Genomic DNA, 217714 nt, shown 5'->3' with positions numbered 1-217714 from the left:
TGGTCCTTGTGATAATTAAAAAGCCATCGCTAACAGGAATCTTCTGCCTCATTAAAACCCTTCAAGCTCATAGATTTTATCTGCTGGAGGGAATGCGCACCAGTAGGGTGGGAGCCAGAGGGCCATGTTTCAGATCATAGCAGCTTCAAGGTTTCCTAAAAGTTGAATTTTGGCCTGTTGTAACATGATAACATAGTAATGGAAAGGATGAATAGTATAGCTGATTTAGAGTTGTAAAAATGGACAGAACAAGAAAGGACAAGGGCCAGAATTGAGAAACACAAAGAATCATGAGTTGAGACAATATGTTTTAAACAGCTTTACTTTGTCACATGGTTTTGGTTAAGTATTCGATTGTTCAGAATTTGATTGTTGAAATTTTAATTTAAGAGGTGCATCGTTAAAATAGTCAAGTGACTACAGTGGCTCAATCTTAAGTTTATCAAGTGACGAGAATACTTTTTGTGCACAAAAACAAACAAAAATATTGACTTTATTTCAACTATTCATTTCCTTCTCTTTGGGTCTCAGTTAACGTAGTGTGATAGCGTAGGGCTACGTCCCACGTATACGCTCACTATTGGCTGACACTGGTCATGTGTGTGATGTGTGTGACGTACAACAACAGAAGCTTACGCTATTATACTAGTGAACTGACTCGAGGCCCACGGAGAAGGAAATGAATAGATGAAATAAAGTCATTATTTTTGTTGGTTTTTGCGCACAAAAAGTATTCTCTGTGTTTGATAAACTTAAGATTGAGCCACTGTAGTCACTTGGAATATTTTAACAATGTCTTTAACATGAAATGTTGCACAATGCACCTTTAAGTTTCACCTATAGGGACATTAGCGGAAAGTTTAAAATTACAGCTAAAGAAGTATACATTTTATATATTAATAGTCATTTTTTAAAGTTTACAAACACAAACATCATCTGATAAATTGTTTAGCATGACAATACGAGGCTAGAGAAAGCAAATAGGGCAAATTTTGATTTCATTTTTCATGTCATTGAAAAAATAAAATAAAAAACAACTTAGTGAAATAATATCTTGAAATAATTATTTTGAGTGTGCATTAATAAAATGAGAAATTCATCATAATATCAACTGATTTGTATTCAAATATAGGACAGACGTGGAAATGGAATTTTCTTTCATCTGCCCTCAGCATTATTATACAATTGGCATACATTTATTGGTTCATATATTCTTTAGAGATTCTTTATTTTACGGTACAGACACACATCGTATTGAAAGACTGGGAAGAAACACAAAATAGTTTTTGTTTGTGGAAAGTATACACTTTTTCTGGGAGTTTCTGCATTAGCATGATGAACCCAGGGCCTTTTATTTCCTGTATTGGAAATATAATCATTTTAGATTTGCACATGAAAGGCCAGCTCTCTCCCCTCAACAAAAAGGGACTTTTTTTAACTTCAAAAGAATTAAAATGATGAATAGAACTTTTGATAAGCTTTATGATAACACATGAAAAACACTGTTTAGACACTCTGATTCAAACACATTAATGTCTTTAAGATAATAATGGCCTCATTGATTTCCTCAGATGTTCCTCAGAACGGTTTTCACAAAGTTGAATGATTTTCATACACAAGGTTTGCTTTTGATACTGCATTAAAAATTACATGTATACACACACTGTAAAAAATATTACTGCAATTAGAAACATTATGGTAACAATAGTATCCATAATATTTGGTATTTTGAGTTGTTAGGGCTTGATTTTTTTTCATGGAATCTACCTGAATAAATCATGTAAAATCACCTTAATTATTTAGTCTATGATGCATTCAATTTAATATTTTTAGTGACATATGCTTTTTTTATTTTAGGTTGATGCTCAAAAGCGTGTGAGAGGGAATAGAAATATTCTATGACTTTAGAGTTATATTGCATTATTAAAAGACTGTATGCTGCTAGCATAGCACATAACCAACCTTGTTACTGCATGACCATTATAACAAAGTTTTTGCTTGTCGAACAAAGGTGATCATTACTTGCAGTAATTCACAACCTTACTTACCCTACTCTTCTGCACAATGGTAATGATCAAAACTTCAACATAATAGAAACTCTTTCAAATGTCAAACATAACTGAACATTAAATATTAACAAATGCTTGCCTTTACTCAAAAACACATAAAATAACACTTTATAACACAATTTCAATATTTCCTCTCCATACATAACCAGCCATGTGCAAAGCATGCTGGGAACTAACAATGGTGTCTCTAAACAAAACCGCATGATTGAGCTAATTCTCTTAAAGTGAATTGGTAGCCCTTTTTCATTAATTTATCAGCTTAATCGGTTCCCCAATTCAAGTGTATGTTTCCTTAAAAAATTGGAAAATGTATCTCTTGTTTTATTAGTGAAATGTTCTCAATATTTTCTATACAACACTGAACCACAATTTTCTCAATAAAGTATACACAATTTTTTTAATTATCACCTTTTTTTAATTATCACCATTTTTTAAATGAAAATTGCAAGATCCATGAATAATTTGAACGTCTCCCAAATGAACGTCTCCCAAAGTCCATCTTCCATGGGGAGTTAACTGTCCTCTCATGCTTACACCAGTTTTTGCACAGAAAGACGGCATGCTAGACACCGTTCAGATCGGCGCTTGCGCTGTAAAAGGCCTTGATGATTAATCATACCATATAGTTTTCAACATTATCATGCATTGTATGAGCTTCATTTTTTGAAGAAATGCTTTATTGAATGTAACTGCAATTGACACTTCACACACACTTAAGAGAAATTTCTTTAATTTACATTTAAATCAGGATTCAATCAAGAGCTCATTTTCCATAAAGCCACCATTTTTCCAGTTATAATGAAGAAAGTCAATCTGTCAATGGTCTATTGAATGGGCATGAATACAATTTAAGCCCTCTAAATCAAGAAGCATCTCGATAGTTAAAGAAAAGGTAGTAGATAAAACATTCTTCATTAATGGTGAGGCAATACCAACAGTTTCTGAGAAGTGAAGAGTCTTGGGAGATGGTACGATAGGGATCTAAAGGACACAATTTGAGTGGGAGAAGTTAGACAACAAGCAGTGGAAGGGTTGAAGAGCATAAACAGCTGTGCTCTAAAAGGCAAACTAAAACTCTGGTGCTTTAAGTTTGGTCTGCTGCCGAGGTTGCTGTGGCCACTGACTGTGTATGGATAAGCTGGAAGCGTTAATAAGTTCATACATCAGGAAATGGTTGGGAGTTCCACGCTGCCTCAGCAGAGTGGGACTTTATAGTAAAGGAATATTGCAGCTGCCAATCTCTGCTTTAACCGAGGAGTTTAAGTGCGCCAAGGTCAGACTGGAAATGACCTTAGTAGAGTCACGCAACAAATGTGTAAGGGAGGCAGCACCTGTGTTAAAAACTGGTAGAAAGTGGTCAGCAAAGAAATCTGTAGTAGAGGCAAAGGCTGTCCTTCAAATTGGGGATATCGTGGGACAGGTACAGCAGGAAACAGGGGGTTTTGGGCTCAGTTTGGCTCCTCATAAATGGCACAAGGCAGGCCCAGCTCAAAGGAGGAAGCTGGTAGTCAACGAGGTGCGAAAGCAGGAGGAGAGGATGAGGTGTACAAATGCCATTTCCCAGGCCAAGCAGGGAGAGTGGATGAGATGGGAGAGTGTGGAGAGGGGGAGAGACCTTTGGTCAATGGAAGAGAGATCAGTTTCCTTATCAGGTCAACATATGATGTTCTCCCATCACCACAGAACCTAAACCTCTGGGTAGGAGAGGATCCCTCTTGTCCTTGGTTTTCATCACCTGCCACATTTAGGCACATTTTGACAGAATGTAAGATGGTTCTTAGCCAAGGTCGGTTTACTTGACCAATGTCACAGGGACACACAGGAAAATATGTAGATCCAAATGCAGTATGGCAGTAAGTGTTTGTTAAAGCCTAATCCATTTCGTAGTCATCCAGGTAAGGTTCAAAATCCATGCTAGCAATCCAAATCCAAATAACCAAAACAAGAAACAGGCCAGGAACACAGAACTCTGAAATGAAAGCTTTAGCATAAGTTCTGCCAGGAAGACTTATTACCGTGTCACTTGGTACCTTCAGGTTATCCAATCACGTTCTTATTCTTGTCGTGTAAAAGATCGGACCTAAACCTCTGGGTAGGAGAGGATCCCTCTTGTCCTTGGTGTTCATCACCTGCCACATTAAGGCACATTTTGACAGAATGTAAGATGGTTCTTAGCCAAGGTAAGGTCGGTTTACTTGACCAATGTCACGGGGACACACAGGAAAATATGTAGATCCAAATGCAGTATGGCAGTAGGTGTTTATTAAAGCTTAATCCATCTCATAGTCACTGCCAGAGTCACTGTTAAGCCCTCTTAAGGTGTCGTGGGCTAGTCAACGAAACACTGAGGATGGAAGGTGCCTACTCGAAGACCCGAAATGTCCCCTACTCGGCTCAATCCAGACGGTTGTGGTGCTGGTCCACTGGGGAGACCACACAATAGTTGCAGCCGTCGTGTATGCTAACGCCAAGTACACTGCAGCCGTTAACGCCGGACAAAAGGAGAGTCACATCACCACATGGAAAGAAGCGTAAATGGATGGAGAAGCATAGTTTACTGTAAAGCTACGTCTTAGTTGGTGCATATCTTGGCGAAAGCCGAGTACAAATCAGCATGAAGTTTTAGCATCTCTTGAAATCTTGATCTATAAAGTGTTGATGTATTACGAGTGGAGATTATTTTTTCCACAATGTTCTATCACAGTAAAACTCAATTTGGAGAAAAAAGGTTGAAAATAAAACGTATGCCAGGTCTGTTTTCTTTTTCTGCCAACTTCCTTTCTGTTGTTATAATGGCTCAGGTGCACATAACCAACAGAAAGTGAAATACAAACAGTTGCTAAATTTAACTATACGCTTGGGTTGAAAAGTCGTTTCAACTCGACACCCACAACCTTGACAGAAGAAAGGAGGCAGAAATAATGGATTCCAGGGGGAAATGATTGGAGGTTGTCCTATAAATCTGCAGCAAGAGAGCCATTGAGGGATAGCCATGCTGTGCACCAGTTCATTCGGATATTTCAAGTCTTGAGCATTGCCTATTACTCCCATGTTTATGGGTGCAAAGGTGTTAATTTTGGTTCATGTGAGTGATTTGACTTCTATCCTTGCAATTGCAATCACCTGGACTTTACCAACTAATGAGGTGATATTTTCCCTCTAAAATATGTTTGAAAACAATTTCAGATAACCACACGGATAAATCCATTCCTCTTTCCTAAAGCTATATACATGTGTTTTGCTTTGTGAGGTCAGCCACTTCCGCAAATTGTTGTAAGAGCTGGAGGAGCATGTCTCAAGGACAATGCGAATGATCCAAACCATAAGAGTTATTAGTTAAACGTTCCTTGCTCACAGCAGCTATACATTCAACTTCAGATGATTAGATGATTAAAACGTGAGGATCAATATAACACTCCAGGTTAATGCATTTATATAGTTCGAATGATAAATATTTATCATCTTCGGAGAATATAAAAAAGGTAGCAGTTCTCTTAGGAACATTATTTTTAGCAACAGTATTTTGCATGCTCCTCTGTACAGTTTTGTCTTTTCATTATTCAACAGAATGCAGAATCCATTCCACTGAGATCTATGTCTTCAATAAATAAAGGCATTGCCTTATATTTTCTTTTACTGTAGCCTGCTGGGAACTCAGTGTGTTTTATACTGTTATTGCTACATGTTATACTGTACTCTAACCTGCTCTAATTGTCTGTGAATGCGTGAAGGTGTGAAGACTTGGCGACCTACCCTAGATAAATCATAGCCAAAAAAAATAATGGTTAATGAATGATGGTTATGTTAGCCATTTAGTGTTATTTAACACAAAAATAGTGGGTCTGATTTACTTTTAGGGGTACAAACATGTTACTGGCGGTATCAAGAAAACAAGAGACTCAATCAACAGTGTAGGTTACAATTAGTTTTCTGTCGATTAAGGTTTCCAAACAGTTGCTCACCAGTCTAATAAAACACATAATAAACATATTTGGTATTTCCATATGGAAGTAAAACCAGAAATCAAGGGTGACATGGGAATTCGCACTGGTTAAAATTGCTGATCGCTCCGGATTTAAACATTTTTGATAATGTAAGTCCACAAGTCAACAAAATATATAACATTGCTTTAGTGGTTTTTGGATATTTAAATCCAAAAATCGTACATATTGTGCTTTTAAATTATGTATGTAAACAGAATGCCAGGGATTTATGGTTTTGTTGTTGCCACTGATTCTTTCAATATTGAGTTGATTTGAAGAGTTCAGATGCAAAAGCCTCTAAAAGCCATTTGAAATTTTCTTCTTTAATGATGATTTTTATCAAACTTGTATATTTAAGTTCAGTAATTTCACTTAAATGGCAAAGATAATTACCTATTAATTGTTATTTAAGTGAAATTACTGAACTTAAGTTTGATAAAAATCATCATTAAAGAAGAAAATTTCAAATTTCAATTTTGCATCTGAACTCTTCATTTATATATGTAATATTTTGAACATTACCTTCAAGCATTTTAAGGTCAAGTTAATGCTATTCCATAAAACAAGTTTATCTAAAGATTATCAGCAAGCTGAACATCAAGTTACACTTTTCTGTTGGTCTGTCTGATGTTGCATTTCCAATTCTAAGCAGCCCTCCAGCAATCTAATTATATTAGAGCGAGAATATATCATATCATCTTATCTTTGTGATGACCCTGACTGACAATCACTCATAAAAACTCATAAAAACCTGTGACTTTTGAATTTGAATATTTTCACACTACTGTTTGCCATTATTTCCAATTGTGAAAACCGAAAGAGGCAAATTGCATAATCGCATATTCTGATAAATCATCCTCGGCGACATCTCAATCATTATAAGGTTATTCTCTGAAGATTGTGCATTATTATTCATCGATCCTGTTGTATTTAAAATAAAGTCATCTGCTTGATAGAGCTTGGAGGGCATTATCAAAAGGAATGATGGGTTTGTAAATGAGTATGTATGTATGCGAAGAAAGAGCCCTGAGGGAACCAGCGGAAGCCTCCAGCTCTTCTCTCTGTACAGAGGAGAGACATTTACAGGCAATATCCAAACGTGCTGCAAAGATATATCCCTTTGTCATAACATAAAACTTCAGTGTATTGGGCAATATTCCAAACACACCCTTGACATTTCATATCTATGGTGAGGATCTCAGAACAGAAAAAAAAAAATGCGGGAGGAAATTTCATGACATCGTATTCTGCCACATGGCTGATCCGTGCTAACCGAAGACAATTGGGCTGGTATATATGCATGTGGGAAAAGGTCAGAGGTTTTATAGTTAGAAATTTGCTTCAAGGGTCACTTCCGCAAAGTTCTCTCCGTGATTGGCTCCATCCCACACACTCGGTATCCGAATCAATAAGGACAGTTACAACTGATAAAGGAGCTTGACACACTCAGAGGCCATATCACATAACCCCAATCAATAGTCTGGAATGCGTAATTTACCACTGAACCACCCACCATGTTTTTCAATGATGTGAGAGATAGAGAGACTGAGATGTCGCTATTTAACCAAGTGGAAACAAAGGAAAGGAGAGAATGCATCATGTTAATAATTAACAATTAGTAAACGGTACAAATTACTGCAATTAGTGGAAAATGAATGCACAAGACAAGCAAGCTCATCAGCAGGAGCCCCAGTTTTACAGAGGTACACACTGAATCACATGAATTCAGGCTAAAATTTGCATTTCAACAAGGCCCTCGCTAAACCAGAAGAATAAAACGGATTTATTTATTTGATGATTTTTTTCAGATTGTATTCAGAAACGGTTTGTTCACAGCATAGTGAAAACACTTTTGGTGTTATCCATTATGTATATATACTTTCTTACTGGCAAGTTTATTTGTTGGCTTTCATTGACAATGAACAATAAATTTAAAAAAAATATTTTCATTACTACATACTTCTCTAAACTCTTTTGTAATACGTACAATGTTCTTTTTTTCTCTTAATAAATACATGAAGTACCTTATTAACCTTCATGTTTATTAGTTACTGTAAAATGACATTTGTAAAGCAAAAACAATTCCCTTTGTTCTGTGGCTTGCTTCCAGTGCATTGTGGCTTGATTCCTTAAAAAAAGGTCGAGAACAAGGAGAAAAAGGGCAAGAACTAATACAAAAATGTCAACGCATTCTCACCCCAAGGCGTCACCTTTGACCATGCTTCAATATTTGACGTTTTAGGCGCCCTTTAGCGTCACTTACATGACGCGATCCTACGGCGTCATCTAACTGACGCTAAAGGAAAGCGTCAGTTAGAGGACGCGGTTAGGTTTAGGTGTGGGGTGGGGGTAGGGTACACGCGATCCTAGGGCGTCATCTTACTGATGCTAAAGGGCGCCTAAAGCGTCAGATATTGAAGCATGTCCAAATGCTTCCCAAGGCGTCAGTTAAGTGACGCCTTGGGGGTGAGAATGGGCTGAAAATGTATGTATATCCAACCCGGTCTCATCCCAAGACGTCATATAACTGACGTTTTGGGACGTCTTTTGACCATACGTCAATATTCGCCTTTTTAGGGCCCCCTTAAACGTCGGTAGATGAGGTTATGGGATCCTAACTCTACCCCATACCTAAACCTAACCCTAAACCTAACCCGTCACCTAACTGACGTTAAAGGTAAAGCGTCAGTTGTATGACGGCCCGGGATCGCCATCTACCGACGTTTAAGGGGGCCCTAAAAAGGCGGATATTGACGTATGGTCAAAATACGTCCCAAAACGTCAGTTATATGACTTTTTGGGATGAGACTGTGTTAGTATATCTTAGGTAATGCCATTATGCAACATGCTGCCTATGATCTTACTGACCTAAGGGGCAGTCACACGTGTATAGGGATATGTATGGATTACATGTGGTCATTTTACAGTGACTTCAAAGTTTAGTCCAATCAAAACTGATTGTCAGAAAAAGCAATTAAAATTAGCTTTTAGTTTGCATGATATCAACAAGTTCTCACTTGCATGCATGCAAAAATAAAACCTAAAACACTTTTTTTTAAAGATCATAATAAGCACTTCAGTTCACTCATGCTCATGAATTATGCTTAGTATAAATACAACATTTTTTATCCTAAGGGTGTTAAACAACACTTACTTTTTTTACTTTTATTTTTTTAATGAATTATAGATAAGTGTCAAGAAGTGTATTTACCCCTAAAGTCTGGAAAAGAAGCAACAGACTTGAGTATATGTCATTAAGTCTAAAATATGGAATGAAAGTAGTGTTGGCCTCACCCTAGAAAAAAAAAAAAAAACTTGGTGTGTTTTTTTTGCTTTGAATTATTTATGAGTTTTATGGCAATTTTGTCTTTTGAACGTAATCAAATCAGGGTGTAATTAGAGGACCTTTCAACATTGATTCAGGGCTCATCTTACTGGGAATTTGCATTTTTAAAAATCCCCCCCCCCCCCCCCCGTATTTTAGTTGTCCTGAAGAGTAGTGAGGTCTTACCTGACAGATATCCTGCAGTGCAAGGATACAGAAAAATCGAATCAACTCATCAACTGGATGTCTGCTGTGAACAATTGCTTAACAGTGAGCAAAAATCAGATATTGTGCTGAAACTTTCACTTATGATTTATATTGCATTCTCAATTCTTTTTAGAACTTGACAATAAGGATATGCTGGAAAATGGGGGATAGAGAGGGGGAATGGAACCAGGACATGACCCAGGCCAGACTTGGTCGCAGTGAGTCTTATTTGTCACTAAAAAGTTAACTACTTTCGGTTGCAACTTTAGTTTCAGGCAGTGCATTTAGATATGATATGCAGTATGAAGATTCAATAATCCATATGAATAAAATACTGTCCTGCTTCATTGTTGAGGCAGGAAGGTCATTTCCAGTTCCCAGCATGATTTTGATGTGTAAATATGGAAAATAAGTGCTATTTTTGATTAAGATGAGAAAAGGAGTTAAGATTGTCTGTTTTGTTGAAGGTTTGGGCTTTACCCTTGTGGTGAAGAGTGGAGCTTGCTGTGCTTCTATTCTCAAAAAACAATTAACGTTGTCCACCAACAATTGTGCTTGTGTATAGTTCAACATGATGAAACATTAGAATATGATATGTATGTTATTCTCTAATGCTAATCTCATACAGCCAACAAACAACCTAACAACATTCAACACACGCAAATGCCGTTTAGTGTGATAGTGAAACTATTAGAGCAAGTAAAGAAACGCTGCGTTACCTCAAGTTTAATACCTCTACTAAACTGACCTGTATGAGTAATTCAGTATGAAGTTCGGTACAATTAAATGTCCTTATTCCTTTATATCTGCCGGATTCACGTTGCGCTGGTATACGTCAATCGCACCCTGCTTCACACCACAGTCATGTTAAAAACATCACTGTATTCACTCATCCATAAAACATCCATCAGCTTGACGACAAGATCCATAATTGCGCTTAAAGTAGAATTTACATCATAAATATACACCTTTGTTATTGTAAGAGGTTAGCGACCCCTGGTGGCGAAACCATCTTGCATATTGTACCTTTAATGCTGCACCTTGCATTTGTTAAAATAGTTTCAGAATAATATTGTCACAGTCACCAGCTCACTCACCAACTATGTAACCTGTCTGCTTATTGAGCTTATTTCTCCAAAATGTCAAAACTAAAAGTCATTTCTGGCTGTTTCTGTTATAATGTGCTACTCCACACATGATTGTAACTTATTTTTACGATCAGCGCAATGCATGATGTTATGTCGGGCTTGGGTTAGTGACCATCGGTTGTACACTACTTTTCAAAATGCATTCTGGGCAGCGCAGTCTCATCCCAAGACGTCATATAACTGACGTCTTGGGACGTCTTTTGACCATACGTCAACATCCGCCGTTTTACGTCGGTTAGATGACGTTATCGGATACTAACCCTACCCCAGACCTAAACCTACCCCTAAACCTACCCCGCCACCTAACTGACATTAAAGGTAAAGCGTCAGTTTTATGACGTCCAGTTTTATGACAGGATCGTCCTACGCTATCTCATGACCAATTCGCACAAATTCGTACGAGTGATTCAAAAGTAATTTGTACTAATTCAAACGACCTCACTCGTACAAATTTGTACGATTTGTCTAACCCACGTGATGGTTATGTTTCGGGGCGGCCGGGATCAGGGGTAGGTAATTCGTACGAATTCATACGAATTGGCTAATTCGTAAAATATGTACAATTTAGCAAAATCGTACTAATTCGTACAAGTGAGGTCGTACAAATTGTTACGAATTAGCCACCGCGTAAAATTCGTACGAATTCCCGTGAGATCGGTTAGGATCATCCTGTAACTGACATTAACCCTTTCACGCGTACGATCACACCGGTGTGATCAGTCTTGGCTGGTCCCTGGAGCGTACGATCACACCGGTGTGATTAGAACGTTCAGTGCACACGTCAGCAACTGCTAAATTCAAACTTGCTCTCGCGCGTTGGCTGGCGCTCAGCCAGAGACAGACGCACTCAGTGCTGTCATATATCACAACTATTGAGTGTTTTCAACCACATAATGTTTATTTTAGGTTTCAGACATTTAAATACACATATTTACAAGCAAAACAATGATTTTGAGTTTGTAAAATACATACAGATGTCTATGGGAGCGGCAATAATAATCCTTTCAATTATAATAAGACGACACATTTTATTCATATCAGATACACATTGTGTAAGTAGCTTAACATTTGATCCTATTCTTCTCCCAGTTCACCAGCCACTTACTATCATGTATTTCGTGAGAAGTGGATGAATTGACGTAATAAATCCAACAGATCCGATTCTCTGAACTGAAAACGAAACTAAAATGGCGCCGCCCGTTGTGCATACAGCTCAACTAACGCGATCGTTATAAAGATGTCTAAACAACAAAACCCATCCACTTGCACATATTTGACAATCGGAATATCAGTGTTTCATGATATAGCTAATACATTTTTGAATATTTTTAATAAAAAAGGAAAAATGACATAAAAGCAGATCATCATTCATTCCGCGCTCTCTTCTGGTTGTGCTGTGTCACGTGACAAGCAATGACGCGTCACCATGGAAACATTAAAGTGGCAAGTTCTAAATAACGGTCGCCTTGAAAAACTCACGCTGGGGGGTCAGTTAGAATATTTTAAACTTACGTGTGAAAGGGTTAAAGGGTACCCTAAAAGGGCGGATGTTGACGTATGGTCAAAAGACGTCCCAAGACATCAGTTATATGACGTTTTGGGATGAGATTGTGTTATTCTGGGATACATTGAGTGGACTATATAGGGTATAAAAATCATCACTATACATTCGGACAGCACTACAAAATGGCGAGCTCACTAGGCTATATAGTCCACTATATAGTGAGTAGTGGGTAATTTCAGACACAGCGAATGTTATACTGTCTAAACAGCCAGATCCCTTACCTGAACACTCACCTGAGATTGTCAAGTATTCTGTCAAGTCATCCTGATCCAGATCTTTGTTTATCCTTCACCTGCACAGAGGTTCCACTTCAGTCATCACCTCAAGTCACCATCCTTTTACCTTCATGTAGTTCCTGCTGTTGTCCCATCACTCTGCCATCTGTTGAGTAGAGTAGATTTTTTAACATGCAATTTATCAATGTTTTAACTTTATTAAATGAACTTTAATATACAGGCAAGTATTTGAGTACTTGTTTAAGCTGTGCTGAGCATTAGGGAAAAAAAAAGAAAAGAAACACTGTACTGTATAAAAAGGAATTGTCACACTTGACAGTTTTTTCATACTGGAATATGAAACTTTATGGTGCTTCGGGAGTAATTCAGAAACTTCTCAGACAGATAAATATTTTTCATAAGCCGTGGAGTCATTTCTAATGCATTTTTCTCCCCATGAGGGCAGTCAGTGTGTCTAAGAGTGTTAAACAGAGTTTGCACTTCGCTTGTGCTAAACAACGAAACATAATGGGAAATCACACCGTCTCTGAGAGATTTCTCAAGCCTCTGAGATAAGCCTCCATAACAACAGATGTCGTCCAATTGTCCTTAAGTTATTACACAGAGTCTTGGTGCTCACCATTAAAACAACAAATTGTCTGTGCCAAATGCCATTATGTAGGGCATTTAAAATGGACAAGTCTCGCTTGTTTTCAGTCAAGCTCTTGTGAGTATAGTGAAATCATGACTTCTGAAATCTGTCAAAATATCACACAAAAAATGATCTTGGTAAGCCTATGTCAACATCAGCAGCTTGCGTTGCAATTTAGACTGTATATGAATTAGTTCCAGTAGATAAAAACATCTGATTGGATTATCATTACCTAAACTTCTCACTTTAACAAGGTTATCCATCAAATGCAGTTTAATTACCTCAAAAGCAAACACTAAGAGGGCTGACTTGCAGCGACGTGATCAGACTGGTTGGGGTGGCGGCTAGCCGGTGTGTAACAGCGGAGACGGGAATGACACAACTGACTTCAATGTTTTATGGATGAGTTCCCCGGGGCTCCTAGGGAATATCTGTCTAAGCACAGCTCCTCAAGGATTGAATTAGTCTTTTGATCTACTAATTGATTTGGAAAGCTGAGAAAAAGAAACACTGGAGTTTTCAACTAGCAAGCATGTGAGAAATAAATCATTTGTGGCTGCTGGCCGTAAGAAGCTGTGGGGAAAATTTGATTCTTTTCACCTGTTTTTCAAACTGGTGTACGGATAATTCACAGCCTTATTCATTTCGATGAATATTCAGAGTTTGTCATTATGATGTATGAAGGTAATTTCCAACGTTGTATATTTCCAATGCTGTATATTTGATTTATGGACTGTTTGATTACAATGTTTGGAATAACAAAACCCATCTGACCTTACTCTTAAGATACTGCGAATGTATTTATACTCACAATGTGCACAGGTTCATATTAAGTAATGTTAATCATTTTACAGGGCAGACTTTTGGGCAGAAATTTGCATGCAAGTGATGGCATATTGAAATGTGGATGGATGGAGCAGGTAGGTGAGTGTGTGATGATGACACAAAAGCCCTGAGAGAACCAGAAGTGATTAATGAGGACTGAACGCAACTCACACCAACCTTACACAACACACAGGTCTGCAAACTGGGTCAGTCTCAAGTGTTCATATAGTACTTGTTCGGAACAGACGGTATAAAATAGACATTTCACCCCAAAAATTATAATTCTGTCGTCATTTACTCACCCATGTCATTCAAAGGCATTCATAGCTGTTCCTTTGCTCCATTTATGCCCTTTCTCTATAAAGCTGCTTGGGTTTTCTCTGTAAAGCTGCTTTCTTAGTAAAGCTGCTTTGGCATATGTTTTGTGAAAAGCATTACAAAAATGAACTAAATTTAATATTTCACCTTATTCTTTTTGCAAAATTTGTAAATAGAACAAAAGACGCTTGTATCTAAAATCATTTGAACCCCCATCCCTCGAAGGACATCCCGGTAGGAAACATGCAGAAGCAGAATAACCTGGTCAATGCAAAGCTGCGCCGCGGACTGCATATTTCATGCATTAAGCACAAATTGCTAATTTTGGATGTCTCAGCTCAGTGAGTTCATGGTTTTGAAACTGTATTTAAATTCTGATCACATCAGGGATGCAATTAATCATTGCATGGTTTTAGGGTCAAACTGATGAATATTTAGTTATCTATATAAAATTGCCTTGACCTCTCTTGCCATAACTTTCATTTAATTATTCAAACCAGAGCAGAGGCTTACCTGATATCCCAGGCCACCACCTGAGGTATCTGCCTCTCCACAGATTCATAAATTAGATTCATTGCGCATAAAACTTTATCAGAGTTCTGCCAAATTGCTTGACATGAATTCATCTTAATCTTATTTGTAGTTAAAGGGGTTTTATTCTTCTTCTAGTCTAAACATTTAAAAGGATGATCTTTCTATTTCTGGTCTCCACTGAATGGAAATTGATTTTGTTGTAATTTGAACCTACTTCCAAGAAGTTGTTAAAAAAAAAAAAAAAAAATCTTGGCCTGGACAAAAGTCACTGCTTTACCCGAGAGACAAAACAGTGTTGAAGCACAGCCGCTATTTTATAAGTCTCAGTGTCACTTGTCAACACAGCAATCTCATTGCAAGCATGCTAATAATTACGTTGTGTTTAGAACTCTGCAGCCAAACAAAATTACAAAATTATAACAAAATTGATTACAAAATTATCTCAGCCAAACAAATTTTATAATGCAAGACAGCTAATGCAGCTAATAGACATTGTTATTGTCATCCACATGTCATCCACATGTCATCCACATCCAAGTTTTTACTTATCTACTTATCTATAGAATTCCTCAATGACTTAGGCCCACGATAAAGCCAGATGTACATACTACAGTGAAAATTAATATAGTTAAAATGATGACTAATATGGATTATTTTGAAAAAAACAACAACAACAAAAAAAAAACTAAGGAATGAAATATGTCTATAAAATATAGAACAGCAATGTATAATTGATGAACCAGGTCTAAAGGCCTGTTCACACCAAGAACAGCTTTAAAAATATCTATAACCAACTATATTAGCATCCACACCAATGAACGATAAAGTTTGGTTCATAATGAGTGTGTGCTGCGATTATGCTGTCTGTATGCCCGAGCTCTTTAAAGCCGAGATTCTGATTGGCTCTCTTTTTTTTTTTATCGTTCATCAGCTGGAAAAAAATGGTTCAGAAAGTGATTCCAATGACATCCTCTGTCATTCTTGTTATAGAATAGATTGATTATTAAAACTTTATAGTTATCGTCCTTGGTGTGAACGGGCCTTAAGTGGCAGCTTTAAATGATCATTTTATGTTTCATAATTTTTTGATAGCCTGACATTTTCTGTTTCGAAATTGAGTTTTCTTTTCTTTCCCATTCTCATAGCTGAAACTGATCTTTTCCCTTGGCACTTTGATAAACCCATTTTTGCTGAAGCTTCATTGTTATGGAAATTATGCATTTTTAAAGTGACAGTTCACTTTGGAATGAATTTTTGGTATGTTTTAGCATCTCAAGGACATCCAAGATGTAGGTGTCTTTGTTTCCGCAGTAGTTTCAATTTTGATATTTTTAGGTTAAACCGTTCTTGTCTCTTAGTCATATAATGCAGGTCTATGGTCACCACCTCAAAGAGCATGCACAGAGAAGTCCAAATTAAATTACTCGTAAATGTAAGTACACATTGATGGCTTAAGACACGAAACGAGCGGTTTGTGTGAGAAAACGAACAGTATTTATATCGTTTTTACCTCTTGTAATCACAGCCACGTCAAAATGATCTGAGGGCGCGGCCGGAAGTGTGCGTGTACGTCACTCATTGTTTACACAGAGATTTCGGAAGTGTTACCTTTCACTGTTAAGATCTAAACATATTTAGATATACAGAAAATCGCAAATGGAAGACGATTTCGATATATACATTTTTTTTCGCTTCGCATTTTTTCGACCCAAGTGCCAGCACCCACAGATCACTTGGTTGTGGTTACAAGAGGTAAAACGGTATAAATACTGTTCTCAAACAAACCGCTCGTTTCGTGTCTTAGGCCATCAATGTGTACTTACATTTACGAATCATTGAATCATGTTTAATTTGGACTTCTCTGTGCATGCTCTTTGAGGTGGTGACCATAGACCTGCATTATATGACTGACAGACAAGAACGGTTTGAAACTAACCGAAACAAACAAAATTGAAACTAAAGCGGAAACACCTACATCTTGGATGCCCTTGAAGTAAGCTAAAACATACCAAAAATTAATTTCAAAGTGAACTATCCCTTTAAAGAGACTTTTAAAGTTTTTGAATAATAGCAAACCACATATGGCCCCAACATAGTGTCACTAGACCCTTTAAATGAAAAAATGCATAGTAAGAGAGATTAAGCTCATATATGTTAGATGGTTATTGATCGAAGATTGGCAATATAGAGCAATTACTCGTCACTGGACAAGCTGAAGCTTGATCTATAGCTCTGGTTTAACTGTGCCCGATCAATGCCTGTGCACAGCAGACACATGCATCATAATATTCTGACATTCAAAAGTCACAGGGCAAGAATGGAGTGCCAGTCTCAGAGACTGATGAGAAAGCAAATATTCACCAGAAAATATGTTGTGACAGCAGTTTGACAAACACTTTTCGAAAATTGATCCTGCATGCCTGTCTATTTCTCCAGGGTATATGCAGAGGAGGCAAAAAAGGAGACCTGGAAATATCATATTTATGCAGTCACAATGTGGTTTAATAGAGGATATATATATATATATATATATATATATATATATATATATATATATATATATATAAGCATGCTGCCATTCAATGCATGACTATATATCTCTTATATTTTCTTAAATATTTTTTGGTCAATGATGTAAATTCCCAGCGGATACATTCTCTGCTACAGAGAATATGTAGAATATGTGGTGCAAAATGTCAAGTCATCTAAATATTTTCCAGTGCGACATTTCTCAATTGACCTATTAACATTTGTGACCTGATTAGATGGTCCTAAAGCCCTAATATGTAACATGCATCTCAGTAAGACATTGATCACAAGCAACAGCTGTAAGCATCCTGTTCCATCCCCTCCATTCTTCTTATCTTCTCTTAATTGACAATCATTATTCAGCCAACTATTAAAAGAGCAGAGCTGACATGGATCAGATATGGTATCCTACGCACTCTGCCAGCCGCCATTCTATGTCATCACTTCCTGTGTACGCCCTGCTCTCATTAGAGCTCAGTCCTGCCATTGTCTTCTGCTGCTGATCCACCACTTGCCCATCAGCTGCACACAGCAAAATCAATACCCTTCCTGGAAGAGCTTGAAGGGTCCATTCTATATCTAACCCTCATTAGTTCAGCTGCTGCCCATGACATTTACCATATGTGTCCATTTCAACGACCCTCAACCTTGTCCAAACCCCCTGAAAACAACCCACTTCTCACAGTATCACTCCAAAACTGTCACTGTTGCTATGGCAATGCCTGTTTCAAGATAATTGTTGTGTTGTGGAAACCAAAAGCACCCAAATAGTCTACACGGGAAAAGAGTACAAGCACCTTTTGCAGCAGTAAATTATTGTGGGGGGATTCAGGGGCTTTAGACAAGGCAAGGCAAGGATCTAACAAAAATTATAGTTTGAACAAACAATTGGCTTAAAAAAAACTAAATAAAATTAAGAATTTAAATAATAAAACGTAATGAACTACTGTATTTGATGACCTTCTCATGAATAGTTTGAACCTCACTGAATTGTAGAGACTGTTAAAGTAATAGAAGACTTTATTTGGATTTTTTCCCCTCCAATTTCCAATACAATACTTAAATTCAAATAAAAAGATCTTAAAACAGAGATCAGCCCAAATGTAGACAGATGTGGAAAGAAAAATTGACCAAGGAGGCACAAGAAATACAAACAAGAGAGATGCTCAGCTTAGTCAAATAGTTCTTATGGTGTACTCACAATCAGTTCCATAGATTGAAAACAAAATCTGATTCTTAGAGCCCTGGCTGGTCTGTCTGATTATCTGATTATGAAAGGTATAGAAAATAGATATAGCACCTTTCACCTGTCTTTGATTGCTGTGATTCCTTTGAGTTTGAGTTTTTATATCTGCCTTTTTCTGATATAGCCATAGGGTCATTTGAATTCTGCACATTGTCACAGTTCACTTCTGAGCTCTGCGAGTAGATACTAATGATTTCCAACAACCAGAGTGGCAAGAACATTGATATTTTTACACTTTATTCTTGAATTGAGCTGGGCTGTTTGGATGTCTGAGAAAGCCTGCATGCTTTGTCTTATAGGGATATTAAATGGGCAAAACACAGTTGATTGGATCACCAGTTCCTATGGTGAGTTTTATTAGATGTTCTGCTATTTTTTAACTCCTGGTGATTATTTTCAAACCTGGTGAGCTATTTAGATGCCCCTGTATGCTTTTGAAAATGGTCGCAACAAACCCCTTAAAGGGAAAGTTCACCCAAAAATGAAAACTCAGTTATCAATGGGCTCTATGCACGGCTGTATTTCCGGTGAAGGATTAAGGATGCTCGATCGTAGAGTCCAATGCAATACCGAGAATTTATATTGAATTTTATACTCCATGGTTGTAATAAAGAAACGTTAGTCACAAAAACAGATAAAACAGACACCCCTCATTGTGTTTATGCTTGTTTTTAAAATTATATTAAATAAATATAACTATATAAAATTACATGTAAACGTATGTGCGTTTCGTTTCAAAGACGGGAGGACAGTAAATTTTGAAGACTCTGCCATAATCACGTTTTCCTCGGTTCTCCTCCGCTTAAATCTCCACAACCGGAAATGGACGAGCATCCTTGCGTCAAATGCGGAACTTATGCGTGCATATAGCCCATTACTCGGGATCATGTTGTTCCAAATCTATAAGACTTATGTTCATCATTCATCATCATAAAGCATTTATATCCCTTTGGATTAATGGTTCGAGAGATGTTCGATTAACAGACAGACAGACGTTCCCGTAATTTATAGATAGATTCTAACAATTATAAACTTTTTTTAAAACTTAAAGTTACACTGTATGATTTTTACCCCTATCTAGCAGTGAAAAGGTATATGACCATCCAGTGAATATTAGTTTCTGTTCCTCTCAATTCCTACGGTGGCCAATGTAGTCCAAGATTAACATGGCTTCCAGTTCGACCTCGTCCATGAGTGTTAACTCAAACATGAAAGGCGAAGCTTGAATTAACGGGTATGTCCCTCTTTGGCTAATGTACTTTCAAGATGGAGGGGCAACATGGCGACCGACATTAGAACCCCTCACCCATATATTTTCGATGGCACATTATACACTCACGAGAATACTTTATTACTTGAACGAATAAGTATTATTCGTTCAAGTAATATAGTACTAATAACCAAGACAAGGAACAACTGAGGAAACAATTAACAAATGACAAGGCACATGGCAGGATCACATGACAAACAGGGAATCACATGACAGCCCGGTCTCATCCCAAGGCGTCATATAGGTGACGCTTTTGAAATTGCGTCTACATCAGGCATCCTTTGAGTCAATATGAAACACAGTCACAGATATATATGGGCCAGAAGGCGCCTCCTAGTGGTCTAACCCTAACACTACCCCAGACCTAAACCTACCCATAACCGCAGTGTGTTATATTGCAGCCCATTCTCACCCCCAAGGCGTCACTTAACTGACGCCAGTTAGATGACGCCGTAGGATCGCGTCATGTAAGTGACGCTAAAGGGCGCCTAAAACGTCAAATATTGAAGCATGGTCAAAGGTGACGCCTTGGGGTGAGAATGCGTTGTATATTGACGCTAAAGGGTGCCATGTGCGTCAGATTTAGACGCAATATCAAAATTGTCACCAAATTGTCATATGACGCCCTGGGATGAGAATGTGTTGGAAAAAGACACAAAACCCACATCGTGACAAAGTTCATATTCAGTCTGCAGTTTGAGAAATTTGTCATGAGAGGTTTGTGGTTTCTGGGTTACGGGCTATCCAGTCACACACAAACGCATGTGCATTTCTATTAGACATCAGTACAATAATTTGCATGTTTTATCATGTTGTATTAATCCTAATTGTACCATAAACAATTAAATGTTATGATTTGCATGACTCTCATTAAGCTATTTTGTGTTTGCAAAAAAAGAAACTTTGTATTGTGTTGATGGAGACTAAATCAGTTTTATTGTGTGACAATGCGGGCACATTTTCCCCATGAGATTCATAATCTCATGTGTGCTCTCTCTGAACAGTTATTTTGTGCTCTGTGAAAGTGAAAGTGGTAAGAGAGATGTAAACGGCTTGCTCGCTGCTGTCAGTTTCGTGGCTTTCTCATCTTGTGCACTGTTTGTGAGTAATTCCCATTGAGCAGAAAATATAACAACAGTTTTACGTTGACTGTGTTTTTCAAGGTTCCCCTGTAGTTGATCGATCTGTTCAGCACAATGCAGTTATTATGCCAAAATTGCATTTTATTTGAGTCGACTCTGAACAAGTCCCCTGTTGGTAAACAAATAGTGGCTTTTCTTGGAAAAAAAAATAGCTTAACAGGTATGGATGTTGAGATTTCTGTGGCTCAGTGAATTTACATCAAACCAGTTAAGCAACATAAAATGCCTTTATTCAATAAATGCAGAGAGTTTTAAGATAAGTCCTCATGAGACATATTTTCTAAACCTCTTTAATGATTTTTTTTTTAAATAATAGTGCACAAAAGCTATTAGTTTGAATTTAAAAATAACAACAAAATGCCCATTTTTTAAGCCCACAGTCAGACCAATAAACAGTTTTGTTTGTAACCTCTGTTCAACTTATATTGCCCTTCTTTGAAAACTTTAAAGTGTCCCTCAGAAAGCTGTCCTTTGAAGGCTGTTTAGAGGAGGAACATTGATTGACTGGGAGCTTTCAGAATCTGTGAAGAGCATGCAATGAGGCCTCAGATAATGTTTAGTTCATATTTTAAAGGCAGTTTTGCAATCTTCAGACGGCTGGGGCTATCAGCTCACATGCAGGCAGATGGATGCAAGCATTCTCACAATATATCGATATCAGTGCGAACATATGACTATAAATGTTCCCAAAAAGCTTTTATTGTATTTGAGTCTCTCGAATGTTCGGATTTTGCATCAAAACACTTCTGTCTCAATTAGGATTAGTGTTGTAGCAATTCCCTGTTTGTCAGTAAAGCATCTGTTAAGTTATTAAATGTAAATGCTATGGTACATTTTAAAGCACTTCTTACATCTTGTACTTCTTCTTTTTCCAAGAATCTGTGTTATTATCATTTTGAATTATTGATTCAAGTGTATTTAAGTATGTTCCCTCAGCATAATTGCTCGATTTTCTGTATTGATCATTCCTAGATTAAGTGCTCTGTGAAGCCTGTTGCAAGAAAAAGAAGGGATCTTTTTTTCTTAGAAAAAGGGATTTGCTCTTCATTTGTAATTTTACTTCATATTATAGCTAAGACATTTACATTTTTTTTCATCAAATTAAATATATTATAAAAATGTATAAATATGTCATTTGTTTTTTATATAAAGTTAAATAAAAATACTACTATTATATTCATACAAATATTTTTAATGTGATATATGATATTGAATTATCACATTATTAACACAGTTTTTGATCTCATGAACTGACTGGCTAATTCAACTAATTCTGCACAACCAATTAGCTTGTTTTGGATTTCTCATGTGCAGTTCCAGTTCTGAAGAGCTTGTATGTATCCATTATCATGAGTCCTTATCATAAATTAAATGCAAACAGTGTATGAGCACCACATCACTTGTCATTCTAACTGGACAATACGTTTTTGTGCTGTTACCATGTTACCATGTTCACAATAAACCTAGCACATGTCAATCTACTTCTGCTGGCATGCCGGACGCTAATCAATTATAACTTACACTATAGAGATAGAAATTCTCTCTGAAACTTGAAAATGTATAAGAGGCTTGAATAGAGGACTAGACACACCTCTGATGTTAAGATATGTTACTTAGAAGAGATATCAAAGGGTATTGGACATCAAATATTAATACCAGTAACTATACAAAATATCCTGTAGGCAATTTTCATCTGCTTTAAAGAGGCATCTGCCGTAACTAGTCATATAGGAATCTTCAGTCACGTACGGCTCTTTTTTTTTTTTTTTTACCTGCCTACAAAGTCTGCATTAGCAGATTGCTTGTCTGATTATCATCTGATTATTATTACAATATTGTATTGTTGTACATTACAACATGATTATTATTACAATATTGTATTATTACTACTCTGTTTTAGGTACTTAGTGTTATTGTAATTATGTTTTAAGAATGATTTTTATTATTGTTGATAGGCTATTTTACATAAGTGTTACGTTCCATGGTTTTGGAAACGGAGAGTGCCTTTCATATTATTTGGAAGATTTTTTTTTAATCTTTTTTTAAAAAATAAGAAAAAATAATAAGAAAAATAATAAATAATGACTTGAAATGCAATAAAACGCACATTATTCTGTTCATTACAAATATCAAATAGCAACAACTTATGAGCTGAATTCTGAAGAAAGCTGTAAACACACATACATACACACACCCTCGAGCCTGTTTGCTTGGGAAAAATGAAATATGAGGCACCTCTGTGAGTCATGGTAGTTTGAAGCTGTGAGGTATTTACAGGGGGGTCCACTGCAGTGATACAGAAAGCTATGACCTTTCCTTTAAGAACAACCACTAAATCATTGTCTCTGTTGCAGAGTTTCTTAGCTGGCTAAGACAGAGTGGATGGCTATATCAAGGGATATGCCTTGGTGCCTTTTGAAATCTTTTCGATTAATTGCAGGGGTGGTGGATGAAAGGCCAGTCACCTCTGTCTGAATAATCCTGGATAATGAAAATTCCCTGACAAAAGCTGTTGCAAGGGATGATGATCCAGTGCCCTAGAGTCCAGGTACAAATACATTCAAATCACAGATTGTATTACATTTATATTTATATATTATGTTATTTTTTTAAATGATTTAAAAATTTTAATTGATTTCTTATATCCCTGTTACGACATTAACTCAACGAATGACATGCATGTGAGCTAGGACTCTTGGTTTATCCAAAGTGCAAGAGGTAAAGTGCTTGAGAAACCCATTTGGTAAAAATACATTATTTTTGTGATTTTCTGACAAGCTTTTAAAAGAATGGCAACAGATGAACTGACAGCTTCAGTATACAACTATAAAAATAAAATAAAAAAAAACAATAAAGAAAACGTTAACTTTACCATAAAAAATGCCCCCTGTGGTTGAAATCCACTATAAAAAAAGAAAGAAATGGTGACCATTTCAGGTATTGTGAATGACACATTGGTTCCTATACATATTTTACAACTTATTAATTTATATTTCATTAAATTATATAATGGTACCAAAATCAGATTTTCACCTTAAAATGTACTTAACTACCTTAATAGCAGAGGTGGTACAATATAACCCCCCACGATAAATCAGAGATTATCATCGTAAGCGTAAGTATTCAAGAAAAAACACCATCAATGTAACACATGAAACTAACGTAATCCAATAAACATTCACTAAATAACCTAAAATGTAACACAAAAGCCCTATAATGACAAATAACCCAAAAAACAAAAATGAGAATAACCGAACTGCGATGCGAATAACTGCGAATAACTGCAATGTGTCATGCAGGGACTTCTGGGAATTTTATTTATTTTTTATTCTGTTTTGTACTGTTTTTCACTTTAAATTATATGGCAATTAATCATTTTTATTTCCAAAAACGTGTTTCCAAAAACATGTTTGACAGAATCTTACAAAAAAAAAAAAAAAAAACATATAATTCATAGGGTATTTTATTCAAATTATTTATTAATATTATTATTTATTGTGTAAAAATGACAAATACGTTGTGGGAAGATAACATATCAATAATTTTCCTAAATAATTTCAAAAGCCCGTGCACACCAATAACAATAACTATACCATTAGCTAGTGTCCACACCATAATGTTCAATTTCCTCCTTAATAACAAACTAAGAAAATGAAGTAGACACTCTGCTTTAAGGCCTCTTCACATCAAGGGCGATAACAATAACTACGACAAAGACTCCACTCCACATCTATAACCACAAACAGATGGCAGAAAGAAACAATATCATTGGAATCACTTTACAGAGCGATTTTTTTCTAACTGATAAACGATAAAACCATTGACAGCCAATCAGAATCCATCCTGCAAAGCTCGAGCAGGAGGTAAAACTGCAGCATGCGCTTGTAATAAAACACAATTTTCTCTGCAATCAGTGACCCTTAATAAATACATGCTGCTTTATCATTAGATGCATTTGTTTGAAAGAAGGTGAAGTCAACTGGTGAGCACTTCTCCTCGACTCACAGCGGCGCTATGGGGAGGTCTCTGACACACACCTTCCCCAGTCATGCCCTGTTAGTTCTGCCGTGAGACAAAATAGAGGGAGACACACTGCATCGTCCAGGGGCCCCGAATCCTCTCTGGCAGCAGCTTTTTTTTTACTTCTTCTTTTGGAACTGTCAGGTCGGTTGAGCTGGGCAGCAGCAGTACCTGTCTCCCCGTCAGTTTCATCCCTCTCCGCCCTCATTGAGAATTCTGGTGCTCACCTGACAGGGCCTCAGCAGGGGCCTCCTGCCATCTGGCCTCATCTGCATGCTGGTGCACAGACAGCCAATGAGACTCTCTGGAAGAGCTGGGCTTTAATGTTGGTGTCTCCAGCGACCGACTCCAGTTATATCTCAGACAGCGGGGCTATAAGAGCTAAAGCGCTAAATTGCTGTCTGGAGATCCTCGACAGTTTTAAAAGGGAAAACCACTAAGAAGCTCTGCAGAGACCTGCCATCTTGGTAAAAATTAATTCCTGTCTAATCAAGCCAGCCAATAAAGCATATAAGCAGCTTAGCCAAACCCCATTTTATTTTTTTGCTCTTAATGTAGCGTATAAATATTATGTAAATAAACATTTCTAGTTTTTGTTCAGGAAAAAAAAAATATATCGGTTTCCACAACGATATTAAGCAGCACAACTGTTTTCAACATCGATAATAATGAGAAATGCTAATTAAGAACCAAATCAGCATATTAGAATAGGAGACTGGAATAATTATGTTGACAATTCAGCTTTGCCATTACGGGAATAAATGACATTTTAATTTAAAAAAAAAAAATGAACTAGGGAGGTTGTGCACTTTACATAATATATTTATATGTAGTTTACTTATAATAATTATATTTTTTGACTTTAAGTGTTTTTTTCTATTAAGGTCTATGTAATTGTGTCTCAACTTAACAGTACAAAATCCTAATGTGTTGTCTAAACACAAACCATTTATGTTAAGTTAAAAAAAATGTGTACATCCAGAGGGTGGCAGTATAGTGCGAGCCGACTGCCATTTTGCACGAACTTTATTTTATTGTGTTCAATCTGCTTAAATCTACGAACAATTTAAGTTTACTTAATCCGTTTGTGTTGTATTACATGATTGATTTGTGTTGCCTTAACTGAAACTGGGCAGTGCTTTTAGTTCCCAGCATGCTTTGCATACGGTTAAATTAAGAGAGAATAAATGTTAAAATTAAGTGTTATTTTATGTTTTTTTTTATTTTATTTTTTTTAGAAATTTAGAAAAGGCGAAGACTTGATTGTGTGTAATAGTGTTTAATGTTAAATTACATTGGAATTATTAAACCATTTAAATTACAGTGGGTTACCATTGTGGAGAAGAGTGGAGCATTTTGTTTACCTGTCGACTGATTTCATTATTTTTAATTGCTTTGAATGAAGGAGAATGTAAATCTTAGTATTCAAGATACTAATATGTGCTACTGCTAGCAAATAGCTAGCTAAAGTCTATCAATTGAAATAAATGTCACTGAATCAAATGAAATATAAAAGGATGAATGAATATAATAAAATGCCTTTGAATCATGTCAGGAAGCCTTTAAAAATTCACGTTGAGACTACTTAAATTGGGTAATTTAAAATGACATAATTCCATTATGTTGAAGTTACATAAACAAATTACGTTTGTTTAATGTAATCCAGTTATGTGGAACCTGTTGACAAATTCAAATTAATTAAAGCCAACATATTATTTTTTGAGTGTAGTATTTCACAATATTACTGTTTTTATTGTATTTTTGATTGAATTAATGAAGCATTGGGTGAGTGTGAAATTAAAAAATAACCTTTAGTGTAATTAGCTTCTGTTTTCGGTTAATTGACAAAAAGGTTGTTTTCAGAGTTGTTTTTACAGACACTGAAATCTCCATCTTCCATTTTTCCTCTCTGTTTCTCTCTTCTTCTTTTATGCCCTTAGTAGACATCGATTGATGCCATTATCGTCGCTCACTTGTGGAACGTGAAGACCGCAGAAGTCTCCGCTCCACTGCTTGACTGAGCGTTAACCTGTGAGTTTGACCCAGTTTTCTGGCCTGTGTGTGTAAGGTTGGTGTGAGTTGCGTTCAGTCCTCATTAATCACTTCTGTTTCTCGCAGGGCTTTGTGTCGTCATTACATACTCACCTGCTCCATCTATGAGTGCTCTGGCACATTTGAATATTCCATTACCTATATGCAAATGCTCTGACTCTGCCCTGGGTTATGATTTATATGGGCTTGCAACAGACCTTCATACACATATTTCTACTTGTGAACAAATCCTCCAGGCTGAGTGAGATCATCTGCCACATTAAGGTCTCCTGAAGTTATAGATTATTCATCTTGCAGCTTGTGTTATGAGCATATTGTGTGGCAGTGCAGATCAAAAGCATGGATGCAGTATAAGTGTGCACTTTATAAGCGCAGAACCAAATAAATGTTCTCACTGACACCCCAAAACCAACCTGACTGATTTTCTTTACTTATTCTTCACTTTCAAAATTGATTAAGAGATCAAAAAGGCTTATTCAATCTTCAAGGATTCAATTTTCATAAGACTGGAGGAGCATTCAGTTCACAAGTCTGTTGTTGAATTTACAAACTTTTACAATGGTGAGGCTGACTGTTCAGATCATTTTGTAAACCTTGGCCAGATTAGACCTTTAGAATGTTACATGCCCTTATTATGCTATTTTAAAGGGGTCATGAACTGGCTTTTTAAATATTATTATATTGTTGTCTGAGGTCAACTTATGACGTTCGCTTGGTTTTTGCATTCAAAAACATCAAAATGAATAAGTAATAGGCTATTTTCTACCCTAGTTTTGAGCCTAGCTGAAAAACGCTTGGTTTTTATGGACGTCTCGCACTGAAGACTTGGATGACAGTTTTGCATATTATAATGAGTTTCAACTCACCTGTCGATGCACTTGGGGGAAATTGTTTTGAAAACGTCCAATGTTGTAAAATGGCAACCGGAATGATTCTCCCATACATGTTCGACCCAGAGTCTGTCAGATCCAAAATAGACGGCACAACACCATTCTTTACTCTTAATCGGTCTGCAAATCCAGTCTTGTTTACAAAACAATCCTCAGTGAAACGAAGCGAACAGACGGACAATGTTTTACCTCATCAGCTGGAACGTCATTAAAAATAAAGTTGATCCATTCAGTCCTATTGGAATCCAAAGGAAGCTTATGCAGTGACTGTCTTCTTCCACAACCAGGCACTGCACAATATTTTGTGTTGCTCGGTAGCTCGATCCGGTTTGTCATCAAGATGTAGGCATCAATGTTCTTTAGCTATGCGTGTAATGCGCGAATTGGTGGGCGGGACTAAACCGGCCATGTTGAAGTAGGTGTTGATCTTCTTCTGCGGGTGTGGTGTTTTATCCACTTTGACGTCATAGTTGGCTGGTGTCAATAAAAGCTTTTATTGGATTAACAAAGACGTTTTCAGTTCTGAAACTTACAGGATATTCTTATAATATGATGACCTCTTAGATGTCAAAAGCTCAAGGAAAATTTGATTTCTCAGTTCAAAGGCCCCTTTAAAGGCCCCTAATATTATTTTCCAGGTTTCCTACAAAAGATTTATTTGCATCCTAGGTCGAAAACATTCATTGCAGCATCACCTCGTTTCAGACAGTGTCTGAAACGGTTAGATAAAGGATTCTGTCTCTCTAAAACCATGAGTCTACCCTGCTGTGAGTGGTCTAGTGCTTACAATGCATGTTGGAAATATAATACTATTACCATATCTGAATTTCAGCTCCAGAGGCTTCCTCAACACTTGTATAGTGATATGAACAGTAATGAGAGTGACGGTTTTACCACATCAATTCAAGTCCTAATCCTTTGTAAGTGCAGGCAAAGTGGATTTGCTTTCACAGCTCAGAAAACAGCGTCTTCTCAACACGTCAACAACACAAATCAAACTCTTCCAGGCCTCAGCTACTAATGTTTAAAAGCGGGTCATGCAGATTTTGTTCCTGGGCAGCCAATGAAGACCATAGGTTGGCATTATGTAAATTTGTAACAAACCTGTTTGTGCAGACAGCAAGGGGCCATTTACACAACACTGTTTTATGCGTTTTGGACGTTTTACAGGACAATCGCATTTTGGGGACCTTAAAACACAAACTTTGAAAACGTGTTTTAACGAGTGAGCATTATTGTCTCTATATAATTCATAACAGAATGCAAAATTGTGAAAACAGTAATGCTATGCACATGTTCAGCCTATAGACACATATTGTTTCTTAACACAGTGACATCAGCAACTTGCATTACATGCATAAGGGCCGGTTCACATATCGCGTCTTTTGCGCGCTCAAGTTCGTTATTTCAAATGTAGGCGCGCGGTATGCGCGCTCATAATGGAAGCGGTGCGGTCGCGGTGCGACGCGCTCGTTTTTTCCATGCGCGTCCGCGCCGGGTCGAGATAAAAACATCTCAACTTTTCAAAATACCGCAAGCGCACCATACGCACACAATAGGTCATGTGACAAGAACCAACTGAAGCGCAACCGCCCTGGCGCTTTGGAAAATGGAGAATGCAGCACGTTTTTTAGGCGCTATATGTGAATCCGGCCTAATGCAGCATTTTCAGAGGAGCTTGATTTTTTCACAGATTATCTGTCTCATATTCTACTGTGTCAGGACATTATGACAGTTTTAACATGTAAATGTAAAAACGTTTTAATATGTAAAAAAAAAATATATATATATATTTTTATATATATATATTTTTTACAAATATGTAAACAAAAAATATATATATTTTTTTTATTATCTCATTATATATATATATATTTATTTTATATATATTTTTTTATATATTTTTTTTATATATATATATATTTTTTTTTTTTCACAAAAGATACCTAAAGCAGCTTTAAATTGTGCATAACTTGGTTGGGATGACACATTTGGTAAATGACACCATTTAGGCCACAGTGTTTAATCCAATTAAGCGATTTGAAGTAAAGGAAGTTACTGAGAGCCGAACATAACTCGCTTTTGAACACAGTGAAACACTGCTCTCATTATGTATTCTGGCCTTTTATACCTTTAGCAGAGAAAGCAGAGAAATCAATATGGAATTAGAAGAGAGCAGAGTCTTGAATTATTGAGGATTTTAAGCTCTGGATGCTTTGAATAATTTTTTTGCAAATGAACAGTCACTTGTCTCTTCCTTTCACTCATGTTCTGCAGCCTTTTAATAATATTAGTGAACAATTTCTCAATAGTATTGCAATATTCTATTTTTACAGAGGTTCAAAGGGGACAACAAAGCTTTACATGCCCCTCTTATATGCACCCACCCACATAAAGTTAGACTTGACAGTACAGTACAGGGCTCGCACAAATAAAATCGACTCATGTCAATTGTGAATGTACCCACAACCCAGTGCCCAAAAACACTCACTGCATGTCCCAATCCAACTTTTTATGAATGTGCTTCAACAGTCCAGTGGCAGAACTTTAAACAAGCGTTTCAGAGATTCTGGTTTCTGATCCACACTCGTATGTTTTTTTTTCTCATTAAAACCGATTATGTATATCAGTGGTTGTATATCAAGCAAGGACACGTTTGTGTGTATTTTACTCCGCAACGGATTAAAGCACGAGTCCGAGTGAAGACTGTGCAGAGAGAGCCCGTTCTCATCCCAAAGCGCCATATAGGACGCTTTTGCAAAAGCGTAAATATCCAACGCACATGGCACCCTTTAACGTGAAATGGGACGCAGATATATTTGGGCAGAAGGCGCCCCCTAGTGGTCTAACCCTTACCCTACACCTTACCTAAACTTAACCCTAACCGAAGCGTCTCATTAGACGTTAAAGGGTGCCATGTGCGTTGGATATTTACGCTTTTGCAAAAGCGTCCTATATGGCGCTTTGGGATGAGAACGCGTTGGCAGAGAACACTGTATCCGCGCCACTGTTCGCAGTCAAAGAGCACTTTGCTCACTTGATTGCAAAAACAATACATTTCATTGTGCTAGATCGCCTCTTATTTATCAAACGCTAGTTAACTGGATGTTTTATTTATTTAAAGTCAGGGCATTAAGAGCTTATGTGTCTCACTCCTCTTTTTTCAGCTCTTTGTTTCGTTCAGCAGACCTTCTAAGGGACTAGCCGCATCGGAACAGAGCCGATCCAGATGGATAGTTGATGCTATAGCGTTGGCCTATACTTCTAAAGGCTTGAAGTGTCCTTTAGGTGTTGGTGCGCATTCAACAAGAGGCATGGCCTCGTCATGGGCTTGGTCTAGCGGGATTACCTTGCAGGATATCTGTATGGCGGGCATTGGCGGCAGGCTGGGCCATCCCGTCTACATTTATAAGGTTTTATAACCTAGAGGTTCCGTAAGATATTAACATAAGATATTACGCAGTACGAGACAAACTTTCGTAAGAGAACGTACTCGGTTACTAACGTAACCTTGGTTCTCTCTAGAAGAGGGTATCTTTGCCATGCCTGCAACATGCTCTGGTTCGCTTTGGCGATGAAAAAAACAGATTATATCAGCCTATAGAGCTATATTTATAGGCACAGGCCACGCCCGCTTTGGCAGGAGGTGACGTAGTGGGGGTGAAGTGCCCCCATTAGATCTAGCGTCACCAGAGCCTCTCTCGATAGGCTGCTGCAGTTTCCGCAGGACAACCATAGACACGCGAGCCGCCATGCCAAGAAAATCATTGTGCTTGTGTTTTGTGAATAACACCCTTTGACTTTAATATTTGCAATGCGACTGAATTCACCATTGACTTTTTCAAACGAAGATCTGTTTTCTGTTTTTCTGCTCAGGCTGAACCAACAATTACGATGCGATTTTTTCCTCAATGTTTTGTGTTTTTCAGATGTGATGTTCTTTAGTCTTCAGTTGGCTTATGCTTTCATACCGAGTTTTCAGCAACACAAAAGGGCAAGAAACCAAGCATCAATTTATGAGACATCAGGCTAACCTCCCAGATAGTAAAAGACTTTTGAAGAGAACACAATGTATGGTATTGAGTGTAGCATTTGGTTTGTTTTGAGTCATTGCTTTTGGCAGTAAAAGTGCTTTAGAATGCAAAGCTCAAAAGGCAAAATTTTCATTGCTAAAGTAAAGGTAGCAGTTGGATGATAAAAGAAGGTTCTGTTTTGTTTCATGTATTACACGAGATGTTGTCTTTTCTGCCCACACTCATTTATTTTTACATTAGTACTAACTAAACCCATAATTTAATATCGAGATAATGGTTAACAGTTTTTATTATTTTGGCCAAGATTTTAATGACGATTAATGCCATTTTGATGCGAAAATGTTAATGGCCGAAATTTCAGTGAATTCCTTGTTGCCTCCATATTATTTCACTCTCTGTTACTGTTGATAATATAAAATAGTGAATTTCTTTTTTTCTCTAAAGGGAATCCATTACGGCTGCAAATAAAGAGATGCTTTCAGCTATCATTAAGGAATATAGTCTCAAAGAGACAGAAAGAGAGAGGTGCTTTTAATGCATTCACTTTTGCAGGCGAGCATAAAGAAGCTTCGGTCACTGTGATTTTGCCAAGTAAGACATGTTCCTGGATCAACATTTATTGTTGTCCCAAAATGTAGTCCTACCCAATCCCATACCCCTAATCCTAACCCTACCCATAACTTTTCCCTAAAATCAGAGGGTAATGATAGGTGAATAACACTGATGTTTAAGTACTTCACCCTGAATCTAAGCCTAAACTTGACATAAACTGTTAGCTTGTCCCTCAAATCTGATTGGTTTATGGGAAAGTTCTTTCAGGTACATGTGGTACTTGGTGAAATCACGTTCATCAGAAGCTTCAAAGAGATTAATGTCGACGATTTAGTGACTCACCAGAGCGGTGTGTCAGTCGGGTGGAATCTATCTGACCTTTTGCATTACCATGGGGATTCAGATAATGATTCTCAGCGGGGAGTCTGAAGTGTGCATTATGTGCGCCTTTCACTTTGTTAAAGAATATAATCAGTCCTTAGCACTGGGACACAAGATGAAAAACAGATGGATGAGGGAGCGAACTGTGAAGGGCAGAGGTAAATGTCTTTGACACACATTAACTGACAGAAGGTGCTCTCATCCATGCACTCAGACATAACCACGCTTGGGCTGGCCAGCGTGACCGCATATAACATGTGGTCAACGTGTGTAAAGATTCTAGTATGGCTTCAATGACTATGACTGTTTCAAGGCTTGTTTTTAGCTTTCAGAGTCACATAATGTCAAGTAATTTTTGCTTGACTTATTCATTTGTTTTCATTTTGGGGTTGAACTTCAAGGAAAAATCAAGCGTAGCGTGCTGGTCTGACCCACGTCTACCTATGAATACGACTCTTATCACAGCAGCTCCTTCAGTATTATCAACAGCAATCACGTTTCTCCAGAGCTAATAACCCCCTCTCATCAGTCAGGATTTGGCTTTCGGATTCCCCTTTGAATCAGACTAAATTCTCGAATTATTTTATACATTAAAATATTGAATTATTGATATCTGCAATTTATTCATGATGGTTCTGTTCTGTTTACCCTAAGGGGGTTATTTCTGCTCTCCCTGCTCTTATCTATGCTATATGGCCAGTCCAAACTGTATGCTAATTGTCAATCGTATTTGACGATAGTGGTCCTGAAAGAATTAAAAATATATTTATAAATGTAATTTATTCCTATAATGGGAAGGCTTTTAAGAGTCACAGGATCGTTCAGAAATCATTAGAATATGCTAATTTGGGGCAAAAAATGATCAATTATTATTAATGCCGAGAATGGTGAGCATAATGGATGCAAAATCATTGACAAAACATCTATCTTTCCAGACTTTTGATTGATAGTGTTTGACATTTTAGTCATAAAGCCCACCGTAACCACACATCAACTGCATCATGATATGCAGTTAAAAGTCTCTTACTGCTGCTTTAAAAAGGGGTACTCCCACTAATTGTGAAGTATTAGTTTCATGGCTGGGTGCCTGTGCCCCTTGGTGAGGCTGATCACACCCACTCATAATGATGAGATGTTGAACACTCGGCAGTTGACCTGGAGCAGTGTGTAATCTGAGCTTGAGGCAGTGGCACTGCGCTCAGAAAACCAGCTTTCTCAGAATTTAAACTCATCAACTTTCGTTGACATTGCTTTTGGCTACATAAAACACCCAGAAACCAAAGCAATCTTTTCCATTTGCTACCCTGCCATTCTTATTAGAATCTCATTTGCATTTTTCTTTTCTTTTTTGTGGAGTTGCACACGCACTTTACTCAGTCACCTCTGAAGTGGCCATGCATGAGTGTGGCATTCTGTAACAGATTATTTTGATGGACAAGTCCCAATTTCCACAGTTCAGTTAGCAATGTCCACACTATCCCTTCTAAAGTCTATCAATGACTCTGATCTGTTCATTTAGCTGTAATTTCTAAACCTAATGGTCGAGCCCAATCTCATGAAAGTTCGTATCTATAACACGAATGTCATTTTACGTGTATACGCGTTTTTCGCGTGCATATGATGCACTTTTTGGCGTTTAATACGCACGAACTCCCCACCCCCTCCCCCCTAAACCTACCACAGGGTTTTTTAATGCGTAGCATAAATATTTTTGGTGTATAAATGCCACGAGAAATGACATTCGTGGTATACTGTAGATACGCATCTTCATGAGACTGTGTTGAATGGTCTTATAGACTACAGAGCTTTATTTACACCTTTTGATTCTCAAAACTTTTAAAAATAAACTTCTATATGTCTGTTAAGTAGTACCTATGTAAACGACAAAACAATGTTTTGCTTCATCTAATTGATACAAAGCAGTTGCAAATTATATGAATATCATTAATTTACTTAGTGTAAAGTTCTTCTCAAGCTCGCGATTTTGGGGCATGTGAGCTAATGAACATGATGTATTATGGGATACACTTATCCTCAAATAGCTACACTCAGATGTGGTAGGTAGTTTGGAAAAATCTCTTGCCATTGTGGGGATATAGGGACAGGCTCTATAATCTGGTTCCACAAAAGAGATATTTTAAATCAAAAATGTGTGAAACTTGTTGCTGATAATATTCCCATTATATCTTAATTGCAGCACTGGATCATATAGAGTCAGTATTTCCATACAAAGTTGCAAGTGTACGGGCAAAATTGGAATATAGGCTAGCATAAAACAGAATCACTTCCATCCCATGCATTGAAGAGAACAAACTCGTCCACAGTCTCATCCCAAGAAGTCATATAACTGACGTCTTGGGACGTCTTTTGACCATACGTCAATATCCGCCTTTTTAGGGCCCCCTTAAACATCGGTAGATGACGATCCCGGGCCGTCATACAACTGATGCTTTACCTTTAACGTCAGTTAGGTGACGGGGTAGGTTTAGGGGTAGGTTTAGGTCTGAGGTAGAGTTAGGATCCGATAACGTCATCTATAGACGTTTAAGGGGGCCCTAAAAAGGCGGATATTGACGTGGTCAAAAGACATCCCAAGACGTCAGTTATATGACGTCTTGGGATGAGACTGTGTTAACTTTCGTCACTTCGTGGGAAAATGACGTAAAGTATCTTTGGCTCAGGCATTTCAGACTGATCAACCATATTTGAGATGTGCAATCGGTCAACTAGTTAGTTTAGTTATCCAATCACATCCTCCATTGAGGTAAAGTCACATGCGTTTTTGTTGTGCATCGAGTTTTATACGGTAAATGTGTTTCCAAAATTTTACAAATTATGTGCATCATGGCGTTTCCATTCCTGTTCATTGTGGTTGTAAAAAAAGAAAAGTATTCAGCCTAACTTCATTAGAGTACACCAACAAAAGTCCTTTGTATGTGCCACATCAGGTGGAAAAAAGCCCTCTGGGTAACAACAGCTTGTTTTCACTTCAAGCAGAGCATAAAAACTGTTTGGGATTAATAGATGCCTTACTTTGATCACATTAAAAACTTGTTTTGAATTAAGTCATGACTGGTAAGGTAAGTATATAATCTTGAAGTGCGGTTTTATCATATAGCCGCAGTAAAAGTTTCAGTAGCCTATATATGTTCTGGCTGACTTTACTTTGTGCAGCTAATGTTAGCTCATTTACCCCTATTAAAGACACCAACAGGCATAAACTGGTAATGCAGGTTGCATTAATAGCTACCCTTTGCCTGCAAAAGTGCAAATAATATTTTATTGAGACATGTCAAATTACATTTGCACTAATTACCATAACTGTTCATTAATATGTGCAGGGAAGAAAGGCTACAACCTGACAGACTGCCAAGGTTTCTTTTAGCGAATGGTCATCCGATCTATCTATCATCTCATAATGTAATGCCAGCCAATAGTGCACATGTATTGAGTAGAGAATCATGTAGTGATTTGCATTCAACCATTTAACTACACACCAACATTCATCCTCCTTTAAATTGCTTTTCCTCATTATCATAGGAAGGAGAGAGATAATGTAAACACCTTGGCTCCTTTAATTAAATGCCAGTTTAATTAAGATGCTGATTTGCAGATAATACTTTTTGAGTCCAAATCAGAGTATAGGGCAAAGCAAATGAACCACCAGGAGGTCTAGACCTCCACACACTTCAAGTTAGGACACATGGGCAGCATAACAATGATGAAACCTGCTCATTATGTTAACATGTGTAATGCTAAGGTGTAGTATATAATTGTACAAAAAGTCTAATAGAGAACCATCACCTGCACGAAGGTTTATTATAGGGCTCTCTAATTCTGATATAATGGTAAAGTATAGTAAATTGTTTATCTTCGGCAACCAATCTCTTTGAGACAATCGATTTTGTGTTTGTGTGTATTTTTTAGGGCTGTCAGTTTAACGCGTTATTAACGGCATTAACGCAAACCCATTTTAACGGCGTTAATTTTTTTATCGCGCGATTAACGGTCTTTTTGTCCTAGCAAACTTTGTAGTTTTTTCACATGCTTTTGCAACAGTTCGCGGCATGTGTCCTCAATCCATTTCGGCGTCTCGCGCTCGTCATTCACTCAAAGCCGGCTCGCAAGCCCAAACGTGTGTTTGCAGTGTGCCTGTTGTTTTGTTTATGGTCTAGATCCGCTCGCGCTTTGGTCGAAGAAGCAACAAGACGTCCTCGCGCGGCGCAAATCATTGAAATGAATGGGTTTCAGAGCGCAGCGCGGGGACGTTTTGTGCCGCACACACTCGTTTGGGCTTGCGAGCCGGCCAAATAGTAACGTTACGTTTTGAGTGCATGACGAGCCCGAGACGCTGAAATGGATGCCCTAAGATTATGAATAGAAAGTTTACTTTTAAAAAGTTGCCAAATTGTCCCATTGACAAGATCAAGTGATCGTGTGTGTGGTCGTTGTGAACTGAGCGATCATCATCGCAGCACGTCTGAAACAACACTTGATGATGGCCAAGCAAACACACACACACACACACACACACACACACACAGATGATGCGAATTCTCCACCCCCTCGTCAATATCAGGACCTCGTCAGTATTTCTTTCACCCTTTTATTGATAGACAGTGTTACATGGTGTAAGAGATTATTGATATATGTTAGTGTGAAATTGAACACTATTCCAATGTTATTTTCAATAATAATAATAAAAAAAACATTTGCACTAAACAAGCCGATCCACTTTTCCATGTTGACAAGAGCGTTAAAATGAGAAAAAAATAATGTAACAAAAAGAAATCAAAAGACATTTAGAATAGATAGAAATGTGCGATTAATCGCGAGTTAACTATGACATTAATGCGATTAATCGCGATTAAATATTTTAATCGTTTGACAGCACTAATTTAAATACAGTCAAAAACTAGCCTGGCTAATGTCAGACCCAAGTCTCATACGCTGACTTCAAAAAGCCGCCATTTTGAAATGGCGTATGTAATTTGTCCATACGGCATCTCAATGGATCGAAAAAAAGTGGAAGCTGTACTCAACTGGTACAAGCCTCAAACGCTGAAAGAGCTGCAACGCTTCCTGGGGTTTGCCAACTTTTACGCCGATTCATCCGCGACTACAGTAATTCATCTACAGTAATTCATCCGATTCATCTGTGCTCCATTGGCTTCTATGGTGAAACCAATTAATGTCATACCAGTCCTTTCTTTTCTTTATTTGCCAATTAGTATAGACATTAGGGCCTTACTGTGTGTGTGATGGTGTTTACTGTGTGTGTGAACATATTTGCACTCTGAATTGTAGTAGGTCTCTCACTGTGCATCAAATTTGTAGTGGGTTTTGTTGTTGCTATTATTTCTGCCCTTTTTGACTCTTTTTAGAAATCTGCTTATGGACAACCCACTTCCTGTTTTATTACTTTGCCCATATTTGGACTACTTCCTCTCCTGCCAATGTGACTTAAAGGAGTAGTTCCCTTTGAAAAAACTTTTGCTGATAATTTACTCACCCCCATGTCATCCAAGATGTCCATGTCTTTCTTTCTTCAGTTGGATTCCAGGATTTTTCTCCATATAATGGACTTTAGTGGGAACCAGACAGTTCAAGTTCCAAAAGAAACTTTAAGTACAAACTGAAAACTTGTTCAAAGAGCTTTAAACGATTCCAGATGATGAATAAGGGTCTTATCAAGTGAAACGATGGCTTGTTTTATAAATAAATAACAAAGTTTAAGTTTTATAAGCTCAAACACTCGCCTTGCTCTGTTCTGTAACGCACTCCTGTTCGAACTCGTTCATCAAAATGAACAAATATTTTTCCGAGTCATTTGGTTCATTCGGCAAAAGAAATGAACGAATTGATTCGGAAAAAAAATTGTTCATTTTGTTGAACGAGTTCAAACAGGAGAGTCACGAACGTGCACCACAGAACAGAGCAAGGCGAGCGTTTGATCTTAAAACTTAAACTTTGTTATTTTTTTAAAAAAATGAGCGATCGTTTCGCTTGATAAGACCCTTATCGTCTGGAATCGTTTAAAGCCCTTTGAACAAGTTTGCAGTTTGTACTTGAAAGTTTCTTTTGGAACTTGAACCGTCTGGTTCCCACTGAAGTCCAATCACAGAAAAATCCAGAAGAATCCAATCCAATCAAAGAAAAATCTTGAAACGTTTTCATTAAAAACCTTAATTTCTTTTCGACTGAAGAAAGAAAGACATGGACATCTTGGATGATATGCATGGAGGTGAGTAAATTATCAGCAATAGTTTTTTCAAAAGTGAACTAATCCTTTAATTGGTTATTTGGTACTCGTTACGTTCCACCTCTCTGCCCATTTTTGGACGATTCGTCCTGTCACCGATTGAGTAGATGAGAATAAATTATTGCCTATACCTTGCTTCTGATGATTGCAATTAGCAACTAATGGTCTAGCACAATGGTTCTCAAACATTTTGTAGCCAGGGACCCCTTACAGGGGGGAAAATTGTGTCTGTGCATTCGTGCCTGCCTTCAGGCTCTGATTTATCATCAATTCTACCTCTGAGTTCAAAGTATTCAAGAGACTGTTTGTTCCAGTTATTCCCTGTTTTCAGTTCTGTGTATCTCGAAGCCATCCATAAGATGGCTGTTGCAATATCTGCAAGATCTGATATTGCAACAGGTGTATAAATAAAGTATGTTAACCGTATTCCTTATGTCCTCATCCTTAGTAGTGTCGTGTGACTGAAATATTTACGATTTGATACAACTGTTTTCTATTTTAATGTATTTTATGTAATGTAATTTATTCCTGAATTTTAAGCAACCATTACTCCAGTCTTCAGTGTCACGTTACAATCCCTCTTTTTGTAGTAGGTCTATGATGAATTGGAAATCGTGTTCTGTTCCAGTGAAGTTCTGACAAAATATTGCCTGTTTTATCTAATGGGCTCTATGCACGGCGTTATTTCCGGTGAAGCATTAGGGATGCTCGATAACTTCCGCCGATCATAGAGTCCAATGCAATACCGAGAATTTATATTGAATTTTATACTCCATGGTTATACTAATGAAACGTTAGTCACAAAAACAGATAAAACAGACACCCCTCGTTGTGTTTATGCTTCTTTTTAAAATTATATTAAATAAACATAACTATATATAAAATTACATCTAAACGTATGTACGTTTCGTTTCAAAGACGGGAGGACAGTAAATATTGAAGACTCTGCCATAATCCCGTTTTCTCCGGTTTTCCTCCGCTTTAATCTACACAACCGGAAATGGACGAGCATCCTTACGTCAAATGCGGAACTTATGCGTGCATATAGCCCATTGTGCTTGTATGGGTTTATTATTTTTAAAGGCGTGTGACCATGCCAAAAGAATAGTTTCCAGAAAAATTAAACAGTAGCCTAGGTGGTAAGAGCCCTTTTGGAAGTTACTCATATGACCCTTACCAAAGTTGATTTCGTATGGGACATAAAATGTCAGAGATAATGTTTTGGTTTAACCTCATTCACCTAAACATGCATAAGCTGATTTGGTGCAAGAAACATTTCTTATTATCATAGTTGGAAATGGTTGTGCTGCCTCACATTTTTATGGAAACCTTGACACAATGGGCCCTATTTTAATGATCTGAAACGCAAGTATCAAGTGCGAAGCACAAGTAACTTTGTTGGCGGGTCTTGGGCGCTGTTGCTATTTTACTGGCGGGATAAATTACTCTTGCGTCCAATGCAGGTTTAAAAGGGGTTGGTCTGAAATCTGTCAAAGCACCTTTCCTCATAGTAACTGAAACTTTCAGTTATTCCTTTTCAGCTGGCTGACCGTACAAATATTAATATGGTAGTAAGCATTTTTTAAAGGGAAATTATACATTATAACAGGAAAATGTACCTTTTGTAAAAAAATGTAAAAAAAAGCATGAATTGTCAGAACACCGGAGCACGTCTCCTTTTTGCGCGACCCGCCCAGGGAACGCAACATCATTTCCTAGTTTGCCGACGTGCGTTTGTGGAGGGAAAAGCATGCTTTGCGCAGGTGCAAAATAGGAATGATACATGTGTCAGTGTATAAAGTAATTTGTGCCAGGTGCAAATGTCTGTTTTCAGGATTCTTTAAAAAAAAAAAAAGATTTATTTTTGATGATATTTGAATTTTTATTGTAATAAGATTGTGAACATGGACAGAGTGGACAGAGTGGACATGAAGCGAGGGGGATGGGATCAGGAAAGGTCCACGAGCCGGGATTTGCACTTGGGTCACCCGAAGCGCAACAATGAGGAACAAAAACTACATTGAAATAAATGAAATATTTCTCCTGTCGTTCATCGTACTTTCGTTCATCTTTCAAACACAAATGAAGATATTTTAAATTAAATCTGGGAGATTTCTGTCCCTCCATCGACAGTCCATGCAACCACCAATGTCGCTTTAAACTTTATAGTTTTATGCTCATCTACTCATGATATACTACTTCAACCACTTAGTATAATGGCCTAAGGTGTGATTATTTATTACTCTTTCTGCACTGTGTGGTGTTACTAATCACTGGTGTTTATAAAGCTGTTAGCAAGAGTTTCATTACCTCTTTATGCAATATATAGGGCCTTGGGTCCAACACTTTTTGCACAGTAGTTAAACAAAGAACATTTTCCCTCTCTCTAAAATGATTTCTAGTAAACGCAGCAATTGTAACTTCAATATGGAGTCAGATTATTAGTTAAAACTTAGTGAACTGCTTTTCATTCTTAAGTAATGGTTTGAAAGTGCAAGAAGTCATTAAAAGCCTGCCATTTCAATTAGATAAGGTATGGTCTGATTCAAGAGAGCCATTACATTACTGGGCTTCCATGACAACTTATCTCCTTTTCTCTTTTATTGGCACACATATGGCTCCCACCTTCTTTGATTAGGCCTGGTGGTAGGGTGCAGTGCTGCTGATTCAGAGAAAAATCCACTAAATGATAGATGATGGGTGCAATGGTGCCAGTGCCGGAAGTCAGCACGTAAAGAGACATGATTGGCCATGTCAGGGCTGGAACAGCTCCCTGCTGAGAGACGTGTTAACTGATGTGTCAGGTATTTGCGTCCTGTCTACGAGCTCACATTAGTTCAGCTCCGTCACCCCCAAGAGCCATCCTAAGTCCAAAAAGACAACCCCCTCTGCAGTGCTTTTATGACATTAGCGATTGTGCCAGCATGCTGTTGGGTCTTTGTGGGCTGCCGCTAGCATTTTGTGAGGAGACTTTAATAAAAATAAAAATGAAAACTGTGACAGAATGCCGCTAGGAGCAAACAAATAATGAGAGAGATTTCTTTTTTTTTTTCTGGGGTGGTGGTGAAGTGTATGTTTACTGGAAGATTAGACTGTCCGCTGTGATCTCAGTATCTCGCGTCAGTGCTGGAATGCACTCTGAATTCAATTCAAGCAGTTGTAGCATGCTAAAAAAACACTGAGCTTTAAATACTATTATTCCCAGAACAGAAGTTATTTAAAGGGATAGTTCACCCTAAAATGAAAATTCTGTCATCAATTACTCATTAAAAAGTCTAATCACCCAAAACTATAATGTTTCAAAATGGTCACAAAGTCTTCTGAAGAGACGTGATCACCTTATATGATAAGAAGGTTTAATTTAGGCTTCTATTCACATAAACATTGAACAAATACATGCAAGAATGAACGTCATTGGTTCCTGCGCATAAGTCAAGCATGCTTGTCCATTTACCAAAACATTGTTTGCTGATCAATGTTGATATATGAATAAAAGCATTTAATATATTCATAAAGCAATTATGTCTCGACTTCCATTAAACTGCCTGGTTTTATTTTATGATCACTTTATGAACATTTTGAGCTGTCAGAATTCCCAAAGTGTGCAGCACTGAAAAGGGGCGGGGCTACATAAGGTCTACACAGTTTGGCTGTGTTGATCTGTTCGAAAAGGAACGTCTGAGGTTACAACTGTAACCTACGTTCCCTGAGAACAGGGAACGAGACACTGTGTCTCATCGTCATGCCTCCGGTCTGCGTTTACAGTATCTTTAGACGAAGTGATGATATGTTCTCTAGGCGCACCTTATATACTTCCTGGTCGCGCTAGAGCATGACGTCATGGCTGACGCCGACAGTCGTGATTCTACAGTGTTTCAGTCATCAGTCATGCTGAGGCGTTCCCCCATTACGCTTGACAGTGTCTCGTTCCCTGTTCTCAGGGAACATGGTTACAGTCGCAACCTGAGACGTTTTAGGTGAATAGTCTTTCAATGGAGGGACAGAAATCTTTCAGATTTCATTAAAAATATCTACATTTGAGTTCTAAAGACGAACGAAATTCTTATAGGTTTGGAACGATATGAGGGCGAGTTATTAAAGACAATTTTTTTTTTTTTTAGAACTAGCCATTTAATTTTTGCATACAATTTAATTGAGAAAATATATTAAGATGTTTCTTAGTATTTCCTATTGGATTTATTGGAAATGCCTTTGTTCTTTCAGTCAATTTACTTCTCAAGTGCAGTTTTCCATTGATGGAGACATACTGTTAAATTAATCTGGTGGAAATTGCCCTAAACCTTATCGCAATGAGGAGAGAGAAGTAATTACTGAGTGAAGCCAGAATAAAATTGCTATCTTACACCAAGCACTACCACAAACACACATTCTTATTCACAAACAGACACAGTTTATTGTCAATGTTCGTACTGCAGCTGCTGTGAAAGACTTACTTCCTGTGATTTTATGATGACAACACTAAAATGCTGCCATATAATCGATTCTGCGGCTCTATAGGCTCCTGAATGGATTATAGAGACTTGAGTATGTCTCGGTATTAATATTATTTTTATTCATTAATTAGAGCTGAAAACAGATATCTGTTACCACCATGACCACACTGTTCAGTAGCAAATCCGTGTTTTGTTGTTGTTGTTGTTTATGGTGTTTTTTTCATCATATCACACAAGTTGATCTGAGAGACTTTAACAGAAATGACATTAAAAGGAACTCCAATTCCAAATTAATATGCAAATCAGACCTCAAAGATCAGGGGATATTACAGTAGCCAATAACACAAATAGAACATAAGCCTAATGTCATTGTTTTGAATGGCAATAAGAAGTGAACTAAGTAGCTGTTTTTTTTTTATTTTTTTGCATTCTTCAGGCAAAACCCCAAGGCAAGGATTATTTAAAGCAGAGCTCAAAAGCCAGCAAAGACAACAAGACAGCTCCAAGGACATCTATTAACACTGAATATACTAACACCATTGCTGCTAACACAGATTTTTCAACTACAGATGTCTTACTCAGACAAACTCGAATCTGTTCACAGGACCTCCCTATTCAGAAAGTCTGTTGCAAAGAAGCTAACTTGAGGTTTGGAGAAGATAAGTCTACCACCGTCAAGTAAAACAGCTCCCTTTACTTTGTAACCTCATCACAGCAGCGACAGAAAAAAATTGCACACTGGGTGGGTAAGTGATCATCATGGTGATTGCTCCCATAGAGTGTTTCACATGGCTGCCTACCATAGCTAATGCTTACTTGACCACCACAGGCGAAGCACAGTGCAATACCGCATTCATCATGTTGACATTTCATGCCAAGTTATGATATAAAATGCTAGACATGCTTAACCGCCATTGTTAAATTAAACAAATGGATTAATGTTGGAGCAGTGGTTCACTGGAAAGTGCTTGTGCACATGGAAATGCAGGTTTGAACCTGGACTGAATCTCTCCTTATATTTCATGAAGGTAAAGTTTCAGTGAATTAAACTAGATTGATTACATATTTGGTAAGATGGTTACGTATATTAGTTTTTACATCTGAACATTAACACATTAACATTTGTAAGATTTATTCCATCTGAAATTTTTTTTTTTGGTTAAAAATTTACATTTGTTATTATATATTATATGTTATTGTTTGTGATCTGTGCCTTTTCTTTTATGTTGGATATTAGTTTTATGTATATTTGTTTATTAGTATAGACTCCGTAATTTATAAAGATTTTTACAGGGTTATTTATTTGTTTGTTGGTTTGCTTGTTTATTATGATGTTGCTGGGTTTTTTATTATTTAATTGAATAATATTACAACTCTGTCCAATATTTTGAATTTGTTCTGCACTGCTTTCAACCACTAGCTGTCAATATTAAATACTGCACCTATAATATTTCCATGATCTAGAAGTACTTTATTTATCATTACCTATAAGCCAACTGAGTTGACTCATTCATTCTGAATTGCTATTATGTCAATACTTTTCAGGTATTTCACAGAGTAGTGTAATTCAGACTTGGATTCTGTCATTGGAATCAAACTAAATACCAAATGCATGATTTTTACAACAGTTGGGTGAATAGAGGCAAATGTTCCTTAATTCTTTTTATTAACATTTAAATAATATATTGGATAGCCCTAAATCATTTTTAAATATGCAGTTTGGCAGTAAATGCACACTTTACTCGAGGGGTGCACTTCCAAGCATAACATGGGACCAATTTTAGAGTCAATTGCAGTAATAATGTCAAATTATACCCCCTAATTTCTGTGAAAAAGAGAATATTTTGTCAGTTTTCATGGAAAATACAAAAAAATTGACACATATATTCAATCAGGTTTTGAACATTATACACACTCTTTGTGTGTCTCACATCACAAAGCTCTCAAAGCTGTTCGTAGCCGATAGAGGGATTTTAATTGCTTTCTGTGTGTTTAATTAGGTCTGTTTGTTTGGATTCAGCTTTGAGAAGACGAAACAAAAGATAGTGCTAGAATTCAGCAAAGAAATGCCATTCTGGGGGGGGGGGGGGGGGATGTGAAGGATTTGGAATAACATGAAGGAAATTTCTTTTAGACTTTCTGTCTATCGCTATCAACCTTTCAAGGGCAAAACTCCCATTGCCAGAGAGCATGGGGGCTGCCAGAGCTGCTGTGTTGTCTTGCTTCCTAACTCTGCATAGAAGAAAACAATAGAGTTCAAAGTCAGCTATCATGCTGGGTGAGTCCCATCCATCATGCAAGAACACATGTGACATCCACTTTTCACCATTTCCTCTTGACTGAGCCCTGTCTGTCTACTGTTTATATTAGATCAAGATCAGAGATGTAAGTCTCATCTGGTTTTCACACAGGCCCAATGAAATGCTAAATTACTACAGTTTGGGCCATTATGAATGCAGAACAAACTCTGTATTAGCCATATTACCAAGTGACAAAATGAATTTGACATCAACAATAAAAGATACTTGAAGTTGATAAGCCTATAAATTTTGATATTTTCACTATGGACATTTATATGGTTACTTGCATTTTATTGTTTGCATTTAACATTGCTTTTCCAACCACTACCAGTTGAGAATCACAGTGCTATATATCAGTTCAACACCTTTGCAGGATTTATTTCCATTTAATGGAATAAGGAATCAGTATACAGGCTGAAATGGATGCATAAAGGGTATGTACACACCCACACACACACACATATATATATCTCATATGAGATGGTAACATAAGCTTGAAAGAGACCTGAAAATCATCTTAATAAAATCCCATTGTGTTGGATACGACAGAAAGACATAAATGTGAATAACAGGAAAACATACCCAGTTTCCCATGTCTCGCTCTCCCTTTACCAGGCCACATACACAGCAGGGAGAGGCAACACTGTCTCTTCTTTTTAACTTCAAAACACCTTACTTCAAAAAGAGAAAGAGAAAAAAAAGCCAGGCATTTCATATTATTTCTTTAAAGATGCTGATACGAATCTCTTTTCTGAGTCTCAGTGAGTCGGTCATGTGAAAAATAGAGAGAAGCAGTGGAAGTTTTGCTTTGATATCTGTAATATTCTTTGAAATTTGAGGAAGACAGCAAAAGAGCTTTAGATGATGCATAATGTTATGTAAATAATGACCAATCCTCAGAGCAACCACACTGTTGTTGTGTACATTTAACTTCACCACAAGTGGAAAAAAAGAATGTGCTAAAAATGATTAAGGAATCAAAACAGCATGATTGTGACTGTGACATGGCTTATAGCAGACATTAATGTTGATTATACATTTTTTGATACAATATTACATTCTGGTTTTGCTTCACCAAAGCAGCAGATCCTTCATGCTTTATTGAGCAACACAGCGGTGTTTTAAATCAGTGTTTCTGATTCAATGATTCACACACTTGATTCGTTTCTGAAAGACGCCATCACCGTCTTCTTCTTCTTGGTTCGTATACAGCGCGCAAGGTTATACGCATGTTTTTTAGTTTATTTTAGTTTATGTCTTTTAGACATATTTTCAGTCAAGAAAGACAAAGAAAACACTAGTTTATTAATAAACAATTAAAATGTATATATTTGACACATTCGTTACTTGCCGGTTCTTTGAGGCAAGCTTTCTGAGTCCGCTAACTAATCGAATATCGTGATTCCCTATTTTGTACCAGGAAATTTTTGGTTGTTCAATAAAGTTCTTGGTAAAGAATAAAGAAAAGAAGCAACTGTTCCCAATATTTATTTTACTGTCTATAGAGTAGCCTACAGCGCTCAAGTCTTCTTCTCGCATTTTTAGTGTATCTCTAATTATAAGATTAAGAATTATAGTGCCACATACTGCTCTAGGATGTATACTACATCGTTTAGAGTCAGTTTCTGTGGTTTCGTGTGTACACAGATATTTTTTGAGACGCCGCCATGTTTACAGACTCTTTTGTTTTAGAACGAGAGAAAAAAAAAACATCGGATAGGGAAAGCTCTAGCTTTGTGTGAATGTGGCCTCAGTTACTCATTTTGTTCCTGAATTGAGGAATCAGCGTTTTTGGATGAATCGGTTGAATGAGTGTTTCATTTACTCCTGAATGTATCGATTCTTTTTAAATGAATCTGCCAAACGAATAACGCCCTCATAAAGTAATTTATGTATTTTAAATGAATCTGCCAAACGAATAACGCCCTCATAAAGTAATTTAGGTAACTTTCAGAAAGAAAAAATTTAACTGTAAAACTGTAGAATTTCTCCCCAAACACAAAATTATATAATCCCGATATCCTGTGTACATTTAGAATGAGAAAAAATGAACTATATAAACAGTGACGTGTGAGGAAAATTCAGAAAGCTGAATTCAGCACACCATTCAATTAGGCATCGCAAAGGGTTTATCCAAGAGAGAAACTTAATGACAACAGAGATTTCTTGCAATTAAGACAATTAGTTCATTTGATTTACATTGCTGCCGAGTGTGGATTGCAGAGCACAGATGGGCATGCTGAATTGGCTTGGGCAACGTGGAGTTGAGTCAAGGAACCCTGACAAACAAATATCTGGCATGAAATCGTCCCTATTGGCAGGAGAGATAAAGTGAGACAAAATAATTTTGATAGTTAGCTTGTTGTTCTAAGTGAGAATGTAATGCGAGTTCACTTCAAAATGAAAAAAAGCAGCAGTAATCCCATTAGAGACAAACATGCAAGCAGCAAGATAAGAAATGTTGTCATTAAACCCTATTTACAGATGTTTCACCTTCATCGTTCTCACTATTCTCATAATATATAATCTCCTAAAGCCTGAACTTCTTATTGCATACACATCTGCAGATTCCCCCATATTTAATTAATTCTAGAGAATAAAACTCTAAGCACGCATACTTGGCACTTAGCACGCGTTTGAACTCGGGGTTGGGACTGATCCATATAATGACAAGCAAATGATGGGTCCAGGTCTCTCCACCACGATTCAATGCAAATGCATTCAGAGAGCATATCAACCTCAAAGGACAAGCGTAAACACTTTAAGAGCGTATCGATCTCCCTGTATCACTGGATTTAATAGGCTTTGTGTTTCTGACCAAATCCTGAAAATTTCTACCTTCATCTTCAAGCCCGCGGAGAACAGGGTTAGATAAACCAGAATCGATGTGACCTAGTATACACTCAGATTTTTTTTTAGACCCAAATAAGGATGATAATTCTGCAGAGTCTGTGGTTGTACTCTAGAAGAAGTGATCAGCAGTAAAAACCATAACCTCTTTAAAGCAGTTAAGTGCCTATAAATGTACTGCGGTTGTTCACAAGCTAAAACATCCAATAAGGCTGTGTTACAACTCCACCCAATAAAATCCCGCATGATATCTGTGACATTTTTAGAGAACACACACTGACAGACAATAACATCAGTGTGGTGTCTTGATTGCTGTATAACTGTGATTAGAAAACAAGATTTTCCTTGTAAAGGTAGTGTGAAAACATCATCTCACACTCCCTAAAAAGTGTGCTTTCACTGCATGACTAATTTAAAGCCTCACCGCTCCCTTGACTGGGTGAAAATTAAGATCTACGTCACTTATAATAAACAACCCACTTGTCAGAAAATTCTATGTAATTTTACTTGCCTGTGTGTCACAATTTTAATGTTTTTAAAGTAATTATAGTGGACATTGTAACATGATACTCCCTCTATCCAGCTGTACCGATAGCTGTGAAAAATCAATACGAGCTGCAAATCTAAAAAAAAAAAATGGCCCTCTAGTGGGATTCGCTCACCACTGTAGGTTTTACGTTCTTAGAGATTTATAATGTATTCATTAGCTTTCTAAATATGCTGGGAAGTCCTGCCCAGACAGGCGTATGTACAAACACATACCCTTGGGAACATGAGTACATTGGGTTTGTTGTCATGGAATGTTCTGGACTACAGAGCATCAATGACAATCTCCAAGATGAACTACATAGAGTGCTAAAACCTCTTCTACTATTATAGCACATATTCACACTCCTTTCAATGGTTTCCCTCTGGGATCAATTCTTTCTGGTTCCTTTACTCTGTCAAGGTTGTGGGTGATGTGTTGAAAGAGCTTTTCAACCTCTGCGTCTAGTTAATTTTAAAGTTTAAAGTTTGTATTTTCCTTTTGAGCTGCAGACATTTCTGTACCTGAACTCTATAGCTGCACTGTCTCGTAGAACATTCTATAAACTGAATCTTGTTCTATTTAACAACACATAAACTGTTTGTTGATCACAAAATAAAGTAGTGTCATCCTTCAGAGAGTGTACATGTTTTTAAGCTGTATTAGAGGACAAAGGGACTAAATTTAATTATTTTCACAATGACATTGCACTTTGCCATAGAGAGATATGCTTTTGAAGCCACACATTTAGACAGATAATGTAAACATTTAACACGTTAACATGAGTTCATAATTGTGATGACCAGCTGTGCAAAGTTTTGTTTTAATCTGTGACCAAGTGAACAATTGACCTATGGCTAAGCCACGCCCCCTCCACTCAAACAGTCAACATTCGGGGACAGGCGCTATTGCAGCTGTCACAGTGGGAGACCTTTCACAGGAGGCAATTGGTGATTTTTGGAGACAGGAATATTATATATCATCCCGAAGTGACCTAAAGGGCCTTAACGGTGCATTGGAGGGTTATATTAATCATTTTATTGTTGAGAAGGTAACAAAAAAGCTTCAGCTCCAGGCAAAAATGTAACTTACAGGTCACAATGTAAACGTGATAAACCGCACATCGTTGCCATCACCGTTTGGTGCTACATGAATCATTCAGCACAACATTGTTAACATTTGTTGTCTCTGTTGTTTTCTAATGTTAGGCTAACTTGATTACGTTATAGATTTTAAAGATAACGTTCAGATACGTTGTTGACTTAAATTAGAACAGATATATAGACATCCTCTTTTAATTTATCCACGTTTAGTTGGTGTCGTGGTCTACCGCATGACTCAATCGCATAATTTAATCCAGAGCAGACTCGGTTGAGATGTGGCTTGGGAAAGGGTAAAAAAAATACACACCGTCACCCAGTCTCTCGGAATAGTGTCGGAGTTGCATGTACCCCATGCACACGTTTGACCATTTTAAACTTAAAATGACAAGAAAAAACGAATGAAAACGGACTAAGCTTTTCAATGGACATGGAAGCAGTGTATTGGGTTAGCTGTGCACTGTGATTGGCTCATCGCGTTTGAGGGTGTGGCTTAGCCATATGTCAATTAGGAGACACAAACACACTTAAATATAAGAAATATAATCACTGAAGATTACTGCTGAAAATTCAGCTTTGCCATTTTAAAGTAAATATTTAAACTCATTTTAAATAGTAATAATATTTCACAATATAACTATTTTACTGTATTTTTAATCAAATAAGTGCAGCCTTGATGAAACAGACTTACCAACCCCAACCGCTTGAATGGTAATTTTCAATAGTCCCAGTCTTCTGTTTCTGCTGGTACGTGCATTTCAATCCAAAGACGAGATGTGTGATGCAGAATGAACGTTAAATACTTAAAAAAAAAAGAATAAAAAGATTAAGAAGATAAAAAGACTCAATCATTTGGCTACTTCAATGTTTACCTCCACTTATCCAATCGTGCTCTAAATACTCATAAAGGTTGAAATTTACACGTTTGAGTTTGCAGATGCTGACGCTTCCATTCACCTCCATCCTCCCCTCCACCACCAAGATGTCCCTTCTCCTCCACCCTCCCCAACACCACCACCAGGATGGTCCCGTCCCATAAGGAGGGTCGGCTGCGCCACTGCCTTTAGATTCCGTACCCTCGGAATTTGAACTACGGATGGGGCCTACACCAAATAACTTCACATTATATTATGCTTGCTGAGCTGTTAATATTTATGGGTAACGGCATTATTCTCCCGAGTCTTTCTGGTAGAACTGAGGGCTTAAATACACAAACAGATTGATCAACCGAATAAAGAACAGGAGTGTAACTCAATTAGAAACCATAAGCAGCTACTGTATGAACAAGAACTGGGGAAATTATTCAAACTACACTAAACTGAGCATGACAATGAAACTGTTAAGTTAACAAAACGAGATATGAATGTGACAGTAACACACTAGTATATAAACAGCGCTAACTTTTTTCATTATAGTATAAATTTCTCTGTTTTCTGTATAGCAAGTAGGTTTTAAGGAACATTTCTAAAGCAGTTTTGCATGAGCCTGTGGTTGTTTGTTTTGACAGCAGCATGGTTATCAAAAGCCAAAGGGTTTGTCCTTTGCCTTCCCCTCACTCTGTAATTTGTAGGCATTGCACAAATAGGCCAATTATCTTCATACCAATGATTTCAGCACAACCTTTGGTCCCAACCTTCCCAACACCCATTCCCCGCTGTGGGTGACACACACAAGGGTACGAGGTGGCGAGGGAGCAGTTCGACCTGATAGCACTACAGTTACAGTCATTAAAAATGTTGTCTTCATCAACATTAGACTAATTTGGAGTGCATGGGGTTATTAAAGGATATGATTTGCAGAAGCAGATGATGGATACTTTTCCAAATTAAACTTCATTTCTTTCAAAAGTTTGAGTCCTAGGTTTAGATAATTGGAAAGCAACTTCAGTATGGCAATGGAAAAGACTATATCCCGACAGTGGTTACAGATCATTAAATACTTAGATTAAAATCGCAAAACTGAACAAAACATACCTGTGTAAAAAGAGAGAGAGGATCAAAACATCCCTATAATAGCATATTGTTCTCAAGTAGATAAAGAAAATGTTCCAAAAACAAAACAACAAACTTATTTTCTATTTAAAACCCCATTGGGATTAATATGAATTGGATTTAAATACTCATGGGACCAAGATGCTTTGAACATGGTCTTGTGGGAGAAAACATGCCATTTCTTAATTCCCTGACTGTTCGTAAGAAAGTAGACGTTCAAACATAATCTTTCCATATCTTTATGGGCGAATAAACCAAATCAAGGCAACATCAAACAAACAAACAGCAAAGTTTTGCTGAAAAACTCTTGGAAAGGGAACAGAGGATTGGAAAGTGGCTTTGAAGCTGATAAAAGAACGTTTATTTTTATCAACTGATAACTTGTTGACTCAAATTATTTCTAGCAAAGCATACTTGCATTCTTAAAATGACCAAAGGCGCCCTACGTTCAGATTATGTACTTGAATTTGAACTTTCACTGTTAGCACATTCTTTTGGTGTAGTTTAAGCAACAATTTAGCAGACACACAATTAGTATGTTATCTACAGTGCTTAGACTTGAAAAGAAATGCTCAACTTTTTTTTTCATTTAAAAATCTGACAGCCTCTGGCCTTATGTGATAGCAAACTGTCCAGCTGTTGCACACTTTAGAATCTCAACAAATGCTCTTGTCAAGGTATTGTTCGTCTGTTTCATGAATACTGCATATTCTCTGATATCCCATTCGTATGGCATACTGTACTATATTCTTATGAACAAAACTGACCTATGACCTCTGTGTGTTTAAGAGGGCAAGCTAATTTGGGTCAATAGCACTTTAAACTCATTAGTTCTGGTGGCTGAATCATGCACACATGCACATTCTTCATGTAGTCGACTGTGTCCTTGACGTGCCCAGACTTCAGTTCAGTTGAACTATTGTGTCTCTTAGGTTTAAATGAGCATGATTAAAGTTCCTCATTTAAAGAGGTCTTTGAATCACACTAATGGCAATGTGATAGTCTGTGGAAATGATGAATAGTTCTGGCCAAGAATAAAACTGATCTGTTGATTAGATATTTTGGTGGATGTATTCCAAATGAGGGGATAGGCTATATATATATATATATATATATATATAAGTTTTTAAATGATTTAAAAATATATATTTTATATGTTTTTTTTTTAATTCTACTACTTATGTGTAAATCACTTTGAATTAACGCTGTAAATGCTCGCCTTTGCCTCATGTAGCCCAAGTATGCCGTCATGTCACTTGGTGAAACGACCAAAAAGCCTGTTGTTTTCAGTATTTCGCTCACTTTATAGTAGACTCATCACATTGAGTGACTGCTCTAGGCTGCCTCGGGTCGCACCACGATCGAGCATCTCGGCGGCTGGGCTCACATCCTCAGTCGGCATGAGAGGAAGGACACGGCGGCTGCGGAGAACCGACTGCGCCGTGACAATTACAATTCGCACCAGATTTCTACCGACGTAGTCAACAGCACCGTTTTTTTCTTTCAGTTAACAAGGGTCAGACAACGTCGCTGGAAAGAGAGTCTACAAGACGTCAGACTATCTAGTGAGCTGCCTACAGACAGATTTGTTTTGGGCATCATACCGCGTTCGCGGGTGCTCTGGGCAGCATTCATTCACAGTCGCTGTCCACACACACATGTACAGTATGTGTGAACGTGCGGAGAAGTTGAAGATGCCACTCTAAATCATCCGTACACTTGGATCGACGGTAAGAACACGTATTTATTATAGGAGAATTCAAATAGGCTACTGTTACCAACTTGATTTTGTTAAGGATCATGTAGGGACTCGCACCTGTGCATGTAACCTTTTCCAATCCAAACAATATACCACATTATACGTCGTTTTCACGAGTCTATTGTTGTGTTTCATGCCCAAAGCCTCAAAGTTGTCAGACGTCTTTTCCTTCATACGCTGTTGACTTCTGGGATATTTTAAGATACATAAAAAGGTGACTCAACTGACATAAAGTAAGGAAGGACATAGCCTATAACCTAAATGTGTCATATTGCCCTAAAGGCATTGGAAGCTTGGTATGGCTAATGGGTGAGATTTATTTTGAGAATGGGTACTTGATGGAACGGTCGTGGCTCTGTGCTACTGTTTATTTGTGTCTATATTGTACCGTACATTTTAAATTCTGGAAAGTGTCTTTTCTCCTTGTGGAAACTGAATATTGTGCCTGAGAAGTGTTTGCTTCAGTAATGGATGTTTTAGAAGATTTCAGATAAAACTATGCCTTGAAATGATGTGAATGTGCACAGGGGCTTAAGTTCCATGCGGTTGGTTTAAGATTTTACTGAATATTTCAGAAGTTAAAATGACTTAGAGTAGTTCGTTTTACACACTGCAGGACCATTTAAAATAAACTATAGGGGAAGCAAAATATTGATGTTGAATAAAAATAAATTCATGGAGATGTTTTACGTGAGCTAAGCTACCATGTAGTCTTAAACTTAGTTTACAATAAACCACAGCTTTGTAATGCCCTAACCTCAGATCAGTGTCTGTAATACTTCGAGCCTTTTGGACCAGTAGTTCCTCCCCTAGTGGGGTAAATCATTCATTGCAACAGATACAATCACACTGTGAAGGATTACTTTATTTGAGCAAATTCAATAGATCTCTGGTGTCAGGTATTCTTTTTATTAAAAGTTCAGTCTTTTTCGATATAGTCTACATTCAATACTTTTAAATTCAGTTATGCTAGATTTAAAGTAGCCTAAGCATTTTGAATTTTGACATTTTATATCTTATCATAAAAGCTGAAATGATTCTTAAGATATTATGATTTGTTAGTAAACATCATCACTGTGATAAATTACATCATTAAAGGAAAGTATGGGATTCGCAAGACATGCCTTCTGCGGACTCTCTGTTCTGTCCTTAGTACTTTTGACCTGTGGGCAGTATTACCAATTCAGACATAAAGAAGCACTCCATGCACTTTAGATTGGGAACCAGTGCCCATGTTTAATGCATATACCCTAGACTGTTGAATGTGGAGAAGTGGCTGAGAGAGAACGTTTCTAATGAGAATAGTATTTTAGATGCAGTAAAGCCCTTTTGTGAGAGGAAAAGTCTCTTAGAGACTGAGATTAAATAAAAGAAGGGTTTATGTAGGGAGTAAATCCCTCCCTGTATTTTATTTTAGACAGAAATACAGCTCACTTTTGTCAAAAAGGTCTATCAAAACTTCAAAGCTTTATTAAGAGTATTCAGTGATGTTGTGTACGAAATTTTATCTTTGATTTATTTATTTTTTTAGATGATTTTTGATGTGTAACAATAAGTTACAATGTTCAATATGTGGTGAAACTGTGTGAAACTTGTAGGTTATTAATGCCACTGTTACATCCAAAGCCTTTTGAGGACAAATTCCGCATGCATATTTCATATGCACTTCTGTGTTAAACTCAGGGACTGTGCTGTACTTTTTGGATTTACACCTTTAATCATAACAAATAAGAACATTGAGCGATACAAGTTACAATGATGTTGTGTTGCATCTCTCTTATATCTTACAACATGAATACAACATCTTGGCTGGATCACTGTATATGTACAGCCGATGCACATGATTCCCTTGATAAACTTGAGATACTATATAATCTGGCTACAACAGATCACATACCAATTTCAATTACGCTAAATGTTGAAAGTCTTCCTGAGATGACTAATTCGGAGAATCCTGAACAAAGAAGTGGAAAATTAGATTGGACAAGACTCTCAGTAAATGATCTTTGTAGATATAAACTTTTGACAGAGAAGGGCCTTGGCAAAATAGAAGTGCCAACTGAGACAATTATGTGCAATAATGTTGATTGTGAGAATCCCAAGCATAAGCATGACCTATGTGTGATGTATAATGCAATAGTGGATTGTTTAGATACTGCCAGTAGACCTTTTTATCGAAAAAGAGTTAAAAATGATCATTTTAGAGCTGGATGGAATGAATATGTCTCTGAACTGCATCTCCAGGCCAGAGAAGCATTTAAAAACTGGGTTTTAACGGGCAAAGCTAGGTATGGCCCAGAATTTGAGCAAAAGAAACTGACAAATGCTAAATTTAAGTATGCTGTACGGTTTATAAAAAGAAACGAGCTGTCCATGAGAGCAAACTCAATGGCCAAGAACTTTCAGCAAAATCATGTGTTTGAATTCTGGAAAGAAGTGAAAACTGTCAGTAATTGTAAAATACCACTGCCAACTAGCATTGATGGGGTTGGTGGGGCTGATAATATTGTAAACTTGTGGAGAAAATACTATGGAGATATTTTTAACTGTGTTGAGAGGAAGGAATTTAAGGCTGGACATGTGTCGTGCGATGAAGGTATGATTGTTACACCGGGCGAGGTCAGTTATGCAATTGATAAATTGGCTGAGAATAAAGCTTGTGGTCCAGATCGAATAACAGCTGAACATTTGAAGCAAGCTAGTACGAGGATCACCGTGTTACTTGCATTGTGTTTTACAGGTTTTTTAATTCATGGTGTGCTACCTGATTCCATGATATCAGTTTTATTAGTGCCAGTAATTAAAGATAAAACCGGTAAAATATCTGCGACAGAAAACTACAGGCCAATTGCATTGGCAAGTGTGATCTCAAAAGTATTTGAGAGAATCCTCATGTATAGGCTAAAAGAATATTTAGTAACTACGGATAACCAATTTGGCTTTAAAAGCAAGCATGGCACTGATTTATGCATATATTCCTTGAAAGAAGTGGTTAGTAAGTATAATGAGCATAATTCCACAGTTTTTATGTGTTTTTTGGACGCATCGAAGGCATTTGATCGAATCAACCATTCCAAATTATTTATAAAACTGCAAGAAAGAGGGGTTCCCCCTTACCTGATAAGAATTTTACTTTTTTGGTATATACATCAAACCTTAAAAGTCCGGTGGGGGAAGAATGTATCTGAACCTTTCTATATGACGAATGGGGTACGACAAGGGGGTTTACTGTCACCTCTTCTCTTTAACCTGTACATGGATGGTCTCTCTATAGAGTTAAATTATTGTAAGACTGGATGTGTAATAGGTGATAGTATTATTAATCATCTGATGTATGCTGACGATTTAGTCATTATGTCTCCTTATAGTGCAGGATTACAACAGCTGCTTCGAATATGTTCAAGATATGGTGTGCAGCATGATATTAAATTTAATGTTGAAAAGAGTGTGATCATGATTGTTAGAACCAAAGAGGACCTTAAGCTAAAATTCCCTTCTTTTTATTTAAATGACCAAGTTTTAAATGTAGTAACTAAAGTTAAATACTTGGGTCACATTATTAGAAATGACTTAAATGATGATGATGACATACAGCGACAGTGTTGTAAGCTGTATGGACAAGCTAACGTGTTGGCTCGTAAATTTTATATGTGTACAGAAGATGTTAAAATATCTCTGTTTAGGGCATACTGTACTTCTCTCTATACAGCTCACTTGTGGTGTAAATATTCTAGAGCTAAAATGAAAAAGCTCCAGGTGGCATATAATGATGCGCTTAGAATTTTGCTTAGGGTCCCGAGGTGGACAAGCGCAAGCCAGATGTTTGTCTCCAACAGTGTTCCCACTCTACATGCTTTATTACGGAGGTATATGTACAGTTTTATGTGTCGGCTGAGTGACTCAAAAAATAGCATCATAATGGTGCTAAATAATATCACATTAAGTGATACAAGGTATTTTTCCTGTTTCTGGAGGCAGTGGAATGAAAGCTTATATGTTTTTTAAGAGAAATGTGTATGTTGTCTGTAAATTGATGTCTGTATGTATTGTTCTTGTTCTACTCTGTTTGTTTTTGATATGGACCCATTGGTCTGAAATAAAGAGTAAATTAAATTAAATTAAATTATATCTTATGATGGATTTTCTTATGCTAAGAGGAAAAGTTGTTCATAGTCTACGTATATTGCAATAAGTTCAACAATAATTGTACCGATGAGTTTAATAAACTACTTTTCACGCAGTAAGTGGGACCCGCACCAGCAATTGGCATTAGTGTTTCTCAAAAGGCTTAAGCTGCAGCATACCGCTTATCAACTCATGAGTGTCTTTTCATGAGTGAACGAGCCAAGTCAGATATAAGGAACGTGGGTCGGCATTATTCAACAGACAATTACACGCATTAAGAAAGCTAGAATCCCTACATCCAGCCACGATCATACTGAGGTAAATGGTAATTAGCTGTCCTATTTTAATCCACTATAGATGTGCTCTGACATGAGGATGCCAGGCTTTGACTGTGGCAGAGGATTAAGGTGCCCGTGAATAAGAGCGGGTGGAAAAGGTGTGTCAACATTCTCTCACCCTGCTCTCGCGAGTATCCACATTTTTCATCGGTGTTCTAGCACTGACCTCTGATTAGCCACTTCATTGCGAAGAACACTCACCTCGAGCAGCTGTTGTCCTGGTCACACCAGGCTTTGAGCATGCTAATTTGGACCTGAATATTGGAAACATATAGGATGTCACACTATAGGGCTTCTGTTTAAAAAAAAAAATAAAATAAAATATATATATATATATAGTGTAATTAATTATTAATACTACATATTATTATTATTATTATTATTATATACTATATAATACTTATTAATACTACTACATAATTTGAATTAATAATTATTATCGGCAACAGACTATGTTGTCATGCTCTATGGGCTTCTGTTTTAAATAAATAATAAATCAAATACTAAAAATGCTGGGTTGTTTTAACCCAAATTTGGGTCAAATATGGACAAACCCAAACGTTGGGTTAATTTTTTTAACCCAATGTTAAAAAATGTAATTAAAAAATTTAACCCAATGTCTGAGTTTGTCCATATTTGACCCAAAGTTGGGTTAAAATAACCCAGCAATTTTTAGAGTGTATTATTACTACTACTACTTTTTATCGTAGATTATTATTGTAGATTATTACTACTACTATTATTGTAGATTTATGACTACACTGTAAAAAATGATTATGATTTTAACGGTAAAAGACAAATAGAAAAAAAAACTGTTAATCGGTTTCCCTACTATATACGGTAATGGTGCATTTCATGTAATTTTACTGTAAAATAGCGTTAAATTTACAGTTTAAATTTTTGAAAGTGAAAAACTACTCGTTGTATAATTTATAGTGTACTACTGCTAACAATAATTCATAATATAAGTGAATGATATTAAAAATGGAAAAATATAAGTTATTTCTTTATTAGATACTATAGTGTATATGAGACAAGAAGCAATAGGGAGGAGAGAAAGGAGAACACGACAGGCAAAGGAACTCAAGCCGGGACTCAAACTCGGGTCAGCGCTGACCCACAAGGCTATTGCTCCGAAGTTATGAAGATCTAATTAAAAAATAAATTCAAAATATCGTTGCATTGAGCCAGGGGGTCAGTGATGTTTGCATCCTCTAATGTTCAAATTTCTTTATTTTTTAAATAAAAATTCACATATCAGAATTCTCCAAACACAAACAAGACTTCTTCACATGAGCTTGTGTTTCCATTCTCCAGCATTTTGTGTGTACATTTTTAACTGTTTTCTCTTTAAGAGTGTGATTTAACAAGGTTAAGGTGTTGCTTGGGTGCACCTTGTTCAGTTGAACTGAAAGACTATTGATGTGATGCATGTGCAGGCGCTAATTGTGTCTGTCTTCCACTCTGTGAAAGGTGAAATTCCTCTCAGGACAGGTGAATTTAATTTTCCTCGCATGGGGAGGAAGAAGCAGGGTTTTGGCTCAGTGGTTTTGATGAATGCAGGCTGAGAGAGGGTGAGGAAGAGGCAGATTCACTGTATAGTCATAAGAGGAGGAAAGTGGGAGGAATCTGGGCCATCTGTTAGACTTAGCAAGTGATATTTTGTGGGCAATGATGACGCCGTTGAACCACACAAACAGGCTTTGTTGTGAAACTTGAAGCCAAAGCCTGATTTGTTAGTGACAGAGGTGCTTCGGCTTCACAATCTGTCTCTGCTTTTTAAGAGATAGTCATATTTAATACAAGTAACCTGCTTTCTCTGTTTGATTTGCAAACATACTGATGATATTGAAACTGGCTAATAAGATTAATTATTTTAACGTTTTAGCTGATAACTGGCAGTTACAGCTTAGTCTTGTTTTTTTTATTTTTGCCAATTGGTGATTAATTGTATTTGATCGTAGTTATTCTGTCTAATCACAATTATTTGAGATAATCCCAATTTAAAATTTTAGTTCTTAAAGAAATCACATCAATTAGTGAGAAAATCATAATCGGCCAGGGAGTAAAGAATAAAGAATAGGCTATATGGAAAATATGATATTTTCTACTTGTTAACTGGTATTTAACAGTGCATAGCGTTCAGGTGCTTTTGTTGTCGTAATGTGGTAAAAAGATGGAGATCCAGACTTGTTATTTAGCTAAAACTATTTTAGATTGGTTAAGTCACCTGCTAAAGCAAGAAAATGATTTATCAAAACTCAAACGGTAAATAATATGCTGTATATTTTCCAGATCATGAATAGTACATATTTTTACCATTCACGACTCTTGCGTTGCTCTCCGCCATTTTGAAAAGGTCAACGGCTATCTTATCTCGGCAACTCGTGCATCAAAATATTCTACGAGTTGCCCAGTGGAAAATACCACACGAGGGAGTGTTCATGTGCATTTTCCACGTCGGCTTTTGGTATTTATCATAATTAGCATAGCACATGAACGCAGCATAATAATAGTAAGTTTAGTAACTTTCTCTGGCCAAACTATTTCAAAATGGTGGGGTTATTCTGGATACTCCATCTGGCACGTGAAATGATGACGCAGTGAATGACGATTCTCTCTGACCAATCAGCAATCGGCATTGTTTTCACGTCACATTTTAGTATCGCCTCAGCTCAATAGCAGGTACAGGTACAACTTTTACACAGTGGGAAACAAAGCCAAGGCGAGTCGAGTCAAGCTAGTTCTGTGTAGTGGAAAAGCACCATTACACTATAAGTCAGTGACATGAACAAAACTGAATTAAACTATGAATCACAATTATTTGTATATGTTTGATAATGTCAGCATTTACTCTGGTTTACATTTAATGAGATACAACCGAAGGACTGACTACTGTTGATGATACCAATCTAAACAGTGCACCTTTTCATCTAAATAAAAATAAAAATGTCAGCTTTTCCAGTTTGTTCACTATTTATTTATTGCCCCTGATTAATTTTAGATAGAGCTCCTGAATATTTATTATTTACATATTTAACTGCATCAATATTTAAACAGATTTTGCAACAGTACTTTTGTTTGCAGATTTGAAGGCTGTTTATTGGATAACTAAATGTAAACATCATCTGCGTCTACGTTACTATTCATAGAGCTTATGACCTACAAACTAGGTCTCGCTGGAACAAATGTTGCGGGCAAATAAGGTATATAAGCTCAACTGCAACTTAGCTAGCTGCTTGTGAACTTTGTTGCAATTTAAGCAAGACTTTGAATAGCCGGCTAACTCTTCCCTGGTTAGTTATGCTGTACTTGAAAATGGGTAACTCCGGTTGGAGTGTTAACACCAGTGGATTTTAATCATAAGTTGGGTATTATTCAAAAATAACATTTCTAATGTTGAGATAAGCACAGAAAATAAGATTAACACATGTTAGCTGAAAGGCAAGAGAGAGGATAGCTTAAATCATCCACAAATATCTGATTTCAGGTGATGAATTATGCAGAACTGTAGTTCCCTATCGTAGTCACTTCGAGTTACGTCAGAAGTGACGGAGATTGGGGGTTTCGCATAGAAAGCCAATCCTCTTCGAGTATTAAAACACGAGCCAATGGCATGCAATGCCTTGGGGCTGCGGAAATTTGCATAGCGTACTCCGCCCTACTCCGTGAGTATAAAAGGAGGAAGTGAACGCAACCGCAGTATGTTTTCGCTTCGGAGCCAAGAGAACCTCTTCACTCCTCAAAGCTGAATCAAGACTCTTCGAGACGAGCGTCCTCTTCAGTGTTGGTGTGACGGCGGTACCCAGCGAGATTCTGCATTGCCTGCGATCTGTGCAGTGGTTTGCCAGACTTTGCGCTTCTCCCTGGTAGCCTCAGCGCTGAAAGAGTGAATTTCTCTCCTCTCTGTAAAAGAGCTGCACGCGGCACGTCTTTTTAAAGATGGCTCGCCCGTGCCCTTCTGGATGTGGTAGATTTCTGTCGTCATCTGATGGTCACGAACGCTGCTTTGTTTGCTTGGGCATTCAGCATGCAGCAGCAGCGTTCGTGGATGACTCATGTTCCTTCTGTGGGACCATGACCATCTCCACACTGAGGTCGCGGCTCAATGATCTCACTAGAGTGAGAGCCCCGGTCCCCCCTACTCGATCGGCTTCCTTCACGAGAGGGGGCCCGTCGACCCGGGGACCGGGCGATCTAACGGTGACGGTGTGGGATAAAGCCCCGACAATTCCTCGGGCCACACCTCCCGCCTCAGTGCGTGAGCCAGCGGGCGCTAGTTCGACTCGGTCGGTTGTCTCTTCGGCGGCACCGGCTGCTTCGAGCAGCGCCCCAGATGATGATGCGATGTCTATCACAGCATCACTAGGCGGGCTTGATTCCTCGGGAGAGGAAGATCCGGCTGCGTTGCCTCCTTCGGGAGTCCCAGCGTTGTCCGCGTCAGATCCCGAGATGACGGCCATGCTGTCTCGAGCCGCTGGGAGTATCGGGCTAGAATGGAAACCTCCATCCTGCCCCGACCTCTCACGGATGGATAATTGGTTTTTGGACAAGGCTGCCGCTGCAAAGCCACGGCCGACTCCAATACCTTTTTTCCCCGAGCTGCATGCGGAGTTATCGCGCTCTTGGGGGGCTCCTTTGTCCACTCGAGAGCGCGATCTCTCCCCCGCCTTTCCCCCCCTCGACGGCGGGGCCGCCCGTGGGTACACTGGGATGCCCCCGGTGGAGCGCTCTGTTGCGATGCAGCTGTGTCCACAGAGCGCCTCCACCCGTGGTCCTCCTAAGCACCCATCCAAAGCCTGTGGGTTCTCGTCTGCTATGGCGGCGCGATCCTACAGAGCGGCGGGACAGGCGGCCTCCGCTCTGCATGCTATGACCACTTTGCAGGTCTTCCAAGCGAAGTTGCTCAGAGACATGCACGAGGGCGGGACTGACACGACGGCATTCAAAGAACTGCGGTCCGCCACTGACCTTGCTCTCCGGGCAACGAAAGTGGCTGCTCGCGCCGTTGGTCAGGTGATGGCCACTAGCGTGGTTCAGGAGCGTCATCTGTGGCTCAACCTGTCGGATACGCGGAGCGCTGAGCGGACTCGTCTGCTCGACGCTCCGCTGTCCCAGGTTGGCCTTTTCGGCGGTGCGGTCGAGGACTTCGCCCATCAGTTCTCCACCGCCCAGAAGCAGACGGAGGCCATCAAACACATCCTGCCCCGACGACCAGCTGCTGCCTCCACCCAGTCGTCGGCACAGGCGCCTCCCCCTGCTCGCCGCCGAGAACGCCCCCCTGCGGCTCCCCTCCCTCCCGCCCGGCCCCAGCAGCAGCCTTCACCCGGGCCCCGGCGTCGAGGAGGCCGCAGGCCGGCGTCACAGCCCCCTCAGGCCGCTCGCCCCGCTAAACGCCAGGCCAAGCGAAGATCCTGACACGGGCCGCTCAGTGACGATCTCGAGTCTTTCACAGGAGGCGGTAGCAGGCCCCCTCCTTCCCCCGGTGGAGGGCCGGGGGAGAATCTTTTGTTCTCAGCTCCCCGCTGCTCACCCACGGGTGGGCAGCACCCTGAACTGGTTAAAGAAAGACTTGACATCCTCACTGAGCTCACAGACTGGAGTGAGTGCCCCCGATGCCCCAGGGTATCGGCCCACTCACTCCTCTCTGTCTCGGAGGGCGCGGAAGGGTGCGTGTGTCGTCCCCGGGCTACACCAATCCCTTCCCCCTCTCTCGCCAGACCCCCGGCAGAACGGACCCCCGTGGAACGCTCCGCTTTCCCTGGTCCCTTCTGTCGGGGAGCGGGCTTCGACGCATCCGAGCGGGGTAACCCCTGCACGCGTGCCAGTCGACCCGCCACGCTGCCCCTCCGGGGGGACGTCTGTGGTTCACATGACCCCGTTGGCTCACTTCCTGGAAGCCTGGCTAGCGCTTCCCGGGGTATCCCGCTGGGTCATCAGAACGATCAGATTCGGCTACGCGATTCAGTTCGCACGGTCTCCTCCCCGCTTCAGGGGAGTTCGCTCCACGATAGTCGGTGGCAATGCCCCAGTCCTGAGAGCGGAGATTGCGACCCTGCTGGCGAAGGGTGCAATCGAGACGGTCCCTCCAGCCGAGGTGAGGTCCGGGTTTTACAGCCCCTACTTCATTGTCCCCAAGAAGACCGGTGGGTTACGACCGATCCTGGACCTGCGCATTTTGAACCGTTCTCTCCATCGACTACCGTTCAAAATGCTCACGGCCAAACGCATTTTCGAATGTGTTCGGTATCAGGATTGGTTTGCAGCGATCGACCTGAAGGACGCGTACTTCCATGTGTCCATCTTACCTCGACACAGACCGTTTCTTCGGTTTGCCTTCGAGGGCCAGGCATATCAGTACGCCGTTCTCCCATTCGGGTTAGCTCTGTCCCCTCGCGTCTTCACGAAGATCGTCGAGGCAGCCCTTGTTCCCCTTCGCGAACACGGGGTTCGCATCCTGAATTATCTCGACGACTGGCTGATACTAGCACACTCTCGAGCTCAGCTTTGCGAACACAGAGACTTGGTGCTCCGGCACCTAGCCCGTCTGGGCCTTCGGGTCAACCGAGAAAAGAGCAAACTTTGCCCCGTGCAGAGGATCTCTTTTCTCGGCGTGGAGATAGACTCGGTCGCCATGTCCGCGCAGCTCACGATCGAGCGCGCGCACTCACTGCTGACTTGTCTTCGTCAGTTCGAGGGCAAGAGTGCGGTTCCACTGAAACTTTTTCAGAGGCTCCTGGGGCATATGGCATCCGCGGCCGCGGCAACGCCGCTCGGTTTGCTTCATATGAGACCGCTTCAGCTGTGGCTTCGCGATCGAGTCCCGAGGTGGGCATGGCATCGCGGCTCGCTCCGAGTCCCAGTGACTCCGACATGCCGGCGAACCTTCTTCCCGTGGTCGAACCTCAGCTTTTTACGGACGGGCGTCCCTATTCAGCGAGTTTCCAGGCATCTCATCGTCTCCACGGATGCATCTACCACGGGTTGGGGTGCCATGTGCAATGGGCATGCAGCCGCCGGCTCCTGGACGGGGGCCCAGCGCCTCATGCACATCAATTGCCTCGAGCTGCTGGCAGTACGGCTCGCCCTGCACCGCTTCAGAGCGTTGCTCAAGGGCCAGCATGTGCTTGTCCGCTCAGACAACACTACGGCTGTAGCGTACATCAACCACCAGGGGGGTCTACGCTCGCGCCGGTTGTCGCAGCTCGCCCGCCACCTCTTGATATGGAGTCAGAAGCACCTGAGGTCCCTTCGTGCAGTTCACATTCCTGGAGACCGGAACTGGGCAGCCGACGAGCTGTCTCGGGTCCGCCCTATCTCCGGCGAGTGGCGACTCCATCCCCAGTCGGTCCAGCTGATCTGGAAAGAGTTCGGGGAGGCACAGATAGATCTGTTCGCCTCCCGGGACTCAGCCCACTGCGCCCAGTTTTATTCTCTGACCTGGGGCACTCTCGGTTCGGATGCGCTGGCGCACAGCTGGCCACGGGGCCCACGCAAGTATGCGTTTCCCCCAGTGAGCCTCCTTGCACGGGTGTTGTGCAAGATCAAGGAGGACGGGGAGCAGGTCTTGCTGGTAGCCCCCTACTGGCCCACCAAGACGTGGTTCTCCGATCTCATGCTCCTCGCGACAGCACCTCCTTGGCCTATTCCTCTGAGACAAGACCTACTCTCTCAGAGACGGGGCACTCTGTGGCACCCTCGTCCCGATCTCTGGAGGCTGCACGTGTGGCTCCTGGACGGGACGAGGCAGGTTTGAGTTCGCTGCCACCTGCGGTGGCGGCAACCATCACTTCCGCAAGAGCGTTGTCCACGAGACACCTTTATGCGTTGAAGTGGAACCTCTTCGTCAATTGGTGCTCTTCTCGCGGAGAAGACCCCCGGAGATGTTCGATCAGTGTCGTGCTTTCCTTCCTGCAAGAAGGGTTGGAGCGCAGGCTGTCGCCCTCCACCCTTAAGGTTTACGTCGCGGCCATTGCCGCTTCTCATGAAGCAGTGGAAGGTAAGTCCTTAGGGAAGCACGACCTGGTCATCAGGTTCCTGAGGGGAGCGAGGAGGCTGCATCCGCCTCGTCCTCCCCTCGTACCCTCTTGGGACCTCTCGGTAGTTTTAAGTGCTCTGCAGAGGCATCCCTTTGAGCCTTTGCAATCAGTAGAGTTAAAGTTTCTGTCCATGAAGACAGCACTCCTGGTTGCATTGGCCTCCATCAAGAGGGTGGGGGACCTGCACGCATTCTCCGTTGACGAAGCGTGCCTGGAGTTCGGGCCGGCTTACTCTCACGTGATCCTGAGACCCCGGCCTGGATATGTGCCCAAGGTTCCCACCACTCCCTTCCGGGACCAGGTGGTGAACCTGCAAGCGCTGCCCCCGGAGGAGGCAGACCCAGCCTTGGCACTGCTCTGTCCGGTACGTGCTCTCCGCACCTATGTCGACAGAACGCAGTGTTTCAGGACCTCAGACCAGCTCTTTGTCTGTCATGGAGGGAGCCAGAAGGGAAGGGCTCTCTCAAAGCAACGGCTGTCCCACTGGATAGTGGATGCCATTGCTTTGTCTTACCAGCAGCAAGGCCTTCCGTGCCCCCTTGGTGTGACGGCCCATTCCACTCGGAGTGTAGCCTCCTCTTGGGCTTTAGCGCACGGCGCCTCGCTAACAGACATCTGCAGAGCTGCAGGCTGGGCGACACCCAACACCTTCGCCAGATTCTATAATCTGCGAATTGAGCCGGTATCCTCTCACGTACTCGTTTCGGCCAGTTCTGGATCCGCTCAGGTGTCTTCGCTTGCTCGCCACTCCACTCCCCGGACTGGATAAGTGCGATATTTCCTCAGTTCTTCCTTGAAATCTTGAGTCCTCCAGCACCGACGATGCGGGCACCACTGCGTGGCTCTGGATGCTAGCTAGGTGCCTCCATGCGCACGGTTCCCCATGGTAACCGTCTCATGTGTATTATCCACTGTAAGCCTCTCTGAGCGTGTGTCTTCCCTTGGCAAGCCATCTGCCACCCCTGGAGTTTAAATCAGTAGCCACCTGCGGTTGGTACTCCAGTGTTCCATATGTGTCCCTATGTGGCCATATGTGTATTCTTAAGTCCTCCCTTCGGTAGGCAGCTGGTAGCATGTCCCCTTCGGGATATGTTTCCCAGTGTACCTTGGTAATCCTGTGTCAAAGTCGGATCCCCAAAAAAAAAAAAAAAAAAAAAAAGAGGTAAGGCTCGGGGGTTCAGTCTTTCGCAGGGCACTGGAAGACAGCTTGAAGATGGCGTGATGGCACAGACCCCCAATCTCCGTCACTTCTGACGTAACTCGAAGTGACTACGATAGGGAACGTCTCGGTTACGTATGTAACCCTCGTTCCCTGAGTAAGGGAACGGAGACGTTACGTCTCCCTGCCACTTCTGCTGTATCGCTGGGTAGAGGCCGAGTTCAGTCTTGGCTCCTCAGCGAAGACATACTGCGGTTGCGTTCACTTCCTCCTTTTATACTCACGGAGTAGGGCGGAGTACGCTATGCAAATTTCCGCAGCCCCAAGGCATTGCATGCCATTGGCTCGTGTTTTAATACTCGAAGAGGATTGGCTTTCTATGCGAAACCCCCAATCTCCGTCACTTCTGACGTAACGTCTCCGTTCCCTTACTCAGGGAACGAGGGTTACATACGTAACCGAGACGTTATGTTGTCTTAACCATTGCAGTTCTTCAATTGGTTTGGTATAGCCTGAAAAAATGTGTGCTTTGTGATGTTTTTACAATGCTATTGTTTCTTGAGCATGGGTAATAATTAAGACCTTGATTATTTTGTTAATAATGATTATCTTGTTTTCAGAGTTGAATGCCAATACAAGGGCCAATTATTAAGTGATGATAATGTTTATTTTATTAGTGTAAGGGAATGGATCGTTTTGCACATTTAGGGATCTTGATTAGATAAAATTAGATCTGAGTTAGATTAGAAGTCAGATACTATTGGCTGTCCTAAAAATAGACAATGGGGAATTGAAGTGGGTGGTAGGTAGAATTTTAACCTGGTTTCCGATAGTTCATGTTCACTGACGCACGGTAATAAATTATAATATTTTATGCAAGGCTCAGTGCTACAGAAATGTGTTTTATTAAAAGTACACTATGTGACTTTAGGCTCTCTAACAGTTATTAAATAAATCTGTATGCATCTTGCGAAAGAACATTGTAGCCCGATCCACTTCTCTCTATTTATGTTATTATTATGTATAGTCATGCAAGTACATTTGCTACTCCGCAGTGGTTGTCATCCTGCCCGGTTTAAAATAGTCTGAATATAAACACTTATTAGATAACTTATTATATACCGTAGTGATTGAGAATGGAAGCTAGATTCATGATGTACTCTCTAATTATATAATTTTGAGCAAAAAAGTTACATAGTGTACCTTTAAACAATGCAACCAGTTTTTTTTAGCACTTTATTTTACAGTCCCGTTCTCCATACTATATTAACTGGGTACTAACCCTGAACCAACCCCTAAACCTATAACTTAACCCGTAGTTACCTTATATTACCCAGTACTTTAAGTAAAATAATGTACAATAATGTAAAATAAAGTGCAGTTTCAGTCTCTTTCATATGTGGTTTGTAGTAAGTGCTGTGGGAGGAAAATACAGCCAGTTGTTTTGGTCAAACACTGTAGTGTCCTGCTTTAGGTGACTCATTGTATCTGACTCATCTTGACTTATTCTCTGCTGCTCATTTGAGTGACAAGACATGATGTCCCTCTGTTATTAGCTCATTCGCTACGGAAGCATTAAATCAACCAACAATCCCTGGTTGGCTGGGTTTATACCTATGCATGCAACTATTTGGTGGCATGGATATACTGTTTGTTGGCAATTTTGTTTTTATTTACTAGTGTATGGGTAAGGGGACTCAAATTTGGCAACACTTTACAATATGGTTACATTTGTTAACATTAAATTGGTTAACTAACAATGCACAATGCATCTACAGCATTATATTAATTTCTTGATTTACCAACATATTTTTTAAATCAAAAGTTGTATCTGGCATTATTTAATGCACAAACAATAGACCATTGTTACACTACTAACATTAACTCAATTGTTTAATGATATAAGCATTGTTTGTATGGCACAAAACTGTCGATGAACTTGTAACTCTTAAAAAAATGATTATAGACTTGTTTTCCTCTCAAACATGTACAAAACTTACAATAATCCTCTCATTTTGTGTTGCATGCTAATGTATGTTTATGCAGTTCCAGTTTCAAAACAAGTTTGCTTTCATTACTGCCTGCATCATGTGAAAATTTTGTATTGGCATGATGAGGAAAAAATGTATTCAGACTACAAAAGGTAGCCCATTACAGAGCACATTAATTCCATGCATAACTCTTTCCAGCCTTCAGGGGTTTTGGGTATTGGCACTTGCTTGAAAGGAAAAGGTGAGCATGCCCAGAGAGCTCTCTCATTTTCAACCCTCCTGCATCCCAGCATGTGTGCCTGTAGGTAACAGTCAGCAGAAGAGACACAACATATCCTCAAGATATGCTTGCTTTTCCACTAAAAACTCCTCATCTTGTCAGTACTAAATCAGTAGCCAAATTATTTAAACTGATGTAATGAAAAACGCTAGTATCTCATTTGTCGCACAGAGACATTTCATTACTATTTTATTGCTATTTCATTACCTTCACAAAAACAAGTTAATGCATGTGGATCTGGAGCAGAGAGATGTTCCGAGCGATGGGGACAGGGGAGATTGTAATGTCTGGTAACAGGCAGCCTGTCAGCTTGGAGCCGTCTTCTCAACTCAAAGGAAGCACGCGAAAGTTCGCCATGAAATATGCATCAATCGAAGGGAAAGAAAGAACAAGGACAAAACTGTGTTTGTTGTGGGGGGTGGGATATTGGAAACGTTTTTTTAATGAAGAGCCAACTCTCTTGCAACAGCTGTTTAGATTGCAGCACCGTATACAGGGTTCGGAAATACACGCCTCATCATGGACAGATGAGAGGCAGGATGTAAGTTACCTGAAATGGCGGAGATCCATGTGTCTCCTTTAAAGACAGATGTTTAGAATTGAAAATAGAACATAAACTCAAAAGTATGGGGTCAGTAAATTTTTTTTTTTTTAAAGAAATTAATATATTTTTATTTGGGAGTGATGCGATCAATAGATCAAAAGTGACAGTAAAGACATTAAAAATGTTACAAAAGATTTCGGTTTCAAATAAATTTAGTTCTTTTGAACTTCCTTTTCATCAAAAAATCCTGAAAATTTTTTTTATCAAAAATATTAAGCAGCACAACATTGATACACTAAAGACTGGAGTAATATCAGATCTATATATATAGTATATATAGTAATAGTAATTGCAATAACTATGTAATAACTAGTTACTAACCGTAAGTAGTTACCTTATATTTTAGTTTTCTTATAATTTTATACACTAAAAAATGCTGGGTTGTTTTAACCCGATGTAACCCAATGGCTGGGTTTGTCCATATTTTACCCAAAATTGGGTTAAAACAATCCAGAATTTTTTAGAGTATAAGAAAAAAAATAATATTTTATATCAACTAAATTTTAAGATACTACTATAAACTAAATGTTACTATTTTTTAACCATTTCTTTTGGTTTTAGGACAGTGACAATATGAAAAGACTGTTCTATAATTTTAATTATCATCACTTAATATGTTTCTCACTTTGTACAAATGGATCTTTTATACATTGAATTACAGAGCTGTCTTTTTAAAATCAACCGCTAGGCAACTTTTTAAGGATGTGTTCCACCAAAAGAGATTTGTTAATTGATTGTAGTTTGCATGCCTAACTATCAGTTCTCCTCTTCTTTTAATTGAGTTATGATTAGCTTGAAACGAAACATTCAGTGGATAAGTTAACTTTCCACAAGTAAACCGGTTATTGCTGTAGTTCAATGGTTTAAAGCTGTAATATTTCTTCTTCAAATTGGCCCTTCATCTCAAAAAGATTGCTGACCTCTATTCTAGACACCAATTTGTCAGTGCTTAAATGAATCCTGTGAATTATTGATACCAATTAAGCACATAGTGTTCAGAGTCTCATCGGGGTTAATTCTAAAATCCACAGGGGCCAGATGAGCACTATTTCTTTAAGACCACATATGAGGGAAGCCAATGAAGAGCAGGGCTTACAAACAAGTCAGAGAGACAGAAAGAGTGCATATTAGAGAGAGAGAGACCGAGAGAAGAGTGTCTGCTTCAGCGGGCCATTGCCATTATGATGAATGTTTGCTGCACATTTTTGTGAGCCAATTATCTGCTCCTGTGTGAGTCATGGAGATCATTTAGGCAGGTGGGGAGCTCCACACACACATGCAGGAGAGAATATAGACTATAAGCATTCATGTTCCTGTATTCTGACCATTTCACATTACCCCCACTTGTTTACTCCATCACTCTGTTTGATTCACAAACTACAGTTCTTGGAAACATTTTTCTCTTTCTTGTTCTCTGTGATGGAATAAATGTTATGGGTTTTCCTGTGTGTTCACAGTTCTGCCTGTGATGCTGTAAAGCTCTGAATGGGAAATCTTCCAATCTCACTTTTCACGCCTTTTTTACTCTCCCTGATGTCATTTCAGATCACAAAAGGAGAAATTTGAAGAATCAACATGTAGTTCTTTTCCATACTACAACATTGTCACCATGACTGTCAAGCTCCAATAAAGGTAGCTCAAAAGTCTATCTGACGTTTGCACTATATTCTGAATCTTAAGCAGATTTTCAGTGAATAACTGAAGATTTGGCCCATTTTTTCAGTGAATGCATACAGTAGGAGTGTTCATATACATTTTAACTAGATGCATGTGGTGTAACAGTCATAGCAAAGTTTGAGCTTTACTCACTGTTAGGTAGCCTACTCTTTAGCTGTTTTTAGGCGTGTGGTGGTCCGATGTTGGATTAGGGTGTAGCTGATGGCTGTTATCGGAAATCTGGAGAGATTGATGACACCCGGGGCAAAGCGCTGTCTGCAGGGCAGGCCACCACCATAAATCAGTGAGAAGTAGGTTACGCCAGGTCAGCTTTTCTCCACCTGCCACGATTTTCCACACATCTCTATTTTACACGTAATCTGTTAACATACTGTCGTGAAAGCTTAAGAGTGGGTCTGTGCAATAAAACTAAAACATACACTCTCAGAAAAAAAGATATAGTCATATAGAGTCATTATAAGTGTATTTTATTTTAATCTTTTGATAGTTGTCATGCATTATGTCATTATTTGCATATTTCCTCTGTGGTGGCATAGAAATACAGTATGATCCCTCCCTTAACATAGTTTCAGCCAATATTATTTAAAATGTTTATTGCAATTAATGTAAAATTCTTTTAAAATAAACTGTTTTTCGGCATGTTTTCACTAAATGAACACAAAGAAGAATATATATTTAACAACAATAAAGCAATTTATTTTTCTAAAATAGAATTGAAGCATTGCTTTTTCATATTATATTAAACTAATTAATTTAATAATTTAAAAAATAACTATTTAAAATAACTATTTAAAAAATACCTAAACTATTAATTAATTTATTAATTTACGCCATTTCATGAAAATATATTTGGTTTAAGCCAAACCAAAAATGCTATAAAATGATCTCAAGATTAGACATGTTTAAAATAAAACTATTGCAAAAATATTTTATTTAAAATATTGCTACCCTGAAATATTCTTGAACATTTACATTGACGTTTTTTCCTCGTGCAAAGACATACATTTTGCAGAAGGGAGTGCAAGGGAGTCTTGTTTTCTCTTAATTGGACAGCTGGCAGAATGTCTTTGTCTCTGTGAGGAATAGTGCTGATCCCTGGGGTTTGTGAGGTCTAGTGCAGCCTTAGTTTGATTTCTCCAGTGCTGCTAGTTAAGCAACACTGGACTTCACATTCATTATATATTAAGGCAAAGCCTCTATTGGTCTGTTTTGCTAACATGTTCTTAAGCAGTTGTCCTTATGGTTGTCCTGGGAACCCTAAATTTGTTTACAAAATCTCATCTCTTAAAATATGCAGTATAGACACGATGTACTTTGCCACTCTTTGCTAATGTGGATTATAATTTCAGTCATTTACGTGTTTTTGAACTTTATGGATTATTTGTTCTAACTGTATCGTCAGGTTTCAGGGAAATGACAACTATAATTTCATGCACCATTGACCATCCATCACACCTTTCTATACGCTCCTGTGCAAATGGCTTTTCTGAGTTGAGTGCTAACTAATGTGTATTTTTCAGGCTGTATACATCTGATGTAAAATGCAGCTGTTGTGTGGGTGGGTGCGGGGTATTAGAGGTCTAAGACATCTCATAGACAGGTTGATATTTGTCTTTCTGTATAACGGAAAACAGCACAGTGAGTGAAAAGAGCAATGACCTTTCAGAGTGAAATGCTAATTTATCTGCGGTATAAAAAGCTTGTACGGTTGCTGAATGCTGAACATGTAAATGTTAGTGGTTCCCACTGACTGGGGCTGTTTACATGTGGATTAGGTACAGTTCAGTGGCCACTAAGCGCATATTTGCTTCAGCCTCTGGTGTTATTTTTCATTTATTGGTGGGTACAGAATATAAATTGCACATAAACTCCTTGGGTCATGATATATACTTTCTGGAAATCTTTTTATCCACCAATTTTCCATAACCTTTGTATGCACTTTATGGTGGTCTGTTTTAGAGCCAGACCGATATATCGGCCGGCCGATATTATCGGCCGATATTTGGCATTTTCCATAATATCGGTATCGGCAGTTATAATGGCCGATAAATGAATATTTAAAAAATAAAATAAAAATGGACGAAACATGCTTCAATCATCTCTCCTTGGCCTGTTATATTGAAAATGTATGTTTTACAATTCGCAGTATGATGTTATCTATTGCTAAATTATGGCTCATCATAGACTAGCTAACCACAAAGCAGTCCCTGCATTGTAAAATGTAATTTATACTTGCGAGGAGTGAACATTTAGACATAGAGAAAAAGTATCAAACGTATCTTGTGCAGAAAAGTTAGCTTTTTCTTGAAATCTAACAATATTTAATACAAAAAAAATATCGGCCGATATATCGGAATATCGGATTTTACAAAAAACAAAAATATTTGTGTCGGTATCGGCCTTCAAAATCCTTTATCGGTCGGGCTCTGTTTTTGCTTGCATCTTACTTTATATCCATTTCACGCTGTATTTCACTGTGTTTCTATCCATCCATCCATTCATCCATCTGTCTGTAATGACAAATGTTGCTTTTTTAGATATAAGATAGTTATACATTAATATTATAATAGTTACGTATAGTTATTAAAATTCAAATTTGAATTAATTAAAATTTAGGCAATGAACTGAAATTTAAAAGGCTTTCACAACCCTGGAGATTGAGTATCGATGTTGAAAGTTTTCATTTTTGTGAACTGTTTCTTTACAACCATATTTGGCTTCTATTTACTTTAATGAAACAATGTGCGAGAATAATTTATTTTTACTGCATGAATAAATTCTAGATCAGCATGGTGTGCTGATTAAAATCAAAACGGAAAATGTATATATTGAAACTCATCATTGCATGAATTTATTCATTGTATCATCAGCCATTCTACAGCTTTATTTTAATGCACGAATAAAGTTTCTCTGAAACTTTTACTTGTCAGGTGGTTCTTTTGGGGCAAGTACATAGTATTAGCAGTGTAACTCCCGGCTGGATAACCCCAGTCAAATGGGGTCATCCTGACACAAATTATCACAGTGTATGTAAATTAAATTGCACTTGTGAAAAGTGGTAGGAAATGAAAAAATTGTGTGTTTTAAGCTTTTACATTCACAGAACTTGCAGATCAATAGACCTGGATTTTTTTTTATCAGGTTGTGCAATGCATTTGCTGATGTGTAATGTATCAGCTGAAACAACCAGCCAATTTCATTCTCAGCAAACACAGTCTTTATGAGAGGAATGTTACACGGTGAGATATTGATCCCTCTTTCTTAGCCATTTGTAAAATAAACATTGTATCTATCTGTTTAGTGGCTGGTAAGTTCAAGATTCGCACCTTGCGTCCACTCTTGGAATCTTGTGTTGTGAAAAATCTTTCTCTTACGAGTAGCGGTGTCACGATTCTCCAAATCCTCGATTCAATTACATTTTCAATTCTAAGGTTACAGTTCGATTCGATTCTCGAATGAAACCAAAAACGAAATTATTAATTATTAATTATTTACTCACCCTCATGTCACCCCCAAGTCTGTATGTTTTTCTTTCATGGAACATATACAGTAAAAGCAGATATTTTGAAGAATGTTGGGAACCAAAATTTTCAGTTCCCATTGACTTCCATTATATGGACAAAAAAATACAATGAAAGTCGATGGGAACCAAAACGGTTTGGTTACCAACATTCTTCAAAAATATCTGCTTTTGTGTTCCACGAAAAAAAAAAAGTCATAACAGTTTTGGAACAACATGAGAGTGAGGAAATGATGACAGAAATTTCATTTTAGGATGGACTATTCCTTTTTATTTGACTTTTTGGAGTGTTTTTGTGAGGCTGCGGTGTCACAAACCACACAAATCCACTAAACTTTGGCTACAAACTTGTCTAGAGAAAGTGTAGCAGTTTTTCTAGCTCCGTTTCATCTACTTTCGGGTGTACAAGGCTACAGAATTAATGGGCGGGGAATGGGAGGGCCTAGGTGGACCAGAGAGATTAGCTGTAAAATTGACACTGACAAATCTCATACATTATAGCTTCATGGGAGGCAGCCATCGCCACAGGAAGTGTTGCAAGAATAGAGGGGAAAAGGGAATCACAATATAAAAGGCCTAAAGTGTCCCATTCAGTTTTGTGGTGGAGTTTACAGAGGCTCAACACTCCAAATATATTTAATAAGGTCACTTTTTCTCTTTAATCAGTTATTTTCAACTCACTTTCAACTTACTGATTCACATTCTTGGCATACTGTATAATGTTATAACATGCATCTTTATGTAAACAAGGCAGAATAATTCTTAGGAGTTACGGCTGCTAAATAAAATGGGCAGAAGTGTTTTGTTTCTCCATGGATTTGGCGTCTGTTTTCCCCCCTGTTTGTGCTTATTATTTTAAACCAGCCTGTTAGGGATTTCAAATCTTCTTAGTGCGTTCTCTAAATTGGTCTTTGGTGTTTGATGTTTACAGAGGCTGATTTAAAACCCAAATTATTTAATTTGTGACATTAATGGAGAAAATAGGGTAGATTACTAAACCGCAAAGCAATAGCCTTATGTGATTGCACTCATTTCAGCATTCAGGATTTTGTTTAAACTTGATTGCTTTCAAGCCCATGATATGTGGGATTGGTGCTATATTGGTGCTAAGAAAATACATTTAAATGTATTTTATTGATATTCAGTATACAATACAATACATTATTATATTTTATATCTATATCTATATCTATATATATATATATATATATATATATATATATATATATATATATATATATATATGAAGAGCTCTTTTCCAAAACGCTATAAATCCATTTCAATAGTTTTCAGGAAAACTACATTTTTTACCTAGACCCACACATTTTGTGAATATTCAAATTATCCTGTTTAAATGTTTTATTGGTTCAGTCTGAACATTTTGAACAATAATTATTAAATCAAACAACAATATTGTTAATGATAATTTAAAAGTTAATTTTATTTTTTTCCAAAACGCTATAAATCGAAATAAACCTCAAACAAATAGTACCAATTTCAGCATATGCATGAAAAAAACAAATTATTAATACCAATTTCAACATATGCATGAAAAAAACGAATTATTAAAAATGATCAATATATGATAACGATATTCAAAAAAGGGATGGGCACCCCTCCAGCACATGCACACACACACACAGGCTACATAACATGTGAGCAAAGCGGAGCAGCATGACGCTTAAATATAAGTTAAAAAAAATAAATAAAAATAAAAAATAAACATTTCACATTTGTTTTTAATAATATTACATTACTTATTTTTATTATTTCATCTATGTTGAGTAGGCTATGAAAAGGGAACCGCATGAGATGAGTAAGATAGGATCAAAATTCAAAAGCTGCCCAATATCGGAAAATATTTGGAGTGCGTCAGACATGATTTTGACCACTTATTAAGTTTTGTTTTGTAGAAAGCTTGTAAATTTCGTTTCATATGAATTGTATCTTCATTTTAATAAATGTTTCATCGACAAATTGACTGGATTAATACATTAGAAGTAAATATCAGACAATATAATCAGGACACAGAGGCGCGCTGAACCGGAGCGCGTCTCATAATATGAACCGAAACACCGCGATGCTTGCCTCACACAGGCCTGAGAACTAAGCTACAGAAAGCTTTAAATATCTACTTTTAAACAAAACAATTAAAAACTAAAATAAATTGGCAACTCTCTGCGTATGTAGGCTAATTCGAAGTATGCGTTTCTCTATGCGCGTTCACTGCGAAGATGGCGAGTAAGCATCATCAACTTTATCTTTGTTGCTGACACTGAGACCCCGTTTACACCTGGTATTAAAATGCGATCTGTATCCAGATAAGTTATCCGGATAATAAGTACTGATTCCATTTACACCTGGCCACATAAATGTGTTTTTGAAAAACGGATATAAATCCGATCTTCACCTCCTGCGTTATATGCAGATTTATTGGATTGCACGCCACCAAAAGCAACAGATCTGAGCGGCATTTTATTGATCATCAGCTAATTTCCAAATCAGAGACATCAATAAGAGAGAGTGGCAACAGGCCTGGTAAGATAATTTCGTTTCTTTACTTGAAGATGTGTTAACTGCGTCTGTGACTTACTTTCACTTTTATTTGCGATGTTTGCACGTTGAATAGACGCTCAGCTGCTCATCTGCGGTGATGCGTGTCGCGTGTCGCATCTGACTAGGCTATAACATGACATATAGCCTATATAACACGCTCTCACTCGTTTATTTTTTAGCATTTTTGGGAGGAGTAAAATATACATTTGTGGTTTCAACAACCAGATTGCGTTTACACCTAGTAAAGATCCGGACACAATGCGAGCCAGACTACCTCCAGATGTGGTCAGGCAGATCCGATCACGATCCGATCACAACGCGTTTACACCTTGCATTAACATGCGTTTTTTTATTATCCGGATAACTTATCTGGATACAGATCGCATTTTAATACCAGGTGTAAACGGGGTCTGACAGAAAACACTAGTTTATTAATAAACAATTCAAATGTTTCATGCATAATCATTACTTTTGCCGGTTCTTTGTGGCAAGCTTTATGCATACGTTGAGATGCGGAATATGCAATTAAAAACGCTCATATGGTTTCTCTCCCATTTAATTAAATCAATATATGTGATTACTGATAATACAAATGGCTTAAATGATCTACTACTAGTCGACTAGAAAACTAGGACTCATTTTGAGGAATGAATGAACATAATAAACCTCTGTTCAGAGTGCCGCCGTGCTGGATTGTGTAGAGCGCTCATTGAATTTGAGGATTTATCGTGTTTAGGCTAAAAACAGGGCTGGCGCTTATCGTGGTTTGGAAAGAAACTGTATCTTGCAGTACATTTTAAACAAGGAAATATAGCGATTCGGCATGAAACGTTGATAGAGCAGTGAAAGGGTTCTGTCCGCAGCAGAATGACACGACAAACTCATTTTTTTTAAAAATGTCGTTTAACGCGTTTTGGAAAAGAGCTCTTCATATATAAACCTTGTCTTCTGACATAGAATACTGGCTGAGGTAAACATGGCATTCACCATGTTTTTCTATCGCATAAAAATCATTGCGAATATATCATAAATATTCCAGGCCGATCTCATGAAAGTTCGTGTCTATGGCACGAATGTCATTTCTCGTGGCATTTATACGCCAAAAACAGTTTTTGCGTGTATTTGGCACGCGATTTTCGCGTACATATGATACGCACTTTTTTGCGTATAATACGCACGAACTCCCCACCCCCCTCCCCCCTAAACCTAACCCAGGGTTTTTTAGTGCGTACCATATACACGAAAAAAACACTTTTGGCGTATAAATGCCACGAGAAATGACACTCGTGGTATAGATACGCATCTTCATGAGACTGTGTTGAATATTCAATATATCATCCAGCCTTGTAGTTAGCCCTATATTGACCTGCATAGTATTTTGCTAGCCTGGTATTTCAGTTAGAATTTGTCCTAATGAATGGAGATATATTGCATTTCTTTCATTTCTGAAGTTCTAGCTACAGGGTATTACCTCGCAGGCTTAAAAAAATGCTTATAATCATCCGCTTATTGATCCGAACCCTGTTGGTGAAGCTTTGATAAATAAAGCACATAGACTTTATGAAACTTAATTGATGCGGCACATAATTATTGCCATTTCATGAGCAGGAGATGGATTAGATATAGAAGGATCTTGAATTTACTCAATGAAATAACTCGGCTAATGGTTGGCGCTCTCATCTCTCTCTCTGTGTGTGTGTGTGTGTTTATGCCTAGGGCTCCTTATGCTCAGCTGATGAGAAAAAGATGTATGATTGTCCCATCTGATGAGAATTTTACATAATTGCTGTTCAAATGTGTTCCTGCCCAGCCCCCATATTCATCTACATTGCTAATTTGATTGAAAGCCTTGTGTTTTCTTATGATGCACCCAATTACGGAGTGTGGGTTCACCATTACTCGTTTTGTGTGGTCTAGTAAATGATGGTACATTCCTGTTCTGAAGTCTTTGTGAAAATGATGGATATTCCTCTTTTCCATTAATAGGATAAAGCTCTTGATGGTTCATCAACAACATGTGCTGTTGAATATTCTTGACAAATGTAATGCTCTTAAAATATAACTCATTATCACTCTTGGCATCTCCAGAGTTCTCAGCGCCATTTCACACCCTTCAGAGGTTTGTGAAGGAAGATCTTTGCCATGTTAACTATTTAGTCTCACATTACACTTTGGTAGAGATTCAGAAAGTTCAGAAGTACATTTAGCCTTTTTTAATGGGGGAATTTATGCTGTTTTCAATTGTAAGTTTTTTAATGTCAAATGTAAAATTAACATGGTTTATATTTTCTTAAAAAGAAAAACATCATTGCCACAAATTTGTTTAGAGTGGTTGCCAGTGCAGTTTCTTGGTAGTTTTTTACGGACCCAAATCCAAATATCAGTTATACACCTAAGATCCAATATAATAATCCACTATAATCTCACACCAGATTCAGCAACATTTGGTATTATATTTTTTCCAAACAAAACAGTCTTTGTCAGCATTAGATTTCTTTTTTCTTAAAATCTTACCGATCTTAAACAGTTTAGATACGATTTTAGGCATGACGTTCTACAAGACAATGACTTCCTTTATTTCAAAACTAGAAACTGTCACGGTTGGTTGCAGCAGAATCAAGCTCAGATACAAAAAAAACCAAGAACACACAGCCAACTAAACACGACGTGGAACTCACAACTGAAAAAAAAAAAAAAAAAAAAAAAAACAGGGCTTAAATAGACAGAGAACTGAGGCGCTAATTAACAAGACACACCTGAACAGAACTAACAATCAATTAGAAACCATAGTGACAAACAGGGAGCAAACAGAGGAGAACTAAACCAATTAACAGACTGACAAGACACTAGAACCGAAATGCAAAAATGGCTCAAATGGGCACATAAACAATGAATGACTGCAAATGCTGTAAGTAATTCCTAGAAAACTCCTCTATCTGAAGAAGTGGACAGTGAAGCTGTCATTAAAGGCACAATATATAGGTTTTTTCACCACAAGAGGGCGCAGTTTCCAACGATAACAAAGGCGTAGGTTTATTTCGGTTGTTAAGTCTGACGTCACGCGTGACGTTTAGCCTCTTCCGGGTCCAAGCGCTCCGCTCGTCCATATCTAATTAACGTTACAACCCATAACGTTAGACTAAGCCCTTTTCTTAAAGGACTGGCTTCGCTTCAGCGCCAGTGGGTGTTAGGGATAAAGGAAAGAATTGTAACTTACCTTATCAACTGCAGCCATTTTCTCTTTTCTTTCTCGTCACAGGGAAAGCGGTAGAATGACAGTTGAATGTCACTTGTTTTTTTTAACTCCGATCTATTTAAACAACATGGGACACAGCACTGCGGCATGTTAAAACTCGGGCAAAAGCGGTAAGCAGATAGAGAGGACCCAGCATTTGGACCCGGAAACAGTATTATCAGAGCGTGATTACGTCACGACTTAACAACCGAATTATGCAGTGATGAGCGGAATGATGGGATTTGCTCTCAAGCTGATGGATCTAATAATGTTTATGGATGAGTGCAAACATTCATGTTTTTTTTAATTACAGTGATATGAAGCTGGTCACGATTGCTGAAGAGACAGATATCACACGCGAGTCCCGCGGATATAAAGGAATAAGGAGATTTAATTCTACCAAACTACCTGCAAGTGCTGGACTACTCACACAGGTTAGTTTATTAGACGAATTAAACTTCAAAACTTCACTTTGTCTAACGTTACACTATCACACTAAATGGCATTTAAATGTGTGTTGAAAGTTATAATGTCATACTACTTGTTACTTTGTTTGCTATACGAAACTAGCAGTAAACTAGATTAACATTAGAATAACATACTGACCATATTTTAACATTTCATCTTGTTGAGCTAACGTTATATACATTGATTTGTTTTATGTACATTTGCTCACCTGCCTAATAAAGCTGTCAAGTCGTGACTCGTGAAGTTCTGTCAAGTCCAAGTTAGTCACGGATGTGGAGCTTTCAGCATCTCAAAAACGCCATGCTGATACTGATCCTCATTTTAGTTCTCCTTGTTTGTCCCAAAGTCTGCTCGCCATGTTTGAAAGAAACAAGACCTGCGTGCCGCGAAACGTTACGCACTACGCAGTTGTCCACGTCTGTCGCCATGGTTACGTCATGGCTATGGCAGTATGAACGGAAACCGAGGATAGCACGGATAATGCGTCATTGACAGGCGACATTTTTTTTTTTTCCATGATGGCCACTTATTTAAAATTGGAATTTCTCTGAAATAAAAAAAAATCTTTGGAGACTTTTGGGATATTGTAAGTACACAAATGCAGGAAATATATCACACTGTGCAAGTGATTTTTGGATATTTAATTACAAAATTTGTACATATTGTGCCTTTAAGTATTGATTACTCAGATGATGTAAAATGAAAGATATATTGAAGTAATTGTTAATGGGTCAACAAATCACTTGAATTCCCACATGCTTTTGGTGTGGTGTGTGTGTGGTCCTAACTAAGCCTATGCTGTGGGGACCAAATCTTGGTCCCACAAAGATAGTAGTAATACCAGTCATTTTTGACATTGTGCGGACATTGTTTTGGTCCCCATGTGGAAAACAGTTTATAAATCACACAGAATGATGCTTTTTGAAAATGTAAAAAATGCAACAAAAAAAAAACTGTGTGATGGTTAGGTTTAAGAGTAGGGTTATGGCATAGGTACTGTATATACACCTTTAGTTAAAACAATTAACTATTTATGGAAAGTCCCCATAAAAAATGAAAAACCAACGTGTGTGTGTTTGTGTGTGAGAGAGAGAGAGTTAGAGAGAGAGAGACTGGTGTGAATGTGAAGCCTGGCTCTATGAGGCTGAATGAGTTCTGATATGAGGAGACCGTAGCCTGGAATCTTGCTAATAGTCTGGCACTGGATAAAATAACCACTGAGAGAGTGAGTTCATTTGGAAGTGGCGTTTACTGTAACTTCAAATGTAAAAACTATACGGCTTATTACTTCCTCTTTTAGTGTACAATTGGGTCCAGAAATCTGTGGCCATATGTGAAATTCTTTAATTTATCAGTTTTCTAATTCAATGCGATTTTTAATAATATGATAAGCATAGTAATTTGAGTGAACAGTTGAACTGAAAATGTCATGGATTTCAGAATGACAGGAGCACTTAAGCTGAGCTCCACAAGTTAAACCTAATGATCCATGTTATCCATCATTATTTGAGAATGTTACGAAGGGCGTCTTTTGCCTCAGTGGAATAAGGAAATTGCATTTGCACTCCTTTTGTACATGGTCATTGTGACAAATTAAGTTTAGAATCTAGAAAAAAAAATTAATTCACTTTTTCCTCAAAACATTTCTTTGTTTTAATTTTTTTTTCAACTTTCAGCTTTTATGGGTTTAAATGGGATTTTAATCCCAACATTTCAATATGATCTCCTCTGCACGTGTGCGTGTTTTCATACTTTTATTTAGCAGGGGCACATTAAATAGTTCAAAAGTGACATTAAAGACATTTATGACACTGAAGACAGAAAAATTTCAGCTTTGTCATCACAGGAATAAATTACATTTAAAATATATTAAAACAGACAGTTATTTTAAATTGTACAAATTAAATATTACACATTAATTGGTTTAAATGTATTTTCGATCAAGTAAATGCAGCCTTGGTGCACACAAGAGACTTAAAAACATTTTTTTTTTTGTGGTCAAACGATTCTAATTTTTTTTTAGTGTACTGTATTTTTAAATGTATTGTGCTTTTAGTCATTACAAGAACGTTCTCTAGTCTACATGTCTGTTTGTTTGTCTCCAGCCAATTATAAATGAAATTTGCACTTCTCAGATTGACATGAGGAGTATTAGGAGCTTTTAAATAAATTACTTGTTGAGAAAAATTAGGTGCGATTAATGTAGGGAAAAGTAGCGAGTCCCCAGAGGAACGGCTGTTAAATGATGGCCTCTTTATGGACAAACGGCTGTTCAGTCATCCAGGACAGTGGGCCCTCAGGGGAATAAAGAAATGTGATGCATATTATAGCCGCATGGGAATGCAGCGTCCACACTTGCACTGCCTGGTTTAACACTTCGCCCAGCACTAGAGACCTCTGCTGATGGATATACCCTCAGCCCGGAGAATATGCACACGCTCTAAGCACCAGGAGGGCTTCCATGGCTCTCGGTCTCTGCGTGCACGAGACCGTCTGCTCAATCGCAGTGGCATCAGCAGTTCCTGGCTGGTGACATGAAAACATTGTCCCCAGGCAATGCCTGAGACAGAATACATTAACAGGGTCTGTTATTTCCACGGTAATATGGCAGATATCACAAACCTTCTGTAGCTTGCGCTGCATAAATTGTTGCGATACTTTGTGTTGTCAGTCAGTTTTCTTGACTCAACAACCTCTTTTTCTTTTGTCTTCCTGTGCAGTTGGTATAATTTATCAACCCACCAGGGCTTCCTGTAAATCATTTTGTGTTTTTTATCAGCTCACTTTCTAAAGGGGCTTATTGAGTACTCAACTCAACAGTGTGATTGTTAATTACACACAGGGAATGTTGATTTACATTGTTGGACAAAATACGTTTACATGCAGCCAATTTTCAGGTTATGGTCGGGTTTCACTATTGGGGTTTCTGAAACATTAGGAATAACCCGTTTACATGCGTGAGCAGAGAGAGTTTCTCCTGTATACATGGAATTACGATATCCGTATGTAAACGGCGACGCTCAGTTAGCATCTAGACGTACAGACAACCCCTGCGTCATTTCCAATTCTTCTTCCTGTATCCAAAGACAACAACAACAACAGCAGCACGCGTATAATGAATAGTTCTGGGCAGATAGCGATTGCCTTTGTTTGCGCTTTGATGCAGGTAACGTTACTGAGCTCGCTCCAAAAGTATGCTGTGCTGTGTCTCGCCTGGTCTCGCCATGTTTACTTTCCGGTATACTGAACGCAGATTTTTCTATGCGCCAAGAAGTTTCTCTACTCAAAAGACCAAGATTCTTTCCGAATAGAACATGTGCAAAACACAAATCACTATGGGGATATGGCGATACGCGTTTACATGACCAAAAATTCGGGTTAGAAAAGGTATAATATCCAGGGATATGAGCATATTCGGGTTTTTGCCAATGTTTACATGGTCGTTCGCGACCGGGTTATTGCTAATATTCCGGTTTTGAACTGGTTATTGGCTACATGTAAACGTAGTCATTGTAAATTCGTTCTTAACATCAATAGCAATGAATTTGTATTGCTTTTTGTTATTTATTTTAATAATAAAATTTAATTTACTTTCTTATTTGTACGTTAAATCTGTGGTGTGATGGCAAGATTTTTCACATCACAAATTCATGCGTGTTGTGAATTAGTTTTCGTGAGAAGTTTAAATGTGCATATAGATACAAATAGTGTACGCAGTTATTAGTGAATGAGACCCAATGAGTCAATACATCATCACTCCACGTAAAACATGTTTTTGTCTTACACTGATTTACTATGGTAAGCTTATTATAAGTGTTTATATTTTAGACCTAGTGGGATGATGTTTTTCAGGAAATTGCATAAATACTTTACGTCACTCAAATTGAGATCCTTTCCATCTAAACTGGTTCTAAATCTTTTAAGCCTAGAATGTTTTATGAGCAGTAGGATAACCATATTTATCACTACAGCCACACAGCGCCAAAGCACAACCAAAACAATGTTCTTCTGCAAAATGCATGCAGTTTTGTTTATTAACCTCTAGAGGGCCAACAGTTACATAGTCACAGTGCACCTTTAAATTGAATTTAAATTAGCAAACTGGATGCAGAATTGCAATTTGTACTGAAACTTAAAGAAGGATTAAAATTTAAATAAAAAAAGTTTGTTTAGAATGAAAGAATGTTGACTCGACAAAGTCTTGAAAGTTTTGAGAAGTTTAAAGTCTTGAAGTTTGAATGTTTTAAAATGATAAATGACCCTTGGTCATTTCACATGTAAAGTGGGTGTTTACACTGAAGACTTAAAGCCACAATGGGGGGAAAAGTCAGAGAAGGGGTCGATATTAATCCATATGTATGATTGGTGATGTTTTTTTTTTTTGGCACAGAATTACTTTTCTAACATTATAAATTGTCCTCAGCTAGAAAAGTTAAATAACAAACAAAAAGGATGATAATAATAATAATTAAAAAAAAACACGTTTTAAAGAGAATATACTTGGATAAACTTACATAGTCTTGCTAGCTGCAGCCACAGGTTATTATCAGGGCTTGACCCCACAGCAAAAGCTGTCTCACTTCCTTCTGTTTCACCTCCCTCTCCACCCCCTAGAATCCAGCGGCATCCAAAGTGGGCAGTCAGTCAATCAGTGCTGTATAACCTCATCCACAAACTGTTATTGGCACATAACATAGTTTCCATACAGCTCTCCCACACAAAACCCGAGTCATTTTTTAGTTTATCATCACAGTGCTCCCTCTCAGCACTTCACACATAAGTTATTTAAGATGTTCATGTGTAAATTAACACTCTTATGATGTACTTTAGAAATTGCTCATTTTAAATTGTGCTTGCTTTCCCATCAGCCAGTTACTAATGCCATTTTCCTGCAGTGCCAGAGGTATTACATAGCATTTCTGGCTTAGGTTAGGACTGGGCGATTAAAATGAATCAAATCGAGATCACATTAAAATTGGCATCGATAACGTTGATAAGCTCTGGACATTTTTAAACGATTTAGATTAATTTAACAAACTATCACACAGCAGAAATAAACGTTACACCAGTCAATCAGTGCGTGTCGCTGTTGTGCAGCATCTTATATGACAAAAAATGCAATGTTTTGTCAAAAGTTAATTGTTATATTTTCACTTAATTACATTTTAAAAGCTTGATTAAATTGTTAAAGTTTATATAAATTTGTATTGAATTATAAAACATAAAACAAGGTATGTAGAGTAGATACTCTGGAGTTTAATTGTGAACAAATAAGTTAACATGTTTACATTCATTCATTCTCAACATCTAAAAATTAAGTAAATTGAATAAAAAAATTCTAAAAAATATTGTGATAATATTTTTGGCCTTACCACAGGTGAATTATTGTTTATTTTGCTGTGTGTTTACATTTTATTGTAAATATGATTATTCTGTCATTCATTCAATTATTTATTAATAATAATAATGGTTATTTTTAATTTGTACATTCATATGTATATATTTGTCTTATACATTTGTGTGCTTACTGCTTACATTTATTCTTTTCAATTGTAAATAATGAGCATTAATTTTTTTTGTCATTCATTTTTATTATTTATTATTAATACTAATAATATACTGTATATTCATGATTAAATTATTTGTATTTAAAAATATTAATTGATCAAATAAAAAATGTTAGTGTAAGTAATGTGGACTCGTAATAAAAATGATTAATAAAATCATTCATTTAAAATATTTGTTTTACTGTAAATAATAATAATAATAATACAATTGTAAATTTTTGCTCATTTATTTATATTTATTTGGTGAGTAAAAATATATATTTGTTTGTTTGTTTCTAGCCTGTAAACCATTTTGGAGCCATGCAGTTTTATCCCTCTTTTGTCTCAAGTTCTCATACAACGCATCAAGGATCAGTATCTCTCCGTCCCGGTCCCAGTGGGCCTGTTGGTGTCACTGCATGGCTCATTGGCCGCTCCATGCACAGACGCACACGTAACACAGCCTCCCCTGCACCTTCTTATATACGTGGTGTGATTGAAACCGATGCGGGGCCGTGTCAAGGCCCCAGTCACCATGTAATTGAATTCTTCCATGTGTCTGGGAGCTGACCAAAGTGGTAAAAAGAAGGTAAATAGACAAAGCTTTGGTCTTCCGTACACACAACAAATCGAGACTTGCAGCGGTTTGCAGAAGCAAACATTTGTGGGAAAGCACTTGTCTGGACAGACATTTTTTTTTTGTCTGTTTAGTGTTGTAGAGATTACAGCATTTTGTTTTTCCTTTTTCAACATGTGTGCGTGTGTGTACACAAATGTGACTCCGAACTAAAGGGTTTACAGTCACATAAGGCAAACAGAAGTCGGGGCTCCCGTTGAGCAGAACTCTGACTGTCTGCTTGCATTCCGACTTCCTCCCACCCACCACGTCTCTACGTGTTCAATTTGGCGACCGTTGCTTAGTGACAGTGTGCCGCTGGCCCCCTGCTTTGTGGTTTTGTCTTCTCCAAAGTGAGTCTACAGATCTCCAGACTCAAGATAGGGTGCTGAAAAAAGTAGCGTCTGTAATTTATCTAAGGTTATTTTGTGATTCAGATATACTGCTCTGGAAGCAGTCAAGCGCTAAATTGCTTTCCTCGGGGAGCGGGTCGCATTGAGGGGTCGACAAAGCAGAGAGATTTCTCTCTCTATCACTTCTCTATTGCCCTTTCTCTAGTCCTCTTTCTCTTTGTCTCTCTGTCTTTCTGTCTCGCTCTCTCCTGCCATGTTTAGGAGTGAGAGAACATTTCTTTGAGAACGCATCGCAATGGCAGATATGCTGTAATTAGGAAAGATAATTGCAGGTGCAGTACAGCCGGTCGCAGGGGACACAGTGAGCTCTCAAAGGTCACAATAAGGGGGTGGGGGGGTCATTACGGGCCGGGAAGATGGGAACGTCTCTCGCTTCACAAAATGAGACTCGTGGAGGAGTAATGGTGTGTGAGCCCAATGATGGAAGATTACATAAATACATCTAGCTACCTACATTCAAAAACACGCTCTGCCTATCTGGTAAGAGGGAATAGGAATGTAAAAGCGAAAGTGAATAAGTGAGAGATTTTCCACTGCCTGCATGATCAGAGAATAGCCTAGTAAAATATTGTGTCAGTGCTAATTTAGTGGTATGAGCTGAAGGAATGAAAAAAACGAACCTTTCGTTTCATAACAGTTACTTTGGAATTGCTTGTCAAAGTATTAAAGCTTTAAATAATAATGGAATGTGAGAGTCAAGCAATATACCGTTCAAATGTTTGGGGTCGGTAAGATGTTTTATACTCACCAATGCTGTGTTTATTTGAACAAAAATACAGCACAAATTGTAATATTGTGAAATATTATTAGTAGAGCCCGACCGATAAAGGATTTTGAAGGCCGATACGATACAAATATTTGTTGGTTTTAGAAAAGCGCAACAAAACATTAACAGATTTCCCTAAAATGTGTTATTTGTAGTTATTTATGAGTTTTAACTAAAATGATATGATAATGCATTTTAAAAAGAAACGTGTTTCTATTTATTGTCACAACAGAACAGACTGATGATAGTAGCATTAGCTAGCTTTGTGGTTAGCTAGTCTATGATGAGCCATAATTTAGCAATGGATTACGTGATACTGCAAAATTGTAAAACATACATTTTCAATATAACAGGCCAAGGAGAGATGATTCGTCTCATTGCTATAACTGTCACCCGCTATTAAAGAAATACTTCAGCCACATTGTCAAAAGTTAAAAGGACAGTCAGTCAACTACACTGTAACAACGGAACGTAACTATTAGCTAATTCCGCTTCACTCTCGGCTTATTTAACAGCAGCAAAACTGGACATGATGGTCACAAATTTTGTCATGCTTATTTGAGTTTAGATAACTGATGGGGATGTTCTTTTAATTGTTATTCAAACAATGTTTGGTAACGAGTGTTGCCAACAGGGACGGTGTAGAGTGCCCTCTGGTGGACAAACTATACAACTCCAACACTCATGACATGGTTCAAGTGTGTTTCGTCCGTGTTCATTTTATTTTTAGAATATTCATTTATCGGCCATTATAACTGCCGAAACCGATAGTTTGGAAAATGCCAATATTGGCCGATGATATCGGCCCGCCGAAATATCGGTCTGGCTCTAATTATTACAAATTAAAATAACAATTTTCTATTTTAATATATTTGAAAATGTAATTTATTCCAGTGATGTGAAAGCTGAACATTCAGCAACATTATTTGCTGCTCAAGAAACATTTGTTATTATTATTATTAATGTATGATGATAATTTTGTGCAAATAATGTTTTTTGGGAAACTGTAATAACTGATAATGTAATGTTGAGTTCAGTGTTATGTTTAGGTATTTTCTCCTCTACACACCTTTAAAATCAAGCTTAAGTGAATAGGATAATCGAATATAAGATAAGATAATATTACAGAAATGAACAACAACAGAAATGTCTCTGTATCAAATTCAAATCTCACTATTAAAACCACCAGTGTTGACAAGGGAGAAGAAAGAGAGAAAAGAAAGGGCTATGAAGACAAAATAGTTGGCTATCTTAGGCATGTAGTTGATTCCTGTGGGATTTTTAGGCTAAGCTGCTCCCCCTTTCCTCTACATAGCCTGTAGTGTTTTCATAGTTCTGCAGTTGTAGCATGCGCTCTTCCCATAAGAGCTCTCGAAACTCTCCAAGAAAAACAGAGCTGAGTGCGAAGAACTGTAAATATCAAGCTTACTAGGGCGATCCTACTGATTCCCCATCAGAATCCGTATGGCTGGAATAAGAGTAAAAGAGTGTCAGGAAAGAAAACGAGGTCTCTGGCTGTACTCAAGCTAGGTATCTGAAATGATCCAGTGAAATGAAAGGCAATAGAAAAAAAAAAAAAGACTTGCTTGGTGTAATTTAAGATGTAATTTGGGCTGTGAGGGTGATTGACCATATTTTCAGGCTGTGAGTGTAATGGAAAGTTTAATTGTCTTGGCATTAGGGTTAAAGCCAAGCCATTAGAGTGTATCATATGTCTCGTAAAGGAGCCAGTTTTCATTTTGGAGTGACCTTCAGCTGGGCTGAACGATGGCAGGCAGATAAAATATTGATTTACACTAGTGATGGGAACAACATCACGTATCTGTGTAAACACCAGTCCTACGACAGTGCAAAATGGAGTTAAAAAGCAAATTCATCCAGGACTGAAGTGGTTAGGAGGATGAGATGCATATAGATATTAGAGAAGTATTAGGAAAAATGCTTTTAAATACATTTGTTCGTTAAGAACTATAGAAGTGAATCAATAGATGAGACAAACCACACGGCTTAATCTTTATTTCCCAGGAGGAATGTTTGTTATCTCTAGAACATTTCTTTTTGTATTGGGTAACATTAGGGATAAAGGTGAAATGTCCACGTATTGACTCTGTGGTAAATTAAGATGAATCCATTAGACAGAAAGTACCGTTTCTCTGGGTAAGAGAAACATTGCGTTCCTTAATGGTTTCCCAATCCCATTGATATGCAAACAACATGTTTTTTTTTTCTACTGCCCTCGCAAATAGTGAGAATTTTTCTTCTCCAAGGCTCAAATACCTAACCGTACGTATCCATTAGTACAGAGATGAGCAGGCTTTTTCTATTCATTCAGTCTATAAAAAGAGCTAAGCGGTAGAGGATTGTGGGCGTACAGCAGACAGTGAAAGCACCAAAAAGTACACACAAAAAATTCGCCATTAGTGATTTTGTGATTTACACTGTTGTTTAACAGTGATGGATGAAATACATTTACTACTTACTATACTTTAAAGGCTGAGTTGATAAGATTTTTTAAATGCACACCAAGGGCGTTCTGTTCATGCATCAAAGATATTTCTTTTGTGATTTTTATTGGGTAGCCGTAATAACACTACACTCTATTTTGCCCTCTGCTCATCACAATAGATCAGGTTTTCATGCTGTGAATAGACACCTAATGGATTGTTGACTGGAATAAAGCCAGTCTGGGATCCCTGGGCTTTTCCCTTTCCCAGCATGACCAGTCTGAAGTTGGTTCATTTGGGAAAACACAAGACATTTTTATGTATCTCCATTTTAATGAGGGGTCCCTTAAGAAACAGATGGTGCATTAGTTGAGACAAACCTTTGCTGACATTGGTGGAATTCGAACAAACAATACAGTACAACATGGCTAGAACAGTGCAGGGTTCTGTCTGCAGATTATATATAGTCCACATTGTTTCATAAGCAACACTGGAATTTCCCTCTTTTTTATTAAATGGACACAGCGTTTAGTGGCCTCCAAGGAGGAATGGAATATGAATCCAAAGAAGAGAACTTAAAGCTCTGACTGGTTGTTTTGTTGTGCCAGCAGTAAAGATGCTGACTTGTTTGCTTTGAGCCTCACTTTACGTAAACCCTCAAAGGTTCCTTTCACATAAATTTTCTGCATTTCCAAAAGTGCACATTTTTATGTCAACAATATAGTATATGCCTACTCACCATTTTGACATTATCAGAATTAGAGCAGTCGTATACGTTTTGTTTGAACTCCTCTTTTAATTTAGCTTTTAGAGTCGTAAGCAATATTTTTCATTAAAAAAAATTCACTGACCCTTAGGCCCCGTCAACACTACTGCATTTTCGTTTAAAAACTGAGAATTAAAATGAATACGATCTCCATCCACATCAGCGTTTTATCTGCGTATTAGAATTGATCTCCGTCCACATTAAAACGCCTGAAAGCGCGGATCACGTGACCATTCACCAACACTGGGCATGCGCGTGCCGGTGTAAACAGGAAACGGATTGACTATTCCTCAGATTTGATTTTTCTTGCAGATTTTTCTGCAAAGATTAGAAATGTCGAAGACCAGAGATTTATTTTAATGGACCAACGGCGAGGTTGTTTTTGTATGTTTTTTTACGGGGACGGGTCATGAGTGGCTGACGAATCAGGGAAGGATACGTCACGACTGATGACACCCAATCATAGAGCCGATCCTGAGCCAATGCGTCATCGTTTCTAAAGTCCTCAGGTTTGTACCGTCTTCACTAAAACGCCCTGCGGAGATTCAAAACGCAAAACAGAGCTGCAACGTTTCTAAACTTCTCCATTTTAGGTCTTCGTTTTTTCTGTTTTAGTCTGGACGGGAGGTGCAAACGTAGCAAAAGGTCACCGTTTTTAAACGAAAACGCAGTAGTGTGGACGGGGCCTTAGAATTCAACATGCCATTTTTTGCTGCTGTGCCTTTAAGACTTCAGTTTAAACTCACTCACTACAAAATAACTTTTTTTTGTTAAGTCCACCACCCAACCCAAATGCCCTACAAACTTTTAACATAAACCTGAAATAAGGGTCCAATGTTGGGATCCTTCAGCATGACATTCAGAGCCGCTACGCACACATCTAGGAATAGCGAGGTTACAGTAGTTTGGGAATAATTATATTTTTGATGTTTAGGAATAATTACTTCACTGTGACTTGGTGGACCAATTTTGTAAGCACCTCACAGGTATTGGCGACATGTAATACAAGTTGCGAAAGTTTGTAATAGAGAGCCTAAGTCCCGCCCCTCCGCTTCCGGCTCATGGGACCTTATTTTGAAAAAAATATGAATGGTAGTCAACGGCGAGAGACAACTTATCTTTTTATTCCGTCTGAACTGTGCCCTCAATTACACATATGATGTTTGTCAATTTAAAAGATAATTCTGAAAGTCAAAAACGTCGCAGTTTGTCATAAAACAGAAGAGTAACATTTAGTTTTATGTGAAAATCGCTCTGTGAACTACATCTCCCGGGAAGCGAAACAACAAGTGAGATCCGCTGCTCGTGTGTGTGCGGTCTGGTACAAAACAGCGGCGGCGTAACGTTACGATTATAACGTAAGACTATAGAAACAATGACAGACAATTATAGCCTCAGTAAAGTTAGCTTCATTCATTGAGAGAAAATGTGCGCCTTTGGGGTTTGTAGTCTTTGTAATTGCGTATTTTCACAGTCTTATACCTCAACGGTTTTACATCAAACTGCGACTTTCTTTACTTTAAAATGTATCTTTTAAATTGACAAAAAATCATATGTGTAATTCAGGGCACAATTCAAACGAGATCAAAATATGTGTTGTCTCTCGCCATTGACTAGCATTCAATATTTTTCCGAAATAAGGTCCTATGGTGGTCGACCGGAAGGGGAGGGACTTAGGCTCTCTATGAGCCAATTTCACAGTTTAGTTTCAAAGATCTAAAGAGACTATTTATAGTACAGATAACTCTTTTATTTCAATGGATCAAAGAAAATTAGATTTTTTTTTCATGTTATGACCCTTAAAATGTTTCAATTTCTTACGGTAGTATGATATTTAAATCGATAAAGCATCTTTTGTTATAAAATGCAATCCTATATAATACTATTTCAGCTTAACACTGTATTGTTTCCTTCCCTTCGCACCTGAATGGAGTTTGACAGCTGTGTGCCTTTAGTCAGGCAAGAGCACAGCCCGAGTTGGTGCGTAATGACAGTAATTAGCAAGATGAGCAGTGACATGTTTAGCGGGTGCTCTGCGGTAGGTGTGCGTCTGTGCGAACACTTGAATGTGAAGTACAGTGAGCTGCCCCCAACTGCAGCCGGGGAGCTCAATCAGCGAAATCGCTCTTGGCCCTATTGTACTATTTCATCCATTTCCAATGAGTCAGCCACAATTGCTAATGCCATACTACGTATATAGAAATTCCCCACCTGCATGCACGATGCACCCTGATTATGACCTCATGATGTTAATCTAATCCCTTCAAGAGGACGTTTGAATAAGTATTTGTTTTTAAAAGCTACTAACTGTCACGATGGTGAAGCCGTTAAGGACGAGGATCGGAAATATTGATGTATCGCTGAGTCTGGTTGTACATATGTGCTCACTTGATAAATGGGTCAAAAGAATTGTGCTGAACTGTGACAAACTAAACCGTAATTGTTATTCCGCGCAGCATCTGTTATGCGCTCTGCTGATCGTAGCAATATGTGATGGAGTAACTGGACGCTTTGGTCGTAAAGCAGCCCTCACAGGTGCACGTCCCGCATCATGAGCCATGTGAAATAGATCAACCGCAGACTAACACAGCTGCAGCAACCTCTAGTTTCCTTAAAACATTCACAGCTGGTTTAGTCAAGAACAAACTTTCTCTGAGCAGCGTGAGTGAAAACTTATTCTGAAGAGCATGGATCTGAATGTTTTATAGGAAGAGATGCTTGGGGCTGAATACTAAATTTAAGTGCATTAGGTCACTGGAATAGCCACATAAAACAATGGACAAATAAATTTAAGGTTATGATGATGCTGCTTTTCCATGCTCTGCTGAGACCCTATTGATTTTCAAAGAGATTTTTTTATGGGTCTCCGGCAGTCTTGCAGGCAGGCGGCAACACTAGAAGTTGCGCATCTGAAAACACAGAAAAAATTATGCAGAAGACAGAATGTTGGTCATATTAAATGTAGCACTTAGTTTTCAGGGCTTTCTTCCAATAGGGTTGCAAATGGTAGGGAAATAAACAATGCTAAGCATGGACACTTGGGAGTACTGAAGAGAAACAACTACTTGTATTCTAGATGCCAGCACTTAGAAAACGACTTGGCGACCGCCTCATAGACAAGATGAGAAACAATGACATCAGAAAGACCCTCAATAAGATTGTGGAAAAAGTACATGAAAGACAACACCAGTGGCTTGGTCATGTACTTGATAATATATAATATATATATATATATATATATATATATATATGTATTTTATATATTCCCTTTTGAGCTAATTTGTTACACGTCGAAAGGTCCTTTCCAATACTCAAGGACCCAATGGCATAGCCTGGATGCCAGCCCGAACTCTGCCCACAACATTTTTTGGTCGGGAAGTTCGGTCTGGACTTAATCCATTGAGGAGTAATTATGATCAGGCAAAAAATGATCGGGCCAATCAAATTGCCAGGGCGGGCTTTATACGATGATGGACAGATGATCTGCAGGGACGTAATCATCATGTTATCAAAGTGCGCTTGTCAAAGATGACTGCAGCTGGAGAATTGAGATGTATAGATTCCGCTGTCACGTCTTTTGTAAAATAAATCGACAGCGCATTCATTTTAACAGACAAACAGAGAACTGCAATCAAGGCATTTGTCGATCGGAAAGATATTTTAGGCGTCCTTCCTACATGATTCGGGAATGGTGTAACTTATCAGCTGGCTCTGACGGTTGTTATGAAGATGGGACGTAATGAAAAGCCTGTGGTCGTTGTGGTTTCTCCTTTGGTTGCACTCATGGAGAAGTAAGTAAAAGAAGCAACACTCATTACTTCTAAAATAAATAAAGTTAGGCTACGTTCTGTATTTGAAAACTGCGCTATGCAAAGGAGTTGACTTACTGTGTTGCTCTGATTGGTTGTAGGTTTACCGACTATCCAATTGAGTGCAGAGGGTTGTTTTTTTTCCTGGTTCGGTTACGACACGCCTCATAATCAAAGCCCAATGGAGGAGTTTCAGGCTCATATTCTCTCTTGAATATGAGTATGACGAAGTCAGGCTACCAATGGCATGAAGTAGCTACATTTTAATCAAGTCTATTCCTATCTGTATACACAGCCACACACTTTGTGTTTCAGATCCAATCCAAGGCAAAGTTCCATTCTGATATGAGAGAGACTCCAACGCTGGATGATTATTAAGGTACAGAGATAGGCTCATTCGGACTCTGCCTGAGTGAGTGCATGAGGGATGTGAGGACGAGTTGGCTAGTACTGGATTAAAGATTGTATCGCCATCAGAGGCAAAGCATAAGAAATGATTGGCCAGATAGCCACTGAAGCCTTTCCCGCCAGAGATAGGGAGTCTGCGACAATTTATAATAGAGTAAAGGAACATACTGTATGTGCGCACAGGAACAAGGTTGGTAACTGATATGTCCCTGTAATCAGCAACGTGCCCCCAATTCGTGCCCCCACAGATTTTTGAGTTGAATAGATTTTCGGAGCGCTTCTAGAGTGATGTTTTTCAAAGCTGCTTTTTTTCAAGAAAACTAAAATCTTCAGTGGCTTCATATTAGTTTGATTGATTGATTGATTGATTGACTGACAGTCAGGACTGTTGCTGGTGCTGGTGCCTGCAGTTTCTTGTTTTTAATGTGTTTTCAGAGGGAAGGTTTTTCTTTAATGATAATCTTAATCTTTGAAATCATTTTAACCCTAAATTATTCACGGTAATTCAAATGAGGCAGTTTATCACCATTTTACAGCCATTGGAAAGTGCTAATTGATTGTGCCTTTCAACGTTTGACACAGTGAGATGTCAAGGACTGGACATTATCATATGCATTCACTCTTAGAAAGATGAGATGTGAGGGGGAAATAAGGGTTGAAATCTCAGAGAAGGCCTGCCAGAACCTTTTAGCCTGGCACTCGTCCCTCTCACACTACACTGATATAGTTGTCGCCGGAGGATGTTAGTTGACACACGTGCTTTTGTGTATTCTCTCAGAGCAGTTTTGAGCGAGTGGCTGTACAAGCTGATTGGCTTACTGAAGTGCTGTTCGCAGTAGTTCCCATGCTGATCCATTGTTGTTGTCAATTAGGCATTGATCTGTCTTTTCACTCCTCAAAAATCAAAGCCATTTCAGGAAGACGCTCATCTGCTCTAATAGTTAACTTTATGATTAGCAATTTTATCACCCAGCCATTTTCTGTCTTGTTCTATGTGCTTGCCGAGTGGAAACTGGCCATTAAATAGAGCCCCAGTCAGAGTGGCTTAGTTATATTAGGAATAACAGTGCAAATTAATCCACAAGTCATTGCAGTCATATAATCCACTCACTGTGTAATATTATTGCTGTTTTCCCTGGAAAGGGGGTTTATGGGAAGATTCATTAAATGGCTCAGAGCGATTGATCAGTTTTAGGTTGGTCGGTTTCGACTCAGTTCAGACCAATCAAAGCAATCTTCATAGATATATGTGTTTGTGTACCCATTTGATTTTCTTATTATGCATAGTAGTTGTAGCACACAAGTGTTTAACCTTTTGATTCTTGTTTTAAACCTCAATAAATTTGGTTAGATTTAGGCTTAACCCTAAAACCGTATATTCTGGACAAATGTGGGCAAAATCTTCACAAAACATCTTTAATTATTCCAAACTTTTGACTGGTAGTATGCAGTTTTATAGCAAGCAATATAAAATTATACATTTGTCATCTTTTTAGAGAGCTTTTCTCTCCAAATATGTGTCTGTATGGGCTGTTATTGCATTTCAAGGCCAAGCGCTGTGTAATATTACAGTCTGAGGTCACTCCTTGCTTTATAGTAACAGTTTCAAGGGATTCCCTGAGCTTTCCTGGGGAGCAAAGACGTGATAGATGTGAATACCTCTGTCTGTTCCCTTCACTAAAAACACTTTCAAAACAAGTTGTTGGGCTACAAATGCACACTCACACACAGGCACTCAAACAGCAAGATTGAGGCATTTCATACCCGTAATAGATGTTTGCTACACACAGAGGGAATCGAGAAGGCAGACGACTTACATTTGTACATGCAGGCATGAGGCCTGGCAGTAAATGGAGCTCATAATGGCCAGAACATGTTTGGAAGGGCATCTAATGAGAAAGCCCATTAGGTATTAATAGTATTTTAAAGGCCCGGGGAGAGGGATCAGGAGGGATAGGAAAGCTTTGCCTATTGGATACCAGACAGAAACCTGAGGCACATTTTTGGGGTTTATTTAAAATTATGAAAGTGCAATTACATTAAAAGTAAATATTAGATGTAGCTTTTGTCTATTCCAGATTAAATGTTTTTTTGATTTGACCAGATTTGTCTTAATACCACAAAAAACACTAAATGAAATTGCTCCTCCATTATCATTCTGAGATAAAACACCTTTTTAGGTTGATTCATCTAAATCCAGATTAATCAGACAGCAGAAGCTGTGTTTCTCTCAGATAGTCTTCACCGCCAGTGGTCCTCTTTAGTCTTCTATACTGCCTACATCCTTTGAAGCTGCATTAGCTTTCACCCGAGATACTGAAGGTTTTTTAGCACCTGGAACGGTGGGTCGGGGTCATAGGTTCGACTCTTTCTTTCTCTGTAGAAGGGGAAAGAGAGGTTTCTGGATACATCCTCCCTCTTTTACTTCCCACCAGACTCAAAGGATGCTGGGAAATGATTAAAGACAAGATTCAGATGAAAGTGATCACTGAAGGTAATAGACTGTAAACTCTCTGCGCCGTGGGATGTCCTTTAGAACCGTTTTTTGGTTTTGCTTGCTTTTAATAGAATGTATTAAGGTTGAATGTATTGCAGGGTTGCATACAGGATGCAGAAATGCCATTGGAATTTGAATGCAAGGAAGTAAAATTAATTGAAATCCAAATAAAACTTTTATTTTAAAGATAAAGTTTAATGCTGGCTTGATAAAGTTTAAAGTCCTTGAAAGTGCACAAGAAACATTCTTAATATTCTTCTTCTTAACTTCTTAATATTTTTGTGTTAACATTTTTCAGAATTATTTGAATTAATTTGAAATAGAAATAATATTGTGTAACATTATGTATTTACTGTCATTTTTGATCAGTTACATTCTTGCTGAATAAGTGTTAATTTCTTAAAAAAAATAAAAAAAATCTAAAAAAGTCCCAAACTTTTGTCTATATATGGTAGTTCCTTATTTTGCCATTTAACATGATCCTGAATTCAGGTTTTCAAACCTGATATAATCAGAGCCCGTCTAACAGAGAGCCTTGGCACTTCCTATTTGCCCCATTGTGTATCATCTTGGTTGCAGTTCCATTAGAATTCCACTGGAGGTGATCACGGGCGAGCACAGAATGAATGGGAGTCTAGCATTCTGCTATTGTGTGACGTCATCACATTTTTGAACGGATTTTTAGAACAGATAAGTGAACTTAAAAATGCAATTTCAGCTGAGTGTATTATCTTAGCCCTTTCAAATTACTTGACAAAAAATTACATCCTGAGAAAAGTGGATTTCTGGGGGTGAAACCCCATTGACTCCCATTCATTCTGCACTCGAGCGCTCCCGCAGTGACAGAGACGTGTTACTGCAGCTAGTCCAGAAACCGGAAGTAACCAGCCAGTGCCAATTGTCCTCAATTAGACATTCTCTGATGTAATTTATTTAAAATTCCATTTTCAAACTATCTGCTTTCATGACCCAAGAACTACCAGAATTAAATATTTCTTTCACATTCACATTCTCTTGTGCCCCTATCTCTTCATCTGGGCCTTCCTCATTTGTCAGATGTGTGGCAAGAATTTATCATGGCGACCAGCTTTGAAACTAACAAAATCACAAACAAATGAAAGGAGGGATCGATCGCAAGTGTCTCCCAGAATGATGAACTGGCACTTCTGTGAAAAATCAATGGCTTCTCTCTCCACAAGTCTGACGTTGTGCTTGTGACTGAGTGCAAGCTCTTGTTGGCCTTAATTCTCCCACCGTCTTTTCTCAAATTATGAATTGTAACCATAATGTTTGTCTTTTTTATTCAGTTTCTCTTTCAGTCTTAAATGCATTCCAATTTGATTTGTGCAGAAAGCCCCCAACACTAAAAGCACATAGGATATGTAAGTGAGTGCAGCTGGATGTATTTACAGTCGTATTGACTTTCGAAGGCCTTTATCTGTCTTGCTTAGTGTGGCACTTGCTTATTGGCTGCATGTCTTAGGACTCTATTGATCTGCCATATATGCTTCATATCTGTAGGCAAGCCTTTATTAACAGAATCCATAAAACAGACGCATGGCATTTCCACAGTATGCGCAGATCTCCAGAATCGCTTTTCATAATTCATGTGTAACCCTTTAACCTCAACCTCAGCGTAACATAAATACATTATTGATGTTGCTTCTTCATCATACTGTAGATTAACATGTTTGCGAGTTCTGAAATGTTGTGTTATGGCTATTTTTTTAGCTTGTCTTGATAGTTAAAACATCTTGACAGCATTTGCATTGAGTTTATCGGTGGAATATTTTTGTGAGACACAAAAGAAAGGGTCAATGTGGGTTGAAGCTGACAAATAAATGGATCTGAGAAGATAGCAGATAACATTATGCACCTTTTTCTTTTGTATGGCACTTTAGTAAAGTTCAGGGTTCAGTAATAGCATTTTTCTTTCCTTCTTTCTAAAGGAAATCATCCTATAGTCCCAATCTGACAGCAGACCTATCTCTGATTTTTGTATTTGAGTGTGCGCGCACACACACGCGAGAGAATTGAAAGAGAGAGAGAGAGAGTGAGAGTCTGTAATGACGGTTAGCCTGTCAGTTATGTGAGATAGAGGGAAATCTTTGACAGCTTGAGAAAGTTCCTTCAGTTTCATCAGTGGTGGGAAAGCATGCTGTCACAGGGAAATCTACTGGCTGAAACAGGTATCCATCACAGAGAGAAAATGCAGAGCGACACATGTGAAAATGCTATTTCCATCTAAAACAATAGCAGAGGACACCAGAAAGGATTCCCTATTCATCGGTAATATTCCATCTTCCAAACATCCTTCCATTATGATGTTAGAGTTTGCAGGAAGCAACATTGTTAAAAAGGACACGAATATAATTATTAGAAATCCCTGGCTTAGTCTGAAGCAGTATTGAGGAGTAGGCTACCAATGCATGAGTGCTACTAGCTTAACTACATTTTTCAGTAGGGTGACAGCATCAAAGTTATTTTCTAAAATGCTTTTCCAGTAACAAGCTACCTTATACATTAAGTGGCAGTGAAGAGCAAGCAAATGCTGAATTGTTGTTTTGTTGTTTTGATTTTGTTTTTACTCCGAGTTACTGTCACATTGTACTGTTAACTATATAGCTGTTCGGTGCGTAGACCTGAAACACAGAAGGGAATTTGGTAAGACTTTATAATAAGTATAATAAAGTACTTGCTAGTCATTAACAAACTATTTATTTATTGTTTATTCATAGTTTACATATTTTAGTTTTTTATATTATTCATATATTAATAGGTTATAATAGTGAGTTCTTCATTTATTGTCACTGTAATTAATGCAATTATTATTAATTAGCTCGTAGAAAAGGAACTGTTAATAGTCATTAGGAGTAAATAGTTCTTATTCTAGATTAGGTCATGGAAAATGCCATTTTAAACCAATCTTTAGTGGATATTAACTTATGTATTATGTAGCATATTCATTGCTACATAAAATGTTTACAAATACTGTATATCAAACACACACACACACACACACTTGACTTTCATTTTTTTTATATATATATATATATATATATATATATATATATATATATATATATATATATATGTATGAAGAGTTCAGATGCAAAAGCCTCTAAATGCCATTTGAAATTTCCTTTGAAACTTGTATGTTTAAGTTCAGTAATTTCACTTAAATAACAATTAATAGGTAATCATTATTGCCATTTAAGTGAAATCACTGAACTTAAATATACAAGCTTGATAAAAATGATCATTCTAGAAGAAAATTTCAAATGGCACTTAGAGGCTTTTGCATCTGAACTCTTCATATATATATATATATATATATATATATATATATATATATATATATATATATATATATATATATATATATATATATATTATTTTTATATTCTGCAGAGGAAATAAAGTCTTAAAAGGTTTAGAACAATGTGAGGGTGAGTACTTTAAAAGATGACCGGATTTCATTTTTGGTTGACCTGTTCCTGCAGCTTAATGTTGGTTGCCACTTTTGTTAGTTGCTTGTTGTGTTGCCAACTTCATTTTAGAGTTGCTTGCCTGTTGTTACACTTTAGGCTTAGTTGCTGTCTGTAGATGCAGACATCTCTCACATTGAGTTACACTGGGCAAATTATCCACATGGATTTACAAATTCCCTGAAGCAAGGTCCAAAGCTAATTAAAGTCATACAGTGTGAAAACAAATCAGAGGTCAGTGCTTCTTTATCAAACAAAGACAGTTAATTGAGTCAGAACTGTTCTGCTAATAAGTCACAAAAAAAATCTTGAACTCAATATAAAACTATACAGTGTAAGGAGAAGCATTTCTTTTATTACTGCAGAATGTTCCAAAAATAGACTACACTGTACTTAAACTTGGTGTGGAAATATCCTGAAGCCAGTGACTATCAAGAACACCTTCTCTTAGGCATTTTAAAGCATCATGCAGTAGACAGTTCCAAAAAGTATAAGCAACTTAATGTTACTTCCTAAGGAAGATTGTTGTAGCCAATTTTATAATAACCATCCTTCATGGAGAAGATAATCTGATGCATTATAACATGTGAAGTAAATTGGAGTGAATGCAATATAACACAAGTGAAAAAAATAATCTGAGTTGGGTGAGTCAACAGAAAGAACATGCACTACCGTTCAAAAGTTTGGGGATGGTTACATAATTGAATGTTTTTCTCTTAAGTCTCTTAAGCATATAGGCCACATTTATTTATTTATTTAACTATATACTAAAAATAAAAATTTATTATAGTCTAAAATTGTATTTATTAAGTTAAATAAATTAAAGTGTCCTTTATAAGTTACTCTAACATTCTAATTTGCTCCTCAAGAAATATTTCTTATTATTATCAAAGTTGAAAACTGTATAATATTTCTGTGGAAACCATTACACTTTTTTCAATGAATAAAAAGTTTAAAAGAACAGCATTTATTTGAAATAATATTCTTATACAATATTAAAAATGTCTTATTTTAAATGCATCCTTTCTGAATACAAGTATTAATTTCTTTAAACAAACAAAAAAAGTTTTACTATTGAATGGTAGTGTATTTCATTCTTAAAGGTTTCAATAAAACACAATTCAGTGCAAATTAAAATGGATTACTCCACGCAAAATTTTGTGTGTGCTCTATTTTCAAGTTGCTTTGAGTATTACACCACTAACTTAGCAAGATGCGAACATCAAACATTAGTCTCATTAGTCTCAAACATTAGTGTCTCATAAATGAGACACTATTGTAGCTTAATAATCAGCACCATGGACAGCTCCCTTCATCCTCACAGACTCTCTTATATTTATTATAGTAAATTATAGTAGGTTTTATATAATAAATACTTATATAAGCTCACACACAATATAAAAAATGCATTAAAACATAAATATCCTAGAATCCGCCAATTCTCTTATGAAAAAAACATAGTTCAACATCTCTCTTTACATCGTTACCCCATTCTCAAGTTCAGCTATTTATCCCAGCTTGTGGGAGGTTGCTGTAAGTTTACCTGAGCTCTCATTGTTTAAAATCACCACGCGCTCCTCGCGCTCTTATTCACAGTTCGGCTCGTCTGCAGAGCCAACAGTAGCACTTAAATGAGGAACTCTGACCGTGCATCTCAGGGTTATCTGTGCCTTTCAGCAATCAGTGCTGCCACACATTTACTCTCGCCATCACTATTGTATAGAGCCCTCATCTCTAGTATAGGCTGACATATGATGTTGTTCTGCTAACATGGACACATATTCCTTTTCAGATCAAACCCTAAAGGTTGTGTTAGGCATGTATCAAAAGGCCGTGCATGGATTATTTTTCCATCACAAAAACATGAGCTCAAGGAAAACACGATGCTGTCAAGACAGCATAAATGACACTGAACCTCAAAGTGACTGATTAGGGGCCGCATTAATAGAATTTCTCACCAGAGACTTGATTTGTAGTTCATTTCATTGGAGTTTGAATATATTTATTAGCAAACTGTATGTTATTAAAAAAAATTCTGTCTAGTGTGTATATATATATATATATATATATATATATATATATATATATATATATACTCACCTAAAGGATTATTAGGAACACCATACTTATACTGTGTTTGACCCCCTTTCGCCTTCAGAACTGCCTTAATTCTATGTGGCATTGATTCAACACGGTGTTGAAAGCATCCTTTAGAAATGTTGGCCCATATTGATAGGATAGCATCTTGCAGTTGATGGAGATTTGTGGGATGCACATCCAGGACATGAAGCTCCCGTTCCACCACATCCCAAAGATGCTCAATTGGGTTGAGATCTGGTGACTGTGGGGGCCATTTTAGTACAGTAAACTCATTCACAAGTTCAAGAAACCAATTTGAAATGATTCGAGCTTGGTGACATGGTGCATTATCCTGCTGGAATTAGCCATAAAGGGATGGACATGGTCAGAAACAATGCCCAGGTAGGCCGTGGCATTTAAACAATGCCCAATTGGCACTAAGGGGCCTAAAGTGTGCCATGAAAACATCCCCCACACCATTACACCACCACCACCAGCCTGCACAGTGGTAACAAGGCAGGATTGTCTTGACCAGGACCACACCCCTACATGCATTGAAGCAACTGCCATGTGATTGGTTGATTAGATATTGCATTAATGAGAAATTGAACAGTTGTTCCTAATAATCCTTTAGGTGAGTATATATATATATATATATATATAAATATATATAAATATATATATATCCATTTGATGCACTGCCTTTTGCATAATATATGTATTAGTTACCAAGGAAATAGTAGGTTCTAAAACACAGCACTCTTGTCTAACAAATAACTACTAACAAGTGGCTGTAACCCTGGACTCTGTCATGGATGTCCTGACTTGATCTAAAACTGTCATCCTGATTACTGTGATTATCTTATAGGGAAAACATGAGGTTACACAGTGTGTTTTTATTATCTCTTCATATGACAGATATAATCCATAATCCATTGTAAAAACGTAATCCAGCAATGCATATGTCAATATAGATGCATAATCCACTGGAATCTTCGCATCAGATTCTTGTTCATGCATGCAAATGGACAAGTTCCCGTCACTGGTGTAGTAATATATGTGCATAATGATGGCCGGTCCACTTTCATCTTAGCCCAACAGTGGAGTCACAGCTGCTCCGCTTATTAGCTCATTGAATTAGACCAATCATGAGCCAAATGGAGGAAAGACCGGACAACCACGTAATGCTTATAAATCAGTCTTACACTTAATGGAACATGGCTGTTTCAGCTCTTATTATCCAGCTGATCCGGCCACAGCAAAAAGTTTTAGCAGAAATTTTGGCTAGAACGGAAGGAAACTGGAGATGGTCTCCAAGACGGGAAGCTCATTTAGTTCTAATTGAGGAATTGCAGTCCCTATAAAATGGCCAGCTTTCTTTAAGGTGTTTTATCGGAAATGCTAGCTTGCCTTCTGGGGCGGTCGATGACCAACAGAGCAAGCGGTCACCGGAAAGGGTCATAGTGTTTATCGTGGTGTGACTCGCTACATTCCTGGTGCTGGCTAAAGCACCCTCCCCTTTGTCTCACCACTGACTGAGAACACACCATTAACAGAGTCACAGCTTGACAAGAAAAATGAAGAGAGCTATTTTCTGTGGCCTCGAGTGCCAGGCTGAATAATGAGCAGACATTCTTTCTCTCTTCCCCCTCCATGGATTCACTCCTCCTTGTGAAGACCCAGTCAGAGAAGAGTGTTTCTGTCTCTTCCCTTCCCCCCCCCCCATCTCGCTCTCTCTTCCTGTGCCCTCCCTGATCTGTGGCTTATTTTCCTTGGAAACCAGGGCAGGAACAGACTGCGTGTGCACATTCAAGATCCCCTAGTGGCGAATGAGATAAATGTCTCGTGTTGTCTGATTTATGGATTTGAAGATGCATCCAGAATGGCACAAACATTCATAATGAAATCAAAGTAGGTGTCTTACGAAATAAGAGTCTTGATTAGTGCATTGTTTTGATCAGGTCAGGGATGCGTGGGCCTGCCCATAGGAAAGAAACATCACAAATGAGCTATCCTAAATATCTATGTAAATATTTCTCATAGACAGCAATGACATTAAATTGAGAACAGCTGGAGTTGGAGTCAGGTTCCCAAATTGTGTTCAAATTGGCCAGTATTCTGAAACTAAATTACTGTACCTTACCCGTAGGTCCAGGTGGACCTTTCATTAGTATTTGTTCTATCCATGTTTTATAATTATAATTACATTTTAGAATTATATATTAAGGATGCACAATATTGGATATTGACTGCAATTAGAATTTTTTTTTTATTATTACATTTTATTCACATTTCTTGTACACTGTAAAAACTAATATTCTTGATTTATTATCACAACTATTTATCTTCTGTCAAATCAACTTAATTAATGGCTGTGTCCGAAATCTTCCACTACTCACTAGTGGACTATATAGTGAGCTCCCCATTTTGTAGTGCTGTCTGATTGTATAGTGATGATTATTATACCCTATATAGTCCACTCAATGTATCCCAAGAATGCATTTTGAAAAGTAGTGTACAACCGATGGTCACTACCTCAAGCCCTACATACCATCATGCATTGCGTTGATCGTAAAAAAGACAGACGGGCGACAGCAATGATGTAATCAACGGCGCCGAGAGACGATCGACCATAGATTGAGTAGCAAGTGGTGTTTCTCTTATGCTGGTGATCTCACTATATAGTGCTATATTCCCTACCCCCTACATAGGAGGTAGGGAGTAGTGGTTTGAGCGGAGATTTTCTGACACAGCCAATGAATGTTGTTCAGAAAGCATAATATTTTGAGTTTCTATTTTTTAAACCAATCTCCTTTGTTGTATTAACTTAAATTTTTAATTTCAATGAACTCAACATTTTAAGCCAACTAGGTAACTTACTTGTTTAAGTTAAACCAACAATATTTTTCACATTTACATTTTACACTTACATTTAGTCATTTAGCATACGCTTTTATCCAAAGCGACTTACGACTGAGGATTAAACCAAAATGCTCAAAATACAAAGTTCAGACATTGTTCAGACAATCTCTGCCTACGGTTTACCAATAACAACTGACCCGCAGATTCGCGTCACTCAAAGGAGGTGTTTGGGAAAATGAATCGCCGAACGAATCATTTGTGAGTCGTTGAGCAAATCAGTTAAAAATAAATGTATATTGTAAGACAAATAAAGTGTTTTTTTTAATCCTTAAACTGTTAAACTGTTTTTGGGAACTCCTAAAACAAAAATAGGAACATTTCAAATGCTATGATAGGGGCTCTTTAAATGTTGTATTGGTGTCTAGTGAGCATATAAGCACCACAAAGGTTACAACACACAAGGTCATACAAACACATAGAAGAGGGCATTAGTCAGATCCTATATTCTCTCTTCAGACACCTCTTCCCCAACCCTTGAGTGCTAATAAAATGACGAGAGGACCCGTCTGCTGTGCAGGCAGCGTGAATTCACAGCCAGAGCGCAACCGATGAATCGCCATGGGTGTTTTCTCTTCACTATGTTCATATTAGACCCCGTGTACAGATGAGTGTGTTCAAATGTGAATTTGCTTTAGCGTCTGTGAATCGTGAATGCAGCTGTTCATCTCTTTCTCTCCCGTGTAAACATGTTGATATTTGTCTCTGAATGAGCCGGGATACGAGCGTGCTCACATGAGGAAAAGGCTACTGCAGCAGTAATAGTTCTGCTGACTGTTAGCTTGGGCATTGGGTTTGTGATATATGGTTATGGCTATTCAATGAGAGCCAATTAGGCCTCTTCTGTTTGTGAAAACTATGGAATCCCATAATGCACTACTCTCCAGAGCACCCACGGCGACAGCCTCCTCCAAAGAAAGGAGAACCAGGAGATTCATGTTTACTCACTCATCATACAAGCTGCAGAAAATGAAAAAATGTCGTTCTCTTCTGTCTGTTTCACGTAGATAACAAGCCATTTTCTATGGATCCATTGATCGTCGTCTTCTCAAACTACACAGCTCGTTCCTACAAGCTCATCTGAGTCCTGCAAGCAGGTAACTTGTATTTCATTTGTATTTTTTGCCCTTGCTTTTTCATTGTTTTTCGGTTCAAAACTTGTTGAAACCACTTTTAATTGCACCACAACCTACCTGCTTTAATCTGCCATTGTGAATTACAAAAGCTGGGGTGAGAAGAGACCAGAGGATCTGATGTAATGCAAACCCAAGCACAGGCTTTTATCCTTTCAAACGCAGGCAACAATTGTAATACGGTCTGACCTATTTTCTAATGCTGATTAGTGTGGTATTTGAGCTGACATTAAACATGGTGCTGTAATTATGCTAAAAGGTAACTGAGAGGTAAAAGGGTCTCTTTGTTCTGATAGACTTTATAAACTCTACCTTCGGGTTAAGTGGAGGACTCTACAGATAAGGTTTGAGGTAAAGTAAGAAATCTCTATCTATAGCAGCCATTACCTTTTCCATAAAAGTTTTAAGATCTTGTTTTATTACAAAACTTTGCATCAAGGTCAACGGTGCAGTAAATGGCTCAATACCTGGAGCAATTCATTAGAGGTAAATGTGCAGTTATTGCGTTTTTAAAAGAAGTTGCTGAAATAATCTTGTGTAATCTCTGCACCCAAATAAGAAATATTAAGTTTATATATTTAATATAATTCCACTTTACTTTTAGCGAACATATGCAGATTTCAAAACATTCATGCATGCATATATAAGGCTGCAAATGAGACAATGCTGTGGTGGGCTAATGAATGATCGGCACTTGAAACTGTGAAGAACGATGGTACAGATGTACAGCTGGCAGAGGCAAACACCGACGTGAGTGAACATTAAAGATTCATTCAAACAGCTGTTCCTTATCCAGGACAGCACGATCCACCACCATGTGCTCTGATTCTGAAGCTGAAGAGTATGGGAAGCGAGGGTAAAACATTTTTATTGAAGTTCAGGGTATTACACAAGCAGCGGATCTGTCTGTGCACTGTCTCCAATGATTGAAGGGTTTACCTCATACTGAAAACATGAAATCCATGGACTAAAAGTTGAAAACTATGACAGCAGTATTTCGAGATTTTGTGCTTAAATTTCACACACAGAAAAAGTTCTGGCTCAAAAAAAAATAAAAATAAAGTCGGAGTGCAGTGTACTCTTAGAGTTTAGTTTCAGATATCTGCGGGGAAATTCAATATAACACAGCTCCTTAATTATGATTGTGTAACGCTGGCAATTTCAAAAAGACTCTTAGGACTAACACTCTTGTGTCTCTTGTTGTAAATGCTCAAGTTTTTAAAAATGTGCTGGTTTTCGGTAATTTAACTGAACAGTATCACTTGACTTTCGTAAGTGGTCTTGGCCTTATTTAGGTGAGTAAGGGCGTTTGGTCCCACTTTATATTAGGTGTATTTAACTACTGTGTTCTAACATTTAAATCAATCATTTGACAATGCTCTACATACATATTTATTTATTTTTTTACATTGTACATATATTATTTTAATTGGCTGCATGTGATTACATTTGTAATTAATTTATATAATTACATCTATAATTACACCGTTGTCCCTTCTCTTATCTTTTAAAGCTACACTGTGTGATTTTTACCCCCATCTAGCGGTGTAAAGATATATGACCATTCAGTTTTTATTATTTTCTGTTCCTCTTCATTCCGATTTCGTTTTAACTCCTACGGTGGCCAATGTAGTCCAAGATTAACATGGCTTCCAGTTCGACCTCGTCCATGAGTGTTAACTGAAACATAAACGCGAAAGGCGAAGCTTGAATTAACGGGCATGTCCCTCTTTGGCTAATGTACTTTCAAGATGGAGGGTCAACATGGCGACCGACATTAGAACCCCTTACCCGTATGTATTTTCAATGGCATATTATACACTTACGAGAATACTTTATTACTTGAACGAAGTAAATATACATTAATGAGGAAATATATTTTTGAAAGAACTAAGTGTTTTTAGCTAAGAATAAACTAAAAGAGTTACACAGTGTAGCTTTAACACACTTAAACCGAACTGTACCTCTAAACCTGTCCCTAACCTTAACCCAGCACCATAAGTGTTTTGCAAAACAACATACATTTTGCAACAACATTTTGCGTTATATAATCACATAGGTTTGACATCGCGATTACGATTGTGATATGATTAATCGTGCAGCACTAATAAACACAATAAGTACATTGTACTTCTTTTTTTAAAGCTGTATTCTGGCGTTTTTCCTCTTGGTCGCCATCTCTGTTCGTAATCTGCAATTGCAATCATTCGAGGAATTATCAACTTTACGTGAGTTCAACACCGCACAGCGCGGAAGAACACATGTTTGAGGAGACTGTCAGGCTGTCAGTCGCTGCGCCGGTGTGGATACTGGCATACAGAAGCACAGATTATTCTTTTTGAAAGTATGACCAACATAAGAATTTTTCACCGGAAAATATCATCTCAGCTAGTAAAAAACACCCACTTTTGTTCTGGTTCAAACATTGCAGTAAATCGCGCTGATTAAATCGAACAAACACTTATTTATCATATCAGTTATCATATCACACAAATCCGTGCAAATTATACTTTGTACTCAAATTGTTAATTTTAAAAACATTTTCATTGCGTGACTACATGTAATATCCTTCTGATATGTATCCTTGTTTTCGCATGGGTCCAGTTGCAGTCTCTTTTTTTCTGTAGCCCCTCCGAAGTCCAAATGTATTAATTTGGTTAGTTTTATAAGCTATCACTCACATCACAGAGCACATTATTTACAGTAATTGTCTCATTCAACAGCATGTTTTCACTTGTTTGCAGTTAGCAAAATCAATTAGTTTAAGGAAAATATTTGCACACAAGAGAGTCGGAAAGATCGCTTGCAGAGATTACCATGTCTTGAATTGTGTATCTTCTCAGAATCACGTCGTTTGAAACGTGTTTTTCTTTACACTTAGCACTGGTTTGCAAAGAATGAAAGCTCCAAATTCTCAAACTAAATGTTATTCATTGAGTGTTGTTGATGTTCACTGAAAAGCTTGCCTTTTTTTTTTTTAACAACATGAGTAAATTATGACATTTTCATTTTAGAAATGAAAATGTTTTTTTTTTTTTTTTTTTTTTTTCGGATCTATTCCTTTAATGGGCTTGCCGAGATCACATTCACCCTCTCAAAATTACAAAATGACAAATTCAGCGTTGAGCATCATCTAAAACAATACGCCCCGTTTTGCTGAGATAAAACTCACTGATGGCTTTTCTCAGACTTTACCGGATATAATAATTTCCGGGATGAAATAGTTTTTCCTTTGTCCCTAGACCTTGGTGAAAGGAAAAGGCTGTTATCTGTCAGCAACACAAAACACGTACCTCCCTTGCAGAATCTCAGCCACGCAAAATAATCAGCCAAACAGGAGAGCTACTCCCGCTGGAAATCACGGTAATAAGCCCACCATCCCCTTTCGAAATAACAGCTGGTTATGTTTTTCTAATGGAGAAGCACCATCACAAGCCGTCGCTTCTCGTTCATCAGCAGCTGTTAGCTGTGACTGGAGGTGCGAAGAGAAATCGGCATAATACGGTATGTGTGCGCTGCGTTCAGAAGCAAATCTTTCGGTGATGAGAGCTGTATAGAGTTAAGGCCATGACCCTGCAGAAATGGTGCTCCTGTCTCGTCACCCTCACACCTGGATTTCGAGACGGGGGCAAGAGGTCCAGGTCGGCTTAATAGTGACAACTCTCATGCTGATGATTCTGGGGTGATACATGTGATACGCACCATCTGCCGAGGGGTCAGTCTGCCCTGACAGGGCCTGTTTGAAACATGAACGTGTGTCTGCATGTGTCAGACCGAGGACTTGCATCCCTCAGGCTAATTTGGAACTGATGGAAGAGAATCAGACATATTTTCTTCTGCCATTTCTGCTCTATGCAGCTTGGGCTATATAATATGTTGTTGTATATTTTCCTACGCTACATGAAAGAATTTATTTTTGGGGTAAAATTTCTACATTTCCCTCATGTAGTGCCAAACATGTATGAGTTTCTTTCTTCTGTGGATCACAAAAGATGATATTTTGAAGAATGTATGAAGAGTTCAGATGCAAAAGCCTCTAAATGCCATTTGACATTTTCTTCTTTAATGATGATTTTTATCAAACTTGTATATTTAAGTTCAGTAATTTCACTTAAATAACAATTAATAGGTAATTATCATTGCCATTTAAGTGAAATCACTGAACTTAAATATAGAAGCTTGATAAAAATGATCATTCTAGAAGAAAATTTCAAATGGCACTTAGAGGCTTTTGCATCTGAACTCTTCGTATGTGTTTTTGTCATTTTAGACCCCATTGACTATCATTATATTCACAAAAACATTCTTCAATATATCTTCTTTTGTGTTCCTCAGAAGAAAGAAAGTCAGAGAGGTTTGGAATGACATGAAGGTGAATACATTATTAAAGAATTTTCCTTTTTAAATCACGAAGGGCAGTATTTAATGCTACTTTTTGTTCTCAAAATCATTAACAGAATTGCTTCTTTAGTTTTCTATTGTCACGAAGTGATTTTGTGTGTTTTCGTTATTAGTTATTGCCCGTCTATTATTTATCCCAGGTGTTTCTCATTTCTCACGCCCCCTTGTTATCTTGTCTAGCTCGTTTGTCCTTGATTATTTAAGCCCTGTGTTTCTGCCCTGTCTTTGTTGGTTGTTGAATTTATGTGTGTTACGTTGGTGCTCTCAAGTTTCTCGAGTCCTGCTTCTAGTTTTGTGTCTTGTTTCAAGTTTGTTTAATAAAGCTACACTGCGTTTGGACCCAGCCTCAGCTCTGTTTCTCCGCACAGCGTCACATCTATAGTACTTTAGCTATGTACCAATCTCATATTCTTCAGTGTTTGAAAGAACAAGCCAACTTGAAAGTACTAGCGAACAGTCAACAATGAAGTTTGCTTTCCTCTTTGGTTAATTGGCTGCTTGGACAAAAGTTAATAAGCAAATATGCTTTATTGTCCAATCGATGAGGTGTTCATGATGAAGTCAAGCCTGAGCATCTCCACTCTCCTAAATTATTAAGTTGTTTAGCACTTCACAAGGTTTAATGGATTGAAACACGAGTATCCAAACAGTACTCTTTCAGCTCGGATGCAAACGCCCAGGTCAGCGCTAAAGCAAACTCCATCCCTCTATCCTGCCAGTATTAGAGCAGACACTCTACATTTTAACAAGAGCTTTCTCTGACCTCGTCCCCCCCGTTGTTTTGCAGCGAGTTTGACTCATGGAGTTTTCCTTTAACAAACGAGGCAATGAGAATACAGGAGAAGACGGTGGAGAAAATAAGAAACAAAGAAATCCCACGTGGCATCATTTCACTTTTCAAACCAATGAGCCTTGCTCGCTGCCCTCTGCTTGGAAAGAGTCGCAGAAAGTGTGAGATTAATGCAGATCATCTGTCATCACCTGGCAGCTGATCAAAAGATCTCATTGCAGACAGCATTCGAAAATCCACTGGAGCTTCTTTTTTCTCACTTGGAGCTGTAGAGGCAGTTTCTCAGACGCTCGTGCTCTGGGTATTGGCTTTAGGCAAGTAGGGAGAAAGGCGTGAAATGACACTTGCATTCTTTGGAAAATTAAAAGCAGAAAGAGAAATGTTGAGACACACTTGTGTTTTGAGACATCAGGGAATGCGGTTTGTGGCATGCCGAATGTAGATCCCTGAGCAGGGGATTTGGGCAGAATGTGAGTGGGGTACAAGGGGAGAAGAAGGGGAGAAAATTGTATTCTTCAGAAGAGCGAGAGCTTCTTGTTCTTTGTTGCGAGAGCTGTACCCCAAGGCTTTTTGGTGTGCTGATGTGGAGGAAGCAGGTCCTTGTGTTGTTGTTGTTGTTGCATTTTTACTTTTTTTTCTTTTCGTGTTATCCATTTATTTTCTATTTTCTTCTCTTTTTCTTCAGCTTGTGATGAAATTTGCCTAAGCATTTTCCAGGTCACAATTAAAGGTGCATTTCACAGTTCAGTGAATCTTTTCAAAGCCAGGTATTTAACATAATTGCCAATTCAGAGATCGGTGCTGGCATTCATCAATGTATGATTTTAAAAATTAATGCTATGGCGCATTCTCAAATAAGCTAGCATTATGTGTACAACTGTTACAGTAAACTGCTTCTGTTTGCATAAGGCAAGAAATTCCCAGTGCACGAACATATTTCTGAATAGAATATGAGATGAAATCCTATAGGAATTGTTCCCCCAGAAATAATAATTCTGTCATCATGTTTTTCCAAACCAGAAGCCAACACAAAAAAATGTGAAGTTAATAAAAACACCACAAAGTGGTCCATTCAACTCGATGACAGTTGTGTGTGAGGAAATGGGTGAAATTTAAGTCATTATTCACTGGAAATTGACTTTTTTTTGTATTCTACATAAAGAAATAATCGCAAAAAAAAGTATAAATAACTATTTTATAAATTAATAAGGAAATAAAGAGTTATTTACTCTTAAAGAGTTAAGAGTAGTAAATGACGTTTGCGCATACTTGTCTAATGCGAGCCTTCTCAGAGGAAAAAGTTTGAAGTCGTTTGGTCTAACCTTACACATTCAAATCTGTATGCTGGAAAATGCAGACACCTGACCATTGAGAGTGCCTCGTATGATGCGACTGCTGCACACTGTCTCACCTCTATCTGGAAAAGTAATTATGGCAAACCACTGAGCGACCGCACACTGGATTGGAGTGAAGGCAGCCAATAAAGGTCATGAAAATAAACAAATCTCTCTGGCAATGGAGGAGAGGGTGTAGTTTTCAGTGGAGTGCTGATGCTCAAGGCCAGGGATTCTGCTTTACCTTGCTGTTCCTCCAGCAGATGCTGTCCTTCTGCGCAAAAACCTAAAATTCCCCTGAGATGACACGAAGAGAGAGACCGAGCTTCAGCGAGGATCACAGGGTGAGAGGAAGGTTGCTGACATTGCGGAAAGAGCATGGAAGCAAGTGGGAGGTGAGAAAGGGAGAGGGTGAAAGTGTGAGAGAGACTGTGTGTATTTTTGTGTGTATTAGAGTTGAGAAAAGTGATTAACCCTCTGGAGTCCACGGTATCGCCGGCGATACCAGCTCACTTTTTTTCCTTATCAGTACAAAAGACTCAAAATACTCTGTTGATTTTGATCTTACATATAGGTGTTGTACATCATTAGATATTGTTAAGTTTCTATTTTTCTGTGGATACTCACTATAAAAACAAAGTGTTCTGCTTTTCCTCAAATAAAGAAAAATAAACATGATGCAAGTTTTGCGTTCTATTGTGTTATGTGAATGTAAAGGCAGGATGATTTTCAGATCATTTTGAAGAAAAAAACTCTAGGCCACAACATCCATTAGTCCAAAGTCTTGTGGACGCATATTTAGTATGTGTTTTGTAGCCTTATTTCAGAAACTTTTTACATTTTTTTTTTGTATAACCACACAAACAATATTCTCTCAAAAATACAAACATGTACATACATGTTGCTCACATATTATGGTAGCCTTGTTTGTGCTATATAGAGTGAAATTTCACCTGTGCCATTAATATGTTTATATGCAACCGAAAAAAGCACAAATGTCACAGCATGCCAAAACATCTCAAGGACCCCAAAAACACCCTCAGGTTTAGTGGAACAAAAGCTGAACGGGTTACAGTATGTGCAGCGATGACAGGAGTAGCCCTGAAAATTCTAATAATGATTGTTTATTCAGAATAATAGATTTAATTTAGATGAGCTATTATGGAGATCCCAACATTCATTGTATAACCTGATTAAAGTAGTGTTTCTTAACTCTCGGGGATCCATGGACACCTAGTGTGGCGTATTGCAAGTGATCTGTAGATATATATTTTTTTTAAATGTGTAAAAAATCCGATACCATAAATTCCATGAAAATATTAGCACAGTGGTTGTCAACCTGGGCTCTTAGCAAACACCCACATGAACCAAAAGACTTAAAATTACAAATAAATTACTGCAAATATTAACTTTAAATTAAAAAAAAAAAAAGTTGTACACCAAACAAAGTTTTAATTATTTTAATTTGTCCCCTCAATTGTTTTTTTTTTTAAACGAAGAACAAAGAATTTTATTTTATTTTTTTTTGTAGTTTTTGAAACTTCCGGAATCATGAAATTAATTGCAGTTAAGTTAATATATATATATATATATATATATATATATATATATATATATATATATATATATATATATAACAAAATAATTGATATAATACATGTGCCAAATGTGTTGAGCAATTAATGGGATGTTTAACACGTGTTGCATGTTTGTATAACTGGACTTGATTTGATTTAAATTGGTTTAATTACATCAATTCTCATTTTCTTTTTTGCAGTGGCTTGATGATTGTTTGACTTGACGGAAGCACATTAAAAAAAAGAAAGATAGAATACAGAGAATTATGATTAAAGACCTCTTATATAACCTTAATAGATTTGTCTGTAGTATGAAAGGGCACAAATGGCTGAACAATAATGGACACATTATTTATTAGGCTGTCAAAAACTTTTCGTCATTGTGTTGATCATTTTAGCAGCAGATTCTGGTCTTGCTAGGCACATAGTCACAGCGAGTCTGTCTCTACTCTGACCTCTGGAATCTACTGGATGTTGACCTCCAGCTTGGGGATTGACCGGGCGGGCTGCCCAAAACCATACGGCTGCTGGCTGGCCCTTACCCAAGGAGACTCGATCCAACGGATTATCCACCAAAGCTCCAGCGCCGGCCAGCCCTTCAGATGCACTGACAGGGAGAAAAAAGAGCCGTTTTTTGCTTGTGGGCCAGTCTTAGGGGATTGATTGTTTAAATGAAGTGCTCCCGAGGGTGAGCCTTTGAAAAGTAGGGCTCATGGACTGATGGAAGACACACATTTAGCCAGCTGCTTAAGAACTGTTATTAACAACTGAAGGTTCTGGAATACGTCAATCAAACCAAGTTTTACACCCACTAATAGAGGGTATGCATTGACGTCACTTTCCTGCCGGAACTCCCCACTCCCTCAGCCAGACTGAGTAGCAAATGAGCCGACTGCGTGACTGGATTTAATAGGGGAAACTGTGAAAACACGGGTAAAACAACCGATTATCAGTTTAAACTCTAAAGGTTGGACTTAAGATATAAGTGTTGATCCATGGATATTGACATGCAGCCATGAATCGTGTTTCCTGACATTTATATGTGCCTGATTTCTAAGCCGGGAAAATATAAAGCAAATTTGCCTGTGAACATTTATATAAATACAATATAGGTCTAAATCCAGGTGATCAATAATATCAGTGTGTGTATATGAAGAGTTCAGATGCAAAAGCCTCTAAATGCCATTTGAAATTTTCTTCTTTAATGATGATTTTTATCAAACTTGTATATTTAAGTTCAGTAATTTCACTTAAATGGCAATGATAATTACCTATTAATTGTTATTTAAGTGAAATTACTGAACTTAAATAAACAAGTTTGATAAAAATCATCATTCAAGAAGAAAATTTCAAATGGCATTTAGAGGCTTTTGCATCTGAACTCTTCATATATATATATATATATATATATATATATATATACTGTATAACAATACAATATATATGGCATGATTTTACCCCAAAATTCAACATATTGACACAAAATGATAACTGCAAATCCACCTTTCCCTGCCTGGAGTCCACTTGTTTCTGTGAATTGCAGCGATCCATTTGCTTCTCTTTTCTCTTTAGCTTCGACAGTCTGTAATATTATACCTCAGATTTCTTTGTATTGTCGATCTCATAGCTTTTTCCCATTTTAGATGTTTTTTGTGGCATTCAATTTGAAAACCAATACAGCCACTCAGTCTTTTTGCCCCTCAGTGGGCGTAACCCGAGTCATTCCGCCCAACGGTGATGTCATACCCTATATAAAGGCATAGTTCACCCCAAAAAAGGAAATTCTGTCATAGTACACTCACCTTGATGTTGTTTAAAAACTGCATGTCTTTATTCTGTGGAACACAAAAGAAGATAGTTATATATGTCAGTGTTGTTTTAGACCCCTCTGACTTTCATTGTGTGAACAAAAAGTTTAAATATCCATCAAAATATGTATTTTATGTCTCCCAGAAGATATAAAATCAAACAGGTTTGGAACAAAACGAGGCTGAGTAAATGATGACAGAATATTAATTTTTGGATAAACCATCTCTTTAAAGATACTCTCAATATTTGGGGGGAATGGATAAATAACAGTTCTAGATAGGTTTGCTGGCCAAGATGACTTTGTTCAGATTGTAAAAATGTATTTTGAAGAAAATATTAATATTTAATTTAGAATAAATGTACTTAAGTTTGCAGTCAGGTAAAAAAGGGGTCCTCCAGAAAGTATTAGCTTGAGACTCATTAGGGATTATTAATGAGATACCAAGTCCACACTAAAACACTAAAGCCTATCAATCTATAAATTATATCAATTAAAGACTCAAAATTTGCATTTCAAAATCTGTTTTCAATAGCATATTTAAAATCTCCCTTAGATGTGCAAAGCAGCTGATGCTAATAGATTCTGAAGTATATCTAATTAAGATAATGAGAGCTTTGATGTCCCATGTCAAAAAGTACAACTCCGCAGTTGAGCAACACATAAAAAATTGGACGATCCATTTTCCCATGAAAACAAGTCCTTGTGCAGCTCTTACCCCCTACCTTCAAGAGAGTTTATTCAGGGAGAAAGGTTTGTTTCGGAGAAAGAGGTCATGACTACAGCTCCTCTCCATATTCATTTGACCTCTCTTTCTTTATAGCCGACTAGTAGAGCCCTGCTACTGTACAATGAATATGCAACAGCCCTCGCTCACATTCTGCACTGTCCTTCATGGATGATAAACAGACTGCAGAAATTCATTTACATTTGTATTGACAAGAGATTTCTCCAATTTAATCACCTTATTTTCTCATTTGTAACTTTCCTCAAAGTCAGCATTCTCTCCACTGTTTTTGCTTTTTCCATTTCCATTTAAATTGAGCAGGACACACGTCTTAATGTAGCAATTTTTTTTTTTTAAATGGCCGTGATGGCTTGAACAAATCTCAGCATCATTGGGAGCTCAGAGGAAATGCTTGTGCCACACTTTATCTATTTGCTTTGTAATCCGGGTGGGTTAATGTGTTTTCAATGAGCTGAATTGGAATTTCTTGTCTATGGAACGATATATTTGCCTGAATGGGTTTAGCATTCAAGTGTGGCTGTTTTGACTGTCATTTGCATCATTACCTTTAAAACTGAAGTTTGTAATTTCTGCATCACTAGCATTGCCAAGTGATTGTTTTCAGACAGGTTTTGCCTGAACTTTTCCCGATTACCATTGGTCAAGCCAAACAGATAGGCCCGCCCCAACCTCACTGCATTGGTTGAGCCACTGGCTACATCCGAAAGCTGAAAAATGCTGCCTTTTTGGAGGATGGCATAAGGCAAGGCAAATCCAAATCCAATTCCGTGAATTGGTTGAGCTAAAAAAATAAATATGGCTTCTGAAATTTGCGGTTGGTGGTCAGACCTACTTTTTCCACTATTGATGTTATTTCTGCATTGTAGTAATTAAATATTTGTGTAGTTATCACCAAAGCTCTTTCTATTTAGTTAGTATACTGCCTCAGAAGCCTGTCTGAAGTTAGTTTCGTGAAGTACCTTCATGTGCAAACGTTGCCTGCGAAGTCATTGCCTGTAGGGCAGCGAGCCAATACTTTAGTTTTAAATTTGTTAAGTTACAATGTTTATAAACCATTTAGACAATTGCTGCAGAATTGCATATATGAGTTTTCACAGTACTCACAGTAGAAAACCTGGAATGCCTTAGACGCCTTTAATGTAACTTTCATGTTAGGTCATTAATATTTGAATACAAAGGCTGACATATGCATGATCAGCCAAGCCATTAGTCATGTAATTCATTGATTTACAATTCAAATGTCTGGGGTGTCAACGATTTTATTTTATTTTTTTGAAAGAAGTCTCTTATTACAATATAAACTGTTAATTTTTATGTTGTTAAAATGTTATTACTGTGATAGCAAAGCTGTTTAATTTAATTTATTATTAATGTTGAAAATGGTTGTGCTGCTTTTGTTTGTGGACCTTTTTTTCAGAATTCTTCGCTGAAATTTCAAAGGAAGAGCTTTTATTTGAAATAGAAATCTTTTGTAACGATGTGAAAGTATTTACTTTTGATCAAAATGTGTCCTTGCCCAAATATATAAAGGCCTATATGTCGTTCAAAAGTTTGGACAAGGACAAAATTCATTCAGACGCCTTCAACATTTCTCACATTATCACAGTTTATTCGCTCTAGTTAAGAAAATGGTAATAAAATATATGACAAGAAATGGTTTTGGCCATCCTTCTGTTCTCACAATTGAATTATAGCTGTGAGCTGTTAAATTTAAGTACACAGTTAGATAATACTAATTTAGTTCAACCAATTACACTGAAAAAAGTGATTTTGTCGAGTGGTAAATATAATCTGTGGAAACCATATAAAATGTACATGATTATTGCAGGCAGCCAACGAATCCTAAAGTAATGGGTAAATTCTACATATGCTACCCATTCATCAACAGTAAGAATCATCACATAGAAAAATGGAGTAAAATATACCCCCAAAACGTGAGTTTTTTGCTTTAAATTGCGCATGCGTAGGCCCGCGGTTTCTTTTTGAGTGAGTGTGGGCGACGCTGGATCCTCTCTCTGGCTGCCATCGAACAGCAGAAGTGAAGGTAAGCTATTAACATAGGAGTGCATATATATATTTTTAATTATGAGACATTACACTTCGCTTTTATTGGGCTTTCGTTTGTTTAACATGTCATTACTTGAAATTAAAGTTTGAATCTGTCGATGGCGTCACCATGGCGGAACACATCAAGCCGACGGTCGGCCGTTGGGCACAGATTTCAAAGTTACTATCAGATTTAATGTGATTACCTTGACAAATTATACATTATTAAACATATATAAGACTCAGGTTTCAGTATTTGACCACTGTTTCTGAGAAACTTATAGTGACCATATTAATTAATTTCAGGAGTATGCAATAAAAAACAGTCGATGGCGTTTTTAATATGAATTATGTGCGTCATTCATCCGCTCCCATTCATAAATAGCAATCGTCGTCATGACAGAGCTCGACCAAACAAGTGCTTTCAGCTCAAAAATATGCAGATTCTGAGAAATATTTATTGATTATCATAGGTTTCTGTCAGATTTCTGTATAACGTTAGAGGAATTATATTTATTGAATACACCAAAATGGGCCGATGTAATCATAGCGCTGGATACTCCTCGGATGTAGTGTGTTTTCAATACACACTGGCAGCCGGCGGGCGTCGTGTGCACATAATTTATAACGCTACTACATAATATATCACGAAGAAGAGCCACATGACCTGTGACACCTGAAACCACAACAAAGTTTCCAAAGATCGCTGAATACTTGCAGATAACATGATTGCAACGATATATGACGCATTATTTGTGTTCTTCAAGCCATGCAGATAACTTCATAATATATTACATTTATAATGTAAGTTAATGTTAATCGATATAATCTTGATAGTCCAGAATACTATAAAATACAATATTTTATGTCCGGTTTTTTTACCCGAAGCCAAGTCAGATCACAGAAGGTTATTTAAAGCAATCGACATGCATTATAAAGTAATTTTGGAGCAAAAACATGGTTTTATAATCTCATAAATTGTAGTGTATTGATGTGTGCTAAGCTAACATGCTACCTAACCCTCAGAATGCACCTGCCATATATAGCTGTTAGATTTATGTTTTTTTTTTTTAATAGGATGTTTACTGAAATGTTTCTTTTTTTAATTTACAGTTGATAGCCTACAGTGTCAACAGAAGTGAAAACGGATCAAAGAAATTGAAGTGGTCAGCCTCAGCCCCTCTGTGGGTGTGTTTATTCTAAAGTGGCCAGCATTATTCACTGAAGCTCAGGTGAGAATTTCTTGTAATTTTTACTTACCACTAGTATACATTCATGTGAATACTATGAGAGCTGGTCTTTAATTTAAAATGTAAATTTTGGTCATTTAACTTCCTAGATCAAGGAGGAGTTTAGACGCATCACAACATATTCCTTGGAGGAGACATTCACACGGAAGCTTGATGAGTACTCACGAGGTCTTTTGCGGCTAATGCGCGCCAAAGGAGAAGTAGCTGGTTGCAAGATGTGTCCTCTGCTGGACACTTTAAATGACGTATGTAATTTTATTTTTTCACAAATATGTAATTATTGATATGAGTGAATTAAAACTAAAGTAATTTGTAAACAATTGATTTGTTGTGCGCAAAGTTGAGCTCCTTACCAACTTAAACCTTTTAACATCAATGTGTGAATTCGGTCTTATCCATCTATTTTCTTTACTGCTTTGTCCGTTCGGGTCACAAGATTTTTGAGCCAACCCAGCATTTATCAGGTGAAGGGGCAGTGTTCATTCTGGATAGGTCGCCAGTCTGTTGCAGGGCCGTAATTCGGTCTTAGTATATGTAAATCACTCCCCACTTCGCTAACATTCTAACATCACTAAATTGTATCTCCCTACAGACACAGAACATTGAGAAACATGAGATGCTGTTGTCTGCTGCCTCATTAAAGACAAGACTACCTTGGTGAAAATCAAGAAGATCTTTTCCATTACTACCAGGTATGTCATATTCATAACAGATTTTTGATTAACTCAAAGGATCCTCCTCTCTTCTTGTATCCACCTTCTCCTTTTGCCTTCCACTCCCCCTCTGCTCTCCTTTTAGATAAACTGAAATATATTGAAACAGCATCTTACATTAAATAAAAATGTGCATGCTTTTTGTTTGTTTTTTACATGTAGGAATGTGAGGACTACACAGACAAAAACATGAAGGTGATTGTGAAGCACAATGTCATGGCTGAGGAGGATCCAGATTTGTCTATTGTGATCGAGGGAAACCAAGTAATGGAATCACAGAGTTTAGATACAACAAAATGTGATTCGACTTCTTCCAGTACTGCTCTGATCTCCTCGCTTCTAGTTTCATTTTCTACTCTCTCCTCCTCCTAAAACAGCAATGTTTTATTATCCAACATTATTGAAACAACATTTGATAGTCCAGTGAGTTAACATGTTCATTACTTGAAATGTTGTGTAAAGTTATTGTGCTGCACTGTATTTTGAGTGTTTCATATGAATTTTTGGATTAAAAACATTGATCTGATGAACCATGTGAATGTCTTTATTGTGGGGGGTACATTTTACCTTCTCTGAATAAGTAATTAGCTTTGATTTGAATAGATAATTTTTACCTAATTTTAATGAGTAAGTAGCTGTTGATAAATGGAGGTAATTGTTACCCAATTTATGCAAGTATTTAATAGCTTTTTACTTCAGATAGTTTATACTCACTAATATGGATTAAATGTACCCCACCAAAGTCAATGCAAATTGTTACCTCACATTTTTTGGGTAAATTCTATAGATTAGTTTTTACAGTGTACCAAGCAATGCTTAATTTTGTTCAGTCTGTGGTGTAAAAAGTTCGCATTAGCAATTAAAGAAAAAACACTGAAGAAAAACATGGCCAGGTCAAAGAAGTGTCTGAGTATTTTTTGGTCTCAATTTTTTTATACATTTCCACTGTATGGAGAATTTTTGGGTAAAATATGTCACAGTTTACTTTATTTGGCTATCCTCACTTACGTGGACCATAAAGTCCATGCACTTTAGTCCAAAAAATATCAAAAATGATATCTGGTGTCTGAATAATTTTTGGTTTGACTGTATACTGACAGACAGACACCCTGTTTTAGATGTTGAAGTTGTAGATACACAAATAGACGGCATTCATTAGAGTCCAAGAATAGCCGAGACCATCCACATGTGTTTTTGAGGGTGACAGAGCTTTTATCGTTCCTAAATGTGCCAAAATTAGTCGGAGGGGGGAAAAGGAAGCTGCCTAGCTTTTGAAGAATTAATAAGGCTGTCTCATTTAAATGTGCACAGCGTCTGAGACAGCCTCTGAAAGTCCCAGTTTTACATTTTCTTGACAGTGTCTTTGATGAGCGCTGATAACGTACAGCAGCTCCCATGGAGCCCACATCTTATAATAAAGAGTTTGGCGGCAGAGACGAACTCCACCGATCCAAGCTATGCATTATTATGTGTCTTCCTAGCATAAAAGCAGCTCCCGTTTATGCCTCCCACTATTTTTACATTGTTATTATGGCTAAACACTATCCGATTGTGCATATGCCAGCCTTAACGCACATACTGCTTTTTGTTCAGCTGGAATGGTTTATGTGAGCGATAGTATTTAATGCCTGTTTGTATCTGGCTTATTATACGTTTAAGATTCACCATATTAGCACCATCTCCTGTGCAAGGTTTTAGAGAAACATCCTAAGCTCCTTGCCTTAATGCAAGTTTTTTTTTTTTTTAACATGGGCTTATCCTGCTTTCTCTCCACTCAAACTACAAACCTGCTCATGTATCAGATGGCTGCACACAGAGTAGATAGGCAGTGATACCATGTGACCCATTTTTAAAACACAGCCTTAGGCTACCCTGTGTATAGATAACATGTATGTTCTCACTTAGGTTACTACAAGCTTGACTGTGAGGAGAGAGTGTGAAAAAGGAGTACAATCCCAAAGGCTGGTCAGTCACAACCAGGGGTCAGGAATTGTTTTGTTAGCGCCTCTGCTGGTAGATGTCATAACTACACTATAATGACTTGCCAATTGAAGGCTGTTCAAATGTATTTTTTTATGCATTTCATTGTTTTGTAGTAGATGTTTTACCTGTGACTGATTGTCTCTCAAAGAAAAAGCTCAACCAAGGCAAATAGGTGGCCAGTCAAATATTCACCTGCTTCTCCTGGTGTTTCTACAGCATTTCTGTGACATACTGGAATGTGTAGCACTGGGCTCTCTGGGCAGCCACAATTTGATTGCAAAAATTGCTTATTTATTTATTTATTTATTAGATTTTTTGCTTGAACTGCATGCACTTTTTTTTGCTGATACACATGGGTGCTTTATTAAAGGCCCCCTGACATGAAATTTTCACTTTCTGAGGTTTTTTAACATTAATATTAGTTCCCCTAGCCTGTATTTAGTCCCTTTGTGTCTACAATTTTCAATCGGCATAAACCGAGCTTTGGCTATTTTTCTCTTCTCTGCAGCTCAGACGCGCTGATCTTGAATCTCTTTGTTATTAGATCATAACGAGGAAAGGTTACCTCCCCTTTCTCTGCTTTGCTTGCCAGGAGAATTTGGCTCGCCCATGAGAAAATGAGCTAGGAACAGGAAGTACGAACACACAGGCGTTAGTTTTTCCTCGAGAGATATCATGTCTTGCAAACGAGCGAGGCATGGCAGTTGATCAGTGTTCGGATGTTCAAATGAACACAAACGTATTTTTTTGTTCCTTCATCCAATGGGTTGCAATGGGTTAATTATATTTTCTTTGGAAATGCGCCGACACAACTTCCCCACTGACGACTGTTTCCTCAACTTGGGCCAATACAGAACTGGCCTGAACGTCAATGAACGTCTGAAATTAAATCGATCGAGCTACCCAGCAACAATTTCTGATGTGTTGCCTAATTGTTCTAGCCTGACTTCGTCATGACAGTCTGAAACTCCTCCGTTGGGCTTTGATTATGAGGTGTGTCGTAACCGAACCAGGAAAAAAAACAACCTCTGCACTCAATTGGATAGTCGGTAGACCTACAACCAATCAGAGCAAAGCAGTAAGTAAACTGCTTTGCATAGCGCAGTTTTCAAATACAGAACGTAGCCTAACTTTATTCATTTTAGAAGTTAAATAACGAGTATTGCTTCTTTTACTTACTTCTCCATGAGTGCCACCAAAGGAGAAACCACAACGACCACAGGCTTTTCATTACGTCCCATCTTCTTAACAAACGTCAGAGCCAGCTGATAAGTTACACCATTCCCGAATCATGTAGAAAGGACGCCAAAAATATCTTTCCGATCGACAAATGCCTTGATTGCAGTTCTCTGTTTGTTTATTAAAATGAATGTGCTGTCGATTTATTTTACAAAAGACGCGACAGCGGAATCTATACATCTCAATTCTCCAGCTGCAGTCATCTTTGACAAGCGCTCTTTTATAACGTGATGATTACGTCCCTGCAGATCATCTGTCCATCATCGTATAAAGCCCGCCCTGGCAATTTGATTGGCCCAATAATTTTTTGCCTGATCATAATTACTCCTCAATTGATCGAGTCCAGACCGAACTTCCCGACCAAAAAATGTTGTGGGCGGAGTTCGGGCTGGCATCCAGGCTATAATTCTTCAAGTTCAGACAAATAATCTTTCTCTCAAAATCGTTCAATACTGTTTATGCATAAGTCAAGCCAGTGACTAAAATATCAACTTCACATTGTTTCTTTTAGTAGGATGAAAATAATCTTTTTGTGATCAAATCATACAGAAAGCGATCAAAGAACAATCTTTCCACACAGCGCGAGTTTATCTGGACAACTCGTTATGAAATCAATGATGCATGTTACACTGCACAACAAAGCTCTTACTGTATGTACATCATTGTGTCTGCATTGGTGAAAGCATTAGAGAGAGCAGAAACTGCGTTACAAAGATAAGATCTTTATTCTCACGATGAACAGACTGTCATCTGCTTGCTCAATGCTCATCACGGCAACATTTTATGTGATGGGAATAGATCTAAATACTTTAAAAACATCGATTCGGTAATCTCAATAGCTGTAATAGTAAAAACGTATAGCTGTAGTAAAAGTATAGACCTTATTCAGAACAGCGCCATGACAGGTGTGATAGTGAGGCTGTGAGGGATAGACTTACCATGTTTCCAATGGCATCCGCTTTAAAAAGCTGAATAAAGCTCCTAGATTACTTACAATTTTCCACAGCTTACATTGTCGGGAGTTTTTTGTCAACTGAAATTTCTTAGAAAGATATTTTTCCAGTGTTTCATGAGCAGAACAATCCGAAAACACATTAAATAACAGTACAGCCCATTGAAGAGATGCAAGTCTATCCCTCACAGCCTCGCTTTCATTCTCATTAAAAATCAAAGATGGCGCTGCCGTGAATAAGGCGTATTCGAGAGAGTTTCACATGTAATATGTAGCTATTTCATATGCAAGCATGTCAGCCAATCACAGCAGTGGGCGGTTACACTGAATCCCACAGCAGACACGCCCCTTCAGACAGAGAGTTTAAATCAGAGGCTAAAATCAGACTAGGAAAAATGCCTTTTATTACTAAATAATTACTTATTTTAATCTAAAAAACATACTAACACTATAAGGGCAACCCAGGAACCATCATAAAATAACCCCATGTCAGGGGATCTTTAACCATCTAGTATTCCTCACTTAGGGGTCACATTTGTGATCCTTGGCGGTCCAAAAGGACCAAAACGATTTTCTTCTGTAATGAAATTAATGTATTATATTTTTTTGTTTCAATATTTATTTTTTAATAGGGCTATGTTTTCCCTAGTTGATTATAAGAGTATTTTCAGACATAATTAGTTGTGTTTACTTTAAGACAAATTCATTGCAGCTGATTTGTCGATTGTACCTCAGAATTGCTGTGTATTTTTCTATTTTTTTCATATATTATATACATATAAATATCACAAGTGGGACCATTTTTAAGACCATTTAGCCTTTTGTAATCATGTTCACATTTTGTGTGTGTGTGTATGCTCATATACAGTAGCAATGTGCCACAAACGTGTCCAAGTTTCTGCACATATTGTTGACCTCCTGGGTCACAGCGTCTTTTAAGGAGGCTGCAGTGGAAGTAAAAGGGCAAGAAACCGCCCATTGCTCAGTCAGCAGAACGCAATCAAGTGTATAACAGCAAGCACCACGTTAAATGTGAGAGCTGCCCATAGTGATCTATGTTAAACTACCCTGGACCTAAAGAAAAGCCTCCCTTTTTTACTGAACCTCAACTATCATGCTGAATTATTAGGCTGTTTGGATTACTGGGAGAGCATATTTGTCCTCAACACTGGCTGGGGTAAGTGGAGTTGGAGCTAAATGATAAACGTAACGATACCAGTGTTATACAGGGGTAAACATATTCAGAGGAATACGTTTTAACCACTATTGGGGGTTGAAATGAATTTTCTTTCAATGTTCTTCTTATGCTTCCCAGGCAAAGAGCTAAAAATAAATGTGAGACTTTGTGGAGAGGGGGAGTTGGAAATGAATTTTTTCAAATGCAGCAGTAGTGGGAAAGTGTGTGTGTGTCTCACATTTCTCTTTCAGACTGTGCTGTAGTCCATGAGTGTTCTGCTACAGACAGCTAGCATTTCATAGAGTCTGCAGTTTCTGTCTTGCTAAGGTTGTGTCTTTTATTTTGCAACCCCTCCATTTTCTATCTACAGCATTCCAATTTTTTTTTCCTGTGGTGTCGAGTTATATTACACTGATGTTGTTTTCCTGAAGTCCTTGACAAACATTGGTTTATTTCCCAACAGATGCTGTAGTTCATACCCCTTCCTCTTGCCAAAGTATCATCATTTCTTCTACCCTCTCTCCCTGGGCTTTTGAATGATAAAAATTGGCATTTTAAAGCAAAATATCTCTTGGACTGCAGATATTGTAACATACAGATGGCCATTACTCCAATTAGCATGCTAAATGTTTGCGTGAACAGACAACTTCTCTCCACACTTTGAGTGCCCAGTGTGGCATTTAATCTCCCATGCAATCATCACAACTGCTCTTTGATGTAGCTGAAGGGATCAACAGTGTGACGCAAGGCTTCTTTTTGAACCAGCACTTCCCTGGAGTGCTAATGAAACAGCAGGTCTGCTCCACCCCGCCGAACCCTCTGTGGGAGCTCTTTTTTTGTTCGGTTCTAGGGCTGTGGTAGAATCTAAACCGAAGTGACACTTAAAGGCACAACCAAATGGAGAGCTGGAGGAACTGGCTCTCACAGGGAGAGGTGAACCTTTGAAAAGGTAGATTGACAGGTAGTGAGCTCTGCAGAAATGGAAAGCGTGTACTTGTTTTATGGCACCGAGGCTCAGGAGTAGAGCGCTGCAGCGTCGGCAGAATGGCCGTGGTTAGATGTGACACACTGTCAAGCGTTTCATTGCACCTCTGTGGCGACAGCAAACACAGCTGGCACCTCACTCACGATGCTAATTCCTGGAAGCGCGGGGCCTTTGTTCCCAATGTTTGTTTTTATTTGGATGGCATGTTTGACTTGAACAGTAAATGGCAGGGTGGAATTGCCACCACTATTGCTACTTACATAGTAGAAAACACATTCCACATTCATTTTAAACAGTGGATCATTATTGTTAAGCTGTACCTTTTGAGCTCTGAAACTTAAAAAAAAATTCATGAGTTCACCCTTGCAAATAAAGAGTAAAAGAGTATGCGTGTTTGGCATGCTGTCCGAGGGGAGGGCTACGAGCCTGGAATTTGGTCCGATCGCAGAGTCCTGGGACTTTATATTAAAAAGTAATTTAAATATAAAAAATACTTTATATAAAAAATATATTTATTTATTACCTTTATTTTACCAGGAAAGAAGACTCACTGAGATTAAAATCTCTTTTTCGGGAGTGTCCTGGCCAAAATAAGCAGCTTAGTTTACATAGACATTTTACATCAAAGTTACAACACACAGACATAAACAAATCTCATTACATAAATAATATATATATATATATATATATATATGAAGAGTTCAGATGCAAAAGCCTCTAAATATTTGAAATTTTCTTCTTTAATGATAATTTTTTATCAAACGTATATTTAAGTTCAGTAATTTCACTTAAATGGCAATGATAATTACCTATTAATTGTTATTTAAGTGAAATTACTGAACTAAAATATACAAATTTGATAAAAATCATCATTAAAGAAGAAAATTTCAAATGGCATTTAGAGGCTATTGCATCTGAACTCTTATATATATATATATGAAGAGTTCAGATGCAAAAGCCTCTAAATGCCATTTGAAATTTTCTTCTTTAATGATGATTTTTATCAAGCTTGTATATTTAAGTTCAGTGATTTCACTTAAATGGCTATGATAATTACCTATTAATTGCTATTTAAGTGAAATTACTGAACTTAAATATACAATTTTGATAAAAATCATCATTAAAGAAGAAAATTTCAAATGGCATTTAGAGGCTTTTGCATCTGAACTCTTCATATATATATATATATATATATATATATATATATATATATATATATATATATATATATATACATATAAATGCACCTAGTTACAAACATTTACACACAATTAGTTTACTCTGATGATTATCTAATAAATATTTAAATTGACCACAAGATACTAATTCTTTTAACTTCATCTCAGTCTGGAGAAGATTCCAATCCGATGCTGCGGCATATTTAAAAGAGGTTTTATATCAGACTTTTTCTGGTCAAGTTTGGGCATTTAAACTATTTATAACTTTATTTTTACATTAGATGGAAACTGAACAAGATTAGTAACAGAACAGAGCCTAATGGGATGAGCTAAAGTTAGCCTTCATGAAGATATCAGCTGGAAGATCGTATTTTACCATCTTATATCAGTGTTGTGTACTCGAGACTCGGACTCAGACTCGGCCATGGATTCATGTGCATTTTGACTCGGAATTGACTTGTACTCGAACATATTATCGGACTTATTCCCGAGTCCCATTCAAAATATCTCATGATTATTACTGTACGTTAATATTTCTTTAAATTGTTGTTTGATTGAAACGTCCAATGATTGCTGACTTTCTTGTTCGCAACTGCACATGACATGAGACTATAACGTTAGCGGCGTGCAAATGCAGCAGGACCCAGGTCAGATTTGATTTGGAGCCTCTAGCTCAACTATGTATTGAAAATATATGCCTTATCATCCATAATTCAGTTTGCACACAGAATTCATGTGCAGTATTTTTATGTGAAAGAGCACTTACTGATTGTAATAATTGTAAGTCATAATTGTAATAAAATTACCTTTAAACCACGGTGTGGCCTTTTTTAGCATTACAGTGTACATGATTCCGTGGTATATTTGGTTTACTGTTTGAGTATGGTGCCAATTTTATTGTTACCACCATATTTTACCAACCCGATCTCACGACCAAGTCGTACGAATTCGACGAATGATTAAAAAGTGGCTAATTCGTAACAATTCATACGACCTCACTCGTACGAATTAATACGATTTTGCTAAATCGTACATATTTTACGAATTGGCCAATTCGTATGAATTCGTATGAATGACCTACCCCTTACCCCGCCCATAAACATAACCATCACGTGGGTTTAGACAAATCGTACGAATTAGTACGAGTGAGGTCGTACGAATTAGTACGAATTAGCCACTTTTTAATCATGCGTCGAATTCGTACGAATTGGTCGTGAGATAGTGTTGTATTTTACACATTCTTGAAGATATCTTTAAGTCTGGTTTCAGACCCAACCTTAGGTTATTTAACCTCTCTGGTCTCGACTCGGAGTCGACTCTCTTTGGTGTCGGTCTTGACCCTCAATGGTCTTGGTCTCGACTTGGACTCGAGTGAGCTGGTCTTGACTACAACACTTATATATACTCTCTCTCTCTCTCTCTCTCTATATATATATATATATATATATATATATATATATATATATTATTATTATTATTATTTTTTTTTTACATTTTTAGGTGTATCTGGAAAGGGATGCACAATTTATCTGTACCATATCGGTTATCATTACTTATTAGTCATTTAATTGTCCATTATCATTTCCTCCCTTTTACCATTTAGATTACCTTTGCTGCCAATGCCATCAAAAGTTAACTTAATAGAAGTTACAAGTAATACAAGTAACCGTTAATTAATTAATAATTAATTAAATGCAATTTTAACAAATATCAAAATTATAATTTTTAGTATGAAATTTAATATATGTATGTAATAAAGTCAGGGGAGGGGGTTTGAATTTTCAGTGATTCTGCTACAAAACAGTATTTTATCAGCCATTTACCGCTTTTTAGCCATAACATGAAAATAGCCTTCGGCTTATCAGTATGGAACAAGAGAAAACTAGTATGATTTCCATCTTTAAGAATTGTGTATATTGATATATCAAGAGATGTACGCTTTATAATGAGGACATAACAAAAAATTCTTCATAAAAGGAATCCAGTTTTTGCCTGAAGGAATGACCACAATTTATAACTTGCATGTAATAAACACATCATGCAGTTATTCATTTATCTAGAAAGCTTTATTTGTCCGGGACCCCAGCCAAAACCATTACGAACCATGAAAGCGTTGTTGTTAGTTTTTTATTTATTTATTTATTTTATTTTTTTGCATTTCCACTCATTTAACATTTGGTTATTGATGCCCACAGAGCAGTGTAATACAAGCCCATCGCTTTATGCCACATAATCAGTTCTCCTCTGAGATTAATTACTGTGGATGTCCTGATTAATTAAGCATGGAAGAGAAGAATTGTTGTTTGGAAGAAACAATTCAAGGTCAATTATTTGAAATAATTGTGCTGAGGATGACCCAGTGATCGTTAAAAATGCTGGTAAAAAAAATGAGAGAGATATTGTTGGCACAATAATGCTTCTTGCAGGTTTGTGTTCCTGTAGCTCAATGGGGTCCAGTCACAGGTTCGGTTGAGTTCCCAGCAATGTGCACACTGAAATAGGTTTGGAAATTGTAAGGACAAAATGTTGCAAGAGACACTGAATTTTTCTATAAAGTAAAAAGGATAATACTTCTGAATAGTAAAGCTTAGATAATCCTTTTTTTTAATTTGTTTTTTACATTTTTCATCAGTCACTTTCTTCATGCCAGAATTGTGCATTGAACGCCTTTGAAATTATCTTTCAATTCCTAATTTTGGCATGAGGGAGCAAATAGGATTCAGAATTGCAAAACAGATTCAAATGCAAGCATGTAGGTTAAAATTCAAATTCATTTAAATTAAATTTTTTAAAAATATTTATGTCGAGACACAATTTCAATGTTGACGAAGTGGACCGGGCCTGAGAAACACTTAGTTTCCCCAAATTCCTTATGTTGAATTTCTTTGAATTGTAATTCAGTAAACTCCTTTTCATGTTCCAATTCAACTTGCCGTCAAGCATGGCCACTGTAATTCAGATTCACACTCATGACATGAACTGAAAGGGAGCCAGTCCAATTCTGAATTTTGCCCAACCGTGGCTCATGCAATTTCCTCATCCTATTTTGATCTGTTACACCCTAACGGCAAACGCAGATGCATTCATAAAATCCGCCAGAGGAAGACAATTCTGCCACAGTGAAGAATGAGTCTATATTATTTATTATATTTACAAAGCATAGCTAAATACCATCTCTGTTTGCAGCGAGCATGTGTACTCATGCGCTTCTGCGTGTTGTCCCTGTGTGACAGACACTTTGTGAGTGGACACGGACCTGTCAATGCTCAACACTGTTATCAGTCCAGCTGCCATCAAATAATATTTTCATTCAAATGACAAAATCCATTACCCGAACCTGAGGCTCCAGCGAGTGCATTTAATGGCACAATTAAACTCCAACAGCCTATCTATTGAGCAATTAACCTTTGATAAACCAATTAATGTCGAGCATTTGATGACAGAAGTTGGGCCTGGAGGAATCATATTTGAGTTTAATGGAACGACTCCCAGTCCTAGATTAGCTTAGCGCAGCTATAAAATTGTCCGAATTCCTTGTTTTCTGCCGTATTGATTCTTTTGTGTTGAGCCATCGCTCACTTTTGCAGATGAGAAAAGAGAAATTACCGAAAAGCATGTGGGAGAACAGAGGAGCTGTCAGTTATTATAAAGCCGAGTTTCGAAGAATTATTGATAGCAGTGTGAACATGTCTCCAGACACTGCTTGATTATTTCCTACATGATGTGCAAATGCTAGTTTCCTTTGATGAGCGATGCTTCATTGTCTCTGGCAACTTCCTCTAAAAGATGCTGCCTCTCAGGTCACCATGGAGACCGTCATCACACAAATATAGGCAGACTTGCTGAAATACTGGCTCTCCAGCTGCCATCCTTTAATGTGGTTGTTGTGGCTATAAAATACGTATAAACACGTCAAGAGGATTTACCACCTGTCTGGAGGGCTGGTTAATGTGCGTATCCTGAGATCCCAGGGGATCTCGAGAGAGGAAACGGTTTGATATCTGTTCTTGCCATCATGCTACCTTTGAATGTTGTCACGTTGTCAACAGAGGCGCACCGCGGGTCACCGTCGGCCTGCCATTCATCATCAGTAACGTGACTCAGACAAACCGGACAGTGCCAGATACCATTCGCCATTAGCAAAAGCTCTACTCGTGAATTTATCTTCTCTTAGTCTCCAGCAATATCATTTCCCCCAGCTTGACAGCCCTCAAGCCTCCCGAATGTAATAATAAAGAATTGATTATATTCTTTATGGAGCGCAGAGGGCCCAAATGTGTTTTGTGTTCTTTCTCCTATCAGCTGTAATGAAAAAGGGGAAAAAAGGACGGAGGTGAGTTGATGAATGTGTGGAAGTGATTGTGAATAGTTTGCGATAGGTTTACATTACCACCGAATACCATCAGTCTTCTTGCTGAAGTATCCTCACTGACACACACCAAAACACTAGGTGGATTTTGTCACCCGTACATCGATAAAAACCGAATAGAAAAACATTCGGCGGTATATGTTTTGCACTGTAGCTTGTACTGAATTGAAAGTCTGGCTGAAAATGCGTTATTGTGGAAGGCCTCTCACGTATTGATGTAGGTTTTAATTTCCTGCTCTCCCCACGTTTGCCATTAGCATCTGATACAAGCGTTTAATGAAAAACAACCCCCTCCCCCCTCCCCCCACTCCAGACTAAACTGTCACGGCGAAATAATGAAGCACACAAAGCACCAGGAAACTAATAAACCTCATATTTCTTTTGACATCAACATGAAATCATATATGAAAATAATATTGCAAGAATAAACTCTCGCCGTAATGCCTGTGTATTGTGTTTTTGAGCAAGATGGCGAAAAATGATGGTGGCCCAGTGAGTGCATTATCCTCGAGAAGAGCTTAATTTTACCTGAGTGTGGGACATTTTATCAAACCTAATGAACAATGGCTGTCATGTGTGTCAGCTATCTCAGTAGTTTAAGATGACATATCATCACTTATATCATTAGGGAATGTGAATTATGATATTTTGCCAGTTTGTCATAATCATCACACGCTAGAACATTTGTCATCAAAACCCATCCCGAGAAAATCCATGAACCATTTTTATAATTTATGCCTGTTCATTTTTAATAATCCAGTCCTTGAGAACAAATTGAGAAACCTGATTTGGATTTAGTGAGGTGCGATAAATTCAAACGGACTGGAGTGTGATATATGCTCTGAGATCTCGTTAATTTGACGGTAGTCCTTCATGCAGCGCAGACGTTGTGCAGAATCAATAATCGGTGTATGTCAGGTTGTTGAGTGATGTGCATTTGATGTGAATTTGATTATGGAATGATTTCAGAGAGACAACAATACAGTTGTAGGTTGTCTTGGCAACTAAAATTAACGAGCACACAATGGGCGTCATCACAATCATGTTCTGTCAAATGATTCCCTCACATTTACATACAGTAATACCTGCCAAATGCAAATTCAGTGTGAGAAAGCTGTATGAAAACATGAGGGGAAATTAAATCAGCTACTATAAAAAACATAAAAAAAAACAACTCAAGTATAAGATGGATATCTGATATTTACACAATTAGATCATGTTTTTGTGACAAAATTTTGTGGCAAATTCCTAGTGTGCCAACATGCAATGGCTAAAAGCTCCCACTCAACATCTTTGCAATCTGGCATGCTGTCCTGCTTGGGGAACGCTTTTCTGAGCTGTTTAAATCTACCATGTCCTGTTTGGCCAGAAACTCATTATAGGCCACCATCTGCAAGTGATGAACAAAATCCAGATTCTCATCTCCTGGCACCTTTCGTTGGTCCTATGGGACGGGGAAAGAGTTTAAGCAGACCAAGCTGTGTCTTTTCAATGTGGATTCAGATCTTTTATAACAAAGATATGGCATGTTTGCTTTATGCATTCTGAAACTGGTAGCGGCTGACACCATAAATGACAAATTCTGCTCATGTAAGTTGTTTAAGGAGCTCTCGTGGAACAAGCTGGAAGTCGACACTTACTGTAGATGGGCCCGTTATGCATGCATCATCATCTGTTTCATACAGAAGAGTCAAATCCAAAGATAATTTCCCAAACATGTATTTTCATTGGTCGCTTTTAGCAACTGTATGATATAATTCTCTGCTTTTTTGTCCCCTTGGTTGGTTGCGCTTAGCTGGTGAAACTCGTGGGATTGGACCGTAGAGAGGGACTGGAGGGGAGGACACCCCTCAGCAGATAAGCAGGATTTGTGTCTGGGAAACTGGAGATTGCAGGCCTGTCTCTCTGAGAATTACAACAGCCACTCAATGCAGACTTTACTCAAACCTTTGTACGGATCTGAGGGACTTGAGGCAGTGACGCACAACAGTGCTGTTATCACAGACATTGGCTTGGGTCAACCACGTTTTTCATGTTATTGCTTTTCTTCTAGAGAGGACACAAGAATCTGAATGAGATATTACGAACATAATGAACATGAACAAAGTAGAAAGTGTAAATACTGTTCTTGTTGTGGAAAGTTACTTTACTGAATTGAATCTGATGGTGCATTACTTACAGTGAAGACTTCATGCTTTGAAGACTGATAATATTTGTACATGTTTTAGGCTAACATGTTACTTGTCTTCTGTGTTGGCATCATTGTTGCATCACAGTAACTTTTAATTTACAATAATTGTATCGAATTCTGTCATAATTTACTCACCATCATGTTGTTTCAAACCTGTATGAATTAATTTATTCAGCTGAAAAACAAAAGAAGATATTTAGAAAAATATGGGTAAGGTGTTGGTTACATATGGTAACCCTCGTTCCCTGAGGAGGGAACGGAGACGTCTCATCGGAGAACTTTCCAACAAATTGAGATCACGCTAGGGAGACCAATCGCCTTTGAGTGAATAAAAACGAGCCAATGAACATTGGCATGCAGGACTTGCATTCCGCACCCCACCAGTGCGGGTATAAAGTGGAAGCGAGCATGCTTTACACTGAGGAGCCAGAGGGTGTCAAGTCCTCTGCGAAGGTACAGCAAGCATGGCGATGGGACAAGATGTCTCCATTCCCTCCTCAGGGAATGAGGGTTACCATACGTAATCGAGACGTTCCCTTTCGTTCGGTAACACATCTCGTCGGCAGAGTTCCCAATCAATTGGGATCCCTAATGAAACGCCATGATGCTGGTGCTAACCTGGAGGGTAGCTGGAACGTGGAAGAAATGGGTCACCGTAGGGACCACTGTTAAGGCCACCCAGTCTAATAACAACTCCTACGAGAGGTAATAGACCCGGAGGGTTGATGGAGTAACTCACGAGGTTAACCATTTGTTGGGGAACCAACGGAGCAAAAAGACGCAAGTATCCGGCTCACTAACACAAAAAACAGGTTCACTACCTGATCTACAAATGGAGTGGTAGGAACCTTGGGCACAGACCCAAACCGGGGTCTCAGAACAACGTGGGAAAGACCTGGTCCGAACTCCAGGCCCGATTCGTTGACTGAAAATGCCTGCAGATCCCATAACTTCTTGAAAAAAGCCAAAGCCAACAGGAGAGCTGTCTTCATAGACAGGATATTTAAATTAAACTGTCTGTAAGGGTTCAAAAGGGAGCCTCTGGAGTGCTCTGAGCCCTAGAGTTAAGTCTCAAGAGGGTACGGGGTGCGAATTACAGTTTAGCCCCCTGGCACCCTTAAGTAATCTGATGACGAGGTTGTGCTTTCGTAATGACTTACCTTCTACTGCATCGTGATGAGCAGCTATGACGGCAAAATACACTTTGAGGGTTGAGGGAGACAGCCTTCACTCCAACCCATCTTGCAGGAAGTTAAGCACGACTCTGATCGGGTAAATTCGGGGGTCTTTCCAGCAGGAAGAACACCAATCGCTGAACAGGTTCGACTTCAACGCATAGAAGGGGCTCTAGCAGAAGTGATGGTGTCTACCACAGCCTGTTTCCCAGTGGCCACCAGAAGAGGAACGAGATGAGGGAATAGGCAAAGGGACTCCACCTCGTTTGAGGCACTTGAGTCTCAACCACCGTGACAACCTGCGCTGTCAGTCGGCAGCTCGACAGGACATGGCACGCTGAGAAAGGGGAGACGAACAACGTACCGATGTGGTCATGCTCTCATGAGAGAACATAAATCACCAACGAACGCAGTCTTAACATGCTTAAGCTCAGGCACGTGAAACAGTGATCGTGGCCGTCAAATGAGGACAGAAAACAACCGGATCCAAAAACAGAATCACGGGTGAAACGTCATCCTGAAAAGGACACGATCTTCACCCGTTTTGCTCTTTTCACAGAAAATGCTTTCTCATTGTGCTGGAGCACACAGAAATAAATGCGCCAACACAGCGGGGAAACTGCAAGGCCGCTGCGTGCACTCAACCGAATACCACCTGTGACAACAGCTCTTTGAAAAAAAAGGCAGATTCCGTGAAGCAACAGCTGGTTACCCGAAGACCGCTGAAGCACCGTTACACCAACACAGAGAGGTCTCGGAGAAAACAGCAGACTTGTTGAGCCTGAAGATAATATACCAATCTTGAAGCTCATCCACTCAGCGGAACACAACCGGTTGGCTCTGAAGCAAAAACATATGTGTGTGCACTTTATACCCACACTGGCAGGCGGGGTGCGGAATGAAAGTCCTGCATGCCAATGTTCTTTGGCTCTTTGTAATTCACTCTAAGGCAATTGGTCTCCGTAGCATGATCCCAATTTGTTGGAAACTCCTCAGACGAGACATAGGATTTGATTTGTTTTGTTGATTTGTTTTGGTTACAGACATTATGACAGAATTTAAATTTTTGGGTGAACTATGCCTTTAAGCTCATGTACGTATTGTATTTTTTTTTTTAATTTTTGAAATGAAATGTGGATAGATATAGTATACACATTTCAAACTGATGGAAATGTTTTAACATTTTTGAAAAATACTAGTATATAATCAATATTCATTTCTATCAGCATCAATAATGATTTAATTATCATTATTATCATGGGTTTTTTTTTGTTTTTTGTTTTTTGCATGTTACTTTTGTTGAAAACATTTTCATCTGCGATTTTAGTAAAGATGAGATTGCAACCATTTGGAAGCACATGAACTGGCCACTGTGCAGTCTGTTGATATAATATAACCAGCAGAATGGAGTTTGCTGAGGGCCTTTTTTACATTGAGCAGGGTTGTCTTGAGGCAAAGAGGATGTGACAGGGTGCATTAACTTGATCTGTCTCTGTTCTGAAGGATTAAATGGCTATCCTTATACATTAGCCTTGAGCTAAATGGCCATCAACCCGCTCACATATTGTTCAGTCCTCACTGTCAATGTTACACACGCACATGGACTCTACGCCCGGTAACAGTTCATGGTTTGTTTCTCGACGAATTAAAAAAGAAACAGCTTTCCACACTGTAAATCGACCGTGCCGTGCGAGCAGTAAGACCTTCTCAGATGCTGAGGGGGGCGACCACATCGATCCCTTTCCCTCCGCTCAGCGAAAACAGGGAGACACAAATCTAAATTGAAGTCCAGGGTGATTTACAAAAGGGGAAAAGAAAATGAATCACTGCACATGTCAGGGCGAACACAGAGATATAATTCAATTACCTACGTGTGGAATGACATTTGATTTAATCTGAACTATTAATGCCAGTGAGGTCAAGCCAAAAGAAAGGGCACTTGTCTAGTTAGTCGCAATTAGAGTGTAAATCTCAAATGTCTCTAAGGCGGGGGAAAATGTCATTTGCAGAATAACTGGCTAATAACGTGGTTCCCCTCACCTTTGAGTAACCAGGCGGCGCTGAGTGAATCTAAATCATGCAAGACTAACAGTAGGGTCGTTCGAGAAATTTGTCCGCCTTTTGTCATGGTTGGATAAGAATTAGTGGGAGCACTCGATGAGTCGGTGCAGAGCGCCGAGCACCCACTAATCCTTGTGAACAAACACTGGGAATTAGGAATTTTGGCAAGGGCTTAGGGAGATGCTATATACACATTGTCATGTTGTTCCCTTTTCACCTAATCATCCGTGTCATTTGAGGCGTCTTAAAGAGGCAGATCGCTTATAACATCTCAGGTTATATTAAGATTTTGTTGTGGATGATGCGCTGCAGCTAAATTACATCACCATATCAACCTAAAAAATCCCAGAGGATGTTTGGATAAGTAAGTATGCATTATGTATGCAGTTCGATTGGTTTTTGATTTTGCAGCCGCATGCTCCGCAAAACAGGACACACATTAGACAGCTTTTACGCATCAGATTCCATAAGGCAAGCTTGTACTGCCACTTCAAATGGGCCCCATGCATGTTATTGACTTCTATTTTAAGTAACTGCCCACTGGGTGGTGCAGGGAATGAAATGAGGAGAAGTTTGAAGTTGTCCGTCTCCTACAGTGCTGACAGCGCGGGTGTGACTGATATTGTGAATTTAGTTGTCTCTCCAGAAAAAAAATAAACTCTTCTCCCCTGCACACTCAACATACCTCCAAATGTCAGATCTGTCACATGTTATAGCAGTTTTCTGCACCAGGGTGAAATACATTGCAAATTGTGACAACTTCTTTCAACTGTTTTTTTGTTGTTGTTGTTGTTTTGTTTTTTGAAAACGTAAAAATGCAGATAGTTTTCTGTGATGGGTAGGTTTAGGAGTAGGGGTAGTATAAAAATAATTATGTCTATGGAAAGTCACCATAAAACATCTACACACAACAAGTGTCCAGTTCACACAACAACTAACAGTAGCGTCTCAAATACTGTCTGTATGAATGTGCCACAAGAGTCAAGCCTGTATTCTCTTAAAGGGTTAGTTCACCCAAAAATGAAAATTCTGTCAGTATTTACTCACCCTCATGTTGTTCCAACCCCGTTAGACCTTCGTTCATCTTCGGAAAACAGAAATTAAGATATTTTCGATTAAATCTGAGAGCTGGATCACTCCTGCATACTAGTCTATAGGCTTCTTGAGGACTTGAAACTTGCCGGCCTCGAAAAGTTATTAAAGACATTGTTAAAATAGTCCAAGTGACTTCAGTGGCTCAATCTTAACTTTATCAAGCGTCGAGAATACTTTTTGTGCCCCAAAACAAACAAAAATAACGACTTTATTTCAACTATTCACTTCCTTCTCTATGGGCCGCTAGTCAGTTAACGTAGTGTGATAGCGTAGAGCTACGTCACACAAAGGCTCACTATTGGCCAGCTCTCAGATTTAAACAAAAATATATTAATTTGTGTTCCGAAGATGAACGATGGTCTTACGGGGTTGGAACAACATGAGGGTGAGTAAATACTGACAGAATTTTCATTTTTGGGTGAACTAACCCTTTAACAGTAACCAGTGACAGTGACCAAAGTATTACCAAAGATGGTGATGTCTATAAAACTAAAGGCTTATCCCATTTGACTAGACAAGTGTCCAATTAACCACAGAGTTAATCTTTTAAGACAGAAGCTTCATTGTAACAAGTGCTAGCCGGACGCCTTTACCCGCATTCTTGTCTCACGTCCTGTGTAGCATCTCGATCATAACACGGTATTCGAGTCGTCAGGTCACATGTCCGTCGCTGTGAGTTTCTGGAAGCAAAACCGCACACAAAATCCATTAGCATAGCGGCTCTCTCACACTGTCTGATATGACAGACAACTAGTTCCACTGCGGTTCCGTTCACACAGCGCAGGGTTTTCGAGAATGCGGTTGTGAGTTCCGAACATTTACGGGTCGGTTATAGAAAACGGTTGTCACTCCTGTAAATAACCATACTGTTTGTGAACATAACTGTATTAAAGGTTTACTGTATATTTTAGTTCACCCAAAAAAAAAATTGTCATTAATTACTCACCCTCATGTCATTCAGTCACCTACCCTGTTCACATTATATTATAAACTTCCAGGTTCTCTGGTTCACTGACTCATGATTGGCTCGCATATGCGTTGTGGTGCTCACGTGTGAACAGCATGGTTCAATAATGAGCCGGCATTCCTGTGTTTACTACTAACTAACCCTTTAAGGACTCAAATACAGGACTGACAACTGTATTGTGTTGCTTTGTGAATGTTGTGGCCTAACTGTGATTCATTCCTTTTTAACCGAATACTGACGTTTCCTTGTGAAATACTAGTCTTTTTTTTTTTTTTTGCATGTAATTTTCTTTGTAACGCATTTGAGACGGTGTCATTTTTCATATCTCCTCAATCTGATATCCTACTTGGATATTACTTAAAATAATACATGACCACAATCCCTAATATATGGAAGATATAAATTCCCTCAAAAATGGTAGATTCCCTCAACGTGAATAACAATGGTTCCACTTCACTGCAAATCTCTAGTATCTTTTCTTTGATGTTCCTCTCTGTAAATCTCATCATTAGGCATTGATTCATGCCATGAATCATAGTGACAATACGCAGCCACATCCACCCTCTCTTAAGACTGGGAGGCGTTTTGACAGTGCATACAAAGGGAGAGATGGAGGTCATTCTCACTCATCCTGAACACAGCACAATACTCGCTGATGCGTTCACAATCTATTCCAGAAATAAAGCAACAAGACGAACTGAAAGCCACTGTTATGTGCCCCCTGTGAGGGCAAGTAGCAAAGCTGTCAGTCAGTGAGGCGGTTAGAGATTCAGCCTTATGGTTTTCACAGGGCTGAAAGGGGGCTTTATAGACAGCATTGGGTAAGAAGAGCTCCAGGAAATTGCTCTGTGAAAAGCGATAGTACAATGACGCCTGGCACTTATGAAATCAATGCACATGCAGTACAAAATTTATGTAAATATGATTTAAATCAATTACAGTAGTACAGACCCCATAGCTTTCACGCATACTGATTTACCCATGGGCTTGCATAGTTTGTTTATTGTTTAATTGTTGTTGCTTAATGACAAAAGACATATTCATAGTCATAATTCAAAGGTACGGATAGTGTACAAGGAATGTTTCAAAATACATCTATGAGCTCTTATGTGTCTTATTATCAAGTATGATAGTCTCTAATCGTAAACATGAATAAACATGATCTTATTTGTGTTAATGAAGTGTGAAGCATGAGTGTACTAATGATTTGAAAAATATAATATAAATAATACATTGTTTACAATGACAATTCAAGTAGTCATTTAGCTGAATAAAGTAGGAGATAATAGATTGCAATCCTTCACTGCATAGTTAATGTCATTTTATTTTTATTCACCATGTATTATGTTTGCAGAAACAGATGGGAGTTGTTTAAAATGTTAGATTAAATAAATAGTTTATCCAAAAATGATTATAAATAAATAATTATTCACTCACCCTCAGAAGCAATCACATTTGATGAGATGCATTGAAAAGTGTCAAATTTCATTTAAAACCTACAGTGAATAATGACTTAAAACTGCAAATATAAAAAAAAAAAATAACTGCAAATAGGTTGTGAAATAAAATAATACTAACATTTTCTCTTTTTTCTTGGGTGAAATATCTCTTCAAAAGCATCAATCGTAAGTCAAGGCCTGCTATCAAACTCATTTTCATCGGTATAAATGGAGGTTAAAGACTTCATTCTCAATGCATTCATGTTCATCAGTTTAAGCACTAGTATGTTAAGCACTACATTGTGCAGGTCATAAAGGAAATGGGCAGGACTGGGCTTCAGTAATGATTAGAGTTGTTTAGTCCATCTGTTCTGAATCCCTCTGGGTGGCTGTTGATTGTAGGGTGAACAAGACTATTGAAGAAAATGTGATGAAATAAGCCCATGACTGACGGCTTGATTGACTGTAATCAGTCCCAGGTTGAGCCTTCCACCTCCTGTTGTCGTCGCCTCATGATCTCCTGCAGCTCTGTATCCCCACGACCCCTCTGAGAGAAAGAAAGACTTTCAAGCTCCATTTTCCACTGCATTTGAACGTTTAATGTGCACAAATTCAGATTAACGTAAGTGATATTGCTCTGTGACAGACCTCTAATTGAGCTTTCTGCACACTGAGCTGACTGAAGACACGGGAACCCTCGTCCCCGCACACGGCTTTCAGCTCATCCTTACTGAGAGAAAATAGTTGAGCCCCGTTCAGAATACCCAGACATTCCACCACCCTGGAATGTGGAGAGAATATTACATCATATTCATCATGTTTTTTAAAGGAGTCATATCACGAGGAGTCTAATTTTATTTGATCTTTTGAGATAAATTGCTACGTATGCTATGAAAATATACTTGGGCAAATTACTAAACAGTTGCACAACCAATTTGTTACAGTTTCCCAGCACTAAATGAGCTCAAATAGTGGCTTGAAAATTGAAATTAAGTCACTGTGTTTCTTATCAGCACAAACATGCCTTTTTATGTAAATTAGACTCATTAATGACTGCACTGTATTCAATGACCGTTTGCCAGTCATAGTTTACGTTAAAGCCGTGGTAGAAGTACATTTTTATTTAAAATAGATGCTTGCCAGATTTTAGTTTGACCCCCCCCCCCCCCCCCCCTATAACATTCTCAATAAGATTTGATTTGTATAATATTTAATAAAATTTGTCTACATATTATTATGTGTATTCACAGTATATCTTTATCATAGTCCCCCTGGAGCAACTTGAGGCTTAAGTACCTTACTCAAGGTTACATGTTCATCACTTGCGGGGTCTGAATTTGCATCCTCAGTTAACAGGCCATATGTTTAACCACTAGGTTTCAAAGCCATTAAATCATCTGAAGTGTCACATGTCGCAGCTCACGTGTCACTCACGGTCTGGAGAATCCCTTTGCGTTGAGCCAAGCATTGACCTCAAAGGGCTGGGATTCATACATGATGGGCACGGATGAACTTGAGCGCTCCACCCGAAAGTTTCGAGCTGGTGGCTGGGCCTTGTTGTCAGTTATCCTCTTCAGCAGTTCATCATTTACCTCCTTCTGTTGGTTGCGGTCTAGAGATAGGCAGAAGAAGTGATAGATAGAGAAACAAGCACTGGGACAGAGACACCGTGAATAAGATTGTCCTAGACAGGAGCAATAAGCTCTGGTGCGAACCTGCAATCTATGTACATAAGACTACTCTCACACCAAATTCATTTCCCACTTCTCTGCATTTGTTTAGGTTTTTTTTTTTTTTTTTTGGCAGACTCTGCCCACTCTCCATCTCACAGCGAATACAGCAAGCAGATAAGAGGTACGTACTATCTTTATCCCGGGAGGATTTATTCATCTCCAAAACCTCTGCGTGATTTACAGGGCCAGCAGAGGTACCTTTGTAAGGATTCACAGCCTGAGATGGGGAAAACAGAGGGGCAGAAAAAGAAAGAGTCAATCCCTGGCATGTAAAGTAGGAGAATATATGTGTGCACTTTCCATGTAAGGTACAAAAAAAGTACCTTATTTTTCAATTTTTCAAGGGAGTGCTTAACCTTCAGGAAATGGTCTGATTTATTATATTAGCCTATTTCTTTTTATTATCTATGACGTGTGCAATTTTTTTCAACCCTGTTAACACATTTTATGACTTGTCTAAATACAGTTTCAACCTTCCATGTAATATTCTTAACATGAACATAAAAATTAAATACATTTGTTAAATAAAAATGTTATGAAATATAATAACAAAAAAACGGGGACAAGCGAAATTCACCTGATGTCAGTTCGTCTAGTATTAACACTTCACAATACAGTTTCTGTTGTTAGCATTAGTTAATTACATTAGTTAACACGAACAATACCTTTACAGCATTAAATTATCTTAGTTAATCTTCCCTTTCAAGGAAACTCGCGCTGCATCGATTGAACATAAGGGAACTCTTCATGTGATGATGTATAGAGAGCCTAAGTCCCTCCCCTTCCGGTCGACCACCAAGGGACCTTATTTCGGAAAAATATTGAATGGTAGTCAATGGCGAGAGACAACAAATATTTTGATCTCGTTTGAATTGTGCCCTGAATTACACATATGATGTTTGTCAATTTAAAAGATACATTTTAAAGTAAAGAAAGTCGCAGTTTGATGAAAAACCGTTGAGGTATAAGACTGTGAAAATACGTAATTACAAAGACTACAAACCCCAAAGGCGCACATTTTCTCTCAATGAATGAAGCTAACTTTACTGAGGCTGTCTGTCATTGTTTCTACAGTCTTACGTTATAATCGTAACGTTACGCCGTCCTACCTGAGTGTTTTGTACCAGACTGCACACACACGAGCAGCGGATCTCGTTTCGCTTCCCGGGAGATGTAGTTCACAGAGCGATTTTCACATAAAACTAAATGTTACTCTTCTGTTTTATGACAAACTGTGACGTTTTTGACTTTCAGAATTATCTTTTAAATTGACAAACAGCATATGTGTAATTGAGGGCACAGTTTAGACGGAATAAAAAGATAAGTTGTCTCTCGCCATTGACTACCATTCATATTTTTTCCGAAATAAGGTCCCATGAGTCGGAAGCGGAGGGGCGGGACTTAGGCTCTCTATTGAAGCACATGTAAAATCAGTCCAATGGTGGAACATCAGAGGCGGGTGACACGAAATCAGGAAACTATAAAGCCTGCCCAAAACAGAGCCACGCTAGCTTCAGTGTCTTCAGTAGTGCTCATTGTGAAGCTGTCCTTGTCATATTTGGTGTTGTTTTGTCTTTATATCTGATATAAAGTATACAAAAGTCATAGCGAGCAAGCAGCAGTTCATGATGTGTGTGCACCTCTGCCCATGTTTTTAAAGGGTGGGGACACACATATTGTTTGTGTAGCTTGTTTTGGTGATAAGCATGCACAGTCAGCACTGTGATGTGCTTCCAATGCGGACACTCTGATACCGCCTGGCGTTCTTTAGCGAGGACGCTCAGGCTTGAGCTCCCTATGGCTCTGGTCCCACTGCTGCCAAGGCACAGTGGCGATCACAGATATGGGGTTTGCAAATGGATCTATCCGCGGGGTTAGAGACGGGCAAAGGCTTATCTCTGCCTTCACCTGATAGATCCAGTGCCTTCTCTCAGGGTTTGGAAGCACTTGCTGCGGTTCCTTTAGCCCCGATTGAGGCACAGACACTGCAGCTATCTAGTTCTGAGGAACTGGAAGTTGTCAGTTTCGATGCAAGAGATTCTGACGATTTGCCACCTCAGTCTCATGTTTTTGAAGAGCTTGTTTAGGTTTTGACAAGAGCGGTTAAAAGACTGAGTATTGACTGGCCAGCAGATAAACAGGACGTTCGTTTCAAAAGGACGCAAGCTTCCTACCTTCACGGTCACGACCTCAACGCCGGGGCCTACCGTTTTTCCCCGATCTCCACACCAAGGTGTCGAGATCGTGGGAGAAACTGGATTCATATAAAGTGTACAGTATAGTAAACAAACATCCAATTATTCCTCTATATCTAACTATAAATAGCACATTTATGGGGAGATGCCAAAAGTGGAAGAGGCGCTTGCAAGATATCTATCCCCCAAAGCGGCATCTTCCCTAAAAGCCCCGGCATTACCCACTAAGCCAGTCAGAAACACATCATCACTAGTGGGTAAAGCTAATTCACCCGCTGGTCAGGCTGCAGCAGGCTTTCACACAATGTAGCTGCTGCAGGCCCACCGAGCTGAATTTTTTGCAGACATGGATGAAGCCGGGGGAATTGGCCCTCAGATTTATCTTAGCGAGCACATATCTCAAGGACCACCCGGAAACGTAGTGGCCTTGGGATGCACGACCCCTCCGAGGAGAGCTCCAAAGCAGTCATTTTGGTTGTTCCCTGCCGGTTCGCCATTGCAGGGCGTCAGGCTGATTGCACAACACAAACCAGAAGCCAGTCTTGCGAGGCTGGTACCGCTAGTAGAATTTTAGCAGTAATGGAACAAGTGGAAACCCTGTTGGAGAAAGTGGCCATAGTATATGTACCTCCATCCGACAGGGAAACAGGTTCTACAGCCCGTATTTCATAGTTCCAAAGAAGGATGGGGGCTTGCGTCCCATTTTAGATCTTCGAGTGCTAAACAAGTCTGTCATGCAACTAAAGTTCAAAATGTTAACACTAAGACAAATCGTGCCACAGATCAGATCCGAGTTTGTCACAATAATTCTCCAGAATGTGTACTTCCATCAGTGTTGTAGTACTCGAGACTCGGACTTGTCTCGGACTCGGTCTCGAGACCATATTTTAATGGTCTTGGTCTTGTCATGGACTCCTGTGCATTTGGACTCGGAATTGACTCGTACTCGAACATTTTTTTTTTAAGACTCAGACTTATTCTCGAGTCCACTCGAGTTCAATTCAAAATATTTTTCATGATTATTAATGTATGTTAATAAAATATTTCTTTAAATTGATTGACACGCCCAGTGATTGGTGATTTTCTAGTGTGCAACTGTGCATAACAAATTGCAATAAAATTACTTTTAACACCACCTACTATGTGGCCTTTTTACCCTAAACTGATCATATTTTTTAAACTCTAAGTAAATTCAGAAAGAAAAAAAAAGGATTTCTCTAAGTAAATAAAAGTAAATTAGGTAACCAACCCTCACTGGTCTCGGTCTCGACTCGGACTCGACCGTCTCTGGTCTCGGACTCGACTCTCTATGGACTCGGTCTTGACTCGGACTCGACTCTCTCTGGTCTCGGTCTCGACTCAGACTCGAGTGAGATGGTCTCGACTACAACACTGACTTCCATATCGATTCCATACCATCCTTCCATATCGATGCTCTGGCACTGGCACTCTGCGCCTGCAGGCTATTTGCATCGTGAACTACATCAACGATTTGTTGATTCTGGCTCAGTCGCATCAGTTGATGGTTCGGCATTGAGATGTCGTTCTCGCCCACATAACCACATAAAAGAGTTGGAGCTACGAATAAATGCCATAAAGGCTTTCTCCACTAGAGGACCACTTTTCTAGGCGTGGTGTGGAACTCAACGGTGGCTAACTTACTCCTCCAGTGGCTCGAAGGGACGAGCTGCAGGCCTCAGGCTTTATAGTTTCCTGGTTCATGACGTCAACCATCTGTCCATACCTTAGACATACTGACAGTCTCTGTTCAGAATCGATTGGTTCACGGAAATTGGTGATCTTGTTTTTAAAATGTGGCTCCAGAATCGCAAGCAAAGCATCAAACTGTTCCACTGACATTCTGAGGTAAATTTTGAATCGCTCGGGATAAATTCGAAACTCCTTGATAAGGAGGTGCTTCCTCTCTGCGCAATTTCAGGATTGGATGGACGTAATATTTTCTTTTTCTTCTCTTTTAAGAGAGAGGACAACAAAATCATCCTCACTGCTTGACGAATCCATTTTGAATTTTTGCGTTTTTTTCCCGCAAAGGTTTAATAAATACGCATCGGACTCAGTGTGCAAGGTTTCTGTGCGTGACAAATTTTCAGGCTGACGAACACGGAAAAACGCATACGAAAATTTCGTACTCAGTGTACAATGGCCTTTACTGTTTTCACAACAAAAAAAATGGCATTTGGTCCTCTAATGCTTAAACAAAAGTCACTAGAGGACACTAAAGTGTGACATATTCATGAAATCTGCCTTGTAGAGTTATAAAATTCTATATTATTTTTATTATTATATAATTACAAATTATAAACCAGAATGGTGGGTGAATATTTTGACAGTGAAGTAGCTTAGACTGCAAGCTAACCTGGCTGTTGAAGAGAGCAGCACGGTTGTACTGTGGCTCTCCTGGTTTGACCTCTTCTAGTACATTACACGGCACGTAGCCTGACTGACCGCTGCGGTTCCTCAGCAGCCACCACTGTTTATTGTTCTCCAAGGCCTAGAAAAACATGAGAGTCTAGTATTAGTAAATGCATGACTGTGTATGGATCAATATTTTTTTTCTGTGACAAATCTATTTTTGAGACTGTTCCTCGTTCATTCAACATGTTGTCTAATTTTGGCTAAAAGGTTGTGTCATACTCTGTCTCATGATGTATCCTACCAATGGGATCCTAGAATTAAATCCCAGTGATACCAGGCTCAGGCCGGGCATGTCTAGAAACACGATTATCCGTGTTTCCAGATGGATTAGCCAATCGGGGGTAATCCCTCTTGATCACTTCAGTAGTTCTCATGTAAATAGAGTTCCTCAGGGTTGGATGCTGTTCTGAGGCAAACTGCAGACATCTGAAAGTGACAGGTTGAAAGGACGCCTTCCTACATGTTGGATTCGTTGTGGGTATTTTACATTTGCAAGGGTTTACTTGTGTTCCTATAATGTGTAGTTGCATAATAGGGCTGGGTAATAAATATCGATTTCTCCATATTAATCGATTCTCATTTTTACGAACCGATATCGATTCTTAAATCTCAAGAATCGATTAGTCATCCTGTTTCATTTGAATGAGTGGGACACTGTATCGCGGCTGCGCACATCCAAAAAAATCGCAATAATCTTTGTCCTTTGTTACTATTGATATGAAACAAAGTCTCAATTTTCAAATTACGTCCATTTTCTTTAGAAATTCAAAAACATAAATAGCGTTTTGGCGCTGTGGCGTGAGATCGCTCTGGAGAAGCAGCAGCGCTGATCTCTCTTCCGGGTTAATAATACCAGTTACAGCGCGAAATAAACATGAATGAGCATCTGAAAGTGTGTTAAAGATAGAGTACAACTTATCGAAATCCGTATCATGTCACATTGAATCGCTCAATCAGTGTTTCAACCGTGGAAAGACGTCAGTTAAACAGCTTGTAATCAATGTCATGCATCGTCATATTTACCTCAGGAAACCCACATAAACTCGTTAGTCAGCTAGAAAAAATAACTCCAGAGAGAAGCATTTTGCTAAATATATACACCATATTACATATAATGTTCTTTAATATTTAATGCATATTTGAATAAATCTGGCAAGTTTTTATGACAGCCACCATTTAAATGTTTATATTTCAAATAATCTTCTTATTATAAAATAAATAAAAGTGTAATTTAAGTGTTTGTATAGCTACAAAACAGTTCATTATTACCTTCATATTAGGCTAATGAAGTCTATAGGCTACAATTAGACTCCCATAGTTTGCAACATTAGTTAAGAGATTTGATTCCCTTGAGAAAAATGGCCATTTATTGTAACTGATATCCAAAATAATCGATATTGAATCAAATCGAATCGTAATCGAATCGAATTGCAAGCTTGTGAATCGAAATCGAATCGAATTGTGAAATTCGTCTCAATACCCAGCCCTATTGCATGCATAAGGTCTCATTTTATGCATTATAAAGTAGGCAAAACTAGATTCATGTATCTTTGGGCTCTATCATACACCTGGCACAATGCAGCGCCAAACGCGGCACAATTGTTTTTTTGCTAGTTTCAGCCTGACGCAGTTATCATTTTCACGTCCTGCAACACAAATCAGCCATGGTGCGAGCTCAACTGGCTTTTAAAGGGAATAGGAAATTACACTCTGATTTTACACCCATAACACACCTATTACTTTTTAAGAGAATAGGGACAACCCATGTGCCTCACGCCGACCATTTTCCGCATCGTTAAAATAGCAAAATTGGATTTCGACACACCCTAAGTGCACTTGCGCCATGCATTTTAGACCATGCGTTTAGATCGTTAAAATAGGGACCTATTCAATTCAGTTTTCCTTAAGTTTCCCAGAAACTTTTAATGTTTTTTTTATCATTTATGTTCAAACACCAGCCTACAGAATCTTCTAGATGTTGTGCTCTGCATGAGCTGTAGTCTTGTTTTTTCTCCTTTATCCTCCCACGCTGTACCTCAGACCTATTCTGCCCTGTTCCCCATCCTCCTCCACCTCCTCACAGAGGGTCATCCATACCTCCAGCACCTCGCCCTGCTGCACGGAGAGCTCATTGGCATTGCGTGCCACGAAGTGATAACGGATCCTGACATGATGTAGATCGCTGTTAGACCTGTGCGGTAGAAATAGCAACACAGCACAATACTTGGGTGTTCATTAGGTGAAGCTACAGCTGACTGCAGTTAGTTAACACTTGGCAGTATTTTTAGAAGTTAAATTTTGTACTTTAGCCTTAGATGGGTTAATGTGGTCTTTGTACCTCCTCATTTTGCTTTTGTAGTTGTTGTAGATACTTAAACGTCAACATGAAACCCGGTTTGCAAACCATTCTACTTCCGACTGTAATATGGAGTGTTCAAAGTGAAACTAGATATTCAATGTGAAAAAAGTATGAATTTTATCCATCTGCAATTGATTGGATAAAAAGTACTAAATCCCTTTTTCTATTTAGTATAAGTAATATTGTACCTACATGTCAACTAACTCTTAATATTGAAGTAGGGTTAGGGTTAGTAGAATATAGGAATGTCTAAAGGGAACTATCACAATAAAGTCTTTTTAGGAAAGCAGACAACATACTAATACTCTTCTAATACTCTATTGAGAGTAAGTTGACATGTAGGTGCAATGTTACTTAAAGTCAACTTAATGTCTAAAGGGGACCATCGAAATAAAGTGTTACTACATTATCTAATAGCCCGCACAACCTGTCAGTGGTAACGTACATGTAGTACGTTAAAGGGAAGAGTTATTAAACTTACTTGGAAAAGCATGCAGCAATGAATTGTTCAAAATAAGGCGATGCAAAAAGAAAGTAAGCAAACGGGGTCGATTTGAGTTTCATGTTGACTTTCAAGGAACTCCAGCAGACCAAACAACTTTTTCTAGAGGCCAGTCCATGAACAAATAACTCATTATAACTAACAAGCCAGCATAACAAGCTACTTTGAAAATCATTGTTTTTTTTCCCCTTTAAATCAGTTAGAAATAAAGCAAACTTTTTGTTTTAATGATACGTTGAAGTAGCAAAATCCTCACAATGCATCTGGACAGATCATACTGTATGTTCTCTCAACATGGTGAATTTTACTATGAAAAGTATCATTTCTTACCTTATAAATCTACTTTATGACAAAAACAAGCTATAAAACTCTACACGATGAACACATATATGCAGAAACCGGTCTATTATAATGGACAACTTACGACTCAAGCATCCTTTTTCAGAAGAGCCTGCGGTTGCTTTGCTGCAAGCGTGCCGTGAGCCGCTGCACCTTCCGCCAAGGTGGAAAGTAACTTGACGTGCTGCAGCCTGCACATGTGGTGTAGCTCATGCATATTTCAGTGGGCCTGCACAGAGCATGGAGAACTTTAAACTGAACGTACTGGTCCCCATGCATCATTAATGTGCTGGCCTACCTCTCTCCTCCTCGCCCAGTGATAGAGCGTTGAGGATAACCGCAGTGGCCCAGTGTCCAGCCTGTGCCAAGACCTTCTTTCTTGAAGCCCATAAATAAATAAACATGCTGAACGCTGGAAACTGGCACTCCACTACACAACAGGCAGATTTGTTTTCGCCTCCAATCGCAATTTGTTTTACACGCTCCAGATAACTGACCATATATTTTAACTGTCTAATAATTGGAGCCATTCAGCATGTCACTCTTAATAAATTGCCTCAGTAAAAGTGTAATTATCAACTTTATATATTTATATACTTCTAAAACAACAGTATAATAAATTATCTTTATACAAATTAGTAAAGGTTGAAAACCATAATCCATGTTGGTTTAGATGGATAAATTACTGCCTGCATAAACCTGCATAAACAAGTTTTGTCCATTCTTGGGAACACCAACTAATATGGCATAGAAATATACGTAAAAATATTTAGGTTCTCATGTTGTGATGTGTGACAGTATTTGTGAAGTCCTGTTGATTACCACAAAAAAATTAAATAAACTTTCAGCTGTAAAGCTGTTTAAATAACCATTTTTACACTTAAAATATGTTAACCTTCATACTGTTTTTCCATAATATGTGCCTTACTGTACCTGATTTTGCTTTTTTGCTTTTTCTTTTTTTTAAGAAAAGGTTGAAAATGTTGCTGCAAGGCACGTTTATTTATATAGCACATTTCTATGGTAATTCAAAGTGCTTTAATTAAAATATTCACAAAATAAAAGTAAGTAAGCATGATGGTACCCGAGGCAAGTGCTGTATTGTGAATAAGTAACGGCTGAAGGGGTTGAAGGCACTCCCCTACGCGTCGTGCCTAACAACGTCCTCAGCCGTTACTTATTCACGATACAGCACAGCCTCTCATACCTTATTGCTTTTATAAAACGGTGAACACACAATAAAAATATGAAAGTAAAGAAATATGTATTAGTGCAACTTTCATGAAGTAAAATCACCAAAAGCCTTCCTTATGCTAGAAAAAAAAAATAGTCCCTGACCGTGAACAGCAACAATAACGTCAACAACAACGTTCCAATGTGTAATATACAGGAAAGCTAAAAAAAAAAAAAAACAACAACAACAACATAGGAAATAAATAGAACCGTTGGGTGAAGTTTTATCATGAATAAAGCACAGCTATTGACCAATCAGAATCAAGGATTGGAACTAACCGTTTTATAAGGGAAATTAAAACATATGAAAGGAATTAAAAGAGATATAAAGATGATACTGTTATGGAAGGAATTAAAAGAGTAGTAAAGATGATACATTGGCTAGATACAGTTATAAAAGGAATCAAAAGAGTAATAAAGATGATACATAGATAAACTTTCATCTGGCAAAACACCGGTGTGTCATATTTTTCACAGCTGCTTGTTTTACTGAGATTTTCCTATGTTGGTTACTGTGTCTGTGGTGTTTTTTTCGGGTCTTCTAAGTTATCTGTAATCAAAATTATGCCACCGATGCTGTCAATTGGGCTTAACTTGTACTGAATCTGTAATATTTCTTTACATTCTACTACCTCAGTACCTTTAGAGATGGCTGTTGACTGACAGTCTACCAGAAAAGCACTATCAGTACATCAAGCATTTCTGTAGCAACATCATAGCCTGAAGAATCAGTAACCTTTTCTGAAATCCTTAGTTGTCGACCCAGTCTGTGACCTGTAATGGTATAATAACGTTGGAAGATGTTATCAGCCCTTAGCCGGTCGTAGGAGGATCCTGTTTTCACCTAAAATTGGATAACACAAACATGATTACACCATGCTTAGAACATGGACTGGTGTTTCTATTGGTGATGTGTTTGGTTTATACTAGCTCAGTGTAATCCTTTGCCAAAAGCATCTACTCCCACAAATCCATGTTCATCTTGCTGTATAGCCTGAATGCCAAACATGTGAATCCATTTTCTCATTTGAAATGCATTTATATCTTTATTTACTTTTTTTTTTCTGAATGTACATCTCATCTGTTTGATAGTGTGTTGTTGCTAGCAATTTGTCTCATTTTGTATGGATTTTAGCATGTGCAGTATACCTTTCTAGAGGGTTTATTTCAGATAAATAAGTGATTGGTTATATTCCAGTAAACAACATTCTTTACTTTTGCTTTTATGTCATCAAACAAATGAACAATGGTGTTTACCACCTTTGCTAAACTGTCTTTCTTGTACAACATACGCAGTTATTAAAATGGCATCTAATTAGAGGCATTGAGCAGGCGTTTTACATAAGATTAATTGCATTTTTGAGAGCACTTTTTCTTCATTATTATTCTGCCGTGCAAATGGATTCAGTGCAACTGTAATGCATATTCATTTTCAGGAAGCTTGGAAATTGTGGGAAATTAGCCAAAGGTGGATCTGGGCTGCTGTGAGGGTATAAGCAGAATGTGTAATACAGGAGCCCTGCTTCTGCTCCCTGAAGTCTAGGCCTCCTTAACTTCCATCCTGAACTATGGTGGGCTTTGCCTCAAGACAGAGCCAGTGCAGGTTGTTATTCTGGGATATTTAAAGGGGTCTTATCTTGAAAAAGAATATTAACTTGCTCTTATGAAGAGTTAAGACCTATAACAGCATGCGTTCATGGGTTCTCTCTTTTTTCATCAATCAGTTAGAGAACAACCTTTCAACATTTCAAAACTTTTAAAGCATATTTCATACAAAATTTTAAAAAATATTCTGAAGCACAGTATAAAAAAACTTAAAAGAACAATTCAAATTGGAGAACACTTTCGGATACCCCTGCTGAACAATAGAGCGTAAACCAGCATGAATTCCATGAAATGTTGTAGTCATGTGATAGCATGCACTTTTTTTCAACAATTGCTGAAAGATAATTAATTCAACCAAATTCGAGAGCCAAGTGCCTAACTAAAAGTCACAAAACATTAAGTCACCATTATGGAAGGAGTCTGGAAAGAGAGTGGACAAAGATCACAACAGAGAAATGTGAGAATCATCAAGATTACGTAACCCCGGTTCCATTCCAAGGGAACTCCACGCTGCGTTGAATGAAGCTATGGGGTCATGTCCCGCAGTACCCGGTGTTACATTCGCCACCACCAGTGGAGGGGTGCCTAATACTGTCCAGTTAGTAACCAACCTCAGCTCTTTTGGGCTTTTTTTTTTTTTTTGCGAATGCCAAAAAGTCCAGAGGGCAAGAGAGGGACATCGAGGATGGTCGTGTCACACTCTTAGATGACAAATTGAGCAGGCTGCCTGCTTGGTGGCCCGGAGGGCTAGATTTGTGGCTAAATGCAGCTCTGCTTCAATGGAATAATGGCAGCCTTTAATGATGAGGAGGCATCTTCCCATTCCCCTGTATGTTTGAATAACTCAAGGCTGTATTCATCACCCAAACAGAATATAGATTTCTCCAAGACCCTGCCATCTTAGTGTGCATATCCGAGAGAAAATGAAGGCTCACTGGATCTGGACACTCATGACCTCATAGGTATCGCTTAGCCAAACGGCCACCTGCAATCTCGTGGTTCAGGTTGCGCAAGTCATAAGGTCCAAAAGCTCATCATACGAAGGGCTTTGCTGTGTGGAGCATTTCTGAAACACATCTAACTACCTTGAGGGCTGAACGTGGGTGCTAACCGCAAAATAAAGGGATGCGGTTAAAAATACACTCTTAGAAAAAAAGGGTTCTATATATGAAGAGTTCAGATGCAAAAGCCTCTAAGTGACATTTGAAATTTTCTTCTAGAATGATCATTTTTATCAAGCTCGTATATTTAAGTTCAGTAATTTCACTTAAATGGCAATGAAGATTACCTATGAATTGTCATTTAAGTGAAATTACTGAACTTAAATAAACGAGCTTGATAAAAATGATCATTCTAGAAGAATATTTCAAACGGCACTTAGAGGCTTTTGCATCTGAACTCTTCATATGTATATAGGGTTCTTTACTCAACTGCAAATTACCTTTTATGCAAAATAAAATGATGATAATGACAAGAAAGAAAACTTTTGGCACAAAGGTTCTTTTTAGGATATTATTCATTCATATATTACATTATTCTGCAACATTTTGTTGTTGTAATTATTGTTTATTAAACTGTTGTAGTAACTTAATATCCCATTTTAATCATGCTGATTTTTGAAGGATAAAAACTGAAATGGCACTCTTCGTGTGATATTGATTAATTACGTTTTTTAACCCCCATATCTGGATCATTCATGCATTGCATTTTAGGGGTTCCAAATACGTAGCACTTTAGAACCTTTTAAGGTTCTAGAACCTTTTAGTCTAAGAGTGTAAATAAATACAAAATATCTTAACAATAAAAGAAATTAAATTATTGTTATTAATATGTTTATTGATTAAAATTAGTTTGAAACATGAAAGCAAGACGCCTAAGCCACAATTTTATTTAGGCTATTACTATAGTTCTTTACTTTAAGTGTTTTACATAGTCAATTCGCAACACTCTAATCACGTGATAATAAAAGTTACGTGGTAATAAAAAAATATTCTAATAATCATGGTTAAAATTGGTTGCATAAAACGACACTTTCTAAGAAAACTTGACTAACATTGAAGGTAAACACATAAGGGGAAAAAATGCTACAAGAGTCAACAAAATGGCAACTTGAAGGACATGAACATGTACAATATAAAAGAACAGTGAAATGAGAGATAGAGAGGAAGAATCATAAAGAAAAGAGTGAATTTATTGTGTGCAGGAGAGTGTCTAAATACAACAAGCGGTTATCTCCACCTTCCAATTCCTTTCTGTTATCATCAATAATGAAAGAACCTATGCTTTTACAGCTATCTGATTCAATATTCAATTGTGCTCACAATAGAACATGCCACTGTTCTTCTATCCCACCATGTGGAAGAGCAGTTCTAAAAGGCTGTAAGATTATGCACCAAATTGATTCTTAGAGCAACCGGGGAACATGTGCTGCGTGTGCTAAACATCAGAAAAATGCCAAGTGTGTGCTCTTCCTCTGGTTTGAAACTCTGCTGAAAGTTTACCTTTGTTAAGTAAGAAAAAAAGTTTGCCGTTTTATTTTACCTCAGGCTTGCTGGGAAACTTCAAAGTCAACAGAGAGACTGCAAGCCAAAAGAAAAAGGCAGCAGCAGGTTTATTCTGAAATGTTTGTTTATTCTTTTCTCTCTCTTTTTTTTCAAGAAACTTGCAATCTTACAATTCCTCCATACATCCATGTCAACCTCTCCTCAATATATGCTTGTCAAACATTGATTGATTGTTTTCATTCATTATATGAGCAAATTTAAAGGCACCGCTTCCAAAATATAAGTTGTAAGGTAAATATAAGTCGTACAGTACCTTTATTTTAGCCTTCCCCTGCAGAAATAAAGAATCAGCTGCCGCATTGTTTTGGCCCATTTATGCTGCAGTCGAAAATTTGTCACCAGACTAGCAATTAATGACGGTCTTGCCTAACAACCGTGACTTTTTGTGTAAGGTTGTGATGTGACTGTTCATTTTAAAAGTGTTATTGTGGAATTTAACTGTAAATGGCTGAACTATTGTGTGGAGGTCAGAAAGTTATTCCGCACAGCTACAAGCATAAATGTCAGTGAACAGAGCTGTGCTTGTTAATTAAGGACTGATTGCTGTACAAATGGCTTAGAGCCTCATTTGACTCCATGTGAACATCTCCCTAAGCTCAAGGAGATCAAATTTATATTTCTACACCAGCTGAAAAATGTATATTGCAGTTTGTGAAATCCCCCCCCCCCTTCCAATTTTCCTAATTAGTTTCGCTGAATGGCACAAATCAAAAGTTTGTAAGTCATTCTGTATCATTTCTAATTTCCTTATATTTCCATCACTTACACAAATGAACTCAAATGAAATGAAAACCTTCAGTGTAGTTCTTTTAAATAAGTTATTGAGAAAAATGTTATGTAAATAATGAAAAGTAATGGATTAGTGTGAATAATTATGTTTGCATAAAGCTAGGTCATAATTCAGGCATGTGGAGAATGAATACTAAATGAATTCCCACTGTGATGTGAAGATGTTTTTCTTACCAGTTCATTTGGTTCAGCAGCTGAAAAGGCTTCCTGAGCTAATAAGAACTTTACCTATTCATTTGTTTCCAGATTTATGCTAATTTCTATTTAATAAGTCACTTTATGCTAATAACTTCAGCCATCATAGATTTTACCTGCAAGCAACATAACACATAATGGTAGTTATGTAAAAACACATCTCTTTTATACAGTTGAACTAATGAGCGTTCACACAGCAGCAGAATGATTTATTGATTTATGTTTACAGTCACTCTCAGTTCGATTATTCATGAGAGTTCTAAATTCTAAATCTCCTGCAATTCTGATATTTCCAAATATTCACTTTCGTATTTCTGGTAGCATACATATGCCAAAAAATATATCTCAGGCATTGATTAAATTGAAATCCCCTCAGAGAACATCAGTATTAAAGCTGCAGTCCGCATTTTTTCCTCTTTGTCGCCATCTCTGTTTGGAATCTGCAGTCATTCGCGGAATTATCAACTTTGCGTGAGTTGTAGTTTGACACGGATTAACACATTAAGTAGAGTGTGCAGCTGTCAATCAACGCACCGGTGTCGATAGTGGCATTCAGAATCACAGGTTATTCTTTTTGGAAGTATGACCAACATAAGAATTTTGCTTCTGGAAGATTATTTCACATCACAGCTATTGATCCATAAATTAAATACATTGTTCATTTTACAGTTCTATTTAATGTTTACACATTTCGTATTTTTTACTCTGATGTTTATTACATCTATAAATGTCATTAGAATGTTGGCTGCTTACACGTGGCACGTATTTGCCTTAGACTTTTTTTAAGCTTGTAAATTAAAATTTTCAAGAGGGTCTACTTGGACCATCCTTTTGCCAATGAATGAAACGTGCCAAACAGGAAACAGCATTGTTGAGCCCCTTTAGAGCATTTTTTAAATTTATTTTGATGCACAGTATCTATTGTAATAAATAAACAATGAACTGTCCATCATTTCAGAGAGAGAGAGAGAGAGACAGAGAGGAAGATACAGTTTTGGTTTCGAATGCATTGGATTTTCTTCTTCACAAAAAAAAATGTGTGGAGAGGAGATAGTGCTTTCTCATGTTATCTTCTACTGGACGCACACCCCACAGCCATTTTCCCATTTCTCACTTGTGACCCAGCGGTCACCTTGGCTTTTTACAGAGCTTTTAGGAAAGAGTGCTGTCCCACCATTCCTCTCTCTTAAATGGAGAGGGAGAGGGGTTTTGCACAATGGTTTGGCTTTCACAGTCATTCTCCCCTTGGAGCCAACGGATCAAGCAGCTTGTGATGTCAAGATGTAGCCTATCTGCCTGGGGGGGGGGGGAAGCAGAAAAGAAAGCATGTAATCACCTTAGGGTTGAATGATAATTTACATTAGTGTTTTTTTATTTTTTTTATTATTATTATTATTTTAATTCGGGTGCTAAAGTGTGGCAGCAATATGAGTACATTCATGAGAAATCAGCCAGACTGCATGAAAAAATTAGGGTAAATGTCACCACTTTTGTTAATATATGAATTGAAATGCACTTGAAATGATGATATACAAAGTTCTGTCATGAAACTCTAGATGGCGAAAGCTGATAGTTCCGTAACTCTATCTGCTTGCAATCACATCATTCTATATTGGGCATAGCTGATTGGTTCCTGCTATATCTGTAGCCAATGAGCTCTCTACTCAACCTTGAAATATTTCAGCATTTGCTGTAGCGGTTACAGTGAGTTCATAAACCCTCCCCCTTCCCCAGCTCCACCTGTATAGATCTGCTATGAGTAATTCATGCATACTATTGTACAGTAGCAGCATGTCTTATTCGTTCACAGAAGCGTTGTGTGTGTATTCAACATGACATCATGTTTTTTGCGTAAACATACACGCCACTTTCAAGTCAAGTGGCGTGTTATCTATACGCATTTTGAGCTATCCGCGTGGATGTGTGGATATCTACGCCGCTAAATGTCCGAGTGATTCCGCGTGTATGTACATCCGCGTTAAATGTCAGAGCGAAACGAAGCAAAATGTAGATCTACATCTGGGGAGCGATATTTTTTTTCCTAGGATGGTAGGGGAAGACTCATTAATGCTATTAACCCCAGTGATGGGTAGGTTTTAGGGACGGGGGTGGGGTTGGTCATATCAACACATTCTCATCCCAAGGCGTCATATACAACCCGGTCTCATCCCAAGACGTCATATAACTGACATTTTGGGACGTCTTTTGACCATACGTCAATATTCGCCTTTTTAGGGCCCCCTTAAACGTCGGCAGATGAGGTTATGGGATCCTAACTCTACCCCAGACCTAAACCTAACCCTAAACCTAACCCGTCACCTAACTGACGTTAAAGGTAAAGCGTCAGTTGTATGACGGCCCGGGATTGCCATCTACCGACGTTTCAGGGGGCCCTAAAAAGGCGGATATTGACGTATGGTCAAAAGACGTCCCAAGACGTCAGTTATATGACTTTTTGGGATGAGACTGTGTTATCATATACAACACTTTTGCAAAAGCGTAAATATCCAATGCACATGGCACCCTTTAGCGTCAAATGAGACGCTTCGGTTATTTAGGTATGGGGTAGGGTTAGGGTTAGACCACTAGGAGGCGCCTTCTGCCCCATATGTACTTTATCTGCTTCTCATTTGACGCTAAAGGCTGCCATGTGTGTTGGATGTTTACGCTTTTGAAAAAGTGTCGTATATGACGCCTTGGGATGAGAACGGGCTCGTCATATATTTATACAGTAATGTAACATTAAGTCAATAGCGCTCTGAAAAACGATTATGCGTGTTGATAGCACGCCAAAAAATGGAAATACGAATTGACGTGTCATATATACGCCATTTCATGAGATCAGTCTGGTGTATTGGATAGTAGCAAGTCCCCCACTATAGCAACAGCAGCGTACTGTACTAAATCTATTTTGCCAAGACCAAACATATCAACATTATCATAACCATTACCATGCCAAACACTTAGAGAGTTGGTATGACAGAACTAGAATTGAGCTGGCCTTTTCCGAGCAATCAGCAAAATTAAAGGTTTAACATCGTATTTGCAGCCTTCATGACACCTGTGGTGTTTTACTGTGGATTTGTTGTCTAATGGTCCAGAAAGAACTTTAAAAATAATAGCCTTACAAACATACACTGGAATTGGAACATGAATTTATACTGGACTAAAAACTCACACATACTTCCACACATACTGTTAGTGGCCAGGATCTTTTATGTTTAAAGGAAAGGAGAAACGGTGCAGTTTTGTTTGAGTGTGCTTGAGGAAAATGGAAGCAAAGCGAAGGAAGAAAGTGGAAGCGGGTAAAAGAAAATGATAATATTGAACAAAAGAATAAGAAAGATTGTACTGTGTATTTGTGCTTTTTATAGTGGTAACGGAAGTTATATCGCTGAGGTCCATCTCCAGAGCTCCCCTTTGAGGTTTGGGTTGGTGCTATAATCTGGGTCAAAGTGCTAACTGCTAAGAGGCGCCTGTGAGAGGCTCGCTCGCACATGAATCATTTCTCATGCCTCTCTTCCTCATTACACTCTCTGCTGATAGAATTTCAAAGGCCTCTGTGTCTCTGGCTGACCTTAAAGGTAAAATTCTGCCTTACGGCAATGACAGAGCCTTGCTCAACAGGCTAACCTTGTAAGATGCACCACATAACTAAAGGCACAGAGAGGTAGAGATTCGAGTAAGCATTAGTCACTCGTATTAAGCAAGAAGCCATACTGTGATTTTAAAAACGTGTGAATGTCAGACAACGTAGACCAGAATAGTTTGCACATATTGCGAGGTCAGTGGCTCAGCTCCAAAATGTACATTTAAAGGCATCACTGATACGCTCACAACACAAAAGCTGCTCCACAAGCATAATTACAGCCTCTTTAACCTTGTTTTTCAACACGGAAGAAGTTGTTTCCTGTGAATGTGAATAGAAAATAAAATAAATGTATCTTCCGCAGATAAGACAAACCCAGAATGCATTGAATTGCCGAGCTTGGTAAAATAAAATCCATTAAAGGGATAGTTCACTTTGAAATTAATTTGTGATATGTTTTAGCTTACCTCAAGGGCATCCAAGATGTAGGTGTCTTTGTTTCCACAGCATTTTCAATTTTGACATTTTTTGGTCAAACCGTTGTTGTCTGTCAGTCCTATAATGCAGTTTTAGGGGATCCACCTCAAAGAGCATGCACAGAGAAGTCAAAATTAAACATAATTTAATGACTCGTGAATGTAAGTACACACTGATGGCCTAAGACACGAAACGAGCGGTTTGTGTGAGAAAACGAACAGTATTTATATAGTTTTATACCTCTTGTTAACAGCCGTCGAACTGATCTGAATCAGATGTCCAACTGAATCGAACTGAACCGTCTCCAGACGTTACGCCGGAAGTGATCTCTCGCACGTCTACGTCACATATTGTTTACACGGAGATTTCGGAAGTTTTACCTTTCACTAAACATATTTAGATATACGTGAAATCGCAATGGAAGACGATTTCGATAAAAATCTCTAGTATATTGTACATTTTTTACTCATACTTCCTTTATTAACACATTACATGCATGCTTATGTTAGCTTAGGGTCTTCTGAATCCATAGATACCAAACACATAGTGTTCCATCTCCATTACATATAGATTATAAATCCAAATATAAAAATGGAGAAAACAGACCAAAAAGGGCTTAGTCCCCAGAGGGTTAAAGAAGATGGACAAGATGAGAGAAATGTGCACAATTATTTATATTTTTTTATATCATACTTTTTTTAATGACACTAAGTATATTTATAATAAAATACATGTACATATATGTTTAACACAAAAAGTATCAATGCAAATGTATGAATACTTTAATACATTATGGAGTCATGACAGAATATTCATTTTTAAGTGAACTATTCCTTTAATAGAACTTTAACATGAATTCATTTGTGGATTGATTGATTCACATTTACATACATTTGCATAACATTTATTTCTTGAAGAATCTTCTTCTATTCTTTGAGAAGCAAACATTTTGTAATGCAAAGGAAAGGGAATATGGAATCATGCAATCTCTCCCTTTTGCTCAGTAATGCAATTCTCTTCTATTCTAGCATATTTGGCTCCCTTATTGTTACAATCATGGAAACTGGCATGTGTTAGCCATTATAGAATATGCTTTGTATTCAGCATCAATCCAGCTTTTCACACAGCTTCCAACTTGAAGCTAAGCCACCTGTACAGCTGGTGCCTGCTGCAGCTTGATGGACTGCGCCCAAATCCAAGCAGGGCGCTGGATTTATTCATACATCAAAACATAGACATTCGGCAGATCCTCACAGTAAAGCACCACCATGGCTTCTGTGCAGGAGAGCCGCTAAAAATAGACTGCCACCAAGACTTTGGACGAGGGTATAAACAAATATCATCTTTTATCTCACAGGAACATGATAAAGCGAAGCTTCATGCAACACTGAGAAATGTCATGTGCTTTTAGATGAAGGTTTGAGACCCAGATGTGGGGAAAGAGATCCTTCTTTGGGTTGTCATGGTTCTAAACAAGAAGTGTCCACTCTGTTTACGAATTGTCACTTGCACATTGTTCTAGCAGAAACTGATATCCCACCTCAGATTTCCCAGCCTTCTGTGAAGGAACAAAAGAATTATTTTATAAGCAGGGTTTAGTGACTTGATACTTCTTGTCTACTAGATAGAAAAGGGGGAATTTTGCATGTGTGTGGCTCTCTGTTTTGTGTCTGACAGTGTCAGCAGCTGAACAATGTTTTTCATGTGTTTTAGTGAAGATTCTGCAATCCCTCCAGCGAACTATCTTATTATGCCTTAAGAATGTGTTGAGCTAAAACCGATGTCAGGAGTTGCCATTTCAGCAGCATGTACAAACACTGGAATACGCCCAGGCACAACCCTAAGAGATTTACCAGCAGTCAGACTTCTTTAAGATGTGCTGTGTTAGACAGTGCTATAACAGAAGAATGCTGACATACTGCTAAAGATGGGAATTTCTTTTGTATGTCAGCATTTTTTTTGTTTAATTAATTAACAAAAGTCATTTTTTTACAAATTCGTTTTTATTCAACAGCTGTTTAACCAAACTCTGAATTATTATTATATATTTATTCATACAAATTAAATTTGATTTCGCCAACGTTCACTTCATTCGTTTTTTTAAAAAGAAATTTCGGTAAAACTTTACTTGAAGGGGTGTGCATAAGACTGACATGACACCTTCATAACCATGGTCTTGAATATGAAGTAGGGTTTATGCATGTTTATGACAAGTGTCATTAAGTGTCTTTCACTCAATAATGACATTTTGAATGCAAATATGACATTGTCATGCCATCTTGACATTAAATTAAGTTAAACTGTCATGTGGTTGGTTTTTGTCATGAGGCATTATAACTGTGTCATGAATATTTTTTGTGACCTTAACTACAGTGGTACTAATTGAATTTGTCATTAAAAAGTTATAATGGCTTCATGACTACCAATGTCAAAACCAACCACCTGACAGTTTAATAAATAATAATGTTAACCAATAAAGCTAGGTGGTTTCTTAAGTTTGATAATTAATCTGCTATGTCATGTTTATGACAGGTTGTGTTGTCTTAGTAATGTGAAGTTGTCATGAAAAAGACACTTGACAGGTTATGATGTTGGTTTATGTCAAGGTGTCATAAAAAAGACATCATATTTGCATTAAAAATGTCATAACTGAGCGAATGACACTTAATGACAGTTGTCACAAACATGCATAAAACTTCCTTCATTTTCATAACATACAGTATGTCATGATTATGAAGGTGTCATGTTAGTCTTATGTACACCCCTTCAAGTAAAGTGTTACCGAAATTTCAATAAAAAATGTTGTCATTATTACACTTGTTTTGATCATTTTGTAATATTTTTCTACAAAATACATTTGAGATAAACCTATTCTAAGAAAACAAGCTCACACTGGTCAATGTATGTAGGTCAGATGGTCTGAATACACAATTCATCTATAAACTTTTATTAAGCAACCTATTTTTTTCCTTTTTACAGATGTGAGATTAATCTACCTGCAACTTTTAAGATAGCATTCAGGATTTTTAACCATTAGCCTGGTAATTTACTATGTTGTGAACATGTATCATGAACCAGTCAATAAAATATGTAATCTTGACACTGTAATAATTTACAGGATACATTTAGATCAGTTTGTATTTGCAATGTAATTTTCATTATCAAAATATAATTTTGGATTCATTTGTATATTTAGTTATTATTTTAATTCAGTAATTTGTGCTCACACGGGGTTAACAGTGAACTGTCGAGATTCATAATTATAGCTTTAATTGCACTTCCATTTGTTTTATTTAAAACTAATAAAATTATTAATAAGCTTTCATAAGCAGTCAAATTAGTCATAAATCACAACCTTTTATTTTCTACCAGCACAAACATGATGAACCAGGCATAATACATTTTTTCAGAGGTCTATTATCCTGCACATAATTGTTTATATATTTTATTTTATGCCTAATGGCAAATTTCAATAAACAGGCAGCGGTGTACAAATTGATTAACACAAAGAAATTCATTTAATTAACAAAAGTTCAGTCACACAGCTGAGGCCCACAGTGTTCATCTAGAGGCAGTGTTTCTTATCGTCTTCAGCCGGTACTCTTTTTCTGCTTTTCAGCCCTTTTGTTGAGGAGAAAAAATCTATTTAAGTGGCTGAAGCTCTGACACAAAGCAAGAGCAGAAAGCTGTAGAATCTGCTGGCTTAATTGATTATTTGCGCAGAGCTGTATATCAGCGAGGTGCAGCATACCCTTGGGAAATAATGTAAAACAGATAACAAGATCAAATGTGGAAGAATTGCTTTCTACTGCCAGCTTTATTAATCTGTTTCTCTCTTAGTCAAAATGGCTTTTTTTCCCTCTCTTCTATACAGGTTTCCGCATTAAGGCAAGGTACGCCTCTGCGTCCCAAGTAGCATATAAAAGCTACAACTGACGGAGGTTTTATGAAGCAGTTTTGATTTCAAAGAATACGGGTGGCTCACGATTTCAACATTAGCTTAGCGTTCGAGTTTCAAGGCAAGCGTCTGTGTGGCAGGGAAACTGAAAGGGTTTAGCTCCCTTTTGGCTTGCTTTTTGATAATTAGAATTGGAATTATTCAGCGACAAGATGTTTTAGAGACTTAATTTACTTTAATAGGAAATTTGGTGACTTGTTTGTATTCTGGCCTTAAAGAATCAGGCTTTTAGAAGATACACAAGACTTGCTTGCTTGCTTGCTTCAGTAAATCTTTGATTGCAGATTTACTCCATATGTATGGCCATGTAGATTCACTCTTTAGTCGAATCGCTGTTGAATGCTGGGAGTGTTTGTATAAAATCCAAATCAATTCAAGAGTTCTCTAATTCCACATTCTCTCATAGTGCATTTGCATAATAAAAATTGCATAGCAGTCTCCCAATCTACTAGACATCCTTCCTCAAACATCTCTCTAAGCCATTTCCAACTCTGTAAACTGATTTGTTTTTCTTATTCATGGGGTCTTGCAGCACATCAGACATGACTGTAATTGCCTTCTTCTCACCAGGGAGCTTCTTGTTTCTCATTCTGAAGTTTATTCTCTATTTCATGTCACTAAGGCAGAGAGAGAGAGATGGCACCCTGTGAGAAATGACACTCCCCCCATCACCAAAAGGAGAGTGAAAAGATAAGATCGCTAGATAAATATCTGCAAATGCGCAGCTCAAAATGATGCTAGCACAATGTCCTCGCTTTGAAATGAATGGGTGTTTATAAGTATGCTTCCTATGAGTGTGGCAGTCTGCATTAGTATACGAAAAGTAATGCACAAACAAGCTGATGTTAGACAGAGGGACCATCTGGATTTTCTGTGTTTTTAGGAAATCAACTCTTTGGATTACTTCTCTCGTTCTCTAATTGAGCCGTTTAGTTTGGCACAGCGTTAACACTATAAATGCCCGGTTTATATTGACTGCTAAAAAGGCTGCTCTCCCCAGGAGGTGCTGATCTACAGAGCGACAGGAAGTGGAAATGAACCTCAGGTTGTTTTCGTCAGCACTCCCTCAAATGAGACCTCTGCAAAAGCGAGACCCCTGGCCGCTGTACGTGTCTCTGCCGTCTGCCTGTAATTTCAGCTCTTCCAGAATCAGACCCTGTCGGGTGTAATTACTCAACATATGAAGGTACCAGGCTGGTGGTTTTGCCTTTTTTACAAACTGAATCTGCGGCTTTAGTCTGGGAAGAAATGCAGTCGTTATTAAATCTTTGTTTTTCTACCATTTTTGAGTTTGAGTTTTGGGTTTCAAAGCTCAGAATTGATTTTGTGTGTATGTCAACAAGCGGCACTCTGCATTCATGAAATGAGGAGGGATAATGTCAGCTCAGCTTAATACATTTCTAATGGATGTTTTATTTTCAGCCTGAGGGTGCGTCGGATGTGTTTGGACACTTGGAGATTTAAGGGGGTGGAAGAATACCTGGCAAATGCAGGCAGTTTGCAGAAAGATATTTGAAACATTTATAATGCCATTTTAACTTTCTCTCAGCTTCATTGTTTCATTTTATGAGCTCATAAATGGTACTTGCAAGGTATGCTACTGAAAATCAAAGGGAAAATTTAACCTCAAAAATGAAACGATTCTGTTATCATTTACTTCTTCATTTGAAAATCTGCATGGCTTCTGAAAAATGTTTGTTTTTTGAACAAAAAGTCTCATTTTGAACTCAATGAAAGTCAATGGGATCTACAGTTGTTTAGTCCCCAACTTTTTAAAATATCTTATTTTGTGTTCTGCAGAGGAAAGAAAGTCTTAAAGGAGAACTCCGGTGAACAATGAACCTTTGGTCTAATAAAACATCGGTACATAGTAAACCGTTCTCTGAGATTTGTTTTCATGATAATCGAATGTAAAGAGTTTTATCTCTAGAAACTGTTTAGCGTATATGCTAGTAATGGGGGCATTGACTAAGTAAAAAGAAATCGCTAGTTTATACCACTAACAAGGCTCAAAATAGCCCCACACCAACGCAGTAACATAATGAGGCTCCATACATGCAAAACGAAGCAGTGAGAACTTTGTAAGCGTACAGACCGTTTAATAAGAAGATACTTTATGAAGACAGTTCACTTCGCGTATACAGACAGGAGCCATCTTAAAAAATAGTCTCGATAAGCAAATCACGAACGTCGTGCTGAGTGATCTGAACTGTATGAAGTTCAGCGACTTCTGAACTGCATGAGCGGCGTTCGGGGATCGACTTATCAAGACTATTTTTTAAGATGGCTCCTGTCTGTATACGCGAAGTGAACTGTCTTCATAATGTATCTTCTTATTAAACGGTCTGTACACTTACAAAGTTCTCAATGCTTCGTTTCGCATGTAGTGACCCTCATTGTGTTACTGTGTTAGTGTGGGGCTATTTTGACCCTTGTTAGTGGTATAAACTAGCGATTTCTTTTTACTTAGTCAATGCCCCCAGTACTAGCATTATACGCTAAACAGTTTTTAGAGATAAAACTCTTTACATTCGATTATCATGAAAACAAATCTCAGAGAACGGTTGACTAGGTACCGATGTTTTATTAGACCAAAGGTTCATTGTTCACCGGAGTTCTCCTTTAAGGGTAAGTGAATGATGTTCTTTAAGAGGGCATTGCAGGTACTGACTCAGCCTAACACTCCTTCAGCATTAACATTTTTATTAAAAAGCCTTTTGTTGCTAAATTCAGAAATGTCTTATGTGATTATATCCAGGTTTTACCAAGTTTTAAAATGAGGTACCGTGTGATGTAATGCAAAGCCATCAGTGGTCTCCTCACTTCACTGCCAGTGACGGATGAAGCGGGTTTTGTAGGCTGAATCAATCCAGCATTGATATTATCCTGCATAAACATTACATGAGTCCACCTGCATGTATCAAAATGCAAAATGGTTTGAACTGGAAAATGTAAAAGCCAGCCACTTGTGTAATTAAATGCCCAAGAAAATTGAATGTAGTGTGGATATCCGTTTGTCAAAATGATTTTTCTGCTGTCTACATTCTGTTGACTTATGATAATTAATTGGTTTAAAAAAGGTTAAAGTTTTATCCGAATGATAAGTACGTATTATATATGTAGGAACGGACATTTTCTGCAATCGATGGTACTGTAGTTGCGGTATTTATACAAGCACCGAGAATGCAATGTCTCATTGTGAATGCAAGACACTATCCAATGAAATATATATTAACGTCTGTATAAAAAGTGCCTCTGATGTAGAATGGCATTAAAAACTTTGAGGTCTGTAAAAAAACGGATTCATGTTTTTTTTTAAAGAAGTCTCTTATTTATTTTTTATAATCAGGCTCTCAAAAATTGTCTAAAAATTTGGATTTAGATTTATCGGCCAATATATCGGTTATCGGCTTTCAAATATAAAGAATTATCGGTTATCGGTATTGGCCAAAATTGTCATATCGGTTCATCCCTAATAAAAACACTTACATTATTCTGTAATGAATTGAAATTAAGTTTTTACTCTCACCAACCTTGCTGAATTAAAGTATTACTTTCTTTTAAGCGGTAGTGTAAAACCTATATATGTGGTCTCACTGTTTTCACTACTTTCTAAGTACAAGCAAGAGCTCATAGAATATCGACCTGACAATCCCCATTTGAAACAGGTTGGCAGTGGGCAGAATCGATACACATCTGGTCAAGGGAATCGCAGTAAAGGTATTTTGTATTCCATTAGTGGTCTAAGGTGCTTAACAGGAGCCATCAAAAAGGCTGTTACACGTAAGCTTTCCAAAACACTTGCGTTCTTCATGCTATTCTTAGATAACTGTGTAATTTGAGGTCAAAAATAAAAGAACGCCTGGGGCCTATTTCATGCACAGAGCTGAACTCTTTTCTTTTTCTTTCCTATTTCAAAGACAGTCACTCAGCTATGCATCATCAGATGAAGATAGCTAAAATCGAAATGCCCTTTCGCATTATAGCTTTTAAGAACCGTACTTCGTACTTGACGCACAGACCTCAAAATGGGCAAAACAAAAGAACTTAAAGGCACAGAGTTCTGTACTTTGCTCACGCCTGGTGAGTAGGGTCAGGGTATTAACCTCAAAGCGTGTTCTTCAGCTGAAGTCTGCATTATACCTACATCGTTGTCGAGTTAATTACTGGGCTTGGAAGCACACAAAGCTTCCACTTCTTTTAAGTGTGACCTTATAGTGAATGTCCTGTCTTTTATACAAAAAGAAGTGCTTCTCTGATGGCTGCACAGCAAGAAATTGGTGGCAGTTTCTCCTGAATAAAAAAGACATCATAATTTGAATGAGCTCTTTCTGTGTAATTTCTGTGATTTGCTGCACAAGATTCTAGGGGTCCATCTATCTAAACTTCAAGGCTTTTCAAAACTTTCACAATTTATCAACCCAACACTTGGACTTCACTGCTGATTAGTGATAATCACATAACTGATGAGTTATGTGAATTTCAGTTCATTTTAAATCTACAAATTACATTGCAATTACACATCCTAAATTCAGTTCAAATTCAGGAGTTTAAAGTCCCCTGTAGTCCTTTTAAAACTTATCTTTGACTACCAAAATTACGTTTTTTTTCTTGAAAAATATGTCTTCATGCCTCAAGCTTCAATGTAACGCTACACCCAACCCTTCCCTCATTTAGTATATACGGTTCTATGACTATGCAAATTAGCCCCGCCTCCACTTACTCACACAAGCTCAGATATTCCCCTCGTTGATGATCACACGTTGACGTGATAGGTTACAAGTTAGTTTGTGGCGTCAACACTTTACAGTTTACGACAAACCTTGTGAAAATTCATGTCAACTCCATTGTTGAGTATTTTCTCTTTAAGACATATTGAAAACACCACTAAACAACATTAAACACTTGATTTTCACCACAGCTGGAATTTTCAATTCAGTTTTGAACGGTGCTGACGTCACTGCGCTGACGTCACTGCTTTCAACCCAGTGGTTTTATTTTTTGGTAAATGTTTTATTGGGCTGTGTATGAGACGATTATGACCCGCTATAAATTAACAATATGTATTCCATGCTCCACCTTGTCCTTTATCTTAAAATTTAGTGTATGGATGATGCGTCCTGATGCAGTATTTTCTCTTTGTTTTCTATCAGATCACACCAGTAGTATTTCCATCATGAGACTGGTGTTAAAGTACCTGGACAAGATGAGGTGTTTCCGGAAACGTTCCACCATTCCTTTTCTGGTGGCTCTGATTACTTTCCTGCTCTTCATAAACCTCTACATGGAGGATGGCTACGTGCTGGTGAGTTTGTTTACCTGTTGAAATCCAGCAGGTAAATTACAGAGGTCAATTTATTTACAACATCAGTGGAGCAGATAACAAGACAATAGTGGGCTTCACAACAACTTGACTACTGTTGTTGCATGTGATTTAGCATTAATTATCTCCTTGCTGAAAAGTTATTTTGTTTATATGCTTTAATTACCAAATGTTGCGTGTAAGGCTGCCGGTGCTGTGTTATGCATGTATAATTATCAGCGCTCACGATGCAGCCTATTTAAAATTTCATGATGTAGAGGCAGTCCAAATGCTAGAGACACGTTTATTATTCATGAGGCCAACTTCATGATCAAAACTTTGTGATCACAACATGTCGTGTGTGTTTGTCTGTTGAATTATTTAAAAGTTGTACCCATTTTGACTAAGTCACTTTTCTAAATAACCCCCATTTAATTGAAATACAAACACCATCACGGCCAGCAAAGATTTAGTAAAGTGTGAACAATCCATGTGTGGTAAAAAGACATTGAAGCATAGCAACAATGCTATAATTTTATTACTAGATTATAAATTTGAGCGGGTAAAATTTGTTTGTGCAATTCATTTTTCATGGCCTTCATTTACAATTCAATTCAATTAAATATTACCAAATCAAAAAATAATGACCTGCAGCGCTAACTATTAAAGATGCAAAAGACATCGTTCAAGTCCTCATGGGAAGTTGTGTTTACAGCGTCAGGTGCGTTCAAGTCACTTTCATTGGAGCAAGATGGCAGTGTACATTATTTTAATACAGTTTTTATACACTACTTTTAGAAAATAAAGATGAAATCTGATGTGTTTTGCTTTTTAAAGTTTTTTATTAATTTATGAAGCTACTGTAAACTTTATCGAATAATTAGCTTATTTTGTTGTAAATAAAAAAGCCTGACTATGTCCAGCCTTAAAGGCGCATAGTGAATGCTCTGGCAAACTTGGACTTAGACTTGTCTGTCTTGGATGTTATGTGTTTCAGGAGGAAGATAAACGTCAGTTGAGAGAAACCTCAATGCATCCGCTGAACTCGGAGCGATATGTTCATACCTTTAAAGAAATCACAAATTTTTCTGGAACAATCAATGTGACTTATCGGTACCTTGCTGGAACACCTTTACCTCGAAAGAGTAAGACTGCTTTCCTTTGTACACTTAGTATTAGCAGTATACATCGGTGTGAAAGATTTCTAAACAAATAAATAAATAATGTAACTTGTTAATGGATTTATGGATATTATTTCACATATTTTAACAGACTATACGATAGTATTCACATTATAAACAAGGTCGTTCTGTTCAAATCAGACATTTTGATTCACTTCATGATTTTCCATGTTATTTTGTAGAGTATCTCACTATTGGATTGTCATCTGTGAAAAGAAAACGAGGAAACTACCTGTTGGAGACCATCAAGTCCATTTTTGACCAATCAAGCTACGAGGAGCTCAAGGAGATTGTTGTGGTTGTCCACTTGGCAGACTTCGACCTGGCGTGGTGCGAGAGCCTAGTTCAGGAAATCTCAAGGAAATTCGGCCACCACATCATTGCAGGACGGCTGCTGGTCATCCATGCACCTGAGGAGTACTACCCGTCCCTGGATGGGTTGAAGAGAAATTACAACGATCCGGAGGATAGAGTACGCTTCCGCTCCAAACAGAATGTAGATTACGCGTTTCTGCTCAACTTCTGCACCAACCTGTCAGACTTCTACATGATGTTGGAGGATGATGTGCGCTGCTCCCGAAACTTCCTTACTGCTTTGAAGAAAGTAGTGTCATCTAGGGAGGGATCATATTGGGTGATGCTGGAATTCTCCAAACTGGGATACATAGGGAAGCTGTACCACTCACGAGACCTTCCCAGACTTGCACATTTCCTGCTCATGTTCTATCAGGAGATGCCTTGCGATTGGCTTCTTATCCATTTCCGAGGCCTACTGGCCCAGAAAGATGCGATTCGCTTCAAGCCATCCCTTTTCCAACACATGGGCTACTATTCCTCGTATAAGGGTGCAGAAAACAAACTTAAGGATGATGACTTTGAGGAAGACTCCCTTGATATCCCAGACAATCCACCGGCCAGTTTATACACAAACATAAATGTGTTTGAGAGCTATGATGCTGCCAAAGCTTACAGTAGCGTGGACGAGTACTTTTGGGGCAAGGCCCCGTCCACTGGGGACTTTTATGTTATAGTGTTCAACAAGGCAACAAAAATCAGCAAAATCAAGATCATCACAGGAACAGATGATCGCCAGAATGACATTTTGCATCATGGAGCTCTGGAAGTGGGAGAGAAATTAATAGGAACCAAAAAAGGAAGGCAGTGCTCCTCCTATATAACTTTAGGGGAATTTAAAAATGGAAACATTGAGGTTTATGATGTGGACCACAAGATAGGATTTGATATTGAGTGTGTTCGCATTGTGGTGACGGCAAGTCAGAAAGAATGGCTTATCATTAGAAGCATAAGCCTCTGGACTACACAAAGTGCCGGTCAATGAGAACTTTTTTTTGAACCGTAGCTCAAGGCACAAGTATCTGTTTATTTATCTATTTATTTATTTATTTATTTATGCAATTATTTATTTACTCTCACATGATAAATCTTTATTTATTCATAAAGGAAAGTTTAAAAGCAGTATAAGATTTCACACATCAAAGGGAGGTGTAGGCTTCTCCCTTTTACCATTATTACTCCGAAATGTGTTCTCCTCATCAAAAAGCTTCGTCTTAGTTGTTTTTGCCTTACTTTCCAGTGAAGATTCCTAGACATCTTTAAAATCAGATTTGTTTATTTGCGAAACAAAATGAATATATTTTTTAATTAAAACTTTTTCTTACTTGAGTCATACATCTATTAAAGAGATACTGCACTGTTTTTTTTAATATTAAACTATGTTATTCCCTTAACTAAGATTATCCCCAGTTCATTCAATAGGGTCCAAGCAGAGAAGTGACCAAACACCTTCAGGTTTTCCCTATTTAAATACAGTTACACGAGTAGAGTAACTCGAATGGTGACACAAAATAAAACGTTGCACTTTTCTAAACGTGTAAAGTGGATAACTATAATGTATGGCGGAATACCACAGCAAGTGCTTGGGAGAACTTTGACTCGGCGTAGTAATATCATCACTTGTGAAAAGTCCTCTCCCTCTCCTAAATGATGATATTACTGCGCCGAGTCCATAGATATTTATGTGCCGAGTCGAAGTGCTCCCAATCACTTGCTGTGGTATTCTGCCATACATTATAGTTATACACTTTAAATGCTTAGAAAAGTGCAACGTTTTATTTTGTGTCACCATTCTTGGTCGAGTTACACAACTCGTGTAACTGTATTTAAATAGGAAAAAACGTGGATGTGTTTGGTCGCTTCTCTGCTTGGCGCATATTGAATGAACTGGGCTAAGTTAAGTGCGATCAAAGTGTCTCGCGATTGAGTGCACGCACTGAGACGAGAGAGGTATGCATCAACTCTTCTTAGTTTAGGGAATAAAATTTAGGGAATAACAGTTTAATATGAAAAAACGGTGGAGTATCCGTTTAAGATCTGAGTTTATACTTAAATAAGAAAAAAAAATATTGCCAGTGAAGTAAGAAATAAACTTATTCGAGATGTTATTTAAAAACAAATCTTAGTACCTTGCATCAATGTGTCTTTACTAATATGTCATGTATTAAGAATGTTTATTTTAACTGGAAAACAAGACAAATACAGTTTAAATGTTTTTTTTTGTTGTTTTTTTGCCGCATATTTATTTCCCATTTTTTTCAGACACATTATCCTAGTGTAGTCGTTTAAAAAGTTGCTTGAAGCTGAATTGTAAGCATTTAATTTTGGTAAAGTTTAAAAAAAAATTATTTGATACATCTAAAAATTTGCTTATCCTTCTCTCCTTTCTGCCAACACAGGGTCAATATTGCCTTGAAATATACAATGTATTGTGGCATGAATCTACTCGGCTACATTTCATACTATCTCCCTGCTGAATGATAACAGAAATGTTATTCAATCAACCTTGGGCCAAAAAGTTGGTGTAGTATTAGTTTGTTTGTGCATTTCTTCAAAGGCATGAACTGGAACAGTGTGGGTATTCGCCCATCTTCTGAAGTGTTGTGATTGGACAGTACAGTGAAAAATGAGGTAAACCTCCTTCCCCTTTTCAGTATTTTTCTCCTATCTTTTGCTCAGCGCAATTTTACCAGGGTAAATTGGATTTTGTTTGGCTCATTCTCCCATAAAATTACACCAGCAACAACTACCCTAGTGAAGACCGTTCTCATAGCAAACCCCTGGCTGGAATTGTTAGATGCTCCATCTAAATGAAGTTTTATGTCATTGTGTCGGTCTACGCACTAAAGACCATATCTATCAGTTTGAGAATTTGTTTACTCTTTGTTTTGAAATACGTTAAACCGTTTCACAACCATCTACACTGAACATGTCACATAAACAATGCAATAATAAGACAACTGTTTACATGACTCTGTAATGTTGTAGAATGTGTTTATCTCCTGTGTTTATTTCTTTATTTTAAGACATACCATCTCTTTCACATTATTATCATAATGCAGTTCATGTGTAGTAGTTCATACAAACCTAAAATCATAAAAATACTCTGCATGATTTTTGAAGTCGTCTTTGCCAACACCCAAAATGCAAAATTGACGTTAATTAAAGAAGTGCTTCGCACCAACATATTATGTCAAAAATGTAATTTGCCATGGTTATCAAGAAGCCATTACTAGCACTATTTCTCAGGCTAGAAATGTGTTAAATTGCTGTACACATTGATTTTTATCCCAGGTCAGAACTGCATTGTTTCCTTTGTCCGTTTTTTTATTCAGTTTATTGGAAGTGAATACCTCTTGCCCAATTGTGTTTGTGAATGGTCTTTTGGATGCATTTCTGACTTCTATGGCTATTTAATGTCACCGTATGTTTTCAATAGTTTTGTAATGCTTTCTTGTGAGCAAAGCACAGGTCCTTTTTTTTAAACAGCCAGCTACATTTTAGGGCTGGGTGTGTAATAAAATGTTACAAACGAAAATATTGGAAGGTTTTGTCTTCCTAATAAAACAATTAAATACATAATTGTTCATGCATGAGCTAAGAAAGAATGCCGTCGTGTTAGTACGCCTGTCGGTTTTAGGCTTTGACTTGTTTCCAAGTGTCTACTCTGGACTTGACTGGCATTGTACTGTACTTGATTTGTAATTTAACTGTACTAATACTACATTGCAACCATGGACATCTCACATATTGTGCTGCATAGGTGAAGAGAATGTGTTATGATGTAGAGTTATGTTGTATTTCTCCCACACTGTTTGTCACATGGTACTGTTTCTATATTGTAAAATGACATATATTTTTTTACATTTATCATTAGAACTGTTTGCCTTGTATATTGTACCTAAATATACTTTGACTCAAGTGCTGAGTTGACAAAAATGAATGCCATTTCATCATTGGAAATCCAGAGATTGTAAAGTAAAACATTTTTTGGGAAAAAAAAAAAAACTTTATATACTTTTTTAAATATTATTCTAAATATACAAAATACACACACTGGTTGGACACACATTAGCCAGCATGGATCCACCTGAATATTCTCTGCCTTATTTTAATAGGCCTGCATTTGTGTATATAGTGGTTCAAACAATCCACAGATATTCTTAACTGGTTTGAAAATAAATATTAGCTTGTGTGATAAAGTATATAGAGTAATTTTAGAGTTTGAAAATGGTCACATATGTCATTGGATTCTATCTAACCATGGCCCAAAGTAGTGACTGCTTCATGCAGTATTTATTTGTTTATTCATGCTTTGTGTCATGTTAATACATTCATAATGAATTTACAGTGTATGCAATTTGTGTGGGTTTTCCATTTCTGACTTACTATTTTGTGGTAAAAAAAAAATACAGTTAATTATTTTCTATTGAAATTATTCTGGTTGTTACACAAGTTAAAAAAGAATGGCAAAAAAATAATCAAATATAAATTATATACACTTTGCAACAGATATTTCCTTGGGGCTGTGCAATCACTTTGTCTTGAAGTGATGCTATAAGGATGCATTGATGATGAGTGTCAAGGAGTGATTTTTGCAACAAAATTGCTGATAATTTTTTTATTTTTGATGGCTGTGATTGTGCAGTTCTTTGGTTGCAGAAATTTGGTTGCTGGTCTGTTTGAAGGTCAGTGAAAAAAAACATTAACAAAACATTAAAATAATATAATGCAACTATATTCTGCACAGGAAATTACGCATAATTGGCGTTCCCACAGTGTTTTCACGCAGCGTCTCGTTCCTTTCAGGGAACTAGGGTTACATACAGTACATAACCAGAGACGTTCTCTATCAGGGAACTCGAGCTGCGTGAAAATGCTGTGGGAACGCCAATACCCACATTGCCATACGAGTGTTCGTCGTATGAAGTCAGGGTGCACATTCTGACGGAAGCACCAGCGCCCCTGGAGTGGAGCTGAAATCAAGATAATAAAATCTCTCTCACTCGCCTGAGGTCCCTCCTGATCAGAATCTCCAGAGGAGAGCCTACGAGGAGATAAACTAGGTCCGCAAACCATACTCAGGCCGGCCAGTACGGGGCTACCAAAAGTAGACTGACCCTGTCCCGGCGAAGCAGAACTCCTGGGAGCAGAGCAATCGGGGGAAATGCGTACAGACGTGACCTCGGCCACGCCGGCCATGACCTCAGGTCTGGGAGGAAGTGTTACAGGGCCTGAAACACTGCCAACATTTCTAGACAATTTATGTGTCACTAGAGATGAGGGCCTTGTCACAGACCCTGAGCTGGGTGACCACACATGATCGCCCCCCAGCCCTTGAGGGAAGCATCCGTTAGCGTTCTGCAATGACAAGGAGCTCCCAGCACGGGCCCATGGGATAGAAACCAAGGTTCTTTCCACATAGCCAGGGCGCGATCATAATGAGCGGGTTTGCACTCGGGGACCACTGCAATGGTCTCATGTACAGTTGGCCGCAAGGTATAACGTTGTACGCTGCTGCCATCAGACCTAACAGTCTCTGAAATTGTTTGACAGTGAGTGACTAGCCTAGCTTTGCTTGTTTGACGGTCGTAAGGGTCGAAGCGATACGAGCAGGAGAGAGGCGTGCCTGCATCATAGTCGAATCCCAGATTACACCCAGAAACGTGGTCCTCTGAAGTGGAGGTAGCACACTCTTCTTGGCATTGAGCCTCAACCCCAGTTTCTTGATATGAGCGAGAACGACATCTCGATGCCGAGCCGCCTGATGCTCTGAGCTAAAATCAACCAATTGTCGATATAATTCAAAATGCGAATGCCCTGGCTTCACAGAGCTGCATCCATACATTTCATGAATGTTCAGGGAGAGAGATCTAGGCTGAACGGAAGTACCCAATATTTGTACGCTTCGCCCCCGAAAGCAAACCTCAGGAACTTCTTGTGTTGGGGAAGGATAGACACATGGAAGTAAGCGTCCTTTAAATCCTTTAAGTCCTTTTGTGACAAACCAGTCCTCGGATTTGATTTGTGACACGATCTGTTTGAGAGTGAGCATCTTGAATTTGAGCTTCCATACTGTACGATTTAAAAGGCGCAAATCGAAAATTGGACGCAACCCCCCATCCCAGACCCTGCTCGGGGCCCACCACTGTAGGCAGGACCCCCCTGAATCGAACCAGACGAGACCTGAACTGAATAACGTAACCTTTTTTGATTTTCGGCAGGACCCAACAAGATACATTTGGAAGGCTTTTCCACTCTGCCAAAAAATCTACTAAGGGTTCCAGCCTCTCGAGGCTGGCCTCTGGAATATTTGGAATATACACGGTGTCCTGTAATGGCACACTGGACTGTGGTGTCAGGACATCTACGAAGCCTTCTTGGTGATAATATTTGTCCTCAGATCAGTCTTACCCCTTGAAGACTGCGCCTGAGAGCATTGTATCTCTTCAGTTTTGCTGAGGAGGAGCACGAGACGCGATGTGAGCGCCCAAGACGCGTTCTGTTGCACCCGGTGTGAGCTAGTTGCCCAGCAGGCGCGGAGACATGAACGCCGCCTGCTTTTTCTCTTCCTGAAACCTTTCAATGATGGAGTTTACTGAATCACCGAAGAGGCCAGCAGTTGAAATATTTTTGAGTATTTTTGAGAAAAAGCAAAAGCTTGGTAAAATGCCAGTCGCTCTAATAAACACTACTCTGAACCACTCTACCAGTAAAGCAGGCTTTCAATAAGTAATGCACATTTTATAGAGATTTCATCAACATTATTACTTTTTACTATGTCATTTTGATGAAGTACTACAATACATACACAGGTTTCTGAAAGACAAAGGAAAGAAAGGAAGCTAAACTGAAAACTGTTTTGACAGCTCTTAGCAAATTGTTTCATTTTACCATGATAAATGTTGGATACTGTAGGATTTTCAATCCCAAATAAAACTTATTCAGCACATAATCTGTAAGATTCCCTTTTTCAAAAACTTTCAAATGTGTATTGTTAATTTTTTTTCAGTGTCCAATAATTTTGGATGGTTTTTTAATTTTCTCTTATATATTGTATAATACATTATGATCAAATAATTCCCTTTTTATCTCATTTTTTATTTTGTGTGTGTGTGTGTTAAAATTACCTTTTGAACATACATGTTTCTGATAGCAAAAGATGACAGGTAAATTTGCAATAATCTGTGCTTTATGAAGAACAGCACTAGCTTCCTTTTTAATTCATCTTTCCATACAGCAGAGCAAAGGTCATACTAAACCTTGCCATATTTCATATGCTTGCATGGTCATTAACACATACTCCGATTATTAACATTAACTGAAATGACAGATCATTACATTCATTAGATAAACACACATATCCAGAGACATTTTTATTGCAGACCCTGCGATTTCCACATTTTCGGTGCAGAAAAGCTGAGGCTACAGCAGTACTGCCCTTCAAAGTGGAGTGGAACTAATGCTGAGGTGAGTCCATATGGCAGGCGAGATATGTGGGAAACCGTAGCTAATGTGCATTTTAAAAGGTGTCAGAATGGTCCAGAAAAACCAATATACCATAATAACTCCTGGCCCCGCACGGAGCATCACCCAATCGATTCGAGTTTCCATGGCAGCCAGTCTGCGTAAATAAGGGAGCAAACCATACAATCAGATGATGTGAATCTGAGGCGGAGAGGCTTCTCTTATCCTATTCCCAAATGATCCGCCGTGCTCAGGATCTCTCACACCATCTGATTCCCAAGAAAAATCATTATGGATGTTAATACCTTCAGAGAGGCAGGCAGAAGATAATAGGCAGGGAGTGGGAACCAATCGATTGTTTTTTACTCAAAGAGTTCACCCAAGTTTCGTATGAAAGTAATTCTGCTTCGATCTGTCTCAAACTGCAAGCTGATTAAGCCCGAGAGCAATACAGTGAAACTATAGATTTATCTGTACCTCAATATTACACCGTTAATGTGACAGCATGGGGGTTGAATTTGCAACAAAAGCAACAGAACTTTCTTGAAATTTCTTTCAAATATTTCTTAAAATAAGGGACAAAACATGTTCCCCATTAAAATGTTGCAATTTTACTTAAACAATTGATTATTTTTTATTTAAAAAGGCTTTAAAAGTTGGATTTGACAGACTTGTGTATCTTTAGACACTTAGTTTTGTATATATTTGTGTTATTTCATATTAATTTTCTAAAATACTGGCACTATACAATGAATGCTTATGCAAATTAATAGGTTAATTGGATGGCTTAATAAAATATCACAAAATTAAGTGAATATTGCATTATTTTATACATTAACAACAGCCTCTCAAAATCTGTCCTCAATTCATGTCAACTCTGTCATATATTTTTCAAATTCGAAATAAATCAGGCATGTTTTGGTCAGCTTTAACCCTGAGGACCTCCTTTGACTTCTTTGATGGATGCAACACGTGGTCTTGTAAGTTTTACATTTTTTTAAATATTCAGCAAACAAGCTGAAATCCCTGTGGTCACAGCTTGTATGTGTCAACGCTGTCTGCATGATTTTAATCAAGAATTTTAAAATGAAAGTCGGTATTTTGGGTTAGTTTAATGGCAGCTGGCAACTGAGGAAAATCAAAAGGGCTGCCATTTATTAGACATGATTAAGTTGAAAAAACATGTTGTTTTGTGAACTCCGTCAGATCTGTCAGATATTTTGTCTGACGGTGTTCACTTGTAAGCTGAAGGAGTGGAAAAGTGCTCCCAAATACTCATTAAGTAATGTAAAACAACTACATAACATGATAATATGAACCACGTATACATGTTGAAAGACGGCAGCACTTGATTGACTTGATTCCTGTAAAATGATTGCATGGAATCATTAAACACATTCTTAGTGTGTTACTGCAATATCCTTAATGCACATTTTAAATGCTTTTATGTAATATGCTGCAATATAAAACTTTGAATGACAACAAAGGGAGTATTTAACAGTTTGACTGCATTGATAGCATTTCCAACTAAAACGCCTGCAGTGTCTGAGGTTTACTGTTGCTTGCCAGCCAGGAATGTTCTCAAATACTGTGGTGGAAATAAATTGATTGAAACATGTGTGAATTGTGTGTTTTTATAGAATTTTTTGAACCCAACAAATTGTGCATCTCTCAAGTGGCTTGGATTACTACCAATCGGTGAATATTTTCAGTTGTTTATTACAGTGGCAGCCACAGTAAATCAGAACTCATATATTAACAAATGAATCAACACTGACTGTGTGTATATATATATATGAAATCTGGTGGCCCTTACGTAACTTTAATATAGCAAGTCTTTACAATTTTGAATCAGTCCTGATTTGAAGTCTAAAAAATGCATCTATCCAGCATAAAAGTAATCCATGCAGCTCCACGGGTTTAATAAAGGTCTTCTGAAGCAAAGCAATGTATTTTTATACGAAAAATATGTATACGGTATTTGAAATCTGGTGGCCCTTAACTTTAATATAGCAAGTCTGTAAAATATATTCTCCGCTCAATAGCTGTCCCGCCTCTAGAAGAGCAATCAAGGCATGATAGTACTTGTATTTGATCTGTTTTGTGGTGCAACATCCAAAACCAACAAAGGAACAGACTGGCATGTATATGGGTTTTTGAATAGGAATAGTTTAAGGGCCTAGTGATATGGATGTCAGGGAAAGGCGTGATGAAGAGGATGGAAAAGAAAAGCATGAACAGATTGATGGGTAAACAAAAGGCCATAAAAAGCTGTTCCCCAAGGAGCAGAGGAGCTCAAAACAGAGATGTGGGTGATGAATGGCTTGTAATAAGCCAGCGAATGTCTGACGGCCACTGATCTAAGGTCCCTTTGCGATTAGACGCTCTCATGCTCACGGGGAGGCTGCGATGACAAGGATGTGATCTGTGTGTTGATGTGTTTGTGGGCGGGTGTGTCATTGTGAAATAAACAGTCACTGAGACAGAAGGGCCACATTTCGTTAAACCACCTCTGCAAAATGTTTTAAAGAACAAACATGTGCTACATAAACTTGATGGAACGATAAAGACATCTGGGGCTTTCAGTTACATGTTGATGTCGGCATGAAATGAAAATTCTCCCAATCTTTTTTCTAAACGCATGTTGTGAAACTTGTCTGTGTACGGGAAAATGACTAACGTTTCTTCGGTGATGTACGTATACAGGGTATCTGTAATCATTTAATCCGCTTAAACTTCACCACCACATCTCAAAATCCAATCAACAACTTATGCATTGAACCAAGTCCAAGGATACATTTTCTCTTTTTCAATAAGCCATTACACTCGGATAAACGTCACAATGTGGAAGAAGTCTAGTGTAGGAACACCAAGTCAGTGCTGTGTGCTAAAATAAATGTTAAAGGATTAAATCAAAATTGACTATTATTGATTTTTTTATGGAATATTGCAGTATTTATTATAAATTATTTATATGTGCACATCATTATTTTTTTACAAATTCATGTGCCTTCTTTAGTCAAAATATCTTCCCCTCCTCTTTCAGCAACATGTCTGATGACGTTTATTGGTGCATGGGCGGGACAACCTATCACTCAAATCACTCATTTTTTCTTGTTCGAGAAGCTGTTATTCTCGAACTTCCGTTCCCTTTTGTTGTCACTCCGAGTTCCTCCGGATGATGACGAATAAGGTTTCGCCATAAGCATAATCAAAGCAGAAATGAGTCTCGACCTTAGTACCCAGCCCATTCTCACCCCCAAGGCGTCACCTAACTGACGCCTTGGGAAGGATTTTGACCATGCTTCAATATCTGACGCTTTAGGCGCCCTTTAGTAGTAGCGTGTAACCCTACCCCCAAACCAGACCTAAACCTAAAAGGGCGCCTAAAGCGTCAAATATTGAAGCATGGTCAAAGGTGACGCCTTGGGGTGAGAATGTGTTGTAGTACCACGATTGCCATGTTCCCATAGAAGGAACTGCTTTAGCGTTGCTCTAAGCCCAGACAAACAAAGCAGCGATTGTGCCCATCAAAGGATGACAGGTATCGACCACACCCAGAAAAAACGGGCGAGAATCTTTTTCAAAAATATGTGCTACGTGCAGCTCTTTTAAGAGAGGAAAAACTCTGCGATGAAGAGACGACCAGGGAGAAACACACAGACTGGCAGACCACTGCTCAGATCGCAGGCAATTTGAAACTCGCTGGGTACCGCTGTCTCACCAACACCGGAGAGTTCACTCGTCTCGAAGAGATGTCACTGAATGAAAACTCAGCATCTTTTGGCTTGTAGAGTGAAGAGATGTTTTGGCTCCAAAGTGAAAACATGACTGCCTTTGCGTCCAGATTCTCCTTAAATACCCAAGGAGTGGGGCGGAGATACGCTTTGCAAATTCCGCAGACCCATGGCATTTCATCACCATTGGCTCGTTTTATAATACTCGAAGATGATTGGCTTTCTAAGCGAAACCCCATTCTCGTGACTACGAAAGGCAACAGCTTGCACTGACATATCTTAAATATATCAGTGCCATTTTTTGTCTCAAGATGCACACCTAATATATTTTTTTTTCTAAGGCACATTTATAAAAGCTTCCTTACTGTAAATGCCCTAGATCCTGGCTTAAAGGGTTAGTTCACCCAAAAATGAAAATTCTGTCAGTATTTACTCACCCTCATGTTGTTCCAAACCTCTATGTGTTTATTTGTTCTACTGAACACAAAGGAAGATATTTGTAAGAATGTTTTAATCAAACAGATCTCATTCCCCATTGACTACCATAGTATGTATTTTTTCCTACTATGGTAGTCAATGGGGAATGAGATCTGTTTGATTAAAACATTCTTCCAAATATCTTCCTTTGTGGATAGCAGAACAAATAAACATATAGGCCTAGAGGTTTGGAACAACATGAGGGTGAGTAAATACTGACAGCATTTTCATTTTTGGGTGAACTAACCCTTTTAATATAAGCCCTGCTTGTGAATCCGGGCCATAATGTATCAGGCCGATGCAAATAATTAAAAAAAGAAAAATTAGATTTTACCCACCTTAATGTCATTAAAGTAAATGTCACTTACTTTCTACTGAGAAACATATAGGAAGATATTCTGAAGAACTTTTTTATACCTCCTTTTGTGTTCCACACAAAAGCTCAGAGCAACATGAGGGTGAGTAAATGATGACATGATTTTCCTTTTTTGTGTGTAATATCCCTTTAAAATGTACCGGCAGACTTATACAGTATATTTTTGTTTCACTGACAAAGCACTGCATTGCAACAGAGCTGTGCCATTTATTTTTTACTCAGACAGTCCTGAGTCAATTACACCATGGATGCAAGTGGTTTAGATGAATCCGAAGGGGAGGAGGATAAACCTGGAATAAAATAAGACCTGTAGTCCCTGTCCGATAAGAACAAAGGATCCGTTTCATGGCAATCATTAGCTGGTTAGCACACTCCTTACACCGATAAGCAGGTGTTTATCTGTGGACCCAGAGACACAATGCCACAGGTGTTGGAATGGACCACTTCTGGCTATGCTTGCTGTCCGCTGAGCCACTGTGGTTTAATATCCCATCACTGCAATGCACCAAGGTGGAGACACACATCTGGCTTTTCTCAGCTGCTGTCACATATCATGCTAGGGGCGCTGGAACCGGATCTACCCTCATACAATAATTAGTCTCATTTATCCTGCTGTTCCCCTCGGAGTGTTGCTCTGGGCTCCTGCCTGCTCCTCTACGCAGCTTTCATCAGTAAACCATTAAAGTTTCATAAGTATTAACTACTGTCTGATGACACTCTCCCTCTATTGGAGCAGCTTTATGAAACTGATGGTGCCCATCACTCTGCAGATAGATCCCTGTCCTGCCAGTGCCAGAGAAAGACAATTTGACATGAGACAGAGTGAGAAGATATGTGATAGTTGAACTGATTGAATATGGACACTTTCAAATTAAAGGCACTGCAAAGGGTTTTGTAGTTTGATAAGTTAGGGGAAACTTAATTCCCACAAAAACATATACATATTAAAGAAACAAATACAAATAACATATGTCCTAGGCTGTCTTTTTTGTCGATTTTGTGAGGAAACTTCTTTGTGAACGTCTATGAAGTGGAAACTTTTGTTGGGTACTGAGTGAGTCCATTGGCGGAACATTGTGGCTGGGGGAATATGCATAATCCTTTGCAATTCAATAGTGTTACTGTAAAGGCCCTGTCCCAATATCCGCACTTGCGCCCTTGTGCCCCTCAATACATGTTCTCGCTAAGGGGTGCAAGTCAGGGTGTCCCGATCCTCTAATAGTGTTCTCCAGGGGTGATTATTAGGGCACTTCATGCATCCCTTTCGCAAGTGCGCATCAGACCTCACTTTACTATGGGATATTACCCAGAATCCTTGTAGTGTTGTGACGTTTTGAACAGCTAACCAATGGGGGAGAACGGCTGCTATGGTGCTGTTCGGGAGTGGAAACTCCGAAGATAAAGGAAGCCTGTGTGGTAAAGTGTTTTTAAAGGCCATGAAATTAAAAAAATGTTAGTGTTATTGTGTCACGGAATGTAGTTTTAAGAGTTTTTCAGATAGCGCCTATTTAAAAAATTGATCTGACGTTTTCGGAGTTCCAGGTGATCACCGGGCACTCAGCGCTCATGTACCCCACCTGGAACAGCCTTATCTCGGCTAGTCGTTCTAACGTTTCCCGCGGGCTCTGTGTCTAGTGCGGTTAAACAAGCTAAATCGGCTTGTGTATATCTAACAATCTTTGGTCTCATTAATCTATATTTTGTTCCCTAGCAAATCGTTTTGGCTAAGGGCAAAGTGAAGTTTTATAACTATATATTTTTAGGCTATTTAACTGTAACGTTTGACTATTTTAATATTATATATATATATATATATATCACCAACACGTGATGTTTGTTTTTTTCATGTATGGGATGGGAAGAATTTCATATATCAATTTCCATAAAGACATAATTAAAACTTCATTTCGAATCGCTGTGAATACGGTAAGGCAATAAGCTCAGGTTAACCAGAAACTGTTTTAATATTGATAAAAATGGTAATAGTAAATGGACTCAATCTGGGATTGAACCACTGACATTTCAGTTTGTAGATAATCTACAATCCCATTAACATTAATAGCAAGGTTAGTAGCTAAGAGTATATGCAATCAATATACAATGGAAGGATATTTGTGAGTCCTGATACTGCTAATGTACCCCTGTCATTTTTTTTTGTTAGTTTTTTTTGGTGCGAAAAAAAGTTTCTCCTATCCTCTTGAAACTCTGGATTCTGATAGAGTGCCATGGGACTTAGACCTGAGTGCAAAAACGGAGGCTCTAGACCATTCCAGAGCTGAGATATTGAGATATTTAGAATGGCATAAACGCTACGTGGGATCTCAATATCTCAGCTCTGGAAGGGTCTAGAGCCTCCATTTTTGCACTCAGGTCTAAGTCCCACTGCCCTCTATCAGAATCCAGAGTTTCAAGTAGATAGGAGATACTTATTTTTTCACACCAAAAAAAAAAAAAAAAAAACGACAGGAGTACCCCTGTCGTAATTTTTTTTTTTTTTTTTTGGGGGGGGGGGGGGGTGTCAAAATCTTGAGTTTCTCTGATCTTCTTGAAACTCTGGATTCTGATAGAGGGCCATGGGACTTAGACCTGAGTGCAAAAAAGGAGGCTCTAGAACCTTCCAGAGCTGGGATATTGAGATCCCACGTAACGTTTATGCCATTATAAATATCTCAATATCTCAGCTCTGGAAGGGTCTAGAGCCTCCATTTTTGCACTTAAGTCTAAGTCCCATGGCCCTCTATCAGAATCCAGAGTTTCAAGTAGATAGGAGAAACTTCCAGAGCTGAGTTATCGAAACTCAAAATTTCGACCCGAAAAAAAAAAAACGACAGTGGTACCCCTTTCGTTTTTTTTTTTTCGGGCGAGAAATTAAGTTTCTTCAATCTTCTCACAACTCTGGATTCTGATAGAGGGCCATGAGACTTAGACCTGAGTACAAAAATGGAGGCTCTAGACCCTTCCAGAGCTGAGATATCGAAACTCAAAATTTCGACCCGGAAAAAAAACGACAGTGGTACCCCTTACGTTTTTTTTTTTTTGGGGGGGGGGCGAGAAATTACGTTTCTCCAATCTTCTCAAAACTCTGGATTCTGATAGAGGGCCATGAGACTTTGACCTGAGTGCAAAAATGGAGGCTCTAGACCCTTCCAGAGCTGAGATATCAAAATGTAAAATTTCGACCCGAAAAAAAAAACGACAGTGTTACCCCTTTCGTTTTTTTTCGTTTTCGGGCGAAAAATTACGTTCCTCCAATCTTCTCAAAACTCTGGATTATGATAGAGGGCTGTGAGACTTTGACCTGAGTGCAAAAATGGAGGCTCTAGACCCTTCCAGAGCTGAGATATCAAAATTCAAAATTTCGACCCGAAAAAAACGACAGTGTTACCCCTTTCGTTTTTTTTTTTTCGTTTTTGGGCGAAAATTAAGTTTCTCCAATCTTTTCAAAACTCTGGATTATGATAGAGGGCTGTGAGACTTTGACCTGAGTGCAAAAATGGAGGATCGAGACCCATCCAGAGCTGAGATATCAAAATTCAAAATTTCGACCCGAAAAAAAAAACGACAGTGGTACCCCTTTCAGGTTTTTTTTTGGGCGAAAAAATAAGTTTCTCCAATCTTCTCAAAACTCTGGATTCTGATAGAGGGCTGTGCGACTTTGACCTGAGTGCAAAAATGGAGGATCTAGATCCTTCCAGAGCTGAGATATCGAAACTCAAAATTTCGACCCGAAAAAAAAACGACAGTGGTACAACTTTCGTGTTTTTTTTTTCGGGCGAAAAATTCAGTTTCTCCAATCTTCTCAAAACTCTGGATTCTGATAGAGGGCCATGAGACTTTGACCTGAGTGCAAAAATGGAGGCTCTAGACCCTTCCAGAGCTGAGATATCAAAATGTAAAATTTCGACCAGAAAAAAAAACGACAGTGTTACCCCTTTCGTTTTTTTTTTCGTTTTCGGGCGAAAAATTACGTTTCTCCAATCTTTTCAAAACTCTGGATTATGATAGAGGGCTGTGAGACTTTGACCTGAGTGCAAAAATGGAGGCTCTAGACCCTTCCAGAGCTGAGATATCGAAACTCAAAGATTCGACCAAAAAAAAAAACGACAGTGTTACCCCTTTCGTTTTTTTTTTCATTTTCGGGCGAAAAATTAAGTCTCTCCAATCTTCTCAAAACTCTGGATTATGATAGAGGGCTGTAAGACTTTGACCTGAGTGCAAAAATGGAGGCTCTAGACCCTTCCAGAGCTGAGATATCGAAATTCAAAATTTCGACCCGAAAAAAAAACGACAGTGTTACCCCTTTCGTTTTTTTTTCATTTTCGGGCGAAAAATTGAGTTTCTCCAATCTTCTCAAAACTCTGGATTCTGATAGAGGGCCACGAAACTTTGACCTGAGTGCAAAAATGGAGGCTCTAGACCCTTCCAGAGCTGAGATATCGAAATTCAAAATTTCGACCCGAAAAAAAAAACGACAGTGTTACCCCTTTCGTTTTTTTTTTTCATTTTTGGGCGAAAAAATTGAGTTTCTCCAATCTTCTCAAAACTCTGGATTCTGATAGAGGGCCACGAAACTTTGACCTGAGTGCAAAAATTGAGGCTCTAGACCCTTCCAGAGCTGAGATATCGAAATTCAAAATTTCGACCCGAAAAAAAAACGACAGTGTTACCCCTTTCGTTTTTTTTTTTCATTTTCGGGCGAAAAATTGAGTTTCTCCAATCTTCTCAAAACTCTGGATTCTGATAGAGGGCCACGAAACTTTGACCTGAGTGCAAAAATTGAGGCTCTAGACCCTTCCAGAGCTGAGATATCGAAATTCAAAATTTCGACCCGAAAAAAAAAACGACAGTGTTACCCCTTTCGTTTTTTTTCATTTTCGGGCGAAAAATTTAGTTTCTCCAATCTTCTCAAAACTCTGGATTCTGATAGAGGGCCACGAAACTTTGACCTGAGTGCAAAAATGGAGGCTCTAGACCCTTCCAGAGCTGAGATAAATGGCAATGACAAAACAAAAAAACAGATGTATGATAATGAGGATGAATTGAGTGATGTAGACATTAAGGATGTAGAATCTGGTAGTGAAGACATTATTCTGTACGATGACATCAACTATAAAGTAAATGAGTTTGGAGGCGACATAGATCCTGATGAGCATTTGTTTAACAATATAATCAAGGATTGTGATTACTATACTGACAATCAATTTAAATGTATTTACATGAATGGTGCCTTTAGTATTATACATTTCAATAGTAGGAGTCTGAACAAAAATTATAATGACATCAAACAATATCTTAGTCAGTTTAGTAAGTTCAGTGTCATTGCTGTCTCTGAGACTTGGTTGGAAGCCGACAGGTGCTGTGAAGTTGAATTAGATGGATATGATTTGTTCACCACCAATCGAATTAATAAAAGAGGTGGGGGTGTTGCACTATACATAAATACAGATCTGGGGTTTATGAAGATTAATAGTGATTCAACCACCATTGATGATGTTTTGGAGTGTATATCATGTGAAATTATTTTAGAAAAATCAAAAAATATAGTTGTTAGTTGTGTGTATAGAACACCGGGATCAAGTCTAGACATCTTCAATAAAAAAATGGATAGTCTTTTTAATAATCCAAATAAGGTCCATATTGTATGTGGGGACTTTAATATTGATCTTCTGAACCCTCAGAAAAATGTGAAAATAACAGATTTTATTAATATTATGTATAGCAACACTCTATTTCCTCTTATTGTTAAGCCAACCAGAATTACTTCAGATACATCAACATTAATAGATAATATTTTTACTAATCAATTAGCAAGTCAAATAACTGCTGGAGTACTTATCAATGATATCACTGACCATTTTCCTATTTTTAGTGTTTTCAAAGAATTGCGAAATAACACAACCAAAACAAATGATTTTAAAGTTGTAAGACATACACTCTAAAAAATGATGTGTTGGATTTACTTAAAATATATATGCACCATTTTTGCATCATACTTTTTAAGTAATCCCAACTTGGAATAATTTTACTTAAAATTAACAAGAAAATCTTTGTTATATGTACTTAATTATTTGAGTTCACGCAACATTCTTTACTTAAAAATGTATGCATCACGTTACATATATTTTTAAGTAAAGAATGTCACGTGAACTCAAATATTTAAGTTTATTTTATGTAAAATTATACCAAGTTAAAAATTTACTTAATTAAATGATTACGGATTACTTAAAAAGTATGACGCAAAAATGGTGCATATATCTTTTAAGTAAATCCAACACAGTGCAGGCCATGTGAGATCAAAACAAATCTTAGTTCTGTTTACTTAACATTTAAGCTCATTTATATATAAAAAATAAGACAATTAAATCAGTTGAACCAACCATTTTAACTTATTTTAGATCTTCAGCTTACATGTCTTAAAATAAATTAAACATGCAAATCACACACAATAAAGCATTTCACTTTATTATTTATTTTTTACCCAAAACTTTTAAATTGCATCTTAAAATATATTAAAATAGAAAATAGTTGTTAAAATAATAATAATAATAGTCACAATATTACAGTTTTTTCTTGGATCAAAGAAATGAAGGCTTGGTGGGCAGAAGATATATAGGCCTATATATTTATTTTTTTCAAAAATCAATAAAAACAATTAAATGTAACAAATTAGTCCATTATTAAATGCCTATAAATATAAAAATTTGTCAATTAATATCTATTAATTTAAACAAAACAGAAGTTAATTAATGACTTTTGTCCAGAGGTTTTGAACGAATCTCTTCAGTAACTACTGCAAAACAGTAAAGATCTACAATCTTTATTTGAAGCTAAACTTTTGTTTAAAGGGTATTTACTTATTTTGATAATAATTTTGAAGGTTTAATTTACTGAATGTCGCTGTCATTTAGGAATAATATTGTGCTAGAATCAAGATTGCCATTATTTAATGATAAATTGTGCACACGGAGCTGTAGGCAATGTGTTTTTGAATGTAATATTTATGTTAACGTTAACCCGCGCCTAAAGCCCCCTTCCCCACAATCCATGTATAGATAGAGAATATGGGAATTTGTAAATATGCAAGGTACATTTGTTTTATCCAAAAACAACTCGCTAACAAAGTAGGCCTATAATCTAGGCTATCCGTGGGGGAGAAAGAGCCGTCCGAATTGGTAACCGAACGCGTCAAACACGTCGCGTCTAGATGCTTGAATCTTCCGCAGCCCGCTCAAGTTCAAATTTTTCTACCGAGGAAGACTTTCGCGGCAAACGAGTCACCCAATTCGCGACGCCCGGCGCGAATGATGCGTCTTCGCGTCTTTGCATTGACTATGAATGTAATCTGCTATCGCAAGTAATTAAATTCACGTTCTGTGTGAACACACCATTAATGCATAAGCCAACATCATGGTCATATATTTTGAAAAAACACAATATACTCTTCAAATACTCGCGTGCAAAACACGTATTTCCTTCATTAACATGTAGACTACAAACGTTTACATTCGTAAGTAACACTTTTCTAATTGTTGATGCACAATTTGTAGAAATTCTGAAATTCAGTTAAAAGTAAATTTCTTGACCAAAAATGCAATAAATGATCATGTGTAGGCCTAAGTACAAAAAAATAAGCTTACCTCTTCTCAACGTCTTCACATGTGCTGTGAAATAAAATGGCTTAAAATTTTTGTCTGGATAGGCATCACGGGAAATTGCATATCATGTGGCTAATATAGTTACTTAAAATGATATGCTAGATTTACTTAATTTTGACGCAAGTTGACATGCCTTATGTATTTTTCATTTTATTTATACATACATTTAAGTGCACCTAGTAACTTATATTTTTGTGTTACACACACTATATATTTTAAGTAAACGTTGAAAAGTTATGAATACTTAATTTTTTATGTTTGATCCAATTACTTTTATAAGTAATGGTTGTTCAGCCAACGAATCGTTTTTTAGAGTGCTCCCGAAGCTATTGCTGCTTTCAGGGATGACTTATGTTCACAAACTTGGCATGAAGTGTACACAACTGATCCTGATAGGGCATATAATGCCTTCTTACTTACCCTAACTCAATTATATGACCAGCATTGCCCACACAAGAAATACTTTATTAAAAATAAAAATAGTCAGGATAAGCCATGGCTGACTAAGGGCATAATTAGGGCCTGTAAAAGAAAACAACAACTCTATAGAGTCTATTTAAAGAAAAGAACTAAACAAAATGAAGAAAGGTATAAAATGTATAAAAATAAGTTAATTCAAATAATAAGATTTAATAAAAAAATGTATTATTGTAATTTGCTGGAGCATTATAAGACTGATATCCAAGGTACTTGGAGGGTTTTGAATGGTATTATCAGGAATGGGAAAAAAAAGGAAGAATATCCTAATCACTTCATAGTGAATAATACAACCATCAGTGAAAAAAATGAAATTGCAAATGCATTTAATAATTTTTTTGTCAATGTTGGGCCTAAGTTAGCCAATGAAATTGTGCAATCTAACAATGCAAAAGAATTCAAAGAAATTCACATTAAAAATAATTTAAACTCACTTTTCATTGAAAGTGTTAGTGAGAGAGAAATCATGAATATTGTACTTTCCTTTAAGACCAAAAAAACAACAGATGAATCGGACATTGATATGGTCCTTGTGAAAGATATCATTGATTGTATTGTTTCTCCGCTAACATATATATGTAATCAGTCTTTCTCAACGGGTATCTTTCCGAGTAAGATGAAAACTGCTAAAGTGATACCTATTTTTAAAAATGGAGATAAGCAACAGTTTACCAATTATAGACCGATCTCAATACTTTCGCAGTTTTCAAAAATACTGGAAAAATTATTTGTGAAACGACTTGATGATTTTATAGCTAAGCACAATTTGTTAAGTGAACATCAGTATGGTTTTAGACCCAACAGGTCAACTTCAATGGCAGTTACTGAACTAGTAGAACAGTTATCAACATCAATTGAAAACAGTGAGTATGCTGTTGGTGTCTTTATTGATCTTAGTAAGGCCTTTGACACTATAGATCATTCATTGCTTTTAAATAAATTAGAAAAGTATGGTGTCAGGGGCGTAGCACACACCTGGCTCAAAAGTTATTTAAGTGATCGTAATCAGTATGTACATATAAATGGTATCCGTTCACTGGAGGCAAAAATAACTCACGGTGTTCCTCAGGGCTCCGTTTTGGGGCCTAAACTATTTATTCTGTACATTAACGATATTTGTGAAGTCCTTGATAAATTGCAATGTATATTATTTGCTGATGATACTAGTTTGTATTCGGGAAAAGACCTTCAGCTACTTTTGAATTCAGTAGAAACTGAACTTGAGAGTCTTAGAAAATGGTTCGAAGCAAATAAACTCTCCTTAAATCTGAAAAAAACTAAATATATTGTAATTGGAAACAAGGTAGCAAACAAACTATGTCGACTCAAAATAGGGGAGGTAGAAATTGAAAGGGTGTATGTAATAAAGTTTTTGGGAATTAATATTGATGATAGGTTAAATTGGAAGGTGCATAATATTAAAGAATAAAATTTCAAAAGTTATTGCCATACTGTGTAAAATAAAAACCTCGGTGAATCAAAAAGCCTTATATATATTGTATAATTCTCTCATTTTTCCATACCTTAGTCATTGTGTGGAAATATGGGGGAATACCTATAAAACTATCATACAACCGATTTTTTTATTACAGAAAAAAGCTATTAGAGTGATTAGTTATGCTGAATATCTTGCTCCAACAAATCCACTTTTTATCAGATTAAATATATTAAAATTGCACGATCTTGTTGATGTTTACACAGCAGTTGTGATGTACAAGGCTTACAATTTCAAGCTTCCTCACTGTTTACAAGAGATGTTTCGAATTAGAGAATCGAGATATAGCCTCAGAGGAACTGAATTGTTACAAAAACCCATGGCTAAGAGTAATACCAAGAGAAGATGTTTATCAGTTAAAGGAGTGGATTTATGGAACAGTCTTCTTATTCAACTTAAGAGCTCTAAAACTATTAAGGGATTCAAGAAAAGATATAAGTTGAACATTATGGAAAAATATAGAACACTTGAATGAAGAATATAAGAAAAGTAAGCGATAGTGGAAGTATGACAATTTTGATTGTTGAGGATTAATTTTTTAGTGTCTACATGTTATTGTAATAGTCAGGATAAGTTGTTGTTGTTGTAAAAGGGGTTAGGCAAAATAAGTCTTGACTTCAGCCTAAACCCCTTCGGTCAGTATTTATGTGTGTTATTTTTATTTTTTTATTTTTTTTATTTATTTTTTTTTTATTTCTCTCTTTTGTGTTACGTGATTTATGACATGATTTCTAAATGACTGACCGAAGAAATAAATAAATACAATACAATAAAAAAAATACAATACAGATATCGAAATTCAAAATTTCGACCCGAAAAAAAAACGACAGTGTTACCCCTTTCGTTTTTTTTCATTTTCGGGCGAAAAATTAAGTTTCTCCAATCTTCTCAAAACTCTGGATTATGATAGAGGGCTGTAAGACTTTGACCTGAGTGCAAAAATGGAGGCTCTAGACCCTTCCAGAGCTGAGATATCGAAATTCAAAATTTCGACCCGAAAAAAAAAACGACAGTGTTACCCCTTTCGTTTTTTTTCATTTTCGGGCGAAAAATTGAGTTTCTCCAATCTTCTCAAAACTCTGGATTCTGATAGAGGGCCACGAAACTTTGACCTGAGTGCAAAAATGGAGGCTCTAGACCCTTCCAGAGCTGAGATATCGAAATTCAAAATTTCGACCAGAAAAAAAAAACGACAGTGTTACCCCTTTCGTTTTTTTTTTTCATTTTCGGGCGAAAAATTGAGTTTCTCCAATCTTCTCAAAACTCTGGATTCTGATAGAGGGCCACGAAACTTTGACCTGAGTGCAAAAATGGAGGCTCTAGACCCTTCCAGAGCTGAGATATCGAAATTCAAAATTTCGACCCGAAAAAAAAACGACAGTGTTACCCCTTTCGTTTTTTTTTTTCATTTTCGGGCGAAAAATTGAGTTTCTCGAATCTTCTCAAAACTCTGGATTCTGATAGAGGGCCACGAAACTTTGACCTGAGTGCAAAAATTGAGGCTCTAGACCCTTCCAGAGCTGAGATATCGAAATTCAAAATTTCGACCCGAAAAAAAAACGACAGTGTTACCCCTTTCGTTTTTTTTCATTTTCGGGCGAAAAATTGAGTTTCTCCAATCTTCTCAAAACTCTGGATTCTGATAGAGGGCCACGAAACTTTGACCTGAGTGCAAAAATTGAGGCTCTAGACCCTTCCAGAGCTGAGATATCGAAATTCAAAATTTCGACCCGAAAAAAAAACGACAGTGTTACCCCTTTCGTTTTTTTTCATTTTCGGGCGAAAAATTGAGTTTCTCCAATCTTCTCAAAACTCTGGATTCTGATAGAGGGCCACGAAACTTTGACCTGAGTGCAAAAATGGAGGCTCTAGACCCTTCCAGAGCTGAGATATCGAAATTCAAAATTTCGACCCGAAAAAAAAAACGACAGTGTTACCCCTTTCGTTTTTTTTCATTTTCGGGCGAAAAATTAAGTTTCTCCAATCTTCTCAAAACTCTGGATTATGATAGAGGGCTGTAAGACTTTGACCTGAGTGCAAAAATGGAGGCTCTAGACCCTTCCAGAGCTGAGATATCGAAATTAAAAATTTCGACCCGAAAAAAAAACGACAGTGTTACCCCTTTTGTTTTTTTTCATTTTCGGGCGAAAAATTGAGTTTCTCCAATCTTCTCAAAACTCTGGATTCTGATAGAGGACCACGAAACTTTGACCTGAGTGCAAAAATTGAGGCTCTAGACCCTTCCAGAGCTGAGATATCGAAATTCAAAATTTCGACCCGAAAAAAAAAACGACAGTGTTACCCCTTTCGTTTTTTTTCATTTTCGGGCGAAAAATTGAGCTTCTCCAATCTTCTCAAAACTCTGGATTATGATAGAGGGCTGTAAGACTTTGACCTGAGTGCAAAAATGGAGGCTCTAGACCCTTCCAGAGCTGAGATATCGAAATTCAAAATTTCGACCCGAAAAAAAAACGACAGTGTTACCCCTTTCGTTTTTTTTCATTTTCGGGCGAAAAATTAAGTTTCTCCAATCTTCTCAAAACTCTGGATTCTGATAGAGGGCCACGAAACTTTGACCTGAGTGCAAAAATGGAGGCTCTAGACCCTTCCAGAGCTGAGATATCGAAATTCAAAATTTCGACCCGAAAAAAAAACGACAGTGTTACCCCTTTCGTTTTTTTTTCATTTTCGGGCGAAAAATTGAGTTTCTCCAATCTTCTCAAAACTCTGGATTATGATAGAGGGATGTAAGACTTTGACCTGAGTGCAAAAATGGAGGCTCTAGACCCTTCCAGAGCTGAGATATCGAAATTCACAATTTCGACCCGAAAAAAAACCGAAAGTGTTACCCCTTTTGTTTTTTTTCATTTTCGGGCGAAAAATTGAGTTTCTCCAATCTTCTCAAAACTCTGGATTCTGATAGAGGGCCATGAAACTTTGACCTGAGTGCAAAAATGGAGGCTCTAGACCCTTCCAGAGCTGAGATATCGAAATTCAAAATTTCGACCCGAAAAAAAAACGACAGTGTTACCCCTTTCGTTTTTTTTTCATTTTCGGGCGAAAAATTGAGTTTCTCCAATCTTCTCAAAACTCTGGATTCTGATAGAGGACCACGAAACTTTGACCTGAGTGCAAAAATTGAGGCTCTAGACCCTTCCAGAGCTGAGATATCGAAATTCAAAAATTCGACCCGAAAAAAAAAACGACAGTGTTACCCCTTTCGTTTTTTTTCATTTTTGGGCGAAAAATTGAGTTTCTCCAATCTTCTCAAAACTCTGGATTCTGATAGAGGACCACGAAACTTTGACCTGAGTGCAAAAATTGAGGCTCTAGACCCTTCCAGAGCTGAGATATCGAAATTCAAAATTTCGACCCCTAAAAAAAAAACGACAATGTTACCCCTTTCGTTTTTTTTCATTTTCGGGCGAAAAATTGAGTTTCTCCAATCTTCTCAAAACTCTGGATTATGATAGAGGGCTGTAAGACTTTGACCTGAGTGCAAAAATGGAGGCTCTAGACCCTTCCAGAGCTGAGATATCGAAATTCAAAATTTCGACCCGAAAAAAAAACGACAGTGTTACCCCTTTCGTTTTTTTTCATTTTCGGGCGAAAAATTAAGTTTCTCCAATCTTCTCAAAACTCTGGATTCTGATAGAGGGCCACGAAACTTTGACCTGAGTGCAAAAATGGAGGCTCTAGACCCTTCCAGAGCTGAGATATCGAAATTCAAAATTTCGACCCGAAAAAAAAACGACAGTGTTACCCCTTTCGTTTTTTTTCATTTTCGGGCGAAAAATTGAGTTTCTCCAATCTTCTCAAAACTCTGGATTATGATAGAGGGCTGTAAGACTTTGACCTGAGTGCAAAAATGGAGGCTCTAGACCCTTCCAGAGCTGAGATATCGAAATTAAAAATTTCGACCCGAAAAAAAAACGACAGTGTTACCCCTTTTGTTTTTTTTCATTTTCGGGCGAAAAATTGAGTTTCTCCAATCTTCTCAAAACTCTGGATTCTGATAGAGGGCCACGAAACTTTGACCTGAGTGCAAAAATGGAGGCTCTAGACCCTTCCAGAGCTGAGATATCGAAATTCAAAATTTCGACCCGAAAAAAAAACGACAGTGTTACCCCTTTCGTTTTTTTTCTTTTTCGGGCGAAAAATTGAGTTTCTCCAATCTTCTCAAAACTCTGGATTCTGATAGAGGGCCACGAAACTTTGACCTGAGTGCAAAAATGGAGGCTCTAGACCCTTCCAGAGCTGAGATATCGAAATTCAAAATTTCGACCCGAAAAAAAAACGACAGTGTTACCCCTTTCGTTTTTTTTCATTTTCGGGCGAAAAATTAAGTTTCTCCAATCTTCTCAAAACTCTGGATTATGATAGAGGGCTGTAAGACTTTGACCTGAGTGCAAAAATGGAGGCTCTAGACCCTTCCAGAGCTGAGATATCGAAATTCAAAATTTCGACCCGAAAAAAAAACGACAGTGTTACCCCTTTCGTTTTTTTTCATTTTCGGGCGAAAAATTGAGTTTCTCCAATCTTCTCAAAACTCTGGATTCTGATAGAGGACCACGAAACTTTGACCTGAGTGCAAAAATTGAGGCTCTAGACCCTTCCAGAGCTGAGTTATCGAAATTCAAAATTTCGACCCGAAAAAAAAAACGACAGTGTTACCCCTTTCGTTTTTTTTCATTTTCGGGCGAAAAATTGAGTTTCTCCAATCTTCTCAAAACTCTGGATTATGATAGAGGGCTGTAAGACTTTGACCTGAGTGCAAAAATGGAGGCTCTAGACCCTTCCAGAGCTGAGATATCGAAATTCAAAATTTCGACCCGAAAAAAAAACGACAGTGTTACCCCTTTCGTTTTTTTTCATTTTCGGGCGAAAAATTAAGTTTCTCCAATCTTCTCAAAACTCTGGATTATGATAGAGGGCTGTAAGACTTTGACCTGAGTGCAAAAATTGAGGCTCTAGACCCTTCCAGAGCTGAGATATCGAAATTCAAAAATTCGACCCGAAAAAAAAAACGACAGTGTTACCCCTTTCGTTTTTTTTCATTTTTGGGCGAAAAATTGAGTTTCTCCAATCTTCTCAAAACTCTGGATTCTGATAGAGGACCACGAAACTTTGACCTGAGTGCAAAAATTGAGGCTCTAGACCCTTCCAGAGCTGAGATATCGAAATTCAAAATTTCGACCCCTAAAAAAAAAACGACAATGTTACCCCTTTCGTTTTTTTTCATTTTCGGGCGAAAAATTGAGTTTCTCCAATCTTCTCAAAACTCTGGATTATGATAGAGGGCTGTAAGACTTTGACCTGAGTGCAAAAATGGAGGCTCTAGACCCTTCCAGAGCTGAGATATCGAAATTCAAAATTTCGACCCGAAAAAAAAACGACAGTGTTACCCCTTTCGTTTTTTTTCATTTTCGGGCGAAAAATTAAGTTTCTCCAATCTTCTCAAAACTCTGGATTCTGATAGAGGGCCACGAAACTTTGACCTGAGTGCAAAAATGGAGGCTCTAGACCCTTCCAGAGCTGAGATATCGAAATTCAAAATTTCGACCCGAAAAAAAAACGACAGTGTTACCCCTTTCGTTTTTTTTCATTTTCGGGCGAAAAATTGAGTTTCTCCAATCTTCTCAAAACTCTGGATTCTGATAGAGGGCCACGAAACTTTGACCTGAGTGCAAAAATGGAGGCTCTAGACCCTTCCAGAGCTGAGATATCGAAATTCAAAATTTCGACCCGAAAAAAAAACGACAGTGTTACCCCTTTCGTTTTTTTTCTTTTTCGGGCGAAAAATTGAGTTTCTCCAATCTTCTCAAAACTCTGGATTCTGATAGAGGGCCACGAAACTTTGACCTGAGTGCAAAAATGGAGGCTCTAGACCCTTCCAGAGCTGAGATATCGAAATTCAAAATTTCGACCCGAAAAAAAAACGACAGTGTTACCCCTTTCGTTTTTTTTCATTTTCGGGCGAAAAATTAAGTTTCTCCAATCTTCTCAAAACTCTGGATTATGATAGAGGGCTGTAAGACTTTGACCTGAGTGCAAAAATGGAGGCTCTAGACCCTTCCAGAGCTGAGATATCGAAATTCAAAATTTCGACCCGAAAAAAAAACGACAGTGTTACCCCTTTCGTTTTTTTTCATTTTCGGGCGAAAAATTGAGTTTCTCCAATCTTCTCAAAACTCTGGATTCTGATAGAGGACCACGAAACTTTGACCTGAGTGCAAAAATTGAGGCTCTAGACCCTTCCAGAGCTGAGTTATCGAAATTCAAAATTTCGACCCGAAAAAAAAAACGACAGTGTTACCCCTTTCGTTTTTTTTCATTTTCGGGCGAAAAATTGAGTTTCTCCAATCTTCTCAAAACTCTGGATTATGATAGAGGGCTGTAAGACTTTGACCTGAGTGCAAAAATGGAGGCTCTAGACCCTTCCAGAGCTGAGATATCGAAATTCAAAATTTCGACCCGAAAAAAAAACGACAGTGTTACCCCTTTCGTTTTTTTTCATTTTCGGGCGAAAAATTAAGTTTCTCCAATCTTCTCAAAACTCTGGATTATGATAGAGGGCTGTAAGACTTTGACCTGAGGGCAAAAATGGAGGCTCTAGACCCTTCCAGAGCTGAGATATCGAAATTCAAAATTTCGACCCGAAAAAAAAACGACAGTGTTACCCCTTTCGTTTTTTTTCATTTTCGGGCGAAAAATTGAGTTTCTCCAATCTTCTCAAAACTCTGGATTCTGATAGAGGACCACGAAACTTTGACCTGAGTGCAAAAATTGAGGCTCTAGACCCTTCCAGAGCTGAGATATCGAAATTCAAAATTTCGACCCGAAAAAAAAAACGACAGTGTTACCCCTTTCGTTTTTTTTCATTTTCGGGCGAAAAATTGAGCTTCTCCAATCTTCTCAAAACTCTGGATTATGATAGAGGGCTGTAAGACTTTGACCTGAGTGCAAAAATGGAGGCTCTAGACCCTTCCAGAGCTGAGATATCGAAATTCAAAATTTCGACCCGAAAAAAAAACGACAGTGTTACCCCTTTCGTTTTTTTTCATTTTCGGGCGAAAAATTAAGTTTCTCCAATCTTCTCAAAACTCTGGATTCTGATAGAGGGCCACGAAACTTTGACCTGAGTGCAAAAATGGAGGCTCTAGACCCTTCCAGAGCTGAGATATCGAAATTCAAAATTTCGACCCGAAAAAAAAAACGACAGTGTTACCCCTTTCGTTTTTTTTCATTTTCGGGGGAAAAATTGAGTTTCTCCAATCTTCTCAAAACTCTGGATTATGATAGAGGGCTGTAAGACTTTGACCTGAGTGCAAAAATGGAGGCTCTAGACCCTTCCAGAGCTGAGATATCGAAATTCAAAATTTCGACCCGAAAAAAAAACGACAGTGTTACCCCTTTTGTTTTTTTTCATTTTCGGGCGAAAAATTGATTTTCTCCAATCTTCTCAAAACTCTGGATTCTGATAGAGGGCCACGAAACTTTGACCTGAGTGCAAAAATGGAGGCTCTAGACCCTTCCAGAGCTGAGATATCGAAATTCAAAATTTCGACCCGAAAAAAAAACGACAGTGTTACCCCTTTCGTTTTTTTTCATTTTCGGGCGAAAAATTGAGTTTCTCCAATCTTCTCAAAACTCTGGATTCTGATAGAGGGCCACGAAACTTTGACCTGAGTGCAAAAATGGAGGCTCTAGACCCTTCCAGAGCTGAGACATCGAAATTCAAAATTTCGACCCGAAAAAAAAACGACAGTGTTACCCCTTTCGTTTTTTTTTCATTTTCGGGCGAAAAATTAAGTTTCTCCAATCTTCTCAAAACTCTGGATTATGATAGAGGGCTGTAAGACTTTGACCTGAGTGCAAAAATGGAGGCTCTAGACCCTTCCAGAGCTGAGATATCGAAATTCAAAATTTAGACCCGAAAAAAAAACGACAGTGTTACCCCTTTCGTTTTTTTTCATTTTCGGGCGAAAAATTGAGTTTCTCCAATCTTCTCAAAACTCTGGATTCTGATAGAGGACCACGAAACTTTGACCTGAGTGCAAAAATTGAGGCTCTAGACCCTTCCAGAGCTGAGATATCGAAATTCAAAATTTCGACCCGAAAAAAAAAACGACAGTGTTACCCCTTTCGTTTTTTTTCATTTTCGGGCGAAAAATTGAGTTTCTCCAATCTTCTCAAAACTCTGGATTATGATAGAGGGCTGTAAGACTTTGACCTGAGTGCAAAAATGGAGGCTCTAGACCCTTCCAGAGCTGAGATATCGAAATTCAAAATTTCGACCCGAAAAAAAAACGACAGTGTTACCCCTTTCGTTTTTTTTCATTTTCGGGCGAAAAATTAAGTTTCTCCAATCTTCTCAAAACTCTGGATTCTGATAGAGGGCCACGAAACTTTGACCTGAGTGCAAAAATGGAGGCTCTAGACCCTTCCAGAGCTGAGATATCGAAATTCAAAATTTCGACCCGAAAAAAAAACGACAGTGTTACCCCTTTCGTTTTTTTTTCATTTTCGGGCGAAAAATTGAGTTTCTCCAATCTTCTCAAAACTCTGGATTCTGATAGAGGACCACGAAACTTTGACCTGAGTGCAAAAATTGAGGCTCTAGACCCTTCCAGAGCTGAGATATCGAAATTCAAAATTTCGACCCGAAAAAAAAACGACAGCGTTACCCCTTTCGTTTTTTTTCATTTTCGGGCGAAAAATTGAGTTTCTCCAATCTTCTCAAAACTCTGGATTCTGATAGAGGGCCACGAAACTTTGACCTGAGTGCAAAAATGGAGGCTCTAGACCCTTCCAGAGCTGAGATATCGAAATTCAAAATTTCGACCCGAAAAAAAAACGACAGTGTTACCCCTTTCGTTTTTTTTTTCATTTTCGGGCGAAAAATTGAGTTTCTCCAATCTTCTCAAAACTCTGGATTCTGATAGAGGGCCACGAAACTTTGACCTGAGTGCAAAAATTGAGGCTCTAGACCCTTCCAGAGCTGAGATATCGAAATTCAAAATTTCGACCCGAAAAAAAAACGACAGTGTTACCCCTTTCGTTTTTTTTTTCATTTTCGGGCGAAAAATTGAGTTTCTCCAATCTTCTCAAAACTCTGGATTCTGATAGAGGGCCACGAAACTTTGACCTGAGTGCAAAAATGGAGGCTCTAGACCCTTCCAGAGCTGAGATATCGAAATTCAAAATTTCGACCAGAAAAAAAACGACAGTGTTACCCCTTTCGTTTTTTTTTTTCATTTTCGGGCGAAAAATTGAGTTTCTCCAATCTTCTCAAAACTCTGGATTCTGATAGAGGACCACGAAACTTTGACCTGAGTGCAAAAATTGAGGCTCTAGACCCTTCCAGAGCTGAGATATCGAAATTCAAAATTTCGACCCGAAAAAAAAACGACAGTGTTACCCCTTTCGTTTTTTTTCATTTTCGGGCGAAAAATTGAGTTTCTCCAATCTTCTCAAAACTCTGGATTATGATAGAGGGCTGTAAGACTTTGACCTGAGTGCATAAATGGAGGCTCTAGACCCTTCCAGAGCTGAGATATCGAAATTCAAAATTTCGACCCGAAAAAAAAAAACGACAGTGTTACCCCTTTTGTTTTTTTTTCATTTTCGGGCGAAAAATTGAGTTTCTCCAATCTTCTCAAAACTCTGGATTCTGATAGAGGGCCACGAAACTTTGACCTGAGTGCAAAAATGGAGGCTCTAGACCCTTCCAGAGCTGAGATATCGAAATTCAAAATTTCGACCCGAAAAAAAAACGACAGTGTTACCCCTTTCGTTTTTTTTTTCATTTTCGGGCGAAAAATTAAGTTTCTCCAATCTTCTCAAAACTCTGGATTATGATAGAGGGCTGTAAGACTTTGACCTGAGTGCAAAAATGGAGGCTCTAGACCCTTCCAGAGCAAAAATGGAGGCTCTAGACCCTTCCAGAGCTGAGATATCGAAACTCAAAGATTCGACCCAAAAAAAAAAAACGACAGTGGTACCCCTTTCGTTTTTTTTTTTCGTTTTTGGGCCAAAAATTAAGTTTCTCCAATCTTCTCAAAACTCTGGATTATGATAGAGGGCCATGAGACTTTGACCTGAGTGCAAAAATGGAGGCTCTAGGCCCTTCCAGAGCTGAGATAACGAAACTCAAAGATTCGACCCAAAAAAAAACGACAGTGGTACCCCTTTCGTTTTTTTTCGTTTTTGGGCGAAAAATTAAGTTTCTCCAATCTTCTCAAAACTCTGGATTATGATAGAGGGCCATGAGACTTTGACCTGAGTGCAAAAATGGAGGCTCTAGACCCTTCCAGAGCTGAGATATCGAAACTCAAAGATTCGACCCAAAAAAAAACGACAGTGTTACCCCTTTCGTTTTTTTTCATTTTCGGGCGAAAAATTGAGTTTCTCCAATCTTCTCAAAACTCTGGATTATGATAGAGGGCTGTAAGACTTTGACCTGAGTGCAAAAATGGAGGCTCTAGACCCTTCCAGAGCTGAGATATCGAAATTCAAAATTTCGATCCGAAAAAAAACGACAGTGTTACCCCTTTCGTTTTTTTTCATTTTCGGGCGAAAAATTGAGTTTCTCCAATCTTCTCAAAACTCTGGATTCTGATAGATGGCCACGAAACTTTGACCTGAGTGCAAAAATGGAGGCTCTAGACCCTTCCAGAGCTGAGATATCGAAATTCAAAATTTCGACCAGAAAAAAAAAATGACAGTGTTACCCCTTTCGTTTTTTTTCATTTTCGGGCGAAAAATTGAGTTTCTCCAATCTTCTCAAAACTCTGGATTCTGATAGAGGACCACGAAACTTTGACCTGAGTGCAAAAATTGAGGCTCTAGACCCTTCCAGAGCTGAGATATCGAAATTCAAAATTTCGACCCAAAAAAAAAACGACAGTGTTACCCCTTTCGTTTTTTTTTTCATTTTCGGGCGAAAAATTTAGTTTCTCCAATCTTCTCAAAACTCTGGATTCTGATAGAGGGCCACGAAACTTTGACCTGAGTGCAAAAATGGAGGCTCTAGACCCTTCCAGAGCTGAGATATCGAAATTAAAAATTTCGACCCGAAAAAAAAACGACAGTGTTACCCCTTTCGTTTTTTTTCATTTTCGGGCGAAAAATTAAGTTTCTCCAATCTTCTCAAAACTCTGGATTATGATAGAGGGCTGTAAGACTTTGACCTGAGTGCAAAAATGGAGGCTCTAGACCCTTCCAGAGCTGAGATATCGAAATTCAAAATTTCGACCCGAAAAAAAACGACAGTGTTACCCCTTTCGTTTTTTTTCATTTTCGGGCGAAAAATTGAGTTTCTCCAATCTTCTCAAAACTCTGGATTCTGATAGAGGACCACGAAACTTTGACCTGAGTGCAAAAATTGAGGCTCTAGACCCTTCCAGAGCTGAGATATCGAAATTCAAAATTTCGACCCGAAAAAAAAAACGACAGTGTTACCCCTTTCGTTTTTTTTTTTTCATTTTCGGGCGAAAAATTAAGTTTCTCCAATCTTCTCAAAACTCTGGATTATGATAGAGGGCTGTAAGACTTTGACCTGAGTGCAAAAATGGAGGCTCTAGACCCTTCCAGAGCTGAGATATCGAAATTCAAAATTTCGACCCGAAAAAAAAAACGACAGTGTTACCCCTTTCGTTTTTTTTTCATTTTCGGGCGAAAAATTAAGTTTCTCCAATCTTCTCAAAACTCTGGATTCTGATAGAGGGCCACGAAACTTTGACCTGAGTGCAAAAATGGAGGCTCTAGACCCTTCCAGAGCTGAGATATCGAAATTCAAAATTTCGACCCGAAAAAAAAACGACAGTGTTACCCCTTTCGTTTTTTTTCCTTTTCGGGCGAAAAATTAAGTTTCTCCAATCTTCTCAAAACTCTGGATTATGATAGAGGGCCACGAAACTTTGACCTGAGTGCAAAAATTGAGGTTCTAGACCCTTCCAGAGCTGAGATATCGAAATTCAAAATTTCGACCCAAAAAAAAAACGACAGTGTTACCCCTTTCGTTTTTTTTTTTCATTTTCGGGCGAAAAATTGAGTTTCTCCAATCTTCTCAAAACTCTGGATTCTGATAGAGGGCCACGAAACTTTGACCTGGGTGCAAAAATGGAGGCTCTAGACCCTTCCAGAGCTGAGATATCGAAATTCAAAATTTCGACACGAAAAAAAAACGACAGTGTTACCCCTTTCGTTTTTTTTCATTTTCGGGCGAAAAATTAAGTTTCTCCAATCTTCTCAAAACTCTGGATTATGATAGAGGGCTGTAAGACTTTGACCTGAGTGCAAAAATGGAGGCTCTAGACCCTTCCAGAGCTGAGATATCATAATTCAAAATTTCGACCCGAAAAAAAAAACGACAGTGTTACCCCTTTCGTTTTTTTTCATTTTCGGGCGAAAAATTAAGTTTCTCCAATCTTCTCAAAACTCTGGATTATGATAGAGGGCCACGAAACTTTGACCTGAGTGCAAAAATGGAGGCTCTAGACCCTTCCAGAGCTGAGATATCGAAATTCAAAATTTCGACCCGAAAAAAAAAACGACAGTGTTACCCCTTTCGTTTTTTTTCATTTTCGGGCGAAAAATTGAGTTTCTCCAATCTTCTCAAAACTCTGGATTATGATAGAGGGCTGTAAGACTTTGACCTGAGTGCAAAAATGGAGGCTCTAGACCCTTCCAGAGCTGAGATATCGAAATTCAAAATTTCGACCCGAAAAAAAAACGACAGTGTTACCCCTTTCGTTTTTTTTCATTTTCGGGCGAAAAATTAAGTTTCTCCAATCTTCTCAAAACTCTGGATTCTGATAGAGGGCCACGAAACGTTGACCTGAGTGCAAAAATGGAGGCTCTAGACCCTTCCAGAGCTGAGATATCGAAATTCAAAATTTCGACCCGAAAAAAAAACGACAGTGTTACCCCTTTCGTTTTTTTTCATTTTCGGGCGAAAACTTGAGTTTCTCCAATCTTCTCAAAACTCTGGATTATGATAGAGGGCTGTAAGACTTTGACCTGAGTGCAAAAATGGAGGCTCTAGACCATTCCAGAGCTGAGATATCGAAATTCAAAATTTCGACCCGAAAAAAAAACTACAGTGTTACCCCTTTTGTTTTTTTTCATTTTCGGGCGAAAAATTGAGTTTCTCCAATCTTCTCAAAACTCTGGATTCTGATAGAGGGCCACGAAACTTTGACCTGAGTGCAAAAATGGAGGCTCTAGACCCTTCCAGAGCTGAGATATCGAAATTCAAATTTTCGACCCGAAAAAAAAACGACAGTGTTACCCCTTTCGTTTTTTTTTTCATTTTCGGGCGAAAAATTAAGTTTCTCCAATCTTCTCAAAACTCTGGATTATGATAGAGGGCTGTAAGACTTTGACCTGGGTGCAAAAATGGAGGCTCTAGACCCTTCCAGAGCAAAAATGGAGGCTCTAGACCCTTCCAGAGCTGAGATATCGAAACTCAAAGATTCGACCCAAAAAAAAAAAACGACAGTGGTACCCCTTTCGTTTTTTTTTTCGTTTTTGGGCGAAAAATTAAGTTTCTCCAATCTTCTCAAAACTCTGGATTATGATAGAGGGCCATGAGACTTTCACCTGAGTGCAAAAATGGAGGCTCTAGACCCTTCCAGAGCTGAGATATCAAAATTTAAAATTTCGACCCGAAAAAAAAACGACAGTGTTACCCCTTTCGTTTTTTTTCGTTTTCGGGCGAAAAATTAAGTTTCTCCAATCTTCTCAAAACTCTGGATTATGATAGAGGGCTGTGAGACTTTGACCTGAGTGTAAAAATGGAGGCTCTAGACCCTTCCAGAGCAAAAATGGAGGCTCTAGACCCTTCCAGAGCTGAGATATCGAAACTCAAAGATTCGACCCAAAAAAAAAAACGACAGTGGTACCCCTTTCGTTTTTTTTTCGTTTTTGGGCGAAAAATTAAGTTTCTCCAATCTTCTCAAAACTCTGGATTATGATAGAGGGCCATGAGACTTTGACCTGAGTGCAAAAATGGAGGCTCTAGACCCTTCCAGAGCTGAGATATCAAAATTTTAAATTTCGACCCGAAAAAAAAACGACAGTGTTACCCCTTTCGTTTTTTTTTCGTTTTCGGGCGAAAAATTACGTTTCTCCAATCTTCTCAAAACTCTGGATTATGATAGAGGGCCATGAGACTTTGACCTGAGTGCAAAAATGGAGGCTCTAGACCCTTCCAAAGCTGAGATATCAAAATTCAAAATTTCGACCCGAAAAAAAAACGACAGTGTTACCCCTTTCGTTTTTTTTCGTTTTCGGACGAAAAATTAAGTTTCTCCAATCTTCTCAAAACTCTGGATTATGATAGAGGGCTGTGAGACTTTGACCTGAGTGCAAAAATGGAGGCTCTAGACCCTTCCAGAGCTGAGATATCGAAACTCAAAGATTCGACCCAAAAAAAAACGACAGTGGTACCCCTTTCGTTTTTTTTCGTTTTTGGGCGAAAAATTAAGTTTCTCCAATCTTCTCAAAACTCTGGATTATGATAGAGGGCCATGAGACTTTGACCTGAGTGCAAAAATGGAGACTCTAGACCCTTCCAGAGCTGAGATATCAAAATTTAAAATTTCGACCCGAAAAAAAAACGACAGTGTTACCCCTTTCGTTTTTTTTCGTTTTCGGGCGAAAAATTAAGTTTCTCCAATCTTCTCAAAACTCTGGATTATGATAGAGGGCTGTGAGACTTTGACCTGAGTGCAAAAACGGAGGCTCTAGACCCTTCCAGAGCTGAGATATCGAAACTCAAAGATTCAACCCCAAAAAAAAACGACAGTGGTACCCCTTTCGTTTTTTTTTCGTTTTTGGGCGAAAAATTAAGTTTCTCCAATCTTCTCAAAACTCTGGATTATGATAGAGGGCCATGAGACTTTGACCTGAGTGCAAAAATGGAGGCTCTAGACCCTTCCAGAGCTGAGATATCGAAACTCAAAGATTCGACCCAAAAAAAAAACGACAGTGTTAACCCCTTTCGTTTTTTTTTTTCGTTTTTGGGCGAAAAATTAAGTTTCTCCAATCTTCTCAAAACTCTGGATTATGATAGAGGGCCATGAGACTTTGACCTGAGTGCAAAAATGGAGGCTCTAGACCCTTCCCGAGCTGAGATATCAAAATTTAAAATTTCGACCCGAAAAAAAAACGACAGTGTTACCCCTTTCGTTTTTTTTTCGTTTTCGGGCGAAAAATTACGTTTCTCCAATCTTCTCAAAACTCTGGATTATGATAGAGGGCTGTGAGACTTTGACCTGAGTGCAAAAATGGAGGCTCTAGACCCTTCCAGAGCTGAGATATCGAAACTCAAAGATTCGACCCAAAAAAAAAAAACGACAGTGGTACCCCTTTCGTTTTTTTTCGTTTTTGGGCGAAAAATTAAGTTTCTCCAATCTTCTCAAAACTCTGGATTATGATAGAGGGCCATGAGACTTTGACCTGAGTGCAAAAATGGAGGCTCTAGACCCTTCCAGAGCTGAGATATCGAAATTCAAAATTTCGACCCGAAAAAAAAACGACAGTGTTACCCCTTTCGTTTTTTTTTTGTTTTCGGGCGAAAAATTACGTTTCTCCAATCTTCTCAAAACTCTGGATTATGATAGAGGGCCATGAGACTTTGACCTGAGTGCAAAAATGGAGGCTCTAGACCCTTCCAGAGCTGAGATATCAAAATTCAAAATTTCGACCAGAAAAAAAAAACGACAGTGTTACCCCTTTCGTTTTTTTTTTCATTTTCGGGCGAAAAATTAAGTTTCTTCAATCTTCTCAAAACTCTGGATTATGATAGAGGGCCACGAGACTTTGACCTGAGTGCAAAAATGGAGGCTCTAGACCCTTCCAGAGCTGAGATATCGAAATTCAAAGATTCGACCCCAAAAAAAAACGACAGTGTTACTTACCCCTTTCGTTTTTTTTCGTTTTCGGGCGAAAAATTAAGTTTCTCCAATCTTCTCAAAACTCTGGATTATGATAGAGGGCTGTGAGACTTTGACCTGAGTGCAAAAATGGAGGCTCTAGACCCTTCCAGAGCTGAGATATAGAAACTCAAAGATTCGACCCAAAAAAAACCGACAGTGGTACCCCTTTCGGTTTTTTTCGGGCGGCAGTGGCTCAGTGGTTCATGTGGGTTGTCTACGAACCGAAAGGTTGGTGGTTCAATCCTCGGTTCCACCTGACCAAGTGTCGAGGTGTCCATGAGCAAGACACCTAACCCCAGCTGCTCCCGACGAGCTGGATGGCGCCTTGCATGGCTGACACCGCCGTCGGTGAATGAATGAGTGTATGAATGGGTGAATGTGAGGCAAATGTAAAGCGCTTTGGTGGCCATTAGGTCTATGAAGGCGCTATATAAATGCAGTCCATTTACCATTTACCATTTATTTTCGTTTTCGGGCGAAAAATTAAGTTTCTCCAATCTTCTCAAAACTCTGGATTCTGATAGAGGGCCACGAAACTTTGACCTGAGTGCAAAAATGGAGGCTCTAGACCCTTCCAGAGCTGAGATATCGAAATTCAAATTTTCGACCCGAAAAAAAAACGACAGTGTTACCCCTTTCGTTTTTTTTTTCATTTTCGGGCGAAAAATTAAGTTTCTCCAATCTTCTCAAAACTCTGGATTATGATAGAGGGCTGTAAGACTTTGACCTGGGTGCAAAAATGGAGGCTCTAGACCCTTCCAGAGCAAAAATGGAGGCTCTAGACCCTTCCAGAGCTGAGATATCGAAACTCAAAGATTCGACCCAAAAAAAAAAAACGACAGTGGTACCCCTTTCGTTTTTTTTTTCGTTTTTGGGCGAAAAATTAAGTTTCTCCAATCTTCTCAAAACTCTGGATTATGATAGAGGGCCATGAGACTTTCACCTGAGTGCAAAAATGGAGGCTCTAGACCCTTCCAGAGCTGAGATATCAAAATTTAAAATTTCGACCCGAAAAAAAAACGACAGTGTTACCCCTTTCGTTTTTTTTCGTTTTCGGGCGAAAAATTAAGTTTCTCCAATCTTCTCAAAACTCTGGATTATGATAGAGGGCTGTGAGACTTTGACCTGAGTGTAAAAATGGAGGCTCTAGACCCTTCCAGAGCAAAAATGGAGGCTCTAGACCCTTCCAGAGCTGAGATATCGAAACTCAAAGATTCGACCCAAAAAAAAAAACGACAGTGGTACCCCTTTCGTTTTTTTTTCGTTTTTGGGCGAAAAATTAAGTTTCTCCAATCTTCTCAAAACTCTGGATTATGATAGAGGGCCATGAGACTTTGACCTGAGTGCAAAAATGGAGGCTCTAGACCCTTCCAGAGCTGAGATATCAAAATTTTAAATTTCGACCCGAAAAAAAAACGACAGTGTTACCCCTTTCGTTTTTTTTTCGTTTTCGGGCGAAAAATTACGTTTCTCCAATCTTCTCAAAACTCTGGATTATGATAGAGGGCCATGAGACTTTGACCTGAGTGCAAAAATGGAGGCTCTAGACCCTTCCAAAGCTGAGATATCAAAATTCAAAATTTCGACCCGAAAAAAAAACGACAGTGTTACCCCTTTCGTTTTTTTTCGTTTTCGGACGAAAAATTAAGTTTCTCCAATCTTCTCAAAACTCTGGATTATGATAGAGGGCTGTGAGACTTTGACCTGAGTGCAAAAATGGAGGCTCTAGACCCTTCCAGAGCTGAGATATCGAAACTCAAAGATTCGACCCAAAAAAAAACGACAGTGGTACCCCTTTCGTTTTTTTTCGTTTTTGGGCGAAAAATTAAGTTTCTCCAATCTTCTCAAAACTCTGGATTATGATAGAGGGCCATGAGACTTTGACCTGAGTGCAAAAATGGAGACTCTAGACCCTTCCAGAGCTGAGATATCAAAATTTAAAATTTCGACCCGAAAAAAAAACGACAGTGTTACCCCTTTCGTTTTTTTTCGTTTTCGGGCGAAAAATTAAGTTTCTCCAATCTTCTCAAAACTCTGGATTATGATAGAGGGCTGTGAGACTTTGACCTGAGTGCAAAAACGGAGGCTCTAGACCCTTCCAGAGCTGAGATATCGAAACTCAAAGATTCAACCCCAAAAAAAAACGACAGTGGTACCCCTTTCGTTTTTTTTTCGTTTTTGGGCGAAAAATTAAGTTTCTCCAATCTTCTCAAAACTCTGGATTATGATAGAGGGCCATGAGACTTTGACCTGAGTGCAAAAATGGAGGCTCTAGACCCTTCCAGAGCTGAGATATCGAAACTCAAAGATTCGACCCAAAAAAAAAACGACAGTGTTAACCCCTTTCGTTTTTTTTTTTCGTTTTTGGGCGAAAAATTAAGTTTCTCCAATCTTCTCAAAACTCTGGATTATGATAGAGGGCCATGAGACTTTGACCTGAGTGCAAAAATGGAGGCTCTAGACCCTTCCCGAGCTGAGATATCAAAATTTAAAATTTCGACCCGAAAAAAAAACGACAGTGTTACCCCTTTCGTTTTTTTTTCGTTTTCGGGCGAAAAATTACGTTTCTCCAATCTTCTCAAAACTCTGGATTATGATAGAGGGCTGTGAGACTTTGACCTGAGTGCAAAAATGGAGGCTCTAGACCCTTCCAGAGCTGAGATATCGAAACTCAAAGATTCGACCCAAAAAAAAAAAACGACAGTGGTACCCCTTTCGTTTTTTTTCGTTTTTGGGCGAAAAATTAAGTTTCTCCAATCTTCTCAAAACTCTGGATTATGATAGAGGGCCATGAGACTTTGACCTGAGTGCAAAAATGGAGGCTCTAGACCCTTCCAGAGCTGAGATATCGAAATTCAAAATTTCGACCCGAAAAAAAAACGACAGTGTTACCCCTTTCGTTTTTTTTTTTGTTTTCGGGCGAAAAATTACGTTTCTCCAATCTTCTCAAAACTCTGGATTATGATAGAGGGCCATGAGACTTTGACCTGAGTGCAAAAATGGAGGCTCTAGACCCTTCCAGAGCTGAGATATCAAAATTCAAAATTTCGACCAGAAAAAAAAAACGACAGTGTTACCCCTTTCGTTTTTTTTTTCATTTTCGGGCGAAAAATTAAGTTTCTTCAATCTTCTCAAAACTCTGGATTATGATAGAGGGCCACGAGACTTTGACCTGAGTGCAAAAATGGAGGCTCTAGACCCTTCCAGAGCTGAGATATCGAAATTCAAAGATTCGACCCCAAAAAAAAACGACAGTGTTACTTACCCCTTTCGTTTTTTTTCGTTTTCGGGCGAAAAATTAAGTTTCTCCAATCTTCTCAAAACTCTGGATTATGATAGAGGGCTGTGAGACTTTGACCTGAGTGCAAAAATGGAGGCTCTAGACCCTTCCAGAGCTGAGATATAGAAACTCAAAGATTCGACCCAAAAAAAACCGACAGTGGTACCCCTTTCGGTTTTTTTCGGGCGGCAGTGGCTCAGTGGTTCATGTGGGTTGTCTACGAACCGAAAGGTTGGTGGTTCAATCCTCGGTTCCACCTGACCAAGTGTCGAGGTGTCCATGAGCAAGACACCTAACCCCAGCTGCTCCCGACGAGCTGGATGGCGCCTTGCATGGCTGACACCGCCGTCGGTGAATGAATGAGTGTATGAATGGGTGAATGTGAGGCAAATGTAAAGCGCTTTGGTGGCCATTAGGTCTATGAAGGCGCTATATAAATGCAGTCCATTTACCATTTACCATTTATTTTCGTTTTCGGGCGAAAAATTAAGTTTCTCCAATCTTCTCAAAACTCTGGATTATGATAGAGGGCTGTGAGACTTTGACCTGAGTGCAAAAATGGAGGCTCTAGGCCCTTCCAGAGCTGAGATATCGAAACTCAAAGATTCGACCCAAAAAAAAACGACAGTGGTACCCCTTTCGTTTTTTTTCGTTTTTGGGCGAAAAATTAAGTTTCTCCAATCTTCTCAAAACTCTGGATTATGATAGAGGGCCATGAGACTTTGACCTGAGTGCAAAAATGGAGGCTCTAGACCCTTCCAGAGCTGAGATATCAAAATTTAAAATTTCGACCCGAAAAAAAAACGACAGTGTTACCCCTTTCGTTTTTTTTCGTTTTCGGGCGAAAAATTACGTTTCTCCAATCTTCTCAAAACTCTGGATTATGATAGAGGGCCATGAGACTTTGACCTGAGTGCAAAAATGGAGGCTCTAGACCCTTCCAGAGCTGAGATATCAAAATTCAAAATTTCGACCAGAAAAAAAAACGACAGTGTTACCCCTTTCGTTTTTTTTTTCATTTTCGGGCGAAAAATTAAGTTTCTTCAATCTTCTCAAAACTCTGGATTATGATAGAGGGCCACGAGACTTTGACCTGAGTGCAAAAATGGAGGCTCTAGACCCTTCCAGAGCTGAGATATCGAAATTCAAAATTTCGACCCAAAAAAAAACGACAGTGTTACCCCTTTCGTTTTTTTTCATTTTCGGGCGAAAAATTGAGTTTCTCCAATCTTCTCAAAACTCTGGATTATGATAGAGGGCTGTAAGACTTTGACCTGAGTGCAAAAATGGAGGCTCTAGACCCTTCCAGAGCTGAGATATCGAAATTCAAAATTTCAACCCGAAAAAAAACGACAGTGTTACCCCTTTCGTTTTTTTTCATTTTCGGGCGAAAAATTGAGTTTCTCCAATCTTCTCAAAACTCTGGATTCTGATAGAGGGCCAC

The 217714-nt window shown here is 38.2% G+C and overlaps 2 protein-coding genes, 1 long non-coding RNA gene and 1 pseudogene across 7 annotated transcripts; 3 read left to right on the top strand and 1 right to left on the bottom strand.

The window, feature by feature from the left end:
• The first annotated feature begins 2910 nt into the window (after positions 1-2910).
• LOC148977427 (uncharacterized) lies at positions 2911-25487 on the top strand (annotated as a pseudogene).
• A 28198-nt stretch (positions 25488-53685) lies between these two features.
• mgat4c (mgat4 family member C) lies at positions 53686-179305 on the top strand. Of its 4 annotated transcripts, XM_089116394.1 has the most exons (7): positions 53686-54169; positions 82036-82156; positions 108949-109038; positions 115860-115994; positions 173679-173830; positions 174825-174972; positions 175191-179305. In XM_089116394.1, exons 5-7 carry the CDS (start codon positions 173702-173704, stop codon positions 176345-176347), a joined length of 1434 nt encoding a protein of 477 aa, XP_088972520.1. In that variant the 5' UTR covers positions 53686-54169; positions 82036-82156; positions 108949-109038; positions 115860-115994; positions 173679-173701; the 3' UTR covers positions 176348-179305. The 4 variants fall into 4 exon arrangements, with proteins under 4 accessions (XP_088972520.1, XP_039547728.1, XP_039547733.1 ...); XM_039691794.2 differs by lacking the exon at positions 115860-115994 and having other exon boundaries at positions 53687-54169; XM_039691799.2 differs by lacking the exons at positions 82036-82156; positions 115860-115994 and having other exon boundaries at positions 53687-54169.
• LOC120469487 (uncharacterized) lies at positions 121494-124266 on the top strand. Of its 2 annotated transcripts, none has more exons than XR_016145383.1 (5): positions 121494-121775; positions 122891-123009; positions 123117-123272; positions 123620-123719; positions 123903-124266. It is a non-coding gene; the product is annotated as an uncharacterized LOC120469487 (long non-coding RNA). The 2 variants fall into 2 exon arrangements; XR_005620389.2 differs by lacking the exon at positions 121494-121775 and adding an exon at positions 122187-122581.
• eps8b (epidermal growth factor receptor pathway substrate 8b) lies at positions 144156-154211 on the bottom strand. Its single transcript, XM_039691800.2, has 7 exons — positions 154201-154211; positions 153013-153106; positions 150857-150991; positions 146414-146501; positions 145986-146163; positions 145200-145332; positions 144156-145098 (listed from the first exon to the last, which is right to left on the bottom strand). The coding sequence occupies exons 1-7, from the start codon at positions 154209-154211 to the stop codon at positions 145021-145023; spliced, it is 717 nt and encodes a 238-aa protein (XP_039547734.2). The 3' UTR covers positions 144156-145020.
• Positions 179306-217714: the final 38409 nt, after the last annotated feature.

Source organism: Pimephales promelas, chromosome 10 (genome assembly GCF_988280905.1).
Source record: "Pimephales promelas chromosome 10, fPimPro1.hap1.1, whole genome shotgun sequence".
Taxonomy (NCBI): Eukaryota; Metazoa; Chordata; class Actinopteri; order Cypriniformes; family Leuciscidae; genus Pimephales; species Pimephales promelas.
The sequence above is the reverse complement of the archived record's forward strand: the minus strand, read 5'-3'. Positions and strand labels throughout refer to the sequence as shown.

Coding starts and splice junctions, on each gene's coding strand:
- eps8b (XM_039691800.2), bottom strand. Junction 150,992..153,012: donor AGCAGGGCGAGGTGCTGGAG/GTATGGATGACC, acceptor ATGTTTTTCTAG/GCCTTGGAGAACAATAAACA. Junction 145,333..145,985: donor GCAAAGGGATTCTCCAGACC/GTGAGTGACACG, acceptor TCCACATTCCAG/GGTGGTGGAATGTCTGGGTA.
- mgat4c (XM_089116394.1), top strand. CDS start 173,702: ATGAGACTGGTGTTAAAGTACCTGGACAAGATGAGGTGTTTCCGGAAA. Junction 173,831..174,824: donor TGGAGGATGGCTACGTGCTG/GTGAGTTTGTTT, acceptor TATGTGTTTCAG/GAGGAAGATAAACGTCAGTT. Junction 174,973..175,190: donor AACACCTTTACCTCGAAAGA/GTAAGACTGCTT, acceptor GTTATTTTGTAG/AGTATCTCACTATTGGATTG.